This window comes from Rattus norvegicus, chromosome 19, assembly GCF_036323735.1.
Source record: "Rattus norvegicus strain BN/NHsdMcwi chromosome 19, GRCr8, whole genome shotgun sequence".
NCBI lineage: Eukaryota > Metazoa > Chordata > Mammalia > Rodentia > Muridae > Rattus > Rattus norvegicus.
The window spans coordinates 26,019,298-26,307,655 of NC_086037.1; the positions used below are offsets into that span (position 1 = coordinate 26,019,298).

Genomic DNA, 288,358 nt, shown 5'->3' on the forward strand with positions numbered 1-288,358 from the left:
ACAGAAGCATCTACCTTAGTCAAAAATGGACATTTTATTGAATGCATACACTAACACTGATTGATCACATCCATAGCAGAGATACTAGGGGCAGATCCGTGGCCCAAAATACATTCCTCTAAACCTATAAAGCGAAAGAAAGAAAGAAAGAAAGAAAGAAAGAAAGAAAGAAAGAAAGAAAGAAAGAAAGGAAGGAAGGAAGGAAGGAAGGAAGGAAGGAGAAAAAACACAAAAAACTTAAGCTTCTCATAGGAACTGCGCAGGAAGTGTTGTCTGCCGGTCAGTTCTGATTAGGCCATTTTAGATGAAACAGTGCATAGTGACCCTTAATGTGATGGGCCCTATATAAAGCTTTTTGCAATATTGGAATTTTAACAAACCTCATCCAGAACATACAGCAGAGGCAAGGATGTGATCACCATGTCCTTGCTCTCTATCAGGTTATTTTTCTGTGTCCTTGATTGTCAGGCATAGACAGCAACAATCTGAAATAGCTGGTAGACATGGAACAAAGTGGCTAAAACTATAGTTGTGGGTTGCACACCTCAACTGTCAATGGCTAATGCTGTCCTCAGAGACCTCGGAGGCCCCTCTTGTAAGACTGTCTATTGGAAATGGAAGCACTGACTTCAAAGTGAACCGGGCCAGCCAGGGAGAGGGCAACATGGATACGTGAGACCCTGTCTAATACCAGCACAAAAACCAACCCTTCATTCAAAGCATCATCTATTAATTCTTTATTATTTACCACTTTCTCCCTACCAGCCTTTCAGTCTGGAATGATAGAAAAGGACTGGGAATGTCCCTTCTATTCTAAGGACCTTGATCTCTCTTTCCTTAGGTCCACATTAAGAACACATGCAAATGGGTATCACCATCTGAACAACTTAGTATCATCTACTCAGTATATCTAGCCTAACACTGTGCTATGACAATCTCAAGCTTCCCTGAGTTTCGCTGACCTAGCAAGAAGTATGAAGTACTGAGGCCACACCCCAGTGATCCTTTCAAGGGGTTAGAAGAAAGCCCTGAGAGATGCTCCACTTCTTTGTCCTTAGATTAAATCACATTGACACAATGTGGGTGGACTATTTAACCAGACACGTTTCTCCCAACCCCACCTTTCTGAGTTCAGACCATGGCAGAATTCATGCCCCACCACCCTAGATATTGAGTTTAGTGATATGTAATTATTATTTAAACCTATGTATTAAATTTTGTCATTTTGTTAATTTTTGTGGTTTTCACAGTCTTCTTTGATTAACTTTCTAGTTTTATTAATTTATCCCCTGTGTTCTCTGGTATTTTGTCCTTCCCTTCAAACTAAAGTATTCCTTTTAGGATCCTCTACAGAGCAGTCTTACTGGTTATACATATTTTGTTAAATTTATTTTTAGTGTGTATTAGTTAGCACAGTAGCTGTGCAGCCGCCTGCCCTCCATAGTACCAGATCTACTTTCCAAACAATAACGCTAACTCTTACAGGCTGTGTAGCATCTTGGCTGCTCTTTGTTCCACTTGGACAGCCCTCAGGACCAGGCTCTCCTCTCCCTTAACCATGGCTGCTGTCCTCTTCCTCTCTCCTCTCCATCACACAGGTTCTTCCTTTATTCTCTGGCAGCTTCTTCTTCCTTCTTCCCTCCTCATGATCCTCTCTAGCAAAGCCCTCAGAAACTCCCCTCCCCCATCTCTCTGCTGTGCAGCTGTTGGCTGTTGGCTTCATTATAATCACAGTTAACTGGGAGCAGGGTCAGTTATTTGGGGTTAACCAGTCTTGAGTTCTCCAAATTAGCATTAAAATACAAGCAGCATTAGGCCAATCCACCACAGGGATTTTTGTTTGTTTGTTTGGTTGGTTTGGTTTAATTTTCATTTACCTTTTTACTTGTTCTTTTATTTTTGGCTATTTTTTATTAATCGGTTATTTTATTTATTTACATTTCAACTGTTGTCCTGCTTTCCAGACTCCCCTCATCAAATTGACATCCCATTTCTGCTCAGCTTTGCCTATGTGACAGTGCTCCCCCACCCACACATATCCATTCCCACCTCACACCTCTAGGATCTGCCTTTGGTGGGGCTACAGGCCTCACCTTGAACCATAGAGCCATCCTTGCATACACTTTGGCTGGCAGTTTGGCCCCTGGGAGCTTGGGGATTAGGAAAAGAAGATCTGTTCAGATATTAAAGCCAATGATTGCTGCATTCTCTTCTTTTTCTGGTTATAGGTGAAATTATGTTTGTGTGCTTCTCTTTTTTTAAATTATTGAGAGAAGATTAATTTCTTGGTTTTTCTTGGGTATAGTTTAGTTCATTGTCTTGGAGTTTTCCTCCTATTAGCCTCTGTTGTGTTTTCTTACAGAAAAGAATTGTTTAAATTTGGTTTTGTCATGAAATATCCTGGTTCCTCCTTTTATGGTGATTGAGGATTATGCTGGATATAGGAGCCTGTGTCTTACCTGCATCCACTTCCCACGGAGCAGGGAGAGAAGCACCCACTAGAAATAAAAGGGAAGCCCTTGGTCCTGGCAAGAGTGAACCCCCAGTGAAAGGGATGGTTGGGGGGGAGGGCGGTAATGGGAGGAGGATGAGGAGGGGACACCCATAGAGAAGGGGAGGGGGGGTTAGGGGGATGTTTGCCTGGAAACCCAGAAAGGTAATAACAATTGAAATGCAAATAAGAAATACCCATTTAATAAAGATGGAGAAAAAAAGAGAAAAGTGTCACACATTTAAAACAGAAGAATATGGACCCTAATTTTAAACCACAGCTCTGTCATTTAACTATATCTTTAAGGAAGCTCAGAAAATCAGGCCAAACAATATTTTCTCGGTTTATGTATCTGTAATGTCTCATAAATAATAATGTTCGTTTCTTGCTATTGTGGAGTGAATTAAATAGTTAATATGTAATCATGGAAATTTTCAAGTACCATCCATTTTTCTGTTCATTAAATCAATCTTCCTCATTTCATTGATCAAGTATGTATGTTTTCTTTTCATAATTACATGTATAATAAAACCAGCATAAAAACCTTCAGAATTGTATAAGCTTTCACTTTAACAAATTAAATTAGTTGTTCTTTGTATTTCTGCTGAACATTTAAATGTTCTTTATATGTCCCAATGCGAGTTTATTAGGTACCTATAAACTTTAAACTCTTTGCCTGAGAGCATGAGTACTATTTAATTATATAGTAACTATACTCAGGCTGTCTTTGTATTAGAACCAATTATAACAGACTCTAAGAAAAATTGCTATTGCATAAAAGTTTGTGTGTGTATGAGTGTGAGTGTCTGTGTGTGTCTGTGAGTGTGTGTGTGTGTGTGTGTGTGTGTGTGTGTGTGTGTGTGTGCAGCACATGACCAAACAACTTTAAGGAGCCATTTCTCTCCTTCTGTCATGTGGGTCCCAGGATGTAACCCAGATGTTTGACTTTGGCAATAAATAATATTACCCACTAAATAAATAAATAAACAAACAAAAAACAAGCCACCAATCAACTTTAAAAGTAAAGGCCAGAAGTTCACAGAATAGTAGCATTGGCCTTACCATATCCTTTCTTTGGGGTGAAAGAGCGTACCCCAAAACGGGGAGCCGCGTCTCTCGCTCCGATCGCAGGGTGGGGTGCCCCCAGGAATCACGAGGAGCCATTCTTGATGTAACAGCAAGAGGTAGCTTTATTAACGAGATCTCAGGTCTTAGCGGGATCCCGGGTCGACACGTATCTCACACAGGAGACAGAGGAATCGACCCCCAGCCTCCAGACTCGGGGGTTTATATAGGGGAGGTAAGGGGCATTCACGAGTTTGCACATGATTGGTCAATTCAAATGGTGCACAGTTACTTTCGGCACGAAATTACATCAGCAAGGAGTACGTGCTCTCCAGCAGCTCCGCAGGCAGGTAGGGTGACTCATCTCACTCAGGGGGGTGAAGGAAGGGGAGGGGGTAGCTACGGATGGTCAGTGTCCTTGGGGCTGATAGCTGGTTTGGCAAGTCCTATCTCTGGCTCTCCCTCAGGCACGTCCCGCCCTGCACATCTGGACTCTGACAAAGAGCAACCTTTATGAAACTCTAGTTCTGCACATTCGGGCTCTGACAATGAGTAACCTTTATGAAACTCTAGTTCTACAGGGGATGGGAAAATTAATGTTCTGAAATCCATGACTTTCAGGAATTGTGATATTCATGGAAATTCAATTCCTTTGCAAATGCTTCAGTTGTTGTGGCCAATTGCTAGAAAGGTCAGCTTAAGCTTGCAGGACCCCCACCATCCCTCCCCCCGCCTCCACAGAAAGCTCAAAAGACACTGCCCAGAACTTACTCCACATTCCCCAGAACCACTTTCTTTGTGCATCATTTCTGTGAGACGAAAGGTCAGACTCCTTCACCATAGTCTCTCCACAATCGACATTCCCCCCTCCCAAAACACTTCTAAGACTGGAAAACATGTCTTAGGATGTATCTGCCAGACTCAGACTGAGACAAACTAGGGCACTGGTTGTCACTACAACATTGGTGACATAGTAGAGGACGCCAAGAACTCTCTAGGAGACAATAGAATGTCCAAGAAGGGACAGCTGACGTCATGGGGAGCAGACTTTGCCTCCCTGCTAATGTTCTCCCTGTACTGAGCATAAGCAGAGGTGCCCTTTCCAGGAGACTTTCCTGGAGCAGAGCCACTGAGCATCTCCTGCTTCCAAAGCCAAAAATTTCCTCAAGGCTTGATTATAAAATCCTTAGTAATTCCTATGCATCTAAATGAATGTTTCCTTCCAAATCCTGCCCAAAAATGTCTCATCCTAACTCAAATTATTCTCCTTCACCAATATTAGCCATTAAAAATTCCTGAGAAATAATACCAGTTTGAATATGCAGTCAAAATGTTCTCCTGTCTTATTATGTACAGGTGCTTGAAATCACATCAAGAAATAGCCTACATGGAAGGTTGCAATGTGGGTGTGTGTTAGGGGAACACTCATGAAGCCTTGTGCTTAGCATTCAACGGTTGCCACAAAATTCCTTAGGAGGAAGACTTGAAATCATTATGGTGCTAGAAACAGTGTGGAGGCCAGTTGGCAGAGGAAAGTGAAACATTAGAGCCACCAGTGAAGGCTCCTGTTGGGCCCTACCTTGGTGTTTCCCTCCCCCCTCGCTGAGCCTTTCAGCCTGCTATAGCAAGAAATTGTTTACACCTTTGACAGCTGCTCTTAGCCCCTGATTTGGGGCTGGGATTTTCCATGGCACCCTTCCTCCCCACTGAGCTTTCCTGCTTCTTGTTTTTAAGAAGCTGTTTATGCCCCTGATTGGGCTGGAATTTTCACCACACAGACTTATCCTATTTTTCTGGTTGGGGATTTTCACCTCCCTTGTTGTTTTTCCACGGCTTTTGCCTCTGGTATATAAGGAGATCTCAGTAAAGCCTTGGTGGCACTCGCTAAAAAGGGGTGACCCGTGTACATGTTTTCTTTCAATCCCACAAACCTACACCCGATATTCACACACTGTCGGCACAGGCACTGACAATAGGTATCACAATAGAAACTAGTAACTAGATTTAACCAAACTATCCCATTAATGCCATATTTCGTGGTTTTTTTTTTTTTTTTTTTTTTTTGCTCTCCTAGAACCTGGAAGAGGCTTGGGGTTTTCTAATCCTACTCATAATTTATTATCCTTCCCAACACTATGTGCTTTGTTCTGTAAATGCTAACAGCGCCATCCAATACCTAGGATATTTTCTACTGACCTGTGTGACGTGAGACAAAACAGTCCCTGTCATCCCTCACCTGAATAAACTTCCTTAGAGGACAGTGTAGTTGGAGGGTCCTTCTTTCCTCTCCAAGATCGAGAAACATTTCCAGTCTTCAGACACGTGTGTCAGCCATTGTCCAGTGACTGTCCTGAGATGTCCACATTGTCAGCTGAGTGTCGTCATCCAGCCTGCCCTGTAATTGTTGTAGATGATTAATAGGGTTCCAGCCATAGGATTTAATTCAGTGCTACAGTACCTGCCAAACACACTCAAAGCCCTAGCTGCCACCCTAGTCCTGTGTGCTCTAGAGAAAGAAAATAAAGAACCACATTGTCTATCAAGTTTCTCCTCCAATAGAAGGAGAATCTGCATCCGGTCTTTTAAGTAACTCTAAGCCCCAGCTTCCCCACAGCTCCCTCCTTCGATTCCATTATTGGTGCATTTTCAGTAACGCTCACTTTATTTTTGGTGTGCAAAGAATATGCACCATGTCAGTAAAGTGTGTGTGTGTGTGTGTGTGTGTGTGTGTGTGTGTGTGTTCATCCATGAACTCACTATAAATTATTATCAAATGACCCAGAAGACCGTGGAGAAACCTGTCGATGTGCATGCAGAATTATGTTACTACCGTTCCATGGCACCTTGCAGGGAACACTGAATTAGTGGGCTGCTTTAATAGAGCCTAAAACCAGGCTATGCATGGTTTTCGGTGAGTTTGTGATGTGCAACACCACAACAGAGATCAGCAGAAGCTTCATTTATTCCATGCTGCTGTTACCAAGGTGAGGCAAAGCCTCATCCCATAGAGAGTCTGGTAGGATCTGATGAAGGGCAATAAACTCAGGGTTGAAATCAAGCCTTTAGAAACAAAGAGAAAAATACAAAGTCAAGGAATGCAAGAGCTGTCTTTTTCTTTTCTTCCTCTTTTTTTTTTTTGAGAAGATCCACAAGAGAGACAACCCCTTCCTCAAACTAACAATGCACAAGAGAGACAATACATGAATTAAAAATCAGAAATGAAATGAGGGACATAACAATAGACGCCGAGCAAATTCCAAAATCATTAGTTCTTACTCCCGAGGACTTTACGCCAGAAAACTGGAATATTCATTCGATATTGTTGATTTTGTAGACAGATAACAATTATCAAAGTTAAATCCAGATCTGGGAAGGTATCTGAATAATACCCCTAAGAAAATAGATACACTCATTAAAGGTTGCATACATTATATATTATATTGCTTTCTTTTTGCATGATTAAACCCCTTCAAGTACAATTAGCTATGTTATAGAAAGTGTTACTTTCAAAACAAAAGGACAAAGAGAGAAATTGAGGAGTCACTGAGAGACACTTCCCAGACAGGATCAAGGAAAGACGGCTGAGAGATGCAAGCAGGGGCTGGAACGCTGCCCTTGAGAAGAAAATGTTTTTCTCACTTTACCTTACACTATGCTGTACTGTGTCTGTTTTTTGTGGAAGCGGCTCTCATGGTCTCTGGGGTATGACAAGTAGATTGTGATACTAGCAAGAGGGGTGACTTGCTATACAGATATTTTAAGGAGAAGCCTTTGCTTAGTCTCACTTCTTTGCCTAGTCTTGCCTCAGTCATTCCTGATATCATGGGAATAACGATCTTATTATATCTTGCCAAAAGGGAAAGTGAGGTAATCCATATTCATGCCTGTATAAGGGTTAATAAACTTGCAGCTGCATGCAGTTGCATCTGCCTTTGCTTTGCATCCCCTGTGTCCTGGTTATTTGTGACCATACCTGGGCCCCCAACACACTAGATGTTGACAAGCATCACCCTTCTCACTGTCAGGTTTATTTTCTTTCTTTTTTGAAATCTATGATGTGGAGGCGTATTACAGCAACAATATGAAATAGCAGGCAGGCATGTATGAAAATTGCTGTTTTTAAGCTAGGTGTGGGGACAAGTCCTCAAAAGGAGCTGTTAAGATGGGAAACACATAATGCATTTGTTGCTGGAATTGAGTTGCCTCAGCTGTGTTGCTCTGCCTGCTCAGTGTCCATTCAACATCACTCTGTTTCTACAGAGGAACTCAAGGTTTGCCCCAGCCGCCTGTGAGCTGTGATATGGGCAGAGAAAGGCCAGGACACAGTGGTGATTTCCCACTCCTCAGTTATGCTGAATTTTCCACCACTGTACTTGTATACACAAGTCCAGTGTGGTCAGTTATTATAGATATTTGTCATTTCTTACAGAGGGCAACTATGATTGACTACACCCAATTCTACAAAAAACAAAATTCAGGAAACCTGGCCCTTGGCAGCAATGAATCAAGAAATATCTAGGATGGTGGGGCATGAATTCTGCCAAGCAATGAACTCAGATAGGTGGGGTTGTGAGGAAGATGTATGGTTGAATATCCCAATAGATTCACGTTGTATCATCTTGATTTAATCTAAGGACAAAGAAGTGCAGTATCTCTGATGGCTTTCTTCTAACCCCTTGAAAGGTTAAGTGGGGTTTGACCTCAGTTCTTCATTCTTCTTGCTGGGGCAGCAACACTCAGGGAAGCTTGAGATTGCCATAGGCACAGTATTAGGCTAGAAATGCTGAGTAGGTGATACTAAGTTGTTCAGATGGTGATACCCATTTCATTTGTTCTTAACGTGGACCTAAGGAAAGACAGATCAAGGTCCTTAGAATAAAAAGATCATTTCCACTTTTTTTCTACCTTTCCTGAATGAAAGACTGGTTGGCAGAGAATGGTAAAAATTCAAGAATTGGTAGATGATGCTTTGAATGAAGGGTGGGTTTCTGTGCTGGTTTTAGACAGGTTCTCAATTACCCCATCTTGTTCTCTACGTTGCTCGTCAGGTTCACTTTGAGCTCAAATAAAGCTGCTTCTACTTTCCAACAGGTAGTCTTACAAAGGGGCCTCCAAGGACTGTGAGGACAGCATTAGCCAATGAGAATTGAGGTGTGTAACCCACAACTATAGCTTTATCTGAAAGAACCTCAGACAGAGGAGACTCTCGCTCCAGTCCTGAGGACAGTCACCACCCCATGAACACACAGGACTCAGTCTTGATGTAAAAACAAGAGGTTTACTTTGGGATACCAATGCACTGGGGCTCGACACGGTCCTCACGAGGAGGGATGTGAGGAGCCTCAAACAACAGAAATGTACAGCTTAAACAGTCATTTATGATCACACAGTTTCATTAGCTCAGCTATTTCAGTGCCAAGGATAACTAGGCAGATGTTTCTTGTCCTGGGATAAGGCCGTAACCACATCAATGTAGCTATTTCAGTAGGAAGGATGTCTGACTTGATATATGTTTTCTTATCCTGGGGTTCCCAGGACAAGGACCAAGGATATCTGTCTTGGCAGGTGTTTCTGTTCTGGGGTTCCCAGGACAAGGCTATAGCGATGTCAGCCTATAGCACAGCTGCATTCAGTACCAAGGACATCTCATTTCTATAGTGATCAGTCAGCTTCCCAGAGATGTTTCCTGTCTTGTAATTGCCCTGCAGTAAATATGTTCTATACCCTCTGTTCTTATGGTCGGGCAGCTTCCTAGAGAGTGGGTGGGAATGTGCTTTCTGTACTTTCTGGTCTATTGTCTAACGTCTAGGGGCTAAGCGAGGGCCAGCTTAAAAGATTCTCATGCTTAAGAAATGGCTGTACTGATATCAAACGGGGATCTTTCATATCCACTTTCTTCCAAGTCTACCAGCCATCTCAGATTGGTGGTGTAATATGCCTGACAATCAGGACACAGAAAAATAACTTGATACACAGCAAGGACATGGCAATCATATCCTGTGTCATTATGTATGTTCTGGATGAGGTTTGTTAAAATGACAATATTGCACAAAGCTTTATATAGGACCCATCAAATTAAGGGTCACTATGCACTGTCATAGCTAAAATGGCCTGGTCAGAAGTGACCACTGGATCACTCTTCTGTAACTTCACATGAGAGGCTTGTGCTTTTTGTGTTTTTTATTTTTGTGGTTTTTTTCTTATTTATTTATTTATTTATTTATTTATTTATTTATTGATTGATTTATATGTTGTCAGGAAGATAGTTCAAGTCATGGATCTGCCCCCAAAATCTGAGCTTTGCTACTAATACTGTAAACAGTATTAGTGTATGCATTCAATAAAATAACTGGCTTTTTTTTTTTAGTACGATACATGCTTTTGTGTTTTGTGGGGTGATCCATGAAACAGGAGTGAAGATGCTTGTTTCTTACTCTGTCCACTGAGTTATGTCTCTAGGCTTCTCCTACTCCTTTGGCTGCATCCCCCCCCCCACATCTGCTGACTATTTTATTTTTCAGATGAAATCACACGTTATAGCTTAGAGAGGCCTGTAAGCAATCCTGCTTTGGTAACTTAAGTGCAAAGAGGAGAGCCCCACACTCAGTCTGAGGGTGCATTCACTGGTGGATCCAATATTTCAGTTTCCTCTCCTAACAGATCACCACATTGTTGCCAGGACCATAATGAATGCAATTCTTTCTCCTAAAGAATCTGGTGGCAACTGTCAAATGTTAAGCACAAAGCTTCAGGTTGTACATATAACACACACCCACATTGCCACCTATCCTATAGGCTATTTCTGGGTGTGATTTCATGCACCTGCACATGATGAGACAGGAGACCTCTTTGGCTACTTATAGGAACTGGTGTGATTTCTCAGTAATCTTTAATGGGTAATATTGCTGACTGAGGAGAATTTGAGGTAGGATGAAACACTTCTGTGCAGGGATTGGGGAGGAAGCACTCATTTAGATACATAGCAATGACTTAGGTTTTTCCAATCAAGCCTAGAGCCAAATTTGGCTTTGGAAGCATGTGGTGCTCAGTGGCTATGCCACAGGGAAGTCCCCTGAAAAGGGTCCATCAGCTTTTGCTCAGTACAGGGAGAACATTAGCAAGGAGGCAAAGTCTGTTCTCCGTGACATCAGCCGTCCCTTCGTGGACATTCTATTGTCTCCTAGAGAGACCTTGGAATCCCTGTGATGTCACCAGTATCGTTGTGACAACCAATTCCCTACTTTTTCTCTTAGTGTCCAAAGGATATATCCACAGACATGTTTTCCCGTCTTTGTAGGTGCTTTGGGAGAGTTGATGTTGATAGAGAAGAGTCTAGAGTGAAGCAAACGAAACCTAAAGGTAATGATGGACACATGGGGAATGTGGAGTAAGTTCTGGGCAGTGTATGTTGAGCTTCCTCTCAGGGGTGAGTGTGGGGGCCTTCAGCTGGCCTTTATAGCAATGGGCCACAACCACTGGAACATCTCCACAGATATTGAATTCCATGATTATCACAATTCCTGAAAGTCAAGGTTTTCACATCATTAGTTTCTCCATAACCACATGGAGGATATGGCAATGCCTATGCTATTATTGGGTGAACTTCTAGTCTTTACTTTTACAGTGCATTCGGTATGTTAAATTGATATTATAACACCACCAGGAGTCATGGAGGGTATAACTTTTCTGAATTAAACAGGGCATCAATGTACTTCACTTTCATTGCTTCTTTCAATTCAGTGACTATCTGACAGTAGTAAGAGGGAGAGAACTGTGCTCCTGGCCATGACCTTATATTCTTAGAACTCCTCTGACTACCTCTGGCTGACGGGGCCAATCTTACCTTCATATATTAGAGGTTCTGTGTGGCAGATATTTTTCTACAGTAGCCAAACTATATGGAGCAGGTAGAGAAAGAGCCTGTAACCTATTGGCACTTCTGGGGCATTTGTCATTTCAGTAGGGGGAATTAATAAGTCTGTTGACCATGTCCTCCCCCTACAGGACTTTTTAATGCAAAGTTATTGGACTAGAGTAACAGTGTAGGATATCTGAGTTTCCCTGATCAATCAAGTCATTGTGGATGCTGAATTGATGATCTGACTTCTGAAACCAGAGGGGTGAGGGTCCTGAAACCAGGTTGTAGCCTGCGTACCTGATAATAATCCTGGAGAAGGCATCTCTCTGGTACTTGTAAGCCTGTGTGGGCGGGCATAGGGAACACCTGGCTGCTTACATCTCATGGTCTCTATATAGTAGTGGGGGGACTGTGATCCACTTAGGATGCCTCTTACACAGACCAAACTTCTTGCAGTGACACTGGCTTCCAAGCATGTTCTCCTGTTTAGACCTCACTGTGGTCTGTGTATGCTCTATGCATTCACCCCATGCGGGTTCACTTGGGTTCTTCTACCTACAGAGGCCTGCAGACAGACGTCATCCCCTCAAAATATCCTAAACAAGGTGCAGGACAACGAGGAAGAGGAGAGGCTGAATAGAGAACTGGAGCTAACTACCAAGGAGAGAAATGAGCTGACAGATCGCCTCCTTTATGTGACAGGTGGATCCATGAACAAGAGGTATGCATTGCTCCAAACAAAGGACCTTGTTCTAAACCTCATCTCCCATAGAGAGGAGATTCAGAACCTGACCCTTACTGAGGATTGAGTTTGGACATGGACTCTCTGATTCTGCCTGTTGAAAATCTGAACTTGTGATCTGAGTGAAGAATTCAGGGATAAAGTCACTGGAGCATGAGTTCCCAGTGTACAATTGGAAAGCCCTTGACAAGTGGCAGCTTTGCAAGGTTCTAGGTGCTGTGAGTTTGTGGACAGTGTTTGTACTTGCTAGGAATGTGACTGAACGCTATCATCTCATGGCAGCACCCTTAGGTAACAGGTCCCACATTGTTCATCTCCATGCTTAACTAGAAGGCCTGAGGCTCTGGCCTGTTCCTTCATGTCTGTGTGCCTTAAACACTGAGACAGTAATGGTGCACACATTTCTAATGATTCTCATTGTGCTCTTTCCATATTTGTCTCTCTTTCTCATTCTCTGAGTCTGTTTAATTTTCTTTTCTTGTGGGTGTGTCCCAGTTTGTGTGTCTGTGTGTGCACAGGTCTGCATGCATATGCACAACTTTTATATGTTTCTGTGTCCCTCCACCCTTGGAATTTAGGGGTCTGTTTTTTGACCTCAGGATATACCTGTATAATAGTTTCATGGAGGTGTAAGTACTTTATTTTGGAAGCCCCACTTTCAACAGTACAGTTCTTTGCCTGTGTGGTCACATTTGTCTATACATTTGTATGCCTTGAGCAGATTATAAGTTTGTGGCAATATCTGGTCTCATCTCCAGAATTATGTGTACTGTCTGCCTCTAGAATATTAGTTATTCGGCTTGTAGCATTCCACTTGTCAAAACAGGAAAAATGAAATCAGAGGTTTCTGGATGTGTGTGTGTGTGTGTGTGTGTGTGTGTGTGTGTGTGTGTGTGTGTGGTTTGGTAAGCTCTGTGGCCTAGGTTCTTGACAGCATAACAGGTTTGAATGCAGATCCAGCCCTCCTGATTGAAAAAAGTGAGCCAGGGAACCCTTTATCTGGGTGCTTAGCTTCTGTTGTCCTGGGCACACAATTCCAAGTTTCTGAAGCTGAAGAATTCAAATATGTAGAATTCAGAAAGTGTCCTTCCAGGACTGGGGTAGTACAGGACACAGCCTGAGTTCATATAATCCTAAACCTCGATGTTCATTGGGTTCTATCTTCCTGGGGCCAGCCCCTACTTCAGGCCAAATCCATTTTATGAAAACTTGAAGATAAAGGAGAAAGAGGTCATGTCATTACTGCACAACTTAGACACAAAGAACATTGAACATCGTGAGAAATTTCAGGAGCTCAAGAAGGAGATTAACTTCTATCGGTAAGTACTGGTCAGAAGGGCCCATCACTTGTGGAATGGCCATTGCTGCCTCTCTTTGTTCTGGACTGGAGAGCCTGCAGCTCTGGGTCCATGTCTTCTGCTGTTTAAATATCACTGTGCTGTGGGTCTTTTGGACTCAGTTTCAGTTCTTTAAGAGACTGTGACTTCTCACCACAGTGTCTATGCATCTTTACAAGGCTCTGGATAGAACTACACTGATTCAGGCATCAGAGTGTTATTAGGCCAACCTGCGGCTCTGGGGTCTTACCAGGTTTAACAAAGCTCAATGTGTGGACCACATGGTTTGCATGACCTCCCTTGGTCATACTGTCCTCTTGTGGTTATTTGCTGCCTACTAATTGATGCTGTCCCGATGCATTGGGCTCTCATGGGTAGTTGTAGATCCCTTGTTCTTTTGGACAGACATGGACTCTTATTGGTGCTTGGGTCACAGAAACAATTTATTCTTCCCTGGATTGGCCATTTGCTGTTTGTGCAGCAGCCTTACATGTATGGAGATGTATTCTATGAAGTCTTTATGGGTATCTGGGTCCTGGTGGACTTTGTGGGATTTGGCAGTTGGAATGGGAGGAAGAGGCTTCAGGATCTTACTATGCAGAGTGTGTTTCCAGCAACCTGCACAGCCGGCTCCTGATGGACCAGGCATGTATGAAGAAGAAGTTGGTCACATTGAAGCAGGAGAGCAAGGAGTTACAGCGATATTTGTTTGAGTTGAACCCGAATGATGAAGATGAACAGGAGAAGGCCAGCAACCTCCAGACCCAGCAAAATGTGGTAGGAACAAGCAGCTGAGTCAGATTAACAATGTCTGATACCATTTGCCTATTGGATACATCTTTGCTTCCCCTATCACCTTTCTAATCTCCCCACACCCAGTCAGTCACCCACCTTATGTGATAGAGTTATTCATTGCTCTGTGTATGCACAAGTATTCTGGGATGTTAACCACTCTTCAGAAACTGAATTGTTGGCAATTATACTTCTCTGCCCTTTTTGAAACTGCAGTCCAGAAATGGTGACAGAGGAATAACATATCATATGACTGCATCTCCCTATCACAGATTGGATGCTATGAAGAGTTTTGAACGAGTTCTTGGTCGTGTGACAAAGGTCATACAGGGGTCATGTTATGGTTGGAAGCACCTTGTAGGGATAAGAACCAAGTGCAAATGGCAAATGAGTCCTGGTCATTGGCTTTGATCTGGGTATCATGTGGCCTTCTCCTTTCTTCCTGCACCCCAATTAGGTCTCTCCCCATTTCCCCATTCTTGGTTTGCACTGGTAGAGTCTGAGGAGCAGCTTGTTCTCCCACAGTACTGTGAGGGTTGCTGGTGATGTTCCCAGCCTGCAGAGATATCAGCAATGATTTCAGTGAAAAGATCAGTGCTGTCTGTCCAATGCAGCTGAGGGGACAGAAGGCAGCAACTTGACAGCTGGTATGCATGTCCCCACCAAATCAGTGTCTTAATAGCTGCCTTCTTCTCCCAGGTCTCAGAAACTGCAGGAGACATGGCATAGGACGGATCCCAGGAAGACAGCCCCCTGAAGAGTGAGTTTCTTCCTCAGGAGTTCCCTGTGACGACAATCCTCACAGTCAAAGACTTTTTGGGGGAATATTCTTCTTCTCAGATAATTTCCTCAATGTATAGAGACCCTAAATTTATGTATCCGTATGCCAGACTGTCTGGTTGAGGTCCTTCTCCTTTCTCATACGGACAACACCATTTGAGAGACATCTGAGGGGACTGCCTTGACGTCTTGTCCTAGAGGAGAAACAGCACTGCAACTGTGTTTCTAAATGTTCATTAAGAAAATGCTGTTAAGAAATATTTTTGGTTATGATTTTCATTGAAGTTTTCTTTTTGTTATTTCATACTTATATATTCTTGTTACTGTTTTTCATTTTTTATACCATTTTAGTTGTTCATTTTATGCCTGTTTTTTGTAAATTGTATTCCTTATGAATAAAAATTGATTTGTAACTCTTGACTCTTAAGACCATCTTATTCAAGGGTCCTTTCCCCTCCTGTAGACTTAGAACTGACAGCTAGATATGGATCTTTGCATGGTCCAGGCAGCATGGGTAAATAGGGAATTCAAAGCCACCAAGGTGTACACAGGGTGATAGTGTCTTTTGTGTGGATAATGTGCCTTTTTTTATGGACACACACTGTATGATGTAATCACTGACATACTGTATCCATGCTGTCATGTGTTCTGCTCATCCTAGTCTATATCAGCCTACAACACACATTCCTTATTGACTGTGTGCACCAGATATTGAGTAACACACACTCATGCCTGTAGAGCTGCAGAAAAAATGACAACTTTCACAAAGGAATATAGAATAATCCTAATCGAGAACCATGTGCCTCAGTTTTTCTTACAATACAGCATTAGTATTAAACCACAAAGATAATGACCATCAACGTCATTTTGGGAAATAGGTTTTTATAGGTGCTGTTTCACTTGATCATTCATATGCTGTGTTTTTTATTGTTGCTGATTATATTTATTTTTATCATTTAACTCAATGGATCTTTTTTTTTTCAAATGCATGTCTGGTCCACTCCTGAGTGCATTTCCCTCATGATCCAAAAGAGGGAATAGCATTCCCCATTGTAGATGATTGTTAGGGACCATGTGGTTCTTCTGATAGAGCAGCAGATGCTCTAACCTGGGAGTCATCACCACAGCTCCTGTAGGTAGCTTTTGTCCTTCCACGGCATGTGCTGTACTAGGTGGACACGATCACCTCCCATTTAGGAGAGAGATCTCAGGAGATGTGTATGTACAGGTGGTTGAGCAGTGCCTGCTCAATGTGGTAGGCTGCTAGGCAACCAACTGAACCCCAGCCCTGCTCCACCTGCATTCTTCGAGGCAGAGTTTCTATAGCCCAGGATGGTCTAGAATGCAGCATCTACCTATGTCTTTTTTCCACTAATGCTAGGGTGAGGAGCATATGTCCTCCACACCCTTCTTTCCAAACAATGAACATGCTCATGGTCTGGTTATCACATGGCCATGAGGGAGGTAAATAACACTCAGCCAAAACAGAGGCGCATTCCACAGTCACACAGACAGCCTGGACAGATCTGACACGATCAGCACCAGGTTTGACTGCCACTACTTGAAGCAAGGTCCTCCAGTGTTAGGACAACCATTCAAACAGCAAAGAAGGAACCTGTTCCCAGCATCCGAGGAGTGGGAGACCCAGAAACCCATGTGTCAATGTGGCCATTTGGAAAATGGAAGTGGGGAGGCAGGGAAGCAGCCAGAACTGGACACAGTTGCAGGGACCCAGGCAAAGAGGGAATATTGGGGCAGAGTCCATGAGATGTCAGTAGGCAACAGGCCAGCTGGGACTAGTGTGGGTACAGGGCTTCTAGTGTGGGTATGAGAGGAGCAAAAGTAGCAATGGTCAGATTCTGATGCAGCATAAAGATTGGAAGGAGCTTAGATCGTCTCAGTGTCGTATAGGGACATTATAGACACTTATGGGCAGTATGGGGATTGCAGGGTCCCTTATAGTGGTCTCTGCAGGTGTCAGGGCTCTGTCAGACCTATGACTATCAGGCAGGCTCTGAGCGCAAGTGAGAGTCACGGGACAGGCCCTGTGTACAGCCTGGTTTGGGGACATTTCCAGGTGCCCCATGGACTGCAAAATAAAGGCAAAGGACACAGGGAAGCCAGCAGTTCCCATGCACAGGACATAAATACTTGTAGACCTTTCTAGAATTTCCATAGACCATCTGTCACTAGTCCTCACTATAGAAGGCACCAGCATTCTGCCCTCTACTTCAATTGGTGAGACAGCTAGTCTAACTCCAGTAGGAAGGCCTCAGGGAAGACAGTAAGAACTCACAGGTGACCTCTTTTACTATTGAAACAGGCTCTTCCTATGGAGCCCAGAGTGACTGTAGGGTCCTAATTCTCCTGCCTCACAGTGACTGTAAATTCAAATCTACCTTCAAGAGCAATTGATTAATAGCACAGGGGGGAAGATCAGATTAAGGCTATCTAAAGGCCCCAGGGTGGTAGGATTACCAGGGTCCTAGTAAGTTTCTCCAGCCTTAATTACAACCTGAGTCAGTCCTGCTGTATGGGATATCACCTGCTGCCCAGTGATATCACAACTTGGAATTCTTTGTCAAATATAAGCTGTTATGGGAATGAAGTAGCCACACAATAAACACTGGTCTGGATACTCCTAGGTCAAGAATCCCCTGTTGGAAATGCCTTGGACCGCACCATTTTACATTCTGGATCCTTCTGGCTTTTTAGCAGATTTATAAATACAAAAAAGAAAAATGGGCATAGTAATTTAAGCCTATGATCCCAGTCATGGGAAACTGAGTCAGGGTGATGGAAGACTGTAAGTTCCAGGGCAACCTGTGTTTCTAGAAAAAAAAAAGGCATGGTGAAGATTCCACTCAAGTAGAAACCAAAAGGCTTTCACATGGGGCCTGCATTCCACTGGTCAGCACTCCCATCATCACAGCCACAGGGAGACACTGGGGAATTTTTCCCACTGTCTCTCTTTGGGATGCAGTCCACCCCATGATTCTATGAGAGGAATGCCCCAAAGGTTGCATCATGTGAGGGACCTAGATAGTTCCAGGATTGGGAGAATTCAGGAGTTTATTATTAGGGATGATCTACAGCTTTGGCAAAGCTTTTCCCTCCACATGGCAGCCCCAGGTTTGGCCCCAACAGTAAAAATAAAATCCCCCCAAAATAATGCCAACAAAATATCACGAAGCCTAAATGTCTGACCACTCTCCTCAAAAGTGCACAGGAACCTGACTCCACATTTAGGACCCACTATGGCCTCTGTGACCTGTGAGAAGGGATCTAATATGGGAATTAGTACAGTATGACTTATCCTTATGGATATCTTTGGTGACAATCACCACCTGACCCCTGAAAACCCATCTACCTGGGAGGCTCAGCACTCATGTCACCAAAAAAGCCCAGATCCTAGGGCCAGCATGGGCAGGAGGTGAAGAAAGTTTGTCCCTCGTGAACATCAGTTGCTGCTCCTGGCCTGACTCTATCCTCAGGAGACAATGTTGCCCCAGAAAGTGTGGGTGTCAATGGCTCTTCCCAGGCCAAGGCTGGGATACTGCTGGTCATCCCCGCAGTGACACCTCACCCCTGCATTGTGTGGTCATCCCCGCAGTGACACCTCACCCCTGCAGTGTGTGGTCATCCACGCAGTGACACCTCACCCCTGCAGTGTGTGGTCATCCCCGCAGTGACACCTCACCCCTGCAGTGTGTGGTCATCCCCGCAGTGACACCTCACCCCTGCAGTGTGTGGTCATCCCTGCAGTGACACCTCACCCCTGCACTGTGTGGTCATCCTCGCAGTGACACCTCACCCCTGCAGTGTGTGGTCATCCCTGCAGTGACATCTCACCCCTGCAGTGTGTGGTCATCCCCGCAGTGACATCTCACCCCTGCAGTGTGTGGTCATCCCTGCAGTGATACCTCACCCCTGCAGTGTGTGGTCATCCCTGCAGTGACACCTCACCCCTGCAGTGTGTGGTCATCCCCGCAGTGACACCTCACCCCTGCACTGTGTGGTCATCCCTGCAGTGACTCCTCACCCCTGCAGTGTGTGGTCATCCCTGCAGTGACTCCTCACCCAAGCACTGTGTGGTCATCCCTGCAGTGATGCCTCACCCCTGCAGTGCAGACCTTTGGGCCTGTGGCCTTCAGGATCCGGATTATCTGTTAAACTCAGTTCATAATCAGAATGTTTTGTGTTCAGCCTCTGCCTGGACTGTACTCCAAGAAGAGTTCAAGGTTTTCTGTGGCAACATCTAGCGATCAAGCCTGAGCAAAAGGATTCTCACATCACCCTGCAGGCAGATTCCCATAGTCATTTCTAGTCCATTTAAGCTGCTGCTGAAGATGCCTTGAAGGCATAGCCACAGCGACCCTGTGTGTTCAGAGGTGATGTTTTCCTTCAGGAACCTGATGCTGAGTCTTCTAACCCAGCAGGCGGTCCCTGCATCAGGCTGGAGTCTTGAGTTTCTGTGTTGTCCTGATACCACCTGCTGTGTTCTCCTGGGGCAGAATGGATCTCAGAAGGTCTGGGCCAGTCTCACTGGTTGAGGATTCTTGCAAGGCCTCATCTCCAATTCCTGAGGGAAGGTGTAGGTTAGGAGAATGCCTGGATTTGAAATTCAATGTTTTCAGATTTCAGGATTGGATGAGGGGTACTCAGCATGTGCATGTGTCCATGTCTCTGTATGCATGCACATGCAGGCCAGGGATGGACACCAGCAACCTTCCTCAGTCACCCTACCCCTCGCACACAAAGGAGCTCTCACACAGAAGCTGTGGCTCACAGATGAGGTTGCTCAGGCTTAGAGTCCCAGAGATTCTTCTGCTGTGCTTCAAAACTTTGAGAGAGAGAGAGAGAGAGAGAGAGAGAGAGAGAGAGAGAGAGAGAGAGAGATTTTACCAGCTTGTACAACCATGCATGCACATATGGATGCCAGAGGGAAATATCCGGTGTCTTCCTTTTCGAACAGGGTCCTAATCAACTATCAGGTCTCTATATCTTAATATCTAGAAGGGGTCCCAGCGTGAGCATAGCCAGGGTATACACATGCTTGGCTGTCAGTCAGGCAAGAGGCAGAGATCTTGTTCTATTTTTCATGGTTAATGCTCTTAGCACCCTTGAGGGCCTGGCGGAAAGCTGCCTGGAGACTGCTGGATCTGATGCTGGCCTAGACAGCCAGGGCTATTGATGATGGATGTCCAAAGTGGCCCTCATTCTTGGCAAACTTCTCTCTTCTAGTCTAAATGTGCTTGGGTGTTTAATGCAAGGACTGGGTTGTAGTTTTCCTGTTCTATCCTGCTGCCCCCTTGTTTTCTTCAGCGGGTCACCTGCCCTAGTGAGGAAAGAGAAGTGTGTGAGCCACAGCACCACCCTCCCATGCTTCTGCTTGCTGATCTGTGGTATCTGTTGATGTAGAACCGTTCCTGTGGCAGTCCTGTTGATGTTTGTGAGTTTTGAGGATTTACGCCTGTGTAGTAATGTGCATAGTCACCCTGGGAAACCCCACAGGAAGTTGGTCCCCAGGTTTCAGCACACAGAAGCACAGGCCATAAGAGATGCCCAGGTGTTGAAGGAGGTCCAGTAGATGTGCTGTTAGTTTCCTGTGTCTGATGCATGATTGTCCCTTGCTTAATAAAATGTATACACAAAACTCTTTAAGTGTCCCACTGACCTCTGAGAAAGAACATCAGTGGGAAGATGGCTTTGAACTCTTAACTCCCTGTTCCTTTCCTCATAACAGGTTTCTGTAGCAACCAAAGGAGAGAAGCCACCTGAGGGAAGGAAGTCCAAGACAGTGCCTAGGAGCAGAAGTAGGGTCTGGCTGTAGAGGGGACAAGTGGCTGGGTATAGGGACTCTAGGATCAGAGAAGAGGTTGCCTGGCATCTCCCACAGCAACGAAGACAGTCACGCATAGTCATGCTCAAAGGCCAGTCTGATCCAGACTGTCCCTCATTTCCCAGGCGATTATAGATGGTGTCAGGTAGCAGTTGAAAACTGGCCATCAGGGCATGATTCAAGTGTTTATTAAGGTATCATGGCATCAAGAGTATATGAGGGAATAGCCATATGTACACAGAACGACTTGCAGATCCAGACAGCAGGGAGGGAATAGTCAGGAGCTCCTGCTTGCTGCTGCCTTAGGGGTTCTACAGAAATCCCAGTGGCACTTGGGAAGTGGAGGCAATATCAATTAGGGATTGTGGCCACATGGGGAGATTGAGACCAGCCATGTGCTGTGGCATCAGAACACTGACCAGCGATGACAAAATGAAACATAAAACACTGGTTGCTCAGCTTTGATACTGCTGACTGCTGACGTGGCCAGGGGCCATCCGGTTCACCAAAGGCTCAGCCAACAGTTGTCTCTCCACTCAATAAAAGTCAAAGAGTGGCCCAGCTCCAAAACCAAATGTGTGCCCACATTGCAATGGCTCCGGTACTGTTTCACCTCAGCTGCGGAGATCTCAGGATCCATGAGTGTCCAGCACGCACACACCCGAAAGAGACAGTCTTAGGGGTCGTAGGCAGCACTGAGGGTGGTGAGCCTCTGCCTCACGGCTCAACGGCCCTGACCTTGGCATTGTTTGGGCACAAGAGAGCAAAGTGCTGGGGACAGACAACCTGCAGTCTACCATGCTGGAAGGGCATGACTAACACTGATTGATCACATCCATGTGACTACTGAAGCTTTTCCTGCTCTCTGTAGTGGTGACCTTACAGAAACCATGCACACCCGGTTTAGACTGTATTAAAGTAGCCACCATTTCAGGGTTCCCTGCAAGGTGCCATGGGACAGTAGTAGCATGAGTCTGCATGTATCTCGACAGTTTTCACTAGGGACTACACACACACACACACACACAAACACACACATACACACACACTTACTGACATGGTGCACATTCTTTGCACACAGAAGAAAGTGAGTAGTAGTGAAAACACACCAATCATGGAATTGATGGAGGGAGCTGTGGGCGGAAGCTGGGGTTTAGAGTTACTTAAAGGCCCTATGCAGGCTCTCCTTTTGTTGGATTAGAAACTTCAACTGCAATGTGGTTCTTTATTTTCTTTCTCTAAAGCACAGAGGGCTAGGGTGTATCTCAGGGCTTTGAGCATGTTCGGCAAGTGCAGTCACACTGAATTAAATCCTAGGGCTGGAACCCTATTAATCTTCTACAGAATTATAGAGCAGCCTGGATGAAGACTCTCAGCTGAAAATGTGGACAACTCAAGACAGGTACTGGACAATGGCTGTCAGACTTGACTGAAGACTGGAAATGTTTTGCTATCTCACAGGAAAAGAAGGCCCCTCCCACTACACTGTACTCTAAGGACATTTTATTCAGGATAGGATGACATGAACTATTGTCTCATGTCACAGATGTCAGCACAAAGTATCCAAGGTATTGTATGCCAATGGTAGCATCAACAGAACAAAGCACACAGTGTCATGAAGACATAAATTATGAGTTTGTGTAGCAAGACCCAGGCCTCTTCCAGGTTCTTAGATAGTAACTGAGAACCTCAAATACGGTAGTGATGTGATAGTGTGGTGTAAATCTAGTTACAACTAGTTTTGACACAGATGACACTTTTTGTGTCATGGTCAGCTTATAATGAATGACTAGACCTAAGCATGAGAGTAACCAAATACTACATTGCTTCTCTAGCTGCTGAGCTTTTAAAAGCCCTGGGGTGACAGCAAGCTTTAGTGGACATACTGGATTGGTTCTTCTGTACTTTAACACTCTGAGTCACCTCCACTCTCAGTAAGTTAGATCAATTCCACAAATTGGAAATCAGTCACCTGGAAAAAATACATTCTCAATACGATCCCAGATTGGCCATGGAAAAAGGGCAGCTTGAACTGTCCCACCTAGGTTGGGCCTGCACAGGCCTGCTCTCCAAAAGAAACCTGTGTTCACAGCTGCAGGCTGCATTCACTATGGATGCTCTTGAGGTTCCTTCCTAAACTGCTTAGATTACAATAATTTTCTTGCTAACAATCAAAAAACTGATTATGCCAACCTGGCCTACAAGAAGCTAGTTTCTATTCTGTATTTTATCAGATGTGCAGAATACATATGGTCATCATTGATAACAGGTGAATGATCTGCTCTAATATGGACACTAAGTGATGCTGGAGGACGATCCTGACCCACAGTGAGCAGTGGGGACACCAGAGCCCTGTAGGGATGCCTGACAACCTAACACGTTGAGCACGCACAGCTCAGTAAGTTCCCTGTGAACACACATCTCCTGAGATCTCTCTATTTAATCATAGGTGATCCTGTCCACCTAATACAGCACCTCATGTGGAATAACAAAAGCCACCTGCAGGAGATGTGGTGATGACTCACAGGGTAGAGCACCTGCTGCTCTCTCAGAAGAACCACATGGACCCTAACAATTGGGTAAAGTGTGTCAGTGATTACATCATAAAGTGTGTGTCCGAGGAACAGCCACATTCTCCACACAAAAGACACTGTAACACTGAGTACCCCTTGGTGACTTTGAATTCACTTATTAGCCCAGGATCCATGGAACATGCAGAGATCCATGTGTAGCTGTCAGTTCTAAGTCCACAGGAGGGGACAGAACCCTTGAGTAAGAATGATGGTCTTAAGAGTCAAGAGATAGAATTCAATTTTTATTCATAACAAATACATTTTTACAACAAAACAGGATTAAAATGAATAAAAATATTTAAAAATATTTGAAAGTAAAAATAGTAACAAGAACATATAAATATGAAACAACAAAAAGAAAACTTCAATTAAAATCATAACAAAAATATTTCTAAAAGCATATTCTTAAGGAACATTTAGAAGCACAGATGTATTGCTGTTTCTCCTCTAGCCCACATAATGAAAGGCAGTCCCCCAAGTTGTCTCTCAAGTGCTGTTTTCTGAGAAGAAAGTAAGACTTCAATCAGTCAGGCTGGCTTAGTGGTATATAAATTTAGCGTCTCTAAGAAATGACAAATTAACTCAGAGGATGAATACTCATCCAAAAAATGTTGTTACCATTCAGGATGTTGGTCATCAGGGACTCCTGAGAAAGCAACTTATTCTTCAGGAAGCTCTCTTACTGCTGTGTGTCCAATTCCAGCTCTCTTGCACTTTCTGAGACCTGGGAGAGGAAGGCAGTTTTTCAGACACTGATTTGGTGGGGAAATGCAAGCCAGCTGTCAGAATGCTGCCTTCTACCACCTCAGTTCTATTGGACAGTCGACATGGACATTTTAAGTGATATCATTGTTGCTAACTCTGTGGGCAGGGCAAAATCTCCAGAGAGCCTCACAGTAATGTGGGCTGACAATATGGGACCCAGACTTATACCAGTGCAAAACAAGAACAGGGCAATGGCAAGAGACCTCATCAGGTTGCAGGAAGAAAGGAGATGTCCATATGTCACCAAGGATAAAGCCAATGACAAGTACTAATTTGACATTTGCACTTGGTTCTTATCCCAAAGGTGCTTCCTACACAAGAGATCACATGACCACAGAGTGTCATTGGTCAAAGAACCAAGAACTTGTTCAAAACTCTACATAGGATCCAATGTATCACATGGATATGCAATAATATGATATGTTATTCATCTGTCACCATTTCTAGACTGCAGCTTCAAAAAGAGCAGCAAAATATGCTTGCACAATAATTCAGTTTCTGAAAAGTGGTTAACTTCCCAGAATACTTGTGCATAGGCAGAGCAATGAACAATTCCATTACATGAGGTGGTTGGCTGGTTGTGAGTGTAAATTAGAAAGGTGGTAAGAGAAGCAAAGATGTATCAAATTGGCAAATTTTATCAGATATTGTTAAGCTAACAGGTCCCTACCTGATAATGCTGGTTCTGGCCGTTGATGGTCTTTATCTTTCTTGTTAAAGTCAACCAAATATTTCTGGTTCAGTGCACAATCAAGATGTACCTCCTTGCTCTCCTGCTTCAGTGGGACCAACTTCTTCCTACATGTGTTCTCCATCAGGAGCTGGCTGAGCAGGTTTCTGGAAATACAGTCTGCATAGTAAGATCATGCTGGCCCTTTCTCCCATTCCTACTCCCAAGTCCCACTAACTCTACCAGGTCCCAGATACCCATGAAGACTTAATAAAATGCATCTTGATACATATAAGGCTGCTGCACAAAACATAAAGAGTTAATTCGGGGAAGAATAAATTGTTTGCTTGGCCTGACACCAATTAGTGTCCACACCTCTGAGAAAGAACATGGATCCACAACTATCCATGAAAGCCCAATGCATGGGGGCAACATGAATTAGTACTGGGCCAACACCCTCAAAAGAGGTCAGTAGAACCAAGAGAAGGTCATGCTAACCATGTGGTCCACGCACTGAGTGTTGTAAAACCTGGTGTGACACCATAGGTCCAGGTCAGCCTAATAAACTTCTGCTGACTTCAATCAGTGCTGTTCTCTCTAGAGCCTTTTGAAGATGCCTCGACAATCCTGGGATGAGGAACAGTCTTTTATGGAACTGAAAACTGAGTCCTAATGACCCTGGAACACTGATGGGTAAATAGCACAAGAGATAGAACCAGAGCTGAAGACCGTCCAATCCAGAACAAAGAAAGTCAGAAATGGCCATTCCACAAGTGATAGCCTTTCTGACCAGGACTTACCTAGAGAAGGTAATCTCCTTCTTCAGCTTATGGTTGTTCTCATGGACCTCAGTGTTCTCCATCTCTAAGTTGTGCAGAATTGACATGACCGCCTCCTCCATTCTCTCCAGGTCTTCATAATATGGATTTGGCCTGAAGTGTGACCTGGCCCCAAATGATAGAATACAATGAACATCGGCATTTAGGAATATATGAACTCAGGGTGGGTCCTAAATTACCCCAGGCTGCTGCCTGGATCTTCCAGCACTCAGTCACCTGCCTAGCAAGTACAGAGACTCACCATAAACTCACTGCAATTACAATCTTGCAAAGCCACCAGCTGTCAAGGGCTTTGCAAATGCACACTGGGAACTCACTCTCCCTGACTTTATCCCTGAATTCTTCATTCAGACCACAAGTTCTGCTTTAAAATAAATGGAAGCAGATGAGTCCATTTTCAATCTCACTCCTCAGGAAGGGTCATGTTCTGAATCTCCACTATATGGGAGGTGAGGTTTAGCACAGGGTGGTTAGGGAGGCACAGCTTTCTAGAACCCAAAACCTTAATAGGATAAGAAGGTGACCTTGCAGACCCAGGAATGAAACAAGAGCATTTGGAGCGATTCATACCTGTTCTTCATGGATCTCTCTGTCAGAAACCTCAGGCGATCTCTCAGGTCATTTCTCTCCTCGGTAATGAGCTGCAGCTCTTTAATCAGCCTCTCCTTTTCCTTCTTGGCCTGATTCTCGCTTAGTTCAGTGCCAGGGGATGATGTTTCTCTCCCAGCGTCTGTAGGTAGAAGAACACAAGTGAACCTGCATGGGGAGAATGCATAGAGTGTTCATAGACCTCAGTGAGGCCTAAACAGGAGAATAAGCCAGGAACCCAGTGTCACTGCTAGGCGATTGGTCTATGCTTAAGAGGCCTCCTCAGTGGATCTCAGTTCTCCCACTACTCTATAGATACCAAGAGACATAAGCAGCCAGGTGTTCCCTATGCCGGACATCACGTGCTTACATGTACCACGGAGATGGCTTCTCCAGGATTATCATCAGCTGAACAGGGTACAGCTTGGTTTCAGGACCCTCACTCCTGTGGCTTCAGAACTCAGATGATAAATTCACCATCCAGAAAACTTGAGTGATTGGAGACACTCAGATGCCCTACCCTGATACTCTAAGCCAACAACTTTGGATTTAAAACGCATTTCCGGGGAGGATATGTTCAACAGACTTATCAGTGTCTCTATGTGAAATACCAAATGCCCCAGAAGTGCGAATAGGGTACAGGCTGAATCTTGGTCTACACGATCCAAATAGTTTTGGTATTTTAGAAACATGTTTGTAACACACACTCTAATATATAAAGCTAACGATGACCCTGCCAGTTAGAAGAAATCAGAGAAGGTCTAAGAACATAAGGTTATTGCCTGGAGCACAATCTCTCCCTGTTACTACTGTCAGATACCCACTGTATTTAAAGAAGCAATGATAGTGAAATACATTGCTGCCCTGTCTAAACTCAGAAAAGGTGGACCCTCCATGACCACTGATGGTGTTATTATATCAATGTAACAGAACAAATGAACTGAAAAGTAAAGACCAGAAGTCCACAGTATAATAGCATTGGCCTTACCATATCCTCCCAGTGGGGATGGGGAAACTAAAGTTCTGAAATCCTGACTTTCAGGAATTGTGATATTCATGGAAATTCAATTCCTTTTCAGATGCTCCAGTTGTTGTGGCCCATTGCTAGAAAGGTCAGTGTAAGCCTGCAGCCACCCTGGCAGGAAGCTCAAAATACACTGCCCAGAACTTACTCCACATTCCCCAGAAGTGCTGTCTTTGTCCATCATTACTTTGAGATGAAAGGCCAGACTCCTTCACTCTAGTCTCTCCAGAATCGACGTTCCCCCTCCCAAAACGCTTGCGAAGACAGGAAAACATGTCTTAGCTTGTAACTGCCAGACTCAGACTGAGAGAAACTAGGGCACTGGTTGTCACTACAACACTGGTGACATCACAGAGGATGCCAGAACTCTCTAGGAGACAATAGAATGTCCAAGAAGGGACAGCAGATGTCATGGGGAGCAGACTTTGCCTCCCTGCTAATAATCTCCCTGTACTGAGCATAAGCTGAGGTGCCCTTTCCAGGAGACTTTCCTGGGGCAGAGTCACTGAGCATCTCCTGCTTCCGAAGCCAAATTTTCCTCAAGGCTTGATTATAAAAAACCTTAGTAATTCCTATGCATCTAAATGAATGTTTCCTTTCAAATCTTTCCCAAAAAATGTCTCATCCTAACTCAAATTGTCCTCATTCACCAATGTTAGCCATTAAAACTTCCTGATATTTCACACCAGCTTGAATATGCAGTCAAAAGTTCTCTTGTCTCATTATGTACAGGTGCTTTATATCACATCAAGAAATAGTCTACATGGTAGGTTACAACATGCGTGTGTATTAGGGGAACACTCATGAAGTCATGTGCTTAGCAATCGACAATTGCCAGAAAATTCCTTAGGAGAAAGAGTTGAAGTCTTTAAGGTGCTAGGAAAAGTGTGGAGACCAGTTGGCAGAGGAAAATGCAATATTGGAGACACCAGTGAAGGGAACCTCATGCTGCTTGTGGGGTTCTGCTCTCTGCACCAATGTCGCTAAAGGAGCACTGATCACAGGCCTGAGTAAGATGTACCATGAGCTTCTATCAGAAAAATAAAATAAACAAGAGATATAGAGGGTACACAGAAATGTCTAAAATGAGGCTATAAACATCATTAAGTGGATAGAGCAAGGTCCCAGCACCTGTACACTGGGAAATGGCCACCACACCAAACACAAAAGTAGTAACACATTTATCATAGTAAAACACATTTATAATAGTAAAAAATGAATACTTTATAGAATGCACCCACTAACACTGATTGATCACATCCGTAGTTCAAATTTTGGGGGCAAATTCATGGCCTTAACTACCTTTGTCTCAACTTATATAGCAAAAAATAAGAAAGAACGAGAAAAGACAAAGTCAAAACTAAAAGCTCAAGCTTCTCATATGAGGATTGCAGGAAGTGTTATATGGGAGTCAGTTCTGATTAGGCCATTTTAGATAGAACAGTGCATAGTGACCCTTAATGTGATGGGCCCTATATAAAGCTTTTTGCAATATTGGAATTTTAACAAACCTCATCCAGTATGTACGGAAGAGGCAAAGATGTGATCACCATGTCCTTACTCTGTATCAGGTTATTTTTCTGCATCCTTGATTGTCAGGCATAGAACAGCAACAATCTGAAATAGCTGGTAGACATGGAAAAACATGGGTAAAAGTATAGTTGTGGGTTACACACCTCAACTGTGAAAGGCTAATGCTGTGTGCACAGTCCTTGGAGGCCACTCTTTTAAGCCTAATTATTTCAAACTGAAAGGAGGTTTATCTGAGCTCAAGGTGATCCTGGCCAGCCAGGTAGAGGGCAACATGTGATACTTGAGACCCTGTTTTAAACCAGCACAGAAATCCACACTTCATTCAAAGCATCATCTACGAATTCTCGATTATTTACCATTCTCTCCCTACCAGTCGTTCTGTTTGGAATGGTAGAAAACAACTGGAACTGATCTTTCTATTTTAAGGACCTTGATCTCTCTTTTTTTAGGTCCACATTAAGAGTGCATACAAATGGACATCACCATCTGAACATCTTAGTATTATCTACTCTGTATATATAGCATAATACTGTGCCTATGACAGTCTTAAGCTTCCTTGAGTGTAGTTGCCCCATCAAGAAGTGTGAAGTTCTGAGTTCAAACCCCAGTGATGCTTTAAAGGGACTAGAAGAAAGCCATCAGAGATACTCCACTTCTTTGTCCTTAGATTAAATCAAGTTGACACAATGTGAACCTGGTGGGCTACTTAACCAGCATCTTTCTCCCAACCCCACTTCCACGAGTTCAGTCCATGGCAGAATTCATCCCCCACCATCCTAAATATTTCTTTATATATTTCTACAAGAGCCAGGTTTCTTTTTTTTTAATAGAATTAGTTGTAGGCAATCAACTGCTGCCCTATGTGAGAAATGATTAGTATCTATTGCAACTTACCACAGTGTATTTGTGTATACAAGTACATTATTGGAAATCCAGCATTACTGAGGGATTGGAAACCAGTGCTGTGGCCTTGCCTTTCTGTGCCTAGTCCTGGCTCACAGGCAGCAGGGGGCAGACCTTGAGTTCCTCTTCAGGGACAGAGTGATGTTGAATGGGCACTGAGCAGGCAGAGAAACACAGCTGAGGCAGCTCCTTTCAGTTATTAAACACATCATCTCCTTCCGATCTTAAGGGCTATTGCTGAGGTCTTGCCCCCATACCTACCTTAATAGCAGTGAATTTGTTACACAGCAGCCAGCTCTTTCCTATTGCTCTGTAATACGCCTCCACATCATGGATGCCAAGAAAAACACTAACAAAGAACAAAAAATTCTGACGTTGAACTGTGTGGTGCTGGTCACATACCCTGTTATGTTCTGTATGTTATGAGGTTTGTTAATCTTAACAAGTTCCCCAAGTGTATTCTTCACATAGGACCCAATAGATTCAAGGAAAATAGGAACAATTATGTGTAAAGTGGCCTGAGTCAGGGCCCACAGACCGAAGCATTTCCAACACTTGTGCACCAGCCCATGTGGATTTTGCAATGAGCGGGGCCTAGCAATGTCCAGTACACAGTTGTGAGCTGTTGCTCTGGTTGAACTGTATTGGTGTGTGCATTAATAAACTACACCTATTTAAGTGAATTCAGTGTCCTGTGGTTTGAATCCAGACCCCTTGACACCAGGTCTTCCCTTCTGCAGCACTCGGGAAAAAGGCTAAGTTTAGGAAAGGTGACCTCTTGTCATAAGTTATGTGACAAGAGGGATGGTGAATGATCCCTTGTGATAAGAATCAAGGTTTCCTCTGTGGTATTTAGGTCTATACTGGCCCTGTGCAACAGCTTCAAGAACCCATTTCTGATTTTCCTTGGGATTCCCGTGATGATGCACTCAGACAGGATTGGAAACAACCAAAACGGTGGTCAGACTTGATTTATAAAATGTAGGTAACATTGCAAACTTATGTTGTAGGATATTTGATCATATTGTCATCCCCAATATTGTGTTATTTACTTAGAAAAATACCTTCTGGCTGTGTAGTTCAGGACTAGCACCAATATTTAACCCTAGAGCTATTTTTGTTTGTTTGTTTGTTTTTTGTTTTTGTTTTTGGATGAACAAGTACTTTCCTATTTTGTGGCCCAGCCCTATCTCTTACTTCTTTGCACAGTCATAGAGAGACCTCAAACATATACTCAGACAAAGCCAGGGGAGTGTATAAAAGGGCCTAAGGCAATACCACATAATGACATTGAAAGTGGGCGCTCTTCTTCATGCACGCCTCCAGCTCTCCTGACATCTACATGAATTATAACTCCTAATGCAGTGTAAATGATGTCTGCACTATTGCTGAAGGAATCATGAGAATAACAACTGTAAACATTCCACCATGGATAGAATTTGTGGAAAGAGGCAACTGGCAGCCAATGAGAGGGCTCTACAGTTAAAGGGGCTTGCTGTCAAGTCTGATGAGCTTGACTCAATCCCCAGGACCCACGTGGTAAAAAGGAGAGAACCAAGGGACAAGCTGTCCTCTGGCTTCCACTCATGTGCTTACATGTATGTGAGTATATATGTATATGTCTGTATGTACGTGTGGATATGAATGTGTGTATGCATGTATGTGTATACGTGTATATGTATATGTGTGTATATGTCTGTCTATATGTGTGTATAGGTGTATTTGTATGTGTGTATATGTATTGTATGTGTGTGTATGTGTGTATGTATATGTGTATGTGTGTATGCATGTATGTGTGTATGTGTGTATGTGTGTGTATGTATGTGTGTATGCATGTAGGTGTGTATATATCTGTGCATGAGCATGAATGTGTATAGTCATGTATATGCATGTGTTTTCAGGTACGTGTATTCGTGTTTATGTACGAATGTATGTGTGTATATGTATGTATGGACACACAAACACACACAATGTTAAAACATAAAAAGCTCCTTGGAGTATTCACCGTGCCTGGATAAGTGGTGACCATGTGGGGGAAACACATGTCCATGTAAGCACACCTGTTCACGTGCACTGAGCAATGCCCAGCCTGGTCTTGAGCTCACTACCTGCCCAACGATGAGTTTCTGCCCACCTGGTCTTCTCAGAGCCAGGCGACGATTGTTCCTGCCATTCCAGTTCTGTTCCAGTTTCTCATGCCACAAACCTTCTAGCTTGAATCGCACCTACTGACGCAGGAACCTAACAGCCTCCAACCCAGTGAAGTAAGTAAACTTCTTCCTGACATCCTCAGGCTTGGTGTCCCCCATGAGTCACAGGGAGGAAGGATGGCATGCACCAAGGAGAAGGGCCATGGGCAAGGAAGACAGGATCATAAGTCAGTCATCCCTGACACCAGCAAAGTGTGTGCTTCAGAGCTGGCTCTGCTCACTCTTGTCCCAGTGGCAGGACTTAAGAGTGGTGCATACCTGTCACCCAGCGCTCAGAGACGTCTGAGGCATGAGAACCAGGAGTTCATGGCCATCGTAACTAATGGTGAGATCAAAGCCAGCCTGGGCTGCATGAGACTCAGTCTCAAAGCAGGCAAGGAGGAACTTGCTATATTTGAGCAAGGAAGCTGCCATCCTCCTGGGTTCTAAACATTCACTGCAATACAGAAAGATGCTAGGGCTAGTGTGGCAGAAAGTAGGAGACAGAGAAGCCAGGTTAACCCTCACTAATCTTCTCATGCTGTGTGAGCTATGAGTAGATGGTGCCCTATACACTGTGGACAGGATGGTCTCTCAGACAGTTCAGAAAGCCATGGAGGACTCCAGCAATTCTCCACTTGGGTGTCACTTGAGTCTTATATGTGTGTGCTTACAAGCCAAAACATAAAATCCATAGGTGACTGTGTGAATTCAACATGGCCCAGCCATGTGCTGGAATATTATTCAGCCTTACATAGGATTCAGATTCTGATCCTTGAACAGGAATGAGAATGGTAGCCATTCTCCTAAGTCAGACCTCCAGGCAGTGCAAAGACAAACTAACACTGTATGACACCACTGAGGGCTGCAGTGTCACCAGTTATATAAAGACAGAAAGCAGGAAGGTTTACAGAGCCCCAGGGGTGACATGGAGGGGGGAGGTTGGAGGGTAGGTGTGTAAGTGGGACTGAGCCTCAGAGGAATCAGACATGGCTGCAGAATATGCATGTGGTTGCCTCCCATACCTGTGGGTGCTGCCTCCTCAGAAAGGCAAATACAGCAAAAGAAAGGACCAGAGGGGACAGGCTCTGACCTCCTGTAGACACACACAAATGACGTGACAGAATGTGCACACTGCTGCCTTGCTGCAGGAGCAGTTGAGCTTCCAGAAGGGTTGAAAGAGGCTGGAAGGGCTGAGCATGGCACTGAGTTCAAGGACATAGCTTTAGGTCCTGGGGAACCTACGGTGCCCAGGCCCCATCCTGCTGATACTGAGGGACACAGCTGACATTCAGGGTGATGGCTGGGCTGGGCTGGGGAATAGGTGTCCACTCTCACCTGCTCCAGCTTGAAGATGTGCTGGGTGAAGTAGGACTGCAACTACTTGTTGGATTCATTGATGCAAATCTGCTGGAAGCTATTCTGTTCAAAGTCCTCAAATCTGAAAATGGCCAAGACACCAATGGGCAAGCACTGGGAGACAAGGTTTTGATATAGCCGGGGCCTCCTGGGAAGACTAGCCCTCCTGAGAGGAGTTGCAGCAGAGGGGTGTGTTTTCCTGACCTGTTTGGTACCCAGTGTTTTTTTACCAAGGGTTCCTTTATTACTTCTTGATGGAACCAGGCATGCACATATCCAGGAAGCATTGGGGTGGAACCTAGGCTTGGTGCCCACATGCTGGCATCGCTGAGGGTGAAGCCTAGCCTATCACACTTCCAGCAATGAGTGCAGATGCCTGGGTTCCTATATAATGGCGGTTCTTACCGTTCCTGAAATTGTGACTCTTTATTTCAGTTCCTCATGTCGTTGTCATCCCAACATAAACTTATTGGAGAGCTACTTCATAAGTGTCACTTTGTTACTGTGAGTAACTGTAATGTAAATGTCTGGTGTGCAGGAGCTCTGATGTAGAACCCACAGATTGAGAGCAGCTGCTGTAGAGGATGAGAGTCCCCTGCCAGCCCTGGTGTTTGCAGAGATCCCGTGGGTTCCTAGTCTCCATGGCTTTCCCAAGGACAGGGTTTATTCTTGGCCGTCTCAGGGCCTGGGACCTCACAGAAACAGCCTCTCCCATGTCCTTCCTGTTGAGAGTGTGGTTGGTCCTCAGCACAGTCCAGTCAAACAAGGCGCGGTATAGACACTTGGCCAGGGGTCTCCTGCAGTTATGGCCTCTGGACAGAGGGGTTTCTTACCTGGGGTGGGGCAACCGTGCCAGGTACAGGCAGTGATGCTCAGAGTCAAGACCTAGTTTGTCTTATTTTCATAGACAAAGTTGCCCAGGCTGGCCTCGAACTTGCCGTGTAGCCAAGGATAATTAAACAACTGATCCTACTGCCTCTACCCCCCATGGCCTGGCATTGCAGATGAGTGTCACCAGAGCTGGCTTGTCACAGCTGCTATACGGCTCTAAGTCAGGGGCCTCATGTGCAGGAGTTTTATGACTGTGCCATCCCAACCCCGCAACCAGGGTTTTCACCTTTCTCCTGCTGAAGTCTGCTTAATCCTACCCTGGCCCCAGGACACAGCAGCTGTGGGAGACTCAAAGTCTGGGGCTTCAGCACAGCATGGGTACACAGCATGGCATGCAGCCTACACGGCTGTGAAAAAGCCAAGGAAGTGCTTCTCAGCTCACCCCCTGTAGGAGTGTCTAGCCCATCCTTCTCTCCATGGACGCAGACATCTGCTTCCAACTGCCCGACATGTCCCTCTGGTTTTGACTTTCCTGGATACCATGTCAATGCCACCACACAGAGTGCTGCCTCTACTGGGGACACTCACACAACCTCTCTGGGGGACATCTGAGCCAAGCAGGGATTGGGTGCACTGCAGAGAGGTCAAGTCATGTCGTGAAGTACCTTGTCCCACAAAGGCTCACTGTTCAGGGAGTTGACTGGAAAAGTAAGCTTATGCCCCTGGGCAGGCTCCCCATAGGGAGTGTCCTACACCCTGCCATCAGGTCTATTCCTGGTGCCATGCAAATTCAATTTGCAAGACCCAATGCTCTGGAAATGTCAAGAGCTAACGGAAATGTACCAGGAAGTGCACACCACAGCAAAGGGAGAGGATGGCACAGAGACCTATGCTATGGGTTAAAGGGCACGGAAAGGCCACCTTGAGCACAGGGGTCAGTCACCTCTTTCACAAACAAGGCAAAGGTCAATGCTCTCAGCTCTGGGAGCCTAAAGGGCTCTGTGGCTCCTAAGCCCTGCAGCTGCAGCCAGAAGCAGCACTGAACAGGATGTAAATGCTGAGTATGGCGATGTCAATAAAACTTTATTTACAAAACCAAATTGTTGGTAGTGGTGGTGGTGGTGGTGGTGGTGGTGGTGATGGTGGTGGTGGTGTCGGCGGACTGGTTCATTTCAAAGCATGCTGGAGTGGCATGGCCACTGAGCATCGGGAAACACAGAAAGGAATGCGACCGGACGCAGGGCTCCCAACACCCTAGACATCGACCTATGGCACTGGAACAGGGTCCCTGAAGGTAAGTCTGGACAGTCAGATAAGGTAAGTACAATTTATTACAAGGAAATGGGACAAGATAAATCTTCTCTTCATCTCGCTATGCTTAAGCATCTTTAAGAGTGCAGGGAATTCATGTCTATCAGTCTGGTTTAGAAAAGTGTTTAGAGACAGCAAGAGTACACTCCATGGTTCCCTGACGAGGGTTCCAGGGATTCTGATATCTGGGTCAAAGTGAAAGTTAAGGAGAAAAAGGCTGTCAGGCAGGGCAAAAAGATTCCAATTTCTGGTCTCTTTGGGCTGTAATTTTTACTGTGTTCAAGGCCATGAATGCAGACAGGGTAATAACGAATACAGAACAAGAAGCTAGAGCTTCATTAAGACAAAACGAAAGTTTTGCCCTCTGCACCACTGCCTGAAGCAGGTTTTTCTAAGTCTTTTCCCGAGGATGGCATGTTGACCATTAGATTCACAGGATGATAATGACGAATTCACCTGCTTTTTCTTTTCCTATAATTAGGCCAGCATCGATTCAAGGTGTGGCCCAACCGACTTATTATAAAGGATGATACTGGTTGGTTGAAAAAGGTAGTAGCTTTCTATGAACCATATATTAAGTTTTTATGTATATTAAAATTAACATTGGAAAGAACAATGGTAGGAGAGGTAGCTGGAGGACAACTGCTGCAAATGCTTGCTTTTGAAAATGCTAATTAAGAGTACAGGAGAGCATTATTACCTATAAAGTAGGCTGGGGATATTAATGCTTATATGAAGGCATGCAAGGGTATCTTTTCTGAAAATGGAAAGATGCATATTTGGCACGTATTGATCCAGATAGAGTTATTAAATTATATGTTTAAATACTCTTGAATATCCTACAGGCACTTTCGCTCAGGATGAGTTGCCTTTAGAATGGGTTTATATTAAATAAAACTTTAACCAAACATTAACAATTAATGAGGAACAAATTTTTTTAATTATTCAGCAAGGCATACAAAGACCTGTTACTCTGTGAGGATATGATTGTGCTGCTATTGTTTTCCCATTAAGCAAAGATAAAGGGGAATATTTAATGCAGATGTCTGAGGTTTTTCAATTAGCCATGATTTCTTACACTGGAAATGTTGAATTTCATCCTCTCCATAGTAAATTGTGGGATTGCTTTAAAAAACAAAAAAAATTTGATAAATACACTAATTTCTGTTGATCCATTACCATCAGCCCTTACTGTGTTTACAGATGGCTCTAAGACCAAGATGGCATATTGGACCAAAGATTAATTTTGGGGACAAGAATCTTCTTTTGGGTCAGTACAACAAAATGAATTATTAGCGGTAATTAATGTATTCCAGGATTTTACTCATGATGTAAAAATATTATAGCTGAGTCCGCTTATGTTGTAGGAGTAGTACAGAATATTGCGACTGCTGTTGTTTCTACATCTAAGCCTATATTAAATGTTATTCTCACATATTAAAGGACTATTGTTATTATGAAACTCTAGAATATTCATTACACATACTAGATCACATTCAAAATTTCCAGAATCTTTAACACTTGGCAATCATATGGTAGATCAATTAGTGTCATTTGCTACCCCAGAAGAACACAGTCATAATCATGCCAATACAGGATATTTACATATTAAATATAAGATTCCCTATTCTCAAGCCAAACAAATTATTGCTAATTGCCTATGTGTCAGTCTTCACGTATAAAATGTATTCCATCTCAAATTAATCCCAGAAGGATGCAACTTAATACATCGTGTCAGATCGATATAACCCATATTTCTGAGTTTGGTCGCCTTTCACATATAGATGTAAGCATAGATAATTTTTCAAAATTTATGTGGGCTACACCATTGCCAGGAGTACGCACTGCTCATGTTATACAGCATCTATTGGAAACTTTTGCTGTTATGGGACTGCCTTCTAAAATTAAAATTGATAATGGACCAACATATATTTCTTATCAATATAAACAATTTTGTCAACGATATCATATTGTACATATTACTGGTACAGAACACAATACACAAGGACAAGCTTTTGTTGAAAGAATTCACCATATCCTGAAATGACAAATTATAAAATTAAAAAGGGGGAAAAGAGATGGCCTTATGCAACCTGAATGGAGTTTGCAGACCAGTCCCAGGGCTATATTGGCACAAGCATTATACGTTATTAATTTTCTTAATTTACCACAAGGTGAAGTTATATCAAGAGCCAATAGACACTTTGTTGAACTTCCCCCAAGAAGGCATGGAAAAGACAGTATGGATAAAAATTGCCCGGGATGCTGAATGGCAGGAAAGGACATCATTGTATATAGGGGAGAGGGTTTTGTCTCATTACAGGATGGGAGACTATTCTGGTTACCCGGGAGATGGATCCAAGCACAGAATAATAAGAACTGCTCCCTACCCTCAAAGGAATCCAGTTAAACCAGCTACATTTTCTCCTGATGGATGTTCTCAGGAGATGAGGAGGTGTCCTCCATTACTGAGGCCCTGGCTTCTCTTAGTGTCCACAAACAACAATGGATAAGGATCCGTGCAGTGACAACCCTATTACCTATGTGGGGTCAGGTGAAGCGATTAAGCACTGAAAGGAATAATTTTGTCTCCTTCAGGAAAGTCCTTTACGGCTGAGCACTTATTCTTAGCAATGTGTGTTTTACTCATGGTTTCTTCTGCTGCGGACAATGCCAGTTATCGGGCTTATATTGCTTATCATGATGAAATCCTACTACTTTTCTGTTAGTAAATATATGGATAATGACACAGAACATGATTGGAAGTTAATTCAAGCCTATTTAGAGGGTAATGAAAGTGCTTCAAAAGTAATTAATGCCTTGAAATATGATGTTCGAATGTCTTTTGATAAACAGCTAGAAGATATGGAATAGCGAAATTATTGGCTGATCAATTGACAGGATTAGATCCCAAGGCTTGGCTTCAAAGGATTTTCCATAGCATGGGAGGAGCTAGTTTTGCCATAATCTTATGTACATTATGTATTATGTTGCTTTATTTTTACATGACTAAACCCCTACAAGGACCTTTAGCTATGTTATGTAAAGTGTTACTTTAAAACAAAAGAAAAAAGAAGGAATTGTTACAACATAGAGATGCAGCTCCCAGGCAGGGTCAAGAAAGGCCTGGTGCCAGATTCAAGTAGGGGCTGGAATGCCGCCCTGGAGAAGAAAATGTTTTTCTCACTTGGCCTTAAATTATGTTCTGCTGTGTCCCGTTTTGTGGAAGTGGTTCTAACGCTCTCTTGGTAATGGTGAGTATATTTTGATTATAATAAGAGAGGTTATTTGTTATATGAATATTTTTAGAAGAAGCTTTCGTTTATTCGTCTTTCTTTGTTTAATCTTCCCTCATTGTTCCTGGTATCCAGGGAATAATGATCTTATGGTATCTTGACACAATGAAAATTGTAGTAATGCATATTCTTAGCTTAATAAGGATTAATAAAGCTTACAACTGCGTGCAGTTTCTTATGCCTTTGCTCTGCACCCCCTGTGTCCTGGGGGTATGCGACCATACCCAGGGCCCCAACTCACTACACATTGACAATGGGTCACCGCACAAAACACAGAAGCATCTACCTTAGTCAAAAATGGACATTTTATTGAATGCACACACTAACACTGATTGATCACATCCATAGCTAAGATACTAGGGGCAGATCCGTGGCCCAAAATACATTCTTCTAAACCTATGAAGCGAAAGAAAGAAAGAAAGAAAGAAAGAAAGAAAGAAAGAAAGAAAGAAAGAAAGAAAGGAAGGAAGGAAGAAGAAAAAACACAAAAAACTTAAGCTTCTCATAGGAACTTCGCAGGAAGTGTTGTCTGGCGGTCAGTTCTGATTATGCCATTTTAGATGAAACAGTGCATAGTGACCCTTAATGTGATGGGCCCTATATAAAGCTTTTTGCAATATTGGAATTTTAACAAACCTCATCCAGAACATACAGCAGAGGCAAGGATGTGATCACCATGTCCTTGCTCTCTATCAGGTTATTTTTATGTGTCCTTGATTGTCAGGCATAGAACAGCAACAATCTGAAATAGCTGGTAGACATGGAACAAAGTGGCTAAAACTATAGTTGTGGGTTACACACCTCAACTGTCAAAGGCTAATGCTGTCCTCAGAGACCTTGGAGGCCCCTCTTGTAAGACTATCTATTGGAAAGTGGAAGCAGGTTTATCTGAGTTCAAAGTGAACCGGGCCAGCCAGGGAGAGGGCAACATGGGATACTTGAGACCCTGTCTAAAACCAGCACAAAAACCAACCCTTCATTCAAAGCATCATCTATTAATTCTTTATTATTTACCACTTTCTCCCTACCAGCCTTTCAGTCTGGAATGGTAGAAAAGGACTGGGAATGTTCCTTCTATTCTAAGGACCTTGATCTCTCTTTCCTTAGGTCCACATTAAGAACACATGCAAATGGATATCACCATCTGAACAACTTAGTATCATCTACTCAGTATATCTAGCCTAATACTGTGCTGTGACAATCTCAAGCTTCCTTGAGTTTCGCTGAACTAGCAAGAAGTATGAAGTACTGAGGCCACACCCCAGTGATCCTTTCAAGGGGTTAGAAGAAAACCATGAGAGATGCTCCACTTCTTTGTCCTTAGATTAAATCACATTGACACAATGTGGGTGGACTATTTAACCAGACATGTTTCTCCCAACCCCACCTTTCTGAGTTCAGACCATGGCAGAATTCATGCCCCACCACCCTAGATATTGAGTTTTGTGATATGTAATTATTATTTAAACCTATGTATTAAATTTTGTCATTTTGTTAATTTTTGTGGTTTTCCCAGTCTTCTTTGATTAACTTTCCTAGTTTTATTAATTTATCCCCTGTGTTCTCTGGTATTTTGTCCTTCCCTTCAAACTAAAGTATTCCTTTTAGGATCCTCTACAGAGCTGTCTTACTGGTTACTCATATTTTGTTAAATTTATTTTTAGTATGCATTCGTCAGCACAGTAGCTGGGCAGCTGCCTGCCCTCCATGGTATCAGATCTACTTTCCAAACAATAACGCTCAACTCTTACAGGCTGTGTAGCATCTTGACTGTTTTTGTTCCACTTGGACAGCCCTCAGGACCAGGCTCTCCTCTCCCTTAACCATGGCTGCTGTCCTCTTCCTCTCTTCTCTCCATCACACATGTTCTTCCTTTATTCTCTGGCAGCTTCTTCTTCCTTCTTCCCTCCTCATGATCCTCTCTAGCAAAGCCCTCAAAGCTCCCCTCCCCCATCTCTCTGCTGTGCAGCTGTTGGCTGTTGGCTTCTTTATAATCACAGTTAACATGGAACAGGGTCAGTTATTTGGGGTTAACCAGTCCTGAGTTCCACAAATTAGCATTAAAATACAAGCAGAATTAGGCCAATCCACTACAGGGATTTTTGTTTGTTTGTTTGGTTGGTTTGGTTTAATTTTCATTTACCTTTTTACTTGTTATTTTATTTTTGGCTATTTTTTATTAATCGGTTATTTTATTTATTTACATTTCAACTGTTGTCCTGCTTTCCAGACTCCCCTCATCAAACCTTACATCCCGTTTCTGCTCAGCTTTGCCTATGTGACAGTGCTCCTGCACCCACACATATCCATCCCCACCTCACACCTCTAGGATCTGCCTTTGGTGGGGCTACAGGCCTCACCTTGAACCATAGAGCATCCTTGCATACAGTTTGGCTGGCAGTTTGGCCCCTGGGAGCTTGGGGATTAGGGAAATAGATCTGTTCAGATATTAAAGCCAATGTTTGCTGCATTCTCTTCTTTTTCTGGTTATAGGTGAAATTATGTTTGTGTGCTTCTCTTTTTTTAAATTATTGAGAGAAGATTAATTTCTTCGTTTTTCTTGGGTATAGTTTAGTTCATTGTCTTGGAGTTTTCCTCCTATTAGCCTCTGTTGTGCTTTCTTACAGAAAAGAATTCTTTAAATTTGGTTTTGTCATGAAATATCCTGGTTCCTCCTTTTATGGTGATTGATGATTATGCTGGATATAGGAGCCTGTGTCTGTATTACATCTGCCCAAGATTTTCTGACTTTTAGAATCTCTGTTGAGAAGTCTGGTGTAATTCAGATACGTCTCAATTTATTTGTTACTAGATATTTATACCTTACCCCTTTTAATGTTCTTTCTTGATCTGTGCATTTAGCGTTTTAATTATTATGTGAATGGAGGAATTTTTCTGGTACAAGTAGTTTGATGTTCTGTAGGCTTGTTGTACCTTTATTGCCTTTTCTTTCTTTACCTTATGAAAGTTTGCTGCTATGATTTGTTGAAGGTGTTTACTGGATCTATGAACTAGAAATCTTGATTCTCTTCTCTATCTATTATCCTTAGGTTTCAACATTTAATTGTGTCCTGAAATTCATGGATGTTTTGGATTCAGTAAACCATACATGTTTATCTGAGATGGGTGTTTTGTGCTTTGTGGGATGACCTCCTTGACCCCAGGCTGCATGAAGAATCTCAGCTGACAATGGGGACATAAATTATGAGTATGTGTAGCAAGGCCCAGGCCTCTTCCAGGTTCTTGGATATTAACTGAGAACCTCAAATACAGTAGTAATGTGATAGTGTGGTGTGAATCTAGTTACTCTTCTCTATTTTGATATAGATGACTCTTTTTGTGTCATGGTCAGCTTATAATGACTAGAAGACCTAAGCTTGAGAATAACCAAAGACTACATTGCTTCTCTAGCAGCTGAGCTTTTAAAAGCCCTGGTGTGACAGCAACTTTTGGTGGACATTCTGGATTATTCCTTCTGTACTTTAACTCTCTGTGTCACTTCCACCATGAGTAAGTTAGTTCAATTCCATAAATTGAAAATCCATCACCTGGAAGAAATACTCTTTTTTTTAAAGATTTATTTATTTATTTATCATATACAAGTACACCGTGACTGTCTTCAGACACACCAGAAGAGGGCATCAGATCTCATTACAGATGGTTGTGAGCCACCATGTGGTTGCTGGGATTTGAACTCAGGACCTATGGAAGAGCTGTCAGTGCTCTTAACCACTAAGCCATCTCTTTAGCCCAAGAAATACTTTCTGAATATGATCTGAGATTGGCCATGGAAAAAGGGTAGCTTGAACTGTCCCACCTAGGTTCTGGGCCTGCACAGGCCTGCTCTCCAAAAGAAACCTGTGTTCACAGCTGTTGGCTGGCTAAGAAAGATTTCACGAGACGTGATACACAGCCCTCGGACTTCTGCTCCAGTCATCTGCACAATTTTTCCCGGACGATATCCTCATACCTCCAGCAGGCGGGTGATGAAGCTGTCCACTCTCAGCTCCCCTTCAGCCATCTTGTGGGCACCAGACTCTCCTCCCTGCAGCAGGAACAAAGGCTTCTCCATGGTGGCTGCAGCAGCAGTGGTGGTTTGGCATTCTCACCTAGGAGGCCCTATGCCTTTCTACCCCAGTTCCAACTCACCTCAGGCCCGGGCCTTCCCCCCATCCACTTCCCACGGAGCAGGGAGAGCAGCACCCACTAGAAATAAAAGGGGAAGCCCTTGGTCCTGCCAAGAGTGAACCCCCAGTGAAGGGGCTTGTTGGGGGGGGAGGGTGGTAATGGTGGGAGGATGAGGAGGGGAACACCCATATAGAAGGGGAGGGGGAGGTGTTAGGGGGATGTTTGCCTGGAAACCCAGAAAGGTATTAACAATTGAAATGTAAATAACCCAATTTAATAAAGATGGAGAAAAAAATAGAAAGAAAAGGCACACATTTAAAACAGAAGAATATGGACCCTAATTTTAAACCACAGCTCTGTCAATTAACTATACCTTAAGGAAGCTCAGAAAAGCAGGCCAAACAATTAATATTTTCTCGGTTTAAGTAAATAATAATGTCCGTTTCTTGCTATTGTGGAGGGAATTAAATAGATAATATGTAATCATGGAAGTTTTGAAGTACCATCCATTTTTCTGTTCATTAAATCAATCTTACTCATTTCATTGATCAAATATGTATGTTTTCCATTTCATAGTTATATGTATAATAAAACCAGTATAAAAACCTTCAGAATATTCAGTTATTATAGATATTTGTCATTTCTTACAGAGGGCAACTATGATTGACTACACCCAATTCTATAAAAAACAAAACTCAGGAAACCTGGCCGTTGGCAGCAATGAATCAAGAAATATCTAGAATGGTGGGGCATGAATTCTGCCAAGCAATGACCTCAGATAGGTGGGGTTGTGAGGAAGATGTATGGTTGAATATCCCAATAGATTCACGTTGTATCATCTTGATTTAATCTAAGGACAAAGAAGTGCAGTATCTCTGATGGCTTTCTTCTAACCCCTTGAAAGGTTCACTGGGGATTGACCTCAGTTCTTCATTCTTCTTGCTGGGGCAGCAACACTCAGGGAAGCTTGAGATTGCCATAGGCACAGTATTAGGCTACAAATGCTGAGTAGGTGATACTAAGTTGTTCAGATGGTGATACCCATTTCATTTGTTCTTAACGTGGACCTAAGGAAAGACAGATCGAGGTCCTTAGAATACAAAGATCATTTCCAGTTCTTTTCCACCTTTCCTGAATGAAAGACTGGTTGGTAGAGAATGGTAAAAATTCAAGAATTGGTAGATGATGCTTTGAATGGAGGGTGGGTTTCTGTGCTGGTTTTAGACAGGTTCTCAATTACCCCATCTTGTTCTCTACGTTGCTCGTCAGGTTCACTTTGAGCTCAAATAAAGCTGCTTCCACTTTCCAACAGGTCGTCTTACAAAGGGGCCTCCAAGGACTGTGAGGACAGCATTAGCCAATGAGAGCTGAGGTGTGTAACCCACAACTATAGCTTTATCTGAAAGACCCTCAGACAGAGGAGACTCTCGCTCCAGTCCTGAGGACAATCACCACCCCATGAACACACAGGACTCAGTCTTGATGTAAAAGCAAGAGGTTTACTTTGGGATACCAATGCACTGGGGCTCGACACGGTCCTCACGCAGGAGGGATGTGAGGAGCCTCAAACAACAGAAATATACAGCTTAAATAGTCAGTTAAGATTGCACAGTTTCCTTAGCTCAGCTATTTCGTGCCAAGGATAACTAGGAAGATGTTTCTCGTCCTGGAATTCCTGGGATAAGGCCGTAACCACATCAAGGCAGCTATTTCAGTACGAAGGACGTCTGACTTGATATATGTTTTCTTATCCTGGGGTTCCCAGGACAAGGACCAAGGATATCTGTCTTGGCAGGTGTTTCTCTTCTGGAGTTCCCAGGACAAGGCTATAGCTATGTCAGTTTATACCACAGCTGCATTCAGTACCCAGGACATCTCACTTCTATAGTGGTCAGTGAGCTTCCCAGAGATGTTTCCTGTCTTCTAATTGCCCTGCAGTAAATATGTTCTGTACCCTCTGTTCTTATGGTCCGGCAGCTTCCTAGAGAGTGGGTGGGAATGTGCTTTCTGTACTTTCTGTTCTATTGTCTAATGTGTAGAGGCTAAGCGAGGGCCAGCTTAAAAGATTCTCATTCTTAAGAAATGGCTGTACTGATATCAAACGGGGATCTTTCATATCCACTTTCTTCCAAGTCTACCAGCCATCTCAGATTGTTGCTGTAATATGCCTGACAATCAAGGACACAGAAAAATAACTTGTACACAGCAAGGACATGACAATCATATCTTGTGTCGTTATGTATGTTCTGGATGAGGTTTGTTAAAATGACAATATTGCACAAAGCTTTATATAGGACCCATCAAATTAAGGGTCACTATGCACCGTCATAGCTAAAATTGCCTGGTCAGAAGTGACCACTGGATCACTCTTCTGTAACTTCACATGAGAGGCTCGTGCTTTTTGTGTTTTTTTATTTTTCTGTATTATTTATTTATTTATTTATTTATTTATTTATTGCTTTATATGTTGTCCAGAAGATAGTTCAAATCATGGATCTGCCCCCAAAATCTGAGCTTTGCTACTAATACTTTACTGTATGCATTCAATAAAATAACTTGGTTTTTTTTTTTAAAGTAGGATAGATGCTTTTGTGTTTTGTGGGGTGATCCATGAAACAGGAGTGAAGATGCTTGTTTCTTACTCTGTCCACTGAGTTATGTCTCTAGGCTTCTCCTACTCCTTTGGCTGCACCCCCCCACACACACACATCTGCTATTTTATTTTTCAGATGAAATCATACGTTATAGCTTAGACAGTCCTGTAAGCAATCCTGCTTTGGTAACTTAGGTGCAGAGAGGAGAGCCCCACACTCAGCCTCAGGGTGCATTCACTGGTGGATCCAATATTTCAGTTTCCTCTGCTAACAGATCACCACATTGTTGCCAGGACCATAATGAATGCAATTCTTTCTCCTAAGGAATCCGGTGGCAACTGTCAAATGTTAAGCACAAAGCTTCAGGTTGTACCTATAACACACACCCACATCGCAACCTACCCTACAGGCTATTTCTGGGTGTGATTTCATGCACCTGCACATGATGAGACAGGAGACCTCTTTGGCTACTTATAGGAACTGGTGTGATTTCTCAGTAATCTTTAATGGGTAATATTGCTGACTGAGGAGAATTTGAGGTAGGATGAAACATTTCTGTGCAGGGATTGGGGAGGAAACACTCATTTAGATACATAGCAATGACTTAGGTTTTTCCAATCAAGCCTAGAGCCAAATTTGGCTTTGGAAGCATGTGGTGCTCAGTGGCTATGCCACAGGGAAGTCCCCTGAAAAGGGCACATCAGCTTTTGCTCAGTACAGGGAGAACATTAGCAAGGAGGCAAAGTCTGTTCTCCGTGACATCAGCAGACCCTTCGTGGACATTCTATTGTCTCCTAGAGACTTCTTGGAATCCCTGTGATGTCACCAGTATCGTTGTGACAACCAATTCCCTACTTTTTCTCTTAGTGTCCAAAGGATATATCCACAGGCATGTTTGCCCGTCTTCTCAGGCGCTTTGGGAGAGTTGATGTTGATAGAGAAGAGTCTAGAGTGAAGCAAACGAAACCTAAAGGTAATGATGGACACAGGACATGGGGAATGTGGAGTAAGTTCTGGGCAGTGTATGTTGAGCTTCCTCTCAGGGGTGAGTGTGGGGGCCTTCAGCTGGCATTTATAGCAATGTGCCACAACCACTGGAACATCTCCACAGATATTGAATTCCATGATTATCACAATTCCTGAAAGTCAAGGTTTTCACATCATTAGTTTCTCCATAACCACATGGAGGATATGGCAATGCCTATGCTATTATTGGGTGAACTTCTAGTCTTTACTTTTACAGTGCATTCGGTGCGTTAAATTGATATAATAACACCATAAGTAGTCATGGAGGGTATAACTTTTCTGAATTAAACATGGCATCAATGTACTTCACTTTCATTGCTTCTTTAAATTCAGTGACTATCTGACAGTAGTAAGAGGGAGAAAACTGTGCTCCTGGCATGACCTTATATTCTTAGGACTCCTCTGACTACCTCTGGCTGACGGGGCCAAACTTACCTTCATATATTAGAGGTTCTGTGTAGCAGATATTTTTCTACAGTAGCCAAACTATATGGAGCAGGTAGAGAAAGAGCCTGTAACCTATTGGCACTTCTGGGGCATTTGTCATTTCAGTAGGGGGAATTAATAAATCTGTTGACCATGTCCTCCCCCTACATGACTTTTTAATGCAAAGTTATTGGACTAGAGTAACAGTGTAGGATATCTGAGTATCCCCGATCAATCAAGTCATTGTGGATGCTGAATTGATGATCTGACTTCTGAAACCAGAGGGGTGAGGGTCCTGAAACCAGGTTGTAGCCTGCGTACCTGATAATAATCCTGGAGAAGGCATCTCTCTGGTACTTGTAAGCCTGTGTGGGCAGGCATAGGGAACACCTGGCTGCTTACATCTCTTGGTCTCTATATAGTAGTGGGGGAACTGTGATCCACTTAGGAGGCCTCTTACACATAGACCAAACTCCTTGCAGTGACACTGGCTTCCAAGCATGTTCTCCTGTTTGGACCTCACTGTGGTCTGTGTATGCTCTATGCATTTGCCCCATGCGGGTTCACTTGTGTTCTTCTACCTACAGAGGCCTGCAGACAGACGTCATCCCCTGAAAATGTCCTAAACAAGGTGCAGGCCAACGAGGAAGAGGAGAGGCTGAATAGAGAACTGGAGCTAACTACCAAGGAGAGAAATGAGCTGACAGATCGCCTCCTTTATGTGACAGGTGGATCCATGAGCAAGAGGTATGCATTGCTCCAAACAAACGACCTTGTTCTAAACCTCATCTCCCATAGAGAGGAGATTCAGAACCTGACCCTTACTGAGGAGTGAGATTGAAAATGGACTCTCTGATTCTGCCTGTTTAAAATCTGAACTTGCAATCTGAGTGAAGATTTCAGGGATAAAGTCACTGGAGCATGAGTTCCCAGTGTACAATAGGAAAGCCCTTGACAGGTGGTAGTTTTGCAAGGTTCTAGGTGCTGTGAGTTTGTGGAGAGTGTTTGTACTTGCTAGGAAGGTGACTGAACGCTATCATCTCCTGGCAGCAGCCTTAGGTGACAGGTCCCACATTGTTCATATCAATGCTTAAGTAGAAGGCCTGAGGCTCTGGCCTGCTCCTTCTTGTCTCTGTGCCTTACACTCTTAGACAGTAATGGTGCATGCATTTCTCTTGATTCTCATTGTGCTCTTTCCATATTTGTCTCTCTTTCTCATTCTCTGAGTCTGTTTACTTTTCTTTTCTTTTCTTTTCTTTTTTTTTTTTGGTTCTTTTTTTCTGAGCTGGAGACCTTACTTTTCTTTTCTTGTGGGTGTGTCCCAGTTTGTGTGTCTGTGTGTGCACAGCTCTGCATGCATATGCACAACCTTTATATGTTTCTCTATCCCTCCACCTTTGGAATTTAGGGGTCTGTTTTTTGACCTCAGGATTTACCTTTATAATAGTTTCATGGAGGTGTAAGTGCTTTATTTTGGAAGCCCCACTTTCAACAGCACAGTTCTTTGCCTGTGTAGTCACATTTGTCTATACATTTGTATGCCTTGGGCAGATTATAAGTTTGTGGCAATATCTGGTCTCATCTCCAGAATTATGTGTACTGTCTGCCTCTAGAATATTAGTTATTCGGCTTGTAGCATTCCACTTGTCAAAACAGGAAAAATGAAATCAGAGGTTTCTGGATGTGTGTGTGTGTGTGTGTGTGTGTGTGTGTGTGTGTCTGTGTGTGTGGTTGGTTGGGTAAGCACTGTGGCCTAGGCTTTTGACAGCATAACAGGTTTGAATGCAGATCCAGCCCTCCTGATTGAAAAAAGTGAGCCAGGGGACCCTTTATCTGGGTGCTTAGTTTCTGTTGTCCTGGGCACACAATTCCAAGGTTCTGAAGCTGAAGAAGATCCAAATATGTAGAATTCAGAAAGTGTCCTTCCATGGTTGGGGTAGTACAGGACACAGCCTGAGTTCCTATAATCCTAAACCTCGATGTTCATTGGGTTCTATCTTCCTGGGGCCAGCCCCTACTTCAGGCCAAATCCATTTTATGAAAACTTGAAGATAAAGGAGAAAGAGGTCATGTCATTACTGCACAACTTAGACACAAAGAACATTGAACATCGTGAGAAATTTCAGGAGCTCAAGAAGGAGATTCACTTCTATCGGTAAGTACTGGTCAGAAGGGCCCATCACTTGTGGAATATCCATTGCCGCCTCTCTTTGTTCTGGACTGGAGAGCCTGCAGCTCTGGGTCCATCTCTTCTGCTGTTTAAATATCACTGTGCCGAGGGTCTTTTGGACTCAGATTCAGTTCCATAAGAGACTGTCAGTTATCACCACAGTGTCTATGCATCTTTAGAAGGCTCTGGATAGAACTACACTGATTCAGGAATCAGAGTGTTATTAGGCCAACCTGCGGCTCTGGGGTCATACCAGGTTTAACAAAGCTCAATGTGTGGACCACATGGTTTGCATGACCTCCCTTGGTTCTACTGTCCTCTTGTGGTTATTTGCCGTCTACTAATTGATGTTGCCCCGATGCATTGGGCTCTCATGGGTAGTTGTAGATCCCTTGTTCTTTTGGACAGACATGGACTCTTATTGGTGCTTGGGTCACAGAAACAATTTATTCTTCCCTGGATTGGCCGTTTGCTGTTTGTGCAGCAGCCTTACATGTATGGAGATGTATTCTATGAAGTCTTTATGGGTATCTGGGTCCTGGTGGAGTTTGTGGGATTTGGCAGTTGGAATGGGAGGAAGAGGCTTCAGGATCTTACTATGCAGAGTGTGTTTCCAGCAACCTGCACAGCCGTCTCCTGATGGACCAGGCATGTATGAAGAAGAAGTTGGTCACATTGAAGCAGGAGAGCAAGGAGTTACAGCGATATTTGTTTGAGTTGAACCCGAATGCTGAAGACGAACAGGAGAAGACCAGCAACCTCCAGACCCAGCAAAATGTGGTAGGAACAAGCAGCTGAGTCAGATTAACAATGTCTGATACCATTTGCCTATTGGATACATCTTTGCTTCCCCTATCATCTTTCTAATCTCCCCACACCCAATCAGTCACCCACCTCATGTGATAGAGTTATTCATTGCTCTGTCTATGCACAAGTATTCTGGGATGTTAACCACTCTTCAGAAACTGAATTATGGGCAAGTACACTTCTCTGCCCTTTTTGTAACTGCAGTCCAGAAATGGTGACAGAGGAATAACATATCACATGACTGCATCTGCCTGTCATAGATTGGATGCTATGAAGAGTTTTGAACGAGTTCTTGGTAATGTGACGAAGGCCATACAGGGGTCATGTGATGGTTGGAAGCACCTTGTAGGGATAAGAACCAAGTGCAAATGGCAAATGAGTCCTGGTCATTGGCTTTGATCTCAGTATCATGTGGCCTTCTCCTTTCTTCCTGCAACCCAGTTAGGTCTCTTCTCCTTTCCCCGTTCTTGGTTTTCACTGGTAGAAGTTTGAAGAGCAGCTTGTTATCCCACAGTACTGTGAGGGTTGTTGGTGACTTTCCCCAGGCTGCAGAGATATCAGCAATGATTTCAGTGAAAAGATCAGTGCTGTCTGTCCAATGCAGCTGAAGGGACAGAAGGCAGCAACTTGACAGCTGGTATGCGTGTCCCCACCAAATCAGTGTCTTAATAGCTGCCTTCTCCTCCCAGGTCTCAGGAACTGCAGGAGACATGGAATAGGACAGATCCCAAGAAGACAGCCCCCTGAAGAGTGAGTTTCTCTGTCAGGAGTTCCCTGCTGACGACAATCCTCAACAGTCAAAGACTTTTTTGGGGAGAATATTCTTCTTCTCAGTTAATTTCCTCATTGTATAGAGACCCTAAATTTATGTATCCGTATGCCAGCCTGTCTCATTGAGGTCTTTCTCCTCTCTCATACCGACAACACCATTTGAGAGACATCTGAAGGGACTGCCTTGACATCTCGTGTCCTAGAGGAGAAACAGCACTACAACTGTGTTTCTAAATGTTCATTAAGAAAATGCTGTTAAGAAATGTTTTTGGTTATGATTTTCATTGAAGTTTTCTTTTTGTTATATCATAGTTATATATTCTTGTTACTGTTTTTCATTTTTTATACCATTTTAGTTGTTCATTTTATGCCTGTTTTTTGTAAATTGTATTCCTTATGAATAAAAATTGATTTGTAACTCTTGACTCTTAAGACCATCTTATTCAAGAGTCCTTTCCCCTCCTGTAGACTTAGAACTGACAGCTGGATATGGATCTTTGCATGGTCCAGGCAGCATGAGTAAATAGGGAATTTAAAGCCACCAAGGTGTACACAGGGTGATAGTGTCTTTTGTGTGGATAATGTGACTTTATTTATGGACACACACTTTATGATGTAATCACTGACATACTGTATCCATGCTGTCATGTGTTCCGCTCACCCTAATCTATATCAGTCTACAAAACACATTCCTTATTGAATGTTTGCCCAGATATTGAGTAACACACACTCATGCCTGTAGACCTGCAGAAAAAATGACAACTTTCACAAAGGAATATAGAATAATCCTAATTGAGAACCATGTGCCTCGGTTTTTCTTACAATACAGCATTAGTATTAAACCACAAAGATAATGACCATCAACGTCATTTTGGGAAATAGGTTTTTATAGGTGCTGTTTCACTTGATCATTCATATGCTGTGTTTTTTGTTGTTGCTGATTATATTTATTTTCATCATTTAACTCAATGGATCTTTTTTTTTTCAAATGTATGTCTGGGCCACTCCTGAGTGCATTTCCCTCATGATCCAAAAGAGGGAATAGCATTCCCCATTGTAGATGATTGTTAGGGACCATGTGGTTCTTCTGAGAGAGCAGCAGATACTCTAACCTGGGAGTCATCACCACAGCTCCTGTAGGTAGCTTTTGTCCTTCCAGGGCATGTGCTGTACTAGATGGACGCCATCATCTCCCATTAAGGAGAGAGATCTCAGGAGATGTGTATGTACAGGTGGTTGAGCGGTGCCTGCTCAATGTGGTAGCCTGCTAGGCATCCACACCGGGCTCTGGTGCCTCCACCGCTCATTGTGCATTCAGGATCATCCTCCAGCATCACTCAGTTTCAATTCCAAACAGAGCTTTCACTTACTATCGATGATTATATACATTAAGCACATCTGATAAAATACAGAAGAGACTAGCCTCCTTCTACAGGCCAACTTGGCATAATGAATTCTTTTGATAGAAAGCAAGATAATTATCTTAATCTATGCAGTTTAGGGAGGTCCTCAAGAGCATCCATAGTGAATGCAGACTGCAGCTGTGACCACATGTTTCTTTTGCAGAGCAGGTCTGTGCAAGCCCAGAACTTAGGTGGGATAGTTCATGTTTCACCTTTTACATGGAAATCTGTGATCGTATTGAGAAAGTATATTTTCCACGTGACTCATTTACAATTTATGGAATTAAACTGACTTACTGAGAGTGGAGGTGACTCAGAGAGATAAAGTGCAGAAGACTTATCCAGTATGTCTGCAAACAGATGCTGTCTCATTAGGGCTTTTCAATGCTCAGCAGCTAGAGAAGCAAGGGAGAGGCATTGGTGACTCTCAAGCTTAGGTCCTCTAGTCATTATAATCTGAGCATGACACAAAAAGGGTCATAGGTATCACACTAGAATCTAGTAACTAGATTTAACCAACCTATCACATTAATGCTATGTTTGGTGGTATTTTTTGCTCTCTTAGGACCTGGAAGAGGCTTGGGGTTTTCTAATCCTACTCATAATTTATTATCCTTCCCAACACTATGTGGTTTGTTGTTAATGCTAACAGTGCCATCCAATACCTAGGATATTTTCTACTGACATGTGTGACGTGAGACAAAACAGTCCCTGTCATCTCTCACCTGAATAAACGTCCTTAGAGGACAGTGAGTTGGAGGGTCCTTCTTTCCTCTCCAAGACAGAGAAACATTTCCAGTCTTCAGACAAGTGTGTCAGCCATTGTCCAGTGACTGTCTTGAGATGTCCACATTGTCAGCTGATTGAGGGCAGGGCAGGGCAGGGCAGGGCAGGGGATTGTGGCAGGGCAGGGCAGGGCAGGGCAGGGCAGGGGATTGGGGCAGGGCAGGTCACTGGGGCAGGGCAGGGCATTGGGGCCGGGCAGGGCTGGGCAGGGGATTGGGGCAGGACAGGGTAGGGCAGGGGATTGGGACAGAGTCCATGAGATGTCAGTAGGCAACAGGCCAGCTGGGGCTAGTGTGGGTACAGGGCTTCTAGTGTGGGTGTGAGAGGAGGAAATTAGGAATGGTCAGATTCTGATGCAGCACATAGGCCGGAAGCAGCTTAGATCATCTCAGTGCCATATAGGGACATTGTAGACAGTGATGGGCAGTGTGGGGATAGTAAGGTCCCATATACTGCTCTCCGGAGATGTCAGGAGAGCATAAAGTGGCTCTGTCAGACTTATGACAATCAGGCAGGCACTGGGTGCAAGTGAGAATCATGGGACAAACCCTGTGTGCAGCCTGGTTTTGGGACATTCCCAGGTGCCCCATGGACTGCAAATTAAAGGCAAAGGACACAGGGAAGCCAGCAATTCCCATGCACATGACATAAACACCTGTAGAACTTTGTAGAATTTCCATAGACTATCTGTCACTAGTCCTCATTATAGAAGGCACCAACATTCTGCCCTCTACTTCAACTTGGTGAGACAACTATTCTAACTCCAGCAGGAAGGCCTCAGGGAAGACAGTAAGAACTCGCAGGTGACCCCTTTTACTATTGAAACAGGCTCTTCCTATGGAGCCCAGAGTGGCTGTAGGATACTAATGCTCCTGCCTCACAGTGACTAGAATTCCAATCCACCCTCAAGAGCAGTTGATTCATCACTAGATCAGACTAAGGACATGTGAGGCCCCAGGGTGCTAGGATTACCAGGGTCCTAGTAAGTTTCTCCAGCCTAAATTACAACCTGAGTCGGTGCTGCTATTTGGGACACCGCCTGATGCCCAGTGACATCACACTTTGGAACTCTTTGTCAAAAATAAGCTGTTATGGGAATGAAGTAGCCACACAATAAACACTGGTCTGGAAACTCCTAGGTCAAGAATCCCCTGTTGGAAATGCCTTGGACCGCAAAATTTTAAATTCTAGATCCTTCTGGCTTTTAGAAGATTTGTAAATACAAAAAAAGAAAGATGGGCATAGTAATTTAAGCCTGTGATCCCAGTCATGGGAAACTGAGTCAGAGTGATGGAAGACTGTAAGTTCCAGGCCAACCTGTGTTTCAAGAAAAAAAAAAAAAAGGCATGGTGAAGATTCCACTCAAGTGGAAACCAAAAGGGTTTCACATGGGCCCTGCCATCCACTGGTCAGCACTCTCATCACCACAGCCACAGGCAGACACTGGGGAACATTTCTCTCTTTGTGATGCAATCACCCCATGATTCTATGTGAGGAATCCCCCAAAGGTTGCATCATGTGAGGGACCTAGAAAGTTCCAGGATTGGGAGAATTTAGGAGTTTATAATTAGGGATGATCTACAGCTGTGGCAAAGCCTTTTCCCAGCACATGGCAGCCCTAGGTTTGCCCCCAACAGTAAAAATAAAATCCCCCAAAATAATTCAAACAAAATGTCCTGAAGCCTGCGCCCTGACCAGTCTCCTCAAAAGTGCGCAGGAACCTGGGTCCACATTTAGGACCCAGCACGGCCTCTGTGACCCGTGAGAAGGGATCTAATATGGGAATTAGTACAGTATGACTTATCCTTGTGGATACCTTTGGTGACAATAACCACCTGACCCCTGAAAACCCATCTCCTGGGGGGCTCAGCACTCATGTCACCCAAAAAGCCCAGATCCTAGGGACAGCATGGGCAGGTGGTGAAGAAAGTTTGTCTCTCGTGAACATCAGTTGCTGCTCCTGACCTGACTCTATCCTCAGGAGACAATGTCACCCCAGAAAGTGTGGGTGTCAATGGCTCTTCCCAGGCCAAGACTGGGATACTGCTTAAGTTCCACAATGCACAGCAGTGCTCACTCTAGAGCTAAATGTTCTACAGCTGAAAGGTTTGGGTGCTCTGCTGGCCACGCCCCTCCCATGCAGTATTTAGTGCACTCAGTGTGGTGCTTCAGATGTGAGGGACTTCTTGAGGCTACTCCCATGGAGAATGGCAGATTCATCAGAACGGGGCACAGGGTGAGTTCAGAGCACAGCTGGGAGGAATTTAGGGATGCCTAGCCATGACTAAGACCAGATCCTGGGCTGACAGGCAGTTGAGCTGGAGAACTGGCATCCAAAGTGTGACTGCCTGAATTCCTCTTAGACCAAAAGCCCTGGATCTGAGCTACTTTGGTGCGTGCTCCTAAGTGGGGTCCCAGACACAGCTCAGAATTGGGGCTGTGCATGGACTTTGGTGCTGGCAGCAGGTGGCTTAGCCATAAAGTGCCGAGCTTTCCCATCTGTGCCCACTCAAACTCCTCTGTTTCATTTTAGGTGTGTTTGGTATAGTTTTGAGACAGGGTATCTTGTAGCAGCCCAACTCGCTTTGAGCAACACTGTAACATAAAAATAACCTTGAATTCAAGATCCTCCAACCCCTCTGTCCCAAGTCCTGGAATTAAGACCTCCAGCTGTGACCATTTTACTGCAGCATAGGATCCATCTGTATTAGAGTGAGCTTTGGAAATACTGGAGCTCCGACTGTTCCTTAGAATTCAGGTTTCCTTAATTCTTAGCAGGAGTTTTGTGATGATGCTGATGAGAGAGTCAGGAGTTACACTGGGAGAGGTAACAGTCCTGGCAGCCCTGAGTGCACAGTGAAAGTCAAGACAGAAGCCTGCTGATTAGCACCTGAGTGAAAGTGGGAGGATTCAGAGTTCAAGAACAGACTTAGTTACATTCCTAAGACCATATTGCAACATTTTTGTTTCATTTTTGGCTTGTTTTCTTTGAGACAAGGTGTTAATTTATAGCCCTGGCTGTCCTGAAACTCACAATGCCTCTACCTCCCAAGGGATGGAATTAAAGGCATGTGCCAACATGCACTGCCACTAATTAATTTTTAATTAAACATGCTGGCACAATCCAGTAATCCCAGTGCTTAAGAGGCCGAGGAAGGCAGATATCTGGCTTCCTGACAAGTCTGATCTACAGAGAGCCTGTCAGAATAGCCAGGGCCAAACAGAGAAACCCTGTCTCAAAAAATAAACAACAAAATGAATTTGTTTTAAAGAAGAGAGGAACTATTTAACAGAATTAGAGGCAGAGAACCAAAAGGTAATGGGCAGTGCAGAGTCTAGCTTCTGAGAGGAAACTGGACACTATGGGGTTAGGGTGGGGATTCTCATCTTGGACTGGGAGACAGAGGGTGACTTCAGGCATGGAAGGTTCAGTCAGTCATTAGTCAGGATTCTCAATCAAGAGGGTGTTGTAAGTTCCAAAATGTGTGAGCAGTGTTCTGCATGAGAGTAGAAGAACCCGCCTAGCTATACAAAACAGCCAATGAAGAGTAATCACAAGCATACGTCTGGAGGTCCATGGGGAGGTTAACATCCACCTTAGTGTGGATTCTTCAGAGCACAGGTGGAGAGGAGTAGAAGAGCTGATGGTGGCTGAGGCAGGAGAGGAGTTCGGGTGTGAATTTGAGCCAGTAAAGGAGCTTGTAGGTCGGGCAGAGCAATGAGAGGTCTAACAGCATAGCTGTTGAGATCCTTCAGATTAATTTGTCTTAAGAGCCTCATGCCATAGCCAAGGACAGGAGTAGATCTGACTATTGGGTGGCTGGGCTCATATAGCCCAACAGGTTTGTCCTTGCATCTGTGGGATTCCAAGTCTCTCCCTTTAGACACAGCCATGGAGAAGGTGTAGCAGTGAAGGTGCAGATGGCTTTGCAATGCTTGGCTTATGGTGTTGAGTACTTCATGCTCCACAGAGCTAGGAAATGTCCTAGAAGCCAGGGAGGGTGAGCATGAGGAAGACAGGTCTCTGGGAGAGAGAAATGATAACCAAAGTCACTAAGAACTTCCTAAATCACAGTGTCTGTTAACCATATATTTTATTTACTTATTTTTATGGGCCTGAGTGCTTCACCTAATAAATGCTTGTGCACCATGTGGTATGTGTGGTGCCCGTGAAGTCCAGACTGATTCCCTAGAATTGCAATTACAGGTTAATAGGAGCCACCATGTGGACACTGGGAACTGAACCTTGGTATTCTGCTCTTAGCCACTAAACCAACCATCTCTTCAGCACCACCCCCCAATTGTATAGTCATTAAGATTTAACCATTTGGCCTTCAGTATTTGAATTAATACAGATGTGACAAGAGTTATAGTTAACATGGTGGTTCAGGTATAGACAGGCAGGCATCTCATTGTATACAAAATATGAATCCTTCCTTCCTTCCTTTCTTTCTATCTTTCTTTCTTTCTTTCTTTCTTTCTTTCTTTCTTTCTTTCTCTTTTTGATTTACTCTTGGAGACAGTGTTGTTTTTTGTGTAGCTGACCTGGAATTAGCTCTGTAGAGGAAGCTGGCCTGGAATTCAGAAATCTGTCTGCCTCTGCCTCCCAAGTGTTAGGATCAAAGGCCTGTGCCACACCACCACACATCCTTCTGTTTAAAGGAAAAATGTAGTCTTACAGGTCAGCATGAGTTTAGCCCCGGTATAGACATTTTCCTAGGCCTTAGGAGCTGTAGAGTTCATGAAGGATTTGCTGCCTTCCCCTTTAGCCTGGCTAACTATGAGAGCTGCACACCCATGGGTGTTTGCTTCACAAGAGTCTGGAGGATGAGGGTCACAGGCTGAGGTAACTGTGTAGAGCAAAGGATGCTTGGTGAAGGTCAAGTGGGTAAAATGCTGAAATGCTGAGAGAAGAGGCCTATGGTAGGCGCCTCCTACACCTGAGACTTCCAACCCCGAAAAGCAGGGGGTAGAGAGTGAGGATGCACAGTGCACACAGGTCAGGAAAAAGCCATGTTCCCGAAGCCTCCATGAGTGGTGGACAGGCTCTAGGGCACCATGAGGGACTTCAGGAGCTTCTGCACTTTGTAGAATTACAGGGTTATATGTTTCACATGCCCATGATTTGCCCCCTGCAGCAGGGAGAAGCCAACACCAGAAACCTCCAGCTCCCAGCCCTGCTTTTGCCATGTAGGTTTATCCAGAAAGAGGTTGGAAGTACCTGGACCTGGAGTCTCAGGTGGTTGTGAGCCACCTGACCTTGGTGCTGGAGACTGAACTCAAGTCTTCTGCAAGAGCAGCAAAGACCCGTGCGCTGCCTGGCCCAGCCAGGGCTGTGAAATGGTGTTTATTTCCATCTGAACAAGCCCAACAACAGTTTAGGTCCCTAGAAGCCACGTAAACCTGGATGCAGTAGTGTCTGTCATCCCGCCCTTACTACTGGGAAATATGAACCTAAAGTGGACAGTCTCTAGGATTAGGGGGAAGGGCTAGCCTAGCAATCACAGCCATGGATGAGAGGTAGGTGAGGACCTGTGCTCAGTTTGTCTCTGACCTTTACACAGGCACACACACACCTGTACTCACAGAAACGCCATACAGACATACGTGAAAAAGGAAATAAAAACAAACAACATTGAAAATACAGTATACTGGGGCTGGAGGGATGGCTCAGTGGTTAAGACCACTGACTGCTCTTCCAGAGGATCTGAGTTCAATCCCCAGCAACCACACATTGTGTCTCATAACCATTTCTACTCTCATATACTACCCTTTACTGTTGTGTCTGAAAACAGGGACAGCGTACTCAGATGGACAAAATAAATAGTTTTTTAAAATCCTTTTCTTAAAAAAAAAAAAACTCTTCTGTGACACATGATCATTGTGTGATTCCAAATGTCGCTAAGTCAGTAAAGTCCTATTGCTACATGGTGCACCAGTTGTGTCAGCCTTGGTAGTAGAATGGCACAGTTGAAAAGTTGCTGGTCACAGTGACCAGGCAGCCTAGAAAGCTAACCATGTGCAGAGAAGGCTGTGCTGTGTCCTAGTCCTCTACCCCACACTGCCCCTCATCTCTACGAGCAGAGCAAAAAGAACAGATGAGGAATCTTCCAGGTTTCTTTCCTCTTTGATTGCCTTACTAACCTAGCCCTGTGCTACATGTAACCTTGTCACATCCTCTGTCCCATCCCTAAGCCCTCATACCTGTCAGATAAGACAGGGATCTTGCTTTGGGGGGAAGCTCTGGTCCCTCTCTGTCCTAACAGGCTCTGAGCCATCGCTGAAAGAGAGTCCTCTGAGGACTGAGGGACATCCATAGCCAGTTCTCTGACTTCCAGGAAGGTTTGAGGAAGGGGGTCCTCTTCTTGTGGTGCCTCTAGTAGGAGCAGCCCACACTTGGGCCCAGCTCCCACTGTCAGAAAAAGGAGGGTGGCTCTGGTCTTTGCACAGCTCTCTAGCTGAATGAACAGTGCATCTCTCCTCTCTCTCTTGCAGGAAGTCTCCAGTCTCTGGTGCAGGTGCTGTTCCCAAGACAAAGGAAAGGAAAGTGCTAAGTGAGGGTTCCCAGGATCCTTTAAAACATTATCTGCATTGTCTTCATTAATGTTTCTGTTTAATTTTTTATTCCATGTGTATTGATCTCCTTGTAGGGGTGTGCATGCCAAAGCATGAGTGTTGAAGGTGGAGGAAAAGCCATGGGAGTCACTTTATCCTACTGTGCGGGGTCCCAGGCTCTGAACTGGGTCATTGAGCTTCTTTACAAAGAGCTTTCATGCTGAATTTCTTGCTGACTCTGATTTCAGGGAGAGCATCTCATACAGCCCAGACTGGCCAGTAAACTACTGATCATCCTACCTCAAGCATTACCATCTAGTTCATGAAAGGTTGAGTTATTGACATGAAGAACAGGGGATGGGCAGAGGTGCATGACTGAGGCTATCTCTGCTCAGTGGCATGCCTTTGGGGACAGATAGTTTTCATCACTGAGGTGTCATTTGAGTGCAGTGCTCCTCTGGAGAGAAGGAGTCTCTTTTGCCAGGGCATCAGGCTCTCCAGACAGGACTTGAAGGTGGAGGTCTGGAGGCCAGGCCTGCATTCCTCTTCAGAAGCTGCATTTACCACTCTGGACAGTGCTATAGCACAGGGTCACATATCCAGTTCCACCCTGAGACCTGCTGAGTCACATGCGGTTTGTGCTGAGAAGCAAACTGGGGTCTCCTGCAAGGGCAGTGTGTGCCTCTCAACCACTTACTCATGCTTTCCTTAATTGTACACTCGAAGTGGGGCGGGCATGACACATGTGGGGGTCAAACACAAATCAAGGGAGTTTTTTTCTCTTTTTGTATCAGAGAGGGCCTAAGGATCAAACTCAAGCCCTCAGGATTGACAGTGATGCCTGGACCTGGTGAGTTCAGGGTAGGGGATGAGGGTTTAGTCCTAGGGATGGAGCCCAGGACCTCACATACGCTAGGCAAGTGCCTAATCACTGAGCTACATCCCCAGCAGATGTTGGTTGCAAGAGAACTTGGGCCCTCACCATGCCAAAGGAGCACTCTATCACTAAGTGGCCCCAGCCTGGTAGTCTTGTTTGTAACCTCTGCTGTGTTTGCATGCTGCCTGAGCTTATTAATATAGCCACATCCTCAGGGTGACAAAAACTTCATGGAGACTCCCACTGTCAGATACCTGAAGACAGGTTTCAAAGAGAACAGGTAACCAGTGCAGAAGTCTCAGAGTGTTCGTGTGAAGTACATGGAATATAAGTCCCAGATGACAGAATGCTCAGAACACTGGTGTCCCCACACTTGGAAGTAACCAGGGCCACAGATCCCAGTCTTTCATCACACCTGAAGACCCCTAGCTTGCATGGTGGCACATACTTCTCATCCCAGCACTTGGGAGGCTTAGTCAGGAGAATCTCCTGAGAACAGGAGTAGGAGGACAGCCTGGCCAACCCATCATGTGTTACCTGCAGGTCTAGTTCCAGACATAATCCTAGCATGCAGTCATCCCCGGCCATGCAGGGAAAGCATCATGGCACACCAGGAAGCCAGTGAGGCCCATGTTGCTTGACTGGGCAGCTACTTGTTAGCCATAAGGACTAGGGCTCAGAGTGCCCAGAGGCTGTGAGACTGAGGGTTTCGAGGACCCAGCAGCAGGCCAGATGGTCTCAGCCTGGACTCGATACTGAAGAAGGAAGGAGCCCTGAGTCCTGGGCCAAAGCTGTTAGTAGCCCCATGACCTGGGCTGCTGGTGGCTGCTGGGGTCAGGAGCAGTGTCTTGGTGGGTCCTGCTGTGGTGAGAGAGAGCAGCAGAACTTCTGGAGGACAGAGAGGGAGCAAAATAGAACAGGAATCCAGTGTAGAGATCTTAGAGTGTTTGTGTGAAGCAGAGCTAGGAAGTGGGTTGCAGGGGCAGGGGAGCAGCAGGCTGTTCCTGTAGAGATGAGTCCAGCAGCATGGGGTGGGAGAGTATCTCAGGGGAGTGGCTCCTGTCCTTCCAGGACAGTCTCCATCAGAGACTGAAGGGCTGGGCCTGAGAGGCGAGGGGAATTAGGGATGAGGGAGAGACTGGAGAGATGTGGGAAACGGATGCACCTAAGAGTGAAGCAGGGCCCCCAATGTGGGATGGCTGAGGCCCAACAGAGTTGGATGTTGCTGATCCTACATTAGGCCAGGCCAGAGGGCCCAAGCTCCAGCAGCCAGAAAGGAAGCCAAAGTGTCTGAGGAGGCCTGCATCAGATTGCTGCATCTCATGAGGGTCCCACCAGTGGCCAAGGCAGGATTTGTTGAAAGCAAGGTTGTGGGTATAATTGTTCTCACCTCAGAAGGGAATAGGTGGCCATGGCTCTCACAGGTACTGAGGGTGCAGGGACAGGAGACCTATGGACTGACCTTACTGCCACAGGGCGGCTGAAGGCTCTTGCTGCCTTCAGTTAGTTGTTATATTAACCTGGTAGCTTCATTTCTTGAGAAGCTTGGGTGGATGAGGTGTAGCAGATCAAGGTCCAGCTGTGAGGAGGGATCCAGAGTGTTCCATGGTTGGCAAACAGGTTCTGAGATCTGGCCTGTGCACTCAGGCCAGTGTAACTGTTTGTCTTAGCTGCAGGCTCAAGAGGGTTGAACTGTCCCAGGATCAAACACCACATGTGCCCTGTGTTTTCCAAGCTTTCTCATGGTTGCAAGCGCTGGGCGATCTCACATGGACTTTTCCATCATTCCCTGAGCTCTAGGTGACTCGGATGGATCATGGAGATATCTCTAAGCCTATGCCAGCACAGCAGTGACATCATGGCAGTGTCCTCTAGGGTTCCAGGACTGGATCTTTTTTTTTTCTCTCTCTGCTGATACAAGGAATAAGACATCCTATAAAACAAGGCCAAGCCTTCCTAGAGTTGAAGCCCAGAACACACAAGACTCCCCCAGGGATGGGCCCATCCAAGAAGGTGTGGGATGTTTTGTGGCTTAGGTTGTTTCACGGTGAGTATGAAGTGTCTAAGACGCATACATGTAGCTCCTTGGGAGCTGGGGAGGTCATGGGACCCCCTAGATCTGATTCTACAGATGACTGTGAACATCCATGTGCTGGAAACTGAACTCTGGTCCTCAATCACTGAGCCATCCCACTGGCCCCTGGCTGTCCCTTCCTAGAATGTTTCTGTATTTCCTCCTACTTGATGCCTTGATGCTGGCTCCTAGCCCAATGGCCTTATATACAAGATGAATTCTATAAATGTCTTATAAACACTAAGTATCCTGTGAAGGGTACTAGTGCCCTGTTCATAACAGGAAGGCTGAGGAATCCAGTCTGCAACAAAGAGAAGGCTGGGTGCTTTTCCTGTCATTCAGCATGAAGGGCCAGTCATGTTTTCATTGTAGCGTCCTGGTTATGCTCTGGGTCTTCCTGGTGCAGCAGTCCTGTTCTGTGACAAATGATGTGTCTCCTGCAGGAGGAAGAGTGGTCGAGTCACAGTACCTGCAATATGAGAAGAAAACGAAAAAGGTGATGAAGTCCTTGACTCCCAGAACCACAGGAAGTGGGTTAGGTGGAGGGCAAGTAGGGAGACCGCTGAATCCTGAAGGACACTGTTGGGACCTTTGCCAGGTGCCTCTGTGACATCCAGACTTGGACACAGGGATGAGTCTGGGTAGTCTAACATCAGCATATATCAGTCTCCATGGTCTACGGCCCCTGCACCTCCTCACTGCTCCTCTGGCTTTGTTGACCTCAATTTTGCCAAGCCTTTTCTTCAGGACCATCCCCTGAATCATCCAGGTGGCTCCTAAGAGACAGGCAGTGACAGCAGACATTTGGTATGGATCACAGGCGAAATTGTCATGGTGCTTTGTGCCATCCTACCCAGAATGCTGTGAAAGGCCCCACTTTGGTGGTGTTCACTTCTGGAATGCCCTGTGTGATAGTTTCAGCTGTGAATAACAAGGCTAGCAGTTTCTACTGCTGCCCACACAGGCCTTCAGCACCCTGAAAGCTGCAGTGCTCACCTAGAAGGGAAGCACATTCAGGACAGGGAGAGCCCTGAGGAGCTCAGTCAACTGCCTGGTCATCCCTGCAGGGACACCTCACCCCTGCAGTGTGGTCATCCCCGCAGTGACACCTCACCCCTGCAGTGTGTGGTCATCCCCGCAGTGACACCTCACCCCTGCAGTGTGTGGTCATCCCTGCAATGACACCACACCCCTGCAGTGTGTGGTCATCCCCGCAGTGACTCCTCACCCCTGCAGTGTGTGGTCATCCCTGCAGTGACACCTCACCCCTGCAGTGTGTGGTCATCCCCGCAGTGACTCCTCACCCCTGCAGTGTGTGGTCATCCCTGCAGTGATGCCTCACCCCTGCAGTGTGTGGTCATCCGCGCAGTGACACCTCACCCCTGCAGTGTGTGGTCATCCCTGCAGTGACTCCTCACCCCTGCAGTGTGTGGTCATCCCTGCAGTGACACCTCACCCCTGCAGTGTGTGGTCATCCCTGCAGTGACTCCTCACCCCTGCAGTGTGTGGTCATCCCTGCAGTGACATCTCACCCCTGCAGTGTGTGGTCATTCCTTCAGTGACACCTCACCCCTGCAGTGTGTGGTCATCCCTGCAGTGATGCCTCACCCCTGCAGTGTGTGGTCATCCGCGCAGTGACACCTCACCCCTGCAGTGTGTGGTCATTCCTGCAGTGACTCCTCACCCCTGCACTGTGTGGTCATCCCTGCAGTGATGCCTCACCCCTGCAGTGCAGACCTTTGGACCTTTGGCCTTCAGGTTCCGGATTATCTGTTAAACTCAGTTCATAATCAGAATGTTTTGTGTTCAGCCTCTGCCTGGACTGTACTCCAAGAAGAGTTCAAGGGTTTCTGTGGCAACATCTAGCGATCAAGCCTTAGCAAAAGGATTCCCACATCACCCTGCAGGCAGATTCCCATAGTCATCCCTAGTCCATTTAAGCTGCTGCTGAAGATGCCTTGAAGGCATAGCCACATCGACCCTGTGTGTTCAGAGGTGATGTTTTCATTCAGGAACCTGATGCTGAGTCTTCTCCTAACCCAGCAGGCGGTCCCTGCATCAGGCTGGAGTCTTGAGTTTCTGTGTTGTCCTGATAACACCTGCTGTGTTCTCCTGGGGCAGAATGGATCTCAGAAGGTCTGGGCCAGTCTCACTGGTTGAGGATTCCTGCAAGGCCTCATCTCCAATTCCTGAGGGAAGGTGTAGGTTAGGAGAACGCCTGGATTTGAAATTCAGTGTTTTCAGATTTCAGGATTGGATGAGGGGAACTCAGCGTGTGCATGTGTCCATGTGTCTGTATGCATGCACATGCAGGCCAGGGATGGACACCAGCAACCTTCCTCAGTCACCCTATGCCTCTCACACAAAGGAGCTCTCACACAGAAGCTGTGGCTCACAGATGAGGTTGCTCAGGCTTAGAGTCCCAGAGATTCTTCTGCTGTGCTTCAAAACTTTGAGAGAGAGAAAGAGAGAGAGAGAGAGAGACAGAGAGAGAGAGAGAGAGAGACAGAGAGAGACAGAGTGAGAGAGAGTGTGTGAGAGAGAGAGAGAGAGACAGACAGAGAGAGACAGAGAGAGAGAGAGAGAGAGAGAGAGAGAGAGAGAGAGAGAGAGATTCTACCAGCTTGTACAGCCATGCATGCACATATGGATGCCAGAGGGAAATATCCTGTATCTTCCTTTTCGAACAGGGTCCTAATCAACTATCAGGTCTCTATATCTTAATATCTAGCAGGAGTCCCAGCGTGAGCATAGCCAGGGCATACACATGCTTGGCTGTCAGGCAGGCAAGAGGCAGAGATCTTGTTCTATTTTTCATGGTTAATGCTCTTAGTGCCCTTGAGGGCCTGGCGGACACCTGCCTGGAGACGGCTGGATCTGATGCTGGCCTAGACAGCCAGGGCTATTGATGATGGATGTCCAAAGTGGCCCTCATTCTTGGCAAACTTCTCTCCTCTAGTCTAAATGTGCTTGGGTGTTTAATGCAAGGACTGGGTTGTAGTTTTCCTCTTCCATCCTGCTGCCTCCTTGTTTTCTCCAGCGGGTCACCTGCACTAGTGAGGAAAGAGAAGTGTGTGAACCACAGCACCACCCGCCCATGCTTCTGCTTGCTGGTCTGTGGTATCTGTTGATGGAGAACCGTTCCTGTGGCGGTCAGTCCTGTTGCTGTTTGTGAGTTTTGAGGATTTACGTCAGTGTAGTAATGTGCACAGTCATCCTGGGAAACCCCACAGGAAGTTGGTCCCCAGGTTTCAGCACACAGAAGCACAGGCCAGAAGAGATGCCCAGGTGTTGAAGGAGGTCCGGTAGATGTGCTGTTAGTTTCCTGTGTCTGATGCATGATTGTCCCTTGCTTAATAAAATGTATACACAAAACTCTTTAAGTGTCCCACTGACCTCTGAGAAAGAACATCAAAGGGAAGATGGCTTTGAACTCTTAACTCCCTGTTCCTGTCCTCATAACAGGTTTCTGTAGCAGCCAAAGGAGAGAAGCCACCTGAGGGAAGGAAGTCCAAGACAGTGCCTAGGAGCAGAAGTAGGGTCTGGCTGTAGAGGGGACAAGTGGCTGGGTATAGGGACTCTAGGATCAGAAAAGAGGCTGCCTGGCATCTCCCACAGCAACGAAGACAGTCACGCATAGTCATGCTCAAAGGCCAGTCTGATCCAGACTGTCCCTCATTTCCCAGGCGATTATAGATTGTGTCAGGTAGCAGTTGAAAACTGGCCATCAGGGCATGATTCAAGTGTTTATTAAGGTATCATGGCATCAAGAGTATATGAGGACATAGCCATATGTACACAGAACGACATGCAGATGCAGAGAGCAGGGAGGGAATAGCCAGGAGCTCCTGCTTGCTGCTGCCTTAGGGGTTCTACAGAAATCCCAGTGGCACTTGGGAAGTGGAGGCAATATCAATTAGGGATTGTGGCCACATGGGGAGATTGAGACCAGCCATGTGCTGTGGCATCAGAACACTGACCAGCGATGACAAAATGGAACATAAAACACTGGTTGCTCAGCTTTGATACTGCTGACTGCTGATGTGGCCAGGGGCCATCCGGTTCACCAAAGGCTCAGCCAACAGTTGTCTCTCCACTCACCAAATGTCAAAGAGTGGCCCAGCTCCACAACCAAATGTGTGCCCACATTGCAATGGCTCCGGTACTGTTTCACCTCAGCTGCGGAGATCTCAGGATCCATGAGTGTCCAGCACAGACACACCCGAAAGAGACAGTCTTAGGGGTCGTAGGCAGAACTGAGGGTGGTAAGCCTCTGCCTCACGGCTCAATGGCCCTGACCTTGGCATTGTTTTGGCACAAGAGAGCAAAGTGATGGGGACAGACAACCTGCAGTCTACCACGCTGGAAGGGCATGACTAACACTGATTGATCACATCCATGTGACTACTGAAGCTTTTCCTGCTCTCTGTAGTGGTGACCTTACAGAAACCATGCACACCCGGTTTAGACTGTATTAAAGTAGCACACCATTTCAGGGTTCCCTGCAAGGTACCATGGGACAGTAGTAGCATGAGTCTGCATGTATCTCGACAGTTTTCACTAGCGACCAAACACACACACACACACACACACACACACACACACACACACACACACACACCCTTTACGGACATGGTGCACATTCTTTGCACACAGAAGAAAGTGAGTAGTACTGAAAACACACCAATCATGGAATTGATGGAGGGAGTTGTGGGGAAGCTGGGGCTTAGAGTTACTTAAAGGCCCTATGCAGGCTCTCCTTTTGTTGGAGGAGAAACTTCAAGTGCAATGTGGTTCTTTATTTTCTTTCTCTAAAGCACAGAGGGCTAGGGTGGATCACAGGGCTTTGAGCATGTTCGGCAAGTACAGTCACAGTGAATTAAATAATAGGGCTGGAACCCTATTAATCTTCTACAGAATTACAGAGCTGCCTGGATGAAGACTGTCAGCTGAAAAGGTGGACATCTCAAGACAGGCACTGGACAATGGCTGACAGACTTGACTGAAGACTGGAAATGTTTTGCTATCTCATAGGAAAAGAAGGCCCCTCCCACTACACTGTACTCTAAGGACAGTTTATTCAGGTTAGGATGACATGAACTATTGTCTCAGGTCACAGATGTCAGCACAAAGTATCCAAGGTGTTGTATGCCAATGGTAGCATCAACAGAACAAAGCACACAGTGTCATGAAGACATAAATTATGAGTTTGTGTAGCAAGACCCAGGCCTCTTCCAGGTTCTTAGATAGTAACTGAGAACCTCAAATATGGTGGTGATGTGATAGTGTGGGGTGAATCTAGTTACAACTAGTTTGTATTGTGACACAGATGACACTTTTTGTGTCATGGTCAGCTTTTAATGAATGACTAGACTTAAGCATGAGAGTAACCAAATACTACATTGCTTCTCTAGCTGCTGAGCTTTTAAAAGCCCTGGGGTGACAGCAAGCTTTTGTGGACATACTGCATTGGTCCTTCTGTACTTTAACTCTCTGAGTCACCTCCACTCTCAGCAAGTTAGATCAATTCCACAAATTGGAAATCAGTCACCTGGAAAAAATACATTCTCAATACGATCCCAGATTGGCCATGGAAAAAGGGTAGCTTGAACTGTCCCACCTAGGTTGGGCTTGCACAGGCCTGCTCTCAAAAAGAAACCTGTGTTCACAGCTGCAAGCTACACTCACTATGGATGCTCTGGAGGTTCCTTCCTAAACTGCTTAGATTAAAATAATTTTCTTGCTAACAATCAAAAAACTGATTATGCCAATCTGGCCTACAAGAAGCTAGTTTCTATTCTGTATTTTATCAGATGTGCAGAATACATATGGTTATCACTGATAATAGGTGAAAGATCTGCTCTAATATGAAAACTAAGTGATGCTGGAGGATGATCCTGACACACAATGAGCAGTGGGAACACCAGAGCTCTGTAGGGATGCCTGACAACCTAACACGTTGAGCACGCACGCCTCAGTAAGTTCCCTGTGAACACACATCTCCTGAGATCTCTCTATTTAATTGGAGGTGATCCTGTCCACCTAATACAGCACCTCATGTGGAATAACAAAAGCCACCTGCAGGAGCTGTGGTTATGACTCACAGGGTAGAGAATCTGCTGTTCTCTCAGAAGAACCACATGGACCCTAACAATTGGGTAAAGTGTGTCAGTGATTACATCATAAAGTGTGTGTCCAAGACACAGCCACATTATCCACACAAAAGACACTGTCACACTGGGTACACCTTGGTGACTTTGAATTCACTTATTAGCCCAGGCTCCATGGAACATGCAGAGATCAATCTGTAGCTGTAAGTTCTAGGTCCACAGGAAGGGACAGAACCCTTGAGTAAGAAAGATAGTCTTAAGAGTCAAGAGATAGAATTCAATTTTTATTCATAACAAATACATTTTTACAACAAAACAGGATTAAAATGAATAAAAATATTTAAAAATTTTTGAAAGTAAAAATAGTAACAAGAACATATAAATATGAAACAACAAAAAGAAAACTTCAATTAAAATCATAACAAAAATATTTCTAAACAGCATATTCTTAACGAACATTTAGAAGCACAGACATATTGCTGTTTCTCCTCTAGCACAAATAATGAAAGGCGGTCCCCCAAGTTGTCTCTCAAGTGCTGTTTTCTGAAGAAGAAAGTGAGTAAGACCTCAATCAGTCAGGATGGCTTAGTGGTATATAAATTTAGGGTCTCTAATAAATGACAAATTAACGCAGAGTATGAATACTCATCCAAAAAATGTTGTTACCATTCAGGATGTTGGTCATCAGGGACTCCTGAGAAAGCAACTTATTCTTCAGGAAGCTCTCTTACTGGGGTGTGTCCAATTGCAGCTCTCTTGCACTTTCTGAGACCTGGGAGAGGAAGGCAGTTTTTCAGACACTGATTTGGTCGGGAAATGCAAGCCAGCTGTCAGAATGCTGCCTTCTACCACCTCAGTTCTATTGGACAGTCGACATGGACCTTTTAACTGATATCATTGTTGCTAACTCTGTGGGCAGGGCAAAATCTCCAGCAAGCCTCACAGTAATGTGGGCTGCCAATCTGGGACCCAGACTTATACCAGTGCAAACCAAGAACAGGGCAATGGGAAGAGACCTCATCGGGTTGCAGGAAGAAAGGAGATGTCCATATGTCACCAAGGTTAAAGCCAATGACAAGTACTAATTTGACATTTGCACTTGGTTCTTATCCCAAAGGTGCTTCCTACACAAGAGGTCATATGACCACAGAGTGTCGATTGTTCAAGAACCAAGAAATTGTTCAAAACTCTACATAGGATCCAATCTAACACATGGATATGCAATTATGAGATATGTTATTCATCTGTCACCATTTCTAGACTGCAGCTTCAAAAAGAGCAGCAAAATATGCTTGCACAATAATTCAGTTTCTGAAAAGTGGTTAACTTCCCAGAATACTTGTGCATAGGCAGAGCAATGAACAATTCCATTACATGAGGTGGTTGGCTGGTTGTGAGTGTAAATTAGAAAGGTGGTAAGAGAAGCAAAGATGTATCAAATTGGCAAATTTTATCAGATATTGTTAAGCTAACACATCTGCTCATCCCTACCTGATAATGCTGGTTCTGGCCGTTGATGGTCTTTATCTTTCTTGTTGCAGTCAACCAAATATTTCTGGTTCAGTGCACAATCAAGATGTACCTCCTTGCTCTCCTGCTTCAGGGGGACCAACTTCTTCCTACATGTGTTCTCCATCAGGAGCTGGCTAAGCAGGTTTCTGGAAATACAGTATGCATAGTAAGATCATGCTGGCCCTTCCTCCCATTCCTACTCCCAAGTCCCACTAACTCTACCAGATCCCAGATACCCATGAAGACTTAATAAAATGCATCTTGATACATATAAGGCTGCTGCACAAACCATAAAGAGTTAATTCGGGGAAGAATAAATTGTTTGCTTGGCCTGACACCAATTAGTGTCCACACCTCTGAGAAAGAACATGGATCTACAACTATCCATGAAAGCCCAATGCATGGGGCCAACATCAATTAGTAGTGGGCCAACACCCTCAAAGGAGGTCAGTAGAACCAAGAGAAGGTCATGCTAACCATGTGGTCCACGCACTGAATTTTATAAAACCTGGTGTGACACCATAGGTCCAGGTCAGCCTAATAACCTTCTGCTGACTTCAATCAGTGCTGTTCTATCTAGAGCCTTCTGAAGATGCCTAGACAATTCTGGGATGAGTAACAGTCTTTTATGGAACTGAAAACTGAGTCCTAATGACCCTGGAACACTGATGGGTAAATAGCATAAGAGATAGAACCAGAGCTGAAGACCGTCCAATCCAGAACAAAGAAAGTCAGAAATGGCCATTCCACAAGTGATAGCCTTTCTGACCAGGACTTACCTAGAGAAGGTAATCTCCTTCTTCAGCTTATGGTTGTTCTCATGGACCTCAGTGTTCTCCATCTCTAAGTTGTGCAGAATTGACATGACCGCCTCCTCCATTCTCTCCAGGTCTTCATAATATGGATTTGGCCTGAAGTGTGGCCTGGCCCCAAATGATAGAATACAATGAACATCGGCATTTAGGAATATATGAACTCAGGGTGGGTCCTATATTACTCCAGGCTGCTGCCTGGATCTTCCAGCACTCAGTCCCCTGCCTAGCAAGTACAGAGACTCACCATAAACTCACTGCAATTACAATCTTGCAAAGCCACCAGCTGTCAAGGGCTTTGCAAATGCACACTGGGAACTCACTCTCCCTGACTTTATCCCTGAATTCTTCATTCAGACCACAAGTTCTGCTTTTAAATAAGTGGAAGCAGATGAGTCCATTTTCAATCTCACTCCTGAGGAAGGGTAAGGTTCTGAATCTCCACTATATGGGAGGTGAGGTTTAACACAGGATGGTTAGGGAGGCACAGCTTTCTAGAACCCAAAACCTTAACAGGATAAGAAAAAGGTGACCTTGCAGACCCAGGAATGAAACAAGAGCATTTGGTGTGATTCATACCTGTTCTTCATGGATCTCTCTGTCAGAAACCTCAGGCGATCTCTCAGGTCATTTCTCTCCTCGGTAATGAGCTGCAGCTCTTTAATCAGCCTGTCCTTTTCCTTCATGGCCTGATTCTTGCTTAGGTCAGTGCCATGGGAAGATGTTTCTATCCCAGCGTCTGTAGGTAGAAGAACACAAGTGAACCTGCATGGGGAGAATGCATAGAGTGTACATAGATCACAGTGAGGCCTAAACAGGAGAACAAGCCTGGAACCCAGTGTCACTGCTAGGCGATTGGTCTATGCTTAAGAGACCTCCTCAGGGGATCTCAGTTCTCGCACTACTCTATAGAGACCAAGAGATGTAAGCAGCCAGGTGTTCCCTATGCTGGACATCACGTGCTTACATGTACCACGGAGATGGCTTCTCCAGGATTATTATCAGCTGAACAGGGTACAGCTTGGTTTCAGGACCCTCACCCCTGTGGCTTCAGAACTCAGATGATAAATTCACCATCCACAAAACTTGAGTGATTGGAGACACTCAGATGTCCTACCCTGACACTCTAAAGCAACAACTTTGGATTTAAAACGCATTTCCAGGGAGGATATGTTCAACAGACTTATCAGTGTCCCTATGTGAAATACCAAATGCCCCAGAAGTGCGAATAGGTTACAGGCTGAATCTTGGTCTACACGTTCCAAATAGTTTTGGTATTGTAGAAAAATTTTTGTAACATACAACCTCTAATATATAAAGCAAACGATGACCCTGCCAGTTAGAAGAAATTGGAGAAGGTCTAAGAACATAAGATTATTGCCTGGAGCACAATCTCTCCCTGTTACTACTGTCAGATACCCACTGTATTTAAAGAAGCAATGATAGTGAAATACATTGCTGCCCTGTCTAAACTCAGAAAAGGTGGACCCTCCATGACCACTGATGGTGTTATTATATCAATGTAACAGAGCAAATGAACTGAAAAGTAAAGACCAGAAGTTCACAGTATAATAGCATTGGCCTTACCATATCCTCCCAGTGGGGATGGGGAAACTAAAATTCTGAAATCCTTGACTTTAGGGAATTGTGATATTCGTGGAAATTCAATTCCTTTTCAGATGCTCCAGTTGCTGTGGCCCATTGCTAGAAAGGTCAGCTTAAGCCTGCAGCCACCCTGGCAGGAAGCTCAAAATACACTGCCCAGAACTTACTCCACATTCCCCAGAAGTGCTGTCTTTCTCCATCATTACTTTGAGACGAAAGGCCAGACTCCTTCACTCTAGTCTCTCCAGAATCGATGTTCCCCTTCCCAAAACCCTTGCGAAGACGGGAAAACATGTCTTAGGGTGTAACCGCCAGACTCAGACTGAGAGAAACTAGGGCACTGGTTGTCACTACAACACTGGTGACATCTCAGAGGATGCCAGAACTCTCTAGGAGACAATAGAACGTCCAAGAAGGGACAGCAGATGTCATGGGGAGCAGACTTTCCCTCCCTGCTAATGTTCTCCCTGTACTGAGCATAAGCTGAGGTGCCCTTTCCAGGAGACTTTCCTGGGGCAAAGCCACTGAGCATCTCCTGCTTCCAAAGCCAAATTTTCCTCAAGGCTTGATTATAAAAAACCTTAGTAATTCCTATGCATCTAAATGAATGTTTCCTTTCAAATCTTTCCCAAAAAATGTCTCATCCTAACTCAAATTGTCCTCATTCACCAATGTTAGCCATTAAACTTCCTGAGTTTTCACACCAGCTTGAATATGCAGTCAAAATTTCTCCTGTCTCATTCTGTACAGGTGCTTTAAATCACATCAAGAAATAGTCTGCATGGTAGGTTACAACATGGGTGTGTATTAGGGGAACACTCATGAAGTCATGTGCTTAGCAATCGACAATTGCCAGAAAATTCGTTAGGAGAAGGAGTTGAAGTCTTTAAGGTGCTAGTAAAAGTGTGGAGACCAGTTGGCAGAGGAAAATGCAATATTGGATACACCAGTGAAGGGAACCTCATGCTGCTTGTGTGGTTCTGCTCATTGCACCAATGTCGCCAAAGGAGCACTGCTCACAGGCCTGAGTAAGATATACCACGAGCTTTTATCAGAGAAATAAAATACACAAGAGATATAGAGGTTGGCACAGAAATGTCTAAAATGAGGCTATAAACATCATTAAGTGGATAGAGCAAGGTCCCAGCACCTGTACACTGGGAAATGGCCACCCCACCAAACACAAAAGCATGTATCATAGTAAAAAATGAATACTTTATAGAATGCACCTACTAACACTGATTGATCACATCCGTAGTTCAAATTTTGGGGGCAAATTCATGGCCTTAACTATCTTTGACTCAACTTATATAGCAAAAAATAAGAAAGAACGAGAAAAGAAAAAGTCAAAACTAAAAGCTCACGCTTCTCATATGAGGATTGCAGGAAGTGTTATATGGGAGTCAGTTCTGATTAGGCCATTTTAGATAGAACAGTGCATAGTGACCCGTAATGTGATGGGCCCTATATAAAGCTTTTTGCAATATTGGAATTTTAACAAACCTCATCCAGAACATACAGCAGAGGCAAGGATGTGATCACCATGTCCTTGCTCTCTATCAGGTTATTTTTATGTGTCCTTGATTGTCAGGCATATAACAGCAACAACCTGAAATAGCTGGTAGACATGGAAAAACATGGGTAAAAGTATAGTTGTGGGTTACACACCTCAACTGTGAAAGGCTAATGCTGTCTGCACAGTCCTTGGAGGCCACTCTTATAAGCCTATTTATTGCAAAGTGAATGGAGGTTTATCTGAGCTCAAAGTGATCTTGGCCAGCCAGGTAGAGGGCAACATGTGATACTTGAGACCCTGTTTTAAACCAGCACAGAAATCCACACTTCATTCAAAGCATCATCTACGAATTCTCGATTATTTACCATTCTCTCCCTACCAGTCGTTCTGTTTGGAATGGTAGAAAACAACTGGAACTGATCTTTCTATTTTAAGGACCTTGATCTCTCTTTTTTTAGGTCCACATTAAGAGTGCATACAAATGGACATCACCATCTGAACATCTTAGTATTATCTACTCTGTATATATAGCATAATACTGTGCCTATGACAGTCTCAAGCTTCCTTGAGTGTAGTTGCCCCATCAAGAAGTGTGAAGTTCTGAGTTCAAACCCCAGTGATGCTTTAAAGGGACTGGAAGGAAGCCATCAGAGATACTCCACTTCTTTGTCCTTAGATTAAATCAAGTTGACACAATGTGAACCTGGTGGGCTATTTAACCATGCATCTTTCTCCCAACCCCACTTCCACGAGTTCAGTCCACGGCAGAATTCATCCCCCACCATCCTAGATATTTCTTTGTATATTTCTACAAGAGCCAGGTTTCTTTTTTTTTAATAGAATTAGTTGTAGTCAATCAACTGCTGCCCTATGTGAGAAATGATTAGTATCTATTGCAACTTACCACACTGTATTTGTGTATACAAGTACATTATTGGAAATCCAGCATTACTGAGGGATTGGAAACCAGTGCTGTGGCCTTGCCTTTCTGTGCCTCTTCCTGGCTCACAAGCAGCAGGGGACAGACCTTGAGTTCCTCTTCAGGGACAGAGTGATGTTGAATGGGCACTGAGCAGGCAGAGAAACACAGCTGAGGCAGCTCCTTTCAGTTATCAAACACATCATCTCCTTCCCATCTTAAGGGCTACTGCTGAGGTCTTGCCTCCATACCTACCTTAATAGCAGCGAATTTGTTACACAGCAGCCAGCTCTTTCCTATTGTTCTGTAATACGCCTCCACATCATGGATGCCAAGAAAAACACTAACAAGGAACAAAAAACTCTGACGTTGAACTGTGTGGTGCTGGTCACATACCCTGTTATGTTCTGTATGTTATGAGGTTTGTTAATATTAACAAGTTCCCCAAGTGTATTCTTCACATAGGACCCAATAGATTAAAGGAAAATTGGAACAATTATGTGTAAAGTGGCCTGAGTCAGGGCCCATAGACCGAAGCATTTCCAGCACTTGTGCATGAGCCCATGTGGATTTTGCAATGAGCGGGGCCTAGCAATGTTCAGTACACAGTTGTGAGCTGTTGCTCTGGTTGAACTGTATTGGTGTGTGCATTAATAAACTACACCTATTTAAATGAATTCAGTGTTGGTGTGGTTTGAATCCAGACCCCTTGACACCAAATCTTCCCTTCAGCAGCGTTTAGGAGAAGAAGCTAAGGTCAGGAAAGGTGACATCTTGCCATAAGTTATGTGACAAGAGGGATGGTGAAATGATCCCTTGTGATAAGAATCAAGGTTTCCTCTGTGGTATTTAGGTCTATACTGGCCCTGTGCAACAGCTTCAAGAACCCATTTCTGATTTTCCTTGGGATTCCCGTGATGATGCACTCAGACATGATTGGAAACAACCAAAACGGTGGTCAGACTTGATTTATAAAATGTAGGTAACATTGCAAACTTATGTTGTAGGATATTTGATCATATTGTCATCCCTAATATTGTCTTATTTACTTAGAAAAATACCTTCTGGCTGTGTAGTTCAGTACTAGCACCAATATTTAACCCTAGAGCTATTTTTGTTTGTTTGTTTGTTTGTTTTTTGTTTTTGTTTTTGGATGAACAAGTACTTTCCTATTGTGTGGCCCAGCCCTAGCTCTTACTTCTTTGCACAGTCATAGAGAGACCTCAAACATATACTCAGACAAAGCCAGGGGAGTGTATAAAAGGGCCTAAGGCAATACCACATAATGACATTGAAAGTGGGCTCTCTTCTTGATCCATGCCTCCAGCTCTCCTGACATCTACATGAATTATAACTCCTAATGCAGTGTAAAAGATGTCTGTGCTATTGCTGAAGGAATCATGAGAATAACAACTGTAAACATCCCACCATGGATAGAATTTGTGGAAAGAGGCAACTGGCAGCCAATGAGAGGGCTCTACAGTTAAAGGGGCTTGCTGTCAAGTCTGATGAGCTTGACTCAATCCCCAGGACCCACGTGGTAAAAAGGAGAGAAACAAGGGCCAAGCTGTCCTCTGGCTTCCACTCATGTGCTTACATGTATGTGAGTATATATGTATATGTCTGTATGTACGTGTGGATATGAATGTGTGTATGCATGTATGTGTATACGTGTATATGTATATGTGTGTATATGTCTGTCTATATGTGTGTATAGGTGTATTTGTATGTGTGTATATGTATTGTATGTGTGTGTATGTGTGTATGTATATGTGTATGTGTGTATGCATGTATGTGTGTATGTTTGTATGTGTGTATGTATATGTGTATGTGTGTATGCATGTATGTGTGTATGTGTGTGTGTGTATGCATGTAGGTGTGTATATATGTGTGTGTGTGAGCATGAATGTGTATAGTCATGTATATGCATGTGTTTTCATGTACGTGTATTCGTGTATATGTACGAATGTATGTGTGTATATGTATGTATGGACACACAAACACACACAATGTTAAAACATAAAAAGCTCCTTGGAGTATTCACCGTTCCTGGATAAGTGGTGACCATGTGGGGGAAACACATGTCCATGTAAGCACACCTGTTCACATGTGCTGAGCAATACCCAGCCTGGTCTTGAGCTCACTACCTGCCCAACGATGAGTTTCTGACCACCTGGTCTTCTCAGAGCCAGGTGACAATTGTTCCTGCCATTCCAGTTCTGTTCCAGTTTCTCATGCCACAAACCTTCTAGCTTGAATCTCACCTACTGACGCAGGAACCTAACAGCCTCCAACCCAGTGAAGTAAGTAAACTTCTTCCTGACATCCTCAGGCTTGGTGTCCCCATGAGTCACAGGGAGGAAGGATGGCATGCACCAAGGAGAAGGGCCATGGGCAAGGAAGACAGGATCATAAGTCAGTCATCACTGACACCAGCAAAGTGTGTGCTTCAGAGCTGGCTCTGCTCACTCTTGTCCCAGTGGCAGGACTTAAGAGTGGTGCATACCTGTCACCCAGTACTCAGAGACGTCTGAGGCATGAGAACCAGGAGTTCATGGCCATCTTAACTAATGGTGAGATCAAAGCCAGCCTGGGCTGCATGAGACTCAGTCTCAAAGCAGGCAAGGAGGAACTTGCTATATTTGAGCAAGGAAGCTGCCATCCTCCTGCGTTCTTAACTATCGCTGCAATACAGAAAGATGCTAGGGCTAGTGTGGCAGAAAGCAGGAGACAGAGAAGCCAGGTTAACCCTCCCTAATCTTCTCATGCTGTGTGAGCTATGAGTAGATAGTGCCCTATACACTGTGGACAGGATGGTCTCTCAGACGGTTCAGAAAGCCATGGAGGACTCCAGCAATTCTCCACTTGGGTGTCACTTGAGTCTTATATGTGTGTGTTTACAAGCCAAAAAATAAGATCCATAGGTGGCTGTGTAAATTCAACATGGCACAGCCATGTGCTGGAATATTATTCAGCCTTACATAGGATTCAGATTCTGACCCTTGAACAGGAATTAGAATGGTAGCCATTCTCCTAAGTCAGACCTCCAGGCAGTGCAAAGACAAACTAACACTGTATGACACCACTGAGGGCTGCAGTCTCACCAGTTATATAAAGACAGAAAGCAGGAAGGTCTACAGAGCTCCAGGGGTGACATGGAGTCGGGAGGTTGGATGGTAGGTGTGTAAGTGGGACTGAGGCTCAGAGGAGTCAGACATGGCTGCAGAATATGCATGTGGCTCCTCCCATACCTGTGGGTGCTGCCCCCTCAGAAAAGCAAATACAACAAAAGAAAGGACCAGAGGGGACAGGCTCTGACCACTTGTAGACACACACAAATGACGTGACAGAATGTGCACACTGATGCCTTGCTGCAGGAGCAGTTGAACATCCAGAAGGGTTGAAAGAGGCTGGAAGGGCTGAGCATGGCACTGAGTTCAAGGACATAGCTTTAGGTCCTGGGGAACCTATGGTGCCCAGGCCCCATCCTGCTGATACTGAGGGACACAGCTGACATTCAGGGTGATGCCTGGGCTAGGCTGGGGAATAGTTGTCCACTCTCACCTGCTCCAGCTTGAAGATGTGCTGGGTGAAGTAGGACTGCAACTGCTTGTTGGTGTAGTTGATGCAAATCTGCTCGAAGCTGTTCTGTTCAATGTCCTCAAATCTGAATATGGCCAAGACACCAATGGGCAAGCACTGGGAGACGAGCTGTGGTTATAGCCGGGATCTCCTGGGAAGACCAGCCGTCCTGAGAGGAGTTGCAGAAGAGGGGGTGTGTTTTCCTGACCTGTTTGGTACCCAGTGTTTTTTGCCAAGGGTCCCTTTATTACTTCTTGATGGAACCAGGCCTGCACATATCCAGGAAGCATTGGGGTGGAACCTGGGGTTGGTGCCCACATGCTGGCATTGCTGAGGGTGAAGCCTAGCCTATCACACTCCCAGACACCGAGTGCAGATGTCTGGGTTCCTATAGAATAGCGGTTCTTACCGTTCCTAATCCTGTGTCTCTTTATTTCAGTTCCTCATGTCGTTGTCATCCCAACATAAACTTATTGGAGAGCTACTTCATGAGTGTCACTTTGTTACTGTGAGGAATTGTAGTGTAAATGTCTGGTGTGCAGGAGCTCTGATGTAGAACCCACAGATTGAGAGCAGCTGCTGTAGAGGATCAGAGTCCTCTGCCAGCCCTGGTGTTTGCAGAGATCCCCTGGGTTCCTGGACTCCATGGCTTTTCCCAAGGACAGGGTTTATTCTTGGCCGTCTCAGGGCCCGGGACCTCACAGAAACAGCCTCTCCCATGTCCTTCCTGTTGAGGAGAGCGTGGTTGGCCCTCAGCACAGTCCAATCAAACAGGGCACTGTATAGACACTTGGCCAGGGGTCTCCTGCAGTTATGGCCTCTGGACAGAGGGGTTTCTTACCTGAAGTGGGGCAACTGTGCCAGGTACAGGCCTTGATGCTCAGAGTCAAGACCAAGTTTTGTCTTATTTTCATAGACAAAGTTGCCCAGGCTGGCCTCGAACTTGCCATGTAGCCAAGGATAATTAAACAACTGATCCTACTGCCTCTACCCCCCATGGCCTGGCACTGCAGATGAGTGTCACCACAGCTGGCTTGTCACAGCTGCTATACGGCTCTAAGTCAGGGGCCTCATGTGCAGGAGTGTTATGACTGTGCCATCCCCACCCCGCAACCAAGGTTTTCACCTTTCTCCTGCTGAAGTCTGCTTAATCCTACCCTGGCCCCAGGACACAGCAGCTGTGGGAGACTCAAAGTCTGGGGCTTCAGCACAGCATGGGTACACAGCATGGCATGCAGCCTACACGGCTGTGAAAAAGCCAAGGAAGTGCTTCTCAGCTCACCCCCTGTAGGAGTGTCTAGCCCATCCTTCTCTCCATGGACACAGATATCTGCTTCCAACTGCCCGACATGTCCCTCTGGTTTTGACTTTCCTGGATGCCATGTCAATGCCACCACACAGAGTGCTGCCTCTACTGGGGACACACACACAACCTCTCTGGGGGACATCTGAGCCAAGCAGGGATTGGGTGCACTGCAGAGAGGTCAAGTCATGTCGTGAAGTACCTTGTCCCACAAAGGCTCACTGTTCAGGGAGTTGACTGGAAAAGTAAGCTCATGCCCCTGGGCAGGGTCCCCATAGGGAGTGTCCCACACCCTGCTATCAGGTCTATTCCTGGTGCCATGCAAATTCAATTTGCAAGACCCAATGCTCTGGAAATGTCAAGAGATAACGGAAATGTACCAGGAAGTGCACACCATAGCAAAGGGAGAGGATGGCACAGAGACCTATGCTATGGGTTAAGGGGCACAGAAAGGCCACCTCGAGCACAGGGGTCAGTCACCTCTTTCACAAACAAGGCAAAGGTCAATGCTCTCAGCTCTGGGAGCCTAAAGGGCTCTGTGGCTCCTAAGCCCTGCAGCTGCAGCCAGAAGCAGCACTGAACAGGAAGTAAATGCTGAGTATGGCGATGTCAATAAAACTTTATTTACAAAACCAAATTGGTGGTGTTGCTGGTGGTGGTGGTGGTGGTGGTGGTGGTGGTCGTGGTGGTGGTGGTTGCGGACTGGTTCATTTCAAAGCATGCTGGAGTGGCATGGCCACTGAGCATCGGGAAACACAGAAAGGAATGCGACCGGACGCAGGGCTCCCAATATCCTAGATGTCGACCTATTGCACTGGAACAGGGTCCCTGAAGGTAAGTCTGGACAGTTAGATAAGGTAAGTACATTTTATTACAAGGAAATGGGACAAGATAAATCTTCTCTTCATCTCGCTATGCTTAAGCATCTTTAAGAGTGCAGGGAATTCATGTCTATCAGTCTGGTTTAGAAAAGTGTCTAGAGACAGCAAGAGTAAACTCCATGGTTCCCTGACGAGGGTTCCAGGGATTCTGATATCTGGGTCAAAGTGAAAGTTAAGGTGAAAAAGGCTGTCAGGCAGGGCAAAAAGATTCCAATTTCTGGTCTCTTTGGGCTGTAATTTTTACTGTGTTCAAGGCCATGAATGCAGACAGGGTAATAACGATTACAGAACAAGAAGCTAGAGCTTCATTAAGACAAAACGAAAGTAAAAGTTTTGCCCTAAACTCCACTGCCTGAAGCAGGTTTTTCTAAGTCGTTTCCCGAGGATGGCAGGTTGACCATTAGATTCACACGATGATGATGACGAATTCACCTGCTTTTTCTTTTCCTATAATTAGGCCAGCATCGATTCAAGGTGTGGCCCAACCGACTTATTATAAAGGATGATACTGGTTGGTTGAAAAAGGTAGTAGCTTTCTATGAACCATATATTAAGTTTTTATGTATATTAAAATTAACATTGGAAAGAACAATGGTAGGAGAGGAAGCTGGAGGACAACTGCTGCAAATGCTTGCTTTTGAAAATGCTAATGAAGAGTACAGGAGAGCATTATTACCTATAAAGGAGACTGGGGATATTAATGCTTATATGAAGGCATGCAAGGGTATCTTTTCTGAAAATGGAAAGATGCATATTTGGCATGTATTGATCCAGATAGAGTTATTAAATTATATGTTCAAATACTCTTGAATATCCTACAGGCACTTTCGCTCAGGATGAGTTGCCTTTAGAATGGGTTTATATTAAATTTAACTTTAACCAAACATTAACAAATAATGAGGAACAAATTTCTTTAATCATTCAGCAAGGCATACAAAGACATGTTACTATGTGGGGATATGATTGTGCTGCTTTTGTTTTCCCATTAAGCAAAGATAAAGTGGAATATTTAATGCAGATGTCTGAGGTTTTTCAATTAGCCATGATTTCTTACACTGGAAATATTGAATTTCATCCTCCCCATAGTAAATTGTGGGATTGCTTTAAAAAACAAAAAAAAAAATTTGATAAATACACTAATTTCTGTTGATCCATTACCATCAGCCTTTACTGTGATTACAGATCGCTCTAACAACAAGATGGCTTATTGGACCGAAGATTAATTTTGGGGACAAGAATCTTCTTTTGGGTCAGTACAACAAAATGAATTATTAGCGGTAATTAATGTATTCCAGGATTTTACTCATGATGTAAAAATATTATAGCTGAGTCCACTTATGTTGTAGGAGTAGTACAGAATATTGCGACTGCTGTTGTTTCTACATCTAAGCCAATATTAAATGTTATTCTCACATATTAAAGGACTATTGTTATTATGAAACTCTAGAATATTCATTACACATACTAGATCACATTCAAAATTTCCAGAATCTTTAACACTTGGCAATCATATGGTAGATCAATTAGTGGCATTTGCTACCCCAGAAGAACACAGTCATAATCATGCCAATACAGGATATTTACATATTAAATATAAGCTTCCCTATTCTCAAGCCAAAGAAATTATTGCTAATTGTCCTATGTGTCAGTCTTCACGTATAAAATGTATTCCATCTCAAATTAATCCCAGTTGATGCAACTTAATACATCGTGTCAAATCGATATAACCCATATTTCTTAGTTTGGTTGCGTTTCACATATAGATGTAAGCATAGATAATTTTTCAAAATTTGTGTGGGCTACACCATTGCCAGGAGTACGCACTGCTCATGTTATACATCATCTATTGTAAACTTTTGCTGTTATGGGACTGCCTTCTAAAATTAAAATTGATAATGGACCAACATATATTTCTTATCAATATAAACAATTTTGTCAACGATACCATATTGTACATATTACTGGTACAGAACACAATACACAAGGACAAGCTTTTGTTGAAAGAATTCACCATACCCTGAAATGACAAATTATAAAATTAAAAAGGGGGAAAAGAGATGGCCTTATGCAACCTGAATGGAGTTTGCAGACCAGTCCCAGAGCTATATTGGCACAAGCATTATACATTATTAATTTTCTTAATTTACCACAAGGTGAAGTTATATCAAGAGCCAATAGACACTTTGTTGAACTTCCCCCAGAAGGCATGGAAGAGACAGTATGGATAAAAATTGCCCAGGATGCTGAATGGCAGGAAGGGACATCATTGTATATAGGGGAGAGGGTTTTGTCTCATTACAGGATGGGAGACTATTCTGGTTACCCGGGAGATGGATCCAAGCACAGAATAATAAGAACTGCTCCCTACCCTCAAAGGAATCCAGTTAAACCAGCTACATTTTCTCCTGATGGATATTCTCAGGAGATGAGGAGGTGTCCTCCATTACTGAGGCCCTGGCTTCTCTTAGTGTCCACAAACAACAATGGATAAGGATCTGTGCAGTGACAACCCTATTACCTATGTGGGGTCAGGTGAAGCAATTAAGCACTGAAAGGAATAATTTTGTCTCCTTCAGGAAAGTCCTTTACTGCTGAGCACTTATTCTTAGCAATGTGTGTTTTACTCATGGTTTCTTCTGCTGCGGCCAATGCCAGTTATCGGGCTTATATTGCTTATCATGATGAAATCCTACTACTTTTGTGTTAGTAAATATATGGATAATGACACAGAACATGATTGGAAGTTAATTCAAGCCTATTTAGAGGGTAATGAAAGTGCTTCAAAAGTAATTAATGCCTTGAAATATGTTGTTCGAATGTCTTTTGGTAAATAGCTAGAAGATACTACCCCTATGGAAATAGCGAAATTATTGGCTGATCAATTGACAGGATTAGATCCCAAGGCTTGGCTTCAAAGGATTTTCCATAGCATGGGAGGAGCTAGTTTTGCCATAATCTTATGTACATTATGTATTATGTTGCTTTATTTTTACATGACTAAACCCCTACAAGGACCTTTAGCTATGTTATGTAAAGTATTACTTTAAAACAAAAGAAAAAAGAAGGAATTGTTAAGACATAGAGATGCAGCTCCCAGGCAGGGTCAAGAAAGGCCTGGTGCCAGATTCAAGTAGGGGCTGGAATGCCGCCCTGGAGAAGAAAATGTTTTTCTCACTTGGCCTTAAATTATGTTCTGCTGTGTCCCGTTTCTGTGGAAGTGGTTCTAACGCTCTCTTGGTAATGGTGAGTATATTTTGATTATAATAAGAGAGGTGATTTGTTATATGAATATTTTTAGAAGAAGCTTTTGTTTATTCATCTTTCTTTGTTTAATCTTCCCTCATTGTTCCTGTTATCCTGGGAATAATGATCTTATGGTATCTTGGCACAATGAAAATTGTAGTAATGCATATTCTTAGCTCAATAAGGATTAATAAAGCTTGCAACTGCGTGCAGTTTCTTCTGCCTTTGCTCTGCACCCCCTGTGTCCTGGGGGTATGCGACCATACCCAGGGCCCCAACTCACTAGACATTGACAATGGGTCACCCCACAAAACACAGAAGCATCTACCTTAGTCAAAAATGGACATTTTATTGAATGCATACACTAACACTGATTGATCACATCCATAGCAGAGATACTAGGGGCAGATCCGTGGCCCAAAATACATTCCTCTAAACCTATAAAGCGAAAGAAAGAAAGAAAGAAAGAAAGAAAGAAAGAAAGAAAGAAAGAAAGAAAGAAAGGAAGGAAGGAAGGAAGGAAGGAAGGAAGAAGAAAAAACACAAAAAACTTAAGCTTCTCATAGGAACTTCGCAGGAAGTGTTGTCTGGCGGTCAGTTCTGATTAGGCCATTTTAGATGAAACACTGCATAGTGACCCTTAATGTGATGGGCCCTATATAAAGCTTTTTGCAATATTGGAATTTTAACAAACCTCATCCAGAACATACAGCAGAGGCAAGGATGTGATCACCATGTCCTTGCTCTCTATCAGGTTATTTTTCTGTGTCCTTGATTGTCAGGCATAGAACAGCAACAATCTGAAATAGCTGGTAGACATGGAACAAAGTGGCTAAAACTATAGTTGTGGGTTGCACACCTCAACTGTCAATGGCTGATGCTGTCCTCAGAGACCTCGGAGGCCCCTCTTGTAAGACTGTCTATTGGAAATGGAAGCACTGACTTCAAAGTGAACCGGGCCAGCCAGGGAGAGGGCAACATGGATACGTGAGACCCTGTCTAAAACCAGCACAAAAACCAACCCTTCATTCAAAGCATCATCTATTAATTCTTTATTATTTACCACTTTCTCCCTACCAGCCTTTCAGTCTGGAATTGTAGAAAAGGACTGGGAATGTTCCTTCTATTCTAAGGACCTTGATCTCTCTTTCCTTAGGTCCACATTAAGAACACATGCAAATGGGTATCACCATCTGAACAACTTAGTATCATCTACTCAGTATATCTAGCCTAATACTGTGCTATGACAATCTCAAGCTTCCCTGAGTTTCGCTGACCTAGCAAGAAGTATGAAGTACTGAGGACACCCCAGTGATCCTTTCAAGGGGTTAGAAGAAAGCTGTGAGAGATGCTCCACTTCTTTGTCCTTAGATTAAATCACATTGACACAATGTGGGTGGACTATTTAACCAGACATGTTTCTCCCAACCCCACCTTTCTGAGTTCAGACCATGGCAGAATTCATGCCCCACCACCCTAGATATTGAGTTTAGTGATATGTAATTATTATTTAAACCTATGTATTAAATTTTGTCATTTTGTTAATTTTTGTGGTTTTCACAGTCTTCTTTGATTAACTTTCCTAGTTTTATTAATTTATCCCCTGTGTTCTCTGGTATTTTGTCCTTCCCTTCAAACTAAAGTAATCCTTTTAGGATCCTCTACAGAGCTGTCTTACTGGTTATACATATTTTGTTAAATTTATTTTAGTGTGCATTAGTCAGCACAGTAGCTGTGCAGCTGCCTGCCCTCCGTGGTATCAGATCTACTTTCCAAACAATAACGCTCAACTCTTACAGACTGTGTAGCATCTTGGCTGCTCTTTGTTCCACTTGGACAGCCCTCAGGACCAGGCTCTCCTCTCCCTTAACCATGGCTGCTGTCCTCTTCCTCTCTCCTCTCCATCACACATGTTATTCCTTTATTCTTTGGCAGCTTCTTCTTCCTTCTTCCCTCCTCATGATCCTCTCTAGCAAAGCCCTCAAAGCTCCCCTCCCCCATATCTCTGCTGTTGGCTGTTGGCTGTTGGCTTCTTTATAATCACAGATAACTGGGAACAGGGTCAGTTATTTGGGGTTAACCAGTCTTGAGTTCTACAAATTAGCATTTAAATACAAGCAGCATTAGGCCAATCCACCACAGGGATTTTTGTTTGTTTGGTTGGTTGGTTTGGTTTAATTTTCATTTACCTTTTTACTTATTTTATTTTTGGCTATTTTTTATTAATTGGTTATTTTATTTATTTACATTTCAACTGTTGTCGTGCTTTCCAGACTCCCCTCATCAAATTATATCCCATTTCTGCTCAGCTTTGCCTATGTGACAGTGCTCCCCCACCCACACATATCCATCCCCACCTCACACCTCTAGGATCTCCATTTGGTGGGGCAACAGGACTCACCTAGAACCATAGAGCCATCCTTGCATACACTTTGGCTGGCAGTTTGGCCCCTGGGAGCTTGGGATTAGGGAAAGAGGATCTGGTCATATATTAAAGCCAATGATTGCTGCATTCTCTTCTTTTTCTGGTTATAGGTGAAATTATGTTTGTGTGCTTCTCTTTTTTTTAATTATTGAGAGAAGATTAATTTCTTGGTTTTTCTTGGGTATAGTTTAGATCATTGTCTTGGAGTTTTCCTCCTATTAGCCTCTGTTGTGCTTTCTTACAGAAAAGAATTCTGAAATCCATGACCTTCAGGAATTGTGATATTCATGGAAATTCAATTCCTTTGCAGATGCTCCAGTTATTGTGGCCAATTGCTAGAAAGGTCAGCTTAAGCTTGCAGGACCCCCACCATCCCTCCCCCCGCCTCCACAGAAAGCTCAAAAGACACTGCCCAGAACTTACTCCACATTCCCCAGAACCACTTTCTTTGTCCATCATTTCTGTGAGACTAAAGGTCAGACTCCTTCACCCTAGTCTCTCCACAATCGACATCCCCCCTCCTAAAACACTTCTAAGACTGGAAAACATGTCTTAGGATGTATCTGCCAGACTTGTAGTGAGAGAAACTAGGGCACTGGTTGTCACTACAACATTGGTGACATAGCAGAGGACGCCAAGAACTCTCTAGGAGACAATAGAATGTCCAAGAAGGGACAGCAGATGTCATGGGGAACAGACTTTGCCTTCCTGCTAATGTTCTCCCTGTACTGAGCATAAGCAGAGGTGCCCTTTCCAGGAGACTTTCCCGGGGCAGAGCCACTGAGCATCTCCTGCTTCCAAAGCCAAATTTTCCTCAAGGCTTGATTACAAAAACCTTAGTAATTCCTATGCATCTAAATGAATGTTTCCTTCCAAATCCTGCCCAAAAATGTCTCATCCTAACTCAAATTATCCTCCTTCACCAATATTAGCCATTAAAAATTCCTGAGAAATAATACCAGTTTGAATATGCAGTCAAAATGTTCTCCTGTCTTATTATGTACAGGTGCTTGAAATCACATCAAGAAATAGCCTGCATGGAAGGTTGCAACATGGGTGTGTGTTAGGGGAACACACATGAAGCCTTGTGCTTAGCATTCAACGGCTGCCACAAAATTCCTTATGAGGAAGACTTGAAATCATTATGGTGCTAGAAACAGTATGGAGGCCAGTTGGCAGAGGAAAGTGAAACATTAGAGCCACCAGTGAAGGCTCCTGTTGGGCCCTACCTTGGTGTTTCCCTCCCCCCTCGCTTAGCCTTTCAGCCTGCTATAGCAAGAAATTGTTTATACCTTTGACAGCTGCTCTTAGCCCCTGATTTGGGGCTGGGATTTTCCATGGCACCCTTCCTCCCCACTGAGCTTTCCTGCTTCTTGTTTTTAAGAAGCTGTTTATGCCCCTGAGTGGGCTGGAACTTTCACCACACAGACTTGTCCTATTTTCCTGGTTGGGGATTTTCACCTGCCTTGTTGTTTTTCCACGGCTTTTGCCTCTGGTATATAAGGAGATCTCAGTAAAGCCTTGGTGGCACTCGCTAAAAAGGGGTGACCCGTGTACGTGTTTTCTTTCAATCCCACAAACCTACACCCGATATTCACACACTGTCGGCGCAGACACTGACAATAGGTATCACAATAGAAACTAGTAACTAGATTTAACCAAACTATCCCATTAATGCTGTATTTCGTGGTATTTTTTTTTTTTTTTTGCTCTCCTAGAACCTGGAAGAGGCTTGGGGTTTTCTAATCCGACTCATAATTTATTAATCTTCCCAACACTATGTGCTGTGTTCTGTTAATGCTAACAGCGCCATCCAATACCTAGGATATTTTCTACTGACATGTGTGACGTGAGACAAAACAGTCCCTGTCATCCCTCACCTGAATAAACTTCCTTAGAGGACAGTGTAGTTGGAGGGTCCTTCTTTCCTCTCCAAGATCGAGAAACATTTCCAGTCTTCAGACAAGTGTGTCAGCCATTGTCCAGTGACTGTGTTGAGATGTCCACATTGTCAGCTGAGTGTCGTCATCCAGCCTGCCCTGTAATTGTTGTAGATGATTAATAGGGTTCCAGCCCTAGGATTTAATTCAGTGCTACAGTACTTGCCAAACACACTCAAAGTCCTAGCTGCCACCCTAGTCCTGTGTGCTCTAGAGAAAGAAAATAAAGAACCACATTGTCTATCAAGTTTCTCCTCCAATAGAAGGAGAATCTGCATCCGGTCTTTTAAGTAACTCTAAGCCCCAGCTTCCCCACAGCTCCCTCCATCGATTGCACTATTGGTGCATTTTCAGTAACGCTCACTTTATTTTTGGTGTGCAAAGAATATGCACCATGTCAGTAAAGTGTGTGTGTGTGTGTGTGTGTGTTCATCCATGAACTCACTATAAATTATTATCAAATGACCCAGAAGACCGTGGAGAAACCTGTCGATATGCATGCAGAATTATGTTACTATCATTCCATGGCACCTTACAGGGAACACTGAAATAGTGGGCTGCTTTAATAGAGCCTAAAACCAGGCTATGCATGGTTTTCAGTGAGATTGTGATGTGCAACCCCACAACAGAGATCAGCAGAAGCTTCATTTATTCCATGCTGCTGTTACCAAGTGAGGCAAAGCCTCATCCCATAGAGAGTCTGGTAGGATCTGATGAAGGGCAATAAACTCAGGGTTGAAATCAAGCCTTTAGAAACAAAGAGAAAAATACAAAGTCAAGGAAAGCAAGAGCTGTCTTTTTCTTTTCTTCCTCTTTTTTTTTTGAGAAGATCCACAAGAGAGACAACCACTTCCTCAAACTAACAATGCACAAGAGAGATAATACATGAATTAAAAATCAGAAATGAAATGAGGGACATAACAATAGACACCGAGCAAATTCCAAAATCATTAGTTCTTACTCCCGAGGACTTTATGCCAGAAAACTGGAATATTTATTCGATATTGTTGATTTTGTAGACAGATAACAATTACCAAAGTTAAATCCAGATCTGGGAAGGTATCTGAAAAATACCCCTAAGAAAATAGATACACTCATTAAAGGTTGCATACATTATATATTATATTGCTTTCTTTTTGCATGATTAAACCCCTTCAAGGACATTTAGCTATGTTATAGAAAGTGTTACTTTTAAAACAAAAGGACAAAGAGAGAAATTGTGGAGTCACTGAGAGACACTTCCCAGACAGGATCAAGGAAAGACGGCTGAGAGATGCAAGCAGGGGCTGGAATGCTGCCGTTGAGAAGAAAATGTTTTTCTCACTTTACCTTACACTATGCTGTACTGTGTCCCTTTTTTGTGGAAGCGGCTCTCATGCTCTCTGGGTTATGACAAGGATATTGTGATACTAGGAAGAGGGGTGATTTTCTATACAGATATTTTAAGGAGAAGCCTTTGCTCAGTCTCACTTCTTTGCCTAGTCTTGCCTCAGTCGTTCCTGGTATCATGGGAATAACGATCTTATTATATCTTGCCAAAAGGGAAAGTGAGGTAATCCATATTCATGCCTGTATAAGGGTTAATAAACTTGCAGCTGCATGCAGTTGCATCTGCCTTTGCTTTGCATCCCCTGTGTCCTGGTTATTTGTGATCATACCTGGGCCCCCAACCCACTAGATGTTGACAAGCATCACCCGTCTCAGTGTCAGGTTTATTTTCTTTCTTTTTTGAAATCTATAATGTGGAGGCGTATTACAGCAACAATATGAAATAGCAGGCTGCCATGTATGAAAGTTGCTGTGTTTAAGCTAGGTGTGGGGACAAGTCCTCAAAAGGAGCTGTTAAGATGGGAAACACATAATGCATTTGTTGCTGGAATTGAGTTGCCTCAGCTGTGTTGCTCTGCCTGCTCAGTGTCCATTCAACATCACTCTGTTTCTACAGAGGAACTCAAGATTTGCCCCAGCCACCTGTGAGCTGTGATATGGGCAGAGAAAGGCCAGGACACAGTGGTGATTTCCCACTCCTCAGTTATGCTGAATTTTCCACTACTGTACTTGTATACACAAGTACAGTGTGGTCAGTTATTATAGATATTTGTCATTTCTTACAGAGGGCAACTATGATTGACTACACCCATTTCTATAAAAAACAAAACTCAGGAAACCTGGCCCTTGGCAGCAATGAATCAAGAAATATCTAGGATGGTGGGGCATGAATTCTGCCAAGCAATGAACTCAGATAGGTGGGGTTGTGAGGAAGATGTATGGTTGAATAGCCCAATAGATTCACGTTGTATCATCTTGATTTAATCTAAGGACAAAGAAGTGCAGTATCTCTGATGGCTTTCTTCTAACCCCTTGAAAGGTTCACTGGGGTTTGACCTCAGTTCTTCATTCTTCTTGCTGGGACAGCAACACTCAGGGAAGCTTGAGATTGCCATAGGCACAGGATTAGGCTAGAAATGCTGAGTAGTTGATACTAAGTTGTTCAGATGGTGATACCCAATTCATTTGTTCTTAATGTGGACCTAAGGAAAGACAGATCAAGGTCCTTAGAATACAAAGATCATTTCCAGTTCTTTTCTACCTTTCCTGAATGAAAGACTGGTTGGCAGAGAATGGTAAAAATTCAAGAATTGGTAGATGATGCTTTGAATGAAGGGTGGGTTTCTGTGCTGGTTTTAGACAGGATCTCAATTACCCCATCTTGTTCTCTACGTTGCTCGTCAGGTTCACTTTGAGCGCAAATAAAGCTGCTTCCACTTTCCAACAGGTAGTCTTACAAAGGGGCCTCCAAGGACTGTGAGGACAGCATTAGCCAATGAGAATTGAGGTGTGTAACCCACAACTATAGCTTTATCTGAAATACCCTCAGACAGAGGAGATTCTCGCACCAGTCCTGAGGACAATCACCACCCCATGAACACACAGGACTCAGTCTTGATGTAAAAACAAGAGGTTTACTTTGGGATACCAATGCACTGGGGCTCAACATGGTCCTCACGCAGGAGGGATGTGAGGAGCCTCGAACAACAGAAATGTACAGCTTAAACAGTCATTTACGATCACACAGTTTCATTAGCTCAGCTATTTCAATGCCAAGGATATCTAGGCAGATGTTTCTCGGCCTGGAATCCCTAGGATAAGGCCTTAACCACATCAATGTAGCTATTTCCGTACCAAGGACGTCTGACTTGATATATGTTTTCTTATCCTGGGGTTCCCAGGACAAGGACCATGATATCTGTCTTGGCAGGTGTTTCTCTTCTGGAGTTCCCAGGACAAGGCTATAGCTATGTCAGCCTATAGCACAGCTGCATTCAGTACCAAGGACATCTCACTTCTATAGTGGTCAGTCAGCTTCCCAGAGATGTTTCCTGTCTTGTAATTGCCCTGCAGTAAATATGTTCTATACCCTCTGTTCTTATGGTCGGGCAGCTTCCTAGAGAGTGGGTGGGAAATTGCTTTCTGTACTTTCTGGTCTATTGTCTAACGTCTAGGGGCTAAGTGAGGGCCAGCTTAAAAGATTCTCATTCTTAAGAAATGGCTGTACTGATATCAAACGGGGATCTTTCATATCCACTTTCTTCCAAGTCTACCAGCCATCTCAGATTGTTGCTGTAATAGGCCTGACAATCAAGGACACAGAAAAATAACTTGATACACAGCAAGGACATTGTGATCATATCCTGTGTCGTTATGTATGTTCTAGATGAGGTTTGTTAAAATGACAATTTTGCACAAAGCTTTATATAGGACCCATCAAATTAAGGGTCACTATGCACTGTCATAGGTAAAATGGCCTGGTCAGAAGTGACCACTGGATTACTCTTCTGTAACTTCACATGAGAGGCTTGTGCTTTTTGTGTTTTTTTCTTATTTATTTATTTATTTATTTATTTATTTATTTATTTATTTATTGCTTTATATGTTGTCCGGAAGATAGTTCAAGTCATTGATCTGCTCCCAAAATCTGAGCTTTGCTACTAATACTGTAAACAGTATTAGTGTATGCATTCAATAAAATAACTTGGTTTTTTTTTTAGTACGATATATGCGTTTGTGTTTTGTGGGGTGATCCATGAAACAGGAGTGAAGATGCTTGTTTCTTACTCTGTCCACTGAGTTATATCTCTAGGCTTGTCCTACTCCTTTGGCTGCATACCCCCCCACATCTGCTGACTATTTTATTTTTCAGATGAAATCACACGTTATAGCTTAGAGAGGCCTGTAAGCAATCCTGCTTTGGTAACTTAAGTGCAAAGAGGAGAGCCCCACACTCAGCCTGAGGGTGCATTCTCTGGTAGATCCAATATTTCAGTTTCCTCTGCTAACAGATCACCACATTGTTGCCAGGACCATAATGAATGCAATTCTTTCTCTTAAGGAATCTGGTGGCAACTGTCAAATGTTAAGCACAAAGCTTCAGGTTGTACCTATAACACACACCCACATCGCAACCTACCCTACAGGCTATTTCTGGGTGTGATTTCATGCACCTGCACATGATGAGACAGGAGACCTCTTTGGCTACTTATAGGAACTGGTGTGATTTCTCAGTAATCTTTAATGGGTAATATTGCTGACTGAGGAGAATTTGAGGTAGGATGTGCAGACATTGGGGAGGAAGCACTCATTTAGATAAATAGCAATGACTTAGGTTTTTCCAATCAAGCCTAGAACCAAATTTGGCTTTGGAAGCATGTGGTGCTCAGTGGCTATGCCACAGGGAAGTCTCCTGAAAAGGGCACATCAGCTTTTGCTCAGTACAGGGAGAACATTAGTAAGGAGGCAAAGTCTGTTCTCCGTGACATCAGCAGACCCTTCGTGGACATTCTATTGTCTCCTAGAGACTTCTTGGAATCCCTGTGATGTCACCAGTATCGTTGTGACAACCAATTCCCTACTTTTTCTCTTAGTGTCCAAAGGATATATCCACAGACATGTTTGCCCATCTTTGTAGGCGCTTTGGGAGAGTTGATGTTGATAGAGAAGAGTCTAGAGTGAAGCAAACGAAACCTAAACGTAATGATGGACACAGGACATGGGGAATGTGGAGTAAGTTCTGGGCAATTTATGTTGAGCTTCCTGTCAGGGGTGTGTGTGGGGGCCTTCAGCTGGCCTTTTATTAATGGGCCACAACCACTGGAACATCCCCACAGATATTGAATTCCATGATTATCACAATTCCTGAAAGTCAAGGTTTTCACATCATTAGTTTCTCCATAACCACATGGAGGATATGGCAATGCCTATGCTATTATTGGGTGAACTTCTAGTCTTTACTTTTACAGTGCATTCGGTATGTTAAATTGATATAATAACAACATAAGTAGTCATGGAGGGTATAACTTTTCTGAATTAAACAGGGCATCAATGTACTTCACTTTCATTGCTTCTTTAAATTCAGTGACTATCTGACAGTAGTAAGAGGGAGAGAATTGTGCTCCTGGCCATGACCTTATATTCTTAGAACTCCTCTGACTACCTCTGGCTGACGGGGCCAATCTTACCTTCATATATTAGAGGTTCTGTGTGGCAGATATTTTTCTACAGTAGCCAAAATATATGGAGCAGGTAGAGAAAGAGCCTGTAACCTATTGGCACTTCTGGGGCATTTGTCATTTCAGTAGGGGTAATTAATAAGTCTGTTGACCATGTCCTCCCCCTACATGACTTTTTAATGCAAAGTTATTGGACTAGAGTAACAGTGTAGGATATGTGAGTATCCCTGATCAATCAAGTCATTGTGGATGCTGAATTGATGATCTGACTTCTGAAACCAGAGGGGTGAGGGTCCTGAAACCAGGTTGTAGCCTGCGTACCTGATAATAATCCTGGAGAAGGCATCTCTCTGGTACTTGTAAGCCTGTGTGGGCGGGCATAGGGAACACCTGGCTGCTTACATCTCTTGGTCTCTATATAGAAGTGGGGGAACTGTGATCCACTTAGGATGCCTCTTACACATAGACCAAACTCCTTGCAGTGACACTGGCTTCCAAGCATGTTCTCCTGTTTGGACCTCACTGTGGTCTGTGTATGCTCTATGCATTCGCCCCATGCGGGTTCACTTGTGTTCTTCTACCTACAGAGGCCTGCAGACAGACGTCATCCCCTGAAAATGTCCTAAACAAGGTGCAGGCCAACGAGGAAGAGGAGAGGCTGAATAGAGAACTGGAGCTAACTACCAAGGAGAGAAATGAGCTGACAGATCGCCTCCTTTATGTGACAGGTGGATCCATGAACAAAAGGTATGCATTGCTCCAAACAAACGACCTTGTTCTAAACCTCATCTCCCATAGAGAGGAGATTCAGAACCTGACCCTTACTGAGGAGTGAGTTTGGAAATGGACTCTGATTCCGCCTGTTGAAAATCTGAACTTGTGATCTGAGTGAAGAATTTAGGCATAAAGTCACTGGAGCATGAGTTCCCAGTGTACAATTGGAAAGCCCTTGACAGGTGGCAGCTTTGCAAGGTTCTAGGTGCTGTGAGTTTGTGGAGAGTGTTTGTACTTGCTAGGAAGGTGACTGAATGCTATCATCTCCTGGTAGCAGCCGTAGGTGACAGGTCCCACATTGTTCATATCAATGCTTAACTAGAAGGCCTGAGGCTCAGGCCTGTTCCTTCTTGTCTGTGTGCCTTACACTCTGAGACAGTAATGGTGCATGCATTTCTACTGATTCTCATTGTGCTCTTTCCATATTTGTCTCTCTTTCTCATTCTCTGAGTCTGTTTACCTCTCTTTTCTTGTGGGTGTGTCCCAGTTTGTGTGTCTGTGTGTGCACAGGTCTGCATGCATATGCACAACTTTTATATGTTTCTATGTCCCTGCACACTTGGAATTTAGGGGTCTGTTTTTTGACCTCAGGATTTACCTTTATAATAGTTTCATGGAGGTTTAAGTGCTTTATTTTGGAAGCCCCACTTTCAACAGTACAGTTCTTTGCCTGTGTCGTCACATTTGTCTATACATTTGTATGCCTTGGGCAGATTATAAGTTTGTGGCAATATCTGGTCTCATCTCCATAATTATGTGTACTGTCTGCCTCTAGAATATTAGTTATTCGGCTTGTAGCATTCCACTTGTCAAAACAGGAAAAATGAAATCAGAGGTTTCTGGATGTGTGTGTGTGTGTGTATGTGTGTGTGTGTGTGTGTGTATGTGTGTGTGTGTGTGTGTGGTTGGGTAAGCTCTGGGGCCTAGGCTCTTGACAGCATAACAGGTTTGAATGCAGATCCAGCCCTCCTGATTGAAAAAAGTGAGCCAGGGAATCCTTTATCAGGATGCTTAGCTTCTGTTGTCCTGGGCACACAATTCCAAGTTTCTGAAGCTGAAGAAGATCCAAATATGTAGAATTCAGAAAGTGTCCTTCCAGGACTGGGGTAGTACAGGACACAGCCTGAGTTCATATAATCCTAAACCTCGATGTTCTTTGCGTTCTATCTTCCTGGGGCCAGCCCCTACTTCAGGCCAAATCCATTTAATGAAAACTTGAAGATAAAGGAGAAAGAGGTCATGTCATTACTGCACAACTTAGACAAAAAGAACATTGAACATCGTGAGAAATTTCAGGAGCTCAAGAAGGAGATTAACTTCTATCGGTAAGTACTGGTCAGAAGGGCCCATCACTTGTGGAATGGCCATGTCTGCCTCTCTTTGTTCTGGACCGGAGGGTCTGTAGCTCTGGGTCCATCTCTTCTGCTGTTTAAATATCACTGTGCCGTGGGTCTTTTGGACTCAGTTTCAGTTCCATAAGAGACTGTTACTTATCACCACAGTGTCTATGCATCTTTAGAAGGCTCTGGATAGAACTACACTGATTCAGGCATCAGAGTGTTATTAGGCCAACCTGTGGCTCTGGGGTCATACCAGGTTTAACAAAGCTCAATGTGTGGACCACATGGTTTGCATGACCTTCCCTTGGTTCTACTGTCCTCTTGTGGTTATTTGCCCCCTACTAATTGATGTTGCCCCAATGCATTGGGCTTTCATGGATAGTTGTAGATCCCTTCTTCTTTTGGACAGACATGGACTCTTATTCATGCTTGGGTCACAGAAACAATTCATTCTTCCCTGGATTGGCCGTTTTCTGTTTGTGCAGCAGCCTTACATGTATGGAGATGTATTCTATGAAGTCTTTATGGGTATCTGGGTCCTGGTGGAGTTTGTGGGATTTGGCAGTTGGAATGGGAGGAAGAGGCTTCAGGATCTTACTATGCAGAGTGTGTTTCCAGCAACCTGCACAGCCGTCTCCTGATGGACCAGGCATGTATGAAGAAGAAGTTGGTCACATTGAAGCAGGAGAGCAAGGAGTTACAGCGATATTTGTTTGAGTTGAACCCGAAGGATGAAGATGAACAGGAGAAGACCAGCAACCTCCAGACCCAGCAAAATTTGGTAGGAACAAGCAGCTGAGTCAGATTATCAATGTCTGATACCATTTGCCTATTGGATACATCTTTGCTTCCCCTATCATCTTTCTAATCTCCCCACACCCAATCAGTCATCCACTTCATGTGATAGAGTTATTCATTGCTCTGTCTGTGCACAAGTATTCTGGGAAATTAACCACTCTTCAGAAACTGAATTATTGGCAATTATACTTCTCTCCCCTTTTTGAAACTGCAGTCCAGAAATGGTGACAGAGGAATAACATATCACATGACTGCATCTCCTTATCACAGATTGGATGCTATGAAGAGTTTTGAATGAGTTCTTGGTCGTGTGACAAAGGTCATACAGTGGTCATGTGATGGTTGGAAGCACCTTGTAGGGATAAGAACCAAGTGCAAATGGCAAATGAGTCCTGGTCATTGGCTTTGATCTGGGTATCATGTGGCCTTCTCCTTTCTTCCTGCACCCCAATTAGGTCTCCCCCCATTTCCCCATTCTTGGTTTGCACTGGTAGAGTCTGAGGAGAAGCTTGTTCTCCCACAGTACTGTGAGGGTTGCTGGTGATGTTCCCCAGCCTGCAGAGGTATCAGCAATGATTTCAGTGAAAAGATCAGTGCTGTCTGTCCAATGCAGCTGAGGGGACAGAAGGCAGCATCTTGACAGCTGGTATGCAGGCCCCACCAAATCAGTGTCTTAATAGCTGCCTTCTCCTCCCAGGTCTCAGGAACTGCAGGAGACATGGCATAGGACGGATCCCAGGAAGACAGCCCCCTGAGGAATGAGTTTCTCTCTCAGGAGTTCCCTGTGACGACAATCCTCACAGTCAAAGACTTTTTGGGGGAATATTCTTCTTCTCAGATAATTTCCTCAATGTATAGAGACCCTAAATTTATGTATCCATATGCCAGCCTATCTCATTGAGGTCTTTCTCCTTTCTCATACCGACAACACCATTTGAGAGACAACTGAGGGGACTACCTGGACATCTCACGTCCTAGAGGAGAAAAAGCACTGCAACTGTGTTTCTAAATGTTCGTTAAGAAAATGCTGTTAAGAAATGTTTTTGGTTATGATTTTCATTGAAGTTTTCTTTTTGTTATTTCATAGTTATATATTCTTGTTACTGTTTTTCATTTTTTATACCATTTTAGTTGTTCATTTTATGCCTGTTTTTTGTAAATTGTATTCCTTATGAATAAAAATTGATTTGTAACTCTTGACTCTTAAGATCATCTTATTCAAGGGTCCTTTCCACTCCTGTAGACTTAGAACTGACAGCTGGATATGGATCTTTACATGGTCCAGGCAGCATGGGTAAATAGGGAATTCAAAGCCACCAAGGGGTACACAGGGTGATAGTGTCTTTTGTGTGGATAATGTGACTTTTTTATGGACACACACTTTATGATGTAATCACTGCCATACTGTATCCATGCTGTCATGTCTTCTGCTCATCCTAGTCTATATCAGTCTACAACACACATTCCTTATTGACTGTGTGCACCAGATATTGAGTAACACACACTCATGCCTGTAGAGCTGCAGAAAAAATGACAATTTTCACAAAGGAATATAGAATAATCCTAATGGAGAACCATGTGCCTCAGTTTTTCTTACAATACAGCATCAGTATTAAACCACAAAGATAATGACCATCAACGTCATTTTGGGAAATAGGTTTTTATAGGTGCTGTTTCACTTGATCATTCATATGCTGTGTTTTTTATTGTTGCTGATTATATTTATTTTTATCATTTAACTCAATCGATCTTTTTTTTTCAAATGTATCTGGGCCACTCCTGAGTGCATTTCCCTCATGATGCAAAAGAGGGAATAGCATTCCCCATTGTAGATGATTGTTAGGGACCATGTGGTTCTTCTGAGAGAGCAGCAGATGCTCTAACCTGGGAGTCATCACCACAGCTCCTGTAGGTAGCTTTTGTCCTTCCAGGGCATGTGCTATACTAGATGGACACGATCACCTTCAATTAAGGAGAGAGATCTCAGGAGATGTGTATGTACAGGTGGTTGAGCGGTGCCTGCTCAATGTGGTAGGCTGCTAGGCATCCACACCGGGCTCTGGTGCCTCCACTGCTCATTGTGCATTCAGGATCATCCTCCAGCATCACTCAGTTTCAATTCCAAACATCTTTCACTTACTATCGATGATTATATACATTAAGCACATCTGATGAAATACAGAAGAGACTAGCCTCCTTCTACAGGCCAACTTGGCATAATGAATTCTTTTGATAGAAAACAAGATAATTATCTTAATCTATGCAGGTCAGGGAGGACCTAAAGAGCATCCATATTGAATGCAGACTGCAGCTGGGAACACATGTTTCTTTTGCAGAGCACGTCTGTGCAAGCCCAGAGCTTAGGTGGGACAGTTCATGTTTCACCTTTTACATGGAAATCTGTGATTGTATTGAGAAAGTATATGTTCCACGTGACTCATTTCCAATTTATGGAATTAAACTGACTTACTGTGAGTGGAGGTGACTCAGAGAGATAAAGTGAAGAAGAATAATCCAGTATGTCTGCAAACAGATGCTGTCCCATTAGGGCTTTTCAATGCTCAGCAGCTGGAGAAGCAAGGGAGAGGCATTGGTGACTCTCAAGCTTAGGTCCTCTAGTCATTATAAGCTGAGCATGACACAAAAAGGGTCATAGGTATCACACTAGAATCTAGTAACTAGATTTAACCAACCTATCACATTAATGCTATATTTGGTGGTAGTTTTTGCCCTCTTAGGACCTGGAAGAGGCTTGGGGTTTTCTAATCCTACTCATAATTTATTATCCTTCCCAACACTATGTGTTTTGTTCTGTTAATGCAACAGCGGCATCCAATACCTAGGATATTTTCTACTGTCATGTGTGACATGAGACAAAACAGTCCCTGTCATCCCTCACCTGAATAAACTTCCTTAGAGTTCAGTGTAGTTGGAGGGTCCTTCTTTCCTCTCCAAGATCAAGAAACATTTCCAGTCTCCAGACAAGTGTGTCAGCCATTGTCCAGTGACTGTCTTGAGATGTCCACAATGTCAGCTGAGTAAGGACAGGGCAGGGCTGGGCAGGGGATTGGGGCAAGGCAGGGTAGGGCACTGGGGTAGGGCAGGGGTTTGGGGCAGGGCACAGCAGGGCATTGGGGCATGGCAGGGCAGGGCGGGGCAGGGGATTGGGGCAGAGTCCATGAGATGTCAGGAGGCAACAGGCCAGCTGGGGCTAGTGTGGGTACAGGGCTTCTAGTGTGGGTGTGAGAGGAGGAAATTAGGAATGGTCAGATTCTGATGCACCATATAGGCGGGAAGGAGCTTAGACCATCTCAGTGCCATATAGGGACATTGTAGACACTGATGGGCAGTGTGGGGATGGTAGGGTCCCATATACTGCTCTCTGCAGGTGTCAGGAGAGCATACAGTGGCTCTGTCAGACTTATGACAATCAGGCAGGCACTGGGTGCAAGTGAGAATCATGGGACAAGCCCTGTGTGCAGCCTGGTTTTGGGACATTCCCAGGTGCCCCATGGACTGCAAATTAAAGGCAAAGGACACAGGGAAGCCAGCAATTCCCATGCACAGGACATACATACCTGTAGATCTTTCTAGAATTTCCACAGACTATCTGTCACTAGTCCTCAGTATAGAAGGCACCAACATTCTGCCCTCTACTTCAACTTGGTGAGACAGCTATTCTAACTCCAGCAGGAAGGCCTCAGGGAAGACAGTAAGAACTCGCAGGTGACCCCTTTTACTATTGAAACAGGCTCTTCCTATGGAGCCCAGAGTGGCTGTAGGATACTAATGCTCCTGCCTCACAGTGACTAGAATTCCAATCCACCCTCAAGAGCAGTTGATTCATCGCTAGATCAGACTAAGGACATCTAAGGCCCCAGGGTGCTAGGATTACCAGGGTCCTAGTAAGTTTCTCCAGCTTAAATTACAACCTGAGTCAGTGCTGCTATTTGGGACACCGCCTGATGCCCAGTGACATCACACCTTGGAACTCTTTGTCAAACATAAGCTGTTATGGGAATGAAGTACCCACACAATAAACACTGGTCTGGGTACTCCTAGGCCAAGAATCCCCTGTTGGAAATGCCTTGGACCGCAAAATTTTAAATTCTAGATCCTTCTGGCTTTTAGAAGATTTATAAATACAAGAAAAGAAAGATGGGCATAGTAATTTAAGCCTGTGATCCCAGTCATGGGAAACTGAGTCAGAGTGATGGAAGAGTGTAAGTTCCAGGCCAACCTGTGTTTCAAGAAAAAAAAAAAAAAGGCATGGTTAAGATTCCACTCAAGTGGAAACCAAAAGGGTTTCACATGGGGCCTGCCATCCACTGGTCAGCACTCCCATCACCACAGCCACAGGCAGACACTGGGAACATTTCCCACTGTCTCTCTTTGGGATGCAATCCACCCCATGATTCTATGTGAGGAATCCCCCAAAGGTTGCATCCTGTGAGGGACCTAGAAAGTTCCAGGATTGGGAGAATTTAGGAGTTTATAATTAGGGATGATCTACAGCTGTGGCAAAGCCTTTTCCCAGCACATGGCAGCCCTAGGTTTTGTCCCCAACAGTAAAAATAAAATCCCCCAAAATAATTCAAACAAAATGTCCTGAAGCCTGCGCCCTGACCAGTCTCCTCAAAAGTGCGCAGGAACCTGGGTCCACATTTAGGACCCAGCACGGCCTCTGTGACCCGTGGGAAGGGATCTAATATGGGAATTAGTGCAGTATGACTTATCCTTGTGGATACCTTTGGTGACAATAACCACCTTACCCCTGAAAACCCATCTACCTAGGGAGCTCAGCACTCATGTCACCCAAAAAGCCCAGATCCTAGGGCAAGCATGGGCAGGTGGTGAAGAAAGTTTGTCTCTCGTGAACATCAGTTGCTGCTCCTGACCTGACTCTATTCTCAGGAGACAATGTCACCCCATAAAGTGTGGGTGTCAACGGCTCTTCCCAGGCCAAGGCTGGGATACTGCTTAAGTTCCACAATGCACAGCAGTGCTCACTCTAGAGCTAAATGTTCTACAGCTGAAAGGGGTGGGTGCTCTGCTGGCCAAGCCCCTCCCCTGCAGTATTTAGTGCACTCAGAGTGGTGCTTCAGATGTGAGGGACTTCTTGAGGCTACTCCCATGGAGAATGGCAGATTCATCAGAACGTGGCACAGGGTGAGTTCAGAGCACAGCTGAGAGGAATTTAGGAATGCCAAGCCATGACTAAGACCAGATCCTGGGCTGACAGGCAGTTGAGCTGGAGAACTGGCATCCAAAGTGTGACTGCCTGAATTCCTCTTAGACCAAAAGCCCTGGATCTGAGCTACTTTGGTGCGTGCTCCTAAGTGGGGTCCCAGACACAGCTCAGAATTGGGGTTGTGCATGGACGTTGGTGCTGGCAGCAGGTGGCTTAGCCATAAAGTGCCGAGCTTTCCCATCTGTGCCCACTCAAACTCCTCTGTTTCATTTTAGGTGTGTTTGGTATAGTTTTGAGACAGGGTATCTTGTAGCAGCCCAACTCGCTTTGAGCAACAATGTAACATAAAAATAACCCTGAATTCAATATCCTCCAACCCCTCTGTCCCAAGTCCTGGAATTAAGACCTCCAACTGTGACCATTTTACTGCAGCATAGGATCCATCTGTATTAGAGTGAGCTTTGGAAATACTGGAGCTCCGACTGTTCCTTAGAATTCAGGTTTCCTTAATTCTTAGCAGGAGTTTTGTGATGATGCTGATGAGAGAGTCAGGAGTTAACACTGGGAGAGGTAACAGTCCTGGCAGCCCTGAGTGCTCAGTGAAAGTCAAGACAGAAGCCTGCTGATTAGCACCTGAGTGAAAGTGGGAGGATTCAGAGTTCAAGAACAGACTCAGTTACATACCTAAGACCATATTGCAACATTTTTGTTTCATTTTTGGCTTGTTTTCTTTGAGACAAGGTGTTAATTTATAGCCCTGGCTGTCCTGGAACTCACAATGCCTCTACCTCCCAAACGATGGAATTAAAGGCATGTGCCAACATGCACTGCCACTAATTAATTTTTAATTAAACATGCTGGCACAATCCAGTAATCCCAGTGCTTAAGAGGCCGAGGCAGGCAGATATCTGGCTTCCTGACAAGTCTGATCTACAGAGAGCATGTCAGAATAGCCAGGGCCAAACAGAGAAACCTTGTCTCAAAAAATAAACAACAAAATGAATTTGTTTTAAAGAAGAGAGGAACGATTTAACAGAGAATTAGTGGCCGAGATCCAAATGATATTGGGTAGTGCAGAGTCTAGCTTCTGAGATGAAACTGGACACCATGGGGTTAGGGTGGGGATTCTCATCTTGGACTGGGAGACAGAGGGTGACTTCAGGCATGGAAGGCTCAGTCAGTCATTAGTCAGAATTCTCAATCAAGAGGGTGTTGTAAGATCCAAAATGTGTGAGCAGTGTTCTGCATGAGACTAGAAGAACCCGCCTACCCATACAAAACAGCCAATGAAGAGTAATCACAAGCATACGTCTGGAGGTCCATGGAGAGGTTAACGTCCACCTTAGTGTGGATTATTCAGAGCACAGGTGGAGAGGAATAGAAGAGCTGATGGTGGCTGAGGCAGGAGAGGAGTTCGGGTGTGAATTTGAGCCAGGAAAGGAGCTTGTAGGTCGGGCAGAGCAATGAGAGGTCTAACAACATAGCTGTTGAGATCCTTCAGATTAATTTGTCTTAAGAGCCTCATGCCATAGCCAAGGACAGGAGTAGATCTGACTATTGGGTGGCTGGGCTCACATAGCCCAACAGGTTTGGCCTTGCATCTGTGAGACTCCAAGTCTCTCCCTTTAGACACAGCCATGGAGAAGGTGTAGCAGTGAAGGTGCAGATGGCTTTGCAATGCTTGGCTTATGGTGTTGAGTACTTCATGCTCCATAGAGCTAGGAAATGTCCTAGAAGCCAGGGAGGCTGAGCATGAGGAAGACAGGTCTCTGGGAGAGAGAAATGATAACCAAAGTCACTAAGAACTTCCTGAATCACAGTGTCTGTTAACCATATATTTTATTTACTTATTTTTATGGGCCTGAGTGTTTCACCTAATAAATGCTTGTGCACCATGTGGTATGTCTGGTGCCCATGAAGTCCAGAACGATTCCATTGAACTGCAATTACAGGCTAATAGGAGCCACCATGTGGGCACTGGGAACTGAACCCTGGTCGTCTGCTCTTAGCCACTAAACCACCCATCTCTTCAGCACCCCCCCATTGTATTGTCATTAAGATTTAACCATTTGGCCTTCAGTATTTGAATTAATGCAGATGTGACAAGAGTTATAGTTAACATGATGTTTCAGGCATAGACAGGTAGGCATCTCATTGTATACAAAATATAAATTCTTTCTTTCCTTCTTTCTTTCCTTCTTTCTTTCTTTCTTTCTTTCTTTCTTTCTTTCTTTCTTTCTTTCTTTATCTTTCTTTGTTTTACTCTTGGAAACAGGGTTTCTTTTGTGTAGCTAACCTGGAACTTGCTCTGTAGAGGGAGCTGGCCTAGAATTCACAGAGATCTGTCTGCCTCTGCCTCCCAAGTGTTAGGATCAAAGGCCTGTGACACAACCACCACACATCCTTCTGTTTTAAAGGAAAAATGTAGCCCTACATGGCAGCACGAGTTTAGTCCCAGTATAGACATTTTTCTAGAGTTCCTAAAGGGCTTGCTGCCTTCCCCTTTAGCCCTGGCTAACTGTGAGAGCTCCACACCTATGGGGTTTGCTTCATAAGAGTCTGGAGGATGAGGGTCACTGGCTGATATATCTGTGTACAGCAAAGGATGCGTGGTGAAGGTCAAGTGGGTACAGATCAGCAGGTAAAGGCTCTGCCACCCAGCCTCATGGCCTCAGTTTGATCATGGATGAAAGCAGAGAACTGAGTCCACATTGTGTCCTCTGCTCTCCATGTGCATATCATGGCACAGGAAGACCACAAACTACATAAAATGTAAAATGCTGAAATGCTGAGAGAAGAGGCCTATGGTAGGCGCCTCCTACACCTGAGACTTCCAACGCCGAAAAGCAGGGGTAGAGAGTGAGGATGCAGAGTGCACACAGGTCAGGACAAGGCCATGTTACTGAAGCCTCCATGTGTGGTGAGCAGGCTCTGGGGCACCATGAGGGACATCAGGATCTTCTGCACTTTGTAGAATTACAGGGTTCCATGTTACCTCACATGCCCATGATTTGCCCCCTACTGCAGGGAGAAGCCAACACCAGAAGCCTCCAGCTCCCAGCCCTGCTTTTGCCATGTAGGTTGATCCAGAAGAGCTTGGAAGTCCCTGGACCTGGAGTCTCAGGTGGTTGTGAGCCACCTGAACCTGGTGCTGGAGACTGAACTCAAGTCTTCTGCAAGAGCAGCAAAGACCCGTGCGCTGCCTGGCCCAGCCAGGGCTGTGAAATGGTGTTTATTTTCATCTGAACAAGCCCAACAACAGTTTAGGTCCCTAGAAGCCACATAAACCTGGATGCAGTAGTGTCTGTCATCCAGCACTTCCCACAGGGAGATAGGAGCCTAAAGTGGACAGTCTCTAGGATTAGGGGGAAGGGCTAGCCTAGCATACACAGCCATGGACGAGAGGTAGAAGGTGAGGACTTGTGCTCAGGTTGTCCCTGACCTTTACACAAGCACATGAGTACCTGTACTCACAGAAACGCCATACAGACATAGGTGAGAAAAGAAATAAAAACAAACAATATTGAAAATACAATATACTGGGGCTGGAGGGATGGCTCAGTGGTTAAGACCACTGACTGCTCTTCCAGAGGATCTGAGTTCAATCCCCAGCAACCACACATTGTGTCTCATAACCATTTCTACTCTCATATACTACCCTTTACTGTTGTGTCTGAAAACAGGGACAGCGTACTCAGATAGACAAAATAAATAGTTTTTTAAAATCCTTTTCTTAAAAAAAAAAAAAAAACTCTTCTGTGACACATGATCATTGTGAGATTCCAAATGTCGCTAGGTCAGTACAGTCCTATTGCTACATGGTCACCAGTTGTGTCAGCCTTGGTAGTAGAATGGCACAGTTGAAAAGATGCTGGTCACAGTGACCAGGCAGCCTAGAAAGCTCACCATGAGCAGAGAAGGCTGTGCTGTGTCCTAGTCCTCTACCCCACACTGCCACCTCATCCCCAGGAATAGAGCAAAAAGTACAGATGAGGAATGTTCCAGGTCTCTTTCCTCTTTGATTTCTTTATTAACCTAGCCCTGTGCTACATGTAACCTTGTCACATCCTCTGTCCCATCCCTAAGCCCTCATACCTGTCAGATAAGACAGGGATCTTGCTTTGGGAGGAAGCTCTGGTCCCTCTCTGTCCTAAGATGCTCTGAGCCATCGCTGAAATTGTGTCATCTGAGGATTGAGGGACGTCCACAGCCCGTGCTCTGACTTCCAGGAAGGTTTGAGGAAGGTGGTCCTCTTCTTTTGGTGCCTCTAGTAGGAGCAGCCCACACTTGGGCCCAGCTCCCACTGTCAGGAAAAGGCGGGTGGCTGTGGTCTTTGCACAGCTCCCCGGCTGAATGAACAGTGCATCTCTCCTCTCTCTTTTGCAGGAAGTCTCCAGTCTCTGGTGCAGGTGCTGTTCCCAAGGCAAAGGAAAGGACAGTACAAAGTGAGGGCTCCCGGGATCCTTTAAAAAGTGTCTGCATTGTCTTCATTAATGTTTCTGTTTAATTTTTTATCCCATGTATATTGATCTCCTTGTAGGGGTGTGCATGCCAAAGCATGAGTGTTGAAGGTGGAGGAAAAGCCATGGGAGTCACTTTATCCTTCCGTGTGGGGTCCCAGGCTCTGAACCAGGTCCTTGAGCTCGGCTACAAAGAGCTTTCAAGCTGAATTTCCTGCTGGCTCTGATTTCAGGGAGAGTATCTCATAGAGCCCAGACTGGCCAGTAAACTACTGATCATCCTACCTCAAGCATTGCCATCTACTTCATGAAAGGTTGAGTTATTGACACGAGGAACTGGGGATGGGCAGAGGTGCATGACTGAGGCTATCTCTGCTCAGTGGCATGCCTTTGGGGACTGATAGTTTTCATCACTGAGGTGTCATTTGAGTGCAGTGCTCCTCTGGAGAGATGGAGTCTCTTTTGCCAGGGCATCAGGCTCTCAAAACAGGCCTGGAAGGTGGAGGTCTGGAGGCCAGGCCTGCATTCCTCTTCAGAAGCTGCAGTCCCCACTCAGGACAGTGCTTTAGCACAGGGTCACATATCCAGTTCTACCCTGAGACCTGCTGAGTCACACGCAGTTTGTGCTGAGAAGCAAACTGGGGTCTCCTGCAAGGGCAGTGAGTGCCTCTCAACCACTTACTCATGCTTTCCTTAATTGTACACTCGAAGTGGGGTGGGCATGACATATGTAGAGGTCAAACACAAATCAGGGGAGTTTTTTTTCTTTTTGTATCAGAGAGGGCCTAAGGATCAAACTCAAGCCCTCAGGATTGACAGTGATGCCTGGACCTGGTGAGTTCAGGGTAGGGGATGAGGGTTTAGTCCTAGGGATGGAGCCCAGGACCTCACATACGCTAGGCAAGTGCCTAATCACTGAGCTACATCTCCAGGAGATGTTGGTTGCAAGAGAACTTGGGCCCTCACCATGCCAAAGGAGCACTCTATCACTTAGGGGCTCCAGCCTGGTAGTCTTGTTTGTAACCTCTGCTGTGTTTGCATGCTGCCTGAGCTTATTAATATAGCCACATCCTCAGGGTGACAAAAACTTCATGGAGACTCCCACTGTCAGATACCTGAAGACAGGTTTCAAAGAGAACAGGTAACCAGTGTAGAAGTCTCCCAGTGTTCGTGTGAAGTACATGGAATATAAGTCCTAGATGACAGAATGCTCAGAACACTGGTGTCCCCACTGTTGGAAATAACCAGGACCACAGATCCCAGTCTTTCATCACACCTGAAGACCCCTAGCTGGCATGGTGGCACATACTTCTCATCCCAGCACTTGGGAGGCTTAGTCAGGAGAATCTCCTGAGAACAGGAGTAGGAGGACAGCCTGGCCAACCCATCAGGTGTTACCTGCAGGTCTAGTTCCAGACATATTCCTAGCATACAGTCATCCCCGGCCATGCAGGGAAAGCATCATGGCACACCAGGAAGCCAGTGAGGCCCATGTTGCTTGACTGGGCAGCTACTTGTTAGCCATAAGGACTAGGGCTCAGAGTGCCCAGAGTCTGTGAGACTGAGGGTTTCAAGGACCCAGCAGCAGGCCAGATGGTCTCAGCCTGGACTCGATACTGAAGAAGGAAGGAGTCCTGAGTCCTGGGCCAAAGCTGTTAGTAGCCCCATGACCTGGGCTGCTGGTGGCTGCTGGGGTCAGGAGCAGTGTCTTGGTGGGTCCTGCTGTGGTGAGAGAGAGCAGCAGAACTTCTGGAGGACAGAGAAGGAGCAAAATAGAACAGGAATCCAGTGTAGAGATCTTAGAGTGTTTGTGTGAAGCAGAGCTAGGAAGTGGGTTGCAGGGGCAGGGGAGCAGCAGGCTGTGCCTGTAGAGATGAGTCAGCCCAGGGGTAGAGTTGTCAGAGCCCAGCAGCAAGGGGTGGGAGAGTATCTCAGGGGAGGGGCTCCTGTCCTTCCAGGACAGTCTCCATCAGAGACTGAAGGGCTGGGCCTGAGAGGCGAGGGGAATTAGGGATGAGGGAGAGACTGGAGAGATGTGGGAAAAGAATGCACCTAGGAGTGAAGCAGGGCCCCCAATGTGGGATGGCTGAGGCCCGACAGAGTTGGATGTTGCTGATCCTACATTAGGCCAGGCCAGAGGGCCCAAGCTCCAGCAGCCAGAAAGGAAGCCAAAGTGTCTGAGGAGGCCTGCATCAGATTGCTGCATCTCATGAGGGTCCCACCAGTGGCCAAGGCAGGATTTGTTGAAAGCAAGGTTGTGGGTATAATTGTCCTCACCTCGGAAGGGAATAGGTGGCCATGGCTCTCACAGGTACTGAGGGTGCAGGGACAGGAGACCTATGGACTGACCTCATTGCCACTGGGCGGGTGAATGCTCTTGCTGCCTTCAGTTTGTGGTTGTATTAACCTGGTAGCTTCATTTCTTGAGAAGCTTGGGTGGATGAGGTGTAGCAGATCAAGGTCCAGCTGAGAGGAGGAATCCAGAGTGTTCCATGGCTGGCAAACAGGTTCTGAGATCTGGCCTGTGCACTCAGGCCAGTGTATCTGTTTGTCTTAGCTGCAGGCTCAAGAGGGTTGAACTGACCCAGGATCAAACACCACATGTGCCCTGTTTTTTCCAAGCTTTCTCATGGTTGCAAGCGCTGGGCGAACTCACATGGACTTTTCCATCATTCCCTGAGCTCTAGGTGACTCGGATGGATCATGGAGAGATCTCTAAGCCTATGCCAGCACAGCAGTGACATCATGGCACCACTGGGAGTGGGTGAGGTGGAGGGCAAGTAGGGAGACAGTGGAATCCTGAAGGACACTGTTGGGACCTTTGCCAGGTGCCTCTGTGACATCCAGGCTTGGACACAGGGATGAGTCTGGGTAGTCTAGCATCAGCATATGTCAGTCTCCATGGTCTAGGCCACCTGCACCTCTTCACTGCTCCTCTGGCTTTGGGGACCCCAATTTTGCCAAGCCTTTTCTTCAGGACCATCCCCTGGATCATCCACGTGGCTCCTAAGAGACAGGCACTGACAGCAGATATTTGGTATGTATCACAGGCGAAACTGTCATGGGGCTTTTGCCATCCTACCCAGAATGCTGTGAAAGGCCCCACTTTGGTGGTGTTCACTTCTGGAATGCCCTGTGTGATAGTTTCAGCTGTGAATAACAAGGCTAGCAGTTTCTACTGCTGCCCACACAGGGCTCCAGCACCCTGAAAGCTGCAGTGCTCACATAGAAGGGAAGCACATTCAGGACAGGGAGAGCCCTGAGGAGATCAGTCAGCTTCCTGGTCATTCCTGCAGGGACACCTCACCCCTGCAGTGTGTGGTCATCCCTGGAGTGACGCCTCACCCCTGCAGTGTGTGGTCATCCCTGCAGTGACACCTCACCCCTGCAGTGTGTGGTCATCCCCGCAGTGACATCTCACCCCTGCAGTGTGTGGTCATCCCTGCAGTGATGCCTCACCCCTGCCTTGTGTGGTCATCCCCGCAGTGACACCTCACCCCTGCAGTGTGTGGTCATCCCTGCAGTGACACCTCACCCCTGCACTGTGTGGTCATCCCTGCAGTGATGCCTCACCCCTGCAGTGCAGACCTTTGGGCCTGTGGCCTTCAGGTTCCGGATTATCTGTTAAACTAAGTTCATAATCAGAATGTTTTGTGTTCAGCCTCTGCCTGGACTGTACTCCAAGAAGATTTCAAGGGTTTCTATGGCAACATCTAGCGACCAAGCCTTAGCAAAAGGATTCTCACATCACCCTGCAGGCAGATTCCCATAGTCATCCTTGGTCCATTTAAGCTGCTGCTGAAGATGCCTTGAAGGCATAGCCACAGCGACCCCGTGTGTTCAGAGGTGATGTTTTCCTTCAGGAACCTGATTCTGAGTCTTCTCCTAACCCAGCAGGCGGTCCCTGTGTCAGGCTGGAGTCTTGAGTTTCTGTGTTGTCCTGATACCACCTGCTGTGTTCTCCTGGGGCAGAATGGATCTCAGAAGGTCTGGGCCAGTCTCACTGGTTGAGGATTCTTGCAAGGCCTCATCTCCAATTCCTGAGGGAAGGTGTAGGTTAGGAGAACACCTAGATTTGAAATTCAGTATTTTCAGATTTCAGGATTGGATGAGGGGTACTCAGCATGTGCATGTGTCCATGTCTCTGTATGCATGCACATGCAGGCCAGGGATGGACACCAGCAACCTTCCTCAGTCACCCTATGCCTCTCACACAAAGGAGCTCTCACACAGAAGCTGTGGCTCACAGATGAGGCTGGTCAGGCTTAGAGTCCCAGAGATTCTTCTGCTGTGCTTCAAAACTTTGAATGTGTGTGTGTGTGTGTGTGTGTGTGTGTGTGTGTGTGTGTGTATGTGTGTGTGTGTGTGAGAGAGAGAGAGAGAGAGAGAGAGAGAGAGAGAGAGAGAGAGAGAGAGATTCTACCAGCTTGTACAACCATGCATGCACATATGGATGCCAGAGGGAAATATCCTGTATCTTCCTTTTCGAACAGGGTCCTAATCAACTATCAGGTCTCTATATCTTAATATCTAGCAGGGGTCCCAGCGTGAGCATAGCCAGGGCATACACATGCTTGGCTGTCAGGCAGGCAAGAGGCAGAGATCTTGTTCTATTTTTCATGGTTAATGCTCTTAGTGCCCTTGAGGGCCTGGCTGACACCTGCCTGGAGACGGCTGGATCTGATGCTGGCCTAGACAGCCAGGGCTATTGATGATGGATGTCCAAAGTGGCCCTCATTCTTGGCAAACTTCTCTCTTCTAGTCCAAATGTGCGTGGGTGTTTAATGCAAGGACTGGGTTTTAGTTTTCCTCTTCCATCCTGCTGCCTCCTTGTTTTCTCCAGCGGGTCACCTGCCCTAGTGAGGAAAGAGAAGTGTGTGAACCACAGCACCACCCACCCATGCTTCTGTTTGCTGGTCTGTGGTATCTGTTGATGGAGAACCGTTCCTGTGATGGTCGGTCCTGTGGCTGTTTGTGAGTTTTGAGGATTTACGTCAGTGTAGTAATGTGCATAGTCATCCTGGGAAACCCCACAGGAAGTTGGTCCCCAGGTTTCAGCACACAGAAGCACAGGCCAGAAGAGATGCCCAGGTGTTGAAGGAGGTCCGGTAGATGTGCTGTTAGTTTCCTGTGTCTGATGCATGATTGTCCCTTGCTTAATAAAATGTATACACAAAACTCTTTAAGTGTCCCACTGACCTCTGAGAAAGAACATCAATGGGAAGATGGCTTTGAACTCTTAACTCCCTGTTCCTGTCCTGATAACAGGTTTCTGTAGCAGCCAAAGTAGAGAAGCCTCCTGAGGGAAGGAAGTCCAAGACAGTGCCTAGGAGCAGAAGTAGGGTCTGGCTGTAGAGGGGACAAGTGGCTGGGTATAGGGACTCTAGGATCAGAAAAGAGGCTGTCTGGCATATCCCAGAGCAGTGAACACAGCCACACATAGTCATGCTCAAAGGCCAGTCTGATCCAGACTGTCCCTCATTTCCCAGGCGATTATAGATGGTGTCAGGTAGCAGTTGAAAACTGGCCATCAGGGCATGATTCAAGTGTTTATTAAGGTATCATGGCATCAAGAGTATATGAGGGAATAGCCATATGTACACAGAACGACATGCAGATGCAGAGAGCAGGGAGGGAATAGCCAGGAGCTCCTGCTTGCTGCTGCCTTAGGGGTTCTACAGAAATCCCAGTGGCACTTGGGAAGTGGAGGCAATATCAATTAGGGATTGTGGCCACATGGGGAGATTGAGACCAGCCTTGTGCTGTGGCATCAGAACACTGACCAGCGATGACAAAATGGAACATAAAACACTGGTTGCTCAGCTTTGATACTGCTGACTGCTGACGTGGCCAGGGGCCATCCGGTTCACCAAAGGCTCAGCCAACAGTTGTCTCTCCACTCAACAAAAGTCAAAGAGTGGCCCAGCTCCACAACCAAATGTGTGCCCACATTGCAATGGCTCCGGTACTGTTTCACCTCAGCTGCGGAGATCTCAGGATCCATGAGTGTCCAGCACGCACACACCCGAAAGAGACAGTCTTAGGGGTCGTAGGCAGCACTGAGGGTGGTGAGCCTCTGCCTCACGGCTCAACGGCCCTGACCTTGGCATTGTTTGAGCACAAGAGAGCAAAGTGCTGGGGACAGACAACCTGCAGTCTACCATGCTGGAAGGGCATGACTAACACTGATTGATCACATTCATGTGACTACTGAAGCTTTTCCTGCTCTCTGTAGTGGTGACCTTACAGAAACCATGCACACCCGGGTTAGACTGTATTAAAGTAGCCACCATTTCAGGGTTCCCTGCAAGGTGCCATAGGACAGTAGTAGCATGAGTCTGCATGTATCTCGACAGTTTTCACTAGGGACCAAACACACATACACACACACACACACACACACACACATACACACACACACACACACACACACACTTACTGACATGGTGCACATTCTTTGCACACAGAAGAAAGTGAGTAGTAGTGAAAATACACCAATCATGGAATTGATGGAGGGAGCTGTGGGGAAGCTGGGGCTTAGAGTTACTTAAAGGCCCTATGCAGGCTCTCCTTTTGTTGGAGGAGAAACTTCAAGTGCAATGTGGTTCTTTATTTTCTTTCTCTAAAGCACAGAACGCTAGGGTGGATCACAGGGCTTTGAGCATGTTCGGCAAGTACAGTCACACTGAATTAAATCCTAGCGCTGGAACCCTATTAATCTTCTACAGAATTATAGAGCAGCCTGGATGAAGACTCTCAGCTGAAAATGTGGACATCTCAAGACAGGCACTGGACAATGGCTGTCAGACTTGACTGAAGACTGGAAATGTTTTGCTATCTCACAGGAAAAGAAGGCCCCTCCCACTACACTGTACTCTAAGGACATTTTATTCAGGATAGGATGACATGAACTATTGTCTCATGTCACAGATGTCAGCACAAAGTATCCAAGGTATTGTATGCCAATGGTAGCATTAACAGAACAAAGCACACAGTGTCATGAAGACATAAATTATGAGTTTGTGTAGCAAGACCCAGGCTTCTTCCAGATTCTTAGATAGCAACTGAGAACCTCAAATACGGTAGTGATGTGATAGTGTGGGGGTGAATCTAGTTACAACTAGTTTCTATTGTGACACAGATGACTCTTTTTGTGTCATGTTCAGCTTATAATGAATGACTAGACCTAAGCATGAGAGTAACCAAATACTACATTGCTTCTCTAGCTGCTGAGCTTTTAAAAGCCCTGGGGTGACAGCAAGCTTTTGTGGACATACTGGATTGGTTCTTCTGTACTTTAACTCTCTGAGTCACCTCCACTCTCAGCAAGTTAGATCAATTCCACAAATTGGAAATCAGTAACCTGGAAAAAATACATTCTCAATACGATCCCAGTTTGGCAATGGAAAAAGGGTAGCTTGAACTGTCCCACCTTGGTTGGGCTTGCACAGGCTTGCTCTCCAAAAGAAACCTGTGTTCACAGCTGCAGGCTACATTCACTATGGATGCTCTTGCGGTTCCTTCCTAAACTGCTTAGATTACAATAATTTTCTTGCTAACAATCAAAAAACTGATTATGCCAACCTGGCCTACAAGAAGCTAGTTTCTATTCTGTATTTTATCAGATGTGCAGAATACATATGGTCATCATTGATAACAGGTGAAAGATCTGCTCTAATATGGACACTAAGTGATGCTGGAGGACGATCCTGACGCACAATGAGCAGTGGGAACACCAGAGCCCTGTAGGGATGCCTGGCAACCTAACACGTTGAGCACGCACGGCTCAGTAAGTTCCCTGTGAACACACATCTCCTGAGATCTCTCTATTTAATCATAGGTGATCCTGTCCAACTAATACAGCACCTCATGTGGAATAACAGAAGCCACCTGCAGGAGCTGTGCTGATGACTCACAGGGTAGAGCATCTGCTGCTCTCTCAGAAGAACCACATGGACCCTAACAATTGGGTAAAGTGTGTCAGTGATTACATCATAAAGTGTGTGTCCGAGGAACAGCCACATTATCCTCACAAAAGACACTGTCACACTGAGTACCCCTTGGTGACTTTGAATTCACTTATTAGCCCAGGATCCATGGAACATGCAGAGATCCATCTGTAGCTGTCAGTTCTAGGTCCACAGGAAGGGACAGAACCCTTGAGTAAGAATGATGGTCTTAAGAGTCAAGAGATAGAATTCAATTTTTATTCATAACAAATACATTTTTACAACAAAACAGGATTAAAATGAATAAAAATATTTAAAAATATTTGAAAGTAAAAATAGTAACAAGAACATATAAATATGAAACAACAAAAAGAAAACTTCAATTAAAATCATAACAAAAATATTTCTAAAAGCATATTCTTAACGAACATTTAGAAGCACAGACGTATTGCTGTTTCTCCTCTAGCACACATAATGAAAGGCGGTCCCCCAAGTTGTCTCTCAAGTGCTGTTTTCTGAGAAGAAAGTAAGACTTCAATCAGTCAGGCTGGCTTAGTGGTATATAAATTTAGGGTCTCTAAATAATGACAAATTAACTCAGAGGATGAATACTCATCCAAAAAATGTTGTTACCATTCAGGATGTTGGTCATCAGGGACTCCTGAGAAAGCAACTTATTCTTCAGGAAGCTCTCTTACTGGGGTGTGTCCAATTCCAGCTCTCTTGCACTTTCTGAGACCTGGGAGAGGAAGGCAGTTTTTCAGACACTGATTTGGTGGGGAAATGCAATCCAGCTGTCAGAATGCTGCCTTCTACCGCCTCAGTTCTATTGGACAGTCGACATGGACATTTTAAGTGATATCATTGTTGCTAACTCTGTGGGCAGGGCAAAATCTCCAGAAAGCCTCACAGTAATGTGGGCTGCCAATATGGGACCAAGACTTATACCAGTGCAAACCAAGAACAGGGCAATGGCAAGAGAACTCATCAGGTTGCAGGAAGAAAGGAGATGTCCATATGTCACCAAGGTTAAAGCCAATGACAAGTACTAATTTGACATTTGCACTTGGTTCTTATCCCAAAGGTGCTTCCTACACAAGAGATCACATGACCACAGAGTGTCATTTGTCAAAGAACCAAGAAACTGTTCAAAACTCTACATAGGATCCAATGTATCACATGGATATGCAATAATATGATATGTTATTCATCTGTCACCATTTCTAGACTGCAGCTTCAAAAAGAGCAGCAAAATATGCTTGCACAATAATTCAGTTTCTGAAAAGTGGTTAACTTCCCAGAATACTTGTGCATAGGCAGAGCAATGAACAATTCCATTACATGAGGTGGTTGTCTGGTTGGGAGTGTAAATTAGAAAGGTGGTAAGAGAAGCAAAGATGTATCAATGTGGCAAATTTTATCAGATATTGTTAAGCTAACAGGTCCCTACCTGATAATGCTGGTTCTGGCCGTTGATGGTCTTTATCTTTCTTGTTGAAGTCAACCAAATATTTCTGGTTCAGTGCACAATCAAGATGTACCTCCTTGCTCTCCTGCTTCAGTGGGACCAACTTCTTCCTACATGTGTTCTCCATCAGGAGCTGGCTGAGCAGGTTTCTGGAAATACAGTCTGCATAGTAAGATCATGCTGGCCCTTTCTCCCTTTCCTACTCCCAAGTCCCACTAACTCTACCAGGTCCCACATACCCATGAAGACTTAATAAAATGCATCTTGATACATATAAGGCTGCTGCACAAACCATAAAGAGTTAATTCTGGGAAGAATAAATTGTTTGCTTGGCCTGACACCAATTAGTGTCCACACCTCTGAGAAAGAACATGGATCTACAACTATCCATGAAAGCCCAATGCATGGGGGCAACATCAATTAGTACTGGGCCAACACCCTCAAAAGAGGTCAGTAGAACCAAGAGAAGGTCATGCTAACCATGTGGTCCACGCACTGAGTTTTGTAAAACCTTGTGTGACACCATAGGTCCAGGTCAGCCTAATAAACTTCTGCTGACTTCAATCAATACTGTTCTCTCTAAAGCCTTTTGAAGATGCCTAGACAATCCTGGGATGAGTAACAGTCTTTTATGGAACTGAAAACTGAGTCCTAATGACCCTGGAACACTGATGGGTAAATAGCACAAGAGATAGAACCAGAGCTGAAGACCGTCCTATCCAGAACAAAGAAAGTCAGAAATGGCCATTCCACAAGTGATAGCCTTTCTGACCAGGACTTACCTAGAGAAGGTAATCTCCTTCTTCAGCTTATGGTTGTTCTCATGGACCTCAGTGTTCTCCATCTCTAAGTTGTGCAGAATTGACATGACCGCCTCCTCCATTCTCTCCAGGTCTTCATAATATGGATTTGGCCTGAAGTGTGGCCTGGCCCGAAATGATAGAATACAATGAACATCGGCATTTAGGAATATATGAACTCAGGGTGGGTCCTATATTACCCCAGGCTGCTGCCTGGATCTTCCAGCACTCAGTCCCCTGCCTAGCAAGGACAGAGACTCACCATAAACTCACTGCAATTACAATCTTGCAAAGCCACCAGCTGTCAAGGGCTTTGCAAATGCACACTGGGCACTCACTATCCCTGACTTTATCCCTGAATTCTTCATTCAGACCACAAGTTCTGCTTTTAAATAAATGGAAGCAGATGAGTCCATTTTCAATCTCACTCCTCAGGAAGGGTCAGGTTCTGAATCTCCACTATACGGGAGGTGAGGTTTAGCACAGGGTGGTTAGAAAGGCACAGCTTTCTAGAACCCAAAACCTTAATAGGATAAGAAGGTGACCTTGCAGACCCAGGAATAAAACAAGAGCATTTGGTGCAATTCATACCTGTACTTCATGGATCTGTCTGTCAGAAACCTCAGGCGATCTCTCAGGTCATTTCTCTCCTCGGTAATGAGCTGCAGCTCTTTAATCAGCCTCTCCTTTTCCTTCTTGGCCTGATTCTCGCTTAGTTCAGTGCCAGGGGATGATGTTTCTCTCCCAGCGTCTGTAGGTAGAAGAACACAAGTGAACCTGCATGGGGAGAATGCATAGAGTGTTCATAGACCTCAGTGAGGCCTAAACAGGAGAACAAGCCAGGAACCCAGTGTCACTGCTAGGCGATTGGTCTATGCTTAAGAGACCTCCTCAGGGGATCTCAGTTCTCCCACTACTCCATAGAGACCAAGAGACATAAGCAGCCAGGTGTTCCCTATGCCGGACATCACGTGCTTACATGTACCACGGAGATGGCTTCTCCAGGATTATTATCAGCTGAACAGGGTACAGCTTGGTTTCAGGACCCTCACTCCTGTGGCTTCAGAACTCAGATGATAAATTCACCATCCACAAAACTTGAGTGATTGGAGACACTCAGATGTCCTACCCTGATACTCTAAGCCAACAACTTTGGATTTAAAACGCATTTCCAGGGAGGATATGTTCAACAGACTTATCAGTGTCCCTATGTGAAATACCAAATGCCCCAGAATTGCGAATAGGTTACAGGCTGAATCTTGGTCTACACGTTCAAAATAGTTTTGGTATTGTAGAAAAATTTTTGTAACATACAACCTCTAATATATAAGGCAAACGATGACCCTGACAGTTAGAAGAAATCAGAGAAGGTCTAAGAACATAAGGTTATTGCCTGGAGCACAATCTCTCCCTGTTACTACTGTCAGATACCCACTGTATTTAAAGAAGCAATGATAGTGAAATACATTGCTGCTGCCCTGTCTAAACTCAGAAAAGGTGGACCCTCCATGACTACTGATGGTGTTATTATATCAATGTAACAGAACAAATGAACTGAAAAGTAAAGACCAGAAGTTCACAGTATAATAGCATTGTCCTTACCATATCCTCCCAGTGGGGATGGCGAAACTAAAGTTCTGAAATCCTTGACTTTAAGGAATTGTGATATTCATGGAAATTCAATTCCTTTTCAGATGCTCCAGTTGTTGTGGCCCATTGCTAGAAAGGTCAGCTTAAGCCTGCAGCCACCCTGGCAGGATGCTCAAAATATACTGCCCAGAACTTACTCCACATTCCCCAGAAGTGCTGTCTTTGTCCATCATTACTTTGAGAAGAAAAGCCAGACTCCTTCACTCTAGTCTCTCCAGAATCGACGTTCCCCCTCCCAAAACGCTTGCGAAGACGGGAAAACATGTCTTAGCTTGTAACCGCCAGACTCAGACTGAGAGAAACTAGGGCACTGGTTGTCACTACAACACTGGTGACATCACAGAGGATGCCAGAACTCTCTAGGAGACAATAGAATGTCCAAGAAGGGACAGCTGATGTCATGGGGAGCAGACTTTGCCTCCCTGCTAATGTTCTCCCTGTACTGAGCATAAGCAGAGGTGCCCTTTCCAGGAGACTTTCCTGGGGCAGAGCCACTGAGCATCTCCTGCTTCCAAAGCCAAATTTTCCTCAAGGCTTGATTACAAAAAACCTTAGTAATTCCTATGCATCTAAATGAATGTTTCCTGTCAAATCTTGCCCAAAAAAATGTCTCACTAACTCAAATTGTCCACATTCACCAATGTTAGCCATTAAAACTTCCTGAGATTTCATACCAGCTTGAATATGCAGTCAAAAGTTCTCCTGTCTCATTATGTACAGGTGCTTTATATCACATCAAGAAATAGTCTGCATGGTAGGTTATAACATGGGTGTGTATTAGGGGAACACTCATGAAGTCATGTGCTTAGCAATTGACAATTGCCAATAAATTCCTTAGGAGAAAGAGTTGAAGTCTTTATGGTGCTAGGAAAAGTGTGGAGCCCAGTTGCCAGAGGAAAATGCAATATTGGAGACTCCAGTGAAGGGAACCTCATGCTGCTTGTGGGGTTCTGCTATTTGCACCAATGTCGCCAAAGGAGCACTGCTCACAGGCCTGAGTAAGATATACCATGAGCTTTTATCGGAAAAATAAAATACACAAGAGATATAGGGGGTGCACAGAAACATCTAATATGAGGCTATAAACATCATTAAGTGGATAGAGCAAGGTCCCAGCACCTGTACACTGGGAAATGGCCACCCCACCAAACACAAAAGCATCTATCATAGTAAAAAATGAATACTTTATAGAATGCACCCACTAACACTGATTGATCACATCCGTAGTTCAAATTTTGGGGGCAAATTCATGGCCTTAACTATCTTTGTCTCAACTTATATAGTAAAAAATAAGAAAGAACGAGAAAAGAAAAAGTCAAAACTAAAAGCTCAAGCTTCTCATATGAGGATTGCAGGAAGTGTTATATGGGAGTCAGTTCTGATTAGGCCATTTTAGATAGAACAGTGCATAGTGACCCTTAATGTGATGGGCCCTATATAAAGCTTTTTGCAATATTGGAATTTTAACAAACCTCATCCAGAACGTACGGAAGAGGCACCATGAGATCACCATGTGATCACCATTCCTTACTCTGTATCAGGTTATTTTTCTGCATCCTTGATTGTCAGGCATATAACAGCAACAATCTGAAATAGCTGGTAGACATGGAAAAACATGGCTAAAACTATAGTTGTGGGTTACACACCTTAACTGTGAAAGGCTAATGCTGTCTGCACTGTCCTTGGAGGCCACTCTTATAAGCCTATTTATTGCAAAGTGAAAGGAGGTTTATCTGAGCTCAAAGTGATCCTGGCCAGCCAGGTAGAGGGCAACATGTGATACTTGAGACCCTGTTTTAAACCAGCACAGAAATCCACACTTCATTCAAAGCATCATCTACGAATTCTCGATTATTTACCATTCTCTCCCTACCAGTCGTTCTGTTTGGAATGGTAGAAAACAACTGGAACTGATCTTTCTATTTTAAGGACCTTGATCTCTCTTTTTTTAGGTCCACATTAAGAGTGCATACAAATGGACATCACCATCTGAACATCTTAGTATTATCTACTCTGTATATATAGCATAATACTGTGCCTATGACAGTCTCAAGCTTCCTTGAGTGTAGTTGCCCCATCAAGAAGTGTGAAGTTCTGAGTTCAAACCCCAGTGATGCTTTAAAGGGACTGGAAGGAAGCCATCAGAGATACTCCACTTCTTTGTCCTTAGATTAAATCAAGTTGACACAATGTGAACCTGGTGGGCTATTTAACCCTGCATCTTTTTCCCAACCCCTCTTTTCTGAGTTCAGTCCATGGCAGAATTCATCCCCCACCATCCTAGATATTTCTTTGTATATTTCTACAAGAGCCAGGTTTCTTTTTTTTAATAGAATTAGTTGTAGTCAATCAACTGCTGCCCTATGTGAGAAATGATTAGTATCTATTGCAACTTACCACACTGTATTTGTGTATACAAGTACCTTATTGGAAATCCAGCATTACTGAGGGATTGGAAACCAGTGCTGTGGCCTTGCCTTTCTGTGCCTAGTCCTGGCTCACAGGCAGCAGGGGGCAGACCTTGAGTTCCTCTTCAGGGACAGAGTGATGTTGAATGGGCACTGAGCAGGCAGAGAAACACAGCTGAGGCAGCTCCTTTCAGTTATCAAACACATCATCTCCTTCCCATCTTAAGGGCTACTGCTGAGGTCTTGCCCCAATACCTACCTTAATAGCAGTGAATTTGTTACAGCAGCCAGCTCTTTCCTATTGTTCTGTAATACGCCTCCACATCATGGATGCCAAGAAAAACACTAACAAAGAACAAAAAACTCTGATGTTGAACTGTGTGGTGCTGGTCACATACCCTGTTATGTTCTGTATGTTATGAGGTTTGTTAATCTTAACAAGTTCCCCAAGTGTATTCTTCACATAGGACCCAATAGATTCAAGGAAAATTGGAACAATTATGTGTAAAATGGCCTGAGTCAGGGCCCATAGACCGAAGCATTTCCAACACTTGTGCATGAGCCCATGTGGATTTTGCAATGAGCTGGGCCTAGCAATGTCCAGTACACAGTTGTGAGCTGTTGCTCTGGTTGAACTGTATTGGTGTGTGCATTCAATGAACTACACCTATTTAAATGAATTCAGTGTCCTGTGGTTTGAATCCAGACCCCTTGACACCAGATCTTCCCTTCTGCAGCACTCGGGAAAAGGCTAAGTTTAGGAAAGGTGACGTCTTGTCATAAGTTATGTGACAAGAGGGATGGTGAATGATCCCTTGTGATAAGAATCAAGGTTTCCTCTGTGGTATTTAGGTCTATACTGGCCCTGTGGAACAGCTTCAAGAACCCATTTCTGATTTTCCTTGGGATTCCCGTGATGATGCACTCAGACATGATTGGAAACAACCAAAACGGTGGTCAGACTTGATTTATAAAATGTAGGTAACATTGCAAACTCATGTTGTAGGATATTTGATCATATTGTCATCCCCAATATTGTGTTATTTACTTAGAAAAATACCTTCTGGCTGTGTAGTTCAGTACTAGCACCAATATTTAACCCTAGAGCTATTTTTGTTTGTTTGTTTTTTGTTTTTTTGTTTTTGTTTTTGGATGAACAAGTACTTTCCTATTTTGTGGCCCAGCCCTAGCCCTTACTTCTTTGCACAGTCATAGAGAGACCTCAAACATATACTCAGACAAGGCCACGGGAGTGTATAAAAGGGCCTAAGGCAATACCACATAATGACATTGAAAGTGGGCTCTCTTCTTGATCCACGCCTCCAGCTCTCCTGACATCTACATGAATTATAACTCCTAATGCAGTGTAAATGATGTCTGCGCTATTGCTGAAGGAATCATGAGAATAACAACTGTAAACATTCCAGCATGGATAGAATTTGTGGAAAGAGGTGACTGGCAGCCAACAAGAGGGCTCTACAGTTAAAGGGGCTTGCTGTCAAGTCTGATGAGCTTGACTCAATCCCCAGGACCCACGTGGTAAAAGGGAGAGAACCAAGGGCCAAGCTGTCCTCTGGCTTTCACTCATGTGCTTACATGTATGTGAGTACGTATGTATATGTCTGTATGTACGTGTGGATATGAATGTGTGTATGCATGTATGTGTATACGTGTATATGTATATGTGTGTATATGTCTGTCTATATGTGTGTATAGGTGTATTTGTATGTGTGTATATGTATTGTATGTGTGTATATGTGTGTATGTATATGTGTATGTGTGTATGTATGTATGTGTGTATGTGTGTATATGTGTGTATGTATATGTGTATGTGTGTATGCATGTATGTGTGTATGTGTGTGTATGTGTGTGTATGTGTGTATGCATGTAGGTGTGTATATATGTGTGTGTGAGCATGAATGTGTATAGTCATGTATATGCATGTGTTTTCATGTACGTGTATTCGTGTATATGTACGAATGTATGTGTGTATATGTATGTATGGACACACAAACACACACAATGTTAAAACATAAAAAGCTCCTTGGAGTATTCACCGTGCCTGGATAAGTGGTGACCATGTGGGGGAAACACATGTCCATGTAAGCACACCTGTTCACATGCGCTGAGCAATGCCCAGCCTGGACTTGAGCTCACTACCTGCCCAACGATGAGTTTCTGCCCACCTGGTCTTCTCAGAGCCAGGTGACAATTGTTCCTGCCATTCCAGTTCTGTTCCAGTTTCTCATGCCACAAACCTTCTAGCTTGAATCTCACCTACTGACGCAGGAACCTAACAGCCTCCAACCCAGTGAAGTAAGTAAACTTCTTCCTGACATCCTCAGGCTTGGTGTCCCCATGAGTCACAGGGAGGAAGGATGGCATGCACCAAGGAGAAGGGCCATGGCCAAGGAAGACAGGATCATAAGTCAGTCATCACTGACACCAGCACAGTGTGTGCTTCAGAGCTGGCTCTGCTCACTCTTGTCCCAGTGGCAGGACTTAAGAGTGGTGCATACCTGTCACCCAGCACTCAGAGACATCTGAGGCATGAGAACCAGGAGTTCATGGCCATCTTAACTAATGGTGAGATCAAACCCAGCCTGGGCTGCATGAGACTCAGTCTCAAAGCAGGCAAGGAGGAACTTGGTATATTTGAGCAAGGAAGCTGGAATCCTCCTGGGTTCTAAACATTCACTGCAATACAGAAAGATGCTAGGGCTAGTGTGGCAGAAAGTAGGAGACAGAGAAGCCAGGTTAACCCTCCCTAATCTCCTCATGCTGTGTGAGCTATGAGTAGATGGTGCCCTATACACTGTGGACAGGATGGTCTCTCAGACAGTTCAGAAAGCCATGGAGGACTCCAGCAATTCTCCACTTGGGTGTCACTTGAGTCTTATATGTGTGTGCTTACAAGCCAAAACATAAAATCCATTGGTGACTGTGTGAATTCAACATGGCCCAGCCATGTGCTGGAATATTATTCAGCCTTACATAGGATTCAGATTCTGACCCTTGAACAGGAATGAGAATGGTAGCCATTCTCCTAAGTCAGACCTCCAGGCAGTGCAAAGACAAACTAACACTGTATGACACCACTGAGGGCTGCAGTGTCACCAGTTATATAAAGACAGAAAGCAGGAAGGTCTACAGAGCTCCAGGGGTGACATGGAGTGGGGAGGTTGGAGAGTAGGTGTGTAAGTGGGACTGAGCCTCAGAGGAGTCAGACATGGCTGCAGAATATGCATGTGGCTGCCTCCCATACCTGTGAGTCCTGCCTCCTCAGAAAGGCAAATACAGCAAAAGAAAGGAACAGAGGGGACAGGCTCTGACCACCTGTAGACACACACAAATGACGTGACAGAATGTGCACACTGATGCCTTGCTGCAGGAGCAGTTGAGCATCCAGAAGGGTTGAAAGAGGCTGGAAGGGCTGAGCATGGCACTTAGTTCAAGGACATAGCTTTAGGTCCTGGGGAACCTATGGTGCCCAGGCCCCATCCTGCTGATACTGACATTCAGGGTGATGGCCGGGCTGTGCTGGGGAATAGGTGTCCACTCTCACCTGCCTCAGCTTGAAGATGCGCTGGGTGAAGTAGGACTGCAACTACTTGTTGGATTCATTGATGCAAATCTGCTGGAAGCTATTCTGTTCAAAGTCCTCAAATCTGAATATGGCCAAGACACCAATGGGCAAGCACTGGGAGACAAGGTTTGGTTATAGCCGGGGCCTCCTGGAAAGACTAGCCCTCCTGAGAGGAGTTGCAGCAGAGGGGGTGTGTTTTCCTGACCTGTTTGGTACCCAGTGTTTTTTACCAAGGGTTCCTTTATTACTTCTTGATGGAACCAGGCCTGCACATATCCAGGAAGCATTGGGGTGGAACCTAGGCTTGGTGCCCACATGCTGGCATCGCTGAGGGTGAAGCCTAGCCTATCACACTTGCAGACACCGAGTGCAGATGCCTGGGTTCCTATAGAATAGCGGTTCTTACCCTTCCTAATCCTGTGTCTCTTTATTTCAGTTCCTCATGTTGTCATCCCAACATAAACTTATTGGAGAGCTACTTCATGAGTGTAACTTTGTTACTGTGAGGAATTGTAATGTAAATGTCTGGTGTGCAGGAGCTCTGATACAGAACCCACAGATTGAGAGCAGCTGCTGTAGAGGATCAGAGTCCCATGCCAGCCCTGGTGTTTGCAGAGATCCCCCGGGTTCCTAGTCTCCATGGCTTTCCCAAGGACAGGGTTTATTCTTGGCCGTCTCAGGGCCCGGGACCTCACAGAAACAGCCTCTCCCATGTCCTTCCTGTTGAGGAGAGCGTGGTTGGTCCTCAGCACAGACCAGTCAAACAGGGCGCTGTATAGACACTTGGCCAGGGGTCTCCTGCAGTTATGGCCTCTGGACAGAGGAGTTTCTTACCTGGGGTGGGGCAACCATGCCAGGTATAGGCAGTGATGCTCAGAGTCAAGACCTAGTTTTGTCTTATTTTCATAGACAAAGTTGCCCAGGCTGGCCTCGAACTTGCCATGTAGCCAAGGATAATTAAACAACTGATCCTACTGCCTCTACCCCCCATGGGCTGAGATTGCAGATGAGTGTCACCAGAGCTGGCTTGTCACAGCTGCTATACGGCTCTAAGTCAGGGGCCTCATGTGCAGGAGTGTTATGACTGTGCCATCCCCACCCCGCAACCAGGGTTTTCACCTTTCTCCTGCTGAAGTCTGCTTAATCCTACCCTGGCCCCAGGACAAAGCAGCTGTGGGAGAATCAAAGCCTGGGGCTTCAGCACAGCATGGGTACACAGCATGGCATGCAGCCTACATGGCTGTGAAAAAGCCAAGGAAGTGCTTCTCAGCATACCCCCTGTCCATCCTTCTCCCCATGGACATCTGCTTCCAAGTCATGTCCCTCTGGTTTTGACTTTCCTGGATGCCATGGCAATGCTACCACACAGAATGCTGCCTCTACTGGGGACACTCGCTTACACAACCTCTCTGGGGGACATCTGAGCCAAACAGGGATTGGGTGCACTGCAGAGAGTCATGACTGTAAGTCATGTCAAGAAGTACTTTGTTCCACAAAGGCTCACTGTCTAGGGAGTTGACTGGAAAAGTAAGCTTATTCCCTTGGGCAGGGTCCCTATAGGGAGCGTCCCACACCCTGCTATCAGGTCTATTCCTGGTGCCATTCAAATACAATTTGCAAGCCGCAATGCTCTGGAAATGTCAAGAGCTAACAGAAATGTACCAAGAAGTGCATACCACAGCAAAGGGAGAGGATGGCACAGAGACCCATGCTATGCGTTAAGTGGCACGGGAAGGCCACCTCGAGCACAGGGGTCAGTCACCTCTTTCACAAACAAGGCAAATGGTCAATGCTCTCAGCTCTGTGGCTCCTAAGCCCTGCAGCTGCAGCCAGAAGCAGCACTGAACAGGATGTAAATGCTGAGTATGGCAATGTCAATAACACTTTATTTACAAAACCAAATTGGTGGTGGGGGGGGTGGTGGTGGTGGTGGCGGACTGGTTCATTTCAAAGCATGCTGGAGTCGCATGGCCACTGAGCATCGGGAAACACAGAAAGAAATGCGATTGGACCCAGGGCTCCCAACACACTAGACGTTGACCTTTGGCACCGGAACGGGGTCCCTGAAGGTAAGTCAGGACAGTCAGATAAGGTAAGTACATTTTATTACAAGGAAATGGGACAAGATAAATCTTCTCTTCATCTTGCTATGCTTAAGCATCTTTTAAAGGTGCAGGGAATTCATGTCTCTCAGTCTGGTTTAGGAAAGTGTTTAGAGACAGCAAGAGAGTACACTCCTTGGTTCCCTGTCGAGGGTTCCAGGGATTCTGATATCTGGGTCAAAGTGAAAGCTAAGGTGGAAAAGGCTGTCAGGCAGGGCAAAAAGATTCCAATTTCTGGTCTCTTTGAGCTGTGATTTTTACTGTGTTCAAGGCCATGAATGCAGACAGGGCAATAAGGAATACAGAACAAGAAGCTACAGCTTCAGTAAGACAAAAGTGAAAGTAAAAGTTTTGAGCTCTGCACCACTGCCTGAAGCAGTTTTTTCTAAGTCATTTCTGGAGGATGACATATTAACCATTAGATTCAGACGACGATGATGACGAATTCACCTGCTTTTTCTTTTCCTATAATTAGGCCAGCATCGATTCAAGGTGTGGCCCAACCGACTTATTATAAAGGATGATAGTGGTTGGTTGAAAAAGGTAGTAGCTTTCTATGAACCATATATTAAGTTTTTATGTATATTAAAATTAACATTGGAAAGAACAATGGTAGGAGAGGTAGCTGGAGGACAACTGCTGCAAATGCTTGCTTTTGAAAATGCTAATGAAGAGTACAGGAGAGCATTATTACCTATAAAGGAGGCTGGGGATATTAATGCTTATATGAAGGCATGGTAGGATATCTTTTCTGAAAATGGAAAGATGGATAGTTGGCACGTATTGATCCAGATAGAGTTATTAAATTATATGTTTAAATAATCTTGAATATCCTACAGGCACTTTCACTCAGGATGAGTTGCCTTTAGAATGGATATATATTAAATATAACTTTAACCAAACATTAACAACATATGAGGGACAAATTTCTTTAATTATTCAGCAAGGCATACAAAGACCTGTTACACTGTGAGGATATGATTGTGCTGCTATTATTTTCCAATTAAGCAAAGATAAAGTGGAATATTTAATGCAGACATCTGAGGTTTTTCAATTATCTATGATTTCTTACACTGGAAATACTGGATTTTATTTTCCCCATAGTAAATTGTGGGATTGCTTTAGAAAACAAAAAGAAATTTGATAAATACACTAATTTCCGTTAATCCATTACCATCTGCCATTACTGTGTTTACAGATGGCTCCAAGACCAAAGATCTAAGACAGATGGCTTATTGGACCAAAGATAAATTTTGGGGACAAGAATCTTCTTTTGGGTCAGTACAGCATAATGAAGTATTAGCAGTAATTAATGTATTGCCAGATTTTACTCATGATGTAAAAATATTATAGCCGAGTCAGCTTATGTTGTAGGAGTAGTACAGAATATTGCGACTGCTCTTGTTTCTACATCTAAGCTTATATTAACTGTTATTCTCACATATTAAAGGACTATTACTATTATGAAACTCTAGAATATTCATTGCACATATTAGATCACATTCAAAAATGCCAGGATCTTTAACACTTGGCAATCCTATCGTAGATCAATTAGTGGAATTTGCTACCCCAGAAGAAAACAGTCATAATCATGCCAATACAGGATATTTCCATATTAAATGTAAGATTCCCTATTCTGAAGCCAAACAAATTATTGCTAATTGTGGTATTTGTGAGCCTTCACTTATAAAATGTATTCCATCTGAAATTAATCCCAGAAGAATGCAACCTAATACATCGTGGCAGATGGATGGAACCCATATTTCTGAGTTTGGTCGCCTTTCACATATAGATGTAAGCATAGATAATTTTTCAAAATTTGTATGGGCTACACCATTGCCAGGAGTACGCACTGCTCATGTTATACAGCATCTATTGGAAACTTCTGCTGTTATGGGACTGCCCTCTAAAATTAAAACTGATAATGGACCAAAATATATATATTTCTTATCAACTTAAACAACTTTGTCAACGATATCATATTGTACATATTACTGGTATAGAATACAATCCCCAAGGTAAAATTTTGTTGAAAGAGTTCACCATACCCTGAAATGACAAATTATAAAATTGAAAAGGAAGAAAAGAGATGACCTTACACAGCCTGAATGGAGTTTGCAGACCAGTCACAGAGCTATATTGGCACAAGCATTATATGTTATTAATTTTCTTTATTTACCACAAGGTGAAGTTATATCAAGAGCAGATAGACACTTTGTTAACTTTCCCCAAAAGGCATGGAACAGACAGTATGGATAAAAATTGACAGAGATGCTGAATGGCAGGAAGGGACATTATTGTATGTAGGGGAGAGGGTTTTGTCTCATTACAGGATGGGAGACAATTCTGGTTACCCAGGAGATGGATCCAAGCCCAGAATGATAAGAACCGCTCCCTACCCTCAAAGGAATCCAGTTAAACCAGCTACATTTTCTCCTGATGGATGTTCTCAGGAGATGAGGAGGTGTCCTCCATTACTGAGGCCCTGGTTTCTCTTAGTGTCCACAAACAACAATGGATAAGGATCCGTGCAGTGACAAGCCCATTACCTATATGGGGTCAGGTGAAGCGATTAAGCACTGAAAGGAAAAAATGTTGTCTCCTTCAGGAAAGCCCTTTACTGCTGAGCACTTATTCTTAGCAATGTGTGCTTTACTCACGGTTTCTTCTGCTGCGTCCAATGTGAGTTATCAGGCTTATATTCCTTATCCGCCTTTATTTCAACCTGCTACTTGGGGGGAAACAGATGAGGTTTTATACACCACCCCAAGCATTTTATCATCTCTTTGGAATAATTTAACTTTTTGAATAGACGTGATGGAGCTTTGTATAATTTTCCTTATGCTGGATTAATGATGCCTTTGTGTTTAGGACAGAGATCATGCCCACAAATGGGTTATCAAAATTTACTATTCCCAGGAATAAATGTTACAGGCTTCAGGATTGTCAGCTTGGTCTATAACCAAAATTGGAATAGCATTACGTTTGTTAGCGAGCCAGTATATCCTATTTGTGATCAATTTACTTATATAGGCTTAAAATATCACACATGCAGTTGGAAAAATGCCCTGGCATGTTTTGTAAATTATTCAAGATAAATAGATAAATTGGGGTGTTTATGGACAATTTATTAATACATGTTCAAAATGGAATGTTACCACTTGTGATTTGTCAAATGTTACCAGGATGAATGGAGAGAAGAATGAAATTCTTAATGGATCCTTGCTGAGGGAATGTGGACATGGTGGCATTGCTGATAATCGACTGGCCTCTGTGGAAGATCCTACTGCGTTCCAAGCTCATTTGTGGAAGACTGCCGCTGCATTAAAAGATGTTGTGATTGCTAATGGAAGCTTTTCTGGGCCTGCTCAATCTGCCTCTCAGTATAATTTTATGATATTTAAGAAAGAAAAGCTTACTACTTGTATTCCTATGCCATATTTGTTTTTAATAGGTAGATTTAATTTTAATAATGGATTTCCTTATATTAACTGTCATTTGTATTCATGTATTAATTTATCTGTTCAGTTTACTATGAATCAAGATTCTATTAATATATGCAGCAAAAATATATGTATGGATGCCTGTTAATTTGGGACGTCATTGGTCTCAAGATCCTCTTAATCATGTGATTATTGTTTTTTTTTAATATCTGCTGAAGAGAAGTAAAGGAATTATTGGAGTCATTGTAGCTACTATTTTAAGCCTTATTTCTGTTGCTACTTCGGCAGCCATTTCCAGCATAGCATTAAAAACATCTATGGAGACAAAGCATTTTGTTGAAGACTGGCATAAAGATTCACATGAGTTATGGATAGAGCAAACTAAAATTGATACTAGACTTCAACATCAAGTAGATGTTTCAAAACAAACAGTAGAATGGTTGGGTCGAAAGATGTTACCTATTGAAAAATATGAGGATTTAAGATATGATTGAAATCCTACTACTTTTGTGTTAATGAATATATGGATAATGATACAGAACATGATTGGAAGTTAATTCAAGCCTATTTAGAAGGTAATGAAAGTGCTACAAAAGTAATTAATGCCTTGAAATATGATGTTCGAATATCTTTTGGTAAATAGCTAGAAGATACTACCCCTATGGAAATAGCGAAATTCTTGGGTGATCAATTGACAGGATTAGATCCCAAGGCTTGGCTTCAAAGGATTTTCCATAGCTTGGGAGGAGCTAGTTTTGCCATAATCTTATGTACATTATGTATTATGTTGCTTTATTTTTACATGATTAAACCCCTCCAAGGACATGTAGCTATGTCATGGAAAGTATTACTTTTAAAAAAAAAGAAAAAAGAAGGAATTGTTAAGACATAGAGATGCAGCTCCCAGGCAGGGTCAAGAAAGGCCTGGTGACAGATTCACGTAGGGGCTGGAATTCCACCCTGGAGAACAAAATGTTTTTCTCACTTGGCCCTAAGCTATGTTCTGCTGTGTCCTGTTTCTGTGGAAGTGGTTCTAACGCTCTCTCGGTAATGGTGAGTATATTTTGATTATAATAAGAGAGGTGATTTGTTATATGAATATTTTGAGAAGAAGCCTTTGTTTTTTCGTATTTCTTTGTTTAGTCTTCCCTCAGTTGTTCCTGGTATCCTGGGAATAATGATCTTATGGAATCTTGACAAAATGAAAATTGTAGTTATTCATATTCCTAGCTTTATAAGGATTAATAAAGCTTGCAACTGTGTGCAGTTGCTTCTGCCTTTGCTCTGCACCCCCTGTGTCCTGGGGGTATGCGACCGTACCCAGGGCCCCACCTCACTAGACATTGACAATGGGTCACCCCACAAAACACAGAAGCATCTACCTTAGTCAAAAATGGATATTTTATTGAATGCATACACTAATACTGATCGATCACATCCATAACTAAGATATTAGGGGCATATCAATGGCCCAAAATACATCCCTCTAAACTTATAAAGCGAAGGAAGAAAGAATGAAAGAAAGAAAGAGATAAAGAGAGAAAAAAGAAAGGGAAAAAACACAAAAAAACTTAAGCTTCTCATATGAAGTTCGCAGGAAGTATTGTCTGGTGTTCAGTTCTGATTAGACATTTTAGATAGAACAATGCATAGTGACCCTTAATGGGATGGGCCCTATATAAAGCTTTTTGCAATATTGGAATTTTAACAAACCTCATCCAGAACATACAGAAGAGGCAAGGATGTCATCACCATGTCCTTGCTCTCTATAAGTTTATTTATCTGTGTCCCTGATTGTCAGGCATAGAACAGCAACAATCTGAAATAGCTGGTAGACATGGGAAAACGTGGCTAAAACTATAGTTGTGGGTTACACACCTCAACTGTCAAAGGCTAATGCTGTCCTCACAGTCCTTGGAGGTCACTCTTGTAAGTCTATCTAGTGGAAAGTGGAAGCAGGTTTATCTGAGCTCAAAGTGAACCTGGCCAGCCAGGGAGAGGGCAACATGTGATACTTGAGACCCTGTCTAAAACCAGCACAGAAACCCACACTTCATTCAAAGCATCATCTACGAATTCTTTATTATTTACCATTCTCTCCCTACCAGTCTTTCAGTCTGGAATGGTAGAAAAGAACTGGAAATGATCTTTCTATTCTGAGGACCTTGATCTCTCTTTCCTTAGGTCCACATTAAAAATGCACGCAAACAGGTATCACCATCTGAATATCTTAGTATCATCTACTCAGTATATCTAGCCTAATACTGTGCTATGACAATCTCAAGCTTCCTTGAGTGTCGCTGACCTAGCAAGAAGTGTGATGTACTGAGCCCAATCCCAGGGATCCTTTCAAGGGGTTAGAATAAAGCCATCAGAGATGCTCCACTTCTTTGTCCTTAAATTAAATCAAGCTGACACAATGTGAACCTGGTGGATTATTTAACCATGCATCTTTCTCCCAACCCCACGTTTCTGAGTTCATTCCATGGCAGAATTCATGCCCCATCATCCTAGATATTGTTTAGTGGTATGTAATTATTATTATAAAGCTATGTATTAAATTTTGTCATTATGTAAATTTTTGTGGTTTTCACAGTCTTCTTTGATTAACTGTCCTAGTTTTGTAAATTTATCCCCTGTGTTCTCTGGTATTTTATCCCTCCCTCAAACTAAAGTATTCCTTTTAGGATCCTCTACAGAGCTGTCTTACTGGTTACTCATATTTTGTTAAATTTATTTTTAGTGTGGATTAGTCAGCACAGTAGCTGGGCAGCTGCCTGCCCTCCACGGTATCAGATCTACTTTCCAAACAATAACGCTCAACTCTTACTGACTGTGTAGTATCTTGGCTGCTCTTTGTTCCACTTGGACAGCCCTCAGGACCAGGCACTCCTCTCCCTTAACCATGGCTGCTGTCCTCTTCCTCTCTCCTCTCCATCACACATGTTCTTCCTTTATTCTCTGGCTGCTTCTTCTTCCTTCTTCCCTCCTCATGATCCTCTCTAGCAAAGCCCTCAAAGCTCAGCTCCCCCATCTCTCTGCTGTGCAGCTGTTGACTGTTGGCTTCTTTATAATCACAATTATCTGGGAACAGGGTCAGTTTTTTTGGGGTTAGCCAGTCTTGAGTTCTCCAAATTAGAATTAAAATAGAAGCAGAATTAGGCCAATACACTACAGGGAATTCTTTTGTTTTGTTTTGGTTTAATTTTTCTTTTACCTTTTTACTATTTATTTTATTTTTGGCTATTTTATTAATTTGCTATTTTATTTACTTATAGTTCAACTGTGGCCCCCTTTCAAGTATCCCCTCATCAAGCCTTACTTCCCATTTCTGTTCGGCTTTGCCTATATGACAGTGCTCCCCCAACCACACATATCCATTTCCACCTCACACCTCTAGGATCCCAATTTGGTGGGCAACAGGTTTCACAAGAGCCAAGGGCCTACCAGCACATTAAAGCGAGGTAAGTCAATCAATCCTCTTCTACACAGGGACCTAGAACCATAGACCCATTCTTGTATACACTTTGGCTGGCAAAAGTGGTCCCTAGGAGCTGGGGAATTGGTGACAGACGGACTAGTTAAATATTAAAGACCAATGATTGCTGCTTTTGTTTCTTTTTCTGATTGTGGGTGAAATTATGTTTGTGTGCTTGTCTTTTTTTCTTTTTGAAATTATTGCGAAGTGAATAATTTCTTACTTTTGGGGGGTATAGTTTAGCTCATTATCTTTGAGTTTTCCTCCTATTATCATCTATTATGCTGTCTTAGAGAAAAATATTGTTTAAATTTGGATTTCTCATGAAATATCTTGGTTTCTCCATCATGATGATTGAGAATTATGCTGGGTATAGGATCCTGGGTCTGCATTATATCTGTCCAGGATTTCCTGGCTTTTGGAGTCTCTGTTGAGAAGTCTGGTGTAGAGACCCTGAAGGGACAGACCAGATAAACAGTTCTCTGCACCCAAATCCTGTGGGAGGGAGAGATAAACCAACAGAGAAGCAGACACGCCTGGGAAACCAGAAGAGACTGCACTCTGCACACATCTCTGACGCCAGAGGAAAACACCAAACGCCATCTGGAACCCTGGTGCACAGAGGCTCCTGGAAAAGACGGCGCAGATCTTCCTGGTTGCTGCTGCCGCAGAGAGCTCGTAGGCAGCACCCCATGAGCGAACTTGAGCCTCGGGATCACAGGTAAGACCAACTTTTCTGCTGCAACTGACCTGCCTGGTGAACTCAAGACACAGGCCCACAGGAACAGCTGAAGACCTGTAGATAGGAAAAACTACACGCCCGAAAGCAGAACACTCTGTCCCCATAACTGGCTGAAAGAAAACAGGAAAACAGGTCTACAGCACTCCTGACACACAGGCTTATAGGACAGTCTAGCCACTGTCAGAAATAGCAGAACAAAGTAACACTAGAGATAATCTGATGGCGAGAGGCAAGTGCAGGAACCCAAGCAACAGAAACCAAGACTACATGGCATCATTGGAGCCCAATTCTCCCACCAAAGCAAACACGGAATATCCAAACACACCAGAAAAGCAAGATCTAGTTTCAAAGTCAAATTTGATCATGATGCTGGAGGACTTCAAGAAAGACGTGAAGAACTCCCTTAGAGAATAAGTAGAAGCCTACAGAGAGGAATCGCAAAAATCTCTGAATGAATTCCAGGAAATCATAAATAAACAAGTAGAAACCCATAGAGAGGAGTCACAAAAATCCCTGAAAGAATTCCAGGAAAACACAATCAAACAGTTGAAGGAATTAAAAATGGAAATAGAAGCAATCAAGAAAGAACACATGGAAACAACCCTGGATATAGAAAACCAAAAAAAGAGACAAGGAGCTGTAGATACGAGCTTCACCAACAGAATACAAGAGATGGAAGAGAGAATCTCAGGAGCAGAAGATTCCATAGAAATCATCGACTCAACTTTCACAGATAATATAAAGTGGAAAAAGCTACTGGTCCAAAACATACAGGAAATCCAGGACTCAATGAGAAGATCAAACCTAAGGATAATAGGTATAGAAGAGAGTGAAGACTCCCAGCTCAAAGGACCAGTAAATATCTTCAACAAAATCATAGAAGAAAACTTCCCTAACCTAAAAAACGAGATACCCATAGGCATTCAAGAAGCCTACAGAACTCCACATAGATTGGACCAGAAAAGAAACACCTCCCGTCACGTAATAGTCAAAACACCAAACACACAAAATAAAGAATATTAAAAGCAGTAAGGGAAAAAGGTCAAGTAACATATAAAGGCAGACCTATCAGAATTACACCAGACTTTTTGCCAGAAACTATGAAAGCCAGAAGATCCTGGACAGATGTCATACAGACCCTAAGAGAACACAAATGGCAGCCCAGGTTACTGTATCCTGCAAAACTCTCAATTAACATAGATGGAGAAACCAAGATATTCCATGACAAAACCAAATTTACACAATATCTTTCTACAAATCCAGCACTACAAAGGATAATAAATGGTAAAGCCCAACATAAGGAGGCAAGCTATACCCTAGAAGAAGCAAGAAACTAATCGTCTTGGCAACAAAACAAAGAGAAGAAAAGCACACAAACATAACCACACATCCAAATATGAATATAACAGGAAGCAATAATCACTATTCCTGAATATCTCTCAACATCAATGGCCTCAACTCCCCAATAAAAAGACATAGATTAACAAACTGGATACGCAACGAGGACCCTTCATTCTGCTGCCTACAGGAAACACACCTCAGAGACAAAGACAGACACTACCTCAGAGTGAAAGGCTGGAAAACAACTTTCCAAGCAAATAGTCAGAAGAAGCAAGCTGGAGTAGCCATTCTAATATCAAATAAAATCAATTTTCAACTAAAATTCATCAAAAAAGATAAGGAAGGACACTTCATATTCATCAAAGGAAAAATCCACCAAGATGAACTCTCAATCCTAAATATCTATGCCCCAAATACAAGGGCACCTACATACGTAAAAGAAACCTTACAAAAGCTCAAAACACACATTGCACCTCACACAATAATAGTAGGAGACTTCAACACCCAACTCTCATCAATGGACAGATTATGGAAACAGAAATTAAACAGAGACTTAGACAGACTAAGAGAAGTCATGAGACAAATGGACTTAACAGATATTTATAGAACATTCTATCCTAAAGCAAAAGGTTATACCTTCTTCTCAGCTCCTCATGGTACTTTCTCCAAAATTGACCATATAATTGGTCAAAAAACGGGCCTCAACAGGTACAGAAAGATAGAAATAATCCCATGCGTGCTATCGGACCACCACGGCCTAAAACTGGTCTTCAATGACAATAAGGGAAGAATGCCCACATATACATGGAAATTGAAAAATGCTCTACTCAATGATAACCTGGTCAAGGAAGAAATAAAGAAAGAAATTAAAGAGTTTTTAGAATTTAATGAAAATGAAGGTACAACATATCCAAACCTATGGGACACAATGAAATCTGTGCTAAGAGGAAAACTCATAGCGCTGAGTGCCTGCAGAAAGAAACAGGAAAGAGCATATGTCAGCACCTTGACAGCACACCTAAAATCTCTAGAACAAAAAGAAGCAAATACACCCAGGAGGAGTAGAAGGCAGGAAATAATCAAACTCAGGGCTGAAATCAACCAAGTAGAAACAAAAAGGACCATGGAAAGAATCAACAGAACCAAAAGTTGGTTCTTTGAGAAAATCAACAAGATAGATAAACCCTTAGCCAGACTAACGAGAGGACACAGAGAGTGTGTCCAAATTAACAAAATCAGAAATGAAAAGGGAGACATAACTACAGATTCAGAGGAAGTTCAAAAAATCATCAGATCTTACTATAAAAGCCTATATTCAACAAAACTTGAAAATCTGCAGGAAATGGACAATTTCCTAGACAGGTACCAGCTACCGAAGTTAAATCAGGAACAGATAAACCAGTTAAAGAACCCCATAACTCCTAAGGAAATAGAAGCAGTCATTAAAGGTGTCCCAACCAAAAAGAGCCCAGGTCCAGACGGGTTTAGTGCAGAATTCTATCAGACCTTCATAGAAGTCCTCGTACCAATATTATCCAAAGTATTCCACAAAATTGAAACAGATGGAGCCCTACCGAATTCCTTCTATGAAGCCACAATTACTCTTATACCTAACCACACAAAGACCCAACAAAGAAAGAGAACTTCAGACCAATTTCCCTTATGAATATCGACGCAAAAATACTCAATTAAATTCTGGCAAACCGAATCCAAGAGCACATCAAAACAATCATCCACCATGATCAAGTAGGCTTCATCCCAGGCATGCAGGGATGGTTTAATATACGGAAAACCATCAACGTGATCCATTATATAAACAAACTGAAAGAACAAAACCACATGATCATTTCATTAGATGCTGAGAAAGCATTTGACAAAATTCAACACCCCTTCATGATAAAAGTCCTGGAAAGAATAGGAATTCAAGGCTCATACCTAAACATAGTAAAAGCCATATACAGCAAACCAGTTGCTAACATTAATCTAAATGGAGAGAAACTTGAAGCAATCCCACTAAAATCAGGGACTAGACAAGGCTGCCCACTCTCTCCCTACTTATTCAATATAGTTCTTGGAGTTCTAGCCAGAGCAATCAGACAACAAAAGGAGGTCAAGGGGATACAGATCGGAAAAGAAGAAGTCAAAATATCACTATTTGCAGATGATATGATAGTATATTTATGTGATCCCAAAAGTTCCACCAGAGAACTACTAAAGCTGATAAACAACTTCAGCAAAGTGGCTGGGTATAAAATTAACTCAAATAAATCAGTAGCCTTCCTCTACACAAAAGAGAAACAAGCCGAGAAAGAAATTAGGGAAACGACACCCTTCATAATAGACCCAAATAATATAAAGTACCTCGGTGTGACTTTAACCAAGCAAGTAAAAGATTTGTACAATAAGAACTTCAAGACTCTGAAGAAAGAAATTGAAGAAATCCTCAGAAGATGGAAAGATCTCCCTTGCTCATGGATTGGCAGGATTAATATAGTAAAAATGGCCATTTTACCAAAAGCAACCTACAGATTCAATGCAATCCCCATCAAAAATACCAATCCAATTCTTCAAAGAGTTAGACAGAACAATTTGCAAATTCATCTGGAATAACAAAAAACCCAGGATAGCTAAAACTATCCTCAACAATAAAAGGACTTCAGGGGGAATCACTATCCCTGAACTCAAGCAGTATTACAGAGCAATAGTGATAAAAACTGCATGGTGTTGGTACAGAGACAGACAGATAGACCAATGGAATAGAATTGAAGACCCAGAAATGAACCCACACACCTATGGGCACTTGATTTTTGACAAAGGAGCCAAAACCATCAAATGGAAAAAAGATAGCTTTTTTAGCAAATGGTGGTGGTTCAACTGGAGGTTAACATGTAGAAGAATGCAGATCGATCCATGCTTATCACCCTGTACAAAGCTTAAATCCAAGTGGATCAAGGACCTCCACATCAAACCAGACACACTCAAACTAATAGAAGAAAAACTAGAGAAGCATCTGGAACACATGGGCACTGGAAAAAATTTCCTGAACAAAACACCAATGGCTTATGCTCTAAGATCAAGAATCGACAAATGGGATCTCATAAAACTGCAAAGCTTCTGTAAGGCAAAGGACACTGTGGTTAGGACAAAACGGCAACCAACAGATTGGGAAAAGATCTTTACCAATCCCACACAGATAGAGGCCTTCTATCCAAAATATACAAAGAACTCAAGAAGTTAGACCGCAGGGAAACAAATAACCCTATTAAAATTGGGGTTCAGAGCTAAACAAACAATTCACAGTTGAGGAATGCTGAATGGCTGAGAAACACCTTAAGAAATGTTCAACATCTTTAGTCATAAGGGAAATGAAAATCAAAACAACCCTGAGATTTCACCTCACACCAGTGAGAATGGCTAAGATCAAAAATTCAGGTGACAGCAGATGCTGGCGAGGATTCGGAGAAAGAGGAACACTCCTCCATTTTTGGTGGGATTGCAGACTGGTACAACCATTCTGGAAATCAGTGTGGAGGTTCTTCAGAAAATTGGACATTGAAATACCTGAGGATCCAGGTATACCTGTCTTGGGCATATACCCAAAAGATGCCCCAACATATAAAAAAGACACGTGCTCCACTATGTTCATAGCAGCCTTATTTATAATAGTCAGAAGCTGGAAAGAACCCAGATGCTCTTCAACAGAGGAATGGATACAGAAAATGTGGTACATCTACACAGTGGAATATTACTCAGCTATCAAAAACAATGACTTTATTAAATTCATAGGCAAATGGTTGGAACTGGAGAATGTCATCCTGAGTGAGGTAACCCAATCACAGAAAAACACACATGGTATGCACTCATTGATAAGTGGCTATTAGCCCAAATGCTTGAATTACCCTAGATGCCTAGAACAAATGAAACTCAAGACGGATGATCAAAATGTGAATGCTTCACTCCTTCTTTAAAAGGGGAACAAGAATACCCTTGGCAGGGAATAGAGAGGCAAAGATTAAAACAGACACAGAAGGAACACCCATTCAGAGCCTGCCCCACATGTGGCCCATACATATACAGCCATCCAATTAGACAAGATGGATGAAGCAAAGAAGTGCAGGCTGACAGGAGCCGGATGTAGATCGCTCCCGAGAGACACAGCCAGAATACAACAAATACAGAGGTGAATGCCAGTAGCAAACCACTGAATTGAGAATAGGACCCCCGTTGAAGGAATCAGAGAAAGAACTGGAAGAGCTTGAAGGGGCTCGAGACCCCTTATGAACAACAATGCCAAGCAACCAGAGCTTCCAGGGACTAAGCCACTACCTAAAGACTATACATGGACTGACCCTGGACTCTGACCTCATAGGTAGCAATGAATATCCTAGTAAGAGCACCATTGGAAGGGGAAGCTCTGGGTCCTGCTAAGACTGAACCCCCAGTGAACTAGATTGTTGGGGGGAGGGCGGCAAGGGGGGGAGTATGGGGAGGGGAACACCCATAAAGACGGGGAGGGGGGATGGGGATGTTTGCCCGGAAACACTCGAAATATATATAAGAAATACTCAAGTTAATAAAAAAAAAGAGAAGTCTGGTGTAATTCAGATAGGTCTGAATTAATTTGTTACTGCATATTTATACCTTACCCCTTTTAATATTCTTTCTTTGATCTGTGCATTTAGGGTTTTAATTGTTATGTGAATGGAGGTATTTTTTCTGGTCTGCTCCCATCTGTCAGCTTCTATGGCAGTGGTTCTCAACACTCCTAGTGCTGCACACCTGTAATACAGCGCTTCATGCTGTGATGACTCCCACCATAAAATTATTTCAGTACTACTTCATAACTAATATTGCTACTCTTATAAGTCATAATATGCAAGGTATCTGATATACATTCTTTGTGAGTGGTCGTAGCCCAGAGTTTGAGAAACATTGCATTATATACATTTTTTTTTAAAAGAGAGGCCTTCATCTAAGAAGATCCTGACACAGGTGTAAGAGCAGAGACACCCTGACGTAGTGACAAGTTAGGAGGCCCAAGGCCGCTTGCCTTAATGGCAACAGAGATTCCTGGGTAAAGGCACAATCTGAAATCACTCTTCCAGGACATTTCTTACCTCAGTTTCCCCCCATTACACGGTGTGTCTGCTTGGCCATGTCTGTCCAGGAAGCCAGTCCCTGTAGTCTCTAATACAGACAGAATGCTAAAGGCAAGAATGTTTTCCCTCTGTTGGCTCCAAGTCACTTCTATAGAAGTAAGTTCAAATCACCCGTGGGTAAATGTGTCTCTCTCACATAATGTGTGAGACTTGAAATGTCATCCATTTGAGTTGACAGAAACCAACTCTCACTTCAGATTTACAGCTGACCAACAGTTAGTTTCAGGAGAATGAAGAAGCTGGCCAGGCCTGCAGAGTCAGATCTCCTCCCTGCCTGGGACAATCCCACCCACTGCAGACTTCAGCTTCACCTAGCAGCTGTTATCAGAAAATCTGACCTTAAGGTTCTGAAGTCCACACATGCAAACACCCTAAAGTTGTTAGATGGTGGATATGGGGTTTTTCTCCAATTTAAAATCATTCAGGCCTCTTTTCTCCCCTGGGATGCACTCTGTTCTCTCAGGTCTGTTCTTCTCAGAAGTCAACTCTCAGAAGGGGCACTTTGCTCTAACTCCTCCATGGGACCCACCCAGCATTGTGACTGGAGGATCCTATGGAGTTGTAGCTCTGAGCTGGGAGGGGGAGCTCTCACCCTGACAAGGAGAAGCCTGTTTTCACAGCTGATCTGGATCTGAGGAAAAGGTGCTTTTAAAGAAGCCTGTGAAAGTGTCTCCTGCAGGAGAGCCCACCGTGCAGGGAAAGTCACACAAGACAGGGAAAAGTAGCTTCCCAACTTTCCCAGGGCTCTCAAACCAGGGAGAGTACCTGATTTCAGAGAGTTTGAGAGAGGCCTCCATCTCCCTGAAAGACTTCCCTCAATCATAAGTCCCACCACTATCCCAGCCTCAGCAAAGCCCTCCACCTGCCAGTTCCTTCCAAAGGAAACTCAGTGTGGAGAATTGAGGATAACACTTCTAGGAAAAGGGAGACACAAGCCTCTGGGGGTCCTGGCCTGGGGTCTGTCCCTTAGGCTCTCCTCACTTCCCCTAGGTGCCTAGGGCAGAGGCAGGGTCAGGGGTAGGGGGAGAGGCAAGTTCATGGTCAGGGGCAGGGTCAGGGGCAAGCAGTGACCTCCAGACAAAAGTTAGGCTTTGGGTGCATGGAACAGGCAGCAGCAGAGCTCGCCCTGCCCTCCTCCTCTCTGGAGTGGGAAAGCATGGAGACCTGAGAGGTTGGGAAGAGTTGGGGAACTCACAGCTGCTTTTCCTCTGACTGCAACTGCAGTGCAGGGCCAAAGAAGCCAGAGAGTCTCAGGGGATCCCCCCATTTCCTGATGTCATTGTCCTTGTGGATGTCCAGGATGAAGGCTGTGCTTGGCTGGGCCAGAAGCCCCGCAGACAGGTAGAAGATGCACAACTGGCCTGTGACCTCCCTGGGCACCCACTGGGACCCAGCTCAAGTGGCCACAGACACTCACCATGCACCCTGCCCCAGCCCTAAGCCTGTGCACACCAAGGCCATAGCACCTCTGCTAGTCCCTCCCACCATGAGTACTCCACCTTGGCCCCCTGGCTTGCTTACACTCTCTGTAGGGAGCTCCTTGTGTGGTTTAGACACCAGGTTGATTATGACATCAGAGAAGGAGTTTGACAATGTTCCTTCTCTTTCAATATAGTGGAATAATTGAAGCACTATTGTTATTAGGTCTTCATTAAAAGTCTGATAGGATTCTGCATTAAAGCCATATGGCCTGAGATTTCGCTTTTTAATTTTTGGAGGGGCAAGCTATACTGACTGTATCTATTTTCTTCTGAGAATTATCCATGTACCTTCCCAGATCTGTGTTTATGTTGGTAATTGTTATCTGTCTAGAAAATACCAATATCAAATAGATTTTCAGTTTTCTTGAGTAAAGGCCTCTGAGATAAGTCCTAATGATTGTTGAATTTGTTCATTGTCTATTGTTAGATCCCTCTTTCCATTTCTAATTGAGTCAACTTAAGTATTGTCTATGGTATGCAGTTTGTTTGTGGAGGAGTTGCCTATGTGGTGGATCTTCTCAACAAAAATACAAAAAAAGAAACAAACAACAAAACAAACAAACAAAAAAAACCAAAAAGACCCAAACCACAGACCTTGCTTCCCTTCACTCTTTGTATTTTTCACTTTTTTTGTAACTGACTAATTTGATTTGAGCCCTGAATTAATTTCCTGCCATCAAATCCTACCTGACATTCTATGGGATCAGGTTTGGCCTCATCTTGGTAAGAGCAACATATAACTACTGAAGCTTTTTCTGCTCTCTATAGTTGTGATGACGTCAAAACCTTACTGAAAAAAATGCACAGCACGTTTTAGGCTGTATTAAAGCAGCCCACCATTTCAGTGTTCCCTGCAAGGTGCCATGGGACAGTATTAGCATATGTCTGCATGTAACTTGACAGTTTTCATTAGGGACTACACACACACACACACACACACACACACACACACACACACACACTTTTCTGACATGGTGCACATTCTTTGCACACAAAGAAGAAAGTGAGCAGTAATGAAAACACACCAATAATGGAATTGATGGAGGGAGCTGTGGGGAACCTGGGGCTTAGAGAGGCCCTGTGCAGGCTCTCCTTTTGTTGGAGGAGAAACTTCACGTGCAATGTGGTTCTTTATTTTCTTTCTCTAAAGCACAGAGGTCTAGGGTGGAACACAGGGCTTTGAGCATGTTCGGCAAGTACAGTCCCAATGAATTAAATCCTAGGGCTGGAACCTATTAATCTTCTACAAAATTACAGAGCAGCCTGGATGAAGACTCTCAGCTTCAAAGGTGGACATCTCAAGACAGGCACTGGACAATGGCTGACAGACTTGACCGAAGACTGGAAATGTTTTGCTATCTCACAGGAAAAGAAGGCCCCTCCCACTACACTGTACTCTAAGGACAGTTTATTCAGGTTAGGATGACATGAACTATTGTCTCAGGTCACAGATGTCAGCACAAAGTATCCAAGGTATTGTATGCCAATGGTAGCATCAACAGAACAAAGCACACAGTGTCATGAAGACATAAATTATGAGTTTGTGTAGCAAGACCCAGGCCTCTTCCAGGGTCTTAGATAGTAACTGAGAACCTCAAATACGGTGGTGATGTGATAGTGTGGTGTGAATCTAGTTACAACTAGTTTCTATTGTGACACAGATGACTCTTTTTGTGTCATGTTCAGCTTATAATGAATGACTAGACCTAAGCATGAGAATAACCAAATACTACATTGCTTCTCTAGCTGCTGAGCTTTTAAAAGCCCTGGTGTGACAGCAAGCTTTTGTGGACATTCTGGATTATTCCTTCTGTACTTTAACTCTCTGAGTCACCTCCACTCTCAGTAAGTTAGTTCAATTCCATAAATTGGAAATCAGTCACCTGGAAAAAATACATTCTCAATACAATCCCAGATTGGCCATGGAAAAAGGGTAGCTTGAACTGTCCCACCTAGGTTGGGCTTGCACAGGCCTGCTCTCCAACAGAAACCTCTGTTCACAGCTGCAGGCTACATTCACTATGGATGCTTTGAGGTTCCTCCCTAAACTGCTGAGATTAAAAAAATTTTCTTGCTAACAATAAAAAAACTCATTATGCCAATCTGGACTAAAGGAATCTAGTTTCTATTCTGTATTTTATCAGATGTGCATAATACATATGGTCATCATAGATAACAGGTGAAAGATCTGCTCTAATATGGACACTAAGTGATGCTGGAGGATGATCCTGACCCTCAATGAGCAGTGGGGACACCAGAGCCCTGTAGGGATGCCTGACAACCTAACACATTGAGCACGCACGGCTCAGTAAGTTCCCTGTGAACACACATCTCCTGAGATCTCTCTATTTGATTGGAGGTGATCCTGTCCACCTAATACAACACCTCATGTGGAATAACAAAAGCCACCTGCAGGAGCTGTGGTGATGACTCACAGGGTAGAGCATCTGCTGCTCTCTCAGAAGAACCACATGAACCCTAACAATTGGGTAGAGCATGTCAGTGATTACTTCATAAAGTGTGTGTCCGAGAAACAGCCTCATTATCCACACAAAAGACACTGTCACACTGGGTACCCCTTGGTGACTTTGAATTCACTTATTAGCCCAGGCTCCATGGAACATGCAGAGATCCATCTCCACCTCTCAGTTCTAAGTCCACAGGAGGGACAGAACCCTTGAGTAAGAATGATGGTTTTAAGAGTCAAGAGATAGAATTCAATATTTATTCATAAGGAATACATTTTATAACAAAACAGGATTAAAATGAATAAAAATATTTAAAAATATTCGAAAGTGAAAAATAGTAACAAGAACATATAAATATGAAACAACAAAAAAATTTCAATTAAAATCATAACAAAAATATTTCTAAACATCATATTCTTCACGAACATTTAGAAGCACAGATGTATTGCTGTTTCTCTTCTAGCACACATAATGAAAGGCGGTCCCCCCTGTTGTCTCTTAAGTGGTGATTTCTGAAGAAGAAAGTGAGTAAGACCTCAATCAGTCAGGCTGGCTTACTGTTATATAAATTTAGGGTCTCTAAGAAATGACAAATTAACTCTGAGGAAGAATTTTCATCCAAAAAATGTTGTTACCGTTCAGGATGTTTGTCATCAGAGACTCCTGAGAAAGCAACTTATTCTTCAGGAAGCTCTCTTACTGGGCTGTGTCCAATTCCAGCTCTCTTGCACTTTCTGAGACCTGGGAGAGGAAGGCAGTTTTTCAGACACTGATTTTGTGGGGAAATGCAAGCCAGCTGTCAGAATGCTGCCTTCTACCACCTCAGTTCTATTGGAAAGTCGACATGGACCTTTTAACTGATATCATTGTTGCTAACTGCAGGAAGAGAAAAATCTCCGGCAAGCCTCACAATAATGTGGGCTGACAATCTGGGACCCAGACTTATACCAGTGCAAACCAAGAACAGGGCAATGGGAAGAGACCTCATTGGGTTGCAGGAAGAAAGGAGATGTCCATATGTCACCAAGGTTAAAGCCAATGACAAGAACTAATTTGACATTTGCACTTGGTTCTTATCCCAGAAAGGTGCTTCCTACACAAGAAGTCACATGACCAGAGAGTGTCACTTGTCAAAGAACCAAGAACTTGTTCAAAACTCTGTATAGGATCCAATCTATCACATGGATATGCAATAATGAGGTGTGTTATTAATCTGTCACCATTTCTAGACTACAGCTTCAAAAAGAGCAGCAAAATATGCTTGCACAATAATTCAGTTTCTGAAAAGTGTTTACCTTCCCAGAATACTTGTGCATAGACAGAGCAATGAACAATTCCATTACATGAGGTGGTTGGCTGGTTGTGAGTGTAAATTGAAAGGTGATAGGAGAAAGCAAAGATGAATCAAATTGGGAAATGATATCAGATATTGTTAAGCTAACATATCTGCTCGTCCCTACCAGATGCTGGGTCTGGACGTTGCTGGTCTTTATCTTTCTTGTTGAAGTCAACCAAATATTTCTGTTTCAGTGCACAATCAAGATGTACCTCCTTGCTCTCCTGTTTCAGTGGGACCAACTTCTTCCTGCATGTGTTCTCCATCAGGAGCTGGCTGAGCAGGTTTCTGGAAATACAGTCTGCATAGTAAGATCATGCTGCCCCTTTCTCCCATTCCCACTCCTGAGTGCCACTAACTCTACCAGGACCCAGATACCCATGAAGACTTAATAAAATACATCTCGATACATATAATGCTCCTGCACAAACTGCAAAGAGTTAATTCGGGGGAGAATAAATTGTTTGTTTGGCTCAAGCACCAATTATTGTCCACATCTCTCAAAAAGAACACAGATCTACATCTATCCATGAAAGCCCAATGCATGGGGGCAACATCAATTAGCAGTGGGCCAATACCCTCAAAGGAGGTCAGTACAACCAAGAGAAGGTCATGCTAACCATGTGGTCCACGCACTGAGTGTTGTAAAACCTGGTATGAACCCAGAGGTCCAGGTCAGCCTAATAACCTGCTGACTTCAATCAGTACTGTTCTATCTAGAGCCGTCTGAAGATGCCTAAACAATCCTGGGATGAGTAACAGTCTTTTATGGAACTGAAAACTGAGTCCTAATGACCCTGGCACACTGATGTGTGAACAGCACAAGAGATAGAACCAGAGCTGAAGATCATCCAATCCAGAACAATGAAAGTCAGAAATGGCCATTCCACAGGTGATAGCCTTTCTGACCAGGACTTAGCTAGAGAAGGTCATCTCCTTCTTCAGCTTATGGCTGTTCTCATGGATCTCAGTGTTCTCCATCTCTAAGTTGTGCAGAATTGACATGACCGCCTCCTCCATTCTCTCCAGGTCTTCATAATAAGGATTTGGCCTGAAGTAGGGCCTGGCCCCAAATGATAGAATACAATGAACATCAGAATTTAGGTATATATGAACTCAGGGTGGGTCCTGTACTACCCCAGTCCTGGAAGGACACCTTCTGAATTCTGCATATTGGGATCTTCTTCAGCTTCAGAAACGTGTTTTTCTGAGTCGAGGACACCAGAATCTCAGCATCCAGATGGAGGGCTCCCTGGCTCCCTTTGTTCAGTCAAGAAGAAATCTGCAGTCAAGCCAGTTAAGCTATCAAGAGCCTTGGCCACACCTCTCCATGCTCCCCCACCCCAACACACCCAGAAATCTGTGATTTCTTTTATCCTGTTTTGATAAAAGACCATATATCAACACAAAATTATAATCTGCAGAACGAATACAAATATACAGGCAAACGTGCTCACATAGGCAAAGAACTGTGCTGTTGACAGTGGGGATCCCAGAACAAAGCATTCACATCACCATGAAAGTGTTACAGGTAAATACTCAGCCCAAGACATAGACCACTAGATTCCAATTGTGGAGGGAAATATAAACATATAAAAGTTGTCCATATGTATTTGGACATTTGCACACACAGACTCACAAACTGAGACACACCCACAATATAGAGAATTGTAAAGAGTCAGAGAAAGAGAAATATGGAAACAGAGAGCACTGTGAGAAACAGGAGAAATACATGCACCATTGCTGTCTCAGAGTATAAGACACACAGACAATGACAAACAGGCCTGAGCCTGAGACCTTCTAGTCAAGCATTGAGATGAACAGTTTCAGACCAGGCCCCTCAGGCTGCTGCCTGGATCTTCCAGCACTCAGTCCCCTGCCTAGCAAGGACAGAGACTCACCATAAACTCACTGCAATTACAATCTTGCAAAGCCACCAGCTGTCAAGGGCTTTGCAAATGCACACTGGGCACTCACTCTCCCTGACTTTATTCCTGAAATCTTCATTCAGACCACAAGTTCTGCTTTTCAATAAATGGAAGCAGATGAGTCCATTTTCCATCTCGCTCCTCAGGAAGGGTCAGGTTCTGAATCTCCTCTATATGGGAGGTGAGGTTTAGCACAGGGTGGTTAGGGAGGCACAGCTTTCTAGAACCCAAAACCTAAATGGATAAGATGAAGGTAACCTTGCAGACCCAGGAATGAAACAAGACCATTTGGCTCGGTTCATACCTATTTTTCATGGATCTCTCTGTCAGAAACCTCAGGCGATCTCTCAGGTCATTTCTCTCCTCGGTAATGAGCTGCAGCTCTTTAATCAGTCTCTCCTTTTCCTTCTTGGCCTGCTTCTCGCTTAGGGCAGTTCCAGGGGATGATGTTTCTCTCCCAGCATCTGTAGGTAGGAGAACCCAAGTGAACCTGCATGTGGAGAATGCATAGAGTGTACATAGACCACAGTGAGGCCTACACAGAACAAGCCTGGAACCCAGTGTCATTGCTAGGCGATTGGTCTATGCTTATGAGGCCTCCTCAGTGGATCTCAGTTCCCCACTACTCTATAGAGACCAAGAGATGTAAGCAGCCAGGTGTTCCCTATGCCGGATATCACATGCTTACATGGACCACGGAGATGGCTTCTCCCGGATTATTATCAGCTGAACGGGGTCCAGATTGGTTTCAGGACCCTCACCCCTGTGGTTTCAGAAGTCAGATGATAAATTCACCATCCACAAAACTTGAGTGATTGGAGACACTCAGATGTCCTACCCTGATACTCTATGCCAACAACTTTGGATGTAAAATGCATTTCTGGGGAGGATATGGTGAACAGACTTATCAATTCCCCTATTTGAAACACCAAATGCCCCAGAAGTGCCAATAGGATACAGGCTGAATCTTGGTCTACACGTTCCAAATAGTTTTGGTATTTTAGAAAAATGTTTGTAACACACAACCTCTAATATATAAAGCTAACGATGACCCTGCAATTAGAAGAAATCAGAGAAGGTCTAAGAACATAAGGTTATTGCCTGGAGCACAATTCTCTCCCTGTTCCTTCTGTCAGATATCCACTGTATTTAAAGAAGCAATGATAGTGAAATACATTGCTGTCCTGTCTAAACTCAGAAAAGGTGGACCCTCCATGACTCCTGATGGTGTTTTTATATCAATGTAACATAACAAATGAACTCTAAAAGTAAAGGCCAGAAATTCACAGTATACTAGCATTGGCCTTACCATATCCTCCCTGTGGGGATGCGGAAACTATAGTTCTGAAATCCTTGACTTTAAGGAATTGTGATATTCATGAAAATTCAATTCCTTTTCAGATGCTGCAGTTGTTATGGCCCATTGCTAGAAAGGTCAGCTTAAGCCTGCAGCCCCCCTGACAGGAAGCTCAAAATATACTGCCCAGAACTTACTACACATTCCCCAGAAGTGCTGTCTTTGTCCATCATTACTTAGAGACGAAAGGCTAGACTCCTTCACTCTAGTCTCTCCAGAATCGATGTTCCCCCTCCCAAAATGCCCCCTAAGACAGGAAAACATGTCTTAGCTTGTGACTGCCAGACTCAGACTGAGAGAAACTAGGGCACTGGTTGTCACTACAACACTGGTGACATCACAGAGGATGCCAGAACTCTCTAGGAGACAATAGAATGTCCAAGAGGGGACAGCAGATGTCATGGGGAGCAGACTTTGCCTCCGTGCTAATGTTCTCCCTGTACTGAGCATAAGCTGAGGTGCCCTTTCCAGGAGACTTTCCTGGGGAGAGCCACTGGGAATCTCCTGCTTCCAAAGCCAAATTTTCCTCAAGGCTTGATTATAAAAACCTTAGTAATTCCTATGCATTTAAATGAATGTTTCCTTCCATATCTTGCCCCAAAATGTCTCACTAACTCAAATTGTCCTCATTCACCAATGTTAGCCATTAAAACTTCCTGCGATTTCACACAAGCTTGAATATGCAGTCAAAAGTTCTCCTGTCTCATTATGTACAGGTGCTTTATATCACATCAAGAAATAGTCTGCATGGTAGGTTACAACATGGGTGTGTGTTAGGGGAACACTCATGAAGTCATGTGCTTAGCAATTGACAATTGCCAGAAAACTCCTTGGTTGAAAGATTTGAAGTCTTTATGGTTCTAGGAAAAGTGTGGAGACCAGTTGGCAGAGGAAAGTTTAATATTGGAGCCACCAATGAAGGGAACCTCATGCTGCTTGTGGGGTTCTCCTCTCTGCACCAATGTCGCCAAAGGAGCACTGCTGACAGGCCTGAGTAAGAGAGACCATGAGTTCATATCAGAAAAATGAAATAGTCAAGAGGTATAGGGGGTACACATAAACATCTAAAATGAGGCTATAAACATCATTAAGTGGATAGAGCGAGGTTCCAGCACCTGTACACTGGGAAATGGCCACCCCACCAAACACAAAATCATCTATCACAGTAAAAAATGAATACCTTATAAAATGCACACACTAACATTGATTGATCACATCCATAGTTCAAATTTGGGGGCAAATTCATGGCCCTATCTTTCTCTCAACTTATAAAGAAAAAAAATAAGAAAGAAAGAGAAAAGAAAAAGTCAAAACAAAAAGCTCAAGATTCTCATATGAGGACTGCAGGAAGTGTTATATGGGAGTCAGTTCTGATTAGGCCATTTTAGATAGAACAGTGCACAGTGACCCTTAATGAGATGGGCCCTATATAAATTGGAATTTTAACAAACTTCATCCAGAACATACAGAAGAGGCAAGGATGTGATCACCATGTCCTTGCTCTCTATCAGGTTATTTTTCTCTGTCCTTGATTGACAGGCATATAACAGCAACAACCTGAAATAGCTGGTAGACATTTGAAAACTACGAAATCTATAGTTGTGGGTTGCACACCTCAACTGTCAAAGGCTAATGCTGTCCTCACAGTCCTTGGAGGCCACTCTTGCAAGCCTATGTATTGGAAAGTGGAAGCAGGTTTATCTGAGCTTATAGTGAACCTGGCCAGCCAGGGGGAGGGCAACATGTAATACTTGAGAGCCTGTCTAAAACCAGCACAGAAACCCACACTTCATTCAAAGCATCATCTACGAATTCTCGATTATCTACCATTCTCTCCCTACCAGTTGTTCAGTTTGGAATGGTAGAAAAAACTGGAACTGATCTTTCTATTCTAAAGATCTTGATCTCTATTTCCTTAGGTCCACTTAAGAGTGCATAGAAATGGATATCGCCATCTGAACATCTTAGTATCATCTAATCTGTGTTTGTAGCATAATACTGTGCCTATGACAATCTAAAGCTTCCTTGAGTGTTGTTGCCCCATCAAGAAGTGTGATATACTGAGGCCAATCGTCAGGGATCCTTTCAAGGAGTTAGAAGAAAGTCATCAGACATACTCCACTTCTTTGTCCTTAGATTAAATCAAGTTGACACAATGTGAACCTGGTGGGCTATTTAACCATGCATCTTTCTCCCAATCCCACTTTTCTGAGGTCAGTCCATGGCAGAATTCATTCCCCACCATCTTAGATATTTCTTTGTGTATTTCCATAAGAGTCAGGTTTCTTTTTTTCTTAAATAGAATTAGTTGTAGTCAATCAACTGCTGCCCTATGTAAGAATGATTAGGATCTATTATAACTTACCACACTGTATTTGTGTATCCAAGTACGTTAGTGGAAATCCAGCATTACTGAGGAAATGGAAACCAGTGTTGTGGCCTTGCCTTTCTGTGCCTAGTCCTGGCTCACAGGCAGCGGGCAGCAGACCTTGAGTTCCTCTTCATGGACAGAGTGATGTTGAATTGGCACTGAGCAGGCAGAGAAACACAGCTGAGGCAGCTCCTTTCAGTTATCAAACACATCATCTCCTTCCCGTCTTAAGGGCTACTGCTGAGGTCTTGCCCCCATACCTACCTTAATAGCAGCAAATTTGTTACACAGCAGCCAGCTCTTTCCTATTGTTCTGTAATATGCCTCCACATCATGGATGCCAAGAAACAAACTAACAAAAAACAAAAAAACCTGACACTGAAGTGTGTGGTGCTGGTCACATACCCTGTTATGTTCTGTATGTTATGAGGTTTGTTATTATTAACAAGTTCCCCAACTATAAACTTCACATAGGACCCATCAGATTCAAGGCAAATAGGAACAATTATGTGTAAAATGTCCTGAGTCAGGGCCATAGACAGCAGCATCCAGCACTTGTGCTTTAGCCCACGTGGATCTTGCAATGAGCTGGGCCTAGCAATGTCCAGTACCCAGTTGTGAGCTGTTGCTCTGGTTGAACTGTATTGGTGTGTGCATTCAATAAACTACACCTATTTAAATGAATTCAGTGTTGGTGTGGTTTGAGTCCAGACCCCTTGCTACCAAATCTTCCCTTCAGCAGCACTTAGGAAAAGAGGCTAAGGTTAGGAAAGGTGACATCTTGTCATAAATTATGTGACAAGAGGGAGGGGAAATGATCCCTTGTGTTAAGAATCAGGGTGTCCTCTGTAGTATTTAGGTCTATACTGGCCCTGTGCATCAGCTTCAAGAACCCATTTCTGATTTTCCTTGGGATTCCCGTGATGATGCACTCAGACATCAAACCAACCAAACACAGAAACACAAAAACAACCAAAATGGTGGTCAGAGTACTTGATTTATAAAATGTAGGGAACACTGCAAACCCATGTTTCAGGATATTTGATCAGATTGTCATCCCCAAGATTGTGTTATTTACTTAACAAAAAACCTTCTGGCAGTGTAGTTCAGCACCAGGACAAATATTTAACCCTAGAACTATTTTTGGTTATGTGTTTGTTTTTTGTTTTGGTTTTTGGATGAACAAATACTTTCTTATTTTTTTGGCTCAGCTCTAGCTCCCACTTCTTTGCACAGTAGTAGAGAGACCTCGAACATATACTCAGCCAAAGCCAGGGGAGTGTATAAAAGAGCCTAAGGCAATACCACATAATGACATTGAAAGTGGGTGGCCAAAAGGTGTTATAAAATTAACCTCACTTCAGCAAGTGATGACATACCAACCTGGTGGCCTAAGATATATACCCCCAAGATTCAGGAAAATTAATCAGAATCCCTTAGATATTAGATCTTAATAGAAACAAGGAAGCAGTCATTTCCTGAAGTATACATTCATCATATGTAAAGAAGATATTAAATCCATACACAACTCAGAATAGAATTATCCCCAAGACTGGAAAGATCTGGCAACATTAATATTAGAAGCTTCTCCTGTGTTACAGTGGTAAGCACAGAAGAAAGAGGAAGATACGGCTGAACACAAAAGCATCAGGCCAGAGCACTGTTCCTCAGGAGGAGTTGCAGGTGACGGTAAATAAACTGTTGTAAGTTAAATACAGTATTACATACCCTGTTGTAAGTAACTGGAGCCGAGGCTATCCCCAAAGGTTTGCCTGTCTGTGAAATCTGATACCCTAACTCAGGTGTCTTCCCTGGCCTCAGTGGGAGAAGGTGCACCAGCCCTACAAAAACTTGATGTGTCTTGGTGGATGCACACTCTGAGGGATATTCCTCTACTCTCTCAGAGGAGATGGTGTGAGGACATTGGGGAGGAACTGTGGGAGAGAAGTAACAAGAGAAAGGACAGCAATTGGGATGCAAAGTGAATTTAAGCCTGTCAGTTACTGCTCTATTGCTGTGAAGAGACACCTTAACTAAGGTAACTAATAAAAGAATCAGGGTGTGCCCATGGCTCCAGGTAGATATGTAGCAGAGGACTACCTGATCTGGGATCACTGGGACAGGAGACCCTTGTTTCTGTGGAAACTTCATGAACCATGATATTGGAACTTAGGCCTCTGAGGCGGGAGTAATTTGGCGGGTGGAGGAGCAATCTCATAGGGAGAGGGCATGGGAGACAGAAGAGAGACTCATGTAGAGGAACATGGAGTGGGAGATAAATTGGAAATGTAGATAAAGTGATGAAAGAAAACCCAAAAAAATGAGACTATGAGTATCATTCTAATTCAAGCAGGAAATAATAAAAAAAAATAAATGCGAGAGTCACCGGGTCCTGTTCGTGTCATCCTGAATCTTAAAATGTTTTTCCTCAAAATTCAGTCCCACGTGAATTGCACTGACCTGTCAGCTGCCTACTTGGATGACAACTGCAGCAGCTTCCCTATGCACTTGCTTTGTAGGAGCTCGAAATCTATTGAGCTCCCTTTTCCAAGTTTTAACTTTAATTGAGCAGAGGCTTGCCCTGAGGACACCTTCCACATCTCTACAGCACAGAGGCAGGAGGCCTGTGTGTAATATTATTCATCTCCTTAGCTATGTTACCCTCCTTTTCAGCACATGACTTTGCTGTAACACTAAACTTCTTAGTGATCTTTTCCACTCTAAGCTGCACATGGTTTTCATGTGTTTGCCCTGTGTGTTGTTCCTTGTCCTGCAGTCTTGAAGAACAGTGACCAAAAGTAACCAAACCACAGACTCAAAGCTATGCTAATACTGTATTGTGTACTATTTTCACAGAGCTGCCTGAGGTGTAAATGGGACATGGAGACTTCTAACATAGTTTGAATCTTAGGGCATTCACTGGGCAGTCCCTCATCTTCTCTAAATTTAACCCCATTCTTCTAACTATGAGACCCACCGGGTGGTAAGCTCTTTACCTCTTCCCTGTTCCGATTCCATATCTCTTCCCTCCCATGTCTATTCTGAAACTGCAGCTTCAGTTTTCCTCTCCCTCCCTGTGCCTGGAAGTTCTGCCCACATACTTCCTGACGCAGCTCTTGGCCATCAGATCTTTATTACATCCAATCGGCAGTGAGACAATACCTGATACATCTCTTAGCTTGTGTTGAGCTGGTGAGAAGGACAAACATCTAAAAAATAGCAAAGCTGATGATGGGACATAGAAATGACAAGAGAAATCCTGCCAGCACTTAGCTCACTGCCAGTACAGAACTAACAATTGAAAGTTGACACACATTAGTACAAAGGGAGGTCACCTCAGCATTTCCCCTTTACACCAAGAAATACCTTTAGTTTAATATTAATAACCTAGATAAAATTAGAAAAATTAAGATATGTATCAGATAAAAATTAGTCACAATATTCAGTCCATCTTTTTGTATTTGGCAAAATTGGAGAAGGTACTTCATTATTTAAACTATATTAGTCTAAAAATCTTGTACCTAAATCACTTTATATTACTTTTTAAGCTTTTATATCCTCTACCATAACTTGCGTTTCTTAGCCATAATACATCCTCTGAGACCAAAAGTACTTTTGTTAATTCTAAGTAATTTAAGGGTTTATGTCTTTCATTTTACAATTTTACACCTCTTTTGTGGATATATGGTCTTTTTTTTTCTTTTTCTTTTTTCAGCTTGCAGCTGAAGAATACTTTTGCTCTGATTTAGAGAAGGATGCAAGGGTGGAGTGCAGACCTGAGGGGAGGGTAGATGAATGGAGTTGAGCTGCAGGATGTGAGATTCACAGAGAATAAATAAGAAGTTAAAAAAAAAATAAGAAATGAGCACAGTGGGGATAAAGCAGTGAATGCTTGGCATGGGGACGTTTGGCAGTGGACTGGGCATTTTAAGGTGTGGGGTGGATTTGGGTGGGGTTCTGGAGTGGGTAAGGATGGTGTCTGTTCTGGTCCTTCCAAGGAAACTCCTCGGTCCTCTCCCATCCCTCCTGTGCCTCTAACTCCGCCTCTAACTCCGCCCCTAACTCCACCTCCAACCGCCATAACTGCCTCCTACCACAGCAGCAGCTTCTGGGCACCTGCCTCTTTCTGCTCAAGCTCTTCTATGTGCTCAGGAGTGGTACATGCTTTAAAAAGTCCCGAGCAGTGGTCAGACCACGCACACTCTCCTGCCATCCCCATCCTCTCTCAGGATTTATGAAGCCAGAGAGGTTGTCTCAGGCGTTCTGATGCTGTGGTGGGCTATACGTCCAGTCCTGCTTTCTGGGCCTCCCATGTCCACCCTGTTCCTGTCCAGGTTCCTGGCTGTCACATTCCTGCACGATGGTGAACAAGTTTTCTTTTCTGATTCTCATAACAAGAAAATGTTAAGACTAAACTATCTAATCTTCAACCCCATCCGAGATCTGAGAAGGAGAAATGTTGCCTGAATAAAAGGAAATTCAGAGCAAACAGCTTCCAAATCTAAAGAAATGACAGAAATTGTTGGCTACCCTGACAGACAGTCAGCAAATGTTCCTGTGTCATTGTGGCATCCACCTTCAACTCACTGGGCCAGGAGCTCTGACAACAATCCTTTGAAGCACGTCACTTGAAGGACTATCCTATTTTTTCTCCAAAAACTTGGACAACAGACCTCCCATGATCCACTTCTGCACAGTTTGGACAGCTTTCTAGCAGCAGCAGTAAGTGGGTACTATTTCACCCAATGGCCACTTTGCTCCTTTACAAGGAAACTCCAGTTAGGATTATTTAGAGCCAATCATCTTCTTCAGAATAGACTGGGGACAATGCCAGGAGTTGAGTTCTCTCCCACTGTGAAAAGCCTTTAACTACTAGGACATTTGAAATGGCAGATTCTTCAGACCTCTAAAGGATTTGAGAACCTACTTTGTATGTAAAGTCTATCTCAGTGGACAAATGTAGCTTTTTTTCAAGGAATTTACTTTCTGCTTAACTTTAAAAACATACACAGGAAGTTAAAGAAAGCTTATTTCTGTACCTAACTAAAGCAGTACCTAACATGACTACAAGACTGATTATTTATAGTTGAAAAGTACTAGCTTGCATTCCTTAAGTATCCATGGCAGTGTGCAGTAGTAATTTTATAGAATTAGAATTTTACACCACATTATGAATAAGCTTTGTATACTTATATCTTAAACAATAATTAAATCATTTATGCAAGTACAATTTTCAATTGTATCATCATCCAAAATCCATGCCATCCTAAAATCTTTGTGACTTGGTGTTGTGTTCTAGTATAAAAAGAGGTAGAATAATCTATGCTTTTGTCATTTTTGCCCCTTTCTCCTGCTTTCCCACAACACTAGATAGGAGAGAAAAAGGTTTGAGGAGAGAAAGAGAAAGGAAGAAAGACATTCCTGATTCTAATCTGCTTTACTGTTTCCTCCCTGACAATGGCCAGTAAAAACTTGCAACCAACCCCCTAACTGACAATAGACATCCATAACCCACGGCAGACAAATAACCACCCACCCACCCTTCCTCTTGAGAATGAGGGGGTCATGTTCTTTTAAGATGCTTCGGGCTGTGTGGGGTGACAACATGTTTTGGGACCTTACAACAATTGGGATATTTTCCAAATCCTGGGAGACCTTGCAGTTTCCTATGCGTCCAGACCCTGAATGTGGCAGGATTAACTGAAGTCCTGGCTACATTAACAATTGAAAATACAAACACACATTCCTATCATTTGAGGAAGGTCACCCAATATCTACCCCTTGAAATTTGCTCAAAACAATTAGTCAATCAGTTTTTTATTTATCTTCAGGTCACTTCTTAGTAACCAGGCAGAAAAGAGACAGATTGTTTGCCAAAATTATATCAATTGCTTCTAAGCCAGTCACCAATGGAGTTCCTGCCATCCTTTGAAGTCTCATCAGAGAGGCTCTATTTTGCACAGTATTTACAATACTTATGTCTCCCATGTGGCAAATAAAATGGACTGTTAAGATCTGCTTAAATAATTCAATAGTTTTCCCAATCCAAAGTCTCCCACCCTTCTCCAAAAAGACAAGAGATTCCTCACAAAAACGAGTCCACTCACTCCGGTACCAGTTTATATATCAGTCACATTTCTGTTCTGCAGAAAAATACCATGACCAAAAACAACCCAAGGAATATATTTCTTCAAGTTGTGGAAAGCAACCCCAACTGCAAAATTATTTCGTTGCTATGTCATAAATATAAGGTTGCTACTGTTTTGAATTGTAATGTAAATATCATGTATAAAGTATGTCTCATATGTGATTGTTCCCTGAAGGGCTTGCAACCCACAGGTTGAAAACTGCACTTGTGTGTGGTGGTGGGAGGGGGGGTTGTGGTTTTTTTGTTTTGTTTGTTTGTTTGTTTTTCCTCTTTTTCAAAACCCAGATGCCGATAAGAACATAGGCCAATATCAGGCTCTTCAATTTTATTCCATTAGGCACTGTGTCTGCTCTCATGATATTAACATTCTGGTTTTTCTTTTTTACTATTCCCCAAATGAACGTGAAATCATTAAAGGTGATGCCTCCCGCAGTGCTTTACTGTCTTATTAGTTAGCAGTGTCTGACTGCCCTGCTCAGTTGTGCTTTCATGTGAGTTCTGAGATTTTTTTTTTCATTCCCATGAAGTTCAGCATTGAACATCTGTGACTTATACCTGATTTTAGTGGAAATGCATTAAGATTTTTCTCCAGTTAGGATGCTGTTGGCCTTGTATATTGCCTTTGTATTGTGAAGTTATGTCTTCTCCATATCTCAGCTTCTGCAGGACTTTTTCTTGAATCGTTGTGTGATTTTGCTAAAGAAATTGTCTGCCTCTAGTGCAGTCATCATGTGTTTCCTGTTCTTGGTTTTATGTGGTAAATTGTTTATTCATTTGTATTTGTTGAAACATTCTTGTACCTCTGGAATCAAGCCAGCGTCATCATGGTACCTGATACTTTTGGTATTTTCCTGAATTTTATTTGTCAGTATTTTATTGAGAAATTTTTCACTTAAATGTTCCTTCCAATCTTATTTTCTTTTCTATGTTGCAAAGAGACACCATGAGCAAGGGAACTTATAGAAGAAAGTTTATTGCGGCTTACAGTTTCAAGATCATGAGTCTTTGATTATTATTCTGGGGTACATGGCAGCAGGTAGGACACCATGTTTCTAAAGAACTGGCTGAGAGTTTACATCTTATCTGCAAGTTGGACACAGAAAGTGACTGTTAACTATAAATGGTATTGAATTTGGAAACCTCAATGCCCAATCCCATAACATTCCTCCAACAAATCCATATCTTATAATTCTTACCGAACATTTCCACAAACCAGGAATAATCATTCCTATATATGAGTTTATGGGGGCCATTATCATTCAGATCACCATATTCCACTCCCAATTCCCCATAGGTTCTTAAACATATCATAATAAAAAAATACATTAGCTCAGCTTCCAAGACTCCTGTAGTCTTTCGGTCTCTGTACAGTTTATCCACAGTGCTTTATGATACTCCAGGCAGTCCCTTAATTATTCCCCCTACAAAATCAAAAGGCAAATTATACACATCCAATGTGTAATGCCAAAAGTAAATGTTATCATTGCAAAGGGAAATTGGGAATGTGGTGAGCAAATTCACGGCAGAAACCAAAAAGAGCACACTCCAAATTTGCTACTTCTGATGAATGACAAAGGGATTAGATGGGTCCACTCCCATGGCTTTGCTGACTGCAACATAACTATGTTGTATCACAGAGATTTGTGGTGCTTGTGTTTTTATTGTCACTTGTTTCTAGGAATTTTAATTTTTCCTTATGTGTTTCTCCCTTGGCCCTTTCAGTAGTGTGTTGTTTGTGTTGCTGACTTTCCATGAGTGTGTGCACTGACTGTACTTTCTATTGTGTGATACCAGTTTGATTCCTTTGTGCTCAGATAGAATGCACAACACTACTTCAACCTTCTTATCTTTCCTGAGGGCTGTTCTGTGTCCTAATCTGTGGTCAATTTTGGAGACAGAAGCACAGGCTGATAGAAAATATATGTATAGTTCTGTGTAGTTTGTTAGGTCCATTTGACTGATGATGTCACTGAATTCTGCTCATTCTCTTTTGTTTATTTGCATGTGATCTGCCAAGTGGTCAGAATAGACTATTAAAACCAATTACAATCACTGTTATAGCTAAGCTGTAGTTTCATATCTATCTGATAGTATGTACTTTTAAAATTAGGAAGCTTGTGTTTAATATGTATTTATTTAGAGTTGTGGTATCTTTTGATAATTGCAAAGTATGAAGTGAATGTCCTTACATGTTGTGGACAGGATTCGTTTGAAATCTATTCTGTCAGCTAGATAGAGAAACTGCATAGAATTGCTATAGGGACCTGTGTCTTAGGTCTGTTTCCCTAGTGTATCCTCTATATCTCTCATGATGGTGATCCTGTTCCTGGCTAAATGTATGTCTGTTTACTGGGGAATTGAGTTTAGTGACATGTATTAAATTTTGTCATTTTGTTAATTTTTGTGGTTTTTATTGGCCTCTTTTGATTGAATGTCATAGTTTTGTTAAATTATTTCCTGTGTCCTCTGGTATTTTATCCTTCCCTCAAACTAAAGTATTCCTTTTAGGATCCTCTACAGAGCTGTCTTGCTGGTTATACCTATTGTGTTAAATTTATTTTTAGTGTGCATTAGTCAGCACAGTAGCTGGGCAGCTGCCTGCCCTCCATGGTATCAGATCTACTTTCCAAACAATAACGCTCAACTCTTACTGACTGTGCAGCATCTTGGCTGCTCTTTGTTCCCCTTGGACAGCCCTCAGGACCAGGCTCTCCTCTCCCTTAACCATGGCTGCTGTCCTCTTCCTCTCTCCTCTCCATCACACACGTTCTTTCTTTATTCTCTGGCAGCTGCTTCTTCTTTCTTCCCTCCTCATGATCCTCTCTAGCAAAGCCCTCAAGGCTCACCTCCCCCATCTCTCTGCTCTGTGGCTGTTGGCTGTTGGCTTCTTTATAATCACAGTTAACTGGGAGCAGGGTCAGCGTTTGGGGGTTAACCAGTCTTGAGTTCTACAAATTAGCATTAAATACAGCAGAATTAGACCAATACACTACAGGGATTTCTTTAGTTTTGTTTTGGTGTCAGTTTTCTTTTACCTTTTCACTTTCTACTTTATTTTTGGCTATTTTTTTATTGATTGGTTATTTTATTTATTTATATTTCCAATGTTGTCCCACTTTCCAGACTGCCCTCATCAAATCTTACATCCCATTTCTGCTCAGCTTTGCCTATGTGACAGTGCTCCTGCACCCACACATATCCATCCCCACCTCACACCTCTAGGATCTCCTTTTGCTGGGGCAACAGGCCTCAGCATAGCTTACCACCACATTGATGGCAGATAAGTCTTCTACAGAGTTACCTAGAACCATAGACCCATCCTTGCATATACTGTGGCTGGCAATTTTGTCCCTAGGAGCTGGGGAATTGGTGACAGAGGGTCTGGTTAGATATTAAAGACCAATGGTTGCTGCTGTCTCTTCTTTTTCTGGTTGTAGGTGAAATTATGTTTATGTGCTTCTCTTCTTTTTTTTGAAATTATTATTGTGAGGTGATGAATTTCTTGGTTTTTTTCTTGGGTATAGTTTAGCTCATTGTCTTGGAGTTTTCCTCCTATTATCCTCGGTTATGCTTTCTTAGAGAAAAAATGTTGTTTAAATTAGGATTTGTCATAAAATATTTTGGTTTCTCCATTCATGGTGATTGTGATTTATGCTGGGTAGAAGAACCTGGGTCTGCATTACATCTGTCCAGGAATTTTGGCTTTTTGAGTCTCCGTTGAGCAGTCTGGTGTAATTCAGATAGGTCTGAATTCATTTGTTACTGGATATTTATACCTTACCCCGTATAATATTCTTTCTTTTATCTGTGCATTTAGTGTTTTAATTATTATGTGAATGGAGGAAATTTTTCTGGTTAAATTAATTTGCGTTCTGTAGGCTTGCTGTACCTTTATGGCCTTTTATTTCTTTACCTTATGGAAGTTTTCTGCTATGATTTGTTGAAGATGTTTACTGGACCTATGAACTGGAAATCTCAATTCTCTTCTATGTCTCTTATCCTTATGTTTGGACTTTTAATTGTGTCCTGAAATCCATGGATGTTTGAATTCAATAAAGCATACATATTTATCTGAGATGGGTGTTTTGTGCTTTGTTGGTGACCTCCTTGACCCCAACTCTTCCATTTAGGAGCACGTTGGATAATGAGACATGGTCAGCAATGGTGACTTCTTGCCATAAAGTATATGAAAATAGGGAGGTGACTTTATGTGTGTCAAGTATCGGTAGTCTCCTGGGTAGTTTTGGTCCCCGGTTGACTGTATGCAACAGTTTCAAAAGCCCAGTATTGATGTCCCTTGGGATTCCCATGGTGATGCACACAGACATGACAGAAAAAGACCAGAATACACAGGACAGTACTTGACTTATGTAATAGAGAGAACATTACTAAATTATGTTACAAAATATTTGATCGCACTGTGATCTCCCTGAATGTATTATTTAATGAAAAACTATTGTGTGGTATAGCATCGCCAGGGCACAGACATTTAATGCAAGAGCTCTTTGTTTACTGTGAACATGGACTTTATTACTGTTCAGCTCACCTACCTCACACCTTTACTGCAAAGCTAAAGGGCACTTAGGTCTAGAGCAGATCAAGGCACAACTTGATAGGAAATGAAGATAACTAGGGCAATGGAAAGTCTTTGAGTTGAAGGATTTTTAAGAAAGTGTGCAGAGGGAGCAACAATGCTCTTCTTCTGGGGGAACAGTGAATTAGGAAGGACAGTTGGGAGCTTTACTTGAATTCAGCATCTGACTCCTTAGACTTCATTGGTAAAATGTCTGGAATTTTGTGTTGTAAAACAACACATTGGCTCTGCAGCTTTTGGCAAGGGCCATGGACAGACAGATCACACCAGCTGGGGACAATCTGAAAGGAAATCAGGTTTTCTTAAGTCACCTGAGAAGTCCTCAAGGAGAGAGGAATGAATGGGTAGCACCATAATAGAAGGCTTTAGGAACTCGTATAGTGCTACTATAGATGCCTTGAAAATACAAACAGAAAATGTAAAGCTAAATGATTTCACAGGAATTAGCTCATTTCTGATTATGATTATTTCATATTGGCACTTTATACTTGATTATTTTTTTTAAATATAAAACAAGAGCCTTTGGTTTTAACTTGAAGTGGTCTTAGCATCACAAAATACTTACAACTCCTGTATGGGGCCCGGCATCTAACACTACTGGGCTAAATATTCTGCTTTTAAATGCATCACCATCGACAGCTTCCATTTAACCAGCAGGTGTCCATGCCAGGCAGACACTGAGCAGGTTGTATGTTCTGTTAATCTCCACAACAACCCAATTCAGCAGAAACACGTCCATTTTACAGGTGAAGAAACCACAGCTCAAAGAAAATGAGTATCAGGGTCCCCTCAGTCTCACTGTCTGTCACTTAGACCCACATCCTTCTCTGTACAGGGAAGCCATGGGCCTGATGTGGGCTGTGCAAGGTGATTGTCCTGAGATGATCAATGCTATTCTTGACCCTGGGAGAATTTAAGACAAGGTGAGCCCACAGACTCCTGGGAATGATTCTGCCTCTGGGTTCTAGGGTGGGACACAGTATCCCTTGCTGTGGGTCTCTACTCATCTGAGGAGTCTGCTCCCATGTGTCAGCTTCTATGGCAGTGGTTCAAATCCCTCCTAATGATGTAACCCTTTAATACAGCTCTTCATGCTGTGATGACCTCCACCACATAATTATTCCATTGCTACTTCATAACTAATATTGCTACTCTTATAAGTTATAATGTGCAAGGTATCTGATATAAATTTTTGTAAGTGGTCGCACCCCACAGGTTGAGAATCATTGCTTTATATACTTTTTCTTTTTTTTTTTAGAGAAGCCTTCAACTAAGGAGGACCTGATGCAGGTGTGAGAGCAGAGACACCCTGAAGTAGAGACAAGTTTAGGAGGCCCAAGGCTGCTTGCCTAATGGCAACAGAGATTCCTGGCTGAAGGCACAATCTGAAATCACTGTCCCTAGGACATTTCTTACCTCAAATTTCCCTCATTAAAATGTGTGTCTGCTTGGCCATGTCTGTCCAGGAAGCCAGTCCCTGTCGTCTCTGATACAGACAGAATGCTAAAGGTGAGAATGTTTTCCCTCTGTTGGCTCCCAATCACTTCTATAGAAGTAAGTTCAAATCCCCCGTGGGTAAATGTCTGTCTCACATAATGTGTGAGACTTGAAATGTCATCCATTTGAGTTGACAAAAACCAACTCTCACTTCAGATTTACAGCTGAGCAACACTTAGTTTCAGGAGAATGAAGAAGCTGGCCAGGCCTGCAGAGTCAGATCCCCTCCCTGCCTGGGACAATCCCACCCACAGCAGAATTCAGCTTCACCAGCAGCTGTTATCAGAAAATCTGACCTTAAGATTCTGAAGTCCACATATGCACAAACCCTAACGTTGTTAGATGGTAGATATGGGGTTTTTCTTCAATTTAAAATCATTCAGGCCTCTTCTCTCCCCTGGGATGCACATTGTTCTCTCAGGTCTGTTGGTCCTGGAAGGACCTCGGTTCAACTGAAGGCCTGGGAGGAAGGGGGAGGACCTTTTGTTGTAGGAATGAGCATGGATCAAGAATGTAGCCCCATTGTGACTGGGCAACTAAGTTCCAGAAAATCTTTCCCAGTCACAGACCTGGGTCATGTGGGAGCCTACACTGTTTCATAAGAAGAGCTGGTTGCTTTCTCCTGGAAGAAGCACTTGGGGGTTGACTGTCACTTCTGAACCTTCTGTTCTAAGTCACTTCTCAGAAGGGGCACTTTGCTCTGATTTCTCCATGGGATCCACCCAGCACTGGGGCTGGAGGATCCTATGGTGTTGCAGCTCTGAGCTGGAAGGGGGAGCTCTCACACTATCTTGAAGAAGTCTGTTTTCACAGCTGATCTAGATCTGAGGAACAGGTGCTTTTAAAGAAGCATGTGAAAGCATCTCCTGCAGGAGAGCTCCCTATGCAGGGAAAGTCACACAGGACAGGGAAAAGTGGCTTCCCAACTTCCCCAGGGCACTCAAACCAGGGAGGATTGTTGAATTTGTTCGTTGTCTATTGTTATATCCCCCTTTTCATTTCTAGTTTTGTCAATTTAGGTATTATCTCTCTGGTATGCAGTTTGTTTGAGGAAGGTGTTGTCTCTCTGGTGGATCTTCTCAACAACAACAACAACAACAAGAAACAAAAAAGCAAGCAAGCAAACAAACATACAAAAAACCAACACACATCTCGTGGTTCCCTTGACGCTTTGTATTTTTCTCTTTGTTTGTAATTGATTGATTTGATTTAAGCCTTGAATTAATTTCCTGCTGTCAAATCCTACCAGACACTCTATAAGATGAGGCTTTGCCTCACCTTGGTAAAAATAGCATGTAATAAATGAATATTATGTTGCTCTCTCTAGTGGGGATGACATCACAATCTCACTGCAAACCATGCACAGCCCGGTTTAGGCTGTATTAAAGTAGCCCACGATTTCAGTGCTCCCTGCAAGGTGCCATGAGACAGTAGTAACATGAGTCTGCCTGCACCTCAACAGTTTCCACTATGGACCCTTCCCCATACACACACACACACACACACACACACACACACACACACACACACACACACTATTTACTGACATGGTGCACATTCTTTAGACACCAAAAATAAAGTGAGCAATAATGAAAACAGATCAATAATGGAATCAATGGAGGGAGCTGTGGGGAAGCTGGGGCTTAGAGTTACTTAAAGGCCCTCTGCAGGCTCTCCTTTTGTTGGAGGAGAAATTTCAAGTGCAATGTTGTTCTTTATTTTTTTCTCTAAAAAACACAGGGTTAGGGTAGAACCTACGCCTTTGAGCATGTCAGGTAAGTACAGGGACACTGAATTAAATCCTAGGGCTGGAACACAATTAATCTTCTACAAAATTACAGAGCAGCCTGGATGAAGATTCTCAGGTGAAAATGTGGACATGTCAAGACAGGCACTGGAGAATGGCTGTCAGACGTGACTGAAGACTGGAAATGTTTTGCTATCTCACAGGAAAAGAAGGCCCCTCCTACCACACTGTACTCTAAGGAGAGTTTATGCAGGTTAGGCATGACATGAACTATTGTCTCACGTCACAGATGTCAGCACAAAGTATCCAAGGTGTTGTATGCCAATGGTAGCATCAACAGAACAAAGCACACAGTGTCATGAAGACATAAATCATGAATATGTGTAGCAAGACCCAGGCCTCTTCCAGGTTCTTAGATAGTAACTGAGAACCTCAAATACGGTAGTGATGTGATAGTGTGGGGTGAATCTAGTTACTACTAGCTTCTATTGTGACACAGATGACTCTTTTTGTGTCATGGTCAGCTTATAATGAATGACTAGACCTAAGCATGAGAATAACCAAATACTACATTGCTTCTCTAGCTGCTGAGCTTTTAAAAGCCCTGGGGTGACAGCAAGCTTTTGTGGACATACTGGATTATTCCTTCTGTACTTTAAATCTCTGAGTCACCTCCACTCTCAGTCAGTTAGTTCAATTCCATAAATTGGAAATCAGTCACCTGGAAAAATACACTCTCAATACGATCCCAGATTGGCCATGGAAAAGGGTAGCTTGAACTGTCCCACCTAGGTTCTGGGCTTGCACAGGCCTGCTCTCCAACAGAAACCTGTGTTCACAGCTGTAGGCTACATTCACTATGGATGCTCTTGAGGTTCCTCCCTAAACTGCTTAGATTAAGATAATGTTCTTGCTAACAATCACAAAACTCATTACTCCAATCTGGCCTACAGGAAGCTAGTTTCTATTCTGTATTTTACCAGATGTGCATAATTCATATGGTCATCATTGATACTAGGTGAAAGATCTGCTCTAATATGGAAACTAAGTGATGCTGGAGGATGATCCTGACCCACAATGAGCAGTGGGAACACCAGAGCCCTGTAGGGATGCCTGACAACCTAACACGTTGAGCACGCACGCCTCAGTAAGTTCCCTGTGAACACACATCTCCTGAGATCTCTCTATTTAATTGGAGGTGATCCTGTCCACCTAATACAGCACCTCATGTGGAATAACAAAAGCCACCTGCAGGAGCTGTGGTGACGACTCACAGGGTAGAGCATCTGCTGCTCTCTCAGAAGAACCACATGGACCCTAACAATTGGGTAAAGCATGTCAGTGATTACATCATAAAGTGTGTGTCAGAGACACAGCCACATTCTCCACACAAAAGACACTGTCACACTGGGTACCCCTTGGTGACTTTGAATTCACTTATTAGCCCAGGCTCCATGGAACATGCAGAGATCCATCTCTAGCTGTCAGTTCTAGGTCCACAGGAGGGGACAGAACCCTTGAATAAGAAAGATGGTCTTCAGAGTCAAGAGATAAAATTCAATTTTTATTCATGAGGAATACATTTTTACAACAAAATAGGATTAAAATGAATAAATAAAAATATCTAAAAATATTTGAAAAGAGAAAAATAGTAACAAGAACATATAAATATGAAACAAAAAGAAAATTTCACTTAAAATCATAACAAAAATATTTCTAAACCGCATATTCTTAACGAACATTTAGAAGCACAGATGTATTGCTGTTTCTCCTCTAGCACACATAATGAAAGGCGGTCCCCCAAGCTGTCTCTCAAGTGCTGTTTTCTGAGAAGAAAGTAAGACCTCAATCAGTCAGGCTGGCTTAGTGTTATATAAATTTAGGGCCTCTAAGAAATGACAAATTAGCTCTGAGGAAGAATACTCATCCAAAAAATGTTGTTACCGTTCAGGAAGTTTGTGATCAGGGACTCCTGAGAAAGCAACTTATTCTTCAGGAAGCTCTCTTACTGGTGTGTGTCCAATTCCAGCTCTTTTGCACTTTCTGAGACCTGGGAGAGGAAGGCAGTTTTTAAGACACTGATTTGGTGGGGAAATGCAAGCCAGCTGTCAGAATGCTGCCTTCTACCACCTCAGTTCTATTGGACAGTCGACATGGACCTTTTAACTGATATCATTGTTGCTAACTCTGCAGGCAGGGCAAAATCTCCAGCAAGCCTCACAGTAATGTGGGCTGCCAATATGGGACCCAGATTTATACCAGTGCAAACCAAGAACAGGGGAATGGGAAGAGACCTCATTGGGTTGCAGGAAGAAAGGACACGTCCATATGTCACCAAGGTTAAAGCCAATGACAAGTACTAATTTGACATTTGCCCTTGGTTCTTATCCTAGAAAGGTGCTTCCTACACAAGAAGTCACATGACCACAGAATGTCATTTGTCAAAGGACCACGAACTTGTTCAAAACTCTGCATAGGATCCAATCTATCACATGGATATGCAATAATGAGGTATGTTATACATCTGTCAGCATTTCTAGACTGCAGCTTCAAAAAGAGCAGCAAAATATACTTGCAATATAATTCCATTTCTGAAAAGTGTTTACCTTCCCAGAATACTTGTGCATAGGCAGAGCAATGAACAATGCCATTACATGAGGTGGTTCGCTGGTTGTGAGTGTAAATTAGAAAGGAGGTAGGAGGAAGCAAAGATGTATCTAATTGGCAAATTTTATCAGATATTGTTAAGCTAACACAGCTGCTTGTCCCTACGAGGTGATGCTGGGTCTGGACGTTGCTGGTCTTTATCTTTCTTGTTGAAGTCAAACAAATATTTCTGTTTCAGTGCACACTCAAGATGTCCCTCCTTGCTCCCCTGCTTCAGTGGGACCAACTTCTTTTCTTTCTCTTTCTCTGACTCTGTTTACATTTCTCTTTTTTGTGGGTATGTCTCAGTCTGTGATTCTGTGTGTGCATACATCCAAATGCATATGGACAACTTTTATATGCTTTTATTTCCCTCCACACTTGGAATCTAGGGGTCTATGTCTTGGCCTTCTTCCTGTGTTCTCCATCAGGAGCTGGCTGTGCAGGTTTCTGGAAATACAGTCTGCATAGTAAGATCATGCTGCCCCTTTCTCCCATGCCTGCTCCCAATTCGCACTTACTCTACCAGGTCCCAGGTACCCATAAAGACTTAATAAAATATATCTAGATATATATAATGCTGCTGCACAAACCACAAAGAGTTAAATCGGGGAAGAATAAATTATTTCTTTGGCCCGAGCACCAATTAGTGTCCACATCTCCCAAAAAGAACATGGATCTACAACTATCCATGAAAACCCAATGCATGGGGGCAACATCTATTAGTAGTGGGCCAACATCCTCAAAGGAGGTCAGTAGAACCAAGAGAAGGTCATGCTAACCATGTGGTCCACACTGAGTTTTGTAAAACCTGCTTTGACACCATAGGTCCAGGTCAGCCTAATCACCTTCTCTTGACTTCAATCAGTGATGTTCTATCTGGAGCCTTCTGAAGATGCCTAGACAATCCTGGGATGAGTAACAGTCTTTTGTGGACCTGAAAACTGAGTCCTAATGACCCTGGCACACTGATGTGTAAACAGCACAAGAGATAGAACCAGAGCTGAAGACCGTCCAATCCAGAACAAAGAAAGTCAGAAATGGCCATTCCACAAGTGATAGCCTTTCTGACCAGGACTTACCTAGAGAAGGTGATCTCCTTCTTCAGCTTATGGTTGTTCTCATGGATCTCAGTGTTCTCCATCTCTAAGTTGTGCAGAATTGACATGACTGCCTCCTCCATTCTCTCCAGGTCTTCATAATATGGATTTGGCCTGAAGTGGGGCCTGGCCCCAAATGATAGAATACAATGAACATCAGCATTTAGGAATATATGAACTCAGGGTGCGTCCTGTACTACACCAGTCCTGGAAGGACACCTTCTGAATTCTACATATTGGATCTTCTTCAGCTTCAGAAACGTGTTTTTGTTCGGCCAGGACACCAGAATCTCAGCATCCAGATGGAGGCTTCCCTGGCTCCCTTTGTTCAATCAAGAGGAAATCTGCAGTCAAGCCAGTTGAGCTATCAAGAGCCTAGGCCACACCTCTCCATGCTCCCCCACCCAACACACCCAGAAACCTGTGATTTCTTTTCTCCTATTTTGATAAAAGACCATATATCAACACAAAATTATAATCTGCACAACGAATACAAATATACAGGCAAACGTGCTCACATAGGCAAAGAACTGTGCTGTTGACAGTGGGTCTCCCAGAACAAAGCATTCACATCTCCATGAAGGTTTTATAGGTAAATACACAGGCCAAGACATAGACCCCTAGATTCCAAGTGTGGAGGGAAATAAAAACATATAAAAGTTGTCCATATGCATTTGGATGCATGCACACACAGAATCACAGACTGAGACATACCCACAAAAAAAAAGAAATGTAAACAGAGTCAGAGAAAGAGAAAGAAATATGGAAACAGAGAGCACTGTGAGAACCAGGAGAAATGCATGCACCATTGCTGTCTCAGAGGGCAAGACACACAGACAATAACAAAAAGGCCTGAGCCTGAGACCTTCTAGTCAAACATTGAGATGAACACTTTGGGACCAGGCCCCTCAGGCTGCTGCCTGGATCTTCCAGCACTCAGTCCCCTACCTAGCAAGTACACAGACTCTCCATAAACTCACTGCAATTACAATCTTGCAAACCATCAGCTATCAAGGGCTTTGCAAATGCACACTGGGAGCTCACTCTCCCTCACTTTATTCCTGAATTCTTCATTTAGACCACAGATCTTGTTTTTCAATAAATGAAAACATATGAGTCCATTTTCCATCTCGCTCCTCAGGAAGGGTCAGGTTCTGAATCTCCTCTATATGGGAGGTTTAGTACAGGGTGGTTAGGGAGGCACAGCTTTCTAGAACCCAAAACCTTAATAGGATAAGAAGAAGTTGACCTTGCAGACCCAGGATAGAAACAAGAGCATTTGGAGCGATTCATACCTGTTGTTCTTGGATCTCTCTGTCAGAAACCTCAGGCGATCTCTCAGGTCATTTCTCTCCTTGGTAATGAGCTGCAGCTCTTTAATCAGCCTCTCCTTTTCCTTCTTAGCCTGCTCCTTGCTTAGGTCAGTGCCAAGGGATGATGTTTCTCTCCCAGCGTCTGTAGGTAGAAGAACACAAGTGAACCTGCATGGGGAGAATGCATAGAGTGTACATAGACCACAGTTAGGCCTAAACAGGAGAACAAGCCTGGAACCCAGTGTCACTGCTAGGCGATTGGTCTATGCTTAGGAGGCCTCCTCAGTGGATCTCAGTTCTTCCACTACTCTATAAAGTCCAAGAGGTGTAAGCAGCCAGGTGTTCCCTATGCCGGACGTCACGTGCATACATGTACCACGGAGATGACTTCTCCAGGATTATCATCAGCTGAACAGGGTACAGCTTGGTTTCAGGACCCTCACCCCTGTGGCTTCAGAACTCAGATGATAACATCACCATCCACAAAACTTGAGTGATTGGAGACACTCAGATGTACTACCCTGATACTCTAGGCCAACAACGTTCGATTTAAAAAGCATTTCCAGAGAGGACATGGTCAACAGACTTATCAGTTCCCCTATTTGAAATACCAAATGCCCCAGAAGTGCCAATAGGATACAGGCTGAATCTTGGTCTACCCGTTCCAAATAGTTTTTGTATTTTAGAAAAATATTTGTAACACACAACCTCGAATATACAAAGCTAACGATGACCCTGCCAGTTAGAAGAAATTAGAGGTTTAAGAACATAAGGTTATTGCATGGAGCACAATTCTCTCCCTGTTCCTACTGTCAGATATCCACTGTATTTAAAGAAGGAATGATAGTGAAATACATTGCTGCCCTGTCTAAACTCAGAAAAGGTGGACCCTCCATGAAGGTGTTATTATATCAATGTAACATAACAAATGCACTGTAAAAGTAAAGCCCAGAAGTTCACAGTATAATAGCATTGGCCTTACCATAGCCTCCCAGTGGGGATGGGGAATATAAAGTTCTGAAATCCTTGATTGTAAGGAATTGTGATATTCATGAAAATTCAATTCCTTTTCAGATGCTCCAGTTGTTGTGGCCCATTGCTAGAAAGGTCAGCTTAAGCCTGCAGCCCCCTGGCAGGAAGCTCAAAATATACTGCCCAGAACTTACTACACATTCCCCAGAAGTGCTGTCTTTGTCCATCATTACTTAGAGACGAAAGGCTAGACTCCTTCACTGTAATATCTCCACAATCGACGTTCTGCCTCCCACAACGGTTGCGAAGACAGGAAAACATGTCTTAGGTTGTAACCGCCAGACTCAGACTGAGAGAAACTAGGGCACTGGTCGTCACTACAACACTTGTGACATCACAGAGGATGCCAAGAACTCTCTAGGAGATAATAGAATGTGCAAGAAGGGACAGCAGATGTCATGGGGAGCAGACTTTGCCTCCCTGCTAATAATCTCCTTGTATTGAGCATAAGAATAGGTGCCCTTTCCAGGAGCCTTTCCTGGGGCAGAGCCACTGGGAATCTCCTGCTTCCAAAGCCAAATTTTCCTCCAAGCTTGATTATTAAAAACCTTAGTAATTCCTATGCATCTAAATGAATGTTTCCTTCCATATCTTGCACAAAAATGTCTCACTAACTCAAATTGTCCTCATTCACCAATGTTAGCCATTAACACTTCCTGAGATTTCACACCAGTTTGAATATGCAGTCAAAAGTTCTCTTGCCTCTCTGCTCCCAAACCCCGTTTGAGAGAGACCTCACCACCTGATCAGGTGGGCACTCCTGAGGCTGCAGAGGGGAGGAGACCACCAACACTGCCCACCCCTGCCCACATCCCTGGCCCAAGAGGAAACTGTATAAGGCCTCTGGGTTCCCGTGGGGGAGGGCCCGGGAGAGGCAGGACCCCTGCGCCTGAGACACCGCCGGAACCTGAAGGAAACAGACCGGATAAACAGTTCTCTGCACCCAAATCCCGTGGGAGGGAGAGCTGAACCTTCAGAGAGGCAGACACGCTTGGGAAACCAGAAGAGACTGCACTCTGTGCACATCCAGACGCCAGAGGAAAACACCAGACGCCATCTGGAACCCTGGTGCACGGAGGCTCCCGGAAAGAGCGGCGCAGATCTTCCAGGTTGCTGCCGCAGCGGAGAGGACTTAGGCAGTACCCCACGAGCAAACTTGAGCCTTGGAACCACAGGTAGGACCAACTTTTCCCCTGCAAGAAACCTGCCTGGTGAACTCAAGACACAGGCCCACAGGAACAGCTGAAGACCTGTAGAGAGGAAAAACTACACGCACGTAAGCAGAACACTCTGTTCCCATAACTGGGTGAAAGAAAACAGGAAAACAGGTCTACAGCACTCCTGACACACAGGCTTATAGGACAGTCTAGCCATGGTCAGAAATAGCAGAACAAAGTAACACTAGAGATAATCTGATGGCGAGAGGCAAGTGCAGGAACCCAAGCAACAGAAACCAAGACTACATGGCATCATCGGAGCCCAATTCTCCCACCAAAGCAAACACGGAATATCCAAACACACCAGAAAAGCAAGATCTAGTTTCAAAATCATATTTGATCATGATGCTGGAGGACTTCAAGAAAGACATAAAGAACTCCCTTAGAGAACAAGTAGAAGCCTACAGAGAGGAATCGCAAAAATCCCTGAAAGAATTCCAGGAAAACACAATCAAACAGTTGAAGGAATTAAAAATGGAAATAGAAGCAATCAAGAGAGAACACATGGAAACAACCCTGGACATAGAAAATCAAAAGAAGAGACAAGGAGCTGTAGATACAAGCTTCACCAACAGAATACAAGAGATGGAAGAGAGAATCTCGGGAGCAGAAGATTCCATAGAAATCATTGACTCAACTGTCAAAGATAATGTAAAGCAGAAAAAGCTACTGGTCCAAAACATACAGGAAATCCAGGACTCAATGAGAAGATCAAACCTAAGGATAATAGGTATAGAAGAGAGTGAAGACTCCCAGCTCAAAGACCAGTAAATATCTTCAACAAAATCAAAGAAGAAAACTTCCCTAACCTAAAAAAAGAGATACCCATAGGCATTCAAGAAGCCTACAGAACTCCAAATAGATTGGACCAGAAAAGAAACCCCTCCCTTCACATAATAGTCAAAACACCAAATGCACAAAATAAAGAAAGAATATTAAAAGCAGTAAGGGAAAAAGGTCAAGTAACATATAAAGGCAGACCTATCAGAATCACACCAGACTTTTCGCCAGAAACTATGAAGGCCAGAAGATCCTGGACTGATGTCATACAGACCCTAAGAGAACACAAATGCCAGCCCAGGTTACTGTATCCTGCAAAACTCTCAATTAACATAGATGGAGAAACCAAGATATTCCATGACAAAACCAAATTTACACAATATCTTTCTACAAATCCAGCACTACAAAGGATAATAAAGGGTAAAGCCCAACATAAGGAGGCAAGCTATATCCTAGAAGAAGCAAGAAACTTATCATCTTGGCAACAAAACAAAGAGAAGCAAAGCACACAAACATAACCTCACATCCAAATACGAATATAACAGGAAGCAATAATCACTATTCCTTAATATCTCTCAACATCAATGGCCTCAACTCCCCAATAAAAAGACAAGTTTCTTTACAAAGCTGTGTCACACCATCCTTTGGGCCCTCTGCTGGAAAAGTAGAATCAAGTCTCAAATAATGCCTTTTAAATTGTATCCTCTAGTATTATAGATGTAGGACAGTACTGTATCATACCTCTGTGGATGTAAAATAGCTTATACCTGCCTTATGATGCGTAGTAGTGACTGTGCTTTATCAGAGCTGTTTTTAATTTTAATGATGTTGCTCAGAATGTTTTCTTTCCAGATGATGATTGAGAAGCTAATTTAAAAAAAAATGGTGCCAGGTACCACAAGAGTAACAGAACTGTGCTGTTTTCTCGGGTTTTGTTTTTTTACTTTTTTTTTTTTTTAATGGAGTGTGCTGGATGTCTCTACAGTTTTGTTCAGATGACTGCAGAACCTGGAAAAGCTGTTGCTGCTGTTGATGCATAACACACTGCTATTATTGGTCTTTTTATATAAATATAAATATATATATATATACAGATATATAATTTGAATTTTTTGAAACTTTGGCTGTGCCGTCAACTTTGGAAAAAATTATCCCTGTTTACTGTGTTGAGTAGGCACATGTACTTAACAGCCATATTGGTCTAGAAATGTTGAACTCAAGTTTTTTTCCATTTGTACAGGGGTAACACACTGTATTAAATATGTAAGGTCTTATCTACGTGGGTTTGATTACAAAAACTAATAAAGTATTCTCTAAATTTAAAAAAAAAACTTCTCTTGTCTCATTCTGTACATGTGCTTTAAATCACATCAAGAAATAGTCTGCATGGTAGGTTACAACATGGGTGTGTATTAGGGGAACACTCATGATGTCATGAGCTTAGCAATCGACAATTCCCTGAAAATTCCTTAGGAGAAACAGTTGAAGTCTTTTTGGTGCTAGGAAAAGTGTGGAGATCAGTTGGCAGAGGAAAGTGCAATATTGGAGCCACCAGTGAACGGAAGGAACCTCATGCTGCTTGTGGGGTTCTCCTTTCTGCACCAATGTCGCCAAAGGAGCACTGCTGTCAGGCCTGAGTAAGATATACCATGAGTTCCTAACAGAAAAATAAAATAGTCAAGAGATATAGGGGTGCACATAAACGTCTAAAGTGAGGCTATAAACATCATTAAATGGATAGTGCAAGGTCCCAGCACCTGTACACTGGGAAATGACCACCCACCAAACACAAAAGCATCTATCATAGTAAAAAATGAATACTTTATAGAATGCACACATTAACACTGATTGATCACATCCATAGTTCAAATTTTGGGGGCAAATTCATGGCCTTAACTATCTTTCTCTCAACTTATATAGCAAAATATAGGAAAGAACGAGAAAAGAAAAAGTCAAAACAAAAAGCTCAAGCTTCTCATAGGAGGATTGCAGGAAGTGTTATATGGTAGTCAGTTCTGATTAGGCCATTTTAGATAGAACAGTGCATAGTGACCTTTAATGTGATGGGCCCTATATAAAGCTTTTTGCAATATTGGAATTTTAACAAACCTCATCCAGAACATACAGAAGAGGCAAGGATGTCATCACCATGTCCTTGCTCTCTATAAGTTTATTTATCTGTGTCCCTGATTGTCAGGCATAGAACAGCAACAATCTGAAATAGCTGGTAGACATGGGAAAACATGGCTAAAACTATAGTTATGGGTTACACACCTCAACTGTCAAAGGCCAATGCTGTCCTCACAGTCCTTGGAGGCCACTCTTGTAAGCCTATGTATTGGAAAGTGGAAGGAGGTTTATCTGAGCTCAGAGTGAACCTGGTCAGCCAGGTAGAGGGCACCATGTGATAATTGAGACCCTGTCTAAAACCAACATAGAAACCCACACTTCATTCAAAGCATCATCTACGAATTCTCGATTATCTACCATTCTCTCCCTACCAGTTGTTCAGTTTGGAATGGTAGAAAAAAACTGGAACTGATCTTTCTGTTCTAAGGACCTTGATCTCCATTTCCTTAGGTACAAATTAAGAGTGCATACAAATGGATATCACCATCTGAACATCTTAGTATTATCTACTCTGTATATGTAGCATAATACTGTGCCTATGACAATCTCAAGATTCCTTGTGTGTTGTTGCCCCATCGAGAAGTGTGATGTACAGAGGCCAATATCCAGGGATCCTTTCAAGGGGTTAGAAGAAAGCCATCAGAGATACTCCACTTTTTTATCCTTAGATTAAATTGAGTTGACACAATGTGAACCTGGGGGGTTATTTAACCATGCATATTTCTCCCAACCCAACCTTTCTGAGTTCAGCCCAAGGCAGAATTTGTTCCCCACCATCGTAGATATTTCTTGTATATTTCCACAAGAGCCAGGTTTCTTTTTTTTAATAGAATTAGTTGTAGTCAATCAACTGCTGCCCTATGTGAGAAATGATTAGTATGTATTGTAACTTACCACACTGTATTTGTGTATACAAGTACGTTATTGGAAATCCAGCATTACTGAGGAATTGGAAACCAGCGCTGTGGCCTTGCCTTTCTGTGCCTAGTCCTGGCTCACAGGCAGCAGGGGGCAGACCTTGAGGTCCTCTTCAGGGACAGTGTGATGTTGAATGGGCACCGAGCAGGCAGAGAAACACAGCTGAGGCAGCTCCTTTCAGTTATTAAACACATCATCTCCTTCCCATCTTAAGGGCTACTGCTGAGGTCTTGCCCCCATACCTACCTTAATAGCAGTGAATTTGTTATACAGCAGCCAGCTCTTTCCTATTGTTCTGTAATACGCCTCCACATCATGGATGCCAACAAACCAACTAACAAAAAACAAAAAAACCTGACATTGAACTGTGTTGTGCTGGTCACATATATTCTGTATTTTATGAGGTTTGTTAATCTTAACAAGTTCTCCAACTATAAAATTAATGAACTTGATAAATACACTAATTTCTGTTGATCCATTACCATCTGCCTTTATGGTGTTTACAGATGGCTCTAAGACCAAGATGGCTTATTGGACCAAAGATAAATTTTGGGTCCAAGAATCTCCTTTTGGGTCAGTACAACAAAACGAATTATTAGCAGTAATGAATGTATTTCAGGATTTTAGTCATGATGTAAAAATATTATAGGTGCATCAGCTTATGTTGTAGGAGTAGTACAGAATATTGCGACTGCTGTTGTTTCTACATCTAAGCCTATATTAAATGTTGTGCTCACATATTAAAGGACTATTGTTATTATGAAACTCTAGAATATTCATTACACATTAATCAAATTACAAATAATCAAAATTGCCAGGATCTTTAACACTTGGCAATCATAGGGTAGATCAATTGGTGGAATTTGCTACCCCAGAAGAAAACAGTCATAATCATGCCAATGCAGGATATTTGCATATTAAATATAAGGTTCCCTATTCTGAAGCCAAACAAATTATTGCTAATTGTCGTATTTGTGAGCCTTCACTTATAAAATGTATTCCATCTGAAATTAATCCCAGAAGAATGCAACCTAATACATCGTGGCAGATGGATGGAACCCATATTTCTGAGTTTGGTCGCCTTTCACATATACATGTAAGCATAGATAATTTTTCAAAATTTGTATGGGCTACACCATTGCCAGGAGTACGCACTGCTCATGTTATACAGCATCTATTGGAAACTTTTGCTGTCATGGGACTGCCCTATTAAATTAAAACTGATAATGGACCAACATACATTTCTTATCAATTTAAACAATTTTGTCAACGATATCATATTGTACATATTACTGGTATAGATTAAAATCCCCAAGGTAAAATTTTGTTGAAAGAGTTCACCATACCCTGAAACAACAAGTTATAAAATTAAAAAGGAGTAAAAGAGATGAATGGAGCCTTATGCAGCCTGAAAGGAGTTTGCAGACCAGTCCCAGCGCTATATTGGCACAAGCATTATATTTTATTAATTTTCTTAATTTACCACAACGTAAATTAAGTTATATCAAGAGCTGATAGACAGTATGTTGTACTTCCCCCAGAAGGCATGGAACAGACAGTATGGATAAAAATTGCCCGAGATGCTGAATGGCAGGAAGGGACATTACTGTATGTAGGGGAGAGGGTTTTGTCTCATTACAGGATGGGGGACAATTCTGGTTACCCGGGAGATGGATCCAAGCACACAATGATAAGAACCGCTCCCTACCCTCAGAGGAATCCAGTTAAACCAGCTACATTTTCTCCTGATGGATGTTCTCTGGAGATGAAGGAGGTGTCCTCCCTTACTGAGGCCCTGGCTTCTCTTAGTGTCGACAAACGACAACGGAGAAGGATCCGTGCAGTGACAACCCTTTTACCTATGTGGGGTCAAGTGAAGCGATTAAGCACGGAAAGGAAAACTATGTTGTCTCCTTCAGGAAAGTCCTTTACTGCTGAGCACTTATTCTTAGCAATGTGTGCTTTACTCACGGTTTCTTCTGCTGCAGCCAATGCGAGTTATCGGATATTGCTTATCCACCTTTATTTGAACCGGCTACTTGGGGGGAAACAGATGTGGTTTTATACACCACCCCCAGCAATTTATCAATTCTTTGAATAGTTTGACTTTTTGAATAGATATGATGGAGCTTTGTATAATTTTCCTTATGCTGGAATAAAGATGCCTTTGTGTTTAGGACAGAGACCAGGCCTAAAGATGGGTTATCAAATGGCGATCACCAGGAATAATTGTTACAGGCTCCAGGATTGACAGCTTTTTCTTTTTTTTTTTCTCTTTCTCTTTTTTATTTTAAATATTAAATATTTATTTGATGCTGAGCTTAATCAAAATAAATCCCTGTTGATATTGATTTTAAGCTTTCTTTTGATTTTAATTTACTTTTTTTAAATTTATTTAATACTTAATAATAATTCTTTGGTTTCCGGGCAAACATCCCCCTCCCCACTCCCCTTCCTTATGGGTGTTCCCTTCCCAACCCTCCCCCCATTGCCGCCCTCCCCCCAACAGTCTAGTTCACTGGGGGTTCAGTCTTAGCAGGACCCAGGGCTTCCCCTTCCACTGGTGCTCTTACTAGGATATTCATTGTTACCTATGAGATCAGAGTCCAGGGTCAGTCCATGCATAGTCTTTAGGTAGTGGCTTAGTCCCTGGAAGCTCTGGTTGCTTGGCATTGTTGTACATATGGGGTCTCGAGCCCCTTCAAGCTCTTCCAGTTCTTTCTCTGATTCCTTCAACGGGGGTCCTATTCTCAGTTCAGTGGTTTGCTGCTGGCAGTCGCCTCTGTATTTGCTGTCTTCTGGCTGTGTCTCTCAGGAGTGATCTACATCTGGCTCCTGTCGGTCTGCACTTCTTTGCTTCATCCATCTTGTCTAATTGGGTGGCTGTATATGTATGGGCCACATGTGGGGCAGGCTCTGAATGGGAGCTCCTTCAGTCTCTATTTTAATCTTTGCCTCTCTATTCCCTGCCAAGGGTATTCTTGTTCCCCTTTTAAAGAAGGAGTGAAGCATTCACATTTTGATCATCCGTCTTGAGTTTCATTTGTTCTAGGCATCTAGGGTAATTCAAGCATTTGGGCTAATAGCCACTTATCAGTGATTGCATACGATGTATGTCTTTCTGTGTTTGGGTTAGCTCACTCAGGATGATATTTTCCAGTTCCAACCATTTGCCTACGAATTTCATAAAGCTGTTGTTTTTGATAGCTGAGTAATATTCCATTGTGTAGATGTACCACATTTTCTGTATCCATTCCTCTGTGGAAGGGCATCTGGGTTCTTTCCAGCTTCTGGCTATTATAAATAAGGCTGCGATGAACATAGTGGAGCACGTGTCTTTCTTATAAGTTGGGGCATCTTTTGGGTATATGCCCAAGAGAGGTATAGCTGGATTCTCAGGCAGTTCAATGTCCAATTTTCTGAGGAACCTCCAGACTGATTTCCAGAATGGTTGTACCAGTCTGCAATCCCACCAACAATGGAGGAGTGTTCCTCTTTCTCCGCATCCTCGCCAGCATCTGCTGTCACCTGAGTTTTTGATCTTAGCCATTCTCACTGGTGTGAGGTGAAATCTCAGGGTTGTTTTGATTTGCATTTCCCTTATGACTAAAGATGTTGAACATTTCTTTAGGTGTTTCTCAGCCATTCGGCATTCCTCAGCTGTGAATTCTTTGTTTAGCTCTGAACCCCATTTTTTAATAGGGTTATTTGTCTCCCTGAGGTCTAACTTCTTGAGTTCTTTGTATATTTTGGATATAAGGCCTCTATCTGTTGTAGGATTGGTAAAGATCTCTTCCAAATCTGTTGGTTGCCGATTTGTCCTAACCACAGTGTCCTTTGCCTTACAGAAGCTTTGCAGTTTTATGAGATCCCATTTGTCGATTCTTGATCTTAGAGCATAAGCCATTGGTATTTTGTTCAGGAAATTTTTTCCAGTGCCCATGTGTTCCAGAAGCTTCCCTAGTTTTTCTTCTATTAGTTTGTGTATCAGGTTTGATGTGGAGGTCCTTGATCCACTTGGACTTAAGCTTTGTACAGGGTGATAAGCATGGATCAATCTGCATTCTTCTACATATTGACCTCCAGTTGAACCAGCACCATTTGCTGAAAATGCTATCTTTTTACCAATGGATGGTTTTGGCTCCTTTGTAAAAAATCAAGTGACCATAGGTGTGTGGGTTCATTTCTGGGTCTTCAATTCTATTCCATTGGTCTATCTGTCTGTCTCTGTACCAATACCATGCAGTTTTTATCACTATTGCTCTGTAATACTGCTTGAGTTCAGGGATAGTGATTCCCCCTGAAGTCCTTTGATTGTTGAGGATAGTTTTAGCTATCCTGGGTTTTTTGTTATTCCAGATGAATTTGCAAATTGTTCTGTCTAACTCTTTGAAGAATTGGATTGGTATTTTGATGGGGATTGCATTGAATCTGTAGATCGCTTTTGGTAAAATGGCCATTTTTACTATATTGATCCTGCCAATCCATTAGCATGGGAGATCTTTCCATCTTCTGAGGTCTTCTTCAATTTCTTTCTTCAGTGTCTTGAAGTTCTTATTGTACAGATCTTTTACTTGCTTGTTTAAAGTCACGCCGAGGTACTTTATATTATTTGGGTCTATTATGAAGGGTGTCGTTTCCCTAATTTCTTTCTCGGCTTGTTTCTCTTTTGTTTAGAGGAAGGCTACTGATTTATTTGAGTTAATTTTATACCCAGCCACTTTGCTGAAGTTGTTTATCAGCTTTAGTAGTTCTCTGGTGGAACTTTTGGGATCATTTAAATAAACTATCATATGATCTGCAAATAGTGATATTTTGACTTCTTCTTTTCCGATCTGTATCCCCTTGACCTCCATTTGTTGTCTGATTGCTCTGGCTAGAACTTCAAGAACTATATTGAATAAGTAGGGAGAGAGTGGGCAGCCTTGTCTAGTCCCTGATTTTAGTGGGATTGCTTCAAGTTTCTCTCCATTTAGTTTAATGTTAGCAACTGGTTTGCTGTATATGGCTTTTACTATGTTTAGGTATGGGCCTTGAATTCCTATTCTTTCCAGGACTTTTATCATGAAGGGGTGTCGAATTTTGTCAAATGATTTCTCAGCATCTAATGAAATGATCATGTGGTTTTGTTCTTTCAGTTTGTTTATATAATGGATCACGTTGATGGTTTTCTGTATATTAAACCATCCCTGGATGCCTGGGATGAAGCCTACTTGATCATGGTGGATGATTGTTTTGATGTGCTCTTGGATTCGGTTTGCCTGAATTTTATTGAGTATTTTTGCGTCGATATTCACAAGGGAAATTGGTCTGAAGTTCTCTTTCTTTGTTGTGTCTTTGTGTGGTTTAGGTATAAGAGTAATTGTGGCTTCATAGAAGGAATTCGGCAGTGATCCATCTGTTTCAATTTTGTGGAATAGTTTGGATAATATTGGTATGAGGTCTTCTATGAAGGTTTGATAGAATTCTGCACTAAACCCGTCTGGACCTGGGCTCTTTTTGGTTGGGAGACATTTAATGACTGCTTCTATTTCCTTAGGAGTTATGGGGTTGTTTAACTGGTTTATCTGTTCCTGATTTAACTTTGGTACCTGATATTTGTCTAGGAAATTGTCCATTTCCTGTAGATTTTCAAGTTTTGTTGAATATAGGCTTTTATAGTAAGATCTGATGATTTTTTGAATTTCCTCTGAATCTGTAGTTATGTCTCCCTTTTCATTTCTGATTTTGTTAATTTGGACACACTCTCTGGGTCCTTTCGTTAGTCTGGCTAAGGGTTTATCTATCTTGTTGATTTTCTCAAAGAACCAACTTTTGGTTCTGTTGATTCTTTCTATGGTCCTTTTTGTTTCTACTTGGTTGATTTCAGCTCTGAGTTTGATTATTTCCTGCCTTCTACTCCTCCTGGGTGTATTTGCTTCTTTTTGCTCTAGAGCTTTTAGGTGTGCTGTCAAGCTGCTGACATATGCTCTTTCCTGTTTCTTTCTGCAGGCACCCAGCGCTATGAGTTTTCCTCTTAGCACAGATTTCATTGTGTCCCATAAGTTTGGGTATGTTGTACCTTCATTTTCATTAAATTCTAAAAAGTTTTTAATTTCTTTATTTCTTCCTTGACTAGGTTGTCATTGAGTAGAGCATTGTTCACTTTCCACGTATATGTGGGCATTCTTCCCTTATTGTTATTGAAGACCAGTTTTAGGCCGTGGTGGTCTGATAGCACGCATGGGATTATTTCTATCTTTCTGTACCTGTTGAGGCCCGTTTTTTGACCAATTATATGGTCAATTTTGGAGAAAGTACCATGAGGAGCTGAGAAGAAGGTATATCCTTTTGCTTTAGGATAGAATGTTCTATAAATATCTGTTAAGTCCATTTGGCTCATGACTTCTCTTAGTCTCTCTACGTCTCTGTGTAATTTCTGTTTCCATGATCTGTCCATTGATGAGCGTGGGGTGTTGAAATCTCCCACTATTATTGTTTGAGGTGCAATGTGTGTTTTGAGCTTTATTAAGGTTTCTTTTACGTATGTAGGTTCCCTTGTATTTGGGGCATAGATATTTAGGATTGAGAGTTCATCTTGGTGCATTTTTCCTTTGATGAATATGAAGTGTCCTTCCTTATCTTTTTTGATGACTTTTAATTGAAAATTGATTTTATTTGATATTAGAATGGCTACTCCAGCTTGCTTCTTCTGACCATTTGCTTGGAAAGTTGTTTTCCAGCCTTTTACTCTGAGGTAGTGTTTGTCTTTGTCTCTGAGGTGTGTTTCCTGTAGGCAGCAGAATGCAGGGTCCTCATTGCGTATCCAGTTTCTTAATCTATGTCTTTTTATTGGGGGGTTGAGGCCATTGATGTTGAGAGATATTAAGGATAGTGATTATTGCTTCCTGTTATATTCATATTTGGATGTGAGGTTATGTTTGTGTGCTTTTCTTCTCTTTGTTTTGTTGCCAAGACAATTAGTTTCTTGCTTCTTCTAAGGTATAGCTTGCCTCCTTATGTTGGGCTTTACCCTTTATTATCCTTTGTAGTGCTGGATTTGTAGAAAGATATTGTGTAAATTTGGTTTTGTCATGGAATATCTTGGTTTCTCCATCTATGTTAATTGAGAGTTTTGCAGGATACAGTAACCTGGGCTGGCACTTTTGTTCTCTTAGGGTCTGTATGACATCTGTCCAGGATCTTCTGGCCTTCATAGTTTCTGGCGAAAAGTCTGGTGTGATTCTGATAGGTCTGCCTTTATATGTTACTTGACCTTTTTCCCTTACTGCTTTTAATATTCTTTCTTTATTTTGTGCGTTTGATGTTTTGACTATTATGTGACGGGAGGTGTTTCTTTTCTGGTCCAATCTATTTGGAGTTCTGTAGGCTTCTTGTATGCCTATGGGTATCTCTTTTTTTAGGTTAGGGAAGTTTTCTTCTATGATTTTGTTGAAGATATTTACTGGTCCTTTGAGCTGGGGGTCTTCACTCTCTTCTATACCTATTATCCTTAGGTTTGATCTTCTCATTGAGTCCTGGATTTCCTGTATGTTTTGGACCAGTAGCTTTTTCTGCTTTACATTATCTTTGATAGTTGAGTCAATGATTTCTATGGAATCTTCTGCTCCTGAGATTCTCTCTTCCATCTCTTGTAATCTGTTGGTGAGGCTTCTATCTACAGCTCCTTGTCTCTTCTTTTGATTTTCTATATCCAGGGTTGTTTCCATGTGTTCTTTCTTGATTGCTTCTATTTCCTTCAACAGTTTGATTGTGTTTTCCGGGAATTCTTTCAGGCATTTTTGCGATTCCTCTCTGTAGGCTTCTACTTGTTCTCTAAGGGAGTTCTTTATGTCTTTCTTGAAGTCCTCCAGCATCATGATCAAATATGATTTTGAAACTAGATCTTGCTTTTCTGGTGTGTTTGGATATTCCATGTTTATTTTGGTGGGAGAATTGGGCTCCGATGATGCCATATAGTCTTGGTTTCTGTTGCTTGGGTTCCTGCACTTGCCTCCCGCCATCAGATTATCTCTAGTGTTACTTTGTTCTGCTATTTCTGACAATGGCTAGACTGTCCTATAAGCCTGTGTGTCAGGAGTGCTGTAGACCTGTTTTCCTGTTTTCTTTCACCCAGTTATGGGGACAGAGTGTTCTGCTTTCGAGCGTGTAGTTTTTCCTCTCTACAGGTCTTCAGCTGTTCCTGTGGGCCTGTGTCTTGAGTTCATCAGGCAGGTCACTTGCAGGGGAAAAGTTGGTCCTACCTGAGGTTCCGAGGCTCAAGTGTGCTCGTGGGGTACTGCCTAAGTCCTCTCCACTGCGGCAGCAACCGAGAAGATCTGCGCCGCTCTTTCCGGGAGCCTCCATGCACCAGGGTTCCAGATGGCGTCTGGTGTTTTCCTCTGGCATCTGGATGTGCACAGAGTGCAGTCTCTTCTGGTTTCCCAGGCGTGTCTGCCTCTCTGTAGGTTTAGCTCTCCCTCCCATGGGATTTGGGTGCAGAGAACTGTTTATCCAGTCTGTTTCCTTCAGGTTCCAGCGGTGTGTCTCAGGCGCAGGGGTCCTGCAGCACCTGGGCCCTCCCCTACGGGAACCCAGAGGCCTTATACAGTTGCCTCTTGGGCCAGGGATGTGGGCAGGGGTGGGCAGTGTTGGTGGTCTCCTCCGCTCTGCAGCCTCAGGAGTGCTCACCTGACCAGGCGGTGAGGTCTCTCTCCCACGGGGTTTGGGAGCAGAGAGCTGCTGTGGGCCGGGATTCGCAGGTTTGGGACTTCCGGTAAACACAGGAAGTGCCCGGTCCTAGAGGAATTTTGCCTCTGTGTGTCCTGAGTTCACCAGGCAGGTCACTTGCAGGGGAAAAGTTGGTGCTACCTGAGGTTCCGAGGCTCAAGTGTGCTCGTGGGGTACTGCCTAAGTCCTCTCCACTGCGGCAGCAACCGAGAAGATCTGCGCCGCTCTTTCCGAGAGCCTCCATGCACCAGGGTTCCAGATGGTGTCTGGTGTTTTCCTCTGGCGTCTGGCTGTGCGCAGAGTGCAGTCTCTTCTGGTTTCCCAGACGTGTCTGCCTCTCTGTAGGTTTAGCTCTCCCTCCCACGGGATTTGGGTGCAGAGAACTGTTTATCCAGTCTGTTTCCTTCAGGTTCCAGCCTTGTCTCGGGCGCAGGGGTCCTGCCACTCCTGGGCCCTCCCCTACGGGAACCCAGAGGCCTTATACAGTTGCCTCTTGGGCCAGGGATGTGGGCAGGGGTGGGCAGTGTTGGTGGTCTCCTCTGCTCTGCAGCCTTAGGAGTGCCTACCTGACCAGGCGATGAGGTCTCTCTCCCACGGGGTTTGGGAGCAGAGAGCTGCTGCGGGCCGGGATCTGCAGGTGTGGGACTTCCGGTAAACACAGGAAGTGCCCGGTCCTAGAGGAATTTTGCCTCTGTGTGTCCTGAGTTCACCAGGCAGGTCACCCTTAGGGGAAAAGTTGGTCCCACCTGAGGTTCCGAGGCTCAAGTGTGCTCGTGGGGTACTGCCCAAGTCCTCTCCACTGTGGCAGCAACCGAGAAGATCTGTGCCGCTCTTTCCGGGAGCCTCCGTGCACCAGGGCTCCAGATGGCGTCAGTGTTCTCCTCTGGCGTCTGGATGTGCGCAGAATGCAGTCTCCTCTGGTTTCCCAGGCGTGTCTGCCTCTCTGTAGGTTTAGCTCTCCCTCCCACGGGATTTGGGTGCAGAGAACTGTTTATCCAGTCTGTTTCCTTCAGGTTCCGGCGGTGTCTCAGGCGCAGGGGCGACAGCTTTTTATATAACCAAAATTGGAATAACATTACATTTGTTAGCATTCCAGTATATCCTATTTGTGCTTGGTTTACTTATATAGGCTTAAAATGTCTCCCATGCATTTTGAAATACTGCCCTGGCATGTTTCGAAAAATTATTCAAGATAAATGAATAAATTGGGGTCCTTATGGCCAATTATTAATACATGTTCAGAATGGAATGTTACCACTTGTGATTTGTCAAATGTTACCAGGATGAACTGAGAGGAGAATGAACGCCTTATTGGATGCTTGCTTATGGAATGTGGAGATGGTGTCATCGCTGATAATCGACTGGCCTCTGTGGAAGATCCTACTGTGCTTCAAGCTCATTTGTGGAAGACTGCCACTGCATTAAAAGAAGTTGTGCTTGCTAATGGAAGCTTTTCTGGGACTGCTCAATCTGCCTCTCAGTATAATTTTATGATGTTTAAGAAAGAAAAGCTTACTACTTGTATTCCTATGCCATATTTGATTTTAATAGGTAGATTTAATTTTAATAATGGGTTTCCTTATATTAACTGTCATTTGTATTCATGTATTAATTCATCTGTTCAGTTTAATATGAAACAAGATTCTATTAATATATGCAACAAAAATATATCTATGGATGCCTGTTAATTTGGGACGTCATTGGTCTCAAGAGCCTCTTAATCATGTGATTATGGTTTTTTGTAATGATCTGCTGAAGAGAAGTAAAAGAATTCTTGGAGTCACTGTAGCGACTATTTTAAGCCTTATTTCTGTTGCTACTTTGGCAGCAGTTTCCAGCATAGCATTCAAAGCATCTATTGAGACAAGCATTTTGTTGAAGACTGGCTTAAAGATTCACATGAGTTATGGATAGAGCAAACTAAAACTGATACTAGACTTCAACATCAAGTAGATGTTTCAAAACAAACAGTAGAATGGCTGGGTCGAAAGATGTTATCTATTGAAAAATATGAGGATTTAAGATATGATTGAAATTCCACTTCTTTTGTGTTAATAAATATATGGATAATAATACAGAACATAATTGGAAGTGAATTCAAGCCTATTTAGAAGGTAATGAAAGTGCTACAAAAGTAATTAATGCCTTGAAATATGATGTGCGAATGTCTTTTGGTAAACAGCTAGAAGATACTACCCCTATGGAAATAGCTAAATTATTAGCTGATCAATTGACAGGATTAGATCCCAAGGCTTGGCTTCAAAGGATTTTCCATAGTTTGGGAGGAGCTAGTTTTGCCATAATCTTATGTACATTGTATATTATGTTGCTTTATTTTTACATGATTAAACCCCTACAAGGACATTTTGCTATGTTATGGAAAGTGTTACTTTTAATACAAAAGAAAAAAGAAGGAATTGTTAAGACATAGAGATGCAGCTCCCAGGCAGGGTCAAGAAAGGCCTGGTGACAGATAAAGTAGGGGCTGGAATGCGCCCTGGAGAAGAAAATGTTTTTCTCACTTGGCCTTAAGCTATGTTCTGCTATGTCCTGTTTCTGTGGAAGAGGTTCTAACGCTGTCTTGGTAATGGTGAGTATATTTTGATTATAATAAGAGAGGTGATTTGTTATATGAATATTTTGAGAAGAAGCCTTTGTTTATTCGTATTTCTTTGTTTAATCTTCCCTCAGTTGTTCCTGTTATCCTGGGAATAATGATCTTATGGTATCTTGACAAGATGAAAATAGTAGTTATTCATATTCCTAGCTATATAAGGATTAATAAAGCTTGCAACTGCGTGCAGTTTCTTCTGCCTTTGCTCTGCACCCCCTGTGTCCTGGGGGTATGCGACCATACCCAGGGCCCCCAACTCACTAGACATTGACAATGGGTCACCCCACAAAACACAGAAATATCTACCTTAGTCAAAAATGGACATTTTATTGAATGTATACACTAAGACTGATTGATCACATCCATAGCTAAGATATTAGGGGAAGATCCATGGCCCAAAATACATTCCTCTAAACTTATAAAGTGAAACAAAGTAAGAAAGAAAGAAAGAAAGAAAGAAAGGAAGAAAGAAAGAAAGAAAAGAGAGAAAGAAAAGAAAAAGAAAAAGAAAAAAACACAAAAAACTTAAGCTTCTCATAGGAACTTCGCAGGAAGTGTTGTCTGGTGGTCAGTTCTGATTAGGCTATTTTAGATAGAACACTGCATAGTGACCCTTAATATGTTGGGCCCTATATAAAACTCTCTGCAATATTGGAATTCTAACGAGACTCATCCAGAACATAGAGAACAGGAAAGGAAGTGATCACCATGTCCTTGTTCTGTATCAGGTTATTTTTCTGTGTCCATGATTGTCAGGCATAGAACAGCAACAATCTGAAATAGCTGGTAGACATGGGAAAACGTGGATAAAACTACAGTTGTGGGTTACACACCTCAACTCTCAATGACTAATGCTGTCCTCAGAGTCCTCGGAGGCCCCTCTTATAAGCCTATCTATTGGAAAGTGGAAGCAGGTTTATGTGAGCTCTAAGTGAACCTGGCCAGCCATGTTGAGGGCAACGTGGGGTACTTGAGACCCTGTCTAAAACCAGCACAAAACCAACCTTCATTCAAAGCATCATCTATGTATTCTTATTTCCCATTCTCTCCCTACCAGTCTTTCAGTCTGGAATGGTAGAAAATACCTAGGAATGATCTTTCTATTCTAAGGACCTTGATCTCTCTTTCCTTAGGTCCACTTTAAGAATGCATGCAAGTGGATATCCCCATTTGAACAACTTAGTATCATCTACTCAGTATATCCAGCATAATACTGTGTCTAAGACAATCTCAAGATTCCTTGGGTGTTGCTAACCCACCAAGAAGTATGAAGTACTGAGGTCAAACCCCAGTGATCCTTTCAAGGGTTAGAAGAAAGCCGTCAGAGATACTCCACTTCTTTGTCCTTAGATTAAATCAAGTTGACACAATGTGAAACTGGTGGGCTATTTGACCATGCATCTTTCTCCCAACCCCACCTTTCTGAGTTCAGTCCATGGCAGAATTCATTCCCCACCATCCTAGATATTGAGTTTAGTGATATGTAATTATTATTTAAACCTATGTATTAAATTTTGTCATTTTGTTAATTTTTGTGGTTTTCACAGTCTTCTTTGATTAACTGTCCTACTTTTGTTAATTTATCTCCTGTGTCCTCTGGTATTTTATGCTTCCCTTCAAACTAAAGTATTCCTTTTAGGATCCTCTACAGAGCTGTCTTACTGGTTATACATATTGTGTTAAATTTATTTTTAGTGTGCATTCATCAGCACAGTAGCTGTGCAGCTGCCTGCCCTCCATGGTATCAGATCTACTTTCCAAACAATAACGCTCAACTCTTACTGACTGTGTAGCATCTCGGCTGCTCTTTGTTCCACTTGGACAGCCCTCAGGACCAGGCTCTCCTCTCCCTTAACCATGGCTGCTGTCCTCTTCCTCTCTCCTCTCCATCACACGCGTTCTTCCTTTATTCTCTGGCAGCTTCTTCTTCCTTCTTCCCTCCTCATGATCCTCTCTAGCAAAGCCCTCAAAGCTCACCTCCCCCATCTCTCTGCTCTGTGGCTGTTGGCTGTTGGCTTCTTTATAATCACAGTTAACTGGGAGCAGGGTCAGCGTTTGGGGGTTAACCAGTCTTGAGTTCTACAAATTAGCATTAAATACAGCAGAATTAGACCAATACACTACAGGGATTTCTTTAGTTTTGTTTTGGTGTCAGTTTTCTTTTACCTTTTCACTTTCTACTTTATTTTCGGCTATTTTTTTATTGATTGGTTATTTTATTTATTTATATTTCCAATGTTGTCCCACTTTCCAGACTGCCCTCATCAAATCTTACATCCCATTTCTGCTCAGCTTTGCCTATGTGACAGTGCTCCTGCACCCACAAATATCCATCCCCACCTCACACCTCTAGGATCTCCCTTTGGTGGGGCAATAGGCCTCACCTGAACCATAAAGCCATCCTTGCATACACTTTGGCTGGCAGTTTGGTACCTTGGAGCTTGGGGATTAGGGAAAGAAGATCTGGTCAGATATTAAAGCCAATGATTGCTGCTTTCTCTTCTTTTCCTGGTTATAGGTGAAATTATGTTTGTGTGCTTCTCTTTTTTTAAATTATTGAGAGAAGATTAATTTCTTGGTTTTTCTTGGGTATAGTTTAGCTCATTGTCTTGGAGTTTTCCTTCTATTTGCCTCTGTTGTGCTTTCTTACAAAAAAGAATTCTTTAAATTTGGTTTTGTCATGAAATATCCTGGTTCCTCCTTTTATGGTGATTGAGGATTATGCTGGATATAGGAGCCTGTGTCTGCATTACATCTGCCCAAGATTTTCTGACTTTTAGAATCTCTGTTTAGAAGTCTGGTGTAATTCAGATACGTCTGAATTTATTTGTTACTAGATATTTACCTTACCCCTTTTAATGTTCTTTCTTGGTCTGTGCATTTAGCGTTTTAATTATTATGTGAATGGAGGAATTTTTCTGGTACAATTAGTTTGATGTTCTGTAGGCTTGTTGTACCTTTACGGCCTTTTCTTTCTTTACCTTATGGAAGTTTGCTGCTATGATTTGTTGAAGGTGTTTACTGGATCTATGAACTAGAAATCTTAATACTCTTCTCTATCTATTATCCTTAGGTTTCAACATTTAATTGTGTCCTGAAATTCATGGATGTTTTAGATTCAATAAACCATACATGTTTATCTGAGATGGGTGTTTTGTGCTTTGTGGGATGACCTCCTTGACCCCAGGCTGCATGAAGAATCTCAGCTGACAATGGGGACATAAATTATAAGTATGTGTAGCAAGACCCAGACCTCTTCCAGGTTCTTAGATATTAACTGAGAACCTCAAATACAGTAGTGATGTGATAGTGTGGTGTGAATCTAGTTACTATTCTCTATTTTGATATAGATGACTCTTTTTGTGTCATGGTCAGCTTATAATGACTAGAAGACCTAAGCTTGAGAATAACCAAAGACTACATTGCTTCTCTAGCAGCTGAGCTTTTAAAAGCCCTGGTGTGACAGCAACTGTTGGTGGACAATCTGGACTTTTCCTTCTGTACTTTAACTCTCTGTGTCACTTCCACCATCAGTAAGTTAGTTCAATTCCATAAATTGGAAATCCATCACCAGGAAGAAATACTCTTTTTTTTTTAAAGATTTATTTATTTATTATATACAAGTACACCGTGACTGTCTTCAGACACACCAGAAGAGGGCATCATATCTCATTACAGATGGTTGTGAGCCACCATGTGGTTGCTGGGATTTGAACTCAGGACCTCTGGAAGAGCTGTCAGTGCTCTTAACCACTAAGCCATCTCTTTAGCCCAAGAAATACTTTCTGAATATGATCTGAGATTGGCCATGGAAAAAGGGTAGCTTGAACTGTCCCACCTAGGTTCTGGGCCTGCACAGGCCTGCTCTCCAAAAGAAACCTGTGTTCACAGCTGTTGGCTGGCTAAGAAAGATTTCACGAGACGTGATACACAGCCCTCGGACTTCTGCTTCAGTCATCTGCACAATTTTTCCCAGACGATATCCTCATACCTCCAGCAGGCGGGTGATGAAGCTGTCCACTCTCAGCTCCCCTTCAGCCATCTTGTGGCCACCAGACTCTCCTCCCTGCAGCAGGAACAAGGGCTTCTCCATGGTGGCTGCAGCAGCAGTGGTGGTTTGGCATTCTCACCTAGGAGGCCCTATGCCTTTCTACCCCAGTTCCAACTCACCTCAGGCCCGGGCCTTCCCCCCATCCACTTCCCACGGAGCAGGGAGAGCAGCACCCACTAGATATAAAAGGGAAGCCCTTGGTCCTGTCAAGAGTGAACCCCCAGTGAAGAGGATTGTTGGGGTGAGGGTGGTAATGGGAGGAGGATGAGGAGGGGAACACCCATATCGAATGGGAGCGGGGGTTAGGGGGATGTTTGCCTGGAAACCCAGAAAGGTAATAACAATTGAAATGTAAATAAGAAATACCCAATTTAATAAAGATGGAGGAAAAAATAGAAAGAAAAGGCACACATTTAAAACAGAACAATATGGACCCTAATTTTAAAGCACAGCTCTGTCAATTAACTATATCTTTAAGGAAGCTCAGAAAATCAGGCCAACCAATTATTTTCTCGGTTTAAGTATCTGTAATGTCGCATAAATAATAATGTCCGTTTCTTGCTATTGTGGAGGGAATTAAATAGATAATATGTAATCACGGAAGTTTTGAAGTACCATCCATGTTTCTGTTCATTAAATCACTCTTCCTCATTTCATTGATCAAATATGTATGTTTTCCGTTTCATAGTTACATGTATAATAAAACTAGTACAAAAACCTTCAGAATTATGTATGCTTTCACTTTTAACTAATTAAATGAGCTATTCTTTGTATTTCTGATGAACATTTAAATGTTCTTTATATGTCCCAATGCTAGTTTATTAGGTACCTATAAACTTTAAACTCTTTGCCTGAAAGCATGAGTACTATTTAATTATATAGGAACTACACCCAAGGCTGTCTTTTTATTAGAACCAATTATATCAGACTCTAAGAGAAATTACTTTTGCTTTAAAGTTTGTGTGTGTATGAGTGTGAGTATGAGTGTGTGTGTGTGTGTCTGTGTGTGTGTGTGTGTGTCTGTTGCACCACATGACCAAACAACTTTCAGGAGCCATTTCTCTCCTTCTGTCATGTGGGTCCCAGGATGTAACCCAGATGTTTGACTTTGGCAATAAATAATATTACCCACTAAATAAATAAATAAACAAACAAAAAACAAGCCACAAATCAACTTTAAAAGTAAAGGCCAGAAGTTCACAGAATAGTAGCATTGGCCTTACCATATCCTTTTTTGGGGATGGGAAAATTAATGTTCTGAAATCCATGACTTTCAGGAATTGTGATATTCATGGAAATTCAATTCCTTTGCAGATGCTCCAGTTGTTGTGGCCAATTGCTAGAAAGGTCAGCTTAAGCTTGCAGGACCCCCACCATCCCTCCCCCTGCCTCCACAGAAAGCTCAAAAGACACTGCCCAGAACTTACTCCACATTCCCCAGAACCACTTTCTTTGTCCATCGTTCTTTGAGACGAAAGGTTAGACTCCTTCAGCCTAGTCTCTCCACAATCGACATCCCCCCTCCCAAAACACTTCTAAGACTGGAAAATATGTCTTAGGATGTATCTGCCAGACTCGGACTGAGAGAAACTAGGGCACTGGTTGTCACTACAACATTGGTGACATAGCAGAGGACGCCAAGAACTCTCTAGGAGAAAATAGAATGTCCAAGAAGGGACAGCTGATGTCATGGGGAGCAGACTTTGCCTCCCTGCTAATGTTCTCCCTGTACTGAGCATAAGCTGAGGTGTCCTTTCCAGGAGACTTTCCTGGGGCAGAGCCACTGAGCATCTCCTGCTTCCAAAGCCAAATTTTCCTCAAGGCTTGATTATAAAAAAACCTTAGTAATTCCTATGCATCTAAATGAATGTTTCCTTCCAAATCCTGCCCAAAAATGTCTCATCCTAACTCAAATTATCCTCCTTCACCAATATTAGCCATTAAAAATTCCTGAGAAATAATACCAGTTTGAATATGCAGTCAAAATGTTCTCCTGTCTTATTATGTACAGTTGCTTGAAATCACATCAAAAAATAGCCTGCATGGAAGGTTGCAACATGGGTGTGTGTTAGGGGAACACTCATGAAACCTTGTGCTTAGCATTCAACGGTTGCCACAAAATTCCTTAGGAGGAAGACTTGAAATCATTATGGTGCTAGAAACAGTGTGGAGGCCAGTTGGCAGAGGAAAGTGAAACATTAGAGCCACCAGTGAAGGCTCCTGTTGGGCCCTACCTTGGTGTTTCCCTCCCCCCTTGCTGAGCCTTTCAGCCTGCTATAGCAAGAAATTGTTTACACCTTTGACAGATGCTCGTAGCCCCTGATTTGGGCTGGGATTTTCCATGGCACCCTTCCTCCCCACTCAGCTTTCCTGCTTCTTGTTTTTAAGAAGCTGTTTATGTCCCTGATTGGGCTGGAACTTTCACCTCACAGACTTGTCCTATTTTCCTGGTTGGGGGTTTTCACCTGCCTTGTTGTTTTTCCAGGGCTTTGCCTCTGGTATATAAGGAGATCTCAGTAAAGTCTTGGTGGCACTCGCTAAAAAGGTGTGACCCGTGTACGTGTTTTCTTTCAACCCCACAAACCTACACCCGATATTCACACACTGTCGGCGCAGGCACTGACAATAGTTATCACAATAGAAACTAGTAACTAGATTTAACCAAACTATCCCATTAATGCTGTATTTCGTGGTTTTTTTTTTCTTTTTTTTTTTTTTTTTTGCTCTCCTAGAACCTGGAAGAGGCTTGGGGTTTTCTAATCCTACTCATAATTTATTATCCTTCCCAACACTATGTGCTTTGTTCTGTTCATGCTAACAGCCCCATCCAATACCTAGGATATTTTCTACTGACATGTGTGACATGAGACAAAACAGTCCCTGTCATCCCTCACCTGAATAAACTTCCTTAGAGGCCAGTGTAGTTGGAGGGTCCTTCTTTCCTCTCTAAGATAGAGAAACATTTCCAGTCTTCAGACAAGTGTGTCAGCCATTGTCCAGTGACTGTCTTGAGATGTCCACCTTGTCCGCTGAATGTCGTCATCCAGCCTGCCCTGTAATTGTTGTAGATGATTAATAGGGTTCCAGCCCTAGGATTTAATTCAGTGCTACAGTACTTGCCAAACATGCTCAAAGCCCTAGCTGCCACCCTAGTCCTGTGTGCTCTAGAGAAAGAAAATAAAGAACCACATTGTCTTCCAATTTTCTCCTCCAATAGAAGAAGAATCTGCATCGGTCTTTTAAGTAACTCTAAGCCCCAGCTTCCCCACAGCTCCCTCCATCGATTGCACTATTGGTGCATTTTCAGTAACGCTCACTTTATTTTTGGTGTGCAAAGAATATGCACCATGTCAGTAAAGTGTGTGTGTGTGTGTGTGTGTGTGTGTGTGTTCATCCATGAACGCACTATAAACTCTTATCAAATGACCCAGAAGACCGTGGAGAAACCTGTCGATGGGCATGCAGAATTATGTTACTACCGTTCCATGGCACCTTGCAGGGAACACTGAAATAGTGGGCTGCTTTAATAGATCCTAAAACCAGGCTATGCATGGTTTACGGTGAGATTGTGATGTGCAACACCACAACCGAGATCAGCAGAAGCTTCATTTATTCCATGCTGCTCTTACCAAGGTGAGGCAAAGCCTCATCCCATAGAGAGTCTGGTAGGATCTGATGAAGGGCAATAATCTCAGGGTTGAAATCAAGCCTTTAGAAACAAAGAGAAAAATACAAAGTCAAGGAAAGCAAGATCTGTCTTTTCTTCCTCTTTTTTTTTTTGAGAAGATCCACAAGAGTGACAACCCCTTCCTCAAACTAACAATGCACAAGAGAGACAATACATGAATTAAAAATCAGAAATGAAATGAGGGACATAACAACAGACAGTGAGCAAATTCCAAAATCATAAGTTCTTACTCCCGAGGACTTTACGCCAGAAAACGGAAATATTTATTTGATAATGTTGATTTTCTAGACAGATAACAATTACCAAAGTTAAATCCAGATCTGGGAAGATATCTGAAAAATACCCCTAAGAAAATAGATACACTCATTAAAGGTTGCCTATATTATATATTATATTGCTTTCTTTTTGTATGATTAAACCCCTTCGAGGACATTTAGCTATGTTATAGACAGTGTTACTTTTAAAACAAAAGAACAAAGAAAGAAACTGTGGAGTCATTGAGATAAACTTCCCAGACAGGATCAAGGAAAGACGGCTGAGAGAAGCAAGCAGGGGCTGGAATGCCGCCCTTGAGAAGAAAATGTTTTTCTCACTTTACCTCACACTTTGTTGTACTATGTCCTATGTTTGTGGACGCGGCTCTCATGCTCTCTGGGTTATGACAAGTATATTGTGATACTAGGAAGAGGGGTGATTTGCTATACAGATATTTTAAGAAGAAGCCTTGGCTTAGTCTTACTTCTTTGCCTATTCATGCCTCGGTTGTTCCTGGTATCATGGGAATAACGATCTTACTATATCTTGCCAAAAGGGAAAGTGAGGTAATCCATATTCATGCCTATATAAGGGTTAATAAAATTGCAGCTGCATGCAGTTGCATCTGCCTTTGCTCTGCATCCCCTGTGTCCTGGTTATTTGTGACCGTACCTGGGCCCCCAACGCATTAGATGTTGACAAGCATCACCCTTTTCAGTGTTAGGTATATATTTTTTTCAAATCTATGATGTGGAGGCGTATTACAGCAACAATATGAAATAGCAGGCTGGCATGTATGAAAATTGCTGTGTTTAAGCTAGGTGTGGGGACAAGTCCTCAAAAGGAGCTGTTAAGATGGGAAACACATAATGCATTTGTTGCTGGAATTGAGTTGCCTCAGCTGTGTTGCTCTGCCTGCTCAGTGTCCATTCAACCTCACTCTGTTTCTACAGAGGAACTCAAGGTTTACCCCAGCCGCCTGTGAGCTGTGATATGGGCAGAGAAAGGCCAGGACACAGTGGTGATTTCCCACTCCTCAGTTATGCTGAATTTTCCACTACTGTACTTGTATACACAAGTACAGTGTGGTCAGTTATTATAGATATTTGTCATTACTTACAAAGGGCAACTATGATTGACTACACCCAATTCTATAAAAAACAAAACTCAGGAAACCTGGCCCTTGGCAGCAATGAATCAAGAAATATCTAGGATGGTGGGGCATGAATTCTGCCAAGCAATGAACTCAGATATGTGGGGTTGTGAGGAAGATGTATGGTTGAATAGCCCAATAGATTCACGTTGTATCATCTTGATTTAATCTAAGGACAAAGAAGTGCAGTATCTCTGATGGCTTTCTTCTAACCCCTTGAAAGGTTCACTGGGGATTGACCATAGAACTTCATTCTTCTTGCTGGGACAGCAACACTCAGGGAAGCTTGAGATTGCCATAGGCACAGTATTAGGCTAGAAAAGCTGAGTAGGTGATATTAAGTTGTTCAGATGGTCATACCCATTTCATTTGTTCTTAATGTGGACCTAAGGAAAGACAGATCAAGGTCCTTAGAATACAAAGATCATTTCCAGTTCTTTTCTACCTTTCCTGAATGAAAGACTGGTTGGCAGAGAATGGTAAAAATTCAAGATGATGCTTTGAATGAAGGGTGGGTTTCTGTGCTGGTTTTAGACAGGGTCTCAATTACCCCATCTTGTTCTCTACGTTGCTCGTCAGGTTCACTTTGAGCTTAAATAAAGCTGCTTCTACTTTCCAACAGGTAGTCTTACAAAGGGGCCTCCAAGGACTGTGAGGAGAGCATTAGCCAGTGAGAATTGAGGTGTGTAACCCACAACTATAGCTTTATCTGAAAGACCCTCAGACAGAGGAGACTCTCGCTCCAGTCCTGAGGACAATCACCACCCCATGAACACACAGGACTCAGTCTTGATGTAAAAACAAGAGGTTTACTTTGGGATACCAATGCACTGGGGCTCGACACGGTCCTCACGAGGAGGGATGTGAGGAGCCTCAAACAACAGAAATGTACAGCTTAAATAGTCAGTTAAGATTACACAGTTTCCTTAGCTCATCTATTTCGGTGCCAAGGATAACTAGGCAGATGTTTCTTGTCCTGGAATTCCTGGGATAAAGCCGTAACCACATCAACGCAGCTATTTCAGTATGAAGGACGTCTGACTTGATATAGGTTTTCTTATCCTGGGGTTCCCAGGACAAGGACCAAGGATATCTGTCTTGGCAGGTGTTTCTCTTCTGGAGTTCCCAGGACAAGGCTATAGCGATGTCAGCCTATAGCACAGCTGCATTCAGTACCAAGGACATCTCACTTCTATAGTGGTCAGTCAGCTTCCCAGAGATGTTTCCTGTCTTGTAATTGCCCTGCAGTAAATATGTTCTATACCCTCTGTTCTTATGGTCAGGCAGCTTCCTAGAGAGTGGGTGGGAATATGCTTTCTGTACTTTCTGGTCTATTGTCTAACGTCTAGGGGCTAAGCGAGGGCCAGCTTAAAAGATTCTCATTCTTAAGAATTGGCTGTACTGATATCAAACGGGGATCTTTCATATCCACTTTCTTCCAAGTCTACCAGCCATCTCAGATTGTTGTTGTAATATGCCTGACAATCAAGGACACAGAAAAATAACTTGATACACAGCAAGGACATGGCAATCATATCCTGTGTCGTTATGTATGTTCTGGATGAGGTTTGTTAAAATGACAATATTGCACAAAGCATTATGTCTTTTGTTGTGAGGCAGGATTTCTCTCTGTAACACAGAAGGCTGTCCTAGAACGTGATTTGTAGTCCAGGCTGGCCTCCAACTCACAAAGATCTGACTTCCTCTGCCGCCTGAGTGCTGGGATTAAAGTCCTAAACCACCACACCAGGCTGCACAAAGCTTTATATAGGACCCATCAAATTAAGGGTCACTATGCACTGTCATAGCTAAAATGGCCTGGTCAGAAGTGACCACTGGATCACTCTTCTGTAACTTCACATGAGAGGCTTGTGCTTTTTGTGTTTTTAATTTTTCTGTTTTTTTTCTTATTTATTTATTTATTTATTTATTTATTTATTTATTTATTTATTGCTTTATATGTTGTCAGGAAGATAGTTCAAGTCATGGATCTGCCCCCAAAATCTGAGCTTTGCTACTAATACTGTAAACAGTATTAGTGTATGCGTTCAATAAAATAACGTGGTTTTTTTTTTTCTTTTTAGTAGGATAGATGCTTTTGTGTTTTGTGGGGTGATCCATGAAACAGGAGTGAAGATGCTTGTTTCTTACTCTGTCCACTGAGTTATGTCTCTAGGCTTGTCCTACTCCTTTGGCTGCATCCCCCCCACATCTGCTGACTTTTTATTTTTCAGATGAAATCACACGTTATAGCTTAGAGAGGCCTGTAAGCAATCCTGCTGTGGTAACTTAAGTGCAAAGAGGAGAGCCCCACACTCAGCCTGAGGGTGCATTAACTGGTGGATCCAATATTTCAGTTTCCTCTCCTAACAGATCACCACATTGTTGCCAGGACCATAATGAATGCAATTATTTCTCCTAAGGAATCTGGTGGCAACTGTCAAATGTTAAGCACAAAGCTTCAGGTTGTACCTATAACACACACCCACATCGCAACCTACCCTACAGGCTATTTCTGGGTGTGATTTCATGCACCTGCACATGATGAGACAGGAGACCTCTTTGGCTACTTATAGGAACTGGTGTGATTTCTCAGTAATCTTTAATGGGTAATATTGCTGACTGAGGAGAATTTGAGGTAGGATGAAACATTTCTGTGCAGGGATTGGGGAGGAAGCACTCATTTAGATACATAGCAATGATTTAGGTTTTTCCAATCAAGCCTAGAGCCAAATTTGGCTTTGGAAGCATGTGGTGCTCAGTGGCTATGCCACAGGGAAGTCTCCTGAAAATGGCACATCAGCTCTTGCTAAGTACAGGGAGAATATTAGTAAGGAGGCAAAGTCTGTTCTCCGTGACATCAGCAGTCCCTTCGTGGACATTCTATTGTCTCCTAGAGAGACCTTGGAATCCCTGTGATGTCACCAGTATCGTTGTGACAACCAATTCCCTACTTTTTCTCTTAGTGTCTAAAGGATATATCCACAGGCATGTTTGCCCATCTTCGCAGGTGCTTTGGGAGAGTTGATGTTGATAGAGAAGAGTCTAGAGTGAAGCAAATGAAACCTAAAGGTAATGATGGACAAAGGACATGGGGAATGTGGAGTAAGTTCTGGGCAGTGTATGTTGAGCTTCCTGTCAGGGGTGTGTGTGGGGGTCTTCCGCTGGCTTTTTACTAATGGGCCACAACCACTGGAACATCTCCACAGATATTGAATTCCATGATTATCACAATTCCTGAAAGTGAAGGTTTTCACATCATTAGTTTCTCCATAACCACATGGAGGATATGGCAATGCCTATGCTATTCTTGGGTGACTCTAGTCTTTACTTTTACAGTGCATTCGGTATGTTAAATTGATATAATGACACCATCAGGAGTCATGAAGGGTATAACTTTTCTGAATTAAACAGGGCATCAATGTACTTCACTTTCATTGCTTCTTTAAATTCTGTGACTATCTGACAGTAGTAAGAGGGAGAGAACTGTGCTCCTGGCATGACCTTATATTGTTAGAACTCCTCTGACTACCTCTGGCTAAGGGGGCCAATCTTGCCTTCATATATTAGAGGTTCTGTGTGGCAGATATTTTTCTACAGTAGCCAAACTATACGGAGCAAGTAGAGAAAGAGCCTGTAACCTATTGGCACTTCTGGGGCATTTGTCATTTCAGTAGGGGGAATTAATAAGTCTGTTGACCATGTCCTCCCCCTACATGACTTGTAATGCAAAGTTATTGGACTAGAGTAACAGTGTAGGATATCTGAGTATCCCTGATCAATCAAGTCATTGTGGATGCTGAATTGATGATCTGATTTCTGAAACCAGAGGGGTGAGGGTCCTGAAACCAGGTTGTAGCCTGCGTACCTGATAATAATCCTGGAGAAGGCATCTCTCTGGTACTTGTAAGCCTGTGTGGGCGGGCATAGGGAACACCTGGCTGCTTACATCTCTTGGTCTCTATAGAGTAGTGGGGGAACTGTGATCCACTTAGGAGGCCTCTTACACATAGACCAAACTCCTTGCAGTGACACTGGCTTCCAAGCATGTTCTCCTGTTTGGACCTCACTGTGGTCTGTGTATGCTCTATGCATTCGCCCCATGCGGGTTCACTTGTGTTCTTCTACCTACAGAGGCCTGCAGACAGAAGTCATCCCCTGAAAATGTCCTAAACAAGGTGCAGGCCAACGAGGAAGAGGAGAGGCTGAATAGAGAACTGGAGCTAACTACCAAGGAGAGAAATGAGCTGACAGATCGCCTCCTTTATGTGACAGGTGGATCCATGAACAAGAGGTATGCATTGCTCCAAACAAAGGACCTTGTTCTAAACCTCATCTCCCATAGAGAGGAGATTCAGAACCTGACCCTTACTGAGGAGTGAGTTTGAAAATGGACTCTCTGATTCCTCCTGTTGAAAATCTGAACTTGTGATCTGAGTGAAGAATTCAGGGATAAAGTCACTGGAGCATGAGTTACTAGTGTACAATTGGAAAGCCCTTGACAGGTGACAGCTTTGCAAGGTTCTAGGTGCTGTGAGTTTGTGGAGAGTCTTTGCACTTGCTAGGAAGGTGACTGAATGCTATCATCTCCTGGCAGCAGCCTTAGGTGACAGGTCCCACATTGTTCATATCAATGCTTAACTAGAAGGCCTGAGGCTCTGGCTTGTTCTTTCTTGTCTGTGTGCCTTAAACTCTGAGACATTAATGGTGCATACATTTCTACTGATTCTCATTGTGCTCTTTCCATATTTGTCATTCTTTCTCATTCTCTGAGTCTGTTTACTTTTCTTTTCTTGTGGGTGTGTCCCAGTTTGTGTGTCTGTGTGTGCACAGGTCTGCATGCATATGCACAACTTTTATATGTTTCTATATCCCTGCACACTTGGAATTTAGGGGTCTGTTTTTTGACCTCAGGATTTACCTGTGTAATAGTTTCATGGAGGTGTAAGTGCTTTATTTTGGAAGCCCCACTTTCAACAGCACAGTTCTTTGCCTGTGTGGTCACATTTGTCTATACATTTGTATGCCTTGGGCAGATTATAAGTTTGTGGCAATATCTGGTCTCATCTCCAGAATTATGTGTACTGTCTGCCTCTAGAATATTAGTTATTCGGCTTGTAGCATTCCACTTGTCAAAACAGGAAAAATGAAATCAGAGGTTTCTGGGTGTGTGTGTGTGTGTGTGTGTGTGTGTGTGTGTGTGTGTGTGTGTTTGTGTGTTTGGGTAAGCTCTGTGGCCTAGGCTCTTAACAGCATAACAGGTTTGAATGCAGATCCTGCCCTCCTGATTGAAAAAAACTGAGCCAGGGAACCCTTTATGTGGGTGCTTAGCTTCTGTTGTCCTGGGCACACAATTCCGAGTTTCTGAAGCTGAAGAAGATCTGAATATGTAGAATTCAGAAAGTGTCCTTCCAGGGCTGGGGTAGTACAGGACACAGCCTGAGTTCATATAATCCTAAACCTCGATGTTCATTGGGTTCTATCTTTCTGGGGCCAGCCCCTACTTCAGGCCAAATCCATTTTATGAAAACTTGAAGATAAAGGAGAAAGAGGTCATGTCATTACTGCATAACTTAGACATAAAGAACATTGAACATCGTGAGAAATTTCAGGAGCTCAAGAAGGAGATTAACTTCTATCGGTAAGTACTGGTCAGAAGGGCCCATCACTTGTGGAATATCCATTGCTGCCTCTCTTTGTTCTGGACCGGAGTTTCTGCAGCTCTGGGCCCATCTCTTCTGCTGTTTAAATATCACTGTGCCGTGGGTCTTTTGGACTCAGTTTCAGTTCCATAAGAGACTGTGACTTCTCAGCACAGTGTCTATGCATCTTTAGAAGGCTCTGGAGAGAACTACACTAATTCAGGCATCAGAGTGTTATTAGGCCAACCTGCGGCTCTGGGGTCATACCAGGTTTAACAAAGCTCAATGTGTGGACCACATGGTTTGCATGACCTCCCTTGGTTTTACTGTCCTCTTGTGGTTATTTGCCGCCTACTAATTGATGTTGCCCCGATGCATTGGGCTTTCATGGATAGTTGTAGATCCCTTGTTCTTTTGGAGAGACATGGACTCTTATTTGTGCTTGGGTCACAGAAACAATTTATTCTTCCCTGGATTGGCCGTTTGCTGTTTGTGGAGCAGCCTTACATGTATGGAGATGTATTCTATGAAGTCTTTATGGGTATCTGGGTCCTGGTGGAGTTTGTGGGATTTGGCAGTTGGAATGGGAGGAAGAGGCTTCAGGATCTTACTATGCAGAGTGTGTTTCCAGCAACCTGCACAGCCGGCTCCTGATGGACCAGGCATGTATGAAGAAGAAGTTGGTCACATTGAAGCAGGAGAGCAAGGAGTTACAGCGATATTTGTTTGAGTTGAACCCGAAAGATAAAGATGAACAGGAGAAGACCAGCAACCTCCAGACCCAGCAAAATGTGGTAGGAACAAGCAGCTGAGTCAGATTGACAATGTCTGATACCATTTGCCTATTGGATACATCTTTGCTTCCCCTATCACCTTTCTAATCTCCCCACACACAGTCAGTCACCCACCTCATGTGATAGAGTTATTCATTGCTCTGTCTATGCACAAGTATTCTGGGATGTTAACCACTCTTCAGAAACTGAATTATGGGCAATTATACTTCTCTGCCCTTTTTGAAACTGCAGTCCAGAAATGGTGACAGAGGAATAACATATCACATGATTGCATCTCCCTATCACAGATTGGATGCTATGAAGAGTTTTGAACGAGTTCTTGGTCGTGTGACAAAGGTCATACAGGGGACATGTGATGGTTGGAAGCACCTTGTAGGGATAAGAACCAAGTGCAAATGGCAAATGAGTCCTGGTCATTGGCTTTGATCTCGGTATCATGTGGCCTTCTCCTTTCTTCCTGCACCCCAGTTAGGTCTTTCCCCATTTCCCCGTTCTTGGTTTGCACTGGTAGAAGTCTGAGGAGCAGCTTGTTATCCCACAGTACTGTGAGGGTTGTTGGTGACTTTCCCCAGCCTGCAGAGTTATCAGCAATGATTTCAGTGAAAGATCAGTGCTGTCTGTCCAATGCAGCTGAAGGGACAGAAGGCAGCAACTTGACAGCTGGTATGCGTGTCCCCATCAAATCAGTGTCTTAATAGCTGCCTTCTCCTCCCAGGTCTCAGGAACTGCAGGAGACATGGAATAGGACGGATCCCAGGAAGACAGCCCCCTGAAGAGTGAGTTTCCTTCCCAGGAGTTCCCTGCTGACGACAATCCTCAACAGTCAAAGACTTTTTGTGGGTGAATATTCTTCTTCTCAGTTAATTTCCTCAATGTTTAGAGACCCTAAATTTATGTATCCGTATGCCAGCCTGTCTCCTTGAGGTCTTCCTCCTCTCTCATACCGACAACACCATTTGAGAGACATCTGAGGGGACTGCCTTGACACCTGGTGTCCTAGAGGAGAAGCAGCACTACAACAGTGTTTCTAAATGTTCATTAAGAAAATGCTGTTAAGAAATATTTTTGGTTATGATTTTCATTGAAGTTTTCTTTTTATTATTTCATAGTTATATATTCTTGTTAATGTTTTTCATTTTTTATACCATTTTAGTTGTTCATTTATGCCTGTTTTTTGTAAATTGTATTCCTTATGAATAAAAATTGATTTGTAACTCTTGACTCTTAAGACCATCTTATTCAAGGGTCCTTTCCCCTCCTGTAGACTTAGAACTGACAGCTGGATATGGATCTTTGCATGGTCCAGGCAGCATGGGTAAATAGGGAATTCAAAGCCACCAAGGGGTACACAGAGTGATAGTGTCTTTTGTGTGGATAATGTGACTTTTTTTATGGACACACACTTTATGATGTAATCACTGACATACTGTATCCATGCTGTCATGTATTCTGCTCATCCTAGTCTATATCAGTCTACAACACACATTCCTTATTGACTGTGTGCACCAGATATTGAGTAACACACACTCATGCCTGTAGAGCTGCAGTAAAATGACAACTTTCACAAAGGAATATAGAATAATCCTAATCAAGAACCATGTGCCTCAGTTTTTCTTACAATACAGTATTAGTATTAAACCACAAAGATAATGACCATCAACGTCATTTTGGGAAATAGGTTATTATAGGTGCTGTTTCACTTGATCATTCATAGGCTGTGTTTTTTTTTCTTTTTTTCAGAGCTGTGTTTTTTATTGTTGCTGATTATATTTATTTTTATCATTTAACTCAATGGATCTTTTCTTTTTTCAAATGTATGTCTGGGCCACTCCTGAGTGCATTTCCCTCATGATCCAAAAGAGGCAATAGCATTCCCCATTGTAGATGATTGTTAGGGATCATGTGGTTCTTCTGAGAGCACAGCAGATGCTCTAACCTGTGAGTCATCACCACAGCTCATGTAGGTAGCTTTTGTCCTTCCAGGGCATGTGCTGTACTAGATGGACACCATCATCTCCCATTAAGGAGAGAGATCTCAGGAGATGTGTATGTACAGGTGGTTGAGCGGTGCCTGCTCAATGTGGTAGCCTGCTAGGCATCCATACTGGGCTCTGGTGCCTCCACTGCTCATTGTGCATTCAGGATCATCCTCCAGCATCACTCAGTTTCAATTCCAAACAGATCTTTCACTTACTATCGATGATTATATACATTAAGCACATCTGATAAAATACAGAAGAGACTAGCCTCCTTCTACAGGCACACTTGGCATAATGAATTCTTTTGATAGAAAGCAAGATAATTATCTTAATCTATGCAGGTCAGGGAGGTCCTCAAGAGCATCCATAGTGAATGCAGACTGCAGCTGTGACCACATGTTTCTTTTGCAGAGCACGTCTGTGCAAGCCCAGAGCTTAGGTGGGACAGTTCATGTTTCACCTTTTACATGGAAATCTGTGATTGTATTGAGAAAGTATATTTTCCACATGACTCATTTTTAATTTATGGAATTAAACTGACTTACTGAGAGTGGAGGTGACTCAGAGAGATAAAGTGCAGAAGACTTATCCAGTATGTCTGCAAACAAATGCTGTCTCATTAGGGCTTTTCAATGCTCAGCAGCTAGAGAAGCAAGGGAGAGGCATTGGTGACTCTCAAGCTTAGGTCCTCTAGTCAGTATAAGCTGAGCATGACACAAAAAGGGTCATAGGTATCACACTAGAATCTAGTAACTAGATTTAACCAACCTATCACATTAATGCTGTCTTTAGTGGTATTTTTTGCTCTCTTAGGACCTGGAAGAGGCTTGGGGTTTTCTAATCCTACTCATAATTTATTATCCTTCCCAACACTATGGGCTGTGTTCTGTTAATGCTAACAGCGCCATCCAATACCTAGGATATTTTCTACTGACATGTGTGACATGAGACAAAACAGTCCCTGTCATCCCTCACCTGAATAAACGTCCTTAGACGACAGTGTAGTTGGAGGGTCCTTCTTTCCTCTCCAAGATCGAGAAACATTTCCAGTCTACAGACAAGTGTGTCAGCCATTGTCCAGTGACTGTCTTGAGATGTCCACATTGTCAGGTGAGTGAGGGCAGGACAGGGCAGGGCAGGGCAGGGGATTGGGGCAGAGTCCATGAGATGTCACTAGGCAACAGGCCAGCTGGGGCTAGTGTGGGTACAGGGCTTCTAGTGTGGGTGTGAGCGGAGGAAATTAGGAATGGTCAGATTCAAATGCAGCATATAGGCGGGAAGGAGCTTAGATCATCTCAGTGCCATATAGGGACATTGTAGACACTGATTGGCAGTGTGGGGATGGTAGGGTCCCATATAGTGCTCTCTGCAGGTGTCAGGAGAGCATACAGTGGCTCTGTCAGACTTATGACAATCAGGCAGGCACTGGGTGCAAGTGAGAATCATGGGACAAGCCCTGTGTGCAGCCTGGTTTTGGGACATTCCCAGGTGCCTCATGGACTGCAAATTAAAGGCAAAGGACACAGGGAAGCCAGCAATTCCCAGGCACAGGACATAAATACCTGTAGATCTTTCTAGAATTTCCATAGACTATCTGTCACTAGTCCTCATTATAGAAGGCACCAACATTCTGCCCTCTACTTCAACTTGGTGAGACAGCTATTCTAACTCCAGCAGGAAGGCCTCAGGGAAGACAGTAAGAACTCGCAGGTCACCCCTTTTACTATTGAAACAGGGTCTTCCTATGGAGCCCAGAGTGGCTGTAGGGTCCTAATGCTCCTGCCTCACAGTGACTAGAATTCCAATCCACCCTCAAGAGCAGTTGATTCATAGCCAGATCTGATTAAGGACAGGTAAGGCCCCAGGGTGCTAGGATTACCAGGGTCCTAGTAAGTTTCTTCAGCACCTGAGTCGGTGCTGCTATTTGGGACACCGCCTGATGCCCAGTGACATCACACCTTGGAACTCTTTGTCAAACATAAGCTGTTATGGGAATGAAGTACCCACACAATAAAAACTGGTCTGGATACTCCTAGTTCAAGAATCCCCTGTTGGAAATGCCTTGGACCGCAAAATTTTAAATTCTTGATCCTTCTGGCTTTTAGAAGATTTATAAATACAAAAAAACAAAGATGGGCATAGTAATTTAAGCCTCTGAGCCCAATCATGGGAAACTGAGTCAGAGTGATGGAAGACTGTAAGTTCCAGGGCAACCTGTGTTTCAAGAAAAAATAAGAGGCATGGTGAAGATTCCACTCAAGTGGAAACCAAAAGGGTTTCACATGGGCCCTGCCATCCACTGGTCAGCACTCTCAAAACCACAGACACAGGCAGACACTGGGGAACATTTCTCTCTTTGGGATGCAATCCACCCCATGATTCTGTGTGAGGAATCCCCTAAAGGTTGCATCATGTGAGGGACCTAGAAAGTTCCAGGATTGGGAGAATTTAGGAGTTTATATTTAGGGATGATCTACAGCTGTGGCAAAGCCTTTTCCCAGCACATGGCAGCCCTAGGTTTGTCCCCAACAGTAAAAATAAAATCCCCCAAAATAATTCAAACAAAATGTCTTGAAGCCTGCGCCCTGACCAGTCTCCTCAAAAGTGCGCAGGAACCTGGGTCCACATTTAGGACCCAGCACGACCTCTGTGACCCGTGAGAAGGGATCTAATATGGGAATTAGTACAGTATGACTTATCCTTGTGGATACCTTTACTGACAATAACCACCAGACCCCTGAAAACCCATCTACCTGGGGGGCTCAGCATCATGTCACCCAAAAAGCCCAGATCCTAGGGCCAGCATGGGCAGGTAGTGAAGAAAGTTTGTCTCTCCTGAACATCAGTTGCTGCTCCTGACCTGACTCTATCCTCAGGAGACAATGTCACCCCAGAAAGTGTGGGTGTCAATGGCTCTTCCCAGGCCAAGCCTGGGATACTGCTTAAGTTCCACAATGCACAGCAGTGCTCACTCTAGAGCTAAATGTTCTACAGCTAAAAGGGGTGGGTGCTCTGCTGGCCACGCCCCTCCCCTGCAGTATTTGGTGCACTCAGAGTGGTGCTTCAGATGTGAGGGACTTCTTGAGGCTACTCCCATGGAGTATGGCAGATTCATCAGAACGGGGCACAGGGTGAGGTCAGAGCACAGCTGGGAGGAATTTAGGGATGCCAAGCCATGACTAAGACCAGATCCTGGGCTGACAGGCAGTTGAGCTGGAGAACTGGCATCCAAAGTGTGCCTGCCTGAATTCCTCTTAGACCAAAAGCCCTGGATCTGAGCTACTTTGGTGTGTGCTCCTAAGTGGGGTCCCAGACACAGCTCAGAATTGGGGCTGTGCATGGACTTTGGTGCTGGCAGCAGGTGGCTTAGCCATAAAGTGCAGAGCTTTCCCATATGTGCCCACTCAAACTCCTCTGTTTCATTTTAGGTGTGTTTGGTATAGTTTTGAGACAGGGTATCTTGTAGCAGCCCAACTCGCTTTGAGCAACAATGTAACATAAAAATAACCTTGAATTCAAGATCCTCCAACCCCTCTGTCCCAAGTCCTGGAATTAAGACCTCCAGCTGTGACCATTTTACTGCAGCATAGGATCCATCTGTATTAGAGTGAGCTTTGGAAATACTGGAGCTCCGACTGTTCCTTAGAATTCAGGTTTCCTTAATTCTTAGCAGGAGTTTTGTGATGATGCTGATGAGAGAGTCAGGAGTTACACTGGGAGAGGTAACAGTCCTGGCAGCCCTGAGTGCTCAGTGAAAGTCAAGACAGAAGCCTGCTGATTAGCACCTGAGTGAAAGTGGGAGGATTCAGAGTTCAAGAACAGACTCAGTTACATACCTAAGACCATATTGCAACATTTTTGTTTCATTTTTGGCTTGTTTTCTTTGAGACAAGGTGTTAATTTATAGCCCTGGCTGTCCTGGAACTCACAATGCCTCTACCTCCCAACCGATGGAATTAAAGGCATGTGCCAACATGCACTGCCACTAATTAATTTTTAATTAAATATGCTGGCACAATCCAGTAATCCCAGTGCTTAAGAGGCCGAGGCAGGCAGATATCTGGTTTCCTGACAAGTCTGATCTACAGAGAGCCTGTCAGAATAGCCAGGGCCAAACAGAGAAACCCTGTCTCAAAAAATAAAAAACAAAATGAATTTGTTTTAAAGAAGAGAGGAACGATTTAACAGAATTAGAGGCAGAGAACCAAAAGGTAATGGGCAGTGCAGAGTCTAGCTTCTGAGATGAAACTGGACACCAGGGGTTAGGGTGGGGATTCTCATCTTGGACCGGGAGACAGAGGGTGACTTCAGGCATGGAAGGCTCAGTCTGTCATTAGTCAGGATTCTCAATCAAGAGGGTGTTGTAAGATCCAAAATGTGTGAGCAGTGTTCTGCATGAGACTAGAAGAACCCGCCTACCCATACAAAACAGCCAATGAAGAGTAATCACAAGCATACATCTGGAGGTCCACAAGAGGTTAACGTCCACCTTAGTGTGGATTATTCAGAGCACAGGTGGAGAGGAGTAGAAGAGCTGATGGTGGCTGAGGCAGGAGAGGAGTTCAGGTGTGAATTTGAGCCAGTAAAGGAGCTTGTAGGTCGGGCAGAGCAATGAGAGGTCTAACAGCATAGCTGTTGAGATCCTTCAGATTAATTTGTCTTAAGAGCCTCATGCCATAGCCAAGGACAGGAGTAGATCTGACTATTGGGTGGCTGGGCTCACATAGCCCAACAGGTTTGGCCTTGCATCTGTGAGATTCCAAGTCTCTCCCTTTAGACACAGCCATGGAGAAGGTGTAGCAGTGAAGGTGCAGATGGCTTTGCAATGCTTGGCTTATGGTGTTGAGTACTTCATGCTCCACAGAGCTAGGAAATGTCCTAGAAGCCAGGGAGGCTGAGCATGAGGAAGACAGGTCTCTGGGAGAGAGAAATGATAACCAAAGTCACTAAGAACTTCCTGAATCACAGTGTCTGTTAACCATATATTTTATTTACTTATTTTTATGGGCCTGAGTGTTTCACCTAATAAATGCTTGTGCACCATGTGGTATCTCTGGTGCCCATGAAGTCCAGAAAGATTCCATTGAACTGCAATTATAGGCTAATAGGAGCCACCATGTGGGCACTGGGAACTGAACCCTGGTCTTCTGCTCTTAGCCACTAAACCAACCATCTCTTTATCACCCCCCCTTGTATTGTCATTAAGATTTAACCATTTGCCCTTCAGTATTTGAATTAATGCAGATGTGACAAGAGTTATAGTTAACATGATGGTTCAGGCATAGACAGGCAGGCATCTCATTGTATACAAAATATAAATCCTTTCTTTCTTTCTTTCTTTTTTTCTTTCTTTCTCTTTCTTTGTTTTACTCTTGGAGACAGGGTTTCTTTTGTGTAGCTGACCTGGAACTAGCTCTGTAGAGGGAGCTGGCCTAGAATTCACAGAGATCTGTCTGCCTCTGCCTCCCAAGTGTTAGGATCAAAGGCCTGTGCCACCACCACCACACATCCTTCTGTTTTAAAGGAAAAATGTAGCCCTACATGGCAGCACGAGTTTAGTCCCAGTATAGACATTTTTCTAGAGTTCCTGAAGGGCTTGCTGCCTTCCCCTTTAGGCCTGGCTAACATGAGAGCTCCACACCTATGGGGTTTGCTTCATAAGAGTCTGGAGGATGAGGGTCACAGGCTGATATATCTGTGTACAGCAAAGGATGCTTGGTGAAGGTCAAGTGGGTACAGATCAGCAGGTAAAGGCTCTGCCACCCAGCCTCATGGCCTCAGTTTGATCATGGATGAAAGCAGAGAACTGAGTCCACATTGTGTCCTCTGCTCTCCATGTGCATATCATGGCACAGGAACACCACAAACTACATAAAATGTAAAATGCTGAAATGCTGAGAGAAGAGGCCTATGGTAGGCGCCTCCTACACCCGAGACTTCCAACCCCGAAAAGCAGGGAGTAGAGAGTGAGGATGCAGAGTGCACACAGGTCAGGACAAGGCCATGTTACTGAAGCCTCCATGTGTGGTGAGCAGGCTCTGGGGCACCATGAGGGACATCAGGAGCTTCTGCACTTTGTAGAATTACAGGGTTCCATGTTACCTCACATGCCCACGTTTTGCCCCCTACTGGAGGGAGAAGCCAACACCAGAAGCCTCCAGCTCCCAGCCCTGCTTTTGCCATGTAGCTTCATCCAGAAGAGCTTGGAAGTCCCTGGACCTGGAGTCTCAGGTGGTTGTGAGCCACCTGACCCTGGTGCTGGAGACTGAACTCAAGTCTTCTGCAAGAGCAGCAAAGACCCGTGCGCTGCCTGGCCCAGCCAGGGCTGTGAAATGGTGTTTATTTTCATCTGAACAAGCCCAACAAGAGTTTAGGTCCCTAGAAGCCACATGAACCTGGATGCAGTAGAGTCTGTCATCCAGCCCTTCCCACAGGGAGATAGGAGCCTAAAGTGGACAGTCTCTAGGATTAGGGGGAAGGCCTAGCCTAGCATACACAGCCATGGACGAGAGGTAGAAGGTGTGGACCTGTGCTCAGGTTGTCCCTGACCTTTACACAGGCACATGAACACCTGTACTCACAGAAACACCATACAGACATAGGTGAGAAAAGAAATAAAAACAAACAACATTGAAAATACAATATACTGGGGCTGGAGGGATGGCTCAGTGGTTAAGACCACTGGCTGCTCTTCCAGAGGATCTGAGTTCAATTCCCAGCAACCACACATTGTGTCTCATAACCATTTCTAATCTCATCTTCTACCCTCTACTGTTGTGTCTCAAAACAGGGACAGTGTACTCACTCATATGGACAAAATAAATAGTTTTTGTTTTAATCCTTTTCTAAAAAAAGAAACTCTTCTGTGACACATGATCATTGTGTGATTCCAGATGTCCCTAAGTCTGTACAGTCCTATTGCTACATGGTCACCAGTTGTGTCAGCCTTGGTAGTAGAATGGCACAGTTGAAAAGATGCTGGTCACAGTGACCAGGCAGCCTAGAAAGCTCACCATGAGCAGAGAAGGCTGTGCTGTGTCCTAGTCCTCTACCCCACACTGCCACCTCATCCCTACGAACGGAGCAAAAAAGAACAGATGAGGAATCTCCCAGGTTTCTTTCCTCCTTGATTTCTTTATTAACCTAGCCCCTGTGCTACTTGTAACCTTGTCACATCCTCTGTCCCATCCCTAAGCCCTCATACCTGTCAGATAAGACAGGAGTCTTGCATTGGGGGGGAGCTCTGGTCCCTCTCTGTCCTAAGAGGCTCTGAGCCATCCCTGAAAGAGAGTCCTCTGAGGATTGAGGGAAGTCCATAGCCCGTACTCCTACTTCCAGGAAGGTTTGAGGAAGGTGGTCCTCTTCTTGTGGTGCCTCTAGTAGGAGCAGCCCACACTTGGGCCCAGCTCCCACTATCAGGAAAAGACAGGTGGCTCTGGTCTTTGCACAGCTCCAGCTGAATGAACAATGCATCTCTCCTCTCTTTCTTGGAGGAAGTCTCCAGTCTCTGGTGCAGGTGATGTTCCCAAGGCAAAGGAAAGGGAAGTGCAGAGTGAGGACTCCCAGGATCCTTTAAAACATTGTCTGCATTGTCTTCATTAATTTTTATGTTTAATTTTTATTCTATGTGTATTGATCTCATTGTAGGGGTGTGCATTCCAAAGCATGAGTGTTGAAGGTGGAGGAAAAGCCATGGGAGTCACTTTATCCTACTGTGTGGGGTCCCAGGCTCTGAACCGGGTTGTTGAGCTTGGCTACAAAGAGCTTTCATACTGAATTTCCTGCTGGCTCTGATTTCAGGGAGAGTGTCTCATAGATCCCAGATTGGCCAGTAAACTACTGATTATCCTGCCTCAAGTATTGCCATCTAGTTCATGAAAGGGTTGAGTTATTGACACGAGGAACTGGGGATGGGCAAAGGTGCATGACTGAGGCTATCTCTGCTCAGTGGCATGCCTTTGGGGACTGATAGTTTTCATCACTGAGATGTCATTTGACTGCAGTGCTCCTCTGGAGAGATGGAATCTCTTTTGCCAGGGCATCAGGCTCTCCAGACAGGCCTGGAAGGTGGAGGTCTAGAGGCCAGGCCTGCATTCCTCTTCAGAAGCTGCATTTACCACTCTGGACAGTGCTTTAGCACAGGGTCACATATCCAATTCTACCCTGAGACCTGCTGATAAAGAATGTCTATCCTGGGACAATGTCTATCATCGGTTCAAGGTGTGGCCCAACCAACTTATTATAAAGGATGATAGTGGTTGGTTGAAAAAGGCAGTAACTTTCTATGAACCATATATTAAGTTTTTATGTATACTAAAATTAACAATGGAAAGAACAGTGGTAGGAGAGGAAGCTAGAGGACAACTGCTGAAAATGCTTGCTTTTGAAAATGCTAATGAAGAGTACAGGGGAGCATTATTACCTAGAAAGGAAACTGGGCATATTAATGCTTATATGAAGGCATGGAAGAGGATATCTTTTCTGAAAATGGAAAGATGCATATGGCACGTATTGATCCAGATAGAGTTATTAAATTATACATTGAAATACTCTTGAATATCCTATAGGCACTTTAGCTCAAGATGAGTTCCCTTTAAAATGGATATATAGGGCTGGAGAGATGGCTCAGTGGTTAAGAGTCCCGACTACTCTTCCAGAGGTCCTGACTTCAATTCCCAGCAACCACATGGTGGCTCACAACCATCTGTAAAGAGATCTGATGCCCTCCTCTGGTGTATCTGAAGACAGCTACAGTGTACTTATATATCATAAATGAATAAATCTTTAAAAAAAAAGAATGGATATATATTAAATTTAACTTTAACAAAACATTAGCAACATATGAGGAACAAATTTCTTTAATTATTCAGCAAGGCATACAAAGACCTGTTACACTGTGGGGATATGATTGTGCTGCTTTTGTTTTCTCATTAAGCAAAAATAAAGTGGAATCTTTAATGCAGACGTCTGAAGTTTTTCAATTAGCCATGATTTCTTACAGTAGAAATATTGAATTTCATTTTCCCCATAGTAAATTCTGGGATTGCTTAAGAAAACAAAAAAAAATGTGATAAATACACTAATTTCTGTTGATCCATTACCATCTGCCGTTACTGTGTTTACAGATGGCTCAAAGACCAAAGATCTAAGACAGATGGCTTATTGGACCAAAGATAAATTTTGGGGACCAGAATCTTCTTTTGGGTCAGTACAACAAAATGAAATATTAGCAGTAATTAATGTATTGCCGGATTTTACTCATGATGTAAAAATATTATAGCCGAGTCAGCTTATGTTGTAGGAGTAGTACAGAATATTGCAACTGCTGTTGTTTCTACATCTAAGCCTATATTAAATGTTATTCTCACATATTAAAGGACTATTGTTATTCTGAAACTCTAGAATATTTATTACACATATTAGATCACATTCAAAATTTCCAGAATCTTTAACACTTGGCAATCATATGGTAGATCAATTAGTGGCATTTGCTACCCCAGAAGAACACAGTCATAATCATGCCAATACAGGATATTTACATATTAAATATAAGCTTCCCTATTCTGAAGCCAAACAAATTATTGCTAATTGTCGTATTTGTAAGCCCTCACTTATAAAATGTATTCCATCTGAAATTAATCCCAGAAGAATGCAACCTAATACATCGTGGCAGATGGATGGAACCCATATTTCTGAGTTTGGTCGTCTTTCATATATCCATGTAAGCATAGATAATTTTTCAAAATTTGTATGGGCTACACCATTGCCAGGAGTACGCACTGCTCATGTTATACAGCATCTATTGGAAACTTCTGCTGTTATGGGACCGCCTTCTAAAATTAAAACTGATTATGGACCAACATATATTTCTTATCAATTTAAACAATTTTGTCGGCTCTTCCGGGAAAATGGCGACTCCTGCACGTGCTCCAGAGTTGCTGCAGCCAAGGAGCCTGCGACCACCATGGGCCCTGCTGGGGAACCCTGCCTGCGGGGCCAGCCTCAGCCCATGCACAATGTGCTCCCTGCCCCACGGCCTCGAGCCCCCAGTTCCTGAGGACATGGGGCGGCAGAGTTTGGTGGAGCTGCGGGAGAGGTTGAGGCGTCAGGAGAGACTTTTGAGCAAAGAAAAATTCATTTGCAAATTGCCCGACAAAGGTAAAAAGATCTCAGACACCACTGCCAAACTGAAAGCTGCCATTTCAGAAAGTGAAGAGGTCAGAGGGAGAACTGAACTACTTCATCCTGTTAGTGTTGACTGTAAGCTAAGGCATAAAGCAACCACAAGAGTTGACACCGACATAGACAAGACCCAGAATTCTGACCTGATGCTTGATACTTCATCATTAGTTCCTGAATGTTCGTCAGTAGACATTGAATCATCTAAAACAACCTCAGAAACTCAGGGACCTACACAGCTCACTCACAAAGGCAATGAAGAGACTTTGGAGACTGGCTGCACAGTGAGTACCAGCCCGTCTGTCCGCATCACAGCCCAGGCTCCCCCATCTGAAGTTAATGAACATCTCCCCCAGCATTCAAGTCAAGCGGAAGAGGTTTCCAGCAGCGTCGACAGTCTGTTTATCACTAAAGTGCAAAAGATCACAACTGCAGACCAGACTGAACCCTCAGAAGAAAACACCAGCACTGAGAACTTTCCAGGACTGCAGAGTGAGACTCCTAAGAAGCCTCATTACGTGACAGTGCTAGAAATGCAAGCTAGAAACCCAGTGCCCCCTCCTCATAAGTTTAAGACCAATGTGTTACCCACACAACAGAGTGACTCACCAAGTCATTGTCAGAGGGCTCAGTCTCCTGCTTCCTCAGAAGAGCAGAGACGCAGGGCTGGGCAGCATCTTGATGATGTCACAGCAGCTCGCCTTCTTCTGCTCCCGCCCCCTGCCTGCACAGCTGCTCTCCATAGAAGAGTCGCTGGCTCTGCAGAAAAGCAGAAGCAGAATTATGAGGAGATGCGGGCAAAGCTCGCAGCACAGAAACTAGCCGAGAGACTGAATATTACAATGCAGAGCTACAATCCAGAAGGGGATTCTTCAGGGAGATACCGAGAAGTGAGGGATGAAGATGATGCCCAGTCCTTGGATGAATGCTGAAAATGAGCACTGGGAGATCCCGGGAGTTGACTGTTGAGCTTAAATTGTCTCATCCAACTTCCTAACAAGTACCAAGACAGTGTCAGACCTTGTTGAGGGACAGCAGTTTAAGTTACACAAAGGTAGCTACAAGATAAGAACCCAGTTTGTCTTTCAGAAGATGATCTTCACATGCTTGAACAGTTCAATATTTGAACATTGTGTTTGGCCGTATTGTGTTACACTTTTGCAGTATATTGTGCATTGGTCTGATATTTTGGTGTGAGTAGAACACACGTTTTCTTTAAGATATCTGCTTTTTCCTTCTTCATATTCTTATCAGATAGCACTGCTTACACCCCTTCTGGTGAAATACTTTGTTATTCCAGGCACCTAAAGTGAATTAGGAAGGCCTGGTCCCCTCACTCGAGAAATGAGGGGAGCAGTCTAAAGAATGGTACGCATGCTTGCATGGACAGGTTCCTGAGACACTGGATGTGAAATGCCGCACACAACACTCGGGAACCACCACCACTGTGTCTGCTGCTCTGTCCTCTCTTGGGGTGACTGCTGTCACCTGTGACGAGGTTCAGGAGCACTTGGAAGAAGTGCTGGGTGGGGAGGGTCTTCTGAGCTGGTGTGGGGAACTGCTCCTGGCTGCCCTAGGCTTGAACTCATTGCCATCTGGGATGATAGGTCCCTGTACAGGACACTCGTGCTTAGTAAGGAAACCGGTGCTTTTCTAAGAGTTACAGTTGAATTGTCAGTTAATTGCTTTTTTTCCTTGTTAAACCCACAGAGGTGTTTACAGGCTGCAGAAACCTCAGTCCTGTATGTGCACATTTGTGCTGTTTCAAATGATTATATGATCATTTTCAGCAAAGATAACAATGTTATCAAAAAGCCTTTGTCTATTATGTGGAACTTGTAAAGGAGAAATAAAATACCAATCGGAGCAAAAAAAAACATTTTGTCAATGATATCATATTGTACATATTACTGGTATAGAATACCATCCACAATGACAAGCTTTTGTTGAAAGAGTTCACCATACCCTGAAATGACAAATTATAAAATTAAAAAGGAAAAGAGATGACCTTACACAGCCTGAATGGAGTTGGCATACCAGTCCCAGAGTAATATTGGCATAAGCATTATTTTTCATTAATCTTCTTAATTTACCACAAGGTGAAGTTATATGCAGAGCAGATAGACTCTTTATTGGACTTCTCCCTGAAGGCATGGAACAGACAATATGGATAAAAATTGCCCGAGATGCTGAATGACAGGAAGGGACATTACTGTATGGAGGGGAGAGGGTTTTGTCTCCTTACAGGATGGGGGACAATTCTGGTTACCCGGGAGACGGATCCAAGCACAGAATGATAAGAACCGCTCCCTACCCTCAGAGGAATCCAGTTAAACCAGCTACATTCTCTCCTGATGGATGTTCTCCGGAGATGAAGGAGGTGTCCTCCATTACTGAGGCCCTGGCTTCTCTTAGTGTGGACAAACGACAACGGAGAAGGACTGATGCAGTGACAACCCCATTACCTAGGTGAAGCGATTAAGCCCTGAAAGGAAAACTATGTTGTCTCCTACAGGAAAGTCCTTTACTGCTGAGCACGTATTGTTAGCAGTGTGTGCTTTACTCACAGTTTCTTCTGTTGCGGCCAATGCGAGTTATCAGGCTTATATTCCTTGTCCACCTTTATTTGAACCTGCTACTTGGGGGGAAACAGATGTGGTTTTATACACCACCCCAAGCATTTTATCATCTCTTTGGAATAATTTGACCTTTTGAATAGACGTGATGGAGCTTTGTACAAATTTCCTTATGCTGGATTAAAGATGCCTTTGTGTGTAGGAAAGAGACCAGGCCTACAAATGGGTTATTAAAATTGGCGATTACCAGGAATAATTGTTACAGGCTCCAGGATTGACAGCTTGGTCTATAACCAAAATTGGAATAACATTACATTTGTTAGCGAGCCAGTATATTCTATTTGTGCTTGGTTTACTTATGTAGGCTTAAAATATCTCCCATGCAATTGGAAATATTGCCCTGGCATGTTTGGAAAAATTATTCAAGATAAATGAATAAATTGGGGTCCTTATGGCCAATTATTAATACATGTTCAGAATGGAATGTTACCACTTGTGATTTGTCAAATGTTACCAGGATGAACTGAGAGGAGAATGAACGCCTTAATGGATGCTTGCTGATGGAGTGTGGAGATGGAGGCATTGCTGATAACCGACTGGCCTCTGTGGAAGATCCTACTGTGTTTCAAGCTCATTTGTGGAAGACTGTCACTGCATTAAAAGAAGCTGTGCTTGCTAATGGAAGCTTTTCTGGGCTTGCTCAATCTGCCTCTCAGTATAATTTTACAACATTTAAGAAAGAAAAGGTTACTTCTTGTATTCCTATGCCATATTTCTTTTTAATAGGTAGATTTAATTTTGCTAATGGATTTGCTTGTACTAACTGTCATTAGTATTCATGTATTAATTCATCTATTCAGTTTAATATAGATCAATATTCTATTATGATATTCAGCAAAAAATATATGTATGGATGCCTGTTAATTTGAGACATCATTGGCCTCAAGATCCTCTTAATTATATGATTATTGAATTTTTTAATAGTCTGCTGAGGAACAGTAAAAAAATTATTGGAGTTTGTAGCTACTATTTTAAGCCTTATTTCTGTTGCTACTTTGGCAGCCATTTCCAGCATAGCATTAAAAACATCTATTGAGACAAAGCATTTTGTTGAAGACTGGCATAAAGATTCACATGAGTTATGGATAGAGCAAACTAAAACTGATACTAGACTTCAACATCAAGTAGATGTTTCAAAACAAACAGTAGAATGGTTGGGTCAAAAGATGTTATTTATTGAAAAATATGAGGATTTAAGATATGATTGAAATCCTACCACTTTTGTGTTAATAAATATATGGATAATGATACAGAACATGATTGGAAGTTAATTCAAGCTTATTTAGAAGATAATGAAAGTGCTACAAAAGTAATTAATGCCTTGAAATACGATGCTCGAATGTCTTTTGGTAAACAGCTAGAAGATACTACTCCTATGGAAATAGCTAAATTATTGGCTGATCAATTGACAGGATTAGATCCCAAGGCTTGGCTATAAAGGATTTTCCATAGCTTGGGAGGAGCTTGTTTTGCCATAATCTTATGTACATTATGTATTATGTTGCTTTATTTTTACATGATTAAACCCCTACAAGGACATTTTGCTATGTTGTGGAAAGTGTTTCTTTTAAAACAAAAGAAAAAAGAAGGAATTGTTAAGACATAGAGATGCAGCTCCCAGGCAGGGTCAAGAAAGGCCTGGTGACAGATACAAGTAGGAGCTAGAATGCCACCCTGGAGAAGAAAATGTTTTCTCACTTGGCCTTAAGCTATCTTCTGCTGTGTCCTGTTTCTGTGGAAGTGGTTCTCAAGCTCTCTTGGTAATGGTGAGTATATTTTGATTATAATGAGAGAGGTGATTTGTTATATAAATATTTTGAGAAGAAGCCTTTGTTTATTCGTATTTCTTTGTTTAGTCTTCCCTCAGTTGTTCCTGGTATCCTGGGAATAATGATCTTATGGTATCTTGACAAAATGAAAATTGTAGTAATGAACATTCCCAGCTATATAGGGATTAATAAAGCTTGCAACTGTGTGCAGTTGCTTCTGCCTTTGCTCTGCACCCCCTGTGTCCTGGGGGTATGCGACCGTACCCAGGGCCCCCAATTCACTAGACATTGACACTGGGTCACCCCACAAAACACAGAAGCATCTACCTTAGTCAAAAATGGATAGTTTATTGAATGCACACACTAACACTGATTGATCACATCCATGTAACTACTGAAGCATTTTCTGCTCTCTGTAGCGGTGATGATGGCAAAATCCTACTGAAAACCATGCACACCCGGTTTAGACTGTATTAAAGTAGCCACCATTTCAGTGTACCCTACAAGGTGCCATGGGACAGTAGTAGCATGAGTCTGCATGTACCTCGACAGTTTTCACTAGGGACTACACACACACACACACACACACACACACACACACTTTACTGACATGGTGCACATTCTTTGCACACAAGGAAGAAAGTGAGCAGTAATGAAAACACACCAATAATGGATTGATGGAGGGAGCTGTGGGGAAGCTGGGGCTTAGAGTTACTTAAAGGCCCTATGCAGGCTCTCCTTTTGTTGAAAGAAATTTCAAGTGCAATGTGGTTCTTTATTTTCTTTCTCTAAAGCACAGAGGGCTAGGGTGGAATATAGGTCTTTGAGCATGTTCAGCAAGTACAGTCACAATGAATTAAATCCTAGGGCTGGAACCCTATTAATCTTCTAGAAAATTACAGAGCAGCCTGGATGAAGACTCTCACGTGAAAAGGTGGACATCTCAAGACAGGCACTGGACAATGACTGACAGACTTGACTGAAGACTGGAAATGTTTTGCTAACTCAAAGGAAAAGAAGGCCCCTCCTACCACACTGTATTCTAAGGACAGTTTATTCAGGTTAGGATGACATGAACTATTTTCTCATGTCAGAGATGTCAGCACAAAGTATCCAAGGTATTGTATGCCAATGGTAGCATTAACAGGACAAAGCACACAGTGTCATGAAGACATAAATCATGAGTATGTGTAGCAAGACCCAGGCCTCTTCCAGGTTCTTAGATAGTAACTGAGAACCTCAAATACGGTAGTAATGTGATAGGGTGGTGTAAATCTAGTTACTACTAGCTTCTATTGTGACACAGATGACACTTTTTGTGTCATGTTCAGCTTATAATGAATGACTAGACCTAAGCATGAGAATAACCAAATACTACATTGCTTCTCTAGCTGCTGAGCTTTTAAAGCCCTGGGGTGACAAGAAGCTTTTGTGGACATTCTGGATTGGTCCTTCTGTACTTTAACTCTCTGAGTCACCTCCAATCTCAGTAAGTTAGTTCAATTCCTTAAATTGGAAATCTGTCACCTGGAAAAATACATTCTCAATACGATCCCAGATTGGCTATGGAAAAAGGGTAGCTTGAACTGTCCCACCTAGGTTCTGGGCTTGCACAGGCCTGCTCTCCTAAAGAAACCTGTGTTCACACCTGCAGGCTACATTCACTATGGATGCTCTTGAGGTTCCTCCCTAAACTGCTTAGATTAAAATAATTTTCTTGCTAACAATCAAAAAACTCATTATGCCAATCTGGCCAACAGGAAGCTAGTTTCTATTCTGTATTTTGTCAGATGTGCAGAATACATATGGTCATCATTGATAATAGGAGAAAGATCTGATCTAATATGAAAAGTAAGTGATGCTGGAGGATGATCCTGACCTACAATGAGCTGTGGGGACACCAGAGCCCTGTAGGGATGCCTGGCAAGCTAACACATTGAGCATGCACAGCTCAGTAAGTTCCCTGTGAATACACATCTCCTGAGATCTCTCTATTTAATTGGACGTGATCCTGTCCACCTAATACAGCACATGATGTGGAAGGACAAAAGCCACCTGCAGGAGCTGTGGTGATGACTCACAGGACAGAGCATCTGCTGCTCTCTCAGAAGAACCACATGGACCCTAACAATTGGGTAAAGCATGTCAGTGATTGCTTCATAAAGTGTGTGTCGGAGACACAGCCACATTAACCACACAAAAGACACTGTCACACTGGGTACCCCTTGGTGACTTTGAATTCACTTATTAGCCCAGGATCCATGATACATGCAGAGATCCATTTCCACCTGTCAGTTCTAAGTCCACAGGAGGGGACAGAACCCTTGAATAAGAATGATGGTCTTAAGAGTCAAGAGATAGAATTCAATTTTTATTCATAGGGAATTTATTTTTACAACAAAACAGGATTAAAACGAATAAATTAAAATATTTAAAAATATTTGAAAAGATAAAAACAGTAACAAGGACATATAAATATGAAACAACAAAAAGAAAATTTCAATTAAAATCATAAAAAACATATTTCTAAACAGCACATTCTTTTTTTTTTTTTTGGTTCTTTTTTTCGTAGCTGGGGACCGAACACAGTGCCTTGTGCTTCCTAGGTAAGTGCTCTACCACTGAGCTAAATCCCCAGCCCCTAAACAGCACATTCTTAATGAACATTTAGAAGCACAGATGTATTGCTGTTTCTCCTCTTGCACACATAATGAAAGGCAGTCCCCCAAGTTGTCTCTCAGGTGCTGTTTTCTGAGAAGAAAGTAAGACCTCAATCAGTCAGGCTGGCTTAGTGTTATATAAATTTAGGGTCTCTAAGAAATGACAAATTAACTCTGAGGAAGAATACTCATCCAAAAAATTATTACCATTCAGGATGTTTGTCATCAGGGACTCCTGAGAATGCAACTTATTCTTCAGGAAGCTCTCTTACTGGTGTGTGTCCAATTCCAGCTCTCTTGCACTTTCTGAGACCTGGGAGAGGAAGGCAGTTTTTCAGACACTGATTTGGTGGTGAAATGCAAGGCAGCTGTAGGAAGGCTGCCTTCTACAACCTCAGTTCTATTGGACAGTCAACATGGACCTTTTAACTGATATCATTGTTGCTAACTCGTTGGTAAGGGCAAAATCTCCAGAGATCCTCAAAGTAATGTGGGCTGCCAATATGGGACCCAGACTTATACCAGTGCAAAACAAGTACAGGGCAATGGGAAGAGACCTCATTGGGTTGCAGAAAGAAAGGAGACGTCCATATTTCACCAAGGTTAAAACCAATGACAAGTTCTAATTTGACATTTGCACTTTGTTCTTATCCCGCAAAGGTGCTTCCTACACAAGAAGTCACATGACCACAGAGTGTCATTTGTCAAAGAACCAAGAACTTGTTCAAAACTCTACAGAGCATCCAATCTATCACGTGGATATGCAATAATGAGGTATGTTATTAATCTGTCACCATTTCTATACTGCAGCTTCAAAAAGAGCAGCAAAATATACTTGCAATATAATTCCATTTCTGAAAAGTGGTTAACTTCCCAGAATACTTGTGCATAGGCAGAGCAATGAACAATGCCATTGCATGAGGTGGTTGTCTTGTTGTGAGTGTAAATTAGAAAGGTGGTAGGAGAGAGCAAAGATGTATCAAATTGGCAAATTTTATCAGATATTTTTTAAGCTAACACAGCTGCTCATCCCTACCAGATGATGCTGGTCTGGACGTTGCTGGTCTTTATCTTTCTTGTTGAAGCCAACCAAATATTTCTGGTTCAGTGCACAATCAAGATATACCTCCTTGCTCTCCTGCTTCAGTGGGACCAACTTCTTCCTACATGTGTTCTCCATCAGGAGCTGGCTGAGCAGGTTTCTGGAAATACAGTCTGCATAGTAAGATCATGCTGCCCCTTTCTCCCATTCCCACTCCCGAGTGCCACTACTCCACCAGGACCCAGATACCCATGAAGACTTAATAGAATTCATTTTGATACATATAAGGCTGCTGCACAAACCACAAAGAGTAAATTCCGGGAAGAATAAATTGTTTGTTTGGCCCGAGCACCAATTAGTGTGCACATCTCTGAAAAAGAACATGGATCTACAACTATCCATGAAAGCCCAATGCATGGGGTCAACATCAATTAGTAGTGGGCCAACACCCTCAAAGGAAGTCAGTAGAACCAAGAGAAGGTCATGCTAACAATGTGGTCCACACACTGAGTTTTGTAAAACCTGGTATGACACCAGAGGCCCAGGTCAGCCTAATAACCTGCTGACTTCAATCAGTGCTGTTCTATCTAGAGCCTTCTGAAGATGCCTAGACAATCCTGGGATGAGGAACACTCTTTTATGGAACTGAAAACTGAGTCCTAATGACCCTGGCACACTGATGTGTAAAGAGCACAAGAGATAGAACCAGAGCTGAAGACCGTCCAATCCAGAACAAAGAAAGTCAGAAATGGCCATTCCACAGGTGATAGCCTTTCTGACCAGGACTTACCTAGAGAAGATAATCTCCTTCTTCAGCTTATGGCTGTTCTCATGGACCTCAGTGTTCTCCATCTCTAAGTTGTGCAGAATTGACATGACCGCCTCCTCCATTCTCTCCAGGTCTTCATAATATGGATTTGGCCTGAAGTGTGGTCTGGCCCCAAATGATAGAATACAATGAACATCAGCATTTAGGAATATATGAGCTCAGGGTGGGTCCTGTACTACCCCAGCCGTGGAAGGACACCTTCTGAATTGTACTTATTGGGATCTTCTTCAGCTTCAGAAACGTGTTTTTCTGCGTCCAGGACACCAGAATCTCAGCATCCAGATGGAGGCTTCCCTGGCTCCCTTTGTTCAGTCAAAAGGAAATCTGCAGTCAAGCCAGTTAAGCTATCAAGAGCCTAGGCCACACCTCTCCAAGCTCCCCCACCCCCAACACACCCAGAAACTGGTGATTTCTTTTTTCCTGTCCTGATAACAGACCATATATCAACACAAAATTATAATCTGCACAAGGAATACAAATAAACAGACAAAAGTGGTCACATGGGCAAAGAACTGTGCTGTTGACAGTGGGGCTCCCAGAACAAAGCATTCACATCACCATGAAAGTGTTACAGGTAAATACTCAGGCCAGGACATAGACCCCTAGATTCCAAGTGTGGAGGTAAATATAAACATATAAAAGTTGTGCATATGCATTTGGATGTATGCACATACAGACTCACAGACTGAGAAATACCCACAAAAAAGAGAAATGTAAACAGAGTCTGAGAAAGAGAAAGAGAAATATGGAAACAGAGAGCACTGTGAGAACCAGGAGTAATGCATGCACCATTGCTGTCTCAGAGGGCAGGACACACAGACAATAACAAACAGGCCTGAGCCTGAGACCTTCTAGTCAAACATTGAGATGAACAGTTTGGGACCAGGCCCCTCATGCTGCCGCCTGGATCTTCCAGCACTCAGTCCCCTGCCTAGCAAGTACAGAGACTCACCAGAAACTCACTGCAATTACAATCTTGCAAAGCCACCAGCTGTCAAGGGCTTTGCAAATGCACACTGGGAACTCACTCTCCCTGACTTTATCCCTGAATTCTTCATTCAGACCACAAGATCTGCTTTTCAATAAATGGAAGCAGATGAGTCCATTTTCCATCTTGCTTCTCAGGGTCAGGTTCTGAATCTCCTCTATATGGGAGGTGAGGTTTAGCCCAGGGTTGTTAGGGAGGCACAGCTTTCTAGAACCCAAAACCTTAATAGGATAAGATGAATGTGACCTTGCAGACCCAGGAATGAAACAAGAGCATTTGGAGCGATTCATACCTGTTCTTCATGGATCTCTCTGTCAGAAACCTCAGGCGATCTCTCAGGTCATTTCTCTCCTCGGTAATGACCTGCAGCTCTTTAATCAGCCTCTCCTTTTCCTTCTTGGCCTGATTCTTGCTTAGGTCACTTCCATGGGATGATGTTTCTCTCCCAGCGTCTGTAGGTAGAAGAACACAAGTGAACCTGCATGGGGAGAATGCATAGAGTGTACATAGACCACAGTGAGGCCTAAACAGGAGAACAAGCCTGGAACCCAGTGTCATTGCTAGGTGATTGGTCTATGCTTAAGAGGCCTCCTCAGTGGTTCTCAGTTCTCCCACTACTCTATAGAGACCAAGAGATGTAAGCAGCCAGGTGTTCCCTATGCCGGACATCACGTGCTTACATGTACCACGGAGATGGCTTCTCCAGGATTATCCTCAGGTGAACAGGGTACAGCTTGGTTTCAGGACCCTCACCCCTGTGGCTTCAGAACTCAGATGATAAATTCACCATCCACAAGACTTGAGTGACTGGAGACACTCAGATGTCCTACCCTGATACTCTAGGCCAACAACTTTGGATTTAAAACACATTTACATGGAGGACATGGTCAACAGACTTATCAATTCTCCTACTTGAAATACCAAATGCCCGAGAAGTTCCAATAGGTTAAAGGATGAATCTTGGTCCACATGTTCCAAATACTTTTGGTATTTTAGAAACATGTTTGTAACACACAACCTCTAATATATAAAGCTAACGATGACCCTGCCAGTTAGAAGAAATCAGAGGAGGTCTAAGAACATAAGGTTATTGCCTGGAGCACAATTCTCTCCCTGTTCTTACTGTCAGATATCCACTGTATTTAAAGAAGCAATGATAGTGAAGTACATTGCTGCCCTGTCTAAACTCAGAAAAGGTGGACCCTCCATGACTCCTGATGGTGTTATTATATCAATGTAACATAACAAATGCACTGTAAAAGTAAAGACCAGAAGTTCACAGTATAATAGCATTGGCCTTACCATATCCTCCCAGTGGGGATGGGGAAACTAAAGTTCTGAAATCCTGACTTTCAGGAATTGTGATATTCATGGAAATTCAATTCCTTTTCAGATGCTCCAGTTGTTGTGGCCCATTGCTAGAAAGGTCAGCTTAAGCCTGCAGCCACCCTGGCAGGAAGCTCAAAATATACTGCCCAGAACTTACTACACATTCCCCAGAAGTGCTGTCTTTGTCCATCATTACTTTGAGACGAAAGGCCAGACTCCTTCACTCTAGTCTCTCCACAATCGACGTTCCCCCTCCCAAAACGCTTGTGAAGACGGGAAAACATGTCTTAGCTTGTAACCGCCAGACTCAGACTGAGAGAAACTAGGGCACTGGTTGTCACTACAACACTGGTGACATCACAGAGGATGCCAAGAACTCACTAGGAGATAATAGAATGTCCAAGAAGGGACAGCTGATGTCATGGGGAATAGACTTTGCCTCCTGCTAATGTTCTCCCTGTACTGAGCATAAGTTGAGGTGCCCTTTCCAGGAGCCTTTCCTGGGGCAGAGCCACTGAGCATCTCCTGCTTCCAAAGCCAAATTTTCCTCAAGGTTTGATTATAAAAAACCTTAGTAATTCCTATGCATCTAAATGAATGTTTCCTTCCATATCTTGCCCCAAAATGTCTCATCCTAACTCAAATTGTCCTCATTCACCAATGTTAGCCATTAAAACTTCCTGAGATTTCATACCAGATTGAATATGCAGTCAAAAGTTCTCTTGTCTCATTCTGTACAGGTGCTTTAAATCACATCAAGAAATAGTCTGCATGGTAGGTTACAACATGGTTGTGTATTAGGGGAACACTCATGAAGTCATGTGCTCAGCAATTGACAATTGCCAGAAAATTCCTTAGTTGAAAGAGTTGAAGTCTTTATGGTGCTAGGAACAGTGGGGAGACCAGTTGGCAGACAAAAGTGCAATATTGGAGCCACCAATGTAGGGGACCTCATGCTGCTTGTGGGGTTCTCATCTCTGCGCCAATGTCACCAAAGGAGCACTGCTGACAGGCCTTCTATCAGAAGCTGAGCTTCTATCAGAAAAATAAAATAGTCAAGAGATATAGGGGGTGTAGATAAAGGTGTAGGACGAGGCTATACACATCACTATGTGGATAGAGCAAGGACCCAGCACTTGTGCTCTGGGTCATGGGCTTCCCCACAAACACAAAAGCATCTGTCACAGTAAAAAATGGATACTGTATTGAGTGCACACACTAACACTGATTGATCAGATCCATACCCCAGATTTTGGGGGCAGATCCATGGCCCCAAATATCTTCCTCTCAACTTATACAGCAAAAAATAAGAAAGAAAGTAAAAAGTCAAATCAAAAAGCTCAAGCTTCTCATATGAGGATTGCAGGAAGTGTGATCTGGTGGTCAGTTCTGATTAGGCCATTTTAGATAGAACAGTGCACAGTGATGCTTAATGTGATGGGTCCTATATAAAGCTTTCTGCAATATTGGAATTTTAACAAGCCTCATCCAGAACATACAGAACAGGAAAGGATGTGATCACCATGTCCTTGCTCTCTATTATGTTATTTTTCTGTGTCTGTGATTGTCTGCCATAGACAGCAACAATCTGAAATAGCTGGTAGACATGGAACAAAGTGGCTAAAACTATAGTTGTGGGTTGCACACCTCAACTGTCAAAGGCTAATGCTGTCCTCACAGTCCCTGGAGGCCACTCTTGTAAGACTGTCTACTGGAAAGTAGAAGCAGGTTTATCTGAGCTCAAAGTGAACCTGGGCAGCTAGGAAGAGGGCAACATGGGATACTTGAGACCCTGTCTAAACCAGCACAGAAACCCACACTTCCTTCAAAGCATCATCTATGAATTCTTGATTATCTACCATTCTCTCCCTACCAGTCTTTCAGACTGGAATTGTAGAAAAGAACTGGAAATGATCTTCCTATTCTAAAGACCTTGATCTCTCTTTCCTTAGGTGCACATTAAGAACTCATGCAAATGGGTATGACCATCTGAACATCTTAGTATCATCTACTCAGTATATCTAGCCTAATACTGTGCCTATGACAATCTCAAGCTTCCTTGAGTTTCTCTGAACCATCAAGAAGTATGAAGTACTGAGGTCAAACCCCAGTGATCCTTTCAAGTGTTTAGAAGAAAGCCATCAGAGAAACTCCACTTCTTTGTCCTTAGATTAAATCAAGCTGATACAATGTGAACCTGGTGGGCTATTTAACCATGCATCTTTCTGCCAACCCCACCTTTCTGAGTTCAGTCCATGTGAACCTGCATGGGGAGAAAGCATAGAGTGTACATAGACCACAGTGAGGCCTAAACAGGACAACAAGCCTGGAATCCAGTGTCACTGCTAGGAGTTTGGTCTTTGCTTAAGAGAACTCCTCAGTGGGTCTCAGTTCTCCCACTACTCTATAGAGACCAAGAGATGTAAGCAGCCAGGTGTTCCCTATGCCTGCTGACACACGCAATGAATGCAGTAAATTTTAATGTCTGTTCAATTGTTCAGTAACTTACTTACACTTGCATATTGCTGTGGAAGTGATGGTGTTTCGTGATCAGCATTGCATTTAACAATGCATAACCAATCATCCCTCCTAGAATGACTGTATATAGAGAAAGAAAATTTATTAGAATGGTTTATAGGCTGTGGTACATCTAATTCAAGAAGGAATGGTAGGTCGAAAATGCAGTAGTTGCCCCTGTTGAAGTCAATCCCCCTCCCATAGCTGTAGCCATTTTGTTCCATGCCTGCCAGATAGTTCATATTCTTGCTGTAATATGTCTGCCTGTCATGGTTGTCTGAAAATGATTTAACTCAGAGTAGGGTCAGGAATGATCACATAACTTGTTATGTTTTTTTATTGGTTATTTTGTTTATTTGCATTTCAAATGTTAACCCCCTTTCCAGTTTCCCCTACAATAACCATGCATTCCACCCCCTTCCCCAGCCTCCTCGAGAGTGCTCCCCCACCCACCCATTCCCGAACCACTGGAAGGAAGTTCTTTATGTTGTGAGGTTTCTTAATCTTAAATTTCATAATTATAAGCTTCATGTAGGACCAATAAAATTAAAGGTCAATATGAGGGCTGCAGAGATGGCTCCATGTTTAAGAGCACTGAATGCTCTTCCGGAGGTCCTGAGTTCAAATCCCAGCAACCACGTGGTGGCTCATAACCATCTCTAATAAGACCTGATGCCCTCTTCTGGTGTGTCTGCAGACAGCTACAGTGTACTTATATGTAAATAAATAAATCTTTAAACAGATAAAAAGTCAGTATGAACCTTTGTTGTCTAAAATGGCTTGAGTCAGGGCTGACAACCAGACAGCCCTTCCAGCACCTGCCTATGAGCTCACATTTTAGTCTTTATAAACTGACATAGAAAAATGTCCAGGGTCCTAGCCTGACAAATTCTTAGCTATGTCTCTGATGATCAGACGTAGGGTGGGCATTCAAAATACCATCCCTCTCTAAGTGAGGTCAGAGTTTGTGTGGTTTATGGGGCAACTCCTGAACCCCAACGGTTTTGTCCATAAGGCTGGATATTTCAGCTGCTCTTCAGTACATGCAGGAATCCTGAAGATGTAGGCAAATTAATAAAGCAAACTTCCTTCTTCCATGTCCTTGATATGAGCCAGCAGAAGGTGTGGTCCAAACAACAACCAACGGATTGGGTAAAGATCTTTACCAATCCTACAACAGATAGAGGGCTTATATCCAAAATATACAAAGAACTCAAGAAGTTAGACCTCAGGGAGACAAATAACACTATTTAAAAAATGGGGCTCAGAGCTAAACAAAGATTTCACAGCTGAGGAATGCCGAATGGCTGAGAAACACCGAAAGAAATGCTTAACATCTTTAGTCACAAGGGAAATGCAAATCAAAACAACCCTTAGATTTCACCTCACACCAGTGAGAATGGCTAAGATAAAAAACTCAGGTGACAGCAAATGCTGGCGAGGATGTAGAGAAAGAGGAACACTCCTCCATTGTTGGTGGGGTTGCAGACTGGTACAACCATTCTGGAAATCAGTCTGGAGATTCCTCAGAAAATTGGACATTGAACTACCTGAGGATCCAGCTATGCCTCTCTTGGGCATATAACCAAAAGATGAGCCAACATATAACAAAGACACATGCTCCACTATGTTCATAGCAGCCTTATTTATAATAGCCAGAAGCTGGAAAGAACCCAGATGCCCTTCAACAGAGGAATGGATACAGAAAATGTGGTACATCTACACAATGGAATATTACTCAGCTATCAAAAACAATGACTTTATGAAATTCATAGGCAAATGGATGGAACTGGAAAATATCATCCTGAGTGAGGTAACCCAATCACAGAAAAACACACATGGTATGCACTCATTGATAAGTGGCTATTAGCCCGAATGCTCGAATTACCCTACATGCACAGAACACATGAAAATCAAGAAGGATGACCAAAATGCAGATGCTTCACTCCTTCTTTAAAAGGGGAATAAGAATACCCTTGGCAGGGAATAGGGAGGCAAAGTTTAGAACAGAGGCAGAAGGAACACCCATTCATTCAGAGCCTGGCCCACATGTGGCCCATACCTATACAGATATTAATTAAGATGTATGAAGCAAAGAAGTGCAAGCCGACAGGAACTAGATGTAGATCTCTCCTGAGAGACACAGCCAGAATACGGCAAATACATAGCCGAATGCCATCATTAAACCACTGAACACAGAACGGGGCCCCCGTTGAAGTAATCAGAGAAAGGACTGGAAGAGCTTGAAGGGGGGTAAGACCCCATATGAACAACAATTCCAACCAACCAGAGCTTCCAGGGACTAAGCCACTACCCAAAGACTATACATGGACTGACCCTGGGCTCCAACTGCATACATAGCAATGAATAGCCTAGTAAGAGCACCAGTGGAAGGGGAAATCCTTGGTCCTGCCAAGACTGAACCCCCAGTAAACATGATTGTTGGGGGGAGGGCGCTAATGGGGGAAGGATGGGGAGGGGAACACCTAAATAAAAGGGGAGGGGAAAGGGTTGAGGGATGTTGGCCTGGAAATCCGGAAGGGGAATAACAATCGAAATGTAAATAAGAAATACTCAAGTTAATAAAGATGAAAAAAAGAAAAAGAAAAAAGAAGGTGTGGTCCAGATCAGAGGTGGGCCTTTCCATCTCAAAAGATCTGAATTAAAGATTTATCTTCTGATCTCCAAGATTTGGATTACAAGTAGGTCTTCTTGCTTCAGAAAATTTAATTAAGAAAAAAAATCCAATGGTGCTTATGCCTTTAGCCTCAGCATCCAGGAGGCAGAGACAGGTGGATCTCTGAGTTCAAGGCCAGCCTGGACTACAAAATGAATTCCAGGACAGCCAGAGCCACACAGGGAAACCCTGTCTAAAAAAATCAAAGAGGAGGAGGACCAAGAGGAGGGGGTTGAAGAGAGGAAAACAGAAAGAAAGAAGGAGGGGGAGAGAGAGAGAGAGAGAGAGAGAGAGAGAGAGAGAGAGAGAGATATCTCCCCCTCACAGGGCGTCAAGCCATTTGGCATTAGTTAATTCCAGGTACACTCAAGTTGACAACCAAGAACAGCAATCCCATTACCCGTGGTTGTGATCTCACCCTGGTAGGCTCCTGAGTAGGAGGCTGAAGCAGGAGAATTGCCATAAGTCTGATGCCAGCATGAACTACACACATGTTCCAAGCCAAGCCAATCTTGGCTACAATTTGAGATTCTGTCTGAAAAATATGAAAGAGAAAGAAAACATAATTTCCTAGAACAGTGTTTCTCAACCTTCCTATGGCCTCAACCCTTTAGAACAGTTCCTCATGCTGTGGTGACCCCAACTACAAAATTATTTTGTCGCTACTTCACAACTGTAAATTTGCTATTGTAATGAATCTTTATTGTAGTGTAAACTATCTGATAGGAGACCCTGTGTGGGTCACGACCCCCAGGCTGAGGGCCTGTGCCCTAGAGGCGGTCTTGGCCTAGTTTATATAGTTCATATTATAATGGCCTCTCTCAGCGTTTGAAGGTCAAGTATATTCACTTGTAACATCAAAACTTAAAAATTCAGTTGAGCTGCTGGCTGGTACGGTCTGACATCCCCCAGAATACCTTTGCCATTTTGTTCCATGTCTGCCAGCCATTTCATATTGTTGCTGTAACACGCCTGCCATCACTGACGACGAGAAGGGACTTGGCTCAAGGACATGCTGACCACACACCTTGTTTTGTTCTGAATGTTCTGTATGCGGTTTGCTAATCTTGAGAAATTTTATACCTGAAGGAGTAGTGTCCTAAAGTGGACACAGGTGAAAGGCTAAGGCAGATGTGTGAAGGAAGGTTTCACTGAAGCAGACACAGATAAAAGGTTGTTCTGCTAAAGCACGCATGTGAAAGGACACGTGATGAAGGGTTCTGCACTAAGGACACACACGCATTGGTCTGCCTTGCATTCTGTAGTTGAGCTGCATTTGTTGGGACTTCATAGAACCGCAGCAAAAAACCTTCTGGTGGACTGTGTAGTTTCTCACTGTTTCCTTGGACTCGGGCTGATGGGCAGAGTGATGTCAGCTGAGACAGACACATGTGCTGACACAGGATACAGGCTGAGGCCAGGCCCATGGAGGACACGGGATATTGAGAGGGGGTTTGGATGGAGTTATGCTTGCGTACCTTGTTGGTCTGGGGTCTCTGCTGATCTCTGCTCGCCTGACAGCTGCTCTTACTGACTGTGTAGCATCTTGGCTGCTCTTTGTTCCCCTTGGACAGCCCTCAGGACCAGGCTCTCCTCTCCCTTAACCATGGGTGCTGTCCTCTTCCTCTCTCCTCTCCATCACACATGTTCTTCCTTTATTCTCTGGCAGCTTCTTCCTCCTTCTCCCCTCCTCATGATCCTCTCTAGCAAAGCCCTCAAAGCTCACCTCCCCCATCTCTCTGCTGTGCAGCTGTTGGCTGTTGGCTTCTTTATAATCACAGTTAACTGGGAGCAGGGTCAGTTATTTGGGGTTAACCAGTCTTGAGTTCTACAAATTAGCATTAAAATACAAGCAGCATTAGGCCAATACACTACAGGAATTTTTGTTTGTTTGTTTGGTTGGTTTGGTTTAATTTTCATTTACCTTTTTACTTGTTATTTTGTTTTTGGCTATTTTTTATTAATCGGTTATTTTATTTCAAATATTTACATTTCAAATATTGTCCTACTTTCCACACTTCCTTCATCAAACCTTACATTCCATTTCTGCTCAGCTTTGCCTATGTGACAGTGCTCCTGCACCCACACATATCCATCCCCACCTCACTCCTCTTGGATCTGCATTTGCTGGGGCAATAGGCCTCACCTTGAACCATAGAGCATCCTTGCATACACTTTGGCTGGCACTTTGGCCCCTAGGAGCTTGGGGATTAGGGAAAGAGGATCTGGTCAGATATTAAAGCCAATGATTGCTGCATTCTCTTCTTTTTCTGGTTGTTGGTGAAATTATATTTGTGTGCTTCTCTTTTTTGAAATTATTGAGAGATGATTAATTTCTTGGTTTTTCTTGGGTATAGTTTAGCTCATTGTCTTGGAGTTTTCCTCCTATTATCCTCTGTTGTGCTTTCTTAGAGAAAAGTATTGTTTATATTTGGTTTTGTAGGGTTGGGGATTTAGCTCAGTGGTAGAACGCTTGCCTGGCAAGCTCAAGGCCCTGGGCTCCGTCCTCTGCTCCGGAAAAAAAAATTATTCATTAAATTTGGTTTTGACAAGAAATATCTTGGTTTCTCCATTCATGGTGATTGAGGATTATGCTGGATATAGGAGCCTGGGTCTGCATTACATCTGCCCAAGATTTTCTGACCTTTAGAGTCTCTGTTGTGAAGTCTGGTGCAATTCAGATACATCTGAATTTTTTTTGTTACTGGATATTTATACTGAAAGAACCCCAAATTTGGGGAGACTCTCGCTCCAGTCTCGGGATGGCGTGCCCCAGGAAACACAAGTAGCCGATCTTGATGTAACAACAAGAGGTAGCTTTATTAACGAGATCTTGGGCTGACACATATCTCATGGAGCCGACCTCGAGCCTCTAAAGGCAGGGGTTTATATAGGGAAAGCCAGGGGATTTCGAGTAGTTACACATGATTGGCTGATTCAAATGGTGCACAGTTACTTTTGGCGCGGAGTTACATCAGCAAATAATACGTGTAATCTAGCATCTCAGCCATGTGGGTTGGGTGACTCATCTCACTCAGCCGGGGGATGACTCAACCTCAGGGAGTGAAGGAAGCGGAGGGGGTGGCTCCAGATGGCCAGTGTCCCTGGGGGCTGATAGCCGGGTCGGTGAACCCTATCTCAAATTCTCTCAGGCATGTCAGCACTTTGTTTGTTACTGACTTTTTGAAATTTAACTCTTCAATACCTTCCCCCTTTTAATGTTCTTTCTTTGATCTGTGCATTTAGTGTTTTAATTATTGTGTGAATGGAGGAATTCTTTCTGGTATAATTAATTTGATGTTCTGTAAGCTTGTTGTACCTTTATGGTCTTTTCTTTCTTTACCTTATGGAAGTTTTCTGCTATGATTTGTTGATGGTGTTTACTGGACCTATGAACTAGAAATCTTAATTCTCTTCACTATCTATTATCCTTAGGTTTCGACATTTAATTGTGTCCTGAAATTCATTGATGTTTAGATTCAATGAACCATACATGTTTATCTGAGATGGGTGTGTTGTGCTTTGTGGGTGACCTCCTTTACCCCAACTGTTCTATTTAGTAGCACGTTGGATAATGAGACATGGTCAGCAATGGTGACCTCTTCCCATAAACTATATGAAAATAGGGAGGGGAACTGATGTGTGTCAAGTATCAGTAGTCTCCTGGGTGGTTTTGGTTCCCGGTTGGCCACATGCAATAGTTTCAAAAGCCCAGGTTTGATGTTCCTTGGGATTCCCATGATGATGTACTCAGACAAGACAGAAAAAGACCAGAATACACATGAGAGAACTTGATTTCTATAATAGAGAGAACATTACTAAGTTATGTTACAAAATATTAGATCACACGGTGATCTCTATGAATGTATTATTTAGTGAAAAACTAGTGTGTGGTATAGCATTGCCATGGCACAGACATTTAAAGAAAAAGTTGTTTGTTTACTGCAAACATGGACTTTATTACCATATGACTCACCTACTACACACCTTCATTGCAAAGGTAAAACGTGCACTTAGGTCCAGAGGAGATCAAGGCATATCTTGAAAGGAAATGAAGATGACTAATGCAATGGAAAGTCTTTGAATTGAAGGATTTTTAAGAAAGTGTGCAGAGGGAACAGGAATGCTCTTCTTCTGAGAGGTCAGTGAATTAGGAAGGACAGTTGGGAGCTTTACTTGACTTCAGCATCTGATTCCTGAGACTTCATTGGTAAACTTAATGTCTGGAATTTTGTGTTGTAAAACAACACATTGGCTCTGCAGCTTTTGGGAAGGCCCATGGACAGAGAGATCACACCCGCTGGGAACCATTTGTGTGGCCATCACATTTTGGAAAGACAATTGAGAAGTCCTCAAGGAGAAAATAATGAAAAACTAAATGTCTTCACAGGAATTACCTCAATTCTGATTATGATTTTTTCATATTAGTAATTTATACTTGATTCTTTTTTTTTTTTAATTTTAAACAAGAGCCTTCGGGTTTAATCTGAGGTGGTCGTAGAGTCACAAAATGCTTACAATACCTGTATGGCACCGGTGTCGTCTCCGTCTCCGTCCTGCAGATAGGAGAGACACCACGAAGTTCTTCTCAAAGTAGTTTATTCAGGAACCTTTCTTTCTGCATGCAAGCAGCAGTCTCCTACCCCCAAGGACACTCCCTACTAAAAAACCAGTAACCACGCCCCATCAGTCCAGTCTACATAGTCTCAGTTCATAGGTCCACGCCAAATGGCCTGATCTTGTGTCATGGTGCACCTGCGCAGCTCTCACGATGGGCGTGGCTTACTTTTGGTTGTATGAGGAAGTCAGGTGCTAGTCATAAGACTTGGCAGCTGTCCCGGGCACCATCTTGGGATTGCCGCCACACCCGCTCCCCACAACCCGGCATCTAACACTATGGGGCTAGAGATTCTTCTTTTAAATGCATCACCTCGGACAATTTCCATTTAACCAGCAGGTGTCCATGCCAGGCAGACACTGAGCAGGTTGTATGTTCTGTTAATCTCCACAACAACCCAATTCAGCAGAAACACGTCCATTTTACAGGTGAAGAAACCACAGCTCAAAGCAAATGAGATTCAGGGTCCCCTCAGTCTCACTGGCTGTCACTTAGACCCACATCCTTCTCTGTACAGGGAAGCCATGGGCCTGATATGGCTGTGCAAGCTGACTCTGCTGAGATGATCAATGCTATTCTTGACCCTGGAAGAATTTAAGACAAGGTGACCCACAGACTCCTGGGGTAGATTCTGCCTCTGGGTTCTAGGGTGTGACACGGTATCCCTTGCCATGGGTCTCTACTCACATGAGGAGTCTGCTCCCATGTGTCAGCTTCTATGGCAGTGGCTCAAATCACTCCTAATGATGAAACGCTTTAATACAGCACTTCATGCTGTGGTCACCCCCACCATAAAAGTATTTCATTACGACTTTGTAACTAATATTGCTGTTCTTGTAAGTCATAATATGCAACATATCTGATAGGGAAAGTATCAGAAAAAAAGGGGCTGGGAAGGGGTCGTGACCCACAGGTTGAGAAACATTGCTCTGTGAAATACTTTTAAAGTAAGGCCTTCTTCTCAGGAGAACCCGGAACAGTTGTTAGAGCAGAGATGCCCTGAACTAGTTACATGATTTAGCAGGCCTTAATGACAACAGAGATTCCCGGCTAAAGGCACAATCTGAAATCACTGTCCCCAGGACATTTCTTGCCTCAGGTTTTCCCCATAACAATGTGAGTCTGCTTGAACATGTCTGTCCAGGAAGCCAGTCCCTGTAGACTGTTATACAGACAGAATGCTAAAGTCAAGAATGGTTTCCCTCTGACGGCCCATAGTCACTTCTCTAGAAGTAAGTTCAAGTCCCCTGTGTGTAAAGTCACATAGTGTGTGAGACTTGAAATATCATCCGTTTGAGTTGACAAAAAACAATTCTCACTGGAACTGGAAAATATCATCCTGAGTGAGGTAACCCAATCACAGAAAGACATACATGGTATGCACTCACTGATAAGTGGCTATTAGCCCAAATGCTTGAATTACCCTAGATGCCTAGAACAAATGAAACTCAAGACGGATGATCAAAATGTGAATGCTTCACTCCTTCTCTAAAAGGGGAACAAGAATACCCTTGGCAGGGAAGAGAGAGGCAAAGATTAAAACAGAGACTGAAGGAACACCCATTCAGAGCCTGCCCCACATGTAGCCCATACATATACAGCCACCCAATTAGACAAGATGGATGAAGCAAAGAAGTGCAGACTGACAGGAGCCGGATGTAGATCGCTCCTGAGAGACACAGCCAGAATACAACAAATACAGAGGCGAATGCCAGCAGCAAACCACTGAACTGAGAATAGGACCCCCGTTGAAGGAATCAGAGAAAGAACTGGAAGAGCTTGAAGGGGCTCGAGACCCCATATGTACAACAACGCCAAGCAACCAGAGCTTCCAGGGACTAAGCCACTACCTAAAGACTATACATGGACTGACCCTGGACTCTGACCTCATAGGTAGCAATGAATATCCTAGTAAGAGCACCAGTGGAAGGGGAAGCCCTGGGTCCTGCTAAGACTGAACCCCCAGTGAACTAGACTGTTGGGGGGAGGTTGGCAATGGGGGGAGGGTTGGGAGGGGAACACCCATAAGGAAGGGGAGGGGGGAGGGGATGTTTGCCCGGAAACCAAAGAATTATTATTAAGTATTAAATAAATTTAAAAAAAATTCTCACTTCAGATTGACAGCTGACCAACAATTATTTTCAGGAGAACACAGAGGGTGGCCAGGCCTGCAGAGTCAGATCCCCTACCTGCCTGGGACAATCCCACCCACAGTAGACTTCTGCTTCTCCTAAAAGTGTTATCAGAAAATGTGACCTTAAGGTTCTGAAGTACACAATATGCACAAACCCTAAAGTTGTTAGATGGCCGATATGGGGCTTTTCTCTGCTTTAAGATCATTCTGGCCTCTCCTCTCCCCTGGACTGCATTCTGTTCTCTCTGGTCCGTTGATCTTTAAGTACCTGGGTTCACCTCAAGGCCTGGGTGGGGAGGAGGACCTTTTCTTGTAGGAATGAGCATGGATCAAGAATGTATCCCCACTGTGACTGGGCAACAAAGTACCAGAAAATCTTCTCCAATCACAGAACTGGGTCATGTGGGAGCCACCACTGTTTCAAAGGGAGAGCTGGTTGCTTTCTCCTGGAAGAAGCACTTGGGGGTTGACTGTCACTTCTGGACTTTCTGTTCTAAGGTCACTTCTCAGAAGGGGCACTTTGCTCTAAGTCCTTTGGGGGACTCACCCAGCACTGGGGCTGGAGGATCCTATGGTGTTGCAGCTCTGAGCTGGGAGGGGGAGCTCGCACACTGACTTGAAGAAGCCTGTTTTCACAGCTGATCTAAGTCTGAGGAACAGGTGCTTTTAAAGAAGCATGTGAAAGCATCTCCTGCAGGAGAGCCCAGTCTGCAGGGAAAGTCACACAGGACATCGAAAAGTGGATTCCCACCTTCCACAGGGTGGGTGAACCAGGGAGGGCACTGGATGGTCAGAGAGTTTGAGAAAAGCCTGAATTTTCTGAAAGACTTCCAGCACTTTACATCCCACCACTATCCCAGGCTCACATGTGAGGCTCAGCAAAGAACGCCACCTGCTGGGGTCCCTGAAACTAAACTTGGAGTGGAGAACTGTGGAATACACCTCTGGGTAGGGGGAGATGCAGGAGTCCAGGGCCAGGCCTGGGGTCTGTCCCTTTGGGTCTCCTTGCTTCCCAGAGGCTCTGAGTGCAGGGTCAGGGAGCCCAAATCTCAAATTCTTTGGCCTAAGTAGTGAGAGTCAACAGGGCAGGGCAAGGCAGGGCAGGGATGGGCAAAGGAGGGCCAGGCACAGGAAAGCCAAGCCCAGCCAGCCAGTGGATAGGCTCTGGGCATGAGGGACTGGGGACAGCAGGACCGACCCTCACTCTCCAGGCTGGGCATGGCACCCCAGCAGGGATGTGGAGAGTCCTGGAACCGACAGCCCCTTGTCTTCTGACTGCATCTGACAGTGCATGGAGTGCTAGAAGTCAGAGAGGCTCCTGGGATCCCCCGATTTCCTAATCACATTGTGCTCACTAGAACACTATTAATCTTCTACAAAATTACAGAGCAGGCTGTATGAAGACTCTCAGCTGACAATGGGGACATAAATTATGAGTATGTGTAGCAAGACCCAGGCCTCTTCCAGGTTCTTAGATATTAACTGAGAACCTCAAATACAGTAGTAATGTGATAGTGTGGTGTGAATCTAGTTACTTTCTCTATTTTGATATAGATGACTCTTTTTGTGTCATGGTCAGCGTATAATGACTAGAAGACCTAAGCTTCAGAATGACCAAAGACTACATTGCTTCTCTAGCAGCTGAGATTTTAAAAGTCCTGGTGTGACAGCAACTGTTGGTGGACATTCTGGATTATTCCTTCTGTACTTTAACTCTCTGTGTCACTTCCACCATCAGTAAGTTAGTTCAATTCCATAAATTGGAAATCCATCACCTGGAAGAAATACTCTATTTTTTAAAGATTTATTTATTTATTTATTTATTTATTTATTTATTTATTATATACAAGTACACCGTGACTGTCTTCAGACACACCAGAAGAGGGCATCATATCTCATTACAGATGGTTGTGAGCCACCATGTGGTTGCTGGGATTTGAACTCAGGAACTCTGGAAGAGCTGTCAGTACTCTTAACCACTAAGCCATCTCTTTAGCCCAAGAAATACTTTCTGAATATGATCTGAGATTGGCCATGGAAAAAGGGTAGCTTGAACTGTCCCACCTAGGTTCTGGGCCTGCACAGGCCTGCTCTCCAAAAGAAACCTGTGTTCACAGCTGTTGGCTGGCTAAGAAAGATTTCACGAGATGTGATACACAGCCCTCGGACTTCTGCTTCAGTCATCTGCACAATTTTTCCCGGACGATATCCTCATACGTCCAGCAGGCGGGTGATGAAGCTGTCTGCTCTCAGCTACCCTTCAGCCATCTTGTGGGCACCAGACTCTCCTCCCTGCAACAGGAACAAGGGCTTCTCCATGGTGGCTGCAGCAGCAGCTTGACATTCTCACCTAGGAGGCCCTATGCCTTTCTACCCCAGTTCCAACTCACCTCAGGCCCGGGCCTTCCCCCCATCCACTTCCCACGGAGCAGGGAGAGCAGCACCCACTAGAAATAAAAGGGAAGCCCTTGGTCCTGCCAAGACTGAACCCCCAGTGAAAGGGATTGTTGGGGGGAGGGTGGTAATGGGAGGAGGATTGAGGAGGGGAACACCCATAGAGAAGGGGAGGGGGGTTAGGGGGATGTTTGCCTGGAAACCCAGAAAGGTAATAACAATTGAAATGTAAATAAGAAATACCCAATTTAATAAAGATGGAGAAAAAAATAGAAAGAAAAGGCACACATTCAAAACAGAAGAATATGTACCCTAATTTTAAACCACAGCTCTGTCAATTAACTATATCTTTAAGGAAGCTCAGAAAAGCAGGCCAAACAATTAATATTTTCTCGGTTTAAGTATTTGTAATGTTGCATAAATAATAATGTCCGTTTCTTGCTATTGTGGAGGGAATAAAATAGATAATATGTAATCACGGAAATTTTGAAGTACCATCCATGTTTCTGTTCATTAAATCAATCTTCCTCATTTCATTGATCAAATATGTATGTTTTCTGTTTCATAGTTATATGTATAATAAAACTAGTATAAAAACCTTCAGAATTATGTATGCTTTCACTTTTAACAAATTAAATTAGCTATTCGTTGTATTTCAGCTGAACATTTAAATGTTCTTCATATGTCCCAATGCTAGTTTATTAGGTACCTATAAACTTTAAACTCTTTGCCTGAGAGCATGAGTACTATTTAATTACTTAGTAACTACACTCAGGCTGTCTTTTTATTAGAACCAATTATATCAGACTGTAAGAAAAATTACTTTTGTTTTAAAGTTTGTGTGTGTATGAGTGTGAGTGTGAGTATGAGTATGAGTGTGTGTATGTGAATGTGTGTGTATGAGTGTGTGTGTGTGAGTGTATGTGTGTGTCTGTGTGTATGTGAGTGTGAGTGTGAATGTGAGTGTGTATGTGTGTGAGTGTGTGTGAATGTGTGTGTGTGTGAGTGTGTGTGTGTGTGTCTGTGTGTGTTTGTGTGTGTGAGTGTGTGTGTGTGTGTGTGTGTGCAGCACATGACCAAACAACTTTCAGGAGCCATTTCCCTCCTTCTGTCATTTGGGTCCCAGGATGTAACCCAGATGTTTGACTTTGGCAATAAATAATATTACCCACTAAATAAATAAATAAACAAACAAAAAACAAGCCACAAATCAACTTTAAAAGTAAAGGCCAGAAGTTCACAGAAGAGTAGCATTGGCCTTACCATATCCTTTCTTTGGGGATGGGAAAATTAATGTTCTGAAATCCATAACTTTCAGGAATTGTGATATTCATGGAATTTCAATTCCTTTGCAGATGCTCCAGTTGTTGTGGCCAATTGCTAGAAAGGTCAGCTTAAGCTTGCAGGACCCCCACTATCCCCCCCCCCCCCCGCCTCCACAGAAAGCTCAAAAGACACTGCCCAGAACTTACTCCACATTTCGCAGAACCACTTTCTTTGTCCATCATTTCTGTGAGACGAAAGGTCAGACTCCTTCACCCTAGTCTCTCCACAATCGACATCCCCCCTCCCAAAACACTTCTAAGACTGGAAAACATGTCTTAGGGTGTATCTGCCAGACTCGGACTGAGAGAAACTAGGGCACTGGTTGTCACTACAACATTGGTGACATAGCAGAGGACGCCAAGAACTCTCTAGGAGACAATAGAATGTCAAAGAAGGGACAGCTGATGTCATGGGGAGCAGACTTTACCTCCCTGCTAATGTTCTCCCTGTACTGAGCATAAGCTGAGGTGTCCTTTCCAGGAGACTTTCCCGGGGCAGTGCCACTGAGCACCTCCTGCTTCCAAAGCCAAATTTTCCTCAAGGCTTGATTATAAAAACCTTAGTAATTCCTATGCATCTAAATGAATGTTTCCTTCCAAATCCTGCCCAAAAATGTCTCATCCTAACTCAAATTATCCTCCTTCACCAATATTAGCCATTAAAAATTCCTGAGAAATAATACCAGTTTGAATATGCACTCAAAATGTTCTCCTGTCTTATTATGTACAGGTGCTTGAAATCACATCAAGAAATAGCCTGCATGGAAGGTTGCAACATGGGTGTGTGTTAGGGGAACACTCATGAAGCCTTGTGCTTAGCATTCAACGGTTGCCACAAAATTCCTTATGAGGAAGACTTGAAATCATTATGGTCCTAGAAACAGTGTGGAGGCCAGTTGGCAGAGGAAAGTGAAACATTAGAGCCACCAGTGAAGACTCCTGTTGGGCCCTACCTTGGTGTTTCCCTCCCCCCTCGCTGAGCCTTTCAGCCTGCTATAGCAAGAAATTGTTTACACCTTTGACAGCTGCTCTTAGCCCCTGATTTGGGGCTGGGATTTTCCATGGCACCCTTCCTCCCCACTGAGCTTTCCTGCTTCTTGTTTTTAAGAAGCTGTTTATGCCCCTGATTGGGCTGGAACTTTCACCACACAGACTTGTCCTATTTTCCTGGTTGGGGATTTTCACCTGCCTTGTTGTTTTTCCACAGCTTTTGCCTCTGGTATATAAGGAGATCTCAGTAAAGCCTTGGTGGCACTGGCTAAAAAGGGGTGACCCGTGTACGTGTTTTCTTTCAACCCCACAAACCTAGACCTGATATTCACACACTGTCGGCGCAGACACTGACAATAGGTATCACAATAGAAACTAGTAACTAGATTTAACCAAACTATCACATTAATGCTGTATTTCATGGTATTTTTTTTTTTGCTCTCCTAGAACCTGGAAGAGGCTTGGGGTTTTCTAATCCTACTCATAATTTATTAATCTTCCCAACACTATGGGCTTTGTTCTGTTAATGCTAACAGCGCCATCCAATACCTAGGATATTTTCTACTGACATGTGTGACGTGAGACAAAACAGTCCCTGTCATCCCTCACCTGAATAAACTTCCTTAGAGTTCAGTGTAGTTGGAGGGTCCTTCTTTCCTCTCCAAGATCGAGAAACATTTCCAGTCTCCAGACAAGTGTGTCAGCCATTGTCCAGTGACTGTCCTGAGATGTCCACATTGTCAGCTGAGTGTCGTCATCCAGCCTGCCCTGTAATTGTTGTAGATGATTAATAGGGTTCCAGCCCTAGGATTTAATTCAGTGCTACAGTACTTGCCAAACATGCTCAAAGCCCTAGCTGCCACCCTAGTCCTGTGTGCTCTAGAGAAAGAAAATAAAGAACCACATTGTCTATCAAGTTTCTCCTCCAATAGAAGGAGAATCTGCATCGGGTCTTTTAAGTAACTCTAAGCCCCAGCTTCCCCACAGCTCCCTCCATGGATTGCCCTACTGGTGCATTTTCAGTAACGCTCACTTTATTTTTGGTGTGCAAAGAATATGCACCATGTCAGTAAAGTGTGTGTGTGTGTGTGTGTGTGTGTGTGTGTGTTCATCCATGAACTCACTATAAATTATTATCAAATGACCCAGAAGACCGTGGAGAAACCTGTCGATGTGCCTGCAGAATTATGTTACTACCGTTCCATGGCACCTTGCAGGGAACACTGAAATAGTGGGCCGCTTTTATAGAGCCTAAAACCAGGCTATGCATGGTTTTCGGTGAGATTGTGATGTGCAACACCACAACAGAGATCAGCAGAAGCTTCATTTATTCCATGCTGCTGTTACCAAGTGAGGCAAAGCCTCATCCCATAGAGAGTCTGGTAGGATCTGATGAAGGGCAATAAACTCAGGGTTGAAATCAAGCCTTTAGAAACAAAGAGAAAAATACAAAGTCAAGGAAAGCAAGAGCTGTCTTTTCTTCCTCTTTTTTTTTTTTGAGATGATCCACAAGAGAGACAACCCCTTCCTCAAACTAACAATGCACAAGAGAGACAATACATGAATTAAAAATCAGAAATGAAATGAGGGACATAACAACAGACACGGAGCAAATTCCAAAATCATTAGTTCTTACTCCCGAGGACTTTACGCCAGAAAACAGAAATATTTATTTGATATTGTTGATTTTCTAGACAGATAACAATTACCAAAGTTAAATCCAGATCTGGGAAGATATCTGAAAAATACACCTAAGAAAATAGATACACTCATTAAAGGTTGCCTATATTATATATTATATTGCTTTCTTTTTGCATGATTAAACCCCTTCGAGGACATTTAGCTGTGTTATAGACAGTGTTACTTTTAAAACAAAAGAACAAAGAAAGAAATTGTGGAGTCATTGAGATACACTTCCCAGACAGGATCAAAGAAAGACTGCTGAGAGATGCAAGCAGGGGCTGGAATGCTGCCCTTGAGAAGGAAATGTTTTTCTCACTTTACCTCACACTATGTTGAACTATGTCCTATTTTGTGGAAGCGGCTCTCATGCTCTCTGGGTTATGACAAGGATATTGTGATACTAGGAAGAGGGGTGATTTGCTATACAGATATTTTAAGAAGAAGGCTTTGCTTAGTCTTACTTCTTTGCCTAGTCTTGCCTCGGTTGTTCCTGGTATCATGGGAATAACGATCTTATTATATCTTGCCAAAAGGGAAAGTGAGGTAATTCATATTCATGCCTATATAAGGGTTAATAAACTTGCAGCTGCATGCAGTTGCATCTGCCTTTGCTCTGCATCCCCTGTGTCCTGGTTATTTGTGACCGTACCTGGGCCGCCAACGCACTAGATGTTGACAAGCATCACCCTTCTCACTGTCAGGTTTATTATCTTTCTTTTTTGAAATCTATGATGTGGAGGCGTATTACAGCAACAATATGAAATAGCAGGCTGGCATGTATGAAAATTGCTGTGTTTAAGCTAGGTGTGGGGACAAGTCCTCAAAACAAGCTGTTAAGATGGGAAACAAATAATGTGTTTGTTGCTGGAACTGAGTTGCATCAGCTGTGTTGCTCTGCCTGCTCAGTGTCCATTCATCCTCACTCTGTTTCTACAGAGGAACTCAAGGTTTGCCCCAGCTGCTTGTGAGCTGTGATATGGGCAGAGAAAGGCCAGGACACAGTGGTGATTTCCCACTCCTCAGTTATGCTGAATTTTCCACTACTGTACTTGTATACACAAGTACAGTGTGGTCAGTTATTATAGATATTTGTCATTTCTTACAGAGGGCAACTATGATTGACTACACCCAATTCTATAAAAAACAAAACTCAGGAAACCTGGCCCTTGGCAGCAATGAATCAAGAAATATCTAGGATGGTGGGGCATGAATTCTGCCAAGCAATGAACTCAGATAGGTGGGGTTGTGTGGAAGATGTAAGGTTGAATAGCACAATCTATTCATGTTGTATCATCTTGATTTAATCTAAGGACAAAGAAGTTCAGTATCTCTGATGGCTTTCTTCTAACCCCTTGAAAGGTTCACTGGGGTTTGACCTCAGTTCTTCATTCTTCTTGCTGGGGCAGCAACACTCGGGGAAGCTTGAGATTGCCATAGGCACAGTATTAGGCTAGAAATGCTGAGTAGGTAATAGTAAGTTATTCAGATGGTGATACCCATTTCATTTGTTCTTAACGTTGACCTAAGGAAAGACAGATCAAGGTCCTTAGAATACAAAGATCATTTCCAGTTCTTTTCTACCTTTCCTGAATGAAAGACTGGTTGGCAGAGAATGGTAAAAATTCAAGAATTGGTAGATGATGCTTTGATTGAAGGGTGGGTTTCTGTGCTGGTTTTAGACAGGGTCTCAATTACCCCATCTTGTTCTCTAAGTTGCTCGTCCTGTTCACTTTGAGCTCAAATAAAGCTGCTTCCACTTTCCAACAGGTAGTCTTACAAAGGGGCCTCCAAGGACTGTGAGGACAGCATTAGCCAATGAGAGCTGAGGTGTGTAACCCACAACTATAGCTTTATCTGAAAGACCCTCAGACAGAGGAGACTCTCGCTCCAGTCCTGAGGACAATCACCACCCCATGAACACACAGGACTCAGTCTTGATGTAAAAACAAGAGGTTTACTTTGGGATACCAATGCACTGGGGCTTGACACAGTCCTCACGCAGGAGGGATGTGAGGAGGCTCAAACAACAGAAATGTACAGCTTAAATAGTCAGTTAAGATTACACAGTTTCATTAGCTCAGCTATTTCGGTGCCAAGGATATCTAGGCAGATGTTTCTCGTCCTGGAATTCCTGGGATAAGGCCGTAACAACATCAATGCAGCTATTTCAGTATGAAGGACGTCTGACTTGATATATGTTTTCTTATCCTGGGGTTCCCAGGACAAGGACCAAGGATATCTGTCTTGGCAGGTGTTTCTCTTCTGGAGTTCCCAGGACAAGGCTATAGCGATGTCAGCCTATAGCACAGCTGCATTCAGTACCAAGGATATCTCACTTCTATAGTGGTCAGTCAGCTTCCCAGAGATGTTTCCTGTCTTGTAATTGCCCTGCAGTAAATATGTTCTATACCCTCTGTTCTTATGGTCAGGCAGCTTCCTAGAGAGTGGGTGGGAATGTGCTTTCTGTACTTTCTGCTCTATTGTCTAATGTCAAGGGTCTAAGCGAAGGCCAGCTTAAAAGATTCTCATTCTTAAGAAATGGCTGTACTGATATATAAATGGGGATCTTTCATATCCACTTTCTTCCAAGTCTACCAGCCATCTCAGATTTTGCTGTAATATGCCTGACAATCAAGGACACAGAAAAATAACTTGATACACAGCAAGGACATTGTGATCATATCCTGTGTCGTTATGTATATTCTGGATGAGGTTTGTTAAAATGACAATATTGCACAAAGCTTTATGTAGGACCCATCAAATTAAGGGTCACTATGCACCGTCACAGCTAAAATGGCCTGGTCAGAAGTGACCACTGGATCACTCTTCTGTAACTTCACATGAGAGGCTCGTGCTTTTTGTGTTTTTGTATTTTTTCTGTATTTTTCTTATTTATTTATTTATTTATTTATTTATTGCTTTATATGTTGTCCGGAAGATAGTTCAAGTCATGGATCTGCCCCCAAAATTTGAGCTTTGCTACTAATACTTTAGTGTATGCATTCAATAAAATAATTTGGTTTTTTTTTTTAGTACGATAGATGCTTTTGTGTTTTGTGGGGTGATCCATGAAACAGAAGTGAAGATGCTTGTTTCTTATTCTGTCCACTGAGTTATGTCTCTAAGCTTGTCCTACTCCTTTGGCTGCACCCCCCCCACACACACACACACATCTGCTGACTATTTTATTTTTCAGATGAAATCACACATTATAGCTTAGAGAAGCCTGTAAGCAATCCTGCTTTGGTAACTTAAGTGCAAAGAGGAGAGCCCCACACTCAGCCTGAGGGTGCATTCACTGGTGAATCCAATATTTCAGTTTCCTCTGCTAACAGATCACCACATTGTTGCCAGGACCATAATGAATGCAATTCTTTCTCCTAAGGAATCTGGTGGCAACTGTCAAATGTTAAGCACAAAGCTTCAGGTTGTACCTATAACACACACCCACATCGCAACCTACCCTACAGGCTATTTCTGCATGTGATTTCATGCACCTGCACATGATGAGACAGGAGACCTCTTTGGCTACTTATAGGAACTGGTGTGATTTCTCAGTAATCTTTAATGGGTAATATTGCTGACTGAGGAGAATTTGAGGTAGGATGAAACATTTCTGTGCAGGGATTGGGGAGGAAGCACTCATTTAGATACATAGCAATGACTTAGGTTTTTCCAATCAAGCCTAGAGCCAAATTTGGCTTTGGAAGCATGTGGTGCTCAGTGGCTATGCCACAAGGAAGTCCCCTGAAAAGGGTCCATCAGCTTTTGCTCAGTACAGGGAGAACATTAGCAGGGAGGCAAAGTCTGTTCTCCATGACATCAGCCGTCCCTTCGTGGACATTCTATTGTCTCCTAGAGAGACCTTGGAATCCCTGTGATGTCACCAGTACCGTTGTGACAACCAATTCCATACTTTTTCTCTTAGTGTCCAAAGGATATATCCACAGACATGTTTGCCCGTCTTTGTAGGCGCTTTGGGAGAGCTGATGTTGATAGAGAAGAGTCTAGAGTGAAGCAAACGAAACCTAAAGGTAATGATGGACAGAGGACATGGGGAATGTGGAGTAAGTTCTGGGCAGTGTATGTTGAGCTTCCTGTCAGGTTTGTGTGTGGGGGTCTTCCGCTGGCCTTTTTAGTAATGGGCCACAACCACTGGAACATCTCCACAGATATTGAATTCCATGATTATCACAATTCCTGAAAGTCAAGGTTTTCACATCATTAGTTTCTCCATAACCACATGGAGGATATGGCAGTGCCTATGCTATTATTGGGTGAACTTCTAGTCTTTACTTTTACAGTGCATTCGGTATGTTAAATTGATATAATAACACCATAAGTAGTCATGGAGGGTATAACTTTTCTGAATTAAACAGGGCATCAATGTACTTCACTTTCATTGCTTCTTTAAATTCAGTGACTATCTGACAGTAGTAAGAGGGAGAGAACTGTGCTCCTGGCCATGACCTTATATTCTTAGAACTCCTTTGACTACCTCTGGCTGACGGGGCCAATCTTACCTTCATATATTAGAGGTTCTGTGTGGCAGATATTTTTCTACAGTAGCCAACTATACGGAGCAGGTAGAGAAAGAGCTTGTAACCTATTGGCACTTCTGGGGCATTTGTCATTTCTGTAGGGGGAATTAATGAGTCTGTTGACCATGTCCTCCCCCTATATGACTTTTTAATGCAAAGTCATTGGACTAGAGTAACAGTGTAGGATATCTGAGTATCCCTAATCAATCAAGTCATTGTGGATGCTGAATTGATGATCTGACTTCTGAAACCAGGTTGTAGCCTGCGTACCTGATAATAATCCTGGAGAAGGCATCTTTCTGGTACTTGTAATCCTGTGTGGTTGGGCATAGGGAACACCTGGCTGCTCACATCTCTTGGTCTGTATATAGTAGTGGGGGAACTGTGATCCACTTAGGATGCCTCTTACACATAGACCAAACTCCTTGCAGTGACACTGGCTTCCAAGCATGTTCTCCTGTTTGGGCGACACTGTGGTCTGTGTATGCTCTATGCATTCGCCCCATGCGGGTTCACTTGTATTCTTCTACTTACAGAGGCCTGCAGACAGACGTCATCCCCTGAAAATGTCCAAAACAAGGTGCAGGCCAATGAGGAAGAGGAGAGGCTGAATAGAGAACTGGAGCTAACTACCAAGGAGAGAAATGAGCTGACAGATCGCCTCCTTTATGTGACAGGTGGATCCATGAGCAAGAGGTATGCATTGCTCCAAGAAAACGACCTTGTTCTAAACCTCATCTCCCATAGAGAGGAGATGCAGAACCTGACCCTTACTGAGGAGTGAGTTTGGAAATGGACCCTCTGATTCCACCTGTTGAAAATCTGAACTTGTGATCTGAGTGAAGATTTCAGGGATAAAGTCACTTGGGCATGAGTTCCCAGTGTACAATTGGAAAGCCCTTGACAGGTGGTAGCTTTGCAAGGTTCTAGGTGCTGTGAGTTTATGGAGAGTGTTTGTACTTGCTAGGAAGGTGACTGAATGCTATCATCTCATGGCAGCACCCTTAGGTGACAGGTCCCACAGTGTTCATATCAATGCTTAACTAGAAGTCCTGAGGCTCAGGCCTGTTCCTTCTTGTCTCTGTGCCTTAAATTCCGAGACAGTAATGGTGCATACATTTCTACTGATTCTCATTGTGCTCTTTCCATATTTGTCTCTCTTTCTCATTCTCTGAGTCTGTTTACTTTCCTTTTCTTGTGGGTGTGTCCCAGTTTGTGTGTCTGTGTGTGCACAGGTCTGCATGCATATGCACAACTTTTATATGTTTCTGTGTCCCTCCACCCTTGGAATTTAGGGGTCTGTTTTTTGACCTCAGGATATACCTGTATAATAGTTTCATGGAGGTGTGAGTGCTTTATTTTGGAAGCCCCACTTTCAACAGCACAGTTCTTTGCCTGTGTGGTCACATTTGTCTATACATTTGTATGCCTTGGGCAGATTATAAGTTTGTGGCAATATCTGGTCTCATCTCCAGAATTATGTGTACTGTCTGCCTCTAGAATATTAGTTATTCGGCTTGTAGCATTCCACTTGTCAAAACAGGAAAAATGAAATCAGAGGTTTCTGGAAGTGTGTGTGTGTGTGTGTGTGTGTGTGTGTGTGTGTGTGTGTGTGGTTGGGTAAGCTCTATGGCCTAGGCTCTTGACAGCATAACAGGTTTGAATGCAGATCCAGCCCTCCTGATTGATAAAAGTGAGCCAGGGAACCCTTTATCTGGGTGCTTAGCTTCTGTTATCCTGGGCACACAATTCCAAGTTTCTGAAGCTGAAGAAGATCCAAATATGTAGAATTCAGAAAGTGTCCTTCCAGGGCTGGGGTAGTACAGGACGCAGCCTGAGTTCATATAATCCTAAACCTCGATGTTCATTGGGTTCTATCTTCCTGGGGCCAGCCCGTACTTCAGGCCAAATCCATTTTATGAAAACTTGAAGATAAAGGAGAAACAGGTCATGTCATTACTGCACAACTTAGACACAAAGAACATTGAACATCGTGAGAAATTTCAGGAGCTCAAGAAGGAGATTAACTTCTATCGGTAAGTACTGGTCAGAAGGGCCCATCACTTGTGGAATATCCATTGCTGCCTCTCTTTGTTCTGGACTGGAGAGCCTGCAGCTCTGGGTCCATGTCTTCTGCTGTTTAAATATCACTGTGCCGTGGGTCTTTTGGACTCAGTTTCAGTTCCATAAGAGACTGTGACTTCTCACCACAGTGTCTATGCATCTTTAGAAGGCTCTGGATAGATCTATACTGATTCAGGCATCAGAGTGTTATTAGGCCGACCTGGGCCTCTGGGGTCATACCAGGTTTAACAAAGCTGAATGTGTGGACCACATGGTTAGCATGACCTTCCTTGGTTCTACTGTCCTCTTGTGGTTGTTTACTGCCTACTAATTGATGTTGCCCCGATGCATTGGGCTTTCATGGATAGTTGTAGATTCCTTGTTCTTTTGGAGAGACATGGACTCTTATTGGTGCTTGGGTCACAGAAACAATTTATTCTTCCCTGGATTGGCCGTTTGCTATTTGTGCAGCAGCCTTACATGTATGGAGATGTATTCTACGAAGTCTTTATGGGAATCTGGGTCCTGGTGGAGTTTGTGGGATTTGGCAGTTGGAATGGGAGGAAGAGGCTTCAGGATCTTACTATGCAGAGTGTGTTTCCAGCAACCTGCACAGCCGGCTCCTGATGGACCAGGCATGTATGAAGAAGAACTTGGTCACATTGAAGCAGGAGTGCAAGGAGTTACAGCGATATTTGTTTGAGTTGAACCCGAATGATGAAGACGAACAGGAGAAGACCAGCAACCTCCAGACCCAGCAAAATGTGGTAGGAACAAGCAGCTGAGGCAGATTAACAATGTCTGATACCATTTGCCTATTGGATACATCTTTGCTTCCCCTATCACCTTTCTAATCTCCCCACACCCAGTCAGTCACCCACCTCATGTGATAGAGTTATTCATTGCTCTGTCTATGCACAAGTATTCTGGGATGTTAACCACTCTTCAGAAACTGAATTATGGGCAATTATACTTCTCTGCCCTTTTTGAAACTGCAATCCAGAAATGGTGACAGAGGAATAACATATCACATGACTGAAGGCAGCAACTTGACAGCTGGTATGCGTGTCCCCACCACATCCGTGTCTTAATAGCTGCCTTCTTCTCCCAGGTCTCAGGAACTGCAGGAGACATGGAATAGGACGGATCCCAGGAAGACAGCCCCCTGAAGAATGAGTTTCTCTCTCAGGAGTTCCCTGTGACGACAATCCTCACAGTCAAAGACTTTTTGTGGGTGAATATTCTTCTTCTCAGATAATTTCCTCAATGTATAGAGACCCTACATTTATGTATCCGTATGCCAGCCTGTCTGGTTGAGGTCTTTCTCCTCTCTCATACCGACAACACCATTTGAGAGACAACTGAGGGGACTGCCTTGACATCTCACGTCCTAGAGGAGAAACAGCACTACAACTGTGTTTCTAAATGTTCATTAAGAAAATGCTGTTAAGAAATGTTTTTGGTTATGATTTTCATTGAAGTTTTCTTTTTGTTATTTCATACTTATATATTCTTGTTACTGTTTTTCATTTTATACCATTTTAGGTATTCATTTTATTCCTGTTTTTTGTAAATTGTACTCCTTATGAATAAAAATTGATTTGAAACTCTTGACTCTTAAGACCATCTTATTCAAGGGTCCTTTCCCCTCCTGTAGACTTAGAACTGACAGCTGGATATGGATCTTTGCTTGGACCAGGCAGCATGGGTAAATAGGGAATTCAAAGCCACCAAGGGGTACACAGGGTGATAGTGTCTTTTGTGTGGATAATGTGACTTTTTTTATGGACACACACTTTATGATGTAATCACTGACATACTGTATCCATGCTGTCATGTATTCTTCTCATCCTAACTATATCAGTCTACAACACACATTCCTTATTGACTGTGTGCACCAGATATTGAGTAACACACACTCATGCCTGTAGAGCTGCAGTAAAATGACAACTTTCACAAAGGAATATAGAATAATCCTAATTGAGAACCATGTGCCTCAGTTTTTCTTACAATACAGCATTAGTATTAAACCACAAAGATAATGACCATTAACGTCATTTTGGGAAATAGGTTTTTATAGGTGCTGTTTCACTTGATCATTCATATGCTGTGTTTTTTATTGTTGCTGATTATATTTATTTTTATCATGTAACTCAATGGATCTTTTTTTTTCAAATGCATGTCTGGGCCACTCCTGAGTGCATTTCCCTCATGATCCAAAAGAGGGAATAGCATTCCCCACTGTAGATGATTGTTAGGGACCATGTGGTTCTTCTGAGAGAGCAGCAGATGCTCTAACCTGTGAGCCATCACCACAGCTCCTGTAGGTAGCTTTTGTCCTTCCAGGGCATGTGCTATACTAGATGGACGCCATCATCTCCCATTAAGGAGAGAGATCTCAGGAGATGTGTATGTACAGGTGGTTGAGCGGTGCCTGCTCAATGTGGTAGCCTGCTAGGCATCCACACCGGGCTCTGGTGCCTCCACTGCTCATTGTGCATTCAGGATCATCCTCCAGCATCACTCAGTTTCAATTCCAAACAGATCTTTCACTTACTATCGATGATTATATACATTAAGCACATCTGATAAAATACTGAAGAGACTAGCCTCCTTCTACAGGCCAACTTGGCATAATGAATTCTTTTGATAGAAAGCAAGATAATTATCTTAATCTATGCAGGTCAGGGAGGACCTCAAGAGCATCCATAGTGAATGCAGACTGCAGCTGTGACCACATGTTTCTTTTGCATAGCACGTCTGTGCAAGCCCAGAGCTTAGGTGGGACAGTTCATGTTTCACCTTTTACATGGAAATCTGTGATTGTATTGAGAAAGTATATGTTCCACGGGACTCATTTCCAATTTATGGAATTAAACTGACTTACTGAGAGTGGAGGTGACTCAGAGCGATAAAGTGAAGAAGAATAATCCAGTATGTCTGCAAACAGATGCTGTCTCATTAGGGCTTTTCAATGCTCAGCAGCTGGAGAAGCAAGGGAGAGGCATTGGTGACTCTCAAGCTTAGGTCCTCTAGTCATTATAAGCTGACCATGACACAAAAAGGGTCATAGGTATCACACTAGAACCTAGTAACTAGATTTAACCAACCTATCACATTAATGCTATGTTTGGTGCTATTTTTTGCCCTCTTAGGACCTGGAAGAGGCTTGGGGTTTTCTAATCCTACTCATAATGTATTATCCTTCCCAACACTATGGGCTTTGTTCTGTTAATGCTAACAGCGCCATCCAATACCTAGGATATTTTCTACTGACATGTGTGACATGAGACAAAACAGTCCCTGTCATCCCTCACCTGAATAAACTTCCTTAGAGGAAAGTGTAGGTGGAGGGTCCTTCTTTCCTCTCCAAGATCGAGAAACATTTCCAGTCTTCAGACAAGTGTGTCAGCCATTGTCCACTGACTTTCTTGAGATGTCCACAATGTCAGCTGAGTGAGGGCAGGGCAGGGCAGGGCAAGGGATTGGGGCAGGGCAGGGTAGGGCAGGGGATTGTGGCAGGGCAGGGGAGGGCAGAGCACTGGGGCAGGGTATTGGGGCAGGGCAGGGGTTTGGGGCAGGGCAGGGGTTTGGGGCACGGCACAGCAGGGCATTGGGGCAGGGCAGGGCAGGGCATTGGGCAGGGCATTGGGGCGGGGCAGGGCAGGGCATTGGGGCAGTGCATTGGAGCAGGGCAGGGCAGGGCAGGGCAGGGCAGGGCAGGGCAGGGGATTGGGGCAGAGTCCATGAGATGTTAGTAGGCAACAGGCCAGCTGGGGCTAGTGTGGGTACAGGGCTTCTAGTGTGGGTGTGAGAGGAGTAAATTAGGAATGGTCAGATTCTGATGCAGCATATAGGCGGGAAGCAGCTTAGACCATCTCAGTGCCATATAGAGACATTGTAGACACTGATGGGCAATGTCGGGATAGTAGGGTCCCATATAGTGCTCTCTGCAGGTGTCAGGAGAGCATACAGTGGCTCTGTTAGACTTATGACAATCAGGCAGGCACTGGGTGCAAGTGAGAATCATGGGACAAGCCCTGTGTGCAGCCTGGTTTTGGGACATTCCCAGGTGCCCCATGGACTGCAAATTAAAGGCAAAGGACACAGGGAAGCCAGCAATTCCCATGCACAGGACATAAATACCTGTAGATCTTACTAGAATTTCCATAGACTATCTGTCACTCGTCCTCATTATAGAAGGCACCAACATTCTGCCCTCTACTTCAACTTGGTGAGACAGTTATTCTAACTCCAGCAGGAAGGCCTCAGGGAAGACAGTAAGAACTCGCAGGTGACCCCTTTTACTATTGAAACAGGGTCTTCCTATGGAGCCCAGAGTGGCTGTAGGGTCCTAATGCTCCTGCCTCACAGTGACTAGAATTCCAATCCACCCTCAAGCGCAGTTGATTCATAGCCAGATCTGATTAAGGACAGCTAAGGCCCTAGGGTGCTAGGATTACCAGGGTCCTAGTAAGTTTCTCCAGCCTAAATTACAACCTGAGTCAGTGCCGCTATTTGGGACACCGCCTGATCCCCAGTGACATCACACCTTGGAACTCTTTGTCAAGCATAAGCTGTTATGGGAATGAAGGACCCACACAATAAAAATTGGTCTGGATACTCCTAGGTCAAGAATCCCCTGTTGGAAATGCCTTGGACCACAAAATTTTAAATTCTAGATCCTTCTGGCTTTTAGAAGATTTATAAATACAAAAAAAGAAAGATGGGCATAGTAATTTAAGCCAGTGATCCCAGTCATGGGAAACTGAGTCAGAGTGATGGAAGACTGCAAGTTCCAGGGCAACCTGTGGTTCAAGAAAAAAAAAAAAAAGGCATGGTGAATATTCCACTCAAGTAGAAAACAAAAGGGTTTCACATGGGCCCTGCCATCTACTGGTCAGCACTCTCATCACCACAGCCACAGGGAGACACTGGGGAACATTTCCCACTGTCTCTCTTTGGGATGCATTCCACCCCATGATTCTATGTGAGGAATCCCCCAAAGGTTGCATCATGTGAGGGACCTATAAAGTTCCAGGATTGGGAGAATTTAGGAGTTTATAATTAGGGATGATCTACAGCTGTGGCAAAGCCTTTTCCCAGCACATGGCAGCCCTAGGTTTGTCCCCAACAGTAAAAATAAAATCCCCCAAAATAATTCAAACAAAATGTCCTGAAGCCTGCGCCCTGACCAGTCTCCTCAAAAGTGCGCAGGAACCTGGGTCCACATTTAGGACCCAGCACGGCCTCTGTGACCCGTGAGAAGGGATCTAATATGGGAATTAGTACAGTATGACTTATCCTTGTGGATACCTTTGGTGACAATAACCACCTGACCCCTGAAAACCCATCTACCTGGGGGGCTCAGCACTCATGTCACCCAAAAAGCCCAGATCCTAGGGCCAGCATGGGCAGGTGGTGAAGAAAGTTTGTCTCTCGTGAACATCAGTTGCTGCTCCTGACCTGACTCTATCCTCAGGAGACAATGTCACCCCAGAAAGTGTGGGTGTCAATGGCTCTTCCCAGGCCAAGACTGGGATACTGCTTAAGTTCCACAATGCACAGCAGTGCTCACTCTAGAGCTAAATGTTCTACAGCTGAAAGGGGTGGGTGCTCTGCTGGCCACGCCCCTCCCCTGCAGTATTTAGTGCACTCAGAGTGTTGCTTCAGATGTGAGGGACTTCTTGAGGCTACTCCCATGGAGAATGGCAGATTCATCAGAACGGGGCACAGGGTGAGTTCAGAGCACAGCTGGGAGGAATTTAGGGATGCCAAGCCATGACTAAGACCAGATCCTGGGCTGACAGGCAGTTGAGCTGGAGAACTGGCATCCAAAGTGTGACTGCCTGAATTCCTCTTAGACCAAAAGCCCTGGATCTGAGCTACTTTGGTGCGTGCTCCTAAGTGGGGTCCCAGACACAGCTCAGAATTGGGGCTGTGCATGGACTTTGGTGCTGGCAGCAGGTGGCTTAGCCATAAAGTGCCGAGCTTTCCCATCTGTGCCCACTCAAACTCCTCTATTTGATTTTAGGTGTGTTTGGTATAGTTTTGAGACAGGGTATCTTGTAGCAGCCCAACTCGCTTTGAGCAACACTGTAACATAAAAATAACCTTGAATTCAAGATCCTTCAACCCCTCTGTCCCAAGTCCTGGAATTAAGACCTCCAGCTGTGACCATTTTACTGCAGCATAGGATCCATCTGTATTAGAGTGAGCTTTGGAAATACTGGAGCTCCGACTGTTCCTTAGAATTCAGGTTTCCTTAATTCTTAGCAGGAGTTTTGTGATGATGCTGATGAGAGAGTCAGGAGTTACACTGGGAGAGGTAACAGTCCTGGCAGCCCTGAGTGCTCAGTGAAAGTCAAGACAGAAGCCTGCTGATTAGCACCTGAGTGAAAGTGGGAGGATTCAGAGTTCAAGAACAGACTCAGTTACATTCCTAAGACCATATTGCAACATTTTTGTTTCATTTTTGGCTTGTTTTCTTTGAGACAAGGTGTTAATTTATAGCCCTGGCTGTCCTGGAACTCACAATGCCTCTGCCTCCCAAGGACGGAATTAAAGGCATGTGCCAACATGCACTGCCACTAATTAATTTTTAATTAAACATGCTGGCACAATCCAGTAATCCCAGTGCTTAAGAGGCCGAGGCAGGCAGATATCTGGCTTCCTGACAAGTCTGATCTACAGAGAGCATGTCAGAATAGCCAGGGCCAAACAGAGAAACCCTGTCTCAAAAAACAAACAACAAAATGAATTTGTTTTAAAGAAGAGAGGAACGATTTAACAGAGAATTAGAGGCCAAGATCCAAATGATATTGGGTAGTACAGAGCCTAGCTTCTGAGATGAAACTGGACACTATGGGGTTAGGGTGGGGATTCTCATCTTGGACTGGGAGACAGAGGGTGACTTCAGGCATGGAAGGTTCAGTCAGTCTTTAGTCAGGATTCTCAATCAAGAGGGTGTTGTAAGTTCCAAAATGTGTGAGCAGTGTTCTGCATGAGAGTAGAAGAACCCGCCTACCTATACAAAACAGCCAATGAAGAGTAATCACAAGCATACGTCTGGAGGTCCATGGAGAGGTTAACATCCACCTTAGTGTGGATTCTTCAGAGCACAGGTGGAGAGGAGTAGAAGAGCTGATGGTGGCTGAGGCAGGAGAGGAGTTCGGGTGTGAATTTGAGCCAGTAAAGGAGCTTGTAGGTTGGGCAGAGCAATGAGAGGTCTAACAGCATAGCTGTTGAGATCCTTCAGATTAATTTGTCTTAAGAGCCTCATGCCATAGCCAGGGACAGGAGTAGATCTGACTATTGGGTGGCTGGGCTCATATAGCCCAACAGGTTTGTCCTTGCATCTGTGGGATTCCAAGTCTCTCCCTTTAGACACAGCCATGGAGAAGGTGTAGCAGTGAAGGTGCAGATGGCTTTGCAATGCTTGGCTTATGGTGTTGAGTACTTCATGCTCCACAGAGCTAGGAAATGTCCTAGAAGCCAGGGAGGCTGAGCATGAGGAAGACAGGTCTCTGGGAGAGAGAAATGATAACCAAAGTCACTAAGAACTTCCTGAATCACAGTGTCTGTTAACCATATATTTTATTTACTTATTTTTATGGGCCTGAGTGCTTCACCTAATAAATGCTTGTGCACCATGTGGTATGTGTGGTGCCCGTGAAGTCCAGACTGATTCCCTAGAATTGCAATTACAGGTTAATAGGAGCCACCATGTGGCCACTGGGAACTGAACCTTGGTCTTCTGCTCTTAGCCACTAAACCAACCATCTCTTCAGCACCACCCCCCAATTGTATAGTCATTAAGATTTAACCATTTGGCCTTCAGTATTTGAATTAATACAGATGTGACAAGAGTTATAGTTAACATGGTGGTTCAGGTATAGACAGGCAGGCATCTCATTGTATACAAAATATGAATCCTTCCTTCCTTCCTTCCTTTCTATCTTTCTTTCTTTCTTTCTTTCTTTCTTTCTTTCTTTCTTTCTTTCTCTTTTTGATTTACTCTTGGAGACAGTGTTGTTTTTTGTGTAGCTGACCTGGAATTAGCTCTGTAGAGGAAGCTGGCCTGGAATTCAGAAATCTGTCTGCCTCTGCCTCCCAAGTGTTAGGATCAAAGGCCTGTGCCACACCACCACACATCCTTCTGTTTAAAGGAAAAATGTAGTCTTACAGGTCAGCATGAGTTTAGCCTCGGTATAAACATTTTCCTAGGCCTTAGGAGCTGTAGAGTTCATGAAGGATTTGCTGCCTTCCCCTTTAGCCTGGCTAACTATGAGAGCTGCACACCCATGGGTGTTTGCTTCACAAGAGTCTGGAGGATGAGGGTCACAGGCTGAGGTAACTGTGTAGAGCAAAGGATGCTTGGTGAAGGTCAAGTGGGTAAAATGCTGAAATGCTGAGAGAAGAGGCCTATGGTAGGCGCCTCCTACACCTGAGACTTCCAACCCCGAAAAGCAGGGGGTAGAGAGTGAGGATGCACAGTGCACACAGGTCAGGAAAAAGCCATGTTCCTGAAGCCTCCATGAGTGGTGGACAGGCTCTAGGGCACCATGAGGGACCTCAGGAGCTTCTGCACTTTGTAGAATTACAGGGTTATATGTTTCACATGCCCACATTTTGCCCCCTGCAGCAGGGAGAAGCCAACACCAGAAACCTCCAGCTCCCAGCCCTGCTTTTGCCATGTAGGTTTATCCAGAAAGAGGTTGGAAGTACCTGGACCTGGAGTCTCAGGTGGTTGTGAGCCACCTGACCCTGGTGCTGGAGACTGAACCCAAGTCTTCTGCAAGAGCAGCAAAGACCTGTGCGCTGCCTGGCCCAGCCAGGGCTGTGAAATGGGATTTATTTTCATGCTGAACAAGCCCAACAACAGTTTAGGTCCCTAGAAGCCACGTAAACCTGGATGCAGTAGTGTCTGTCATCCTGCCCTTCCTACTGGGAAATATGAACCTAAAGTGGACAGTCTCTAGGATTAGGGGGAAGGGCTAGCCTAGCAATCACAGCCATGGATGAGAGGTAGGTGAGGACCTGTGCTCAGTTTGTCTCTGACCTTTACACAGGCACACACACACCTGTACTCACAGAAACGCCATACAGACATACGTGAAAAAGGAAATAAAAACAAACAACATTGAAAATACAGTATACTGGGGCTGGAGGGATGGCTCAGTGGTTAAGACCACTGACTGCTCTTCCAGAGGATCTGAGTTCAATCCCCAGCAACCACACATTGTGTCTCATAACCATTTCTACTCTCATATACTACCCTTTACTGTTGTGTCTGAAAACAGGGACAGCGTACTCAGATGGACAAAATAATTAGTTTTTTAAAATCCTTTTCTTAAAAAAAAAAAAAAAACTCTTCTGTGACACATGATCATTGTGTGATTCCAAATGTCGCTAAGTCAGTAAAGTCCTATTGCTACATGGTGCACCAGTTGTGTCAGCCTTGGTAGTAGAATGGCACAGTTGAAAATTTGCTGGTCACAGTGACCAGGCAGCCTAGAAAGCTAACCATGTGCAGAGAAGGCTGTGCTGTGTCCTAGTCCTCTACCCACACTGCCCCTCATCCCTACGAACATAGCACAAAGAACAGATGAGGAATGTTCCAGGATTCTTTCCTCTTTGATTGCCTTACTAACCTAGCCCTGTGCTACATGTAACCTTGTCACATCCTCTGTCCCATCCCTAAGCCCTCATACCTGTCAGATAAGACAGGGATCTTGCTTTGGGGGGAAGCTCTGGTCCCTCTCTGTCCTAACAGGCTCTGAGCCATCACTGAAAGAGAGTCCTCTGAGGACTGAGGGACATCCATAGCCAGTGCTCTGACTTCCAGGAAGGTTTGAGGAAGGGGGTCCTCTTCTTGTGGTGCCTCTAGTAGGAGCAGCCCACACTTGGGCCCAGCTCCCACTGTCAGAAAAAGGAGGGTGGCTCTGGTCTTTGCACAGCTCTCTAGCTGAATGAACAGTGCATCTCTCCTCTCTCTCTTGCAGGAAGTCTCCAGTCTCTGGTGCAGGTGCTGTTCCCAAGACAAAGGAAAGGAAAGTGCTAAGTGAGGGTTCCCGGGATCCTTTAAAACATTATCTGCATTGTCTTCATTAATGTTTCTGTTTAATTTTTTATTCCATGTGTATTGATCTCCTTGTAGGGGTGTGCATGCCAAAGCATGAGTGTTGAAGGTGGAGGAAAAGCCATGGGAGTCACTTTATCCTACTGTGCGGGGTCCCAGGCTCTGAACTGGGTCATTGAGCTTCTTTACAAAGAGCTTTCATGCTGAATTTCTTGCTGACTCTGATTTCAGGGAGAGCATCTCATACAGCCCAGACTGGCCAGTAAACTACTGATCATCCTACCTCAAGCATTACCATCTAGTTCATGAAAGGTTGAGTTATTGACATGAGGAACTGGGGATGGGCAGAGGTGCATGACTGAGGCTATCTCTGCTCAGTGGCATGCCTTTGGGGACAGATAGTTTTCATCACTGAGGTGTCATTTGAGTGCAGTGCTCCTCTGGAGAGAAGGAGTCTCTTTTGCCAGGGCATCAGGCTCTCCAGACAGGACTTGAAGGTGGAGGTCTGGAGGCCAGGCCTGCATTCCTCTTCAGAAGCTGCATTTACCACTCTGGACAGTGCTATAGCACAGGGTCACATATCCAGTTCCACCCTGAGACCTGCTGAGTCACATGCAGTTTGTGCTGAGAAGCAAACTGGGGTCTCCTGCAAGGGCAGTGTGTGCCTCTCAACCACTTACTCATGCTTTCCTTAATTGTACACTCGAAGTGGGGCGGGCATGACACATGTGGGGGTCAAACACAAATCAAGGGAGTTTTTTTCTCTTTTTGTATCAGAGAGGGCCTAAGGATCAAACTCAAGCCCTCAGGATTGACAGTGATGCCTGGACCTGGTGAGTTCAGGGTAGGGGATGAGGGTTTAGTCCTAGGGATGGAGCCCAGGACCTCACATACGCTAGGCAAGTGCCTAATCACTGAGCTACATCCCCAGCAGATGTTGGTTGCAAGAGAACTTGGGCCCTCACCATGCCAAAGGAGCACTCTATCACTAAGTGGCCCCAGCCTGGTAGTCTTGTTTGTAACCTCTGCTGTGTTTGCATGCTGCCTGAGCTTATTAATATAGCCACATCCTCAGGGTGACAAAAACTTCATGGAGACTCCCACTGTCAGATACCTGAAGACAGGTTTCAAAGAGAACAGGTAACCAGTGCAGAAGTCTCAGAGTGTTCGTGTGAAGTACATGGAATATAAGTCCCAGATGACAGAATGCTCAGAACACTGGTGTCCCCACTCTTGGAAGTAACCAGGGCCACAGATCCCAGTCTTTCATCACACCTGAAGACCCCTAGCTGGCATGGTGGCACATACTTCTCATCCCAGCACTTGGGAGGCTTAGTCAGGAGAATCTCCTGAGAACAGGAGTAGGAGGACAGCCTGGCCAACCCATCAGGTGTTACCTGCAGGTCTAGTTCCAGACATAATCCTAGCATGCAGTCATCCCCGGCCATGCAGGGAAAGCATCATGGCACACCAGGAAGCCAGTGAGGCCCATGTTGCTTGACTGGGCAGCTACTTGTTAGCCATAAGGACTAGGGCTCAGAGTGCCCAGAGGCTGTGAGACTGAGGGTTTCAAGGACCCAGCAGCAGGCCAGATGGTCTCAGCCTGGACTCGATACTGAAGAAGGAAGGAGCCCTGAGTCCTGGGCCAAAGCTGTTAGTAGCCCCATGACCTGGGCTGCTGATGGCTGCTGGGGTCAGGAGCAGTGTCTTGGTGGGTCCTGCTGTGGTGAGAGAGAGCAGCAGAACTTCTGGAGGACAGAGAGGGAGCAAAATAGAACAGGAATCCAGTGTAGAGATCTTAGAGTGTTTGTGTGAAGCAGAGCTAGGAAGTGGGTTGCAGGGGCAGGGGAGCAGCAGGCTGTTCCTGTAGAGATGAGTCCAGCAGCATGGGGTGGGAGAGTATCTCAGGGGAGTGGCTCCTGTCCTTCCAGGACAGTCTCCATCAGAGACTGAAGGGCTGGGCCTGAGAGGCTAGGGGAATTAGGGATGAGGGAGAGACTGGAGAGATGTGGGAAACGGATGCACCTAGGAGTGAAGCAGGGCCCCCAATGTGGGATGGCTGGGGCCCAACAGAGTTGTGTGTTGCTGATCCTACATTAGGCCAGGCCAGAGGGCCCAAGCTCCAGCAGCCAGAAAGGAAGCCAAAGTGTCTGAGGAGGTCTGCATCAGATTGCTGCATCTCATGAGGGTCCCACCAGTGGCCAAGGCAGGATTTGTTGAAAGCAAGGTTGTGTGTATAATTGTTCTCACCTCAGAAGGGAATAGGTGGCCATGGCTCTCACAGGTACTGAGGGTGCAGGGACAGGAGACCTATGGACTGACCTTACTGCCACAGGGCGGCTGAAGGCTCTTGCTGCCTTCAGTTAGTTGTTATATTAACCTGGTAGCTTCATTTCTTGAGAAGCTTGGGTGGATGAGGTGTAGCAGATCAAGGTCCAGCTGTGAGGAGGGATCCAGAGTGTTCCATGGTTGGCAAACAGGTTCTGAGATCTGGCCTGTGCACTCAGGCCAGTGTAACTGTTTGTCTTAGCTGCAGGCTCAAGAGGGTTGAACTGTCACAGGATCAAACACCACATGTGCCCTGTGTTTTCCAAGCTTTCTCATGGTTGCAAGCGCTGGGCGATCTCACATGGACTTTTCCATCATTCCCTGAGCTCTAGGTGACTCGGATGGATCATGGAGATATCTCTAAGCCTATGCCAGCACAGCAGTGACATCATGGCAGTGTCCTCTAGGGTTCCAGGACTGGATCTTTTTTTTTTTTCTCTCTCTGCTGATACAAGGAATAAGACATCCTATAAAACAAGGCCAAGCCTTCCTAGAGTTGAAGCCCAGAACACACAAGACTCCCCCAGGGATGGGCCCATCCAAGAAGGTGTGGGATGTTTTGTGGCTTAGGTTGTTTCACGGTGAGTAGGAAGTGTCTAAGACGCATACATGTAGCTGCTTGGGAGCTGCGGAGGTCATGGGACCCCCTAGATCTGATTCTGCAGATGACTGTGAACATCCATGTGCTGGAAACTGAACTCTGGTCCTCAATCACTGAGCCATCCCACTGGCCCCTGGCTGTCCCTTCCTAGAATGTTTCTGTATTTCCTCCTACTTGATGCCTTGATGCTGGCTCCTAGCCCAATGGCCTTATATACAAGATGAATTCTATAAATGTCTTATAAACACTAAGTATCCTGTGAAGGGTACTAATGCCCTGTTCATAACAGGAAGGCTGAGGAATCCAGTCTGCAACAAAGAGAAGGCTGGGTGCTTTTCCTGTCATTCAGCATGAAGGGCCAGTCATGTTTTCATTGTAGCGTCCTGGTTATGCTATGGGTCTTCCTGGTGCAGCAGTCCTGTTCTGTGACAAATGATGTGTCTCCTGCAGGAGGAAGAGTGGTCGAGTCACAGTACCTGCAATATGACAAGAAAACGAAAAAGGTGATGAAGTCCTTGACTCCCAGAACCACAGGAAGGGGGTTAGGTGGAGGGCAAGTAGGGAGACAGCTGAATCCTGAAGGAAACTGTTGGGACCTTTGCCAGGTGCCTCTGTGACATCCAGACTTGGACACAGGGATGAGTCTGGGTAGTCTAACATCAGCATATATCAGTCTCCATGGTCTACGGCCCCTGCACCTCCTCACTGCTCCTCTGGCTTTGGAGACCTCAATTTTGCCAAGCCTTTTCTTCAGGACCATCCCCTGGATCATCCAGGTGGCTCCTAAGAGACAGGCAGTGACAGCAGACATTTGGTATGGATCACAGGCGAAATTGTCATGGGGCTTTGTGCCATCCTACCCAGAATGCTGTGAAAGGCCCCACTTTGGTGGTGTTCACTTCTGGAATGCCCTGTGTGATAGTTTCAGCTGTGAATAACAAGGCTAGCAGTTTCTACTGCTGCCCACACAGGGCTCCAGCACCCTGAAAGCTGCAGTGCTCACCTAGAAGGGAAGCACATTCAGGACAGGGAGAGCCCTGAGGAGCTCAGTCAACTTCCTGGTCATCCCTGCAGAGACACCTCACCCCTGCAGTGTGGTCATCCCCGCAGTGACACCTCACCCCTGCAGTGTGTGGTCATCCCCGCAATGACACCACACCCCTGCAGTGTGTGGTCATCCCCGCAGTGACTCCTCACGCCTGCAGTGTGTGGTCATCCCTGCAGTGACACCTCACCCCTGCAGTGTGTGGTCATCCCCGCAGTGACTCCTCACCCCTGCAGTGTGTGGTCATCCCTGCAGTGATGCCTCACCCCTGCAGTGTGTGGTCATCCGCGCAGTGACACCTCACCCCTGCAGTGTGTGGTCATCCGCGCAGTGACACCTCACCCCTGCAGTGTGTGGTCATCCCTGCAGTGACTCCTCACCCCTGCAGTGTGTGGTCATCCCTGCAGTGACTCCTCACCCCTGCAGTGTGTGGTCATCCCTGCAGTGACATCTCACCCCTGCAGTGTGTGGTCATTCCTGCAGTGATGCCTCACCCCTGCAGTGTGTGGTCATCCGCGCAGTGACACCTCACCCCTGCAGTGTGTGGTCATTCCTGCAGTGACACCTCACCCCTGCACTGTGTGGTCATCCCTGCAGTGATGCCTCACCCCTGCAGTGCAGACCTTTGGACCTGTGGCCTTCAGGTTCCGGATTATCTGTTAAACTCAGTTCATAATCAGAATGTTTTGTGTTCAGCCTCTGCCTGGACTGTACTCCAAGAAGAGTTCAAGGGTTTCTGTGGCAACATCTAGCGATCAAGCCTTAGCAACAGGATTCCCACATCACCCTGCAGGCAGATTCCCATAGTCATACCTAGTCCATTTAAGCTGCTGCTGAAGATGCCTTGAAGGCATAGCCACAGCGACCCTGTGTGTTCAGAGGTGATGTTTTCATTCAGGAACCTGATGCTGAGTCTTCTCCTAACCCAGCAGGCGGTCCCTGCATCAGGCTGGAGTCTTGAGTTTCTGTGTTGTCCTGATAACACCTGCTGTGTTCTCCTGGGGCAGAATGGATCTCAGAAGGTCTGGGCCAGTCTCACTGGTTGAGGATTCCTGCAAGGCCTCATCTCCAATTCCTGAGGGAAGGTGTAGGTTAGGAGAACGCCTGGATTTGAAATTCAGTGTTTTCAGATTTCAGGATTGGATGAGGGGAACTCAGCGTGTGCATGTATCCATGTGTCTGTATGCATGCACATGCAGGCCAGGGATGGACACCAGCAACCTTCCTCAGTCACCCTATGCCTCTCACACAAAGGAGCTCTCACACAGAAGCTGTGGCTCACAGATGAGGTTGCTCAGGCTTAGAGTCCCAGAGATTCTTCTGCTGTGCTTCAAAACTTTGAGAGAGAGAAAGAGAGAGAGAGAGAGAGAGAGAGAGAGAGAGAGAGAGACAGAGACAGAGAGAGACAGAGAGAGAGAGACAGAGAGAGAGAGACAGAGAGAGACAGAGAGAGAGAGTGTGAGAGAGACAGAGAGAGAGACAGACAGAGAGAGACAGAGAGAGAGAGAGAGAGAGAGAGAGAGAGAGAGAGAGAGAGAGAGATTCTACCAGCTTGTACAACCATGCATGCACATATGGATGCCAGAGGGAAATATCCTGTATCTTCCTTTTCGAACAGGGTCCTAATCAACTATCAGGTCTCTATATCTTAATATCTAGCAGGGGTCCCAGCGTGAGCATAGCCAGGGCATACACATGCTTGGCTGTCAGGCAGGCAAGAGGCAGATATCTTGTTCTATTTTTCATGGTTAATGCTCTTAGTGCCCTTGAGGGCCTGGCGGACACCTGCCTGGAGACGGCTGGATCTGATGCTGGCCTAGACAGCCAGGGCTATTGATGATGGATGTCCAAAGTGGCCCTCATTCTTGGCAAACTTCTCTCCTCTAGTCTAAATGTGCTTGGGTGTTTAATGCAAGGACTGGGTTGTAGTTTTCCTCTTCCATCCTGCTGCCTCCTTGTTTTCTTCAGTGGGTCACCTGCCCTAGTGAGGAAAGAGAAGTGTGTGAACCACAGCACCACCTGCCCATGCTTCTGCTTGCTGGTCTGTGGTATCTGTTGATGGAGAACCTTTCCTGTGGCGGTCAGTCCTGTTGCTGTTTGTGAGTTTTGAGGATTTACGTCAGTGTAGTAATGTGCACAGTCATCCTGGGAAACCCCACAGGAAGTTGGTCCCCAGGTTTCAGCACACAGAAGCACAGGCCAGAAGAGATGCCCAGGTGCTGAAGGAGGTCCGGTAGATGTGCTGTTAGTTTCCTGTGCCTGAAGCATGATTGTCCCTTGCTTAATAAAATGTATACACAAAACTCTTTAAGTGTCCCACTGACCTCTGAGAAAGAACATCAAAGGGAAGATGGCTCTGAACTCTTAACTCCCTGTTCCTGTCCTCATAACAGGTTTCTGTAGCAGCCAAAGGAGAGAAGCCACCTGAGGGAAGGAAGTCCAAGACAGTGCCTAGGAGCAGAAGTAGGGTCTGGCTGTAGAGGGGACAAGTGGCTGGGTATAGGGACTCTAGGATCAGAAAAGAGGCTGCCTGGCATCTCCCACAGCAACGAAGACAGTCACGCATAGTCATGCTCAAAGGCCAGTCTGATCCAGACTGTCCCTCATTTCCCAGGCGATTATAGATTGTGTCAGGTAGCAGTTGAAAACTGGCCATCAGGGCATGATTCAAGTGTTTATTAAGGTAGCATGGCATCAAGAGTATATGAGGACATAGCCATATGTACACAGAACGACATGCAGATGCAGAGAGCAGGGAGGGAATAGCCAGGAGCTCCTGCTTGCTGCTGCCTTAGGGGTTCTACAGAAATCCCAGTGGCACTTGGGAAGTGGAGGCAATATCAATTAGGGATTGTGGCCACATGGGGAGATTGAGACCAGCCATGTGCTGTGGCATCAGAACACTGACCAGCGATGACAAAATGGAACATAAAACACTGGTTGCTCAGCTTTGATACTGCTGACTGCTGATGTGGCCAGGGGCCATCCGGTTCACCAAAGGCTCAGCCAACAGTTGTCTGTCCACTCACCAAAAGTCAAAGAGTGGCCCAGCTCCACAACCAAATGTGTGCCCACATTGCAATGGCTCCGGTACTGTTTCACCTCAGCTGCGGAGATCTCAGGATCCATGAGTGTCCAGCACACACACACCCGAAAGAGACAGTCTTAGGGGTCGTAGGCAGAACTGAGGGTGGTAAGCCTCTGCCTCACGGCTCAATGGCCCTGACCTTGGCATTGTTTGGGCACAAGAGAGCAAAGTGATGGGGACAGACAACCTGCAGTCTACCACGCTGGAAGGGCATGACTAATACTGATTGATCACATCCATGTGACTACTGAAGCTTTTCCTGCTCTCTGTAGTGGTGACCTTACAGAAACCATGCACACCCGGTTTAGACTGTATTAAAGTAGCACACCATTTCAGGGTTCCCTGCAAGGTACCATGGGACAGTAGTAGCATGAGTCTGCATGTATCTCGACAGTTTTCACTAGGGACCAAACACACACACACACACACACACACACACACACACACACACACCCTTTACTGACATGGTGCACATTCTTTGCACACAGAAGAAAGTGAGTAGTATTGAAAACACACCAATCATGGAATTGATGGAGGGAGTTGTGGGGAAGCTGGGGCTTAGAGTTACTTAAAGGCCCTATGCAGGCTCTCCTTTTGTTGGAGGAGAAACTTCAAGTGCAATGTGGTTCTTTATTTTCTTTCTCTAAAGCACAGAGGGCTAGGGTGGATCACAGGGCTTTGAGCATGTTCGGCAAGTACAGTCACAGTGAATTAAATAATAGGGCTGGAACCCTATTAATCTTCTACAGAATTACAGAGCTGCCTGGATGAAGACTCTCAGCTGAAAAGGTGGACATCTCAAGACAGGCACTGGACAATGGCTGACAGACTTGACTGAAGACTGGAAATGTTTTGGTATCTCATAGGAAAAGAAGGCCCCTCCCACTACACTGTACTCTAAGGACAGTTTATTCAGGTTAGGATGACATGAACTATTGTCTTAGGTCACAGATGTCAGCACAAAGTATCCAAGGTATTGTATGCCAATGGTAGCATCAACAGAACAAAGCACACAGTGTCATGAAGACATAAATTATGAGTTTGTGTAGCAAGACCCAGGCCTCTTCCAGGTTCTTAGATAGTAACTGAGAACCTCAAATATGGTGGTGATGTGATAGTGTGGGGTGAATCTAGTTACAACTAGTTTGTATTGTGACACAGATGACACTTTTTGTGTCATGGTCAGCTTTTAATGAATGACTAGACCTAAGCATGAGAGTAACCAAATACTACATTGCTTCTCTAGCTGCTGAGCTTTTAAAAGCCCTGGGGTGACAGCAAGCTTTTGTGGACATACTGCATTGGTCCTTCTGTACTTTAACTCTCTGAGTCACTTCCACTCTCAGCAAGTTAGATCAATTCCACAAATTGGAAATCAGTCACCTGGAAAAAATACATTCTCAATACGATCCCAGATTGGCCATGGAAAAAGGGTAGCTTGAACTGTCCCACCTAGGTTGGGCTTGCACAGGCCTTCTCTCCAAAAGAAACCTGTGTTCACAGCTGCAAGCTACACTCACTATGGATGCTCTGGAGGTTCCTTCCTAAACTGCTTAGATTAAAATAATTTTCTTGCTAACAATCAAAAAACTGATTATGCCAATCTGGCCTACAAGAAGCTAGTTTCTATTCTGTATTTTATCAGATGTGCAGAATACATATGGTCATCACTGATAATAGGTGAAAGATCTGCTCTAATATGAAAACTAAGTGATGCTGGAGGATGATCCTGACACACAATGAGCAGTGGGAACACCAGAGCTCTGTAGGGATGCCTGACAACCTAACACGTTGAGCACGCACGCCTCAGTAAGTTCCGTGTGAACACACATCTCCTGAGATCTCTCTATTTAATTGGAGGTGATCCTGTCCACCTAATACAGCACCTCATGTGGAATAACAAAAGCCACCTGCAGGAGCTGTGGTGATGACTCACAGGGTAGAGCATCTGCTGCTCTCTCAGAAGAACCACATGGACCCTAACAATTGGGTAAAGTGTGTCAGTGATTACATCATAAAGTGTGTGTCTGAGACACAGCCACATTATCCACACAAAAGACACTGTCACACTGGGTACACCTTGGTGACTTTGAATTCACTTATTAGCCCAGGCTCCATGGAACATGCAGAGATCCATCTGTAGCTGTAAGTTCTAGGTCCACAGGAAGGGACAGAACCCTTGAGTAAGAAAGATAGTCTTAAGAGTCAAGACATAGAATTCAATTTTTATTCATAACAAATACATTTTTACAACAAAACAGGATTAAAATGAATAAAAATATTTAAAAATATTTGAAAGTAAAAATAGTAACAAGAACATATAAATATGAAACAACAAAAAGAAAACTTCAATTAAAATCATAACAAAAATATTTCTAAACAGCATATTCTTAACGAACATTTAGAAGCACAGACGTATTGCTGTTTCTCCTCTAGCACAAATAATGAAAGGCGGTCCCCCAAGTTGTCTCTCAAGTGATGTTTTCTGAAGAAGAAAGTGAGTAAGACCTCAATCAGTCAGGATGGCTTAGTGGTATATAAATTTAGGGTCTCTAATAAATGACAAATTAACTCTGAGGAAGAATACTCATCCAAAAAATGTTGTTACCATTCAGGATGTTGGTCATCAGGGACTCCTGAGAAAGCAACTTATTCTTCAGGAAGCTCTCTTACTGGGGTGTGTCCAATTCCAGCTCTCTTGCACTTTCTGAGACCTGGGAGAGGAAGGCAGTTTTTCAGACACTGATTTGGTCGGGAAATGCAAGCCAGCTGTCAGAATGCTGCCTTCTACCACCTCAGTTCTATTGGACAGTCGACATGGACCTTTTAACTGATATCATTGTTGCTAACTCTGTGGGCAGGGCAAAATCTCCAGCAAGCCTCACAGTAATGTGGGCTGCCAATCTGGGACCCAGACTTATACCAGTGCAAACCAAGAACAGGGCAATGGGAAGAGACCTCATCGGGTTGCAGGAAGAAAGGAGATGTCCATATGTCACCAAGGTTAAAGCCAATGACAAGTTCTAATTTGACATTTGCACTTGGTTCTTATCCCAAAGGTGCTTCCTACACAAGAGGTCACATGACCACAGAGTGTCAATTGTTCAAGAACCAAGAAATTGTTCAAAACTCTACATAGGATCCAATCTATCACATGGATATGCAATTTTAGATATGTTATTCATCTGTCACCATTTCTAGACTGCAGCTTCAAAAAGAGCAGCAAAATATGCTTGCACAATAATTCAGTTTCTGAAAAGTGGTTAACTTCCCAGAATACTTGTGCATAGGCAGAGCAATGAACAATTCCATTACATGAGGTGGTTGGCTGGTTGTGAGTGTAAATTAGAAAGGTGGTAAGAGAAGCAAAGATGTATCAAATTGGCAAATTTTATCAGATATTGTTAAGCTAACACATCTGCTCATCCCTACCTGATAATGCTGGTTCTGGCCGTTGATGGTCTTTATCTTTCTTGTTGCAGTCAACCAAATATTTCTGGTTCAGTGCACAATCAAGATGTACCTCCTTGCTCTCCTGCTTCAGGGGGACCAACTTCTTCCTACATGTGTTCTCCATCAGGAGCTGGCTAAGCAGGTTTCTGGAAATACAGTATGCATAGTAAGATCATGCTGGCCCTTCCTCCCATTCCTACTCCCAAGTCCCACTAACTCTACCAGATCCCAGATACCCATGAAGACTTAATAAAATGCATCTTGATACATATAAGGCTGCTGCACAAACCATAAAGAGTTAATTCGGGGAAGAATAAATTGTTTGCTTGGCCTGACACCAATTAGTGTCCACACCTCTGAGAAAGAACATGGATCTACAACTATCCATGAAAGCCCAATGCATGGGGCCAACATCAATTAGTAGTGGGCCAACACCCTCAAAGGAGGTCAGTAGAACCAAGAGAAGGTCATGCTAACCATGTGGTCCACGCACTGAATTTTATAAAACCTGGTGTGACACCATAGGTCCAGGTCAGCCTAATAACCTTCTGCTGACTTCAATCAGTACTGTTCTATCTAGAGCCTTCTGAAGATGCCTAGACAATCCTGGGATGAGTAACAGTCTTTTAGTAACCTTTCTAATTTACACTCACAACCAGCCAACCACCTCATGTAATGGAATTGTTCATTGCTCTGCCTATGCACAAGTATTCTGGGAAGTTAACCACTTTTCAGAAACTGAATTATTGTGCAAGCATATTTTGCTGCTCTTTTTGAAGCTGCAGTCTAGAAATGGTGACTGATGAATAACATATCTAAAATTGCATATCCATGTGATAGATTGGATCCTATGTAGAATTTTGAACAATTTCTTGGTTCTTGAACAATTGACACTCTGTGGTCATGTGACCTCTTGTGTAGGAAGCACCTTTGGGATAAGAACCAAGTGCAAATGTCAAATTAGTACTTGTCATTGGCTTTAACCTTGGTGACATATGGAACTGAAAACTGAGTCCTAATGACCCTGGAACACTGATGGGTAAATAGCACAAGAGATAGAACCAGAGCTGAAGACCGTCCAATCCAGAACAAAGAAAGTCAGAAATGTCCATTCCACAAGTGACAGCCTTTCTGACCAGGACTTACCTAGAGAAGGTAATCTCCTTCTTCAGCTTATGGTTGTTCTCATGGACCTCAGTGTTCTCCATCTCTAAGTTGTGCAGAATTGACATGACCGCCTCCTCCATTCTCTCCAGGTCTTCATAATATGGATTTGGCCTGAAGTGTGGCCTGGCCCCAAATGATAGAATACAATGAACATCGGCATTTAGGAATATATGAACTCAGGGTGGGTCCTATATTACTCCAGGCTACTGCCTGGATCTTCCAGCACTCAGTCCCCTGCCTAGCAAGTACAGAGACTCACCAGAAACTCACTGCAATTACAATCTTGCAAAGCCACCAGCTGTCAAGGGCTTTGCAAATGCACACTGGGAACTCACTCTCCCTGACTTTATCCCTGAATTCTTCATTCAGACCACAAGTTCTGCTTTTAAATAAGTGGAAGCAGATGAGTCCATTTTCAATCTCACTCCTGAGGAAGGGTAAGGTTCTGAATCTCCACTATATGGGAGGTGAGGATAGCACAGGGTGGTTAGGGAGGCACAGCTTTCTAGAACCCAAAACCTTAACAGGATAAGAAAAAGGTGACCTTGCAGACCCAGGAATGAAACAAGAGCATTTGGTGTGATTCATACCTGTTCTTCATGGATCTCTCTGTCAGAAACCTCAGGCGATCTCTCAGGTCATTTCTCTCCTCGGTAATGAGCTGCAGCTCTTTAATCAGCCTCTCCTTTTCCTTCATGGCCTGATTCTTGCTTAGGTCAGTGCCATGGGAAGATGTTTCTATCCCAGCGTCTGTAGGTAGAAGAACACAAGTGAACCTGCATGGGGAGAATGCATAGAGTGTACATAGATCACAGTGAGGCCTAAACAGGAGAACAAGCCTGGAACCCAGTGTCACTGCTAGGCGATTGGTCTATGCTTAAGAGACCTCCTCAGGGGATCTCAGTTCTCGCACTACTCTATAGAGACCAAAAGATGTAAGCAGCCAGGTGTTCCCTATGCTGGACATCACGTGCTTACATGTACCACGGAGATGGCTTCTCCAGGATTATTATCAGCTGAACAGGGTACAGCTTGGTTTCAGGACCCTCACCCCTGTGGCTTCAGAACTCAGATGATAAATTCACCATCCACAAAACTTGAGTGATTGGAGACACTCAGATGTCCTACCCTGATACTCTAAAGCAACAACTTTGGATTTAAAACGCATTTCCAGGGAGGATATGTTCAACAGACTTATCAGTGTCCCTATGTGAAATACCAAATGCCCCAGAAGTGCGAATAGGTTACAGGCTGATTCTTGGTCTACACGTTCCAAATAGTTTTGGTATTGTAGAAAAATTTTTGTAACATACAACCTCTAATATATAAAGCAAACGATGACCCTGCCAGTTAGAAGAAATCGGAGAAGGTCTAAGAACATAAGATTATTGCCTGAAGCACAATCTCTCCCTGTTACTACTGTCAGATACCCACTGTATTTAAAGAAGCAATGATAGTGAAATACATTGCTGCCCTGTCTAAACTCAGAAAAGGTGGACCCTCCATGACCACTGATGGTGTTATTATATCAATGTAACAGAGCAAATGAACTGAAAAGTAAAGACCAGAAGTTCACAGTATAATAGCATTGGCCTTACCATATCCTCCCAGTGGGGATGGGGAAACTAAAGTTCTGAAATCCTTGACTTTAGGGAATTGTGATATTCGTGGAAATTCAATTCCTTTTCAGATGCTCCAGTTGCTGTGGCCCATTGCTAGAAAGGTCAGCTTAAGCCTGCAGCCACCCTGGCAGGAAACTCAAAATACACTGCCCAGAACTTACTCCACATTCCCCAGAAGTGCTGTCTTTGTCCATCATTACTTTGAGACGAAAGGCCAGACTCCTTCACTCTAGTCTCTCCAGAATCGACGTTCCCCCTCCCAAAAAGCTTGCGAAGACGGGAAAACATGTCTTAGCTTGTAACCGCCAGACTCAGACTGAGAGAAACTAGGGCACTGGTTGTCACTACAACACTGGTGACATCACAGAGGATGCCAGAACTCTCTAGGAGACAATAGAATGTCCAAGAAGGGACAACTGATGTCATGGGGAGCTGACTTTGCCTTCCTGCTAATGTTCTCCCTGTACTGAGCATAAGCAGAGGTGCCCTTTCCAGGAGACTTTCCTGGGGCAGAGCCACTGAGCATCTCCTGCTTCCAAAGCCAAATTTTCCTCAAGGCTTGATTATAAAACCTTAGTAATTCCTATGCATCTAAATGAATGTTTCCTTTCAAATCTTTCCCAAAAAATGTCTCATCCTAACTCACATTGTCCTCATTCACCAATGTTAGCCATTAAAACTTCCTGAGATTTCACACCAGCTTGAATATGCAGTCAAAATTTCTCCTGTCTCATTATGTACAGGTGCTTTATATCACATCAAGAAATAGCCTGCATGGTAGGTTACAACATGCGTGTGTGTTAGGGGAACACTCATGAAGTCATGTGCTTAGCAATCGACAATTGCCAGAAAATTCCTTAGGAGAAAGAGTTGAAGTCTTTAAGGTGCTAGGAAATGTGTGGAGACCTGTTGGCAGAGGAAAGTGCAATATTGGAGCCACCAATGACGGGAACCTCATGCTGCTTGTGGGGTTCTCCTCTCTGCACCAATGTCACCAAAGGAGCACTGCTCACAGGCCTGAGTAAGATGTACCATGAGCTTCTGTCAGAAAAATAAAATACACAAGAGATATAGAGGGTGCACAGAAACGTCTAAAATGAGGCTATAAACATCATTAAGTGGATAGAGCAAGGTCCCAGCACCTGTACACTGGGAAATGGCCACCCCACCAAACACAAAAGCATCTATCATGGTAAAAAATGAATACTTTATAGAATGCACCCACTAACACTGATTGATCACATCTGTAGTTCAAATTTTGGGGGCAAATTCATGGCCTTAACTATCTTTGTCTCAACTTATATAGCAAAAAATAAGAAAGAACGAGAAAAGAAAAAGTCAAAACTAAAAGCTCAAGCTTCTCATATGAGGATTGCAGGAAGTGTTATATGGGAGTCAGTTCTGATTAGGCCATTTTAGATAGAACAGTGCATAGTGACCCTTAATGTGATGGGCCCTATATAAAGCTTTTTGCAATATTGGAATTTTAACAAACCTCATCCAGAACGTACGGAAGAGGCACCATGTGATCACCATGTGGTCACCATGTCCTTACTCTGTATCAGGTTATTTTTCTGCATCCTTGATTGTCAGGCATATAACAGCAACAATCTGAAATAGCTGACAGACATGGAAAAACATGGCTAAAACTATAGTTGTGGGTTATACACCTCAACTGTGAAAGGCTAATGCTGTCTGCACAGTCCTTGGAGGCCACTCTTATAAGCCTATTCATTGCAAAGTGAAAGGAGGTTTATCAAGGCTCAAAGTGATCCTGGCCAGCCAGGTAGAGGGCAACATGTGATACTTGAGACCCTGTTTTAAACCAGCACAGAAATCCACACTTCATTCAAAGCATCATCTACGAATTCTCGATTATTTACCATTCTCTCCCTACCAGTCGTTCTGTTTGGAATGGTAGAAAACAACTGGAACTGATCTTTCTATTTTAAGGACCTTGATCTCTCTTTTTTTAGGTCCACATTAAGAGTGCATACAAATGGACATCACCATCTGAACATCTTAGTATTATCTACTCTGTATATATAGCATAATACTGTGCCTATGAAAATCTTAAGCTTCCTTGAGTGTAGTTGCCCCATCAAGAAGTGTAAAGTTCTGAGTTCAAACTCCAGTGATGCTTTAAAGGTACTAGAACAAAGCAATCAGAGATACTCCACTTCTTTGTCCTTAGATTAAATCAATTGACACAATGTGAACCTGGTGGGCTATTTAACCAGCATCTTTCTCCCAACCCCACTTCCACGAGTTCAGTCCATGGCAGAATTCATCCCCCACCATCCTAGATATTTCTTTATATATTTCTACAAGAGCCAGGTTTCTTTTTTTTAATAGAATTAGTTGTAGTCAATCAAGTGCTGCCCTATGTGAGAAATGATTAGTATCTATTGCAACTTACCACACTGTATTTGTGTATACAAGTACATTATTGGAAATCCAGCACTACTGAGGGATTGGAAACCAGTTCTGTGGCCTTGCCTTTCTGTGCCTCTTCCTGGCTCACAGGCAGCAGGGGGCAGACCTTGAGTTCCTCTTCAGGGACAGAGTGATGTTGAATGGGCACTGAGCAAGCAGAGAAACACAGCTGAGGCAGCTCCTTTCAGTTATCAAACACATCATCTCCTTCCCATCTTAAGGGCTACTGCTGAGGTCTTGCCCCCATACCTACCTTAATAGCAGCGAATTTGTTACACAGCAGCCAGCTCTTTCCTATTGTTCTGTAATACGCCTCCACATCATGAATGCCAAGAAAAACACTAACAAAGAACAAAAAACTCTGACGTTGAACTGTGTGGTGCTGGTCACATACCCTGTTATGTTCTGTATGTTATGAGGTTTGTTAATCTTAACAAGTTCCCCAAGTGTATTCTTCACATAGGACCCAATAGATTCAAGGAAAATAGGAACAATTATGTGTAAAATGTCCTGAGACAGGGCCATAGACAGCAGCATTTCCAGCACTTGTGCATGAGCCCATGTGGATCTTGCAATGAGCAGGCCCTAGCAATGTCCAGTACACAGTTGTGAGCTGTTGCTCTGGTTGAACTGTATTGGTGTGTGCATTAATAAACTACACCTATTTAAATGAATTCAGTGTCCTGTGGTGTGAATCCAGACCCCTTGACACCAGGTCTTCCCTTCTGCAGCACTCGGGAAAAAGGCTAAGTTTAGGAAAGGTGACGTCTTGTCATAAGTTATGTGACAAGAGGGATGGTGAATGATCCCTTGAGATAAGAATCAAGGTTTCCTCTGTGGTATTTAGGTCTATACTGGCCCTGTGCAACAGCTTCAAGAACCCATTTCTGATTTTCCTTGGGATTCCCGTGATGATGCACTCAGACATGATTGGAAACAACCAAAACGGTGGTCAGACTTGATTTATAAAATGTAGGTAACATTGCAAACTTAAGTTGTAGGATATTTGATCATATTGTCATCCCCAATATTGTGTTATTTACTTAGAAAAATACCTTCTGGCTGTGTAGTTCAGTACTAGCACCAATATTTAACCCTAGAGCTATTTTTGTTTGTTTCTTTGTTTGTTTTTTGTTTTTGTTTTTGGATGAACAAGTACTTTCCTATTTTGTGGCCCAGCCCTAGCTCTTACTTCTTTGCACAGTCATAGAGAGACCTAAAACATATACTCAGACAAAGTCAGGGGAGTGTATAAAAGGGCCTAAGGCAATACCACATAATGACATTGAAAGTGGGCTCTCTTCTTGATCCACGCCTCCAGCTCTCCTGACATCTACATGAATTATAACTCCTAATGCAGTGTAAATGATGTCTGCGCTATTGCTGAAGGAATCATGAGAATAACAACTCTAAACATCCCACCATGGATAGAATTTGTGGAAAGAGGCAACTGGCAGCCAATGAGAGGGCTCTACAGTTAAAGGGGCTTGCTGTCAAGTCTGATGAGCTTGACTCAATCCCCAGGACCCACGTGGTAAAAAGGAGAGAAACAAGGGCCAAGCTGTCCTCTGGCTTCCACTCATGTGCTTACATGTATGTGAGTATATATGTATATGTCTGTATGCACGTGTGGTTATGAATGTGTGTATGCATGTATGTGTTAACGTGTATATGTATATGTGTGTATATGTCTGTCTATATGTGTGTATAGGTGTATTTGTATGTGTGTATATGTATTGTATGTGTGTGTATGTGTGTATGTATATGTGTATGTGTGTATGCATGTATGCGTGTATGTGTGTATGTGTGTGTATGTGTGTGTGTGCATGTGTATATGCATGTAGGTGTGTATATATGTGTGTGTGAGCATGAATGTGTATAGTCATGTATATGCATGTGTTTTCATGTACGTGTATTCGTGTATATGTACGAATGTATGTGTGTATATGTACGTATGGACACACAAACACACACAATGTTAAAACATAAAAAGCTCCTTGGAGTATTCACCGTGCCTGGATAAGTGGTGACCATGTGGGGGAAACACATGTCCATGTACACATACCTGTTCACATGCGCTGAGCAATGCCCAGCCTGGTCTTGAGCTCACTACCTGCCCAACGATGAGTTTCTGCCCACATGGTCTTCTCAGAGCCAGGTGACAATTGTTCCTGCCATGCCAGTTCTGTTCCCGTTTCTCATGCCACAAACCTTCTAGCTTGAATCTCACCTACTGACGCAGGAACCTAACAGCCTCCAACCCAGTGAAGTAAGTAAACTTCTTCCTGACATTCTCAGGCTTGGTGTCCCCCATGAGTCACAGGGAGGAAGGATGGCATGCACCAAGGAGAAGGGCCATGGGCAAGGAGGAAAGGATCATAAGTCAGTCATCACTGACACCAGCAAAGTGTGTGCTTCAGAGCTGGCTCTGCTCACTCTTGTCCCAGTGGCAGGACTTAAGAGTGGTGCATACCTGTCACCCAGCACTCAGAGACGTCTGAGGCATGAGAACCAGGAGTTCATGGCCATTTTAACTAATGGTGAGATCAGAGACAGCCTGGGCTGCATGAGACTCAGTCTCAAAGCAGGCAAGGAGGAACTTGCTATATTTGAGCAAGGAAGCTGGAATCCTCCTGGGTTCTAAACATTCACTGCAATACAGAAAGATGCTAGGGCTAGTGTGGGAGAAAGTAGGAGACAGAGAAGCCAGGTTAACCCTCCCTAATCTTCTCATGCTGTGTGAGCTATGAGTAGATGGTGCCCTATACACTGTGGACAGGATGGTCTCTCAGACGGTTCAGAAAGCCATGGAGGACTCCAGCAATTCTCCACTTGGGTGTCACTTGAGTCTTATATGTGTGTGTTTACAAGCCAAAATATAAGATCCATAGGTGACTGTGTAAATTCAACATGGCACAGCCATGTGCTGGAATATTATTCAGCCTTACATAGGATTCAGATTCTGACCCTTGAACAGGAATGAGAATGGTAGCCGTTCTCCTAAGTCAGACCTCCAGGCAGTGCAAAGACAAACTAACACTGTATGACACCACTGACTGAGGGCTGGAGTTTCACCAGTTATATAAAGACAGAAAGCAGGAAGGTTTACAGAGCCCCAGGGGTGACATGGAGTGGGGAGGTTGGAGGGTAGGTGTGTAAGTGGGACTGAGGCTCAGAGGAATCAGACATGGCTGCAGAATATGCATGTGGCTGCCTCCCATACCTGTGGGTGCTGCCTCCTCAGAAAGGCAAATACAGCAAAAGAAATGAACAGAGGCAACAGACTCTGACCTCCTGTAGACACACACACAAATGACGTGACAGAATGTGCACACTGCTGCCTTGCTGCAGGAGCAGTTGAGCATCCAGAAGGGTTGAAAGAGGCTGGAAGGGCTGAGCATGGCACTGAGTTCAAGGACATAGCTTTAGGTCCTGGGGAACGTACGGTGCCCAAGCCCCATCCTGCTGATACTGAGGGACACAGCTGACATTCAGGGTGATGGCTGGGCTGGGCTGGGGAATAGGTGTCCACTCTCACCTGCTCCAGCTTGAAGGTGCTCTGGATGAAGTAGAACTGCAACTACTTGTTGGATTCATTGATGCAAATCTGCTGGAAGCTATTCTGTTCAAAGTCCTCAAATCTGAATATGGCCAAGACACCAATGGGCAAGCACTGGGAGACAAGGTGTGGTTATAGCCGGGGTCTCCTGGAAAGACTAGCCCTCCTGAGAGGAGTTGCAGCAGAGGGGGTGTGTTTTCCTGACCAGTTTGGTACCCAGTGTTTTTTTGCCAAGGGTTCCTTTATTACTTCTTGATGGAACCAGGCCTGCACATATCCAGTAAGCATTGGGGTGGAACCTAGGCTTGGTGCCCACATGCTGGCATCGTTGAGGGTGAAGTCTAGCCTATCACACTTCCAGCAACGAGTGCAGATGCCTGGGTTCCTATATAATGGCGGTTCTTACCCTTCCTAACACTGTGACTCTTTATTTCAGTTCCTCATGTCGTTGTCATCCCAACATAAACTTATTGGAGAGCTACTTCATGAGTGTTAACTTTGTTACTGTGAGGAACTGTAATGTAAATGTCTGGTGTGCAGGAGCGCTGATGTAGAACCCACAGATTGAGAGCAGCTGCTGTAGAGGATCAGAGTCCTCTGCCAGCCCTGGTGTTTGCAGAGATCCCGTGGGTTCCCAGTCTCCATGGCTTTTCCCAAGGACAGGGTTTATTCTTGGCCGTCTCAGGGCCCGGAATCTCACAGAAACAGCCTCTCCCATGTCCTTCCTGTTGAGGAGAGCGTGGTTGGTCCTCAGCACAGTCCAGTCAAACAGGGCGCTGTATAGACACTTGGCCAGGGGTCTCCTGCAGTTATGGCCTCTGGACAGAGGGGTTTCTTACCTGGGTGGGGCAACTCTGCCAGGTACAGACTGTGATGCTCAGAGTCAAGACCTCATTTTGTCTTATTTTCATAGACAAAGTTGCCCAGGCTGGCCTCGAACCTGCCGTGTAGCCAAGGATAATTAAACAACTGATCCTACTGCCTCTACCCCCCATGGGCTGAGATTGCAGATGAGTGTCACCAGAGCTGGCTTGTCACAGCTGCTATAGGGCTCTAAGTCAGGGGCCTCATGTGCAGGTGTGTTATGACTGTGCCATCCCCACCCCGCAACCAGGGTTTTCACCTTTCTCCTGCTGAAGTCTGCTTAATCCTACTCTGGCCCCAGGACACAGCAGCTGTGGGAGACTCAAAGCCTGGGGCTTCAGCTCAGCATGGGTACACAGCATGGCATGCAGGATGTATGGTTGTGAAAAAGCCAAGGAAGTGCTTCTCAGCTCACCCCCTGCAGGAGTGTCTAGTCCATCCTTCTCCCCAAGGACGCAGACATCTGCTTCCAACTGCCCGACATGCCTCTCTGGTTTTGACTTTCCTGGATGCCATGTCAATGCCACCACACAGAGTGCTGCCTCTACTGGGGACACTCACACAACCTCTCTGGGGGACATCTGAGCCAAGCAGGGATTGGGTGCACTGCAGAGAGGTCAAGTCATGTCGTGAAGTACCTTGTCCCACAAAGGCTCACTGTTCAGGGAGTTGACTGGAAAAGTAAGCTTATGCCCCTGGGCAGGGTCCCCATAGGGAGTGTCCCACACCCTACTATCAGGTCTATTCCTGGTGCCATGCAAATTCAATTTGCAAGACCCAATGCTCTGGAAATGTCAAGAGCTAACGGAAATGTACCAGGAAGTGCACACCACAGCAAAGGGAGAGGATGGCACAGAGACGTATGCTATGGGTTAAGGGGCACGGAAAGGCCACCTCGAGCACAGGGGTCAGTCACCTCTTTCACAAACAAGGCAAAAGGTCAATGCTCTCAGCTCTGGGAGTCTAAAGGGCTCTGTGGCTCCTAAGCCCTGCAGCTGCAGCCAGAAGCAGCACTGAACAGGATGTAAATGCTGAGGATGGCGATGTCAATAAAACTTTATTTACAAAACCAAATTGGTGGTGGTGCTGCTGCTGGTGGTGGTGGTGGTAGTGGTGGTGGTGGTGGTGGTGGTGGTGGTGGTGGTTGCGGACTGGTTCATTTCAAAGCATGCTGGAGTGGCATGGCCACTGAGCATCGGGAAACACAGAAAGGAATGCGACCGGACACAGGGCTCCCAACACCCTAGACGTCGACCTATGGCACTGGAACAGGGTCCCTGAAGGTAAGTCTGGACAGTCAGATAAGGTAAGTACATTTTATTACAAGGAAATGGGACAAGATAAATCTTCTCTTCATCTCGCTATGCTTAAGCATCTTTAAGAGTGCAGGGAATTCATGTCTATCAGTCTGGTTTAGAAAAATGTTTAGAGACAGCAAGAGTAAACTCCATGGTTCCCTGACGAGGGTTCCAGGGATTCTGATATCTGGGTCAAAGTGAAAGTTAAGGTGAAAAAGGCTGTTAGGCAGGTCAAAAAGATTCCAATTTCTGGTCTCTTTGGGCTGTAATTTTTACTGTGTTCAAGGCCATGAATGCAGACAGGGTAATAACGAATACAGAACAAGAAGCTAGAGCTTCATTAAGACAAAACGAAAGTAAAAGTTTTGCACTCTGCACCACTGCCTGAAGCAGGTTTTTCTAAGTCGTTTCCCGAGGATAGCATGTTGACCTTTAGATTCACAGGATGATGATGACAAATTCACCTGCTTTTTCTTTTCCTATAATTAGGCCAGCATCGATTCAAGGTGTGGCCCAACCGACTTATTATAAAGGATGATACTGGTTGGTTGAAAAAGGTAGTAGCTTTCTATGAACCATGTATTAAGTTTTTATGTATATTAAAATTAACATTGGAAAGAACAATGGTAGGAGAGGAAGCTGGAGGACAACTGCTGCAAATGCTTGCTTTTGAAAATGCTAATGAAGAGTACAGGAGAGCAGTATTACCTATAAAGGAGGCTGGGGATATTAATGCTTATATGAAGGCATGCAAGGGTATCTTTTCTGAAAATGGAAAGATGCATATTTGGCACGTATTGATCCAGATAGAGTTATTAAATTATATGTTTAAATACTCTTGAATATCCTACAGGCACTTTCAGTCAGGATGAGTTGCCTTTAGAATGGGTTTATATTAAATAAAACTTTAACCATACATTAACAAATTATGAGGAACAAATTTCTTTAAGTATTCAGCAAGGCATACAAAGATCTGTTACTCTGTGGGGATATGATTGTGCTGCTATTGTTTTCCCATTTAGCAAAGATAAAGGGGAATATTTAATGCAGATGTCTGAGGTTTTTCAATTAGCCATGATTTCTTACACTGGAAATGTTGAATTTCATCCTCCCTATAGTAAATTGTGGGATTGCTTTAAAAAACAAAAAAAAAATTTGATAAATACACTAATTTTGTTGATCCATTACCATCAGCCTTTACTGTGTTTACAGATGGCTCTAACACCAAGATGGCTTATTGGACCAAAGATTAATTTTGGGAACAAGAATCTTCTTTTGGGTCAGTACAACAAAATGAATTATTAGCGGTAATTAATGTATTCCAGGATTTTACTCATGATGTAAAAATATTATAGCTGAGTCCGCTTATGTTGTAGGAGTAGTACAGAATATTGCGACTGCTGTTGTTTCTACATCTAAGCCGATATTAAATGTTATTCTCACATATTAAAGGACTATTGTTATTATGAAACTCTAGAATATTCATTACACATACTAGATAACATTCAAAATTTCCAGAATCTTTAACACTTGGCAATCATATGGTAGATCAATTAGTGGCCTTTGCTACCCCAGAAGAACACAGTCATAATCATGCCAATACAGGATATTTACATATTAAATATAAGCTTCCCTATTCTCAAGCCAAACAAATTATTGCTAATTGTCCTACGTGTTAGTCTTCATGTATAAAATGTGTTCCATCTCAAATTAATCCCAGAAGGATGCAACTTAATACATCGTGTCAGATTGATATAACCCATATTTCTGAGTTTGGTCACCTTTCACATATAGATGTAAGCATAGATAATTTTTCAAAATTTGTGTGGGCTACACCATTGCCAGGAGTACGCACTGCTCATGTTATACAGCATCTATTGGAAACTTTTGCTGTTATGGGACTGCCTTCTAAAATTAAAATTGATAATGGACCAACATATATTTCTTATCAATATAAACAATTTTGTCAACGATATCATATTGTACATATTACTGGTACAGAACACAATACACAAGGACAAGCTTTTGTTGAAAGAATTCACCACACCATATAATGACAAATTATAAAATTAAAAAGGGGGAAAAGAGATGGCCTTATGCAACCTGAATGGAGTTTGCAGACCAGTCCCAGAGCTATATTGGCACAAGCATTATACGTTATTAATTTTCTTAATTTACCACAAGGTGAAGTTATATCAAGAGCCGATAGACACTTTGTTGAACTTCCCCCCAGAAGGCATGGAACAGACAGTATGGATAAAAATTGCCCGGGATGCTGAATGGCAGGAAGGGACATCATTGTATGTAGGGGAGAGGGTTTTGTCTCATTACAGGATGGGAGACTATTCTGGTTACCCGGGAGATGGATCCAAGCACAGAATAATAAGAACTGCTCCCTACCCTCAAAGGAATCCAGTTAAACCAGCTACATTTTCTCCTGATGGATGTTCTCAGGAGATGAGGAGGTGTCCTCCATTACTGAGGCCCTGGCTTCTCTTAGTGTCCACAAACAACAATGGATAAGGATCCGTGCAGTGACAACCCTATTACCTATGTGGGGTCAGGTGAAGCGATTAAGCGCTGAAAGGAATAATTTTGTCCCCTTCAGGAAAGTCCTTTACTGCTGAGCACTTATTCTTAGCAATGTGTGTTTTACTCATGGTTTCTTCTGCTGCGGCCAATGCCAGTTATCGGGCTTATATTGCTTATCATGATGAAATCCTACTACTTTTCTGTTAGTAAATATATGGATAATGACACAGAACATGATTGGAAGTTAATTCAAGCCTATTTAGAGGGTAATGAAAGTGCTTCAAAAGTAATTAATGCCTTGAAATATGATGTTCGAATGTCTTTTGGTAAACAGCTAGAAGATACTACTCCTATGGAAATAGCGAAATTATTGGCTGATCAATTGACAGGATTAGATCCCAAGGCTTGGCTTCAAAGGATTTTCCATAGCACGAGAGGAGCTAGTTTTGCCATAATCTTATGTACATTATGTATTATGTTGCTTTATTTTTACATGACTAAACCACTACAAGGACCATTAGCTATGTTATGTAAAGTGTTACTTTAAAACAAAAGAAAAAAGAAGGAATTGTTAAGACATAGAGATGCAGCTCCCAGGCAGGGTCAAGAAAGGCCTGGTGACAGATTCAAGTAGGGGCTGGAATGCCGCCCTGGAGAAGAAAATGTTTTTCTCACTTGGCCTTAAAATATGTTCTGCTGTGTCCCGTTTCTATGGAAGTGGTTCTAACGCTCTCTTGGTAATGGTGAGTATATTTTGATTATAATAAGAGAGGTTATTTGTTATATGAATATTTTTAGAAGAAGCTTTCATTTATTCGTCTTTCTTTGTTTAATCTTCCCTCATTGTTCCTGGTATCCTGGGAATAATGATCTTATGGTATCTTGACACAATAAAAATTGTAGTAATGCATATTCTTAGCTTAATAAGGATTAATAAAGCTCGCAACTGCATGCAGTTTCTTATGCCTTTGCTCTGCACCCCCTGTGTCCTGGGGGTATGTGACCATACCCAGGGCCCCAACTCACTAGACATTGACAATGGGTCACCCCACAAAACAGAGAAGCATCTACCTTAGTCAAAAATGGACATTTGATTGAATGCATACACTAACACTGATTGATCACATCCATAGCTAAGATACTAGGGGCAGGTCCGTGGCCCAAAATACATTCCTCTAAACCTATAAAGCAAAGAAAGAAAGAAAGAAAGAAAGAAAGAAAGAAAGAAAGAAAGAAAGAAAGAAAGAAAGAGAGAGAGAGAGAAAGAAAGAAAGAAGGAAAGAAAGAAAGAAAGAAAGAAGGAAAGAAAGAAAGGAAGGAAGGAAGGAAGAAGAAAAAACACAAAAAACTTAAGCTTCTCATAGGAACTTCGCAGGAAGTGTTGTCTGGCGGTCAGTTCTGATTAGGCCATTTTAGATGAAACAGTGCATAGTGACCCTTAATGTGATGGGCCCTATATAAAGCTTTCTGCAATATTGGAATTTTAACAAACCTCATCCAGAACATACAGCAGAGGCAAGGATGTGATCACCATGTCCTTGCTCTCTATCAGGTTATTTTTCTGTGTCCTTGATTGTCAGGCATAGAACAGCAACAATCTGAAATAGCTGGTAGACATGGAACAAAGTGGCTAAAACTATAGTTGTGGGTTGCACACCTCAACTGTCAATGGCTAATGCTGTCCTAGAGACCTCGGAGGCCCTTCTTGTAAGACTGTCTATTGGAAATGGAAGCACTGACTTCAAAGTGAACCAGGCCAGCCAGGGAGAGGGCAACATGGATACCTGAGACCCTGTCTAAAACCAGCACAAAAACCAACCCTTCATTCAAAGCATCATCTATTAATTCTTTATTATTTACCACTTTCTCCCTACCAGCCTTTCAGTCTGGAATGGTAGAAAAGGACTGGGAATGTTCCTTCTATTCTAAGGACCTTGATCTCTCTTTCCTTAGGTCCACATTAACAACACATGCAAATGGATATCACCATCTGAACAACTTAGTATCATCTACTCAGTATATCTAGCCTAATACTGTGCTATGACAATCTCAAGCTTCCTTGAGTTTCGCTGACCTAGCAAGAAGTATGAAGTACTGAGGTCACACCCCAGTGATCCTTTCAAGGGGTTAGAAGAAAGCCATGAGAGATGCTCCACTTCTTTGTCCTTAGATTAAATCACATTGACACAATGTGGGTGGACTATTTAACCAGACATGTTTCTCCCAACCCCACCTTTCTGAGTTCAGACCATGGCAGAATTCATGCCCCACCACCCTAGATATTGAGTTTAGTGATATGTAATTATTATTTAAACCTATGCATTAAATTTTGTCATTTTGTTAATTTTTGTGGTTTTCACAGTCTTCTTTGATTAACTTTCCTAGTTTTATTGATTTATCCCCTGTGTTCTCTGGTATTTTGTCCTTCCCTTCAAACTAAAGTATTCCTTTTAGGATCCTCTACAGAGCTGTCTTACTGGTTATACATATTTTGTTAAATTTATTTTAGTGT

General features: G+C 43.6%; 5 protein-coding genes across 13 annotated transcripts; 2 read left to right on the plus strand and 3 right to left on the minus strand.

Annotated features, from left to right (window-relative positions):
• Positions 1-23,709: 23,709 nt before the first annotated feature.
• On the minus strand, positions 23,710-156,269 carry Dlg5l4 (discs large MAGUK scaffold protein 5 like 4). 8 transcript variants are annotated; one of them, XM_063278795.1, is made up of 6 exons: positions 27,515-27,778; positions 26,325-26,484; positions 25,716-25,859; positions 24,916-25,082; positions 24,099-24,204; positions 23,710-23,980 (listed from the first exon to the last, which is right to left on the minus strand). In XM_063278795.1, exons 1-5 carry the CDS (start codon positions 27,639-27,641, stop codon positions 24,140-24,142), a joined length of 663 nt encoding a protein of 220 aa, XP_063134865.1. In that variant the 5' UTR covers positions 27,642-27,778; the 3' UTR covers positions 23,710-23,980; positions 24,099-24,139. The 8 variants fall into 8 exon arrangements, 5 of the variants coding, with proteins under 5 accessions (XP_063134865.1, XP_063134867.1, XP_063134866.1 ...); XM_063278796.1 differs by lacking the exons at positions 23,710-23,980; positions 24,099-24,204; positions 24,916-25,082; ... (1 more) ...; positions 26,325-26,484; positions 27,515-27,778 and adding exons at positions 114,517-114,787; positions 114,906-115,011; positions 115,723-115,889; ... (1 more) ...; positions 117,132-117,291; positions 118,328-118,521; XM_063278797.1 differs by lacking the exons at positions 24,916-25,082; positions 25,716-25,859; positions 26,325-26,484; positions 27,515-27,778 and adding exons at positions 115,723-115,889; positions 116,523-116,666; positions 117,132-117,291; positions 118,328-118,522 and having other exon boundaries at positions 23,710-24,204.
• LOC134483472 (disks large homolog 5-like) lies at positions 48,954-51,076 on the plus strand. The gene is made up of 3 exons (XM_063278730.1): positions 48,954-49,117; positions 49,750-49,912; positions 50,629-51,076. Exons 1-3 carry the CDS (start codon positions 49,032-49,034, stop codon positions 50,656-50,658), a joined length of 279 nt encoding a protein of 92 aa, XP_063134800.1. The 5' UTR covers positions 48,954-49,031; the 3' UTR covers positions 50,659-51,076.
• Positions 93,177-97,154, plus strand: LOC134483473 (disks large homolog 5-like). The gene is made up of 4 exons (XM_063278731.1): positions 93,177-93,314; positions 94,348-94,507; positions 95,716-95,859; positions 96,493-97,154. The coding sequence occupies exons 1-4, from the start codon at positions 93,200-93,202 to the stop codon at positions 96,671-96,673; spliced, it is 600 nt and encodes a 199-aa protein (XP_063134801.1). The 5' UTR covers positions 93,177-93,199; the 3' UTR covers positions 96,674-97,154.
• A 10,660-nt stretch (positions 156,270-166,929) lies between the features above and the next one.
• Positions 166,930-171,785, minus strand: LOC134483555 (disks large homolog 5-like). 2 transcript variants are annotated; one of them, XM_063278793.1, is made up of 5 exons: positions 171,602-171,784; positions 170,418-170,577; positions 169,105-169,248; positions 167,321-167,426; positions 166,951-167,202 (listed from the first exon to the last, which is right to left on the minus strand). In XM_063278793.1, the coding sequence occupies exons 1-4, from the start codon at positions 171,726-171,728 to the stop codon at positions 167,369-167,371; spliced, it is 489 nt and encodes a 162-aa protein (XP_063134863.1). In that variant the 5' UTR covers positions 171,729-171,784; the 3' UTR covers positions 166,951-167,202; positions 167,321-167,368. The 2 variants fall into 2 exon arrangements, with proteins under 2 accessions (XP_063134864.1, XP_063134863.1); XM_063278794.1 differs by having other exon boundaries at positions 166,930-167,426; positions 171,602-171,785.
• Positions 171,786-222,422: 50,637 nt separating this feature from the next.
• Positions 222,423-227,145, minus strand: LOC134483474 (uncharacterized). Its single transcript, XM_063278732.1, has 6 exons — positions 226,987-227,145; positions 225,793-225,952; positions 224,474-224,617; positions 223,678-223,843; positions 222,849-222,954; positions 222,423-222,732 (listed from the first exon to the last, which is right to left on the minus strand). Exons 1-5 carry the CDS (start codon positions 227,111-227,113, stop codon positions 222,910-222,912), a joined length of 642 nt encoding a protein of 213 aa, XP_063134802.1. The 5' UTR covers positions 227,114-227,145; the 3' UTR covers positions 222,423-222,732; positions 222,849-222,909.
• Positions 227,146-288,358: the final 61,213 nt, after the last annotated feature.

What these genes read in the sequence shown, in the direction of transcription:
- LOC134483472 (XM_063278730.1), top strand. Translation starts at nt 49,032, where the DNA reads ATGTCATTACTGCACAACTTAGACACAAAGAACATTGAACATCGTGAG. An exon ending in AAGGAGATTCACTTCTATCG is followed by an intron (nt 49,118 to 49,749) that starts GTAAGTACTGGT and finishes GTGTGTTTCCAG; the next exon opens with CAACCTGCACAGCCGTCTCC. An exon ending in TCCAGACCCAGCAAAATGTG is followed by an intron (nt 49,913 to 50,628) that starts GTAGGAACAAGC and finishes TTCTCCTCCCAG; the next exon opens with GTCTCAGGAACTGCAGGAGA.
- LOC134483473 (XM_063278731.1), top strand. Translation starts at nt 93,200, where the DNA reads ATGTTTGCCCATCTTTGTAGGCGCTTTGGGAGAGTTGATGTTGATAGA. An exon ending in CAGGACATGGGGAATGTGGA is followed by an intron (nt 93,315 to 94,347) that starts GTAAGTTCTGGG and finishes TTCTACCTACAG; the next exon opens with AGGCCTGCAGACAGACGTCA. An exon ending in AAGGAGATTAACTTCTATCG is followed by an intron (nt 95,860 to 96,492) that starts GTAAGTACTGGT and finishes GTGTGTTTCCAG; the next exon opens with CAACCTGCACAGCCGTCTCC.
- Dlg5l4 (XM_063278797.1), bottom strand. Translation starts at nt 118,454, where the DNA reads ATGTTTTCCCGTCTTCGCAAGCGTTTTGGGAGGGGGAACGTCGATTCT. An exon ending in GACAGATCCATGAAGTACAG is followed by an intron (nt 116,667 to 117,131) that starts GTATGAATTGCA and finishes ATTTCGGGCCAG; the next exon opens with GCCACACTTCAGGCCAAATC. An exon ending in AAGGAGATTACCTTCTCTAG is followed by an intron (nt 115,890 to 116,522) that starts GTAAGTCCTGGT and finishes CTGTATTTCCAG; the next exon opens with AAACCTGCTCAGCCAGCTCC.
- LOC134483555 (XM_063278794.1), bottom strand. Translation starts at nt 171,728, where the DNA reads ATGTTTTCCTGTCTTCGCAACCGTTGTGGGAGGCAGAACGTCGATTGT. An exon ending in GCACTTCTGGGGAATGTGTA is followed by an intron (nt 170,578 to 171,601) that starts GTAAGTTCTGGG and finishes TTCTACCTACAG; the next exon opens with ACGCTGGGAGAGAAACATCA. An exon ending in AAGGAGATCACCTTCTCTAG is followed by an intron (nt 167,427 to 169,104) that starts GTAAGTCCTGGT and finishes TTCCTCTCCCAG; the next exon opens with GTCTCAGAAAGTGCAAAAGA.
- LOC134483474 (XM_063278732.1), bottom strand. Translation starts at nt 227,113, where the DNA reads ATGTTTTCCCGTCTTCACAAGCGTTTTGGGAGGGGGAACGTCGATTGT. An exon ending in GCACTTCTGGGGAATGTGTA is followed by an intron (nt 225,953 to 226,986) that starts GTAAGTTCTGGG and finishes TTCTACCTACAG; the next exon opens with ACGCTGGGAGAGAAACATCA. An exon ending in GTCCAGACCAGCATCATCTG is followed by an intron (nt 222,955 to 223,677) that starts GTAGGGATGAGC and finishes TTCCTCTCCCAG; the next exon opens with GTCTCAGAAAGTGCAAGAGA.